Source organism: Myotis daubentonii, chromosome 5 (assembly GCF_963259705.1).
Source record: "Myotis daubentonii chromosome 5, mMyoDau2.1, whole genome shotgun sequence".
Taxonomy (NCBI): Eukaryota; Metazoa; Chordata; class Mammalia; order Chiroptera; family Vespertilionidae; genus Myotis; species Myotis daubentonii.
In genome coordinates, this window is record NC_081844.1 from 51626835 (window position 1) to 51915192 (window position 288358).

Consider the following 288358-nt stretch of genomic DNA (forward strand, 5'->3'; position numbering starts at 1 on the left):
TCAGTTTGTTTTTATGAACTACCAGAGACTTGATTTATAGAAATAATTCAACAGATTGTAGTAAACATTTTTGATTGGGTAATGGGAATGTTGCTCAGATATATGATGACAAATATTTTATTGATTTTTAAAAATAATTTTTTATTTTTCAATTACAGTTGACATACAGTATTATATAAGTTTCAGGTGTACACCCCAGACATTATAAAAAAAAGTGATCATCCAGCCCAACCGTGTGGCTAAGTGGTTGAGCTCTGTCAGGGTTCAATTCCTGGTCAGGCACATGCCTGGGTTGCAGGCTCAATCCCGAGCAGGGGGCGTGCAGGAGGCAGGCAATGATGATTCTCTCTCATTGATGTTTCCATCTCTCTCTCCCTCTAAACTATACGTTTAGACTAAAAAGTCTAAATGTTTTGATTTTCTTATTGAGGATCCAAAATGAGATTAAACACCTCTGACTCCTTTTAATACCACTGCTTCCTTTTTTTTCCTCCTGAAGATCACCATCATACCCCATTTCATATCTATTTAATATTTATGATATGCCAAGAACTACATAAAAGACAAAATTTCTCCCCTTGAGATAGGAACTTAAAGTATCACCTTATGTTTATTGTGGGTGTTTGGGAAGCATTTTCTCTATTGCATATAAGTATTAGTAGGAAATATAGGAGCTGGTATCCACCGAGTAGGGGACATTTTCTGCATATATTACACAAGCTGCTTGTGAATAAAATGGTGAGGAAGGGCCTTTCCTCCCACTGTCGGCAGTGCTGAACTTGAATTTGGTAAAACATTGGCAAAAATGGGAATTGGGTGTGGGTGGTGGGTGGGTGGGTGGGTGGGTGGGTGTGGGTGTGATAGGACCATGGCAGCAGGGGGAAACAGACCAGATATCCGATGTTCAAGTGTCAGAAAGAAAAAAGCAAACCTTCATAGCTGGGGGCTGGCCTAGTACTGCCAACAGGGCCTTAGAGTTGAAGGTACTTATAGATAGGCCACAGTGTTCTCCTGTTGAGTATAAACAACCTCTTAGAGCACCAATAGCTCATGAGGCCACTCTGTGCTGGTGGTTAAGTGAAACAAAAACAAGACCACTTCGCAACTGCATCCGAGCTCAACAAAAAACAAGGTCACTGTGAAATCATAACAATAATCAAATGATTTCCTAGCACAGTAACTTCGGGTTCTTTCCCCATTGCAGCCTTAGCCCCACTTGAACCCTCCAGTCTTCTAGATAAAAATAATTAAGATTCCTCATCGTAGAATTGCTCTTACTTCCCAACAGCACCCAATCCATGGCAAATACCTGTTTTTTAGAACCCTCCCTAAAAATGTCTAACACGAGCCCAATTCCCATAGAAAGTTCCTTCTAACTCTTTTTTAAAAATATATTTTTATTTATTTCAGAGAGGAATGGAGAGGAAGAGATAGGAACATCAATGATGAGAGGGAATCATTGATCAGCTGCCTCCTGCACGCCCCCTACTGGGGATGGAGCCTGCAACTGGGGCATGTGCCCTGACTGGGAATCAAACCCGGATGCTTTAGTCTGCAGGCTGACACTCTATCCATTGAGCCAAACCAGCTATGGCCCTTCTAACTTTTTTTCAATGAGATGTCCCATAGTTTCCACATGGTGTGTGGTCTCCATGGTTGCAATGAGTCCAGCCTAAAACCACATTTGTCTGACTCACAGATGTTACTGATGGTCTGTGGCTGCAGTGCATTACCAATAGGCAGACCCAGACTTAGAATTTCTATGTATTTTCTTTTCAAAATGAAATCACTGAGCCTGTTTTTAAAAATGAAGATTCTTTGCTCAATCCTAGATCACTTGGACCTCTGGTGAGGCCCAGGATCTGCATTTTAACAAGCTCTCCAGGTGGTTCTTATGTGCATGAAAGAGTGTAAAAATGTCCTGATATGTTTTCCACATGTGCTGAAGAAGTCTGTCCAAGTAAAGCCAGAATGAGACTGAGCGCTTACCCCAAATCTGTACCCATATCTTTGGGAGAAAACTTCCCAAACCTGCCAAGCTTAAAAATACAGGTTTATATGCACACCCATCCTCATATTCGCAGATTCCGAATTTGTCAATTAGCCTATTTACTAACATTTGTAACCCCAAAGTCACTATTGGTGGTACCTGCTGGCCATTTGCAGTCATGCGCAGACTCTCAAAAATTTTGAGTCACCTGATGATCTTGTTCCCACCTGAGGTCAAAAAGAAGGCATCTTTCATCCTTGTTTCAGCTCCCACACTGTGATAGCCAGAGGATGGAACCGGCATGGGGAAGTGCAAAAAGTTCCTGCAAGTCACATAATTCTTTTATAAACCTCTCACTTTCCTCTGTACCCCTAATTTTTTTATTATGAATATATATATATATATACTAGAGACCCGGTGCATGAAAATTCATGCATTGGAGGGGGGGGTCCCTCAGCCCAGCCTGACCCCCTCACAGTCCGGGAGCCCTCAGGGGTAGGAGGCGACCCAGCAATCAGGGGAAGGCGACGCCCCCATCACACCTCTGCTGCTGCCACTGCCAGCAGTGCAAGCCTCGGCCGGCCCTGGTTACCTGAGTCTCGGGCCAGCCCTGGGCAGCTGGGGAGCTGAGGGGACTGGGGGACTCCAGAGGCAGGCATGCAAAGAGGCCAGGCCCACCTAGAGGCGGGCCCAGCCTTGCTGCGCGCCTGCCATTCTGGCAGGGCTGAGGGGACTGGGTGCCACCATCTTGTGGCTGTGGGCATCACCATCTTTGAGGGCGTGACAGTCAATTAGCATATCCCCTCCTTATTGGCTGTGGGTGCCACCATCTTTGTGATGGCATGAGGGTCAATTAGCATATTCCCTCTTTATTAGACAGGAGATACACATATATAATTTACCATTTTAACAATTTTTAAGTGTACAATTCAGTGGTATTAAGTACATTTACAATGCTTCACAATTCATTTCCAGACTTTTCCCATCATTCCGAACAATAACACCTCATGCCCATCTGCCCCCAGTCCTTGGTAACCTCAAATTTACTTTCTGTCACTGATTTTGCCTATTCTAGGAACCTTATAAAAGTTAAATTATAAAACAGCCGAGCTTTTGTGTTTGGCTTATTTCACTTAGCATAGTATTTTCAAGTTTCATCTATGTTGTAGCAGATATCAAAATTTCACCCCTTGCTCCAGATGAATACTATCCCATTGTATGTATATACCACATTTTGTTTACCTATTCGCATGGAGATTTGGGTGGTTTCCTCCTTTTGTCTCTTGTCAGTAATACTATTATAAACATTTGCATACAATTATATTTTTGGGTTCCTGTTTTCAGTTCTTTTGGGTATCTACCCAGGAAGTAGAATTGCTGGGTAATTATGATTATTCCAAATTTAGTTTTTGAGGAACTGCCACTATAGAAAAAAAATCTTAAAATGTTTGCCCACTAAGAGTGAATAGTGACACAACCCTTGAAGAGACATTTTATAACATTTTCTTCCTCTGGGATACTTGTTAAAATAAATACTCCAGCAACCCCTTGTGAGACTGATACTCAGGAATCTTAATCCCTCTTTTTAAAAAAATACATATATTTTTATTGATTTCAGAGAAGAAGGGAGAGGGAGAGAGTTAAAAAACATCAGTGATGAGAGAGAATAATTGATTGGCTGCTTTCTGCACACCCTCTACTGGGGATCGAGCCCGCAACTCTGGCATGTGCCCTGCTGGGGAATCAAGCCATGACCTCTTGGTTCACAGGTGGACGCCCAACCACTGAGCCACACCAGCTGGGCCTATCTCTCTTTTTTTGGGTTAACTAATTGATTCCAAGTGTGGACTCCCAGGTAGGGAGGGGAAAAAGGGTCCCACTGAGTTCCTTTTCTCTATGGCTTATAAAGGCTGCAGTTCCTGTGTCCTGATATCCTCTCTGATTGGTCAATATTCCCCTTCAAGTTGGTTACTATAGTAACTCCTGGACTCAAAGGTTGAACCTCACATGAGACATGTGAGTTTCTCCCCTCCCTTCCCCATTGTTCCCTTATTCCACTGGTTCTCAACCTGTGGGTCGCGACCCCTTTGGCGGTCGAACGACCCTTTCACAGGGGTTGCCTAAGACCATCCTGCATATCAGATATTTACATTACGATTCATAACAGTAGCAACATTACAGTTATGAAGTAGCAATGAAAATAATTTTATGGTTGGGTCACAACATGAGGAACTGTATTTAAAGGGCCAGAAGGTTGAGAACCACTGCTTGGGCTTTCTTCTCCTTCTGAACGAAGGGCTTCCTTCTCTTTACTTTGTAAATATAGACCTTTCTTGGCTACTTCCAGTTCCCTTGTCTTATGTAAATATACCTGTTGCTGCTCCCTTGTCTTATGGAAATGTACCTTCTCACAGTCTGCAGCCCCATGCTTTTCAATGGATCCCAATTCTAAAAAATCCCTAAGCCTGCCTAGGTTCCCCCCCAAATTCCTGCTTCATTACTACTTGAAGTAGGACTATAAAATGGTGGGACTGTTAAGATAGATTGTTTACAATCAAACTATAAATACAAAAATAATCCTGTATATCTTAAATAGAATCCAAAGTACATTAAAAGACTGCTAATCCATGACCAAGTGGGATTTATTCCAGAAATGCAAATGTAGCTTATAGCTTTAAACAAACTATTAATATAATTCACCATATTAATAAGTCAAAGGAGAGAAACTGTATAACCATTTTGATTGATATAAAAAATGCATTTAATAAAATTTAACATAGATTTTCAATGAAAACACTTAGTAAAGTAGAATTAGGTGAATATTTTTTAATTTATTATAGTCCAGAGTAAAATAGAGGTGCTGCTAATATATTTAAGTCAAGGAATCAAATAAGAGCTGAAATGGAGAAAACAAAAGTATCATTATTGCAGTTGAATTAAAACTATCTTACAAAATTAATAGTTGGTTTATATATAGAAAATATCTAGTTATAAAATATATTGACAGACAATATATCAATTTCAATGGCAACAAAAGTGTAAATTACCTACGAAAACTTGAACAAGCAATGCTATATAAAGAAAATGGTCAATCTTTATTGAGGTCTGACTCTAAATACAATGCTTTAATCACTGTGCTAGAAATATTCATGCATATTGACTTATATGATAAAGATAACATTTCAAGTAAGTGGTTTTAAAAAGAGATCATACTGCAAGGGTTTGGGACAACAGGTCAGTCATCTTGAAAAAAACAAAATAGATCAGCCCTAACCAGTTTGGCTCATTGCATAGAGCATCGGCCCATGGACTGAAGAATCTGGGGTTCAATTCCTGTCAAGGGCATGTACCTCGGTCACAGGCTCAAGGCAACTAATATATGTGACTCTCTCACATCCATGTTTCTCTCTCTTCCCCTCCCTTCCACTCTCTCTAAAAATCAATGGAAAAAAATATACTCAGGTGAGAATAACAAAAAATAAAACAACCTAAAAAAACAAATAAAAACCAAACAGATCAGGATTTCAACTCCTTATATGTAAACTAGAGGCCCAGTACACAAATTCATGCACAGGTGGGGTCCAGCCAGCCAGGCCCCAATCAGGGTGGTGGGCCAGCTCTGTCCCCAAATGGGGTGGGGTGCTGATTGGGCCAGCAGCCTGGGGGATGGACCATAGGTGGTTGGCTGGCCAGCCCTGCCCCTGATAGGGCGGGGGAGGGGGGTTGACCTGGGGTGGGGCTGGGTGGGGGAAGGGGCTGCAGGAGGTTGGCAGTCTGGCCTGCGCCTATTGGGGTGGGAGGGATCAGGGACAGGGCCAACGCCGGGGAAGGGCTGCGGGCTGATCAGGGTGGTGGGGGCCCATTGGGGGTGTGGCTGGCCAGGAGGAGGGGCTGCAGGAGTTGGCTGGCCAGCCCCACCCCCTATGGGGGTGGAGGAGTGTGATCAGGGGCAGGCAGCAGGGGGGGGGGGCTGTAGGCCTATTGTGGTGGGGTGGGCTGATTGGGGAGGGGCCTGGTTCCAGGGAAAGAGAGGGGGTGTTTGGCCTGCGGCCAGCTCTTGATCAAGGTGGGAGAGTCTGATCAGGGGCAGGTCGGCAGTGGGGAGGGGCTGCGAGGTTGGCCAGCTGGCCCTACCCCCTGATCGGCTGGTTCACTGCCCATAGTGGGCATCATAGCGACTGGTCGTTATGGCCATTTAAGGTCGCTGGCTTTTTATATGTATAGATACCTAGATGTAAGTGTGACAGATGAAAAGTTGGAAGTATTAAAAGAAAAAGAATAGATTATTTTTCCTTTGGGATGTGGCAGGCCTTTTTAAACTATGTTACAAAAATTCAGGAACCCAAAAGAATAAGATTTATAACTTCGATTTTTTAAACGTTTGTGTTGCAAGCAACCAAACCAAAAAAAAAAAAAATGAACTTGCAACTCACACTATAAAGAAGGGAGAAAGACGGATGAGAAACTGGGAAAATGTTTTGCAACAAATGCATAATAAAGGGCTAATATTAATATATATATACATATATGTAAACAAATGAAAGATTGCAAAAGAATATAAACAGAAAATTTACAAAAAGAATAAATTAAAAAGATCAATAAGCATTGATGTTTAACCTTGTTAGAAATCAAAGACTAGCCTAAAAGAAAAAATAAATGAAATATGATTTTATGGTCTACTTGGCAAATATTAAAAAGGTTAATAAAATTCAGAATTGGAGATGGTTTCAGGAAATAAATACATTCATATCCTATTTGTGGGAATGTAAATTGGTACAATATTTCTAGAAGATAGTTTGGCAATATGCACAAAATGACCCCAAACCCCACGTATAGGGATTTATCCAAAAGAAATAAATGAATAAGTGAGAACAGATGTAATTGAAGGATGCTCATTGTGGCTTTGTTTATAATAGAAGAAATTCAGAAACAGCCTAGATAAGTAGATTATGGAGCATGGATTCAATGGAATACACTGCAGCCTGTAAAACAAGTAGCTCTATATTGATGGGAATGGAAAGGTATCTGGGAAAAATACTTGACTGTAAAGTAGCATGTTTCAGAATAGCATGTACAGTGTGATTTTATTTATGTAAAATTGCATTTGTCTACAAATGTGTACATGTGCACAGAGAAATGTCTGGAAGATGCTCACCACACTGTCAGCTGTTTTCTCTGTGATAGGATTTTAGGGTATATTTTCATTTTTTTCTTTGTACTTTTCCGTCACGTGAAAATTTTGTTTATTATGAGTATATGTCATTTCAAAGACCGTCATCTCGTTTTAATATATTGACCCTAAATGCAGCTCCTTTCAGCATGGCAATGCATGAATTAGCAGTCTGACACTGTGTCAAAGACATTTCTCTCATAAAACACCCTCAGTCCTAAAGAAAAATGTAAAAAAGAGGGAAGTATTAGGAGGTAGTTGGTACACTAGAAACAACGTGGTTCATAGAGTTGGAGAACTCCATGCCCAATAATATGGCCTCAAAAAGTTCACATAGCGTTCTGGCATCTCTTTGAAACATTCCACCACCAAAATATTATATTTATACTTAAAAGTTACATTCATTATTCAGAAACTTAAATCTCTTGAATTTGACATATTCCATGGTAAAATATAGAAAAATGATATATCACAAGGCCAGGAAAAGCATCATTGTAAAGCACCACTGACTTGCTTAATGGAAACTTAAACACTTGCAGTCAGAGGCCAAAAAATAGTATCACAGCAAAGCCAAATATTGCACACTATTGCCAGAAAAGTACTTCTGGCAAAGAAATAAGCATTAGTAATTGAACTATCAAATACATTTCAAGAGGGTATTATGTTCCAAAGGGAATGGAATAGATTTAGAAATAGATTTAATTTTCCATTCCCTGACCCGAAGATTTCTGAACACCAGCAACTATTAGGCAAGATCCCTAATATTGGAAGCAATAAATGTATGCTTTATATTTCTTACACATTTTCAAATATACTTACTTAGGAGTGTGGCTTTTTTTTTCATGAAATGATGCCAACAGGCATACACTGAAGAAAATTTTGACTTAAACAAAATTTTGTCTTAAACACTATCCTATATAATAAAGAGCTAATATGCTAATTAGACCAAACAGCCGAACAACCTTCCGGATAACCTTCCAGATGACCTTCCACACGAAGCCAGGCTGTGAGGGCCGCTGGGACTTTGAGGACCAAGTTCCTTGCACAAATTTTGTGCATCGGGCCTCTAGTATACTATATTGAGTCAAATTTTATATTCTACTACAACTTGATTGAGAAATTTTAGACCCTGCTATCTTGAATTCTGTTTGCAGTTGCAGCACTGTTACACTGTTTACTTTGGACAAACTTCTTTATTTCTAGAAGATTTGGTTAGTCCATTTGAGAGGGAGAAAGGAAGAGAGAGAGAGAGAGAGAGAGAGAGAGAGAGAGCATTGCCTTACTCCACAGGGGGACAGTAGGGTCAATGAGATATTAATAAACCATTTTTAAGAAAAAGGGAAATAAATACTATGGAGATGCTTACTACATATCAATAACTAAAAGCAAAAATATAGTTCCACAGATGAAAAGCATGTGTAAATTAGTATTTTCTTTTTAAATAAATTATAGTTTTTATTGGCAAAATGACATACTCCTTTCTAAATTTGGATCAGCATCCGAAATTTTATCTTTTGGGCTTTCAATAGCGGAAAAATCTGATAGTTCCTTTGACATGAATTTTTTCATCTGCATCACCTCCTCTGAGATGCAGTCATCTTTTTATGACACAACCACTTTCCTCATTTATAACTATATGTTTGGCTTCACGAAGTTCCTCTGGTTGCATTTCCAGAACTACTTCTTGAATGGAGGTAGTGCCAACTTCCCATGATCATCCACATCTTCTCTAACTCCATTTACTCCAAATCCTGCAGTGTTGTTTTTTGTTTGTTGGGGTTTTTTGGGCACAATAGTAAGCCAGGACTGCCTGTCATTCTCGGAATCTGGGTACAAGTTTTACAGTAGCATCCATACCTGAGCTTGCAGTTTCACCAGATAGTTTAAGGTTAATGAATTCATGCAGACTCTGAAACGATGAAACCAACCTTTACTGGCAGGAAAATATTCTTTTTGTCTCCTTGTAATTACCATTTCCTTCAATGCAGCACTTCGATACTTTGGCCTGAATGCTAGTGAAACTGAACGGGGTTTGTTAATTACAGTCCTCAACCTAAAGTAGAAGTAAATACTCTATTTCAACCATATGCAGCTTTCTGTAACAAACTAAAAGATATTGAAGCCACTTTACCTTATTTTTTATATTTATCAGGCTTTTAAAATATGGTTCGTTCTATAGCTTCATGGAGGCCTAGGTCTCATCTTGCCTTTGCTTTGCTGTCACAATTTTCAAATCCAGCCACATCCAATTTCACTTCCAGTATTGCCACTTTTTGTTTCTTTATTGCTGTCATCTTTGTTGATCAATTCTGTCTTTTGATTATCCATTTTTATAAAATCTCACATAGATTTATCACATCACATAAAGCTTTGGCTTCTTGAACAGATAAATTAGACAAATGTTTTCTAAGAAAAACACCCTCAGTTTTATTCTACATTTAAGACAGAAAGATAGACTACCTCCCCTGCATATTTCGAGTCCTCTTCCAACACCCGGGAATCTTTTCCCAACATCTCCAAGAATGTAATTCCTGAAGCTGAATCTTTTTGGCTGGAATCTGGACAAAGTAAACAGAAAGGGGAGAAGAAAGCAATCTTGCTTGGAAATGCTGTAATCGTTCTCGTGAGCTTATTTCCTTCTTAAGTCCCGTATTGTTTCAAAGGGTCTTGTAAAAAAGTGTTTGTTGAATTAAAAGTCTATGTAGTGCCCCTCACCCTAGAGCTCTCAGCCAGAGTCCCATCAATGTGCCCCTGGATTCCCCTCAACATGGGGCCTGTCTCTCCACTTCACATTCTCAGCCTTGGCCTCACAAGAAGTGCGGTGGCACTGGATTTAACCACCGTGGGTGAAAACGCAGAAAAATAAGCCCAGTACAGCAAAATTCCCTAACCACTCTTGAACTGCTAATATTTTCAATTATTCACATTCATAGACTAATTCTACCTCAGTGTCTTGCCAAGAAAGGTTAAAAAAACACACAAAACCCCTTAACTTTAGAAACACCAAAGTTCCCAAGGTCAAGAACATTTGCTATCTTGTTCCTGGCATATGTCACCAGATTGGCTTAAATAAACCCTTATGAAAATTTTTTAAAAAGTTCCCAAGGTCAGAAAAGTGTTAACAGAAGATAAGCTTACCATATAGTTCCAATGTTATCCAACCTTATCCATTCGTCAATCCCTAATTTCTGGACCTATTTTTTTTTTTTTTTAAGGAACGTGCATAAGCAAATATAGTATAAAAACTGAAATGCATGTCTACATATTTTGGAAAAGGAATTGAAAACAGAAAACTAGTGATACAGCTTTCGAAATTCTGTTTAGCACAATTCGAAGTACAAGGATCATTGTGGGCTGCTCGTTTTGATTACTTGAAGAACCTAAAGTGATACTGCAGCGTTCTAGTACCAACTGTAGACCCCCATAGGAACCTGGACATTTTCTCCAGGCACCAATAAATTCATGATTTGTAGCCCTAACTCTTAGTGTAATGCAATTTGGAATATTTACAACAATAATGACTTTCTCTTTAGATTTTTTTTTTTATTTTAGCAGATTTACTAACAAACTCCAAGGAGCAGTACAGTTGGACCAGTGATTCTCAAAGTGGGAGAGTAAAGAATCAACCTGTCTTCATCACCCCTCACTCAGGGATGGATGACAATCTCTAGGTGTATGTGAGTGGAAAAGAATACAGGCCAAGCTGGCATGGCTCAGTGGTTGAGTGTCGACCTATGAACCAGGAGGTCATGGAATGTCAGGGCACATGCCTGGGGTGGGAGCTCGATCCCCAGTGTGGGGCATGCAGGGGGCAGCCAATCAATGGTTCTCTCTCATCATTGATGTTTCTGTCTCTCTCTCCCTTTCCCTTCCTCTCTGAAATCAATAGAAATATATCCTATATAATAAAGCTGTAATATGCAAATGATCTTTATGTCATGAAGCGTAACAACCCAACTGCATCACAATTGGATCAGCAGGAGAGTGGGGCAGCAAGCTACAGGAGGGGGCAGGGCAGCAAGCTAGCGGAGGGGTGGGGGTAGCTACAAGAGGGCGGGGCAGCAGGCGGAGAACTACAGGAGGGCAGCAGCAAGCTACTGGCACACTGATTCATGCGCAAGGCTACTAGTATCTACACTAATAAAAGAGAAAAATGGTAATTGGCGTACGACGATACCCTTTTCATTGGCTAATCAGGGCTATATGCAAATTAACTGCCAACTAAGATTGGCAGTTAACTGCCAACTAAGATTGGCAGTTAACTGCCAACAAGATGGCGGTTAATTTGCATATGTAGGCACAATGCAGGGAGGCAAAAGGGAAAGCAGGAAGAAGCCCCCTGCCACTGACAGTGATCGGAAACCTAGGGGGGAGCTAAGAGTTGGGGGGCAGGGCAAAGGCGGCCCTGGGGCCACCTTTGCCCTGCCCCCCAGCCATGATCGGAGAATCAGGTGCCTTTTCCGCCCTGGCCAGTGATAGCAGGAAGTAGGGGTGGAGCCAGCAATGGGAGCTGGGCACGGTCGGTCGAAGCTGGCAGTCCCGGGAGCTAGGGGTCCCTTGCCTGGGCCTAAAGCGGAGCCCACGATCGCGGGGCTGCTGCAGCTGCGGGTCCCCGCTGCCCGGGCTAGACGCCTCAGCCAGAGGCATCAGGCCTGGGCAAGGGGCTGATCCTGTGATTGGAGGGTGATGGAGGTCAACGCCTGAGGGCTCCCAGTATGTGAGAGGGGGCAGGCTGGGCTGAGGGACACTCCCCCCTGCCCCACACCCAGTGCACGAATTTCGTGCACCGGGCCCCTAGTATATATATAAAAGAAAATAATTCAGTATTATGATTTTTATATCTTGGGGGAAATACTTTGATTTTTATAATAAAATCATAGAAGATAAAAAAAATTAGGTGACTTCTCTAAAAAAGATTGAGAAACACTAATAAATACTGAAAATTGCTGTAAAGGAAGGAAGTTTTTAAAAAGCTGATCATTTAGCTGGGAGCTTAAGAAAATTTTCTTGGTAAGAGGTGACAGAGGGACAGGGGGGAGCATGCAGTACCCATAGTGTTCCAGTTTCCGCCCCCATCCCATACTTGTCTAGTTCATGAGCAAGCTGTGAATCTGGAAGGCTTAATCTGTGACTTGACTCTTTTGATTAAAGGCCGAGTTAAGTTGAAATATTTGGCATTGTATTTCAGCACCGAAACAGATAAATGTAACTCTTGCCAAGTGGCAATTCCAAAAGTTTAAGGTTTTTGATTGGATCTAAAGGTGGTTGGGAAAGTAAAGAGGGGAAGATTTGATAATAAGAAAGAAACCAAACCAAACCAAACCAATCAAGAGTTTCAGAGCTCTGAAAAAGAAAATTAAGAAAAATTTACTTAATTTTTAAGTTTGTGAGGAAACTCAGAATCGCTAACAATAAATCATCATTAAATCGAAGGTATAGAAATAAATAAAAATGCTGTTTACTACAATGCACGGAGATTTGACCTTTTAAGTAACAAGCCTATTGCTGGAAATACAAATAATAATCAGAAACATATATTATTTGGAGGCAGGTAGCATGGCAGGCACAAACGTTTTCATACTCTGACCATTCACAATAATTACATTGAACTGTTAGAGAAATACACTCTCTGAAGAGCAAAAGGGCCCATTCCACCTATACCCGTGGAGGAAAACATTTCAACATACAAGCAGACCCACTCCTGGAAGGATACAGGATGAAGGTCATATCTTCTCACAACCTTTCTTTTCAGGCATTGTTGCACAATTTGGTCACTGTGCGGTGAGGTTTGTCTGGGCTGACTTACCTAGGCTAAATATCATTTGTTATCCCTCCTAAAGCGTTTTGTTTAAAATTGTCAGTAGGTGAGTAAAGGTGCTTAATATTGAAAACTATAGTTATCTGGAAAACTCAAGTGGATTAAAGTCTGATTTATAAAATTATTTTTCTTTTTTAATATGTATCTTAATTGTTGAAAGTATTACCAGTGTCCTCCTTTTTCCCCCATTGACCCCCTCCACTCCATACCTGCCCCTCCCAGTCTTAGTTCACTTAGTTCAGGTCTACAAGTTTGTATCTTAAAGATCTCTTGGAATATGGGCTAATTCCCACCAAACTTCCAAGGACAGCTTCTTTTGGCCCTGTTTTTAACAAATAAATAAACATTTTAAATTTGTTCATTATCCACATGCAAATAAATGCTGTCACAGAATTTCAAGAGTGCTTGAAAGGACTTCCTGAGGAAGGGTAATAGTTCCCTCTGGATTTTTTTCAATAACAATTTATTTAGTAAATACTTTGTTTTTTAAAAATTTTAATTTATTTTTTTTATCACCAATTTTCCCCTTTTATGCCCTCTTCCAGTAAACGCTTTCTTTAGAGAAAGCACAAAGGTCATGATCTTGCCATGCTAGAATTTACCCGTCTTCCTAGATATTAGGCTTATTTAGTGAGGTATTACTGGAATTCTCATCATTAACTTTATCGCACAAGAATGGTAATTGTGCCATGTGAACCTTGTGGAAGGCAGTCCAGACCACAGTTCCTTATGGTTTGATTTTAGCTATTTCTGAACATTCAATTCAATCAGAAACAGGGTTCTGGAAATTTTAGTGGGTGTTAGGTTGATTTGGCTAAAAGAGGATATTTACCTTTACCCTTTTCCACATAGGCAAGGTGTTGGGAGATGGCGTAGACTAGTGGTTCACAACCTGTGGGTCGCGACCCCTTTGGGGGTCGAACGACCCTTTCACAAGGGTTGCCTAAGACCATCGGAAAACACATAAATAATTACATATTGTTTTTGTGGTTAATCACTATGCTTTAATTATGTTCAATTTGTAGCAATGAAAATACATCTTGCATATCAGATATTTACATTACGATTCATAACAGTAGCAAAATTACATTTATAAAGTAGCAACAAAAATAATTTTATGGTTGGGGGTCACCACAACATGAGGAACTGTATTAAAAGGTTGAGAGGAAGGTTGAGGACCACTGGCATAGACAAAGGTAAGGATCCAAAGCATTCTGTGAAAGTGATAATGAGAACAAACTAGAGCTTACTAAGGTTGGAGGGTGAAGTAGAATTGCTCAGCAAAGTCCAAGGTGGGGCAGCTACCCCAGAAACCTGTGAGCATGAGAATTCATGTCATAAGCCAGTAAAGGGTGGGGTGGTTTATTTGCAGCCTAATCATGGCAATGGCTGACCAATATACTTAAGTAAGCTGTGATCATTATTAACTCAAAGAAGATAAATGGGAGGAAATGGAGAAACACAAAAAGGGGCATAAAAGAGGTGAGTAGGAAAAATCTTGGTCAAGATCCATGCAAATATTGTATTATGCCAAATTCAACTGAAATCTGTGTTGTATACCAGTACAAGACATGAGGTGGGGGGGAACCTTCCAGATCCTCGAACCCTCATTTCATAGAGGAAGATACTGGATCTCAGGGAGATGGAGCTTACAAGCTGACACCAGGGCAGAAGCAGGTTGCTCTCTTTCCCCATCCATCATCTCTGTCATGGAAATTCTACCCATCCTTCCAGGTTCAGTTCAAAAAACCACCTCCCTGGTTACCCCTTCCTTGGTTTTTCTTCCTTGGTCTCTCTCACCTCTGAATTTTTACAGACTCATGAACTCTGTCTGAATTGAGAACAACAACAGTTTTGTGTTATTTCATTTCCTTTGTCCTGGCTTTTGTAGGAAAGGAAAACTTTCCCTTCTTCCCTTCTAGGTTCTTTGGCTGATCTAATAAATAAATTAACATAAGTTAGATTAACAGGAGGAAAACAAATTTAATTTTGAACATACAAGAGCCCATAAAACTATGAGACTTAAAGAAGTGACCAAAGCAGGAAGCTTTTATACTTTTCAGACAAATAAGCAATCAATTTATGAAGACCTGACAAGACAAAGAATTTTGAGCTTGGAATAGTAAATTATTGAGGAGTAATAAGTTTGTTTATACTGCCTTCTCCACCCTAAATTCCCTCTCTCTGGTGATGAGGATGCCTCTACCCTCCTGCTTTCGGAGGGATAAAGAAGGGTCAGAGTGTTCTTCCTGCACTAGCTGTTTCTCAAGTGACTTTAATTAAAATTAATCAATATACCAAAGTGGCCTATTTGGGGATGACATATTCTACTCCCCTTCACTTGCTATCCTTTCCCTGTCCTGGGCTTGAGCTTGAAGAGAGAGAGGCTCACCCTGATGTGCGTGCAGGCTGGGAAGAATGCTCTACAATAGAGTTCTCTCACTGGGAGGAAAAGAACAAGAAAAAAATGCAATGTGTCTTGGCGTCATCTCTTCTTCCTTCTTTTCAACAAATGACCTTCATAAATTCTACTTGTTTTATTTCTCCCGGTTCCTATGAATACACAGGCACTAGATTATTTAAGGTTCCCATCTCAGAGCATTCTATTAGCTTCACGCTATGATTCAAAAAAAGAAAGAAATTCTGGGGACCTGTGGTAGACCAGAAGCCAGGTGACTTCAGCTTTTCTCTTTCCTCTTTGAGTGACAGTCAAATAGTAACAGATGCAACCGAAACCTGTTAGTGTAATGCTGCTCAGTGTCACAGAGCCAAAGTAGTCAGAAGTAGCTGATAAATTAAAGACAAGAAAGAGTGGATTTATTCTTTCATTATGTTGAAAGAGAACTCATTATGAAATTATGTTAAAAAAAGATGGTTTATACCTAAAGGAGGAATTAACAGCTCAGAGAAAGAGATGTTTTCTCCGTCAGTGAGCTTTTGTGAATTCATAACCCCTGAGTTGTGAGTCACTGAAAAGATCCCAACAGATAACATTGTTAATCTGTCTTTTCTTCTCCTGGGAAATGAGATGTGGGAGACATGAAGCAAAATATAAAGCCCACCACTCATCCAATATCCAGAGAAACTTGTGGTAGAAACAGCAAGAGACCAAAACAAAATAAAACAAATAAGTGGGCCCAATTGCAAGACATAGGGAGAGTGGGTTTTAGTTGCTACGAAGCCCTGGAAAGCAAGGGCGATGGTCAAGTTATGAACTCCTTGAGGGCAGAAGCTGTGTTTTCTTTACCGCGCACTCCGTGTAGCGCTCAGTAGCACAGAGTAGGTGCTCAGTGTTTGCCGAGTTAAAAACCTGGACTGACTTGGTCTAGAAAAGGCAAGCATGTGCCTATGTTCTCTCTGCCAATTTTTTCTGTTCTTTGCACTTCACCAAATTGGTGACAGAAAAGCAGGTGCCCTCAATCTTTTGTACTATCTGTTCTAAGCCTAGCTCTCACCACAATTTCTCCCATCCCCCCTCTACCCCACTGCCCCCCTCACGCCTTTTTTTTTTTTTTTTTTTTTTTTTTTTTACTGGTGAGTGAAAAAGTAATGACTTTTCTGGCAACCGATGTATGTCTCCATTGCCTCCAAAGATGACAAATCAAAAGGCCACTCAGGGCCCCTGTTTTTCATGCCAAGAGACTATTACAGGCATACCTCAGAGATACCGTGGGGTCAGTTCCAAATTATGTGTTGTAATCTTTTCTGCTGGTGGGGGGTCTTGCAATTTGAAAAACACCCAATGTCTATGATGTGCAATCAAGGTATGCCTGTATGGTTGGAATTTGGTCCTAGAGCTGAACAATTTCGCTTCCAAATCTTCAGGGCGCAGGGCACTGGGGGAGTGCTCCTCTGACCGAAACACCTGGCCCTCTGTTCCCTCTGTAGTCCTTCCTGTGTTTCACAGGAATAGAGCCAGACAGCTCTGTCTAGAGAGCTGGGTTATTTATTTATTTATTTTTTTTCATTTAAAAGAAAGTTTCCACAATCATAAAAGCAATGTAGTTTATTGTTAAAAATAATGGTAGAGAACTGTATGGAATGAAAAGGAAGAGTTCCAACCCTTTGCCATCCTGTTATTCATCCATTCACCTGAGGTCACAACGCGTATCTCTTGACCTTGAGAGATTCAGACAGATTATGTCGGTGCCAGTGTTGGAAAAAAGAAAGCTCTTACATTCAAAACAATTCTGTCTACGAGCCTTCCAATCATTCATGTGACAGCTTTGATAAAGTGTTGGTCAGGTACTATAAAGGATTTTTAAGCTATTATGCCTAGCGCACCCCATGTGTGTGGTGCAGACTGCCAAATGTACACCCTGCATTCTCCTTCATACATCCTGGATTCCTGGGGAGAGGGTGTATGACGTGGGCGTGTTTCGTGTGCTTGATATCTATAAATATACTCCGAGGCTGCTCAAAGCTGCTCACTGTTATTTCGGCACATTCACTATTCCCGGTTGTGACACACACCCGCACCCTCACAAAAAAGGAGTAAAACGAAATTTTACTTCTGCTAAGATGACAATGATTCCAGAGAAATTGCTATAAAACTAGATATCCTTTTTTTAGGTGTACCTCACCTCAACGATGCAGAATTCACTTCTCGTTTGTCCGCAGCAATGTGTGTCACACTCTGTTTTCACTCCATTTTTCTGACCTTCAATGTTGAATTCCAGAGGCTGGCATCTGTCTGTCTAGGCCTCCCCCTGCTTTCTGCAGTTTGGTTCAGGGCTTGTGTTCTCCCAGGCTGTGGCTCTGGCTCCATTTCTTTTTGTTGTTGTTGTTCCAAGTGTTATTTATAACATCAATTTATTATAATACTAAAAACTGGTTTTTAAAAACATTGTTGGATAAAAATTTTAAAAGATTTCCAAAAAAGGGAAGTTTGATTAGCACAAATTTATTTGGCTGCAGTGGTTGGCAAACTGCGGCTCGGCAAACCGCGGCTCGCGAGCCACATGCGGCTCTTTGGCCCCTTGAGTGTAGCTCTTCCACAAAATACCGGCCCTTCCACAAAATACCGACTTCTGCGCATGGGCCACGGAGTTTCAATCGCACTGTACGTGCGCGCCCGCACGTGTTATTTTGTGGAAGAGCCACACTCAAGGGGCCAAAGAGCCGCATGTGGCTCGCGAGCCACGGTTTGCCGACCATAGGGTTAGAGAATCTTTACAGGGAATCTAGAAGCTTTCTGTTAATAAAATGGATCCAGTATTATCTGTACTTTTTCCTTTGGGATAATGATGAGGGAAATACGACATTTTTTATTTGGGGGGAGGGGGCTAGCAGCCTGACTCTGTACCTAGTTAATCAGAATCCCTAATGCACATTCTTGTTAGTCTATAATCAAGTCACTGCCCCTTCCTTAATTGCCGGGGTCCAACCCCAGCGGGTCCAGGGGTCCCCAAAGGTGTGGACGGAGTCGGCGAAGAAGGAATGACACGGGGACAGTGTTCAGTTGATCAGCAACCTAGCCAGGATCTCTAGCCCGGATCTCCAGAGAGGTTCTGTAGCCATGTTCCCTCGCTAGGTTCTCCAGCCAGGTTCTGTCCAGGCTCTCCAGTCAGGTTCAGTGTCCAGGTTCCAGTCAGGTTCTCCTGCCAATCTCTGTAGTCAGGTTCAGTCCAGGATCCCTTGCCATGTTCTCCTGCTAGGCTCTGTCTCTAGGCTCCGAGGCCAGTCCCTCTCCAGGATCCTCTGGCATGCTCTCTCCAGCGAAGTTCTTCTATCTCTAGGCTCCGTGTAGGTTCTGTCTTCTTGATTCTGTTCTAAGTTCTGAGTCTTGCTGTCTCTAGATTCTGAGTTCTGAGTGTTTCTGTCTTGTTACACCTGTATTTATACCAGTTGATTCAATCCTATCAATCTCTATTACAAAGGTTAGGGCGTTTCTTATCTCCATTCCAGGGAGAAAAGATTATGTAGTTTAAGCATGATTGTTCGTAGTTAAAGGGATTAATTACCCGCCTGGCACTTAGTTGAGGGGTTTTATTCCCTCCCTAACTTCAGGGGAAAATCCCTACCTGGGGATTCAACCTTTCTCGGAGAGGTGACCTTGGTTAAAACACAGCGCCAAGAAGGTGAGCAAACATATTAAGAACCGTATGCCATATATGCCAGGTCCCTTGAAACAGCAAGGATGGACCAGCTCCCGGCAAATTCCCCCTTTTTTATTTTTTAAAAGCAAGCATTAAAAAGAAAAACCTGAAACGCTCTCTTGTATCCATTTTAAGAGTAGGATTGGCGCTTTCTGCTATTACCTGAGTCCTGATCTATCACCCCAGGGAGAGCTTGCCAATCCTGCACTTTCCCGGGGTGGAAAGGCTGCAGTGGGGTTAAGGATAAGGCTCCTTGGGCCTACCTTCTCCCATGCCTCTACATTTACCTTTCCGGCACCTTTCCTTCCTCAGAAAAGCATGGACGTATTTCTTGTATAAAACGTTCTGTCTGACTGGGAGTAACCTTAATTCCTCTGCTAGCAAGCATATATGTTAAAAGATCAATACAGAGTCTTATTTCTTTAGACTCAGTATGGCACATCTTCTTAATCTAAAGATCAATACAGAGTCTTCTTTCTTTGGACTCAGTATGGCACATCTTCTCAATCTAAGAATCAATACAGAGACTTCTTTCTTTGGACTCAGTATGGCACATCTTCTCAATCTAAGTTCTGTACTATCCACCTTCTTACCCTACTTATCCTCTATAGGGGGGTCTGTAGCACCCTGGTGGAGTCCTATCCGTCCCGAGTGTGGGGGTTCTCAATGGGGGGGCTTACCTAGGGGAATCCTTTTCCAGGGGTTCCCAAAGGTGTGGACGGAGTCGGCGAAGACTATCCACCCTCTTCCTACGGTGGAGTCCTATCCGTCCCGAGTGCGGGGCGCTTACCTAGGGGTCCCTGTTCGGGCGCCATATGCCGGGGTCCAACCCCAGCGGGTCCAGGGGTCCCCAAAGGTGTGGACGGAGTCGGCGAAGAAGGAATGACACGGGGACAGTGTTCAGTTGATCAGCAACCTAGCCAGGATCTCTAGCCCGGATCTCCAGAGAGGTTCTGTAGCCATGTTCCCTCGCTAGGTTCTCCAGCCAGGTTCTGTCCAGGCTCTCCAGTCAGGTTCAGTGTCCAGGTTCCAGTCAGGTTCTCCTGCCAATCTCTGTAGTCAGGTTCAGTCCAGGATCCCTTGCCATGTTCTCCTGCTAGGCTCTGTCTCTAGGCTCCGAGGCCAGTCCCTCTCCAGGATCCTCTGGCATGCTCTCTCCAGCGAAGTTCTTCTATCTCTAGGCTCCGTGTAGGTTCTGTCTTCTTGATTCTGTTCTAAGTTCTGAGTCTTGCTGTCTCTAGATTCTGAGTTCTGAGTGTTTCTGTCTTGTTACACCTGTATTTATACCAGTTGATTCAATCCTATCAATCTCTATTACAAAGGTTAGGGCGTTTCTTATCTCCATTCCAGGGAGAAAAGATTATGTAGTTTAAGCATGATTGTTCGTAGTTAAAGGGATTAATTACCCGCCTGGCACTTAGTTGAGGGGTTTTATTCCCTCCCTAACTTCAGGGGAAAATCCCTACCTGGGGATTCAACCTTTCTCGGAGAGGTGACCTTGGTTAAAACACAGCGCCAAGAAGGTGAGCAAACATATTAAGAACCGTATGCCATATATGCCAGGTCCCTTGAAACAGCAAGGATGGACCAGCTCCCGGCAAATTCCCCCTTTTTTATTTTTTAAAAGCAAGCATTAAAAAGAAAAACCTGAAACGCTCTCTTGTATCCATTTTAAGAGTAGGATTGGCGCTTTCTGCTATTACCTGAGTCCTGATCTATCACCCCAGGGAGAGCTTGCCAATCCTGCACTTTCCCGGGGTGGAAAGGCTGCAGTGGGGTTAAGGATAAGGCTCCTTGGGCCTACCTTCTCCCATGCCTCTACATTTACCTTTCCGGCACCTTTCCTTCCTCAGAAAAGCATGGACGTATTTCTTGTATAAAACGTTCTGTCTGACTGGGAGTAACCTTAATTCCTCTGCTAGCAAGCATATATGTTAAAAGATCAATACAGAGTCTTATTTCTTTAGACTCAGTATGGCACATCTTCTTAATCTAAAGATCAATACAGAGTCTTCTTTCTTTGGACTCAGTATGGCACATCTTCTCAATCTAAGAATCAATACAGAGACTTCTTTCTTTGGACTCAGTATGGCACATCTTCTCAATCTAAGTTCTGTACTATCCACCTTCTTACCCTACTTATCCTCTATAGGGGGGTCTGTAGCACCCTGGTGGAGTCCTATCCGTCCCGAGTGTGGGGGTTCTCAATGGGGGGGCTTACCTAGGGGAATCCTTTTCCAGGGGTTCCCAAAGGTGTGGACGGAGTCGGCGAAGACTATCCACCCTCTTCCTACGGTGGAGTCCTATCCGTCCCGAGTGCGGGGCGCTTACCTAGGGGTCCCTGTTCGGGCGCCAGATGCCGGGGTCCAACCCCAGCGGGTCCAGGGGTCCCCAAAGGTGTGGACGGAGTCGGCGAAGAAGGAATGACACGGGGACAGTGTTCAGTTGATCAGCAACCTAGCCAGGATCTCTAGCCCGGATCTCCAGAGAGGTTCTGTAGCCATGTTCCCTCGCTAGGTTCTCCAGCCAGGTTCTGTCCAGGCTCTCCAGTCAGGTTCAGTGTCCAGGTTCCAGTCAGGTTCTCCTGCCAATCTCTGTAGTCAGGTTCAGTCCAGGATCCCTTGCCATGTTCTCCTGCTAGGCTCTGTCTCTAGGCTCCGAGGCCAGTCCCTCTCCAGGATCCTCTGGCATGCTCTCTCCAGCGAAGTTCTTCTATCTCTAGGCTCCGTGTAGGTTCTGTCTTCTTGATTCTGTTCTAAGTTCTGAGTCTTGCTGTCTCTAGATTCTGAGTTCTGAGTGTTTCTGTCTTGTTACACCTGTATTTATACCAGTTGATTCAATCCTATCAATCTCTATTACAAAGGTTAGGGCGTTTCTTATCTCCATTCCAGGGAGAAAAGATTATGTAGTTTAAGCATGATTGTTCGTAGTTAAAGGGATTAATTACCCGCCTGGCACTTAGTTGAGGGGTTTTATTCCCTCCCTAACTTCAGGGGAAAATCCCTACCTGGGGATTCAACCTTTCTCGGAGAGGTGACCTTGGTTAAAACACAGCGCCAAGAAGGTGAGCAAACATATTAAGAACCGTATGCCATATATGCCAGGTCCCTTGAAACAGCAAGGATGGACCAGCTCCCGGCACTTAATTATCTGGTCTTGCAAGACCTATTTATCCTAAATACTCACATTTTGCAGAGGCCATAAACCATGAAAAATACACAACCCCCGGAGGGGGTTGTCAGCACTGGCGCCAGGCCAGGCCAGGCCTTTAGGTGTGGTCTTACATCCCCCATCCCAACACATCTGCAAAAGGTCTGGAAGTCTGATCCATATTTGGGGACAAAGATACCAAAGGGTACAAAGAGAAAGCTTCCTCCATAGTGGCTCGCTCAGGATTTGGAAACAGGCTCCCCTGAGTCATGGTACTAGTACATCTGGAAATAAATGGGCCTTTCCTGTATCTCCGAGTACTCTTGTGTATTTTTCGGTCGCCTGGTAAATTCTGTAACAATATGAACAAACAAACAAAAATGGTAGAAAGGATTCAGTACATAAACTATCAGGTTATCACATTTAATCTATCAATCTCAGTGAGAAGCTCCAAAGATGCTTATGAGTTCAGTGACTTAGAAACACCACAATCCAATATAAGGATTTAGGAAACACACATCGAGCTGATGTGACATCCTTGACCACATTTCCATTGTCACCTGGGGTCAGAGAGGCCACGCTGGGCATTAAGCTACTCCCGAAGCTCTCTTTGAAGTCTAGACTCCAGGCAAAGCAGGTTTTGTTCACATTTTCTGACTCCATTTCTTGGTTAAAGCTTTTCTGTCTTCTTTTCCCAGGAATCCGAACCCACAAGTCCTCCACCCATAGCTGCCTGTACCTACCGCTGCAGCCTGTACTGACCTGGAGGACAGGACTTTGACAGCATTCAAGGCCCATCTCTCAGCCCTCTGGTCTCACTCACATGGCTTTTCCTCATGTAGAGCTTAATGGTTAAAAACACAGTCTCTGGAGCCAGGTTGGGTCCAAATCTTGGCCTTGCCTTGTGTAGCTACAGATATAGATATAGATATAGATATAGATATAGATATAGATATAGATATAGATATAGATATAGATATAGATGATATAGATATAGATAGGTATAGTTATAAGTAGGGATAGAGATAGGGATAGGGATAGGGATAGGGATAGAGCTAGAGCTAGAGCTAGAGATACAGTCAAACCTCATTTCTGGAACATCTCCCATCTCAAACAGTTCTGTTCTTGATCAAGATGTTCACAGAAAAAATGTATCCATGGTTGACCAAAACTTCAATTTTCGATCTGACAACCTTTTCAGCCTGACAAAAAGCGTCTCTCAGGCAATAAACAAAGGGGAGAATGCTTTTGTTGCTGGTGAAATCAATGATTAGCACAATTTTAAAACATAAAGAGTGCTAATGTTGCTACGGGTGTGAAAAACTGTTGTTGATTGGATAAAGGAAGAGCAGTTAGCCAGTGGTAGCATTTTGGAGCAATGAAAAATTCATTCAAGGCCAGTAGGAGGTGGTTTGACAAATTTAAGAAAAGATGTGTTTATTTATAGATTAAACAGTACATCAGACATGTACTGTATATAAGAAAGGTTAAAACAGGGAATAATTTGGGAGCCTGGAACAGATTAATTCAATTTACATTATTTCTAATGGGAAAAAATGATTTGGTTTTTCAACAACTCGTTTCTTGAACAGCCTCCCGTAATGAATTAAGTTTGAGAACTGAGGTTCCACTGTAGATATATAGACATAGGTATAAGTACAGATATACATATAGCAAGGGACTGTAACCACACAGAAAATTCTTTTCTTTAATCCGACCTTTTCTCCTTCTTTCCTTTTGATTCAAACTGGCCTTCTCCAGAGTAGGAATATCCTGGCTCACCTACTTTCCTCTCCCTTACAGGTCCACTCCCTTAATCATTAAGCCCTCAGAACAATGAGTTTCTGGTCAGCATCAAATAATCTTAGGAACACAGCCTTGGGTCTGCTGACCTAGTCAAACTAGAGATAACATCTAGGCCTCAGTTCTGTTTTGCTCCAGACCCAGAAAAGTTGCACGACTCCACAGACCACACCCTTGTGAAACCAGACCGAGTGTCGCCATGACTGATGTCATGAGCAGATGCAGTGATCAACTACTCCCTACCCTTAAAGTAACAGCTCATCTGTGCTTCTGGGTTTGGTGCATTTCCTTAAAAATAAACCTTTACTTTACTGTAAACTATTCGTGTTTGATTGGCCTTGATGCTTGAGGGCAAACAAACCCCTTTATTTTGGTAACAGAACTGGCTTATGCAACTGTGGGGGCTAGCTAGGCAAGTCCAAAATCTACAGAGCAGGCGGGAGAGGCTCGTGCCACTGCAGCTGTGCTCACCAGCCATGAGCCCATAAGCCCGGTGTCTGGCGCCCATCAGTTAGCTGAGCAGCGCTCCCGCTGTGGGAGTGGACTGACCAACAAGGGGCAGCTCCTGCGTTGAGCACCTGCTCCCTGGTGGTCAGTGCATGTTATAGTGACTGGTCAAATGGTCGTTTCATCGGTCGGGTGCTTAGGCTTTTATATATATAGACTAGAGGCCCAGTGCACAAAAATTTGTGCACTGGCGGGGGGAGGGGGGTCCCTCAAACTGGCCTGTGCCCTCTCGCAGTCTTGGACCCCTCGGGGGATGACCACTTGCTGGCTTAGGCCTGCTCCCTGGGGGATTGGGCCTAAGATGGCAATCAGACATCCCTCTGGCAGCCCGGCAGCCCTCGGGGGATGTCCATTTGCCAGTGGGGAGCAGGCCTACGCTGCAGTCAGACATCGTTAGCGTTGCTGAGGGGGCAGGAGAGGCTCCCACCACCACCGCTGTACTGGCAGCCATCAGCCTGGCTTGTGGCTGAGCAGAGCTCCCCCATGTGAGAGCTCACTGACCACCAGAGGGCAGCTCCTGCATTGAATATCTGCCCCCTGGTGGTCAGTGTGTGTCATAGTGACCAGTCAGTCCCAGTCTTTCTGCTGTTAGGGTCAGTTTGCATATTACCCTTTTACTATATAGGATAGAGGCCTGGTGCATGGGTGGGGGCCGGCTGGTTTGCCTTAAAGAGTGTCCCGGATCAGGGTGGGGGTCCCGCTTGGGTGCCTGGCCAGCCTGGGTGAGGGGCTGATGGCTGTTTGCAGCTGGCCACACCCCCTTCAGGGTTGGGGTCCCCACTGGGGTGCCTGGCCAGCCTGGGTGAGGGGCTGAGGGACATTTTCAGGCTGGCCAGCGACTGAAGCTCCCAGCCTCTCCTTTTTTTCTTCCTTTTTTCTGGGATTTATTTACCTTCTATAATTACCTTCTATAATTACCTTCAATTACCTTCTATAATTGAAACTTTGTTGCCGTCACTGGCACTCCCAGCTCTGAGGCCGAGGCTGGCTGAAAGCAGGTATCTGGGGTTTGTTTAGCTTCTATAATTGAAACATTGTTGCTTTCGGGCTCAGAGCCATGCTGCGGCAGGTGGGAAACCTTGGCTTCCTCCGTCACTGGAGCAAGCAAGCCTCATGTTTGCTTCAGCTGCGTGGCTGCCGGACACCATCTTTGTTGGCAGTTAATTTGCATATCGCCCTGATTAGCAAATGGGAAGCGTAGCAGAGGTATGGTCAATTATCCTTTTTGTCTTTTATTAGATAGGATTAGCTTAACTCACACATTGTTGGTCTATGTGGGGTATGGTATTTAGATCAATTATCAACAGTGGAAAATCAGAAGATTTCACATAAAAATCAGAATTTTTGGCTTCCCTTGAAGTATCAGAGGATCTAGCAACATGGCCTGAATTTCTAAATGGCACAAGCAGCTCAGATCTGAGGAGTAGCTGTTCCCTCTTTCTGGTCATAAGCTCTTCCTCTCAGTTCACCATCTTTCCCACCCCAACATTCAGGTCAGATGCCAGTTGCTATTTATCATCTTACAGCTGGCTTGATTAGTCAATTAAGTTACTTTCCTGGCTTCCTGTAGGCATTTGGTTTGGGGGTTCCTGGTCTTGTGGGTTATATTTGATAATACACTAATAAAACCCTTTTTAACTCTGCAAAAATAATTCTGCTTCTATGATATACTTTGATGTTCATAATAAATTAAAGATGCATGTAGGCCAAGTATTATTAGTTCTATTTTTCACATGAGGTACTGAAAAACTGGAATGACTAATTTACTAGTCTGGGTATAGAGGTGGTTCTAGAATTCAAATTTCCTGATGAGCCATCCTAAGTCTAAGGAGTATTGCAGAGGGATCTCACCCCACTCCAACTTTCCCCACTACAAGATTTCAGACTGAAATAGTCAAAGATTAGGAAGGGAAGAAAAATTAACACAAAGTTAAGTTTGAAATTTTACTATTACTTAAGACTGAATTGTGGCTTTTTAGGACTATAACTGGCCGAAGGACTTTTTATTATCTAAGAGTGATGGGCCTGTTCCACACTTCATCTTAGGATAGGAGCAGATAACACCTATGAATACATGTTTATTTAAAAGGACAAAAATTGCATTATCTAGGCAATAAAATGTGTCATATTTGTTCAACTTAGCAGTTACACATAGACAGATGCACATACACACTTTTTTTCCCTTTTACATGCATAGGATCATACTATACACAGTATTTTGTAACTTCCCTTTTGCTTTCAATAGTGTGTCTCCTTTTTATGACATTAAATAGTCTTATAATATATCAATTTTAATGTTCCATAATAGTCCATTACATGGTAGTATTATAATAATATTTGGCCAGTTATTTGTTGGTCAACTTAAATTTCCAATTTATTGTTATATAAATATATTGCACTAAATGTTCTGGTAGCTGACCCATTGTGTGCATCTATGAGTATTTCTTTAAATTGTTTTTTTAAATTGATTTTTAGAGAGAGGAAGGGAGAGAAAGAGAGAAACATTGATTAGTTGCCTTCCACCCCAACTGTGGGTAGAACCTGCAACCTGGCTGTGTGCTCTGACCAGGAATAAAACCAACTAACCGAGCCATCAAGCCACCTAACCAGGACTATTTCATAACACTTTTGATGCATATGTAATGTCTCCTTAATCAATGCTCTCCATTCTAACTTCTTCCAACTGTCATCTTGGTCTGTCCACTTCAGTCAGATAAATGTCACTAAAGTAACACTTGCATATTTTATTTCCTTGTTAAAAAGCCTCAGTGTCTTCTAGCTGATTAATTAATATTAAACCAATCTCATCTAGGCATAGGGAATCCCATGGGAAAACATCTTGACTTACCTGTCCAACCTCACCTACTACTTTTCAACTCCAATTAAGGCAGACCTATAATTTCTGCCAGGCTCACCATTTATTTTTTTCCTTCCTGATACGAGGAACCTTCTCCCTTTTCTTCTCTACTAATCTAAATCTTATATGTCTCCTAAAGCCCAGATCAAATTATACCTTTTCCAGAAAGTGTTCCTGGGATAACCCATCCTAAAATGATCTTTTCATGCATGTATCATATTCCCCTATAAATGTAGGAATGCACATGTATCTCATTTCCTCAGGGTAGGCAAGCTGCTCCCAGGCTGGTTCTTTTTTTTAATCTTTCTCCAAAGCCAACACCGCGCTAGGTGCTGAATCTTGAAAAGAACTGTAAAAGTGTGGGAAGAGTTACTGGAGAAAGTTCTGAAATATTCCCTGAGTGCCTTTAGAATCAGTTATACTCCCACATGAAATCGAGTGAGTGGACCTGATAAATTTTCAAAGTGGTTTCAGCTACCTTTTGCTAGTAACATAATTATAACTACTCATTGATGAAACATAAATAATTTTTCTGCTGGTTCTTTGAAAGACATCTCCACTTCCTTGTAAAAATTGTATGGGATGAAATTCAGGATAAAAGAAATATCTCTCAAAGATGATTTAATCACCACAGCTACCAAAGTAGTTAGTGATGGCCACATGGCATGGATTTTGAAAACCACTTTAGTGAGATTCCATTATATGAGGATATTTTTGTTCACAGATTATGTTATAAAATAGAACCAATGAATTTTAAAATTATTCTAGACACTGAACATTAAGAAAACCAACTTTAGTTCATTTAAAAATACATTGTTTTTCTTCCACCCCCCTAAAGTATGGTACTTCACTGATCCAAAAATACTGCACATTCAAATCAACTGTAATTATGAACATCATCTTCCCACAGTTAGAACTTTAAAAACGGATTGTGCTAAATAAAAAGCATGTTGCTGTAATATTTAAATATGCTTTAAAGTAAATAATTATAAGCAGGCATGTAATTACTATGGTTTCAGGAAAGTTTAACCAGGAATTAAAACACAAAAAAATAATTTCAGCAGCTTTTGACCTACATACAATGAACAGATATTCACCACAACCCAGCTCTTCAAGATCTCCCTCATCCCCTGAATTCTCAAAGAAAAGCCTTCTTCTTGGACAAGGTAACTGAAATGAAATATGATGGAGAGGAAAAAGTACAGATTGAAACAAAAGATATGAGAAAACAGAGAAAGAGAATTTAGAAATACTAAGGATTTCTGGTCATGTAAATCCATTTCTAAAGAACCAGTTTTTACTAGAGAAGTAGTGACTTGAATCTTGCTCCCTAAGGATTAGAGTAAAAATAAGATTCCCAAAAGTGTGTGTGTAGTTTAGTGAGAGGAGAGAGAAAAATGATCTGGGGTACTAAGGTGCATAGGAGTATCTACCTTGCAGGGTCATATTTAATCGAATGCAGCAGCCAGACTTCTGGTGTTCAAAACCTTCCCTGAAATTAGTTTCGGTTAGAATCCTGGAAGTATTGGCAACTGGCAGCTGAGCTCTCCCTGCCTGGGTTCCCTGCAGCTACAGCAAATTGGCAGCAAGGCTTCCTTAGCAGCTGCTAATGGGCTGATGGTACCATACAGCATGATTTCACTTATGTAAAGCAAACGAATACACAGCCATGCATTTCTACATGTACCACACATGCATGTAACTGCATGGACAAATGTTTGAAAAGACACACATAAAACATGTGTTATCTCTCGGGACGGGGTTAGAGGGAGGTCAATGGGTCCTTTCACTTTATGGTTTGACATTTTACTCTGACAATATAATCATGCATTATTGGCCTAATTTTAAAACTTAAAATGAAGAAAGCAACACAGGGATGCCAACCTATGCAGAGAGAAATGTGGAGACCACACAGGAGCGTTTGTGTCTTGTAACAAAGCAGCTCGCCACGGAAAGCTGCAGTACCAGTTTCTTCAGGGGTCAATGACTTTATGAGTGATTCTGTCTTTGTGCCAAGTGTCCTTGTCCTGGCTTATTTACAACTTTCTGCTGGACATTTTACTCATGTATCTTGCTATTGCTGCAAACTCGGCAGGCCTAAAAACAGACACATCATCATCTATCCCATGTGATTTTCTTCGTTTTGTTAATTCTATCACCATACTTTCAGGTTCAAAACCTTGGGATATTTTTTTATATATATATTTTTATTGATTTTTTTACAGAGAGGAAGGGAGAGCGATAGAGAGTTAGAAACATCGATGAGAGAGAAACATCGATCAGCTGCCTCCTGCACACCTCCCGCTGGGGATGTGCCCGCAACCCAGGTACATGCCCTTGACCGGAATCGAACCTGGGACCCTTCAGTCTGCAGGCCGACGCTCTATCCACTGAGCCAAACCAGTTTCGGCTCTTGGGATATTTGACTACCTCATCTTTCTTCTCCTTACATCCAACTAGTCATCAAGTTGTGCTTATTCTGTCTTCACCATTCGGCCTTTCCTTTTTCATTTATAGCACACGATAGCTGGCCCTTAAACAGCAAGGGTTTTAACGGAGTGGGTCCACCTACATGTGGATCTTTTTCAATAAATTCATACAATACTGCAAATGTGATTTTTTTCTGTATGATTTTCTAAATAACATTTTCTTTTCTCTAGCTTACTTTATTGTAAGAATACAGTATATAATAATATGACATACGAAATATGTGTTAATCAACTGTTTCTGTTATCAGTGAGGTTAACAATAGGCTACTAGTAAAGTTTTGGAGGAGTCAAAAGTAATATATGGATTTTGACTGCGTTGGAAGTTGGTGTCCCTAACCCATGCATTGCTCAAGGGTCAAGTGTACTCTACTCCAAGTTTTATCATCTCACACATGAACTTTTGTAATAGTTTCCCTACTAATCTTCCTGTTTCTAGTCTCTCCCATCTGTCATTAATTTTGCACATCAATGCTAGGTTAAAAATCTTAAGAGCAGAGTTTGTTTATTGCACTACCTGACCAAATACATGTGTGCACATGGACACACACACACACACACACACTCCCATACTTGTCTACTTATTTCATATAAAGCCTAAAATCCATTCAAGGATCCCTAGAATCTGACCTTAACATTTACAGATAGGCTTTATTTCTTATTACCCCCATTCTTGTAATCATTTATTTAAATCTTCTTTTACTGTCCACTGAACATACCCTCTTTTTCCACTATGAGTCTTTCTCTTTCACAAGTGCTCAAGTATTTGCATTATTTGTGAAGACTTTGTTGTCTGGTGTTTTTATTTAATTAATTTGATTTAATTTCTTGGATTTATTCCTTGTGTCTGAAGTTAAAGGCAGAATCTTTGCCTTAAGCTTTTCATTATTTCTACCCCTATGCCACTCCTCATCTATTATAATGTATTCATCAAAGATGTCATTCTTCTATGTGTAGGCTGATTGGCTAAAATCAAAGAAACCTTCTCTGTACCTTCCTTAATTCTGGGGAGCAATGATCTTATGCTTCTAAAAATAAAATAAGAATAAAAATTAATATATAGATGTAATATAGCTGTTAAAATGCATGAATTTGAGTTACAATGTATGCTCCTGGAGGTAAATGTTTTGGCTAGTGTATATGAGTTGTGCCAGCTGGTTCATTCAATAGTATTTGTTGCATGCATACTATGTGCCAGTACTTTTCTAAGGCCTGGGGATATGGCAGTAATCAAACACACTAAAATTGATGCCTTCATGAAGCTTACATTCCAAGGGATAAGATAGACAATAAATAAAATATAGAAGTAAAACATATAGTTTGTCAAACTGTGATAAGTGCTCTGGGGAAAAATAAACCAGAAAAGGAATTTAGGGAATGTAGAGGGTGCTAGGGGTCGTTGCAACTTAAAATAGGGTGATTAGTATTTACCATATCTGGCACAGAAAAAAAGTTGATATAATAACTAAGTACACATTTAAGATTGGCTGAATCAGTTTGCCTCAGAAAATGTGACTAGGGATATTTTCCTCATGATTTAATTTTAGTTGGCTTTTAACAAAGACTTCAAAATGGCAGTTTGGGTTCAATTTTAGTTCAATGAAGAATACTTCTCATACATATGCAGCCTGAATTCAATTCTATTTTTGGGGTTGGATTATTACCAAGATCTTAACAAGGAAAATGAGGAAATATGGATGCCTGAAGAATTGACTATCTACTTATACCTACTTTAAACATGCTTCTTTGCTTCCAGAAGCTGACTAGTACCAGATTAAGAACCAGAAAGGATTTCTTGGCAAAGGATCCTTACTTGCAAAAATAATTCCAAGACTTGGGCTGAGCTCAAATTTTAGGATTTATGTGGACATTCAAGACTTATCTTTCCATATTACTGTGGAAACAATTTGAACAAATAATACAAACTCCCAGAGGTTTGGTCTCAAAAGGTCTAGAGTTTAAGAAGAATATTTTTCATCTCCTCTATTAGCATTGTCCTTTATTATAGTAAATCATTCTTCTTCATTAATAGTACAGTCATACTTCTATTAATGAAAAAGACATTTCAACATCACACTTCATCATCAAAAAATGTTGTAATTAAAATAATATACAAAGCATTGGAATACATTCTAGGAAGAGGGATAATAGGGGATAGGGTATAAATAACCCCAAAGGAAGTTACCCCATATATATTAATATGTAAGCCACTAATCATTTTGTTAACTGGTAGTAGATAATTTCTAAGTTTGATCGAAAAGATGAATGGAGAATACTGAAGACCTGCAGATGGTGAAGGTTAGAGGTGATAGATAAATTGATGCCAAAAAGAAACAAGGGGCAAGACGGGGAACGTGACAATGCCAAAAAGCAAACATTTCACCATTTTGTTTAGAGCCCAAGTTATTAACAGCTGTGATGGACAAACTGAAGCTGTGTGTAAAAGTTTGTGTGTATGTGCATGGCAACAACCTAATAATGCTCCCATTACTTGTCAAGACTTTTTACTTGCTTTTTCTCCCCCCCTCCCCCAGCATTGCTGACTGTGTAGAAAGATGTTTAGTCCTAGATAATTCTGTAATGAAGTATTACATCACCAGACTACATAAATAGATATCCTATAACTATATATAAGTAAAAATAGATTAAGTAAATTTCCTTTCCTTAAAAAAGCACAGAGAAACTGCTTACCTGATATATGTTAGTGTGAAGCCTATTTTTGGATGCTTCCTGAACCAATACTTCCAACAGATTTCCAATTAAACTTTGCAGCAAACAACTTGCTTTGATTTCTCCAGGAACCTCCGGTACAGGATAATGGGCAGGTGTGCTGCCCTGGAAGTGAGGAAGGTATCTTAAAGATAATAAATACAAGGAAGCAAACATTTAAAAAATAATAGTAAAAGGAAGCAAGAATTTGTAAACTGAATTCATATAAATGCAGGACTCCTTCAATTAAGGATTTTCTATTTATTGAGAGCAGAAGATTCACATCACCCATATAACACCACAAAGCTTGCATTAAATACCTTGGTGTTTTGACAAATATACTTGCTAAATAGCACAGTCTTGCCCTAACCAGTTTGGCTCAGTAGATAGAGTGTCGGCCTGTGGACTGAAGGGTCCCATGTTTGATTCTGGTCAAGGGCATGTACCTTGGTTGCGGGCACATCCCCAGTAGGGGGTGTGCAGGAGGCAGCTGATCTGATATGTTTCTCTCTCATCGATGTTTCTAACTCTCTACCCCTCTCCCTTCCTCTCTGTAAAAAATCAATAAAAATATTTTTTTAATAAATAAATAAATAAATAGCACAGTCTCACAAGACTATTTTGAAATACTCCATACTATTTTATGAACACCAAACTGCTTCCAAATAAAAAGAATAAAAGCAAAAACCTCAATTTAAAGTTAGAAAAACAACCCAAGTAATCCATTTCAGATGAACTCTTTAGGGTAGAAGACTTTTTGAAGGCCTCTATCTTCTTTTTATAAAAATACATTTTTATTGACTTCAGAGAGGAAGGGAGAGGGAGAGAGAGAGAGAAAGAGATCAATGATGAGAGAGAATTGAGAATCATTGATCGGCTACCTTCTGCACAACCGACCAGTGGAATCAAGCCTGCAACCTGGGCATGTGCGCTGATTGGGAATCAAACCGTGACTACCTGGTTCATAGGTAGACACGCTCAACCACTGCACCATGCCAGCCAGGCTCCATCTTCTTTAATACCCTATTTTTGAATGAGTGATACTTTTTATTTATTTTATTTATTATTATTATTTTTTTGAGTGATACTTTTTATACTTGCTATCTTTATACTGGAAGGAATTACAAAAAAAATATGGGATCTTTTATATTCTTTGATGAAATGTAAGTATTTTCTTTACAGAAGCAATTCTCAGTTCCGGGATTCTTGCCATGTGATATGTTTGTGCCTGCCATGTCATATCATGCATTTCTGTTGCAACATCTGATCTCAACTTAATCTAAGTAATTTTTGCCATCAGCTACTGTCATGGACTTGTCCCTCTGTGTGGTTTCATCTTCTTCTTGCTGTTGTTCAATTTATTGGGGTGACATTGGTTAGTAAAATTGTATAGGCTTCAGGGGTACAATTTTATAATACATCATCTGTATATTGAATTGTGTGCTCACCACCCCAAGGCAAGTCTCCTTCCATCACCATTTATTCTCCCATTTTTCACAAGTGATATCCTGGCTACTTACATTAGCTTTAGGTTATGGTTACTAATTTGCTTAAGGAATTATTCTATTTCACTTTATAGAAATAGATGGACTTTTCTAAGATCTCATTCCTCAGTGGGGAGGAAAGAGCTCATCTACAGAATAATTAGTAGGTAGGTGGAGTTAATAACCTGAGCAGGGAGAGGTCAAACACTTGTACCTGTCCAATCAGTTCTTATGCCAAAGGAAATAAAAGTAAGAAGTTTTTGATGGCCTTGGGTATCTATTCCTAATCATCTGTGTGCTTTACTTGAGAAAATGGTGAAACGGACACACAAAAGAAGATGTATGAAAAGTCCCCCCCCGCCGCCCCAGATGATTTCTCTTCATCCTGACAAGCATTTTTGTTGTGGATGGTGAGACAGGATTAAGTGCTGAGGCTGCATCTGGCCAAGCGCCAGTTTTGTGGACTGACTTGGCCCACACAAAGATGAAAATGGAAACTTTGGCCTCATAAATTGCTAGGAATCTGAGGCAGGCCTGCTTATGTCTCAAAGCCAGAGGTTTCGTCACTGTCTTTTCAGAAAACAACAAAAGCTCAGTGTAGATTAATTAGCATTTTCAAATTGCTCAGATGAGATGCCTGATTAAATCTAAGCCTGGGCTACCAAGACACTTCTCCTGATCCTCTGGCTGCTCCTTCTCTGTCTGCTTTGCTGAATCCTCATGTTTTTGTCTTAATGTTGGAGTGCCCTGGGGCTCAGTCCTTGGTTCTCTTCTTTTCTCCAGATACATTATCTGGTTGATGTCAACCAGTCCCCTGACTTTAAATACCATCTATATGTTGACAACCTACACCTTTCAGTCCACCCCAGATACATATCTGCCTATACCTATCTTCACATGGATGTGTAATAGGCATCTCAAATTTTCCATGTCTAAATCAGTGTACAAATACTCCCTTCCCATCCCCCACCCCCCCAATCTGTTTCTTCTCTATCTTCCCAATCTCAGTAAATGTCAACTCCACTCTCCCAAGAGCCCAGACCAAACCCTTGGGATCATCTTTGACTCTGCTCTTTCTTTTATACTCATAGCCAATCCATCAGCAATTCTTGTGTGCTTTATCTTTTAAATAGAATCAGAATCTGACCACTCCTCTCCATCACTCTGACTTCCAGGTCATGCTTATTTTTCATCCCACCAAGCTAATCTCCTTGCTTGCTCTCTTGCTTCCCTACATATGTTGCTCATATAGCAAGCAGTCATTTAAAAAATACATAAAACGTATGCACCTTTTGAAACACACACACAAAAGGTGATCACCTCCACGCACCCATCACTCAGCATCCAAAATGGACATTTTGCCTATCTTCTTTTTTTCTATTCCCTCCCCCACTTTTTTTGGAGAATAGTTTAAAACAAATTGCAGCAAAGCCATCCTTTTAATAATCATCAGATCAAGCTGCTCACAGCGTTCTAGTTGCTTCTTTTCTCTGGTGTCCTATAAAGCCTATGCAATCTATCCCTGCTTCTTCCACACCATCTCCGTCCACCTTTTTCGGACCTCATTGTGCTTCAGTTACTCCAGACTCTCCAACCTTAGCTGCCGTCAGCATCACCTGGAAGGCTAGTTGCAGCACAGACTGCGGGGCCCCACCCCCCCGAGTTTCCCATTCAGCAGATCTGAAGTGGGCTTGGGGATCTCGCATTTCTAACAACTTCCCAGATACTACTGCTGTCCAGCGGGCACACGTGAAGAACCACCTGCTACATTGTTCTTCTTTTCTCAACAGGCCAGGCAAGATCTTGCATAGGAGTCTCTATGCATTGCTCTTCCCTATGCCCCCAGTCTCTCTGCATTACTCGATTCATTTTCTGTCCTCTCTGTTTAAATGTTATCCTTTGAGAGGCCTCCCCTGAGCACTCCTAAAACAGCACCCCATCTCTTCACATCTCTTCACTCTTCATCGTAGGCATCGTTTTGTCTCTCTTATCGGTCTAGATGGCCAGCTCTCCACACCGGCAGACCTGGCTCTGCTCTCCATGGTACCCCGGGTATGGAGACCTTGCTGAGCAGGTGCTCACTTCACGCGAGTGGATCGCGTACGGAGGAAGGAGGCCCAGCTTCCTTAGGCAAATTCTTCTTCTTGCCTCAGTGCCACCATTTGCAGAGGGATTTTGGTTGGTTATGCTTAGCCTTCCCACCTCCCTGGGCACAGGCTCACATCAAAAGAGAATAATGTGAACCAGCGTGTGAAGCAGAGCAGTCAGCGGACAGCGAGAGCTTAGGCTGTGCTTTCGGGCGCCCTTTTCCTGCACAGACAACACCCCACCTCCAGTTTCCTAGCTTCCCAGCCGGGTGACCCACAGATCCCACCGCAGGCGCCCCGCCCCGCCCCGCCCCGCCGGCAGCGCCCGCCACGCCCGCGTGGCCCCAGCAGCAGCAGGAGGAGGAGGAGGAGGAGGAAGGGGAGGCGCCGAGGGAGGGGTCCTCGGCCGCCGCGGGAGGCCGCACCGCCGTCCCGTCACGGCGTCGGCGCCGGCGGGGCCGAACCCGGAAGTGGCCGAGCCCGCGCACCCGCCCGCCCGTCCCCCCGTCGCCGCCGCCGCCCCGCACTCGGGCGAGCGCGGGAGCCGCGCAGTCAGACGGAGCGCGCCCGGCCGAGCGGGCCATGGCCGCGGGGGCCGCCGCCGCAGGTGGTGGCGCCCGGTGAGGCGAGCGGCTCCCCCTCCGGGGCGGATGGAACGCGGCTCGGCGGGCGGGCAGTGCCGGCGTCCGCGGCTGGAATGGTGCTGGCGGCGGCGGTCGGTGCCTGCGTTCTGAAGCCCGAGAGGAGCCACAATGGAGACGCCGCCGCTGCCTCCCGCGTGAGTGAGCGGCCGGGCGGGCTGTGCCGCTGCGGATAAGGCGCCGCTGCGGCACGTGTCGCCGATCGCGGGCGCTGCTCGGGGACGGCCGCCCGGTGCTCGCCGGCGTTGGACGCCGGGAGCCGCGGGGGAGCCGACGCCGGGGGCGGCGGGCGGTGGGAGCTGCGGGGCGTGACGAGGCGCGGTGCCCGCAGTCCCCAGGCGGGCGCGGACGGAAACTCAGCCCGGCCCGGCGGTGACTTACCGCGCTGCCCGGGATTTCCTGGGAGGGTCTTCCCGGTCCCCGGCGAAAAGGGGGTTCGGGCTGGGGCTGTGCCTGGGGGCGCTGCCCCCCGCGTGTGCCTCCCTGAGATGCACGGGCTGCAGGTGCCCGACCCCTTTCTAGGGGAGGGAGAGGTGATGCTCGGGAGTCCGCCGGCAGAAGGCTGCTGGCAAGTGCCAGGCGCCCGGCGTCTCCATGAATGGGTCTCAGGTTGCTGGCTTCTCCGAATTTCTAGTAGAATGAGCCGAGGAGCCTTGGCGGCCCGGGGCATGTGACCTCTTTTCCCGGGCGCTGCAGAAGATCGTATCCCGAAATCAGAGCATCTTCTGTTGCCTTGGCGCCCTGGACACATCAGTAGTGGAGCGCCCTGCCGGGCACAGGTGTCTTTTTTCTTGGTACCCAGATCCATTCAAGATCGCCTACAACAGAATTACTTCTTAGACATGATAACAGCTGGACAGTTATAGGGGAGATGTTACATGATTGAGTACACGATTTTATTTTATTTTATTTTTTAACATTTTGGTAAAAGTGAACTAGAAATCCCCGAGTTTTGAAATTTTCAGATTTGATTCGCTTTCCTTTTGTTGAACCTTTATGAAGGAACAAGAGCCCATTGAATCTGACTTTTCAAAACCGCAGACACACCTCATTCTGAAGAACGGCTTACCTTTTCATGAGAGTTTATTCATGGAGTCTTACGGTTTTTTTTGTTTTGTTTTGTTTTTACCTCGATTTGGCCAGCTTCGTTCCATGGCAGTTGTGCCTTATCAGCCTCTTGTGATTATTATTTGGTAGCATTCCAGCCAAAATATGGATATTAGGCTTGTGCTGAATAATTTTTTTTTTTTTTTTTTGATGCTGAATCCTTTTAGGAGAGCTAACAGGGTTCTGGAATTACAATGTTCTAAAAGTGCCTCATGGCATTGTTAGCTTGAGTGGAACAGGTGATGGGGATCTGAGGCGCAGATGATAAAGCCTCTTGAATTGACCCTCGTGGGCTGGTAGAAATGAGGGCTCAGTTGCTTCATGATCACTGTGGCTTTGAGGGCTCTGTGGTCTGGTTTTGTTCCTTAGCAGGTTCAGGAAAGTTCCTGGCTCCTAGGAAGCATGATGGTGGATTGTGAACAGCAGCAGTGTCAGCACAGCACCAGCACAAGTTATGTCCAGGCTTAGAGGCACATAAGGCAGGAAATGCTACCTGTATGTAGACAACACATGGTATGTGCAATAAACCGTGTAGATGTTTTCTGTGGCAAAGCTGCCCCCTTTACATCAGTTCTCTACAATCCCTTTTTGCTTTTCAAGCAGAGGGGCCTCAAGGAAAGAGAAAGCCCTACCGGTGTGGCTCAGTGGTTGAGTATTGACCCACGAACCAGGTGGTCACGATTTGATTTCGGTATGGGCACATACCCAGTGAGGGGCATGCAGGAGTCAGCCTATGGATGAATCTCATCATTGATGTTTCTATCCCTCTCTCCCTCTCCCATCCTTAATTTGAAATTAATAAAAATATTTAAAAACTTTTTTTTTTTTAAGGGAAAGAACAAGACGATTTTAGAATGCAGGTGAAAAGAATGGGTGTGGAAAAGCAGGTTCTGGAGGGAGGGAGTAGAGACATAAACAATGATTTAAATAGAAATAATAAAAAATGACTGGGGGTGAGGGGGGATACTTTGTAAAGTGTATGATGGTCTAACCCAGTGGTTCTCAACCTTCCTAACGTCGCGACCCTTTAATACAGTTCCTCATGTTGTGGTGACCCCCAATTTCATTGTTACAAATTGAACATAATTAAAGCATAGTGATTAATCACAAAAGGAATTTGTAATTATATATGTGTTTTCCGATGGTCTTAGGTGACCCCTGTGAAAGGGTCGTTCGACCCCCAAAGGGGTCACGACCCACAGGTTGAGAACCGCTGGTCTAACCACTATGCTGTACATTTGAAACTAATACATAACAATACTAAATGTAAACTGTAATTAAAAAAAAAAGAAATAGATATTTGCGTGCAAATGTTGATCAATGGAATCTAGGAAGGATCAGCTAGTAATAGTTTTGGTGTCTTGCACAATTCTTTGGTATTGAGACTCCATTAATAGTGCTGGAACAATGATAGGCTGAGAGGTCATGGAAAACCTGGAATGCCCACAGTGATGAAAGCATTGTTAAAACTTCTTTAAATCACGGGTGGCCAGAGTTGGTGAGACTTTTGCCTTGGTTCTGTTCATTTAATAATAAATACAAATAGGTTGTATTTTCACCTGGACTATCGAGGATTAACTGTCATTGCAGAGTCCCTGAGAGTGCTGTTTGCCTCTCTGTAAATCAGAAATAGGCTCCCTCCGCCCCCTGGCCTGTTTGCTTCCACTCCCACTAACTTGTTTTTTCCTCCTGCTCTGTGCCACGGATGCTGGGTTTGAGAAATGCGGGCAGTGTCTTCGGGAAGCAGTTTCTTCGGGCCTCACTGGGCTAGAGCTAGACCAGGACAGAGGCCGGTGAACGTTATTGGGAGGGCTTAGCTTTTCATAAGGTTAGATTTGTAGCCTGGGCTTTAAGGCAAAGAAAGATGTTTGACGTGGGCTTAAAGTGCTTTGGATGATGGGAACCAGGGACTGAGATCCCCTCTGTGCAAGTGTTTGTTTATTATTTCATTCATTCTGCAAATATTAGAATGCCCGTCTCTCTGTCTGGCACTGTGTGTGGCACTTTTGCTCATACTTCTCTCTTAACCGTCAGTTTTACATTGCTTTCAAATCCCACCTTGTTCTCTTTTTGCCTGTTGGCATATTGTCTCGGAGGAATGGAGGTGACTCTGCCCAGGCTCCCTTGTTCCTTCACTATGGGCTTGTTGAAATTAGGTTTTGATTTCTTCTCCTTTTTCCACTCATCATCTTTTTCGATTTTCATATTGATTGTTATTGGGCTTTAATATCTCTGCTTATTGTGTTTTTGCATCCTTGAGTACACATAGTATTTAGATGCTGTTGCCTTTTGAATTCTGGGCGGTAGTGTGACCATGGGACATGTGCCTCAGAATCGGAAAGGTGTGCAACTAAAAATTAGGTGTAAATTAGTAAAGGAGTTTCAGGCCATAAACTGAGATGTGCAAAAGGAAATGTAAACTGATAAGCCCCGATCTCAGGAATGTTTTCTATATTTTAACTTTCAGAGTTCACAGTTCATCCTTGACTTCCCCTCACTGAACAGTTTTCTTGGCCTTTGTTTTCCTACTGGCTCTTCTTGTACAAGTTGACTTTCTCTCTACAGACCTGGTTTTTTTGCTTTTCCTTCTCAAATCTAAGCAAACATGCTTCAGGTGCAACCATATCTTTTTTCAGTCGATTCCGCATCACTGGACACACTTGAACTTTGGAGGTGTTCAAGCATAGGTTGGCAAACATCTTGTTGACTGTGTTCTAAGGGATTTAAGCAGGAGAAGATTGTAAAATTGAAGTCCAACATAGAATTGCTGAGTTTTTTTGTTTTTGTTTTGCCAAGTAAAGAAATTATTGATAAACTACTGATCAGCTATCATCTTTTTGTAAAAGAAAGGACATTTTAGTACCCCTTCCCAATTCAAAGACGGATATAATCTCAGAATAAAGGATAGTTCTTAGGTGGAATAAATTTAGTTTTATGAAAACTTACTACATCGGCCTCATTTTGTCACAGTCCTGTTGAAAGTTCATTGAAGTCTGACATTTGTGATCCACTGGACCAAATGACCTTTAATGCTGTTTCTAATTCTAAGATTCAATTTTTGTGAATTTGGAACTTCGCCATTGGTTATCCCAATATCCATTTGTTTGTCTTGTATAGCCCTCTGGCTATAAAAGTTTAACTAGTTTTTTTTTTTTTTTTTAACTAGTCCTAAGTAAATTGGGCATCTCTCAGATTTTGGTGAACCTCCTCAAAGACAAAAATCTTTAAAATACTTAGGTAATGTTGAAAGAAGACAAATGAATCCTTGCGTATTGAAGGAAGTGTAATATATAAAGAAAATTTCTATCTGCATTTGGGAACTTGAGAAGTGGGTTCTGGAATAGTAGCATTTATGTAGTATTAAAATTTTCTGATACTGGAAAAATCACTGCTACACCTCCCACCAAAAACCCCCCAAAACCTCTTGTTTCTGATTAATATTTTCTAGTGCACTTAGTAGGCATTTAATAAATATTAATAAGTATGCTTTTGTGAAGGTGACTCTAAATTTACTCATCTGTGATTGTTATGGAACTGCACCAGGAGTGTTTATGAAAACAACTCAACTTCTTTCTTAAGATCAAGGTGATATGAAGAATTGAAAATTGCCTTTCAGAATGCTTTTCGGTAGAATTCTTCCAAATTCTAAATGTATCTACTGTTCAAAATGAGAGGGTTCAGGTTTTGTTCAGATTTATTGGGTACCTACTATGACCTGGCTTTGGGAATAACTCAGAAAACAAAACAAAGTCCTTTTCCTCGTGGTTGAAACTGATAGGGAACAAATATATAATACAATTACCGTAGGGTGAGTTAATATACTTTGTCTTATGTACTTTTTCATTTCAGACTTTTGGCATTTGCTAATGTATTTTTTGGACCAGTTCTTTTCACTGATTCTACATCGCAAAACAAGCCCTTGCTTTCCATGACATTACCTTTTCTTGGTTTCTCTTCTGGTTTTTAAGTTGCTAAATGTGATTTACTTTATTTTATTATTTTATTTCATTTAATCTTATCAATGACCTACCTTGTAGTGTGGGTCCTATAATTTTTTAAATTGTTCTTCACAAATTTATTTATTTAAAACTAGAGGTCCGGTGCACGAAATTCGTGTACAGGTAGGGTCCCTAGGCCGGGCAGGCGATCAGGGCTGATCTGTGGGGTGACTGGCGGGGCCATCGGGGGGCCCGCCACGCTGGCACCGGCCTTGGCTGGCCTGTGGGCTGGGGACAGCTCCTGCATTGAGTGTCTGCCCCCTGGTGGTCAGTGCACATAATAGTGACTGGTCGTTCCACCGGTTGTTCTGCTGTTTGGTCAATTTGCATATCAGGCTTTTATTATATAGGATATACTTTTATTGCTTTTTAGAGAGAGGAAGGAGGATAGAGAGATAGAAACATCGATGAGAGAAAGGAATATATCAATAGGCTGCCATCTGCACACCCCACACCGGGGATCGAGCCTGCAACCCAGGCATGTGCCCTGACCAAGACTCGAACCAGCGACCTCTTGGTTCCTGGGTCGATGCTCAACTGCTGAGCCACACCAGCTGGGCAGGTCTCTTTTAATTATCTGTTTTTAGAGGTTAAATTGCTTTCCCAAGCTTATCCTAGAGGAGAAACTGGGACTCTAATCTCTCTCTGTGGGTCACTTTTTTGTCTTCCGTGGCTTCTCTTCTGTTACTGTTCATTGGCAGTAGCTGTTCCTCACAGATGTAGGCCTTGGCCAAGTCTTCTTTTCAATCAACTATTAATTGCTAAGTTGTGGCTCCATCTGTTTCTTAAGACTGGGCTCAAGAGCTGTGCTTCAGACTTGAATCTACTCTTAGCTCATATTTCAGATTTAACATTTCTAGAGCTGAGTTCATAATTTTTGTTCTCCAGCTGATTTCCCTTTCTAACATCTCTACTTATGCCGTGGAATAATCAGTCCTCCCAGATCCTTGGAATGGCCTTTGATTTCTCTCATCACCCTCCGCATCTTATCAGCTTCCAGGAGCTGTCGAGCCTTGGTTTCAAGTGTCCATTCTGACTGCTACTATTTTAATGAACAGATTTCATCACTTGATACCTGATTTTTCTCCTATTGAGCTCTGTCTTCTCTCCTCACCTTTTAGTCCACCTACTATTTGACCCCCCCCCCCCCCCCTCCAATATCTTGGAGTGATGTCAAAACCAGCTATCTCAGCCAGGTAGTCACAGCCCTCCATCATTTGGGCCATATCTTATGTGTTCAAAATCTGCCTTATCACAAGCCAGGAGATGCCAGACTTTATCTGCCCCCAGTTAAAATAACTGAGTTGGAGCCCCATTTCCTTCAACGCGTTCCAGCTCTTTGCATTCCAATGGTATTTATAATTAGTAGCCTGTAATCTTGCACCTGTATACTAACTTGTGCCCTTCCTCGATGGTTTCAGATGTGCCTCCCCAGTTAGATGGTAACTGGAGAGTGCTGCTGTGTTCAGCCCCCTTTATATCCCTTCCCCTGCTGAGTACCGAGCCTGCAGTAGGCATCTAGTCCGGGCTTACCTCCTTGATTTACTAACAGTGGTGGTTATCTGGAGTATTACTAATAATTTTAATTGACTATTGCAATTAAGGATGAGGAAGACCAATAAAATCCATAAAAACGTATCTCCACATTCTGTTTAGCTCCCCACTTTAACATTTTTCCTCTGAACTCTGTTTACATTCCGTAGTGTTTAGTGCTTGGATAGCTCCCTGAGGCAAGTAGGGGAGGTGTTACTACCTTTGACTTTCAGGTTATGGTTTACATTAGACATATTTGTGGAACAACAAAACCTTTTTTTTTTTTTTTTAATAAACAAACAGTCTGAAGCCCAGAGAGGCTGAGTAATTAATCCAAGGTCAGTTGGTTAGCATTTGGCTCAGGCAGGAGTACAATCCAGGCCATCCAGCTGATTCTGGCCCTCTTCTCGTGCCTTTGCACTCAAGTGCTGGAAAATGTAGCCCATTCAACTGAATTGCCAAGTCATGTTGCTGCCCTCGCTTACCAGTCAAGTGATGGCAATACTAGGAAAGGTGGCAAAACAATATCAGAAATATGAGTGATAAAAGACATGAAAATGTTTGAAATGACTCATCAACCTCCTTCTCTTGTAGAACCTCATAAATATCCCACTCTGACAGTGCTTTGTTAATTGTGTATAACATATTCTTTAAAATAAGAATGATCTTGCATAAGGTATGTTTTTACCCTGGCCCCTTTCCTGGTAATAGGCACCGTCAGGGACAAAAAGTGCCTGATTGTACTCTGTTTGTCATGTAGGTGGGAGGGAAAGAAGGAGAGAGAGCCGAGTTCAACTGAAGCAGAGCTTTATACAGCTCTATTGTTCTGTCTGAGAGCAATTATGCTCCAGCTTCCATCAACCTCTTCACCTCAGACATCCCAACCACCTCCTCCTGCCAAAGCTTCCCCACAACTTACCAGAAAGCCACACAGCCAAGTCCTGGGGGTCTGAAGAGGGGTGGCATGTAATATCTTCCTCTGTCCACCAAGAGGTTCAGTACTCTGCCTTAAGGGCTATCCATTTTATTTATTTTAAAAAATATTTTTATTCATTTCAGAGAGGAAGGGAGGGGGAGAAAGAGATAGAAACATCAATGATGACAAAAAATAATTGATCGGCTGCCTCCTGCACACCCCCTGATGGGGATCTAGCTCGCATCCTGGGCATGTGCCCTTGACCAGAATTGAACCTGGGACCCTTCAGTCTGCAGGCCAACGCTCTAGCCATTGAGCCAAACTGCCTAGGCCAAGGGCTAATCCATTTTAGTAACATTGGGCATTTCCACTTTTTCTAGATGTTTCCTTTCCAGCTCTGAGAAGGAAACTTTTAGCGATATATATATTACACTGAACTCTTCAGTGGCATTATTTTGATGTTGTCTGTAAGGTGTTAAAACATGTGTCTGGATAGGAGTTTTTGCTAATCTCACAAGATGCTTCATATTCAATCCTAAAACTCTATATACTGAAGGTATAGTTCAAGTTCTTACATGTCTAGGGCAGACATTAACATTTTTAAAACATATATATATATTTCAGAGAGGAAGGGAGAGGGTATGTTTTGTAACAATAGACCATTGGATAATTTTAAGATTGATTATGGAATGTAGAGTTAGGGAAAGACTTAAAAGTGAAAACCTTGGAAAAGTATCTCCTCCAGACATTTTTAAAGAAGACAGTTCTCAGAATGAAGAGCAATGGAAGCAGGGACAAGATGTAATTCTACATTTACAATGGTATAACTTAAAATGTCACCTACCACTTATCTGCTCATTTCCCACATCTATAGTTTTAGACATGAAGTGTAATTTTCTGTTGCTCATTTCTATTTCTGAATGAGAGACCATCTAACACAAAACATAGGAAATGGGAAACTATGGAAAGGGCTTTCGTGTTGCAGAAGTAGACTTGTGCAGCAGGATGCTGTCTTTTTAAGTGGCTGTCAGTACAAAGAACACTAAAAAAATTTTAATGTTATTTCTTACTTATTTCTTTAAGCATTTGAATAAAGCCTTTTCTTTGCAGAGCTTCTGGAATACATAAAGAAAGCGGGAGCTGAAAATAGCTTTAAGAAAGCATCAATATAAACATTATTGGTTGTGTGGTAGCTAATTAAAGTTAATTCTCTAATACTAGAAGTCTTAATTTCTAATTTCTTAAGTAAATAGAAGCATTCTTGACTCTTAATGATATTCTTTCTAGGGCAGAGTTGCTTTTGCTTCTATTCTGAGCATTTTCTGAAAAACTTTCTATGATAGTTTGCTGATCCTCAATGTTATATTTTCTCTGTGTTGTAAACTCCAAATTATTAAACTAGAAGCCAATGTAAATATTACTAAATTGTTCTATGTCTGGACATTCAGGGTTACATGGTCAGTTTGTATAGGTTACATATATCTACACATTTCTCCTTTTTCCTACTGTTTTCTTTACGAAAGAAAGAAGGGAGGTCGCATTCTGAGAGTATTTCTTATACCATAAAGTATATCCTCAGCCACCTCACCAGATCTAGATGTTCTGCCATCTTTTGGCTTCTAGACTTTTTCTTAGGCCAGGTGTAACTCATCCCTCTACACACACACACACACACACACACACACACGCACATACTCACACACTCACACACACGAGAGGCCACAGGGAGTAGAGTGCACTCCAGCTGTGGGTTCATCCACTGGATGTAGTGCCCTGCACAAAGTCATTTGTAAGGCCCCTTTAAAAACTCTCACATGGTGGGGAAGCAGGACTGATGCTCACTTCTAGTAAGTAAGCTCTGGAATAATCAGCCGTCTCAGTGTGGATTCTGGAGGCATGTGGAAATGAGCAAGGATAACGTGGTTCATGTTGGAGGTTACCTGAATGTTTGAGTGCTTGAGTTTCATGGCTTCCTGTACCGTCTAGGTCAGTGATTTTCAACTGGTGTGCTGGAAGAATTTTGAAAACATGCAATACCTGACTAGGTAGGGGAACTGACCTCTTTTTCTGCTAGATTATCAGATAAAAGCAATGACAACACCAAACACAACAAAACCATCCCATGTGAATGATCAAAATTATACCTATTTTTTGTTCAGATTGGCAAAAAATATATGTTTTGGTGTGCTACAGAATTTTAGTAATCTATATAAAAGCCTAAGCCACTAGTCAACCAGTTGCTATGATGCACACTCACCACCAGGGGGCAGACACTTAACACAGGAGCTGCCCCCTGGTGGTCTGTGTGCTCCCACAGCCAACCTCCCGTGGCCCCTCCCCCCCTGCTGGCCAGCCTCCCGCAGCCCCTCCCCCTGGCTGGCCTGCCAACATCACATGGCCCCTCCCCCTAGCTGGCTGGGCCCCCCTCCCCACCCCCCATAGGCCTTACCCATGCATGAATTTGTGCACCAGGCCTCTAGTTAGTTTATGTGTGCCATGAGATGAATAAGTGCCCCGACCCGCGGGACAACAACGGGGGAACGCAGAGACACCCTAGGAGAATGAAACAAACAAGGGACACGAAGGAATGGAGGCAAGACAAGTCCTGATCAAGCCTCCAACTTTATTCTCACAATGGCAGGATATATACTGTTTTAGGGATGGGGGGTGGGTGGAGAAGCCTATTAGCTTATCAGCAGGGTTGTAGCAGGCTCAGGTAGTTGCTTCAGGGTATAGGATGGTTATCTTTAGCTGTTGACCAAACCTCAGGACATACGTAGTTTCTGGTAATTAGGAGTTTCTGGAGGAACCAGAAACTTATAATTCTTAAGATGGCTTTGTCTAAGCCAATATCTCTAATGGCTCCCAACAAATAAGGTTGGAAATCGCTGATCTAGGCAATCAATGATGTTCACATTGCTGTCTGCAGCTAGATTTTTCTCTCTAATTCTAGGCTCCAGTATCCATCTGAAATCTTTTTGACATCTTCACTTCAAGGTCTGATATCTTATAACCAACATGTTTAAAGCTGAGTTCTTCATCCTCTTACCTGTAAACCGGTTCTCCTTACAGCCTTCCCCATCCAGTAAACAGAAACTCAATCCTTCCAGTTGCTCAGGCCAAAAACCTTGGAGTCATTCTGACTTTATTGACATGCCATATGTGAGCAAATCTTGCATCTTACGAACAAATCTTATTGACACTACCTTTAAAATATGTCAGAACTGAGCCACTTCTCATCACTGCTCCTGTCTCCACAACTACTACCCTGCTCTGAGTGACTTTCATCTCCCACTGCATTACTCTCCTAAATAGCTTCCCCCCCTTTCATCTTCTACCCATATAGACTATTCCCAACCAGCAGCCAAAATGATCCTTTGAAAATATAAGTTGGATTGTGTCACTCTTCTGCAATGCTTCCCCATTTCACTCCAGGGTAAAAGCCAAAGTTCTTACAATGTCCTACGAGGCCCTACATGATCTGCACTCCCCTGTCCCTGCCTGCCCCAGTCCTGGTCTCACTATGTACTCCTGACTCTCTTTACCTTGCCCCTTTTCTTATTTCCCCAGCTCTTATCATTGTCTAACGTGCCTCATGCTTTCATGATTTGTTATGTGTATCTCCCCCCTCTCCCAACCCCATACAGTAGACTCCAAGCTCTGTGAGGACAGGGATCTTCATTTTGTTTACTGATGTATTCCAAGAGCCTAGAACAGCGCTTGGTACCTAGTGGGCCAGCAAAAAATATTTGCTGAATGAATTAATGAAAGATAACATTTTAAAAAATGAACCAGCCTTTCAGAAATGTGTCAGGAAAGAGTTATGAAGAGAAATACAACAATAACTAATGACACACACACACACACACACACACACACACGTACACACACAGTACATATATATATATATAGAGAGAGAGATTTTGTAAGGCTTAATTTGGTATCCTGATTTTTTTACTTAATGAATTTACTGAGATATTATTTACATGTCATAAAATTCACCCACATAATTGTATATACTTCAGTGATTTTTAGTAAATTTCTAAAGTTGTACAGCCATTTTATCAAAGTTCCCTTGTGTCCATTAGCACTTAATTTCACCTCCTCCCTGGGTACCCTGATTTTATTTGCTATTTTTTGGCTTCCAAGTCTCTGAAGAATAATTTATACAGTAATACCAATATGGCCTTGTGTTCTTAAAAATTATAAATTTAAATAAGAAATTAAATATTCATTGCTAAATGCAGGAGAGGATGTGGAACCTTAATGAAAAGAATGAGCTTGAGAGTCAGACATGCCTCTTACTCGGCTCTATCATTTACCAAGTTATCCAACAGAGGAGATCATTTCTTAGCGTTTTATTTGGAGGTGTCTGCTGAACCACGTTTACTGAATTTTTGGTGCTCATCTTTGACAGAGCTTTGATACCAGGGAGGTAATTACCCACTTTTTTGTTAAATTCATAGTGACCTTCAGGAAGTTCTTAATCCTACACTGGCATATACTATACCGTGAGACTTCTAAAGAAGTGTGGGAGGGTGCATTCACTGTATCTCTTGCAGCCTGATAAGCCTAAACTAAATTATCTTTAATAAGGTCTTTTTCTGTTTTTTTGTTCTTTTCTTTTATGTACAGATGCACAAAGCAGGGTCATCAGAAGCCTGTCGATTCAAAAGATGATAATACTGAAAAACACTGCCCAGTGACAGTGAATCCTTGGCACGTGAAGAAAGCTTTTAAAGTCATGAACGAATTAAGAAGGTATCATTACATTAACATACATGTAAACATGGGTGTCTTCCCTTTAAGTTTCAGCTGTTTATAGTAAATGCACTCCTCTTGCCTCATTGTTGCTTTTTAAAAGCCTTTTCTGCAAGTGTTTTAAAGGAAGAAAGAGAGCAAATAATTGATCAGAAGTGTGAATGGTAGCCATATTGACCTTGTGGCTATTATTAATTGAGATGTTCTGTAAGCAAGAAATACATAATGGATTTCCAAGATTTAGTACAAAAAAAAAGAATGGCAAATAATTATTAATAAGTTTTAAAATGTTGATTACATTTTAAAATATATTGGATATTTTGGGTTAAATGGAATTTATTGAAATTTGTTTCACTGTTTTGTTTTAAATGTAATTACTAGAAAATTGTGATTTGTGTTATATTTTTATTGGACTGCGGTAATCTAGGGTTTCTAACTTGTTATCACAAAGAATATGGAAATAAAAGTTTTAGACAAGAGAAGAATGTAACTCTCTCTTTGGTGGTGGTGGTAGTATTTTTAGGTAGTAATTTTAGGTAGTATAGCCAGGTCTATACCCATTGCTTAGGTAATTCTCAAATGTGTTAAGTAATGAAAAGAGTGACTTTAAAAGTGGACTGAAATATGAGTAGCATTTCTTTTTTTAATTAAAAGACTAATGTATGTACGAACAGTATTGGTTTTGTTTTCTTAGCATTTTGTGAAAGACATTTTGCCCCCATATATTTCTACATATATTTGAAAGTTTGGGCTAAAAAGGGAGTGACTTAAACTTTCCCTTAATGTCTCTGTGCTATGTCTTGTTTGTTTATTTGTTCTTTAATTAAAGAGTTAATAACTGTTTATCTACTGGTGATGGGAATGCAGTGGTGAGCCAAAACAGACATGGTTGCTGTCCTCATGGGGCTTATGGTTGACTGTAGGAAGCAGGCATTAATCAGTAAAAGAATCACACAAATAATTCCAGTGGCAGTAAGTGCTATAAGAAGGGCTATGGAGGCAGGTAACAGGGCTATGAAGGAAGGCTTCCCTGAGAAGATGGGAATAATTGTGCTGAGATCTGAAAAGAAAGAGAGTTAAGGAAATGAAGTCCAGATGGAGTGAAAGAGATTAGAGAACTGTGTTCTACCTGGGGAATGGCAGTGCTCAAGTCTATGCTGGGAGGGAGCTGGCCTCACTGGAGGACCTCAGGAGCAGCTGGGGCACAGATGGCCAGGAGGTCATGGCAAGAGAGGAGGCTGTGTGGGTAGATGAGGGCCAGCGTTCTTAGGACCTTATGCATTTTGTTCTTTATCAGGAGCTCCTGGGAGAAAGCCATTAAAGAATTTTAAGCAGGGATGTGATATGGTCAGATTTGTATTTTGCAAAGAGCACACTGGCTTCTGGGTGGAGAGTGGATTGAAGAGAGAGGGACAAGAGAAAGTTAAACTGAATACTGGATGTTTGATTTGCTTCCTAGTCTTACCTCACAACATTTTCAATAAGTAGGTTTTCATTTAGTCTTTGGGGAAAAATATAGCTGGGATTACCCAGCAGGTTTGGCCATGCTCTTTCAGTGTTTTAATCCCATTGCAACAGTAATGATTAGAATGTAAAATGCAGTGAGTGGTTCCTAAGTGGAATTGAAAGAAAAGTAAAAATAATAGATTGTTGTGAGACTGAGATCTTTAATGGCGTTTCTTTTCCTTTAAAAGGTCTAGAAAAACTGGCTTTTTAAAAAATATATATTTTTATTCATTTTAGAGAGAGGAAGGGAGAGAGTTAGTGAGATGGATACATCCATAAGAGAGAAACATTGAGAGAGAAACATCGATCGGCTGCCTCCTGCTCAGCCCCTACTGGGGATAGAGCCGGAAACCTGGCATGTGCCTTGACTGGGAATCGAACTGTGACCTCCTGGTTCATAGATCGATGCTTAACCACTGAGCCATGCCAGCCAGGCAAGACTGACTTTTTTTTTTTTTTTTAAATATATTTTATTGATTTTTTACAGAGAGGAAGAGAGAGAGATAGAGAGTTAGAAACATCGATGAGAGAGGAACATCGATCAGCTGCCTCTTGCACATCTCCTACAGGGGATGTGCCCGCAACCCAGGTACATGCCCTTGACCGGAATCGAACCTGGGACCTTTCAGTCCGCAAGCTGACGCTCTATCCACCGAGCCAAACCGGTTTCGGCAAGACTGACTTGTAATAGTCCTATTCACATTTCTTCCCTACTTCCTTGGGGTGTGGGAGCCGTGGCCTTCCACCGGTGTTGGGAGTGCATCTCTTTGAGCCTTAACTATAAAGTGAGGGGAGTGGACGGGATGCAGTGTACGTTTCACTGAGACTCTGACATTCCCCGGAGCCCATGCTTACCTGCTTACCTGCAGGCCAAGTGTCCTTGCCCGCTGCTGGGATTATTTAACTGTAGCTTTCATTCACCTATTTGTTTCATTTTGGGCGTGAACTATATGGCTGTGAAGTAGTACCTTCATGTTCTTCGTGTTGCACCATTTCAGGAGCTAGTGTGTCACCAGGCGGGTAGTTGATAACTGATTTTCAGAACGAATAATGACCTTTGAATAGCTGGAGAATGTTGGCTGCCAGGTCTATAGCCAGGATTGTATAAAGAAGTCATTAACTGCTAGTGTTTTAAAAAATGAACTCTCTTTGGGATTCATTAGCCTGCCCCCCCCCACACACACACCTTTTTTTTTTTTTTTAATTTTTTTTTAATGCCATTCTCTTCTCTCTTACCCCTTATAAGCATTGGAATAATTCTTAAAAAACAAAAAACAAAAAAATCTCTGAAGTGGCCTACTCCTTGTACAGAAGTGTAAGAAAATCACTTCTTATTTCCTGTCCTTGCATCAACTTCCTGCTGCCAGGAAAGGGTGGCCGAGAGCGGTTTCCTGACTTCTGGGAAAGAGCTTCCTTGTTCTCACCACTGTGCTCTTGGGCTGCCCTTCTAATTGGCAGAATAACAGTTGTCTGCAGAGTCCTGCGAAGTTTTGCCTGATGGAAGTGAAATTTGAGGAATAAAAGTCACTTTTCTTCCAATTATAGTTGGTGTAAAGTGTGGTTGTGGGAGAACAGGAGTTTTGTAAGGTTTAAGTTAAAGAATTAATATAGACTAGTTTTTGGAGGTTTTGTAGACAGGAGGCCCAGATACAGCTTTCTTTCCCAGCCCCATATGAGCATGAGTAACTTAAAATTATTTGGTTTAGAAATCCTGCAATCACTACTAAACAGTGCATTCAGCAAGTATTTGTAAGCCCGGTTCTCCTTCGAAATCAGCTAGCATGCCCAAAAGGCTGCATGGGAGCCACCAACAGTATCAGACTTGCCCATGCCCTTCCAGTGTCTAGATTGCTTCAGTAGATGTCAGAGAAAAGGATGAGGTAGTGGATTTCTCCTGGGAGAATGCTTTTCAGCAAAATGAGCTCTTGCATCTTTTTTTTTTTTTTAATGTCTTGCCCTCTTTTTTTTTGTCCTAACACCTGATGCTGTTCCAAGATGCCCTGGGGCACATTCCTAAGGCTGTGGTCAGTGTTTGCCCGGTGGACTCTGACTAAGAGCGCATTTCACCAGCCTGACACCTCGATTGTTACTTTAATTCCCTGCCCTGTGGCAGGAAGTGCCTCCAGATTTTCTTTGACACCCAAGGAAGCAAGGTGGACAGATGCTATGTCAGCTGCTCACCACCCCCACTTCCAGTGGAAAGTAAATTCTTGTTTCATGTGACTCCTAATTATTTTTGATATCTCAGAGCCTGATGGCACATTTTACTTTAAGGAGATATGTATATATAACAGTGATAAGGTTTTCTAGTCTTAAGAATTCATTCATTTTTCTATCAGAAAATCAAAGAATGTCTTGGTACGTTCAGGCATGTTTTATTAATTTTCAAAGCAGTTTTTTCCCCCCGAGAAGGACCCATTCTCATGATGTCATTTCATTTAGGAGATGGAGTGCCTTTTATTTTTCTGTGCCATCTGAGTTTTACATAAGGTTTGTGTTTCTCCTGTTCTTCAGATTTGAGCTTAGAAGCAACTTCTTTCCAAAGCCCCCCATAGAGCTGGCCTCTCGTGTGTTCCCAAACACCCCACACTTGCGCCATCTTAGTAGTCATAGGTTGACTGTGTAATTACCTGTTAGCTTGTCTGTTTTCCCTGCTCGACTGTACATTCCTTGCTGTCATGGACATTATCTTTCTTATTGTGGTAAACTGACATAGTGCTTGGCGCCCAGTTAGCCACACTGGATATTTGCTAAATGAATGGGTAAATGCAAATTATGCTAAATAGCAACTGTATCTCATTATTCTGAAAGTCTTTCCCTTCTACAGTCCATTCATTCATTAGACTTCAGGTAATAGGAACATAAACTCAGAAACTCACCATGTAGACTGGGTGTGGGCTGCTGAAACAAGGTTCCCTTATTTTTATTGTCACACTTTTTGTTTGTAGCCCCTTTCTCCTCACCCCAGAGTCTTCCAGCTTGTGAGCATGCACCTTTGGAAAGAGGTAAGGGCCAGACTCAGTAGACACAAACTGGCTGAAAGCTAAGAACAGGGGTTCTCAAACTACAGCCCCCGGGCCACATGCAAATACAAATATTGTATTTGTTCCCGTTTTGTTTTTTTTACTTCAAAGTAAGATTTGTGCAGTGTGCATAGGAATTGGTTCATAGTTGTTTTTTTAAACGATAGTCCGGCCCTCCAGCGGTCTGAGGGACAGTGAACTGGCCCCTTGTTTAAAAAGTTTGAGGACCCCTGGCTAAGAAGGTTGGTCAGATCTCTCTCATCTTTGAGTGCTGTTTTAAAATCTAGAGACAAAACAAAAATTGAACACTGGAACTATGTCTTTGATTTGTAATGTGGCCCTTAGACTCCATGTGACCTTACCCAGGGTATGAGCTTCACACTAGTTTGGGGTGCTTTTACCTTATTAGTTAACATCAATGAATAAGCCAGTAAGACTAAGCTAATTATGTGGCACCCAGCAGGTGTTATGCTACAAGGATTGGATCAATGAGTAATTGTAATTGAAGCTGAATGTAATTAATTATGTGATTTTGAGGTGTTCAAATGTAATTCCACTTAAGTTCCATCTGGAAACTAGAGTGCTAAGAGGGATGGATTACTGATGAGGAAAACAGGCATAAAGATGCTCGTGACTGATGTTTGAGCTGTGTCCAGATACTCCCTAGGAAAATGCAGATGACCCTCTTGAGAGACCTGTGCTGCTCTGCCGACTGCCTGCCGTCCCACCCCCTTCTCTCCTTTGTTCACACCCTCTGCCTCTTCGCACTTCTTGTTCCACACGTCCCCATTGGGCTCCGCTGCTCCAGGTCGCCATGCAACAGCACATTCTGTTCTGTGTGTTCTCTTGCTCCTTCTTCACTAGCTAACATTGACTTGTTTTCAGAACTCAGCTTAAGGTCAATAACTCTAGGAAGCTTTTTCTGCCCCTCAGATAGCTCTGATTTAGATGCTCCACTGTTTCCAAAGCATCTTTACAATGGTGCCTTCCACTCTATTCTGTAATCTTTGATTGTCAGTCCTGTCTGCTAGCCTCAAGCAGAGATGATCCTGCAAGGTCTTGTTGAATGAGCAAATAAACTTTGATTTTTCTAAATATTCTTGTAGAGGTAGTGCTAAAAACCGCCTAAAATTGGGCTTTTATAAACTATAAATACAACTTTAAAAATAGTTTTTAGTATATATTGTGTCACATAATAAATTGGTGTTATTTATAACATACATTTATAATTCATACTGTCTTTTTTATGTTAAACCTCACCTGAGGATATCCTTCTATTGATCTTCAAAGAGAGTGGAGGCGGGTGAGAGAGACGGGTGAGAGAGACAAAGAGAGAAACATCAATGTGAGAGAGACACATCAATTGGCTGCCTCCCACATGTGCACCAACCAGGACGGGGAATTGAGCCTGCAACCAAGACACCTGCCCCTGACTGGAATCGAACCCGGGACCCTTCAGTTTTCAGGCTGACACTCTCCACTGAGCCAGACTGGCTAGGGCTATTTTATACTTTCTATTCCCTGTTTTATTCAAACTTTAACACGTCTTACAACCACACAACTTTAGATGGATTTGTGTAGTGGTTAAGAGACCTCTGGAGCTTGTCTCTGTGGATTTGAATCCTGGTGTTGCCACTAGAAGGACTTTAGGCTGGTTATTCATCTTTTTTTTTCAATCCTCACCCGAGGATATTTTTCCATTGATTTTTTAAGAGAGTGTAGAAGAGAGAGGGAAAGACAGAAACATTGATGTGAGAGAAACACATTGATTGGTTGCCTCCTGCACACACCCTGACCAGGGCCCAGGCCGGGGAGGAGCCTGCAACCAAGGTATGTGCCCTTGACTGGAATCGAACCCGGGACCCTTCGGATCGCAGGCCGATGCTCTATCCACTGACCCAAACCGGCTAGGGCTGCTTATTCATCTTTTACCTTGGCTTCCCCAGTTGTACATTTGTGGGGTAAAAATCAGTCATACCTACCTCATAAGATTGTGGAGGGGTCTGAATGAGATAATATGTGCAGGTAAAGCTCTTGCACGGCTTCCTCCTGAAAACACTGCTGATTTTTCTCACCCTGCAATTCATAGAGTTGCAGAGTGGCTGTATATTCTCAGAGCAGATGGTAGACGTTGTCAGTCCGCCACACTGACGGAGGAATCACAGATGAGTGATGTGGAGGAATGACAGCTTCGTGAGACATTATGCCACCTTTTATGCCTCTAACGTGGGACCTGCCTGATGTCTCATACAGCATCGTGAGCCATTACATCAGCACCACCCATGAGCTATACTTCAATCCAAAGGGCAGAGCAAGCTCATCCCCGGTGAGGCCCAGGACGGCGTCATCACCGGTGCTAGGGGCCATGATGTTTCTGACAGCTTCTCCTGCACTGGAGGGAAAATAGATGCTAAAAAGGTCTCCGAGAGTTTTTTGCATGAACTCCACGGAAACAAGTTTGTAAAGTGTGGGAAACTAGCAGGACTTGGTTAAACTCTTGTGAAAATGTTGCTTATAAGCTTCTAGAAACTTACAGAAGTAGGCAGGCCACCCTTGGAGGAAATAGACAGAATAGTTGAGGTGGGGCCACGTGTGACTTATGCATGCTATACATATAAATTCAGTGCTCAGATAGTTGGGGTGCCATGAAAGGACTTGGTTTCCCCACACCTGTTTCAGCCATTGGTAACATGACTATGAGTCACTCTTAGAGTTGGTGCCTTCTTGCTTGTTCTGGAATAAGCATCAGCAACCTTTTTTTGTTGTTGTTGTTGTTGTTTTTTGGCCAAAAAGACACTTTTATTTCGCTAGGGAATCTTACCTAGCAGCTTGTATAGTGTGTAAAAAATGCTTACCCCACATACTTGTGAATGAATTAAAATGGATAGTTTAGAATTGGAGGTAGGTTTACTGAATAATGGCTTAAGGTAAAATAATGGTTTAGGACAGGGGTGGGCAACCCCTGGCACACGTGCCAAACATAGCACGCCAGTAACTTTTGCTGGCACGCGAAACCCTCTCTTATAATCTTCCATTTACAATTTTTTTCTTAATATCGACTTTTTTATTTTTCAGATAAATTCAGTGTAGGTGCATCTTAGATAAATAAATAATTTTACATAACAAGTTATCTTAAAGACCATAGACATGGATTGATGAGAGAGGGGAAGAGCAATTTCTATGCCCTGCCTTAACTCTCCCTGTCTTCCTAGATCCGACTAGTGTTTTGGTTTCATCCACATACGCTTGTGAATCCTTCTTCTCAGTGATAAATTTTGTTAAGTCTCGTAATAGGAGTAGCCTGACGGATGAAAGTAGTAGCTTGTGCATATCTCTGAAGGTCACGAAATATAAACCTGATGTAAAATCTCTGTCATCAGTGATGCAGCAGCAAAAGTCCCACTGATAATATCAAACGGAGTCATAAAGTTTTCTGTCGGACTATCAGTGTACATGTATACATTAAAAAATAAATGTAGCCCTGACTGGTTTGGCTCAGTGGATAGAGCATCGGCCTGCGGACTGAAGGGTCCCAGGTTTGATTCCGGTCAAGGGCATGTACCTTGGTTGCGGCACATCCCCAGCAGGGGGTATGCAGGAGGCAGCTGATTGATGTTTCTCTCCCATTGATGTTTCTAACTCTCTATCCTCCCTTTCTCTCTGTAAAAAATCAATAAAATATATAAATGTTCAAGTCTTACCTTTAAAAAAAATTTTAAAAAAAATGTATTTTTCATCATCATATACTGTGTTTTTGTCACTCGAATGAATTTTATTATTCAACGTTCTTCACATACGTACACCTTAAAAGATATCAAGTAGGCGTAACATGTTCTCAAAAAATTAGGGTTGGCACGCAGAAGAATTTTGAGTCAGAGATTTTGCTGGTTTTGGCACGCACTCACAAAAAGGTTGCCCACCCCTGGTTTAGGATAACAAAATGCTTTTTAATTTTATATGTGGAAATATTTTCGGGCCTTGAGGCATGAGATATTTTGCATTGATTAAGTTAAGTTTCAAATGTCCAAATGCCTTTAAAGCAGCAGGTGAAATTATATTTAACTTTACCTTTGTTTGATGACCCAGGGTCATTTTGAATATGTGTATTTTTGGTACTTCGACCCAGTTTAGTTTTCTACATGTGTTTTATCTTGTCTTTATCTTAATGTCAGACTGCTGTTTGCCATTCTGCTGATGCTGTTCTTCATTTAAACATTCTCTCTTGGTACAGTCCATCGGTGGTTTGCTGCCAGTAATTTCCTTTAATTTGTGGAATCAGTAATCAAGGTTGGAAATACTTCTTTGTTAAACAAAGGCAAGATTCTGAGTAAGGGCCAAGGCATGTCGGGCCTTTGCCACAAGCGTTTTCTACGTACTTCCTGTTTAGGAATCCTTTTCTAAAGGATGGTAGCGTTTAGTTAGTCTCAACTTTAAAAAAGTGGGCTTTTCCTGTAACATTTTTGCATAGGATGCTCAGGACATTTGTTATTGGTATCATTAAAATGTTTTTCTCTCTGCTTTGTAAACAGTCAAAATTTGCTGTGTGATGTCACAATTGTGGCTGAAGACATGGAAATCTCTGCTCATAGAGTGGTGCTGGCCGCCTGTAGTCCTTATTTTCACGCCATGTTTACAGGTATGAAATATTTTAGTTGTGGGTATTTTTAAAATGTATACAGATCTGGGCTTTTTTTTCTGTATTTTTTAATTAACATTTACTTTTATGAAATGAAGCATTGTAATGCAAGAGAACTCTTGCTTTGTTCTAGATTCCTCATCTTTCATTGTTGTAATCATGCTGTGTGTATGTGTACGTTACATACTCATAAAAATTTATCCTCTGTTTTCTTCCTGTACATTTATATTTACATATGTCGACTCAGTTTACCTTCTTGCCATTTACAACAGCTTTTTGGCATTTTATTCTTTTGGTAAAAAAAGCTTTCACTATTTTACACATTTTCAAATGATTCTCTTGTTAGTTTCATCCAAAGAGATGTTTATTTAATGTCCTTTGATTTGGAAAAACTTAGAAAATATGGTGTATACTTAGACATCTGTAAAAATACATATAGAATGATTTTAGTTCTTCTGGAAAAAAGTAATTTGTGCCTGCCACACTTAAAGTCTTTAGCCTCATTCTTTGAAAAAGATTTAAACATAAAAAAAAATGTAAACAAAGAAATGAAGTTCCAACAATGAGCATGCAATCTTAGAGTACTGGTAGTTGCAATAAAGTACTTATAAATACAAGTGTAGCAGTACAAAAGAGCACAAATGCAAAGTTATTCATGCTTTAGAAATTGTTATGTAATTCCCGTGGTTAACAATTTTACTGGGTACTCACAAGGATACAGAACGATGTAAGAGTGCTTCCTGCCCCAGTAGCTTATTGTGTCACTGGGGAGATGAGATGTGCACAGTTAAATACGTAATAGTGTAAGGAAGATCTGTGTGCCCAGAGCTGTGATGCAGATGGGGAGGACTGAGATGGGCAACATTGAGAGGGGATTTGACGTTACTTGAAAACTCATGGAAATAAAAGGATTTACACAGATGAAGATGAGTGTAGAAGGCCATGTGTGAGAGTGGGCTTAGTGTTTTGGGAATAGAGAAGTCTGGAGGTCACCTCTCTTTTCAGCCTATTGAAGTCTTGCTGTTCCTGAACTGAGTCAAATAATCCAGAATGTAGGAAGGATGGCTGAGGGCTGTGAGCCAGGTTGGGATAGTGATTTGGAAAGATGTCTTTACTGAGTGATTTGAAAAGGCAATACTCATAATGTGGGACTAGTCAAATTTTTATGTCCTGGGGGTCCCTTCAGTCTCTTGGTTTACTCTTAACCACTTCAGTAAACAGAATCTCCAGGCTTGTAAGAGGAGGATCGCTTTGAAACGTGCTGGTGTAATTTAGGAATTCCCTAGTAAAGTGCTGTCCTCTGTAAGTGTCCTTCCTTCACATGACACTGCTATTGCCACTTCCTTGTCAGAATTACCAGACCTTTGGGATCCCCAGTCACTTTATCAGTCTGTGCTTGACTCTATCGCTTTATCAATCTTTCCATCTGGAGAATTGGGATGATAATTTTACTGACTTCTTAGGGTTTTTGCAAAGATTAAATGAGATCATAGCACTTTGCTTGGCACATAGAAAATGTTGGCAGTAATTATCATGGCTATTACTATTAACTAGAGGCCTGGTGCACAAAATTCGTGCAAGGGGCTTGGCCCTCGCAGCCCTGGCCGGCCCTCACAGCCCCTTGTAGCCCCGGCTGGCTCCCACAGCCTCGGCCGGCCCTCTCAGCCCCTTGCAGCCCACCGCAGCCCCTCACAGCTCCGGCTGGCCCCTTTAGCCCCTCACAGCCTTGGCCAGACCTTGCAGCCCCAGCTTCATCCGGAAGGTTGCCTGGAAGGATGTCCAGAAGGTCGTTCGGCTGTTCGGTCTAATTAGCATACTAGCTCTTTATTATCTAGGATTTTATTTACTCTCAATTCCTAAATGGGATGTTCTGTAAGAATTAAAGATTGAGAAAGTCTTAGACAATTTTGATAAATATTGTCATTTCCATAGTTACAGAAATATAGTGATCAACTTAAAACTACAAGATTAAGATTAGTTTCCTTTCCCCTTAAAAGGCAACACTTTCTCAGCCTTAGATACCCAAAGACATGGATGCTAGAGATGGCATTCTTATGTCTTTACCTTTCTTCTGTTTCCTTTATAATTTAACTACGTTTCAGTTTCCCTTATATAAAATTTTTTTTGTCCAGTGGTTCTCAACTCTTCATGTTTTAGTTGACATGCAATTTATGAATATGGAACTTTGCCTAATGACAGAACTGGGGGGGGGGGGCTGAAGACATTTGAGTCTATTAATTATTCCTAGTGTATCTCAGTTTACTTACAGGTGGGTACTTCTTGCAGTTCAATCTATTTCTGCCTGAGAATACTTGGTCAAATTTTAGATTGCTATGTGCTAAAGATGGATGCAGAACAGGGATACTGTGTTAATTTCTGGCACATATAAAATGTGAACTGAGTACCTCCATTGGGTGTGGATTTTTTTTACAACTCTATTGAGGCATAGTTTACAGAAAATTGACCCATTTAAAGTGTGGAGTTCAGTGATTTTTAGTAAATTCACTGAATGGTACTATCATCACCATAAATATATTTTAGAACATATTATTCATATCACAGTATGTATCATCAGTTTGTTCCTTTTTATTGCTGAATAGGTTCCATGGTATGAATATACCATATTTTGATTGTTCATTCACCAGTTGATGGGCATTTGAGTTGTTTCCAGGTTTTGGCTGTTATGAATAATGCTGCTGTGAACATTCATGTGCAGTTCTTCGTATGGACAGATATTTTAATTTCTCATAGGGATAGATATCTAGGAGTAGAATTGCTGGGTCGTATGGTAAATTTATATTTTAACTTTTTAAAAAACTGCTACACTCATTATTTACAATAGCTAAGATCTGGAAACAGCCCAAGTGCCCGTCAGTAGGTGAGTGGATAAAAGAAGTGTGGCACTTTTATACCAGGGAATGCTGTGAGGCTGTGAAAAGAAGGATCTCTTACCCTTTGAGACACATGGAGGGACCTGGACACCATTATGCTCAGTCAGATAGGCCATTCAGAGAAAGACAAATATCATATGATCTCACTTTTACGAAGAATCTAATGAATATAATAAACTGGTGAACAAAAAAAGATCCAGAGACATTGAAGCATCCAGCAGACTGATATATTTCAAAGGGAAGGGGGCGGGCATAAAGAGATTAACCAAAGAACTTACATATGCATATATGCATAGCACATGGACACAGACAGTAGTGTAGTGAAGGCCTGGGGGTGGGGCAGGGGCTGGATGGAGGGGGGAAAAAGGGGATACATCTGTAATACTGCCAACAATAAAAAATCTATATTAAAACAAAACTAAAAAGCTGCCATGCTGTTTTTCATGATGCTGTACCCCTTTATTTTCCCACTAACAGTACACAAGGGTTCCCGTTTCTCCAACTTCCTGGCCAACACTTGTTATCCTCTGTGTGTTTTTTTTAAAATTGTAGTCATTGTAATGAGTGTGAAATGACATCTCCTATAATTTTAATTTGCACTTTCCTAATAACTAATGATATTGAGCATCTTTTCATGTGCTCATGGTTCTTCAGTAATAGATGTTGTTTACCTACCTGGCAATCTTTGTATGTTTTCTTCTGAATCCACTGGATAGTCAACAGTTTGACAGAGATTAGGCAGAGCAGATATGGAGATTTGGGAGTTTAGTGTGCATACTATATTCATTTAAGATTTGCTGGAATATGAGTTGTCTTGGTCTGAGCCTTGTTAAAATTTACTATAAAACATATACTAAAGGCCAACAAATAGACCTTTGCATATGTCTCCTGTGTTATACACCACATATATTTATATTCTCCTGCTCAGTGGATAATCAGAAGTGTTTCCAGTGGCACAGGGCGTTACCCTACTCTTATTTTCCCATAATTCACCTCTTAGAAAATGGGGAATATGCATATGATCTTTCTTGGCCCTTGTTTTTAATCTCCCATAAACTGTAGGTGAGTTTTTCATTCAAATTATATCACCTAAAGAAATAATTGTGTTATTCCTCTTAGTTCTGAGTATTTGGATGGAGAAGGGATTTGAAAAGTAATTCTGTGATTTAGTCACAGGTTTTCACTTTGTGAGGCATGGGTCCATTTACAGCAAGGCCAAGTTAACTGTTACTTGAGAAAGAATGTGTCAAGTTGGGTTCTTGTGTTTTTTAATTATTTGTTTGTTACAAATGTGAAATTTAAAAAACTGTTTCTTCTACAAATTCGAGGCTAAAGTATCTGAAATGCAGTGGGGAAATACCAAATTTTAATTTGTACTCCTTTTGTGTGCTTTTTAAAAAAAAGTTTTATTGATTTTACAGAGAGAGGGTGGAAGAGGGGGAGATAGGGAAACATCAGTGTGAGAGAGAGACATTGATTGATTGCCTCCTGTGTGTACCCTGACCAGGGATTGCACATGCAACCTGGGTATGTGCCCTGACCGGAAATCAAATCAGTGACCTTTCAGTGCATGAAATGACACTCAACCAACTGAGCCACAGTGTGCAGGGCTTGATTATTTCTTTTGTCATATTGAGCATGATTCAGCAAGGTAAATTAGAATTGGAAAAGACAGATTATTAAATGATTAGGAAGTGAGGTCCTTTAAATAGTGGTATGTATCGTTATATTTGCCTAGATTCATATTTTCATTCATCGAAGAATAGTTATTGAGCATCTTCTTGTGCCAGGCATTATCTTAGGCTTCTGGGATCATAGAGATGAACAAGACAGACCAATCTCTGTACTCACGATTCTCATCAGGGAGAGGAGAAAAGGTTAGACTGAGTAAATGTAAAAAGATAACTGAGTGCTGGGAAGGAAATGAAATAGGGTGTTGCACATAAAGAGCATAAGTTAGGCTGTGCTCCATTTAAACCATAAATAGTAAGGAATTGCATTCTCTCAAAATTGGAAGGTAGGCTGGGCACCAGGCATGATTGCTTCTGCAGCTTGCGACTCCTGTTCTTCAGCAGTCAGTTCCTGCTGTATCTGCACCCTCTGTCCTCAATAGAAATTTTATCCTTAAGTTGCTTCCCCTCCTGAATGCAAGATTCTTACCAGAGTGAACTCCACAAGGAAGGAGGAAGATTGTCATTTTATCTTTTAGAAGCTAGGAGACCTTTTCCAGAAGTTACTCAGACTAGACCAAAACTAGCAGGGGAGTGCAGTTCCCAAGTTTGCCTTAGATTAGTTGTAGAACTGGGGGGTTATGTACCATGAGCACCAGAGAGTGGCTTGCAGGGCATTCGGGTCAGCTTGCCAGAATGAAAATACATGTGTCAGTAGTGTCTTTGTAACCCAAGACTAATAGAGATCAAAAGGTCAGTAATGATTAGCATGGATGACAAGTGGAGCTTGAGGAATGATGGAATAAATTTTATTAAATATAGATGTAAATTTATCATTCATTTCATAGGGTTTCAGCATATGAGAAGCTTCTGTATTATACTTTTATGGTTTTTTGAAATATTTTTATATGCTAAACAATAACTGAAATTAGAATGATAGTTTTTTCTTATTAAAATGATTTTATGTTTTACCTCTTAAACCTTTTCACTTTTTAGAACTTTAAAATGGGTAAATGAAGTTACCAGTTTGTGCTGGGCTTCAGGAGTCCTGATTAAACTTCTTTAAAATGGAAATGTTCCTATTCATAACCTATGTCCTTTAAGTTTTTACAATTTGAAGGACTTTATTTCTTTTTTTATATATATATTAAATATATAATTATTGATTTCAGAGAGGGAGAGATAGAAACATTAATGTTAAGAGAATCATTGATCGGCTGCCTCCTGCATGCCCCTTACTGGGGATTGATTGAGCCTGCAATCCCAGCATGTGCCCTTGGCTGGAATCGAGCCTGGGACCCTTCAGTCCACAGGCCAACGCTCTATCCACTGAGCCAAATCAGCTAGGACAAGACTTCATTTCTTTTCTCAAAAGAAGTAGAGATGGTTCAGAGTTCACTAGTGAAAGTGCTTATCTCAGTCTAGAATGTTTGGTGGATGTTCAAGAATACCCTTGTTCAAGACTAATTTAAGTGTTATTAATTATATTAAGTAATGATGCCACATCTTAAATTGGTACTTGTTTTACTTTTTTTGTTGTTTTTAAGGCATGTGAATCTTTTTTTTTTTTTTAATATATTTTATTGATTTTTTTTACATAGAGGAAGGGAGAGGGATAGAGAGCCAGAAACATTGATGAGAGAGAAACATCAATCAGCTGCCTCCTGCACACCCCCTACTGGGGATGTGCCCACAACCAAGGCACATTCCCCTGACCGGAATCGAACCTGGGACCCTTGAGTCTGCAGGCGACACTCTATCCACTGAGCCAAACCAGTCAGGGCTTGTTTTACTTTTTCTTCTTCTAGTCATTCATTCATCAAACCAATATTTATTGGGTCTCTACCATATGTCAGGCATTATAAGATACAGAGATAAGAAAGACATCATCCCTGTTCTCTGGAAGCTCAAGAATTCAGGTGAGGCCCTGTCAGTGTGGCTCAGTTGGTTGAGCATCGCCCCATGCATCAGGAGGTCGCCGGTTCAATTCCTGGTCAGGGCACATGCTTGGGTTTCAGGTTTGATCCCTAAAAGGGAGTGTGTGCAGGAGACAGACAATTGATGTTTCTCTCTCTCCTTCCCTCTGAAATAAATAAAAACATATTAAAAAAAAAAAAAAAGAATCCAGGAGGTGAGAACTAGGTATTATTACGAGTAGATTTGCAGGAAGTACTCAAGTGTACTCATGGTGAGAGCCTAAGCCAGCCTTAGGCCACCAATAGGTAAGACTACCTGGAGAGATTCCAGGTGAATCTTAAAAGAATGTGTGGGGATTAGCCTGGGGAATGAGGGCTTGGGGAGACAAGGAGGACAAAACTCATCAGAAGCGTCATGGTAGGAAATTGCTGGGTGTGTGGGGAAAAGTACAAAAAGTTCCTTCTTGATATATTTTAAGCCCATAAGTAGGAGAGAGAGAGGAGATCAGATAGCGAAGCAAGGGTGGACATGGAAGGGGCTTGCATGTCTGCATGGGAGCTGCTGAGGGCTTTTGGGTGCCCCTGTCAGGTCTGTGCAGTCCGTTCTGGAGGCCAGGAAAGAATTAGGAGGTTCCTGCAGAGGGGTTGGCAAGAGGTGACGGGAGCCCCAGTGGCACAGTGGCAGAAGGGATGGGGAGGTAAGGAGATTGATTTGAGATCTGTCTCAGTTTAATTCTGCAGGTTTTGGTGAACAATGGGATGGGTGGCTGAAGAAGGGAGAGTTAAGAGTGACCCTCAGGTTGTCATTGACTGTGTCGGTGTGGATATCCTAGTTAATAGCTTCAGAGTGCTACATGATCAGAACACAGAAACCAAACTAGTCAGAGGGAGAAACTATGGGACGTTAAAAATGACACAAGATGAACTCTGTACAGTATCATTGGATATCTTTTTTAAAATGCATCATCAGAAATACATCTCACAAAACCTGTTTAAAGATTTCCTCTATGAACACAGCAAAGGGCAGTAACTAAGGTAATATGTTACAGCTAGAATTAGATCGAAATAGCTTTTACAAGTCTCTTGAGTATGTGTTTTGATTCTTAGTTGTTACTGGAATTTTTTAAACTTGTAATGCAATTTGTGGCAAACTATTTGTAAATTAATGTGAAAAATAAAGATTAAAAGGTTTCTGAGGCAGTATATGATTGGCATTGAATTTGTTGGAAGTAGATAGACACATTTTTCTGGGGAGAGATAATTTATATAAAAATCACATAAAGAATATATGAATTAGTAAAGTATAGCTTAGAGCAGTACTTTAAAAATAGTAATATTAAAAACGGCTTAGCAGAGGACTGTTTTTCAGTTATATGTATAAATCAAAGTCAGACTTATTTTCGCCTAAGCTAAGTTATGCCTAAGTCCCAGAGGGTGAATTCACTCCTTGAGAACTATGGCTTTATGCTTGTATGAACCCAGGCCCTGCAGGATTTTGCACATCACAGGGGCCCTATAGATCTATTAGACGCGGCTAATTCTAAAAGTTCACGTATAGGTCAATTAGATGTGGCTAATTCTAAAAGTCCACTTGGGAATCACCAAAGCATCTTCACTTTGGGCACAAAAGAGCTTCCAGATTATACAAATCTAGTCTATCCACAAGATCCAGAGAGCATAGGATAGGGGAGGGTGACTTATATGCAGATAAAGAATTATTTTTCCATGTTCCACAATCCTCCTTCCCCCGTCCTTTTTCTGTAAGAGGGGCAGGGAAGAGAAGAAATATGCTATAAGAGCAGACACAACCCAGTCCCCTGTCTCCCTGCTATATAGACATATGCACCTTTTTCCCTTAACTATCTCTCCCTTTCCCTGTGATACTGATGTATGTTTTCCCCCCTGGGAAGTAGCAGGTAAGTTTTTGAGATATTTTAGCTCTTAGGAGAACAGCTTCTTTCTGAGCTGTTGTCAGAGATAATCCCCAGGAAAGCAGGCAGTTAAATGTATGTCACTATTATTTTTCCTTTCTCCCAGGGTTTGTGTTTGCAAAGGGATTTTGTGTAACTATGGATTTCCCTAGGCTTTTCTTTTTTAAAAAAATTAAATTTATTGGGTTGACATTGGTTAATAAGATCATGTAAGTTTCAAGTGTACATTTCTATGGTACACGATCTGTTGCATTGTGTGCCCGCTGCTCAAAAGTCAAATCATTGTCCATTATCATATATTTGGGCCCCTTTACCCTTTACTTATCCCCACCCCCTTCCCTCTGTAACTACCATACTGTTGTCTGTGTCTGTGAGTTTCAGTTTTATATCCCACATACGAGTGAAATCATATGGTTCTTAGCTTTTCCTGACTGACTTATTTCGCTTAGCATAATAGTCTAAAGGTTCATGCATGTTGTTGCAAATGGCTATATTTCATCTTTTCTTATGACCGAGTAGTATTCCATTGTATATATGTACCACATCTTCTTTATCCTGTCATCTGTTGAAGGATCCTAGCTGAATCCAGGTCTTGGCCACCATGAATTATGCTGCAATGAAGCAGTGTTGTGTGGTAGTGTCACTCTTACTCCTTTGTGTTTTAGGTGAGATGAGTGAGAGCCGAGCAAAGAGAGTCCGAATAAAAGAGGTAGATGGCTGGACCCTGAGGATGCTAATCGATTATGTTTACACTGCAGAAATCCAGGTTACAGAAGAAAATGTACAGGTAAGATAAACACCCCATACCATTTAGTGCTTTATACATGACAGGTTTTTTTTCTTAAAAATTTTTAATGTTGACACTATTGCAGATGTCCTCCATTTTCCATGCCAGTTTTTAAAATCAAAAGTGCATAACCATCCAGAATACATTTTGTACCAAAGTAATATAAGTCATTGTTAAAACTGTATTTCTGAGAGACATTTGGAATAATTATATCTCTTTAATAATGTTTCTGATTTCAGTATTTTTTATATTCTTAAAGTTCTAAGACACAAATCTTTCTGTTCTCTGAATGACACTCATTCTTTTATGAAAACACTGTCATATTCATTTATAACTGCTGATTGATGCTGCCCACATTTGTCTTTATTCCCTTGAAGGTTAAAATCTACAAAGGATGTTCTTGACTACCAACAGCCTTTTTTACTTCTTTTATTAATTTAGCACTAGAGGCTCAGTGCACGAAATTTGTGCACTGGAGTGGGGTGGGGGGCGTTCTCTCAGCCCAGCCTGCACCCTCTTGCAGTCCAGGAGCCTTCAGGCGATATCTGACTGCTGCAGTGGTGGGAGAGGCCCCTGCTACTGCCTCTGCGCTCACCAGCCTGTGAGCTCAGCTTCTGGCTGAGTGGCTCTACCCCTGTGGGAGCACACTGACCACAAGGGGGCAGCTCCTGTGTTGAGTGTATGCCCCCTTGTGGTCAGTGCACGTCATAGTTACTGATCGTTCCGCCGTTCGGTCGATTTACATATTAGCCCTTTATTATATAGGATTCTCTTTAAGTACTTCTAGAGTTTAGCTAAAATTAGACATTGAATCGTTCCTACTTTCTATAAAGAACAAATGTCTTATCTATATAATGTAAATGTTTAAATAATACAGATGTATATGAAGTAGAAAGTGAAAATGCATCTTTAAATTTGCACTTGCTCTGGCCAGTGTGGTTCAGGGGTTAAAGTGTCAGCCTGCACACTGAAGGGTCAAAGGGTTGCAGGTTCAATTCCTAGTCAAGGTTCGATTCTGCACCCCCACTGGGGCATGTGTGGGAGGCAACTAGTCGATATATCTCTTTACATTGATGTTTCTCTCTCTCTCTCTCCCTCTCCCTTGCCCTCTCCCTCCCCTCCCTTCCTCCCTCCTTTTCACTCTCTCTAAAAATCAATGGAAAAAATATCCTTGGGTGAGGATTAACAACAACAACAACAAACATTGCCCTTCCCTTCATACCCACCCCAGCCCACACATACATTGATCTACTGCTCTCTTTCCTCAGAAGGTAACCTATTTACTGTGAATTCTTTCACACATTGTCTATGCAGTTACACACACACACACACACACACACACACATTTTCTTGACATAAGTATATTTTTACTATACCTGTTGTGCAACTTGCTTTTTTCACTGAACACAGTGTGTTGGAATTCTTTCCACATTGATACATATGGGTCCAGCCTTTTCTTTTGTGTGGTACTCCATATGTTAATCAGCATGTATGATTTCTCACCTTTACAAAATGTTGTAGTGGATCAACGTTTTAAAATTTGCACTCAAAAATTTCATAGGATAGATTTCTCAAAATGTAATTGGTGGGCCAAAAGATACATGTGTATTTTAATTATTGATAGATATGCTAAATTGCTGTCTAAAAGTTTTTATTTATTTATACCCTCTCCAAAAGGTAAACTGTGTTTTGAGGACCACAAAAAGACTTAGGACCAACTTTTAACTTTTGTTTTTAATCCTCACTGGAGGATATTTTTTTTTTATTGATTTTTAGAAAGAGGAAAGGAGAGAGAAACATTGATGTGAGAGAGAAACATTGATTGGTTGCCTACCTTATGTGGCTCTACCGGGAATTGAACCCACAACCTAGGTATGTGTCCCAACCAAAAATTTGAACCCGCAACCTTTTGGTGTATGGGGTGATGCTCCAACCAACTGAGCCACCTGGCCAGTCAGGGCAGGACTAACTTCTTAAGGAATAATCTCTAAATTCTACTTGCACAGATAGGAAGTTGTGGGTTCAGTCTTTAGTCCTTTGTAATTAGTTGAAATGTACTGTAGGATATTTGAATGTGGAGACTGAAATCTTTGCACTTTAACTTGTTAAAACCTGCTGTTATTAGATCTGAAATATTGGCAGTGGTGATCTTTCCCAGGTGGCCTCATTAACCTTTGCTTGGAAGTCTTGCTCATGAGGTAAAGCATTAGAAAAATTTTGGTTGATACTGAAGTTATATATAAAATTGTGAATTAGGTGCGAGGTGGACCTTTTTTTTTTAACAGGGAGGAAAGTGTGTGGGATGTGTCATGCGATAACAGCACCGAAATGTCATCTCAGTCTGGTCTTTTCTGTACGGTCATGCTATTTGCTGGGTTCTGTGGCATTATTTTCAATAAAACCTTATTTTGGGGTGTTTTATGCTCCTTTTTAAAAAATTGAGTGTGTGGGCCTCCTTGTGTTCTATATCTGGCCTTCCAACAAATGAATTACTGCTTGGTTTCTTTGATTCACACAGTGTACCACATGGAGGGAAATGGGAATGGATGATGTAGGCCTAAGAGACTAAACTGTGTGAATTCAGCTCTGAATGTTGTTTGTAGTGGAGGACGTCTCTCATGTTTCTTTTAATAAGTATCATGTTCTAGTCCTGAACTATTAGTCACCACAGCCTTTCAGAAAAATCTCTTGCCATGCTAATTTGCCTTTTGTGTATATTGTGTAGCTCTTACAGAAATATATTCAAAGAGTTGTATTTGATCCACTTATTAAATACTTAACATTCATAGAGTTGCCTTTTTTTATGTGTGTGGAAGAGGATTGTCTCTTCAACATAGGGTTCGCTTGGTATATAAAAACTTATTTTATCTTCCATTGAAAAATACTTGTTTTGGAAAAGGCAGCTTGGAAATAAGATGGATTAAAATAAGCTGTCTTTTCTATAATAAGAATTTTTCAGTGAAATGTGAATAAGGGTTTATCTATCAATATTTTTGTCTGTCTATCCTTTGCTAAGTCTTTCTTGTAAGTTCTGTTCACCTTAAGAAAGGCATGGCGTAGTGGGAGGTGTCTGGTGTTCTTGTTCGTGTTAAGCTAAAGCATGAAATAGCCCCAACAGAAGACCTGCTCTGAGTATTTCTGCCTTGAGAGTGCCGACAGTGGGGACAGAACAGTCTGTACTTCAAAGGTTTATGACTTTAGGTATATTTTGTCAGACCTCCTGTCAGGTGACCTCTCTTTTATACTAGTAAGTTTCTGTTTTAGTAATAAAGTGCAATTTTAGGATAGCAAGTATCTCAGTGTTTCAGGTTGGGATTGCATGTTTTATATAGGATGATAGTTCCTAGAATACTGAGGGCCAGCTGCGAGAGTCAGTCAATGACAGAGCAGGACCGTAACCCTGGTTGTCTGATTCCTAGTTTAGGGTGCCTTCTGTGATACTTGCAGTCTGCTTACCACAACACATTAAAATACGTGTATATAATAGCTGCTTGAATAGCTGCCTGACTTTGAGTCAGAATGAGGGAATGAAGTAATTTGAAAAATTAACTCCAAAGAAGGAACAATGATTACTGTATTATACAGGTACTGGGCTTTAATTCTTGGCAATTGAAGGTTTCCCTGTTTGTGTGTGTGTTGCTGTTCTTTTGTTTAGCACTTGGGTATTTTATTTATAGCAAGGCTGGGAGTAATTTGAGCCAAGTGAGTTTAAGTTTGTTTATTTTTTATAAGAGAAATAAAAGAATATATATCTTACCATGACCATGCTTTTAATTGAACTTTTTGTTGTTGTTGCGTTGAGTAACTTAAATTTAGCTTGTTTCTAGAGTTTTCAGTCAAATTTTGTAAACTTTATGAATTTGGGGACAGAGAAAATAAAGCCAAAGGCAACTGTCAAGCAGGCTTTTAGGCTTTTGGGGGTCATGGACTCCTCTAGGAATATGAAGAAAAACTGGATCCTTTCCTAAGTCAAGTGCATGTAAGCATGTATGCACAAGGTTTGCCCACACTTTGAGAGAATTCATGTACTTTGTGGTTTCTGTGTGTCCCTCACTATTAAGAATACTTGGCTTTATATACATCTGAAGAGTTTTCACATGGGTTTATTTTCAGCTATGTGCTACATATTCACTACCAAATTAAGTAGGCATTACTCTATTTTGCAAATGAGAAAGCTCTGGAAGGTTAAGTAATTAGTTCAAATCAGACAACAGCTATTAAGTTGTAATTAACTAGTGTTGCTTAAAAAGAGAACTTATAAATTAAAAAATAAATATATTTTTATAACTAAAAAGTATTTTTTTTATTTTCCAAAAATTATTGAAGATTTACTCTTCTTCATTTGGTGTGCTGATGAACATTTTTGGAAAATTCTAAAGGAGCTTGAATTTTTTTAAAACATTTACTTCATTGCTAAATTTGTGATTTTGTACCGTACGTTTTTACTTCTCAGCTTTTGGGTATTTGTTTTGGCTTGCTAAAAGTAGGTGTGAGCTTTTCACTTGATGTCAGTGTGGAAAACAAAGGCCAGGATGTTAATAGACAATGGCAAATGTAAGTAAATGCTCTTATGCCCAAGTGTTTTGAGTGTTCAGCCACAGGTTCTATCTACATTAGAACTTTTATCATCTCAGAGGATTTTAATAAGCATCTTGTAATTTTGAGTGGATGAGTTTTAAACAGTTCATGAAACTTGTATGTTGCATAAATTGAAATGATTTGAGGTAGGAAATCTCATCCTTTTAGAAAAGGAACAGAATTTAAATGAGAGTTTTCCAAGAGACCTTTAAAAATTAATTTTTGGTAAGGAACACAGTTTCAGTACAGTAGAAAATTCAACATAGTGTGTCCATTTTATTGGTGGTATAAAACAGGTTGTTGTAGACAGGAAGTGCCAGTAGTATGTTGGTGTATAGTGTTTTAAACCCTGAGTCATTCCTAAAAGCAAGGCACCCCAGGAGGGACTCCCTTGGTAGGAGGCCTGTTGATATGGTTGACCACTTAATTAAAAAAGGCTGTAAAGTGGAGAAACCATTTAAAAAATAATACATGTACTGTATACTCTAAATATTTTTATTTTCTTTTTTTTTAAATAATACATTTTTACTGATTTCAGATAGGAAGGGAGAGGGAGAGAGAGATAGAAACACCAATGACAAGATAGAATCATTGATCAGTTATCTCCTGCACATCCAGCACTGGGGATGTCCCATACTGGGGAGGGAGCCCACAACCCAGGCACATACCCTGACCAGGAATTGAACTGTGACCTCCTGGTTCATAGGTTGATGCTCAACCACTGAACCACACCGGCCGGGCTAAATACTTTATTTTAACCTAAAACATGTAACTGTACAATTGCATCCCAATCTCTTGTTGTAAAACTAAGTATGGTCAGCTGCTCATTCTTACATACATACCACATCATAATCATCAATTCTCATTTTCTAGTTGTTTAAGTACAGCAAGGACTGAGACTTAAAAAGAAATCTCAGTGTGAAGTCATCTTCAAATTATGCAATTTCTGTTTCCTTACTCTCACGTCTAATTTGATTAAAAAATTTCTTTTTGCATTAACACATTGGTCAAGTGATTATAAAGCAATCAACTTAGTCTTCATAAGAACAACTCTGTTTTTATACTTACATTTTATTGGATTACACATATCTATTTAAGTTATATAATTTCTGTAACAAGTGCAAGTGTCAAACAGATTTGTGAGCAAATCCAACACATATGTGTTGATAAAGTGCAACTCAGATGGAGGGGCAGAAGTGTGCAAGCATACTAGAGAGTATACTTTGCAGAGGACATGAGGAGAGTTGGTTAATCAGGTGGGTAGGTGAGCAAAGGTTGGTAAAGAGTGCTTTTGCTGCTTATATTTCTGCATTGTTTAAATCTTTAGTTGTTCCTGTCCCCTCCCCTCCCTCTTATAAGTAATGCTAAAATAAAATTTGTGGATTGTAGCCTATTCCAAATTGTGAACTATATTCTCAGGATATATTTCCAGAAACATACTCCCAGAGTCAAAGGCTTTCAGCTTTTACTAGAGGCTCGGTGCACAAAATTCATGCATGGATAGGGCCCCTAGTGGCTGCCGGCTGCCGGCCGGGGCCTCCCTTCTTGAACTCCCGAGGGGACATTTTGCATTTTAGGCATGTGTGTGTGTGTGTGTGTGTGTGTGTGTGTGTGTGTGTGTGTGTGTTTGGTAGCCCATAATGAAAGTTGCCTGTTTGCTTTCTAAGGGAGTTGGCTAGTTACAATGGTAGCAAAAAATGTGCTAGGGGCCAAGGCTTGCTATACCTTGACCTGAATGGATGTTGTTAAAAAAAATTGTATCAATAGTGATCAAATGTGCTCTTTCATTATTTTCATTTATATCTATCTGATAATTAGTGAGGTATCAAATATTTTCCCAGGTTTGTATTCTGTGTTTGTTCTTTTCCAAATGGGCCCTGATTATATCTTTGACTTTGGCAATATTTGATCAAAAAAGAAAATAATCTATGTTTATTATGAATGAACCAGCATAGAATATCACCTTGTGAGGGAGAGAGGAAATCCTGGCATTCCATTGTCATAGGGTTGAATGTTCAATTCAATCCAAGAAACAAGTCCTTGAATTAGAACTAATGCACTACTTCTGGTCATGTGCCAGGCACTATAGTGAATGGTTGACCATGTTGTTTAATTTTTCAACATTCTATAAGGTAGGTGCTATTTTCATTATACATTTGAGCCACTGTTGAATAAGTTGGAGATTTAGAGAAACCTTGGGTTAAAAATAATGGAAAAAACAGCTGCAAAAAGATAATATTGGGGAGGTGGCTTTCAGGCAGTGCCCCTACTTTTTCCTTTGCATTTTCCCCTTCATTTTTATACTATTGAGAATGACATTACTTACAGATGTATTCTGCTTAAGAGTTAGTCTCTCTTAAAACTTTAAATACCTCTGGAAGGGTTTTGTCCTGGAAGGTGATGCACTGTTAACCATTGATGTGAGTGAATAATAAGATGGCTTTCTTTTAGACCTTGCTGGCAGCAGCTACCCTGAAGGATGGACATTGGATACGGGTGTGAGGGAGGGAAGGTGAGGTAGGTGTATTTGACGGATGAAACCCTTGGCAATCAGGAAAGGCAGATCTGGGTAGAGAATCATTGCTGTGTGCACAGAGCAGAGGGCTGGCTCCTGGTGGCCAAGGTTTAGGACTGAGATGTGCAAGTGCGAATGAGGTGGCAGGATGCCAAGGACAGACACTTCCTATTTCAAAACTGTACTCGGCCAGGCCTACATCCCAGAAAGAGGAAGGAAACTTTCTTCTTCCTTCTCCCCTGCACCCCCTGAGGTCACAGCAGTCAGGTGGCAGTGTTATGTTCATTGATATTGCAGTTTACGACTATTTTTAATACTGTTTCTATGAGTAAATGTGCAATGAGCATCAAGCAGCCAATTGAGAAAATAAACTTGTGAAACATAACTTATTTTAGAAGATGTATGCTAATGAAAGTTATAGGTTATAGGTTATATTTCACAATGAGACTTTTTTACTTCAGTGACAAATAGCTTCTTTAATGTGTGGGTAATTTCTTCCCTCGGCTCATGCATGCCCTTTGGACAGCTGTTTCCCTTTTTCTTTTCAGGTCTTTGCTGACATGCAAGGTCCTTCCACTTTAAATAAACAGGTGCTTCTGATATGAATATAAAATAGCTTGGATATTAATAAAAATCTGTACTTACTGTAAAGTTAACAGTGACTGAGTTGTTAGTTTCACGTTTGCATGTTTTCATAGGCATCTGGAAATCTTATATATGGAGCACTCAGACCCATTGGTCATATCTTTTCTAAATATACTGCTAATGGCTCAGGATTTAAAAGACTTACTATATAAACTGTTCCCCCCAATGGAGTAAATAAATACCCACGCTGAAAATAAACTACAGATTCTAATAGCCAGGCAGAAGGAGTGTACTTGTCTAAGTGAAACATTTTATGTGTAATTTGGCTTGTCAAACAACATGAAGTAGGATGAAAGCATCTTACTTTAACACGTGCAGCTGGTGTAAGAGTGTCATCCGGGTGCTAATCATTTGGCTCGGCTACCTTCCCTGTCTAATGTTCAGCCTGTCTTCACTAATCATTGGTAGCTTTCCCCCTACTTCTTTGTTCATTGTAGAAAACAACTCCATAGAACAAAATTTTCAGGCTTTTATATATCTTCTTACATTGGAAATCAATGTATCTAGGAGAAAATATTTTTTTTCTATTTAACAAAATGCTAGCATTTGAAGTTGTTTATTTAATTAGCTGGCCCTATTCTTTTACTTCATGTTTCTCTAGCGCTTAAGATATTGCTATTGATATGAACAAGAAGAGTAATGTGTAGAGCTTACTCATTGTTCTGCTCGAGGCCCAGTGGGGTCCCTTCGAGGCCCGGCGCCACCCCAGGTGCAGCCGGCCGGGGAGGGACCTCAGGAGGTTGGCTTCTGGGTGTGTCCGGCCCCTTGCCCAGTCTGGCTCCACTAGCCACCTTCTAATTAATTTCCTTTCTTTTTTTTTTTTAACTGTCTTTTCCTGAAATGTTGCAGATTGGTTACAGCAAACAGAACGGCGACCTTCAAGGAAAACTGTCACTCTGGGCTCCTTTTTGATTAATTTCCTTTCAATGTGCATGAATTCATGTACCAGGCCTCTAGTTAGATCATAATGCTCTGTGGCTGGGGTTTACTGTATCAATATAATTCCACCTCCTATAAAAAGCAGCACTAATTCAACTGTTTCTTTGCTCTACAGAGCTCAGAAAAATTAGTTTTAAAGTCATAAATTATTCTTCAGACCTCTTTTTTTTTGTAATTCCTAAGACCTCTTGGTTACAATGCCCAAGATATTTTTGTGACCTAAGTAGAAAATTAAGAAATCGCCTCTTTACATTGCTAGGTGTTTCCCACATTTGTTACTAATAATGTAGCTTATAGAAAATAAGCGATGGGATTATGATAGCTCGAGATTAAAGCACAGTCTTCCTTTCCAGTGTTATGTAGAAACCTCTGGAATCATGATGATGTCAGATATGAAATATTAGGATACTAAATCTCATTGATTCAAGGTAATCAATTGATTCAGGTTGTTTTCCTGAGCAGGATACAAGGGTAATTTCTTTCCTGGGTCCTTGTCCAGATGTATTTGAAGAATGAAGATAGGGACAAAAGGTGGTAGATGAAAAGGGTGGAAATTTATTGGAAGCAAATACAGACTCCCACGTAGGGAGGGAGTCCCAAGGGGGTAAATCCTTAAGCTCTCTTTTGCTAAGGTTTATAAAGGCTGTAGTTCTTTGTCACTTCATGCTCTCTTCTAATGGGACCCCTTCCTCACGTTATGATCTCACTAGAGGCCTGGTGTACAGATTCGTGCACTAGTCGGGTCCCTTGGCCTGGCCTGCATCCTCTCCCACTCCGGGACACCTCAGAGGATGTCAGAGGCCTGGTGCATGGTTTTGGCCCAATCCCCACAGGCTGAATATCTGCACCTGGCCTCTAGTATGCATATAAGATCTCTGGTTAATCTCTTCCCGCCCTCCCCCCTTCTCTCTGAGATTCATCAGTCTGTTCCATGTTTCCATGCCTGTGCGTTGAGCGTCTGCTCCCTGGTGGTAGAACGGTCAGACGCTTAGCATATTTAGCCTTTTATAAATATATAAACTTACAAGTACACTAATTTAAGAAATTAGTAATTTATAAATATAGATTAGAGGCCCCATGCACGAAATTCATGCAAGAGTAGGCCTTTGCAGCTATGGCGGCTGCCTTGATCCCTCCCTCGCAGCCATGGCAGCTGCCTTGATCCCTTCCTTGCAGCAACAGCGGCTGTCTTGATACCTCAGTCGTTCCAGTGTTTGGCCATTCGATCGATTTGCATATTACGCTTTTATGATTATAGCTCCTCTTCTAATTGGTCACTCTTTTTGTAGAATTTCAGCTTCAAAGCCCCAAACCCATGTGGTGCTTCCTTCTTTCGAGCTCTCTTATCTTGTAACATTTCTCTATCTCTTGTTTTCCTCTTTCTGCCATCTGTTGGCATTTCTCTATCCTCTGTGAAAGTTTGTTTCCTTTTTCCTCCATGCTCTGTGGCTTTTCCTTATCTTCTGTGAATGGATGTCCTCCTCTCCCCTTATCCTGTGGCACCATTTTTATTCTCTGTGAATGTATGCCTTTTGGCAGCTCTACGCCCTCACCTATGCATTCCTAAAATTCCCTAAACCTGCCAATTTTATCCCCAAAATTCCTTTCATCATCCACCAAATCAGGTCTCTCTAAAGTTCAATAATTTGTGTGCACTTCCATGATTTTGCTGTATTCTATACTACTAATACTATTACATAGTTAATGTTTTTCTATACATTGACTCAATTTTTGCTTTAATCTACTGAAGAAATAATTTATATTATTAAAATAAATAGAAGGTAACTGCAAAAACATATTACTAGCTAGTAACATGAAATGTTTATCTGTGTGTCCTCTAAAAGCATTATACCCGCCTTGGTTAATACTGTACTCATAGCAGACTCAGGCCTGTCCTATGCTAGGTCTGTGGCCTTGGGCAAGTTACCCAACTTCTCCAAGCCTCTGTATTCACTTGTATATAATGGGGATAATGAGATATTGTTATCTGCCAAGTGCTTAGCACAGTACCTAACTCAGTTATTACTCAGTAAATGGAAACAGTTGTAAGAATGTGTTGTTGAGGTGTTTATTATCTTTATTGCTCTTGCTGAAAGAACAATAGAATTTCGGTCAGCACTTCTATTCTGCACCTTGAGGGGGGCTCAAGATAATGGAACAAATAATAGACAGAAGAGTCGGTGAATTTGATTGTAGCCCTAGCTTTCCACTCAACCAGCTACATGACTTGGTCAACTCGCTTGCCTTTCTAGTGTTTGGTTTCTTTATCAGACAAAGTAGGAGGTTTGGTTTAATTTGATTCCAGGGCATCAAGCTCATAGGCTGCCAGCTGTTTTGAGTGTTTCTGATTATGGGATATGTGTCATTTCAAATTTGGAGCATTAAAAAAAATCTTTATTGTTGAAAGTATTACATATGTTCATCTCCCCCCCCCCCCCCATGGAGCATTTTTTATTTTGTTTTTCTTTAGCTGGCTATCCAACTAATATGCAAAGTAATTAGAAATTTGGTGTGGCCCTAGCTGCTTTCCTGTTTTCATCATGAGTGACTGATGGTGACCAGGGGTCATGTTAGTAAGCCTGGACCAGTTAGTAATTGTATTTGAGCTGTATGTCATGAATTTCATAATTATGAGCTGTTGAAGTTTAGTCCTAGTAAAATCACATCATAAAACTGAGGCATTTTTGAAGGGTTTAGTGACAAAGGGAAAAGATGAACAAACTTGTTTTATACCTTTGACTAACACTTCAATTATATTTAATATGTTTGCCAAGCATGGAGGCACTTGACTTATTATTGACATCAATAAAAAAAATATTTGTGAATTTCTAGCTGATAGCCTACAGATAAATAACATTTATATTCCTGGCCTACCTGACTTGTTTTATACTCTTCAGATCTGAGATTCTACAATGTTATAAATTTCAGTCTCTTCGTAAGGTAGACCTGGGTTTGATAGTGATGTTGAAATTATTCAGAATAAAAAATTTTAAAGCCTGTTGTAGCTGTTTTTTTTTTTTAGATGGATACATATGAAAATGTGGGTCTATATGTGTATGTTAGTATACTATGAACTGAACACTGATTTTTTATTTATTTAATATATCTTAGAAATTATCTCATTCATATATACCATTCTTATTATTTTGAATGACTGCAGAGGAGTCCATCGAATAGATTATTATAAGTAACCAGTCTCTTTAAGATGGACATTTAGGCTTTTTTCCTAACTTTTGCTATTACCCACAATAATGCTCTAATGGATGTCTTGTACACGTGAGATTTTCTGCATATATTAGTGTACCTGTAAGTTAAGTTGCTGGGTCAGAGGATATAGGCATTTGTAATTTTAAGTGAAATAGACAATTTGCTCTTCATGAGGGCTGAGCCAATATAGGGTGGACAAGAGTAGGGTTACAGTTGTTTTTATGGAAAATAATACAATAATTAAGAAATAATAATACAAGAATAAACTGTGTTTCATGTATTCACAACTGTAAACCTATTTCTGCCAACCCCTGTATACATTCCCACCAGCAGTGTATGAGTGAGCCTGTTTGTGCTCAGCCACTTTCCCCCCCCAAGTATCTCTGTCTTTCCGTATTGCCAAACAATTTGACTATTACTGTACTACACTGTGGTGTTTCTGGAAAAATGCTGATTAGATGGGTGATCATTGCTATTTGTGCAAATTTCACAGAGATTGAATCTTACGCTGAAGACCACTTTCTTAACTATTTGTATTTGCTGAATTAAATGGCTGCATTTGTTAAGCATCTTGGAATGCACTTTACATTGCTTCAGAGCACAATTATACCAGTGTAGGAAATCCTCCAATTTGCAAATTATCTCGACTAAAGTCTTCCATGGAGATTCATTCTCATAACATAATGAAACACACTATACACATTACACAAAAGGTTTGGCTGTAAACAGCATTATTTGCACTTTATTTTTCTTAAATTAGAAGGAAAAGGCATTACCTATACATACTGTTTTATGTTTTTTAAAAAATGAATATTAGTTGATGGATTTGGACTGAAACATAAGTTATCCTCTTAGTCCTTAATTCATGACCATTTGATTATGTTCATGTGGGGGCATACACAGTCTATAGATCTGAGAGTTAAAACTTACATTTTTTTTTAAGAAAAGAGAGTGGTTTATGTTACAGAAAGACACGATGCACTCTCCCACATTTAGGACAACTTACATACATTTAGGAAAATTGTAAAAGATATTCAAAATTATTATTTATTTTTCCTCTGTGGCATATCTGAAAGTCAATTACTGAAGGAACTTAGGTCTTGTTTCTTTCTTTTTTTTTTTTAATATATTTTTATTGATTTCAGAGAGGAAGGGAGAGAGAGATAGAAACATCAATAATGAGAGAGAATCATTGATTGGCTGCCTCTTTCACCCCCCACACTGCAACCTGGGCATGTGCCCTTGACTGGAATCGAACCCAGGACCTTTCAGTCCACAGGCCGACACTCTATCCACTGAGCCAACCCAGCTAGGGAGGTCTTATTTCTTTTTTGTGCTGACGTGATCTTTTCTAAAATTGACCATTGTTCTAAATAGTTGAGGCTTTTTTTTCCTTTTGGCTTTTATAAAAGAACTGCAGATGTTTGAGAACTTCTTTTTATGAAGTTTTCCTCCTAAATTTGACTTTCAAATATGGTCCTTAACATAGCACTGTACTAATTCACTTACAAGGAAAAATGTTTTCATCATTGACCTATTTGAAAAGCAGTTATAGTGTTGGATATAGTACTTATAGTGAAGATACTAGCTAAATTGAATAGAATAACCTATAATTAAAGAAAATTTCTTGGAGTTATTCAAATAAAAACTAATTAAAAAGTTACTAGGCACTTATCTTTTATGTTTTCCTTTTTAGCACATGTATTACATTCTAGGGACACTGTCTGCTTATAGCTAGAGACTATTGAATTTAAAATGGTGCTACCCCCAAGGGTAGCAATTTGTCTTGTTGTTCAGACCGTGGATGAACAAAATGAGGCTTTGTTATGGTACGTACTCCTCTGGGCTCACGCCTGCTCCACAGATCACTGAAGCTCCTCCCATGACTGCTCAAACTCAGGGAACAGAATCATTTTCACTGAACCATAGCACCCCCTAGCATCCTAACAACTTATATTTTTAAAATTCAAAAGACTATTTTGTATGCGTATAAAAAGAACCATTAAATCTAATATGATCTAATTGCTCTTATATTCTTATGACTAAGGAAGGACCTTTGAAAGATTCTATAAAAATTATGAGGAATATGAAGAGGCATCACTCTTTTTTTGCAAATAATCTTTAGGTTACTTTTTTGTGTATGGGTCTGGATGCAAATCATAAGCTGTGGCTGGACCTCTTGTGCCCTCTGTAGAAGCAACAAGTGGTGACAGTGTTTCTCCAGCAGTTGCCTTATCATGCTTACTTGTGTGTTACAGGTGCTTCTTCCAGCTGCTGGTTTGTTACAGTTACAGGATGTGAAGAAGACTTGCTGTGAATTTTTGGAATCTCAGCTTCACCCTGTCAACTGCTTAGGAATCCGGGCTTTTGCGGATATGCATGCCTGCACAGACCTCCTGAACAAGGCCAACACCTATGCAGGCAAGTCGCATAGACCTCTGCTGAGTTAGAGACCAGGAGGAATCTGGAAAACTTGAATTTTGAAGTGAATCTATAGTGATTTCTGGAAAATCATGTCCTGTTTCTGGATCTTGGCCTTATAAGAAGACATTTAAAATGTTATAATGGTAGCACAGTATAATTGAATCATGTTCATAAAATTCTGAACTTGAAAAGAAAAACACTATAAATTGGTATTGAGCCTAAGTAATAGAATACCTGATTTTATGCAAGTTTTGAATCCCTATGTATTTGTCTTTCAGATTTTCAAGTTAATAGTCATTGTTTGCATAGGAAATGAAGTCATTTTATCTCTGTGGCTTTTTACACCCTCCTCTTGAATACATGAAGACAGCCTTGTTGCTTAAAAATCTTTAAAGCAATGAAGATCTAGATACCTTTGGGTGGAGTAGAAAAGTAGATCCAATAAAAACAAAAAACTGGGGGAAAAAGAAAAGTAGATCCAGCCCTGGTCCATGTTGCTCAGTGGTTAAGAGTATCAGCCCACCTACTTAAGGGTATCGGGTTTGATTCCTGGTTAAGGGCCCGTATCTGGGTTGTGGGTTCACTTCATGCCGCCTGGTTGGGGCACATGAGGAAAGCAACCAGTCAATGTGTCTCTTTCACATTGATGTTTCTCTCTCCCCCCCTCTCACCCTTCCTCTCCACCCCCCCCCCCCTTCTACTTTCTCTGAAAAGCAATGGAAAAGACTTCTTCAGGTGAGGATTAACAAGAAAAAAAAGAAAAGTACATCCAACATAGGCAGCCCTCCCAGCCATGGGCAAACTACAGCCCGCGGGCCGGATCTGGCCCGTTCGGCTGTTCTATCCGGCCCGCGGAGCCGAAAGAGCGGAGGGTTCTCTTGCTCTCCCCTCCGCTCCTTCACCAGCAGCAGTGTTAACATGTATTAGTTCACACAGACACTCCATCCATGCTTTTGTTCCGGCCCTCCGGTCCAGTTTAAGAACCCATTGTGGCCCTCGAGTCAAAAAGTTTGCCCACCCCTGCCTTAGACAGTGCATTCTAGGATCTTGTGCTGGCATCCTCTCCCTTGGCAGAGGAAGGGCTTGTTGCTTTTGTCGAGGAAGCCATAGCATGGTTGCTATGTAGGACCCTCAGTTCCCCCTCTCTGGGGAGGAGAGATTCTTGTTATAGCTTTGGATGTAGCTAAAGAACACAAAAGTAACCAATAATTTACTTTGCTTTGAGTTTATAAACATTTAAATATATATATTAAAAGTGATTATTAGGAAGTTTGTTTGTTTTTTTAACCATCTTTCTGGAGGATAAACCTTGTGGAAGTTACAGTCCACCATCAGTCCTCTGTATCTGTGAGACCCAATAGGGACAGTTACTATAGGACCTTCCGTAACCATTGCCCCTTAATTAGCTCTGTAACTCCTACTTCTTCCAGCCTTCAAAGGCGAGAGCCCTTCATCTAATCTCTGCTCCATCGTGTTTACTTTGATGAGTAAGGGACATTTTGACACATGGACCTGGGCAAAGGGCATGTGTGTGGGCGAGTCTGGGGGTGTGTGTATGTATATGTGCACATGCACATGCAGAGCATTGGAAAGGAGAATTATTCCCAGAACTCCTTTTGCATTTATCCAAGAAATAATGGTATAAGGTGGTTAGTTGAAAACAAAAAGCCACAGTGCTTCAGTAAAACATAATAGGTCCAATAAATTTGAGCTTTATAGATTTCTGTAGATTGGCCTGACTGCCCTTTAAAAAATTGTTTCAGTAGGAAAATGTGACCCGAGTTCCAGAAAGCTTGTTTACAGATAAACTTTTAGAACACAACCCTTTTGTAAGTTGGGGAATGCCTGTAATGTGTAATGATATTCATGAAATCTGTGGGATGAGGCATTTTAAGAAAAACCAAAGACAAATTAGAATCCACTGATGTGTTTCCATACCACCAATTCTCTTCTTCAGCTAAATAGAAAATATTTCTTCTAAATCCTCAAGACCCATCAACTACTAGACATAATGTGCCTGTTTTCAGTGATTTATATCAGGTAAACCAAGGAAGCATATGTATTTTTTGATAATTTTTGTGCATAAAGTAATCACTATTTAACATTGTATCTTCCTTGGGCTGCTAGTTGTCTCCAAAGTGCTTGATAAACATTACTGACTCTGAAGAGATGGGTAGGGAAAGAATGAATAAAGCAGGATTGATGCAAAAGATGTCCAGACGTGCTTTACATGATGTACTTACTAGATCGCATAGTTTTACTCTGTCAGAAGGAACTCATTTACTCGGCTTTCAGGAAACAGATTTTGCTAATTCTTTCTTTTATTTAAAATCTTAACTTTGTTACAGTATGCTATAAAAGATTAACAGTTTTCCATCAGTATTAGAACACCTCCATATCTTAGTTTCTAGAGTCCTTCTTTGTAATTATGCCAAGGATTTTTTGTGGAAAAATAGTCACTTTCATCCAAATTATAAAGAAAAATTGGATTTTCATTTTGAATGCACTCTTTTAAATCAAAGTCTAGTCTTAAAGGATGTACTGCTATTAAACCATACTCCTGAGTCAGGAATAATGTATTTAAGTGCCGGCAGCCTGGGAAGATGGGGACTCTTGTCCCAATGACCATCTTAACATCTCAATGCAGGCAGAGGTTTATAAGGAGGGAGAGAGAAAACAGGACAGAGAGATTAAGGGGAGAGGGTTGAAAAGTTCTCTGCATGCAGACCAGCACAGTCTGTTCGGATAAGGAAGGACGCAAAACTGGTCAAACAGTGGTCTGGTGTGCATCATGGTTTTACAGTTGAAGGACAGCAAATCTCCCAGAGCTGGAATGCCTGAAGGTCAGAGTCTGTATCTTTTGAAGTTAGGTCCTAGAATTCAGTTTATAACAAAAGGATTTGACTCAGGTACAGGCCAGGTGGAAGAAATGCACAGGGCAAGGGCTGGGGAAAGGGCACAGAGTTTCCGTGCCCTCTCGGGGTGCACCCACATCTCCACGTGTTCACCAGGTAGGAAGCTGCTCCAGAGTCTTAAATTTGCTTGAATTTCTTAAGTTTACAAGCAATATTTTATAATATGATTCATTATAAAAAGCTACAACACATAACAAATAGAGTAATGCTCATTATCCAATTTTAAGAGTTGTCAACTCACGGACAATCTTCCCTCTACACCCCTCTTTACGTACTGGGGAGGTGGGTCAAAGGGTATCACCTCCAGACCATTGTTCTGTTACTGTCACCATCCTGAGCTCTGCACTGGCTGGCTGGTTTCCAGTCTGCAGCATTCTCTCTGCAGCCTGTTTTCTCTCTAGGTCTCCAGGCATACTTGCCCTTGACGCTTAGATTGCCTTTGCCCCCTGTACTTGATTTCCCCTGCTCTCAGCAACTTCCACATCTGTACTGTTGGCTCCCTTGCCCCTTTGCTAGTTCCTTGTGACCACCGTCTTTCCTCCACAAACATACTTGCCACATTAGACCACAGTTTCAGGGCACAAAGGGCCTGGTTCGGATTTGGAATTCCAAGGTCTCATCTTCTGTGCTGACCGTATTCCTCCCTTCTCCCGGGCTTGTGTTTCTTCATAAACCTGTGCTCAGCTATCTCTTAGCTGTTCAGCTGAGACCCAATGGTCAGTCATTTCTTAGCTACCCTCTTTATGTACCTGGCATTACCCAAATGGCTGTGGGTGATAACAGGACCAATAAAATTTAACCTCTGCTTACAAGGAGTTTATAGGCCAGTAATAGTCAACTCACGCCTAAATTTAGTATATTCAGATTGTGCCCTATTTTCTGTAAAAGCAGTTCTCATAACATTTTCTTCTGCAATCAATTTACTTCAGTCGTGTGCCACCTTTCCATAATTTAGTCTAGGAACCACTGCGTGGGGTAAACACCTGTCAAAACAAGCTCATGCATTTGAAAGCTGCCCTCTATGTTGAAAGAGTGGTTTTAATAACAGCATTACTACTCTTGATGGTGTGATATGCATACCAAAGAATGGGTGCTGATTATTCAAGAGTCTTTTGTAACATTAATTGACTGACACAGAAGATTCTTTGGAGAACTGTGAAAGCATTTGATATATAGCACTTCTAGATTGAATTCGTGTAGACTTGAATGAGACTTCTTAAAAGGATTAATCATTTTTATATTCTCTCATTCATTATGGCCCTCATTTATGCCCTAGCAAACCACAAGTATTCTTTTTTTTAAAAATATATATTTTATTGATTTTTTACAGAGAGGAAGGGAGAAAAAGATGGATAGAGAGTTAGAAACATCGATGTGCTTCCTGCACACTCCCTACTGGGGATGTGCCCGCAACCAAGGTACATGCCCTTGACCGGAATTGAACCTGGGACCGTTCAGTCCGCAGGCCGACGCTCTATCCACTGAGCCAAACCGGTCAGGGCCACATGCATTCTTTCTGCTCTTCTTTGTTGACAGTTTTTCTAGCTGAGATGAGTGAGCTGTGTTCAGGTTTCATCAAAACTGTCTGTGTTAATGGAACTGCTGGAGATATAGAAATGCATTTTTTTTTCCTACAAACTAATAGTATTCAGAATCAAAGAATTATAGTGTGTTAGCTCTTGTAGGGAACCTTAGCATTTATCTAGTCTAACACTTTCATTTTATTAATTAGGAAAATGAAGACTAGAGATATCTTTATTTCCCCCCAAACACTTTGTCTTTCAGAGATGAGCTGTTTGTGGATCTAAAATACTGTTGTTATCCATGCACTTACCTTGCTTCTCAGATGAGAGTCTAGATGGGGTGTAGAGGGATTAAGGAATCCCACGTGGCATTTAATTTTGATTAAAAAAAAGGTGCTTAGAAATCAGAGTATTTGTACCTTATCACTGCGTATATACAAAACAGAACAAGCAAAACTTTGGACTTCTGTTGTTGAATTCATTGACTTAGTTTGGGATGAGGGACCTGACTTGGTGTGATAAATCCTAGGGATTGTCTTTCATTTCCTTCTTTTTTTTTTTATCCTCACTAGAGGATATTTTTTCCATTGATCTTTAGAGAGTGGAAGGGAGAGAGAGAGAGAGAGAGAGAGAGAGAGAAGCATCAGCGTGAGAGAGACACATTGACTGGTTGCCTCCCACAAGTGCCCTTGACGGATATCAAACCCGAGATCCTTCCACTGAGCAAAACTGGCCAGGGCTGTCTTTCATTTCTTGATAAGCTTATCTTATTTTCAGAAGGGACGCAAACAGCAACATTCAACAGCTATAGAGAATAAAGAGAAGCCTTCTATTCTATATAAGGAAGAATTCTATATAATAGAAGAAAGCCTTCTATTCTACATAAGGAAGAATACACACACACATATATATACTATACTATGTATACTGTATATACACACACACACACATATATATATACATATATATAATGTATGCACTACATATATATTTAATGCATTTTGCATATTTATGGCATAGTCTCTGCCACTGGGCATTATGTCCTTTTGCAATTACGGGATTTGTTCAGAGAGATGGAATTGATTGTTGAATGGTAGTATAACTAGGTTGGCTTTACTCAGTGACAGTGGTAAACCATTAAAGGAAAATTACTAGTGTCACCGTGAAAGCTCTGTGCTAGAAACAGAATAATCTGTCAACTTGTGAGTGAAAGGAGTGGAAACAATAGACGAGGTTGGTAACAGAACTAGTGTAATGAAGATAGGAGGTGGCTGAAGCAAGATTGTGGATATGGGAACTAACCCTGGATATAAGTAGAGGAAGAAGCCTAAATGCTGAGATGACTTGCTCTTTAGCATTACATTTTAAGTAAATGCTTTGCTAGGTACATTTTAGTTTGTGTGTATGTATTGCCAGTATACAATAGCTGCTAATTTTGACTGTACCTTACTGAGGTATGGTAAGCTGAATAAAAACTCATTTAGTAAAAGGAAAGAATTTCTTATCTTGGCTTTGTGACTTCTATTGGCCAAACCAATCCAAAGATGTTAAGGTTTTAGTTGATAGTGTATTCAACAGAAATCGATAATGTAATTGTGTCCTGAAAGGTGTAAAATGATTGTCACATTTTGTTCTGCCCAAATCAGACCATATCTATGAAATCGAGTTCATTTTCAGGTTACATGTTTTGAGAGCGATGGATGAACTGAATCCCAGGGGAAGCCTCAGAATCTTTAACAGGGCTGTTGAAAGGCATCTCTCTCCTGGAGGCAGTTAGTGATGACTGAAGGATGTGACTACTACTTTAAATGCAAAGACAGCATTGCAAAACTCCAAGGAACAAAAGATGAAGGACCTATAACACCACAAAAGGGTCACTGCAGTCTTCCAGTAACTGAACCCAAAGACATGGAGATCTATGATTTACCCATTAAGAATTCAAAATAGCTATTTACGGAAACTTAAGGAGCTCCAAGAAAACACAGAAAGACAATTCAACAAAATTAGGAAAACAGTATATGACAAAAGGACAAGTTTACCAAACAGAAATTCTGGAGTTGAAGAATTCAGTGAATGAAATAAAAACTACACTAGGGAGCATCAGTGACAGATTGGATCAAGCAGAATCAGCTAGATTGAAGACAGGAACTTTGAAACTCCAGTCAGAGGAGAACAAAGAAAAAACATTGACAGTTAGTAAGAAAGCCTTTGATACCTATGGCATACCAAAAGAACCAATTTGTGGATCATTTGAGTTCTAGAAGTAGAAGGCTATTGAAAGAAAGCCTATTGAAAGAAAAATGGTTGACAGCTTCCCAAATCTGGGAAGAGGTTTGGATATTCAAATTCACGGAGCTCATAAGTCACCAATAAAATTTCTCCATTATTTTGCATGTGGATATCGAGTTTTCCCAGCATCATTTGTTGAAGAGACTATTCATTTCCCATTGAGGGGGGTTGGCACCCAAGTTGAGATCATTTGCCTTGAGGAAGAACAGTTCTTTTTTTCATTATTGGATTAGATTAAGAAAAACCCCTTCTTTTTTAAACAGTTTGAAAGTATGATAATGGAATGTTGGTGTTAATACATTTTCTTTTTAACCTCCAAACAGAGCAACATTTTGCAGATGTTGTACTTAGTGAAGAATTTCTCAATCTCGGCATTGAACAAGTGTGCAGCTTAATCTCAAGCGACAAACTGACCATATCCTCAGAAGAGAAGGTAAGTATATATGTATTCCCCCCATGTATAGTGATGTAGTATTTTTCTTTTCCTTATTTCACTTTGGTAACTGTGATCCTGTATGTGTAGTGTCAGCCAGTGATCTTTGATCTGAAAGTTAAGAAATTTGTTGATTGCGTAAATTATTGTTTCTTCGCTCTTAGGAGATGTTGAAAACTGTTAGGCGTTAGAGTTTTGTACTTGACCCCTATGGGAAGGACTTGCACACATTAAACTGTCTGAAACAAGTGCCTTTTGGGAACTGGGTTTCTTCCCACAGCTAGAGGCCTATAAGAATTTTGATCTAAAGGCGATATTTCTCAACCCAAAGTAATTGTACCATCATGTACATTGGAAGAAGTTACCCTGGGTGGCAAAGTTTAGCTGCTTTCAGACTGAACACCCTTGATTGTCCTCTTCACTTAGAGTGGTCCCCTGCCACTTACATCCCAGCCCTACCAGGGCTCCTCCCGTCCAGAGCACCGTGCAGGGCTTCATCTGCTTGTAGACTCCGTCTCTCCACATTTTGGGTTGTTTTTGTCAGCCACCTGCACCGTTGTTAGGGGAGGTGGGAGCTGCTTCTCCCAGTGGGTTTTTCTCTTTGGGTAGGTTTTGTAGCCCAGGGGAATCAGGGCACCGAGTTTGTGAACATACTATGTTTGGAGGAAGTAAAACTGGAACTTTTTCTTCGTGTACTTTGCATCTAAAGTTGTGTAAACTTTCGTTCTATTCCTCATACCAGAAACTGTCATAGAGTCTTAGGTACAAGAAGATGAACAAAATAGAATTCTTGGCTCATAGATTAGAGGGACAACCAGTGGGGTAAATGAATACAGAATGCTGTAGAGCAAGCATGTCAAACTCAAAGGCTAACACAGGCCAAATAAACAAGGTTTAAGTTTATGTGGGCTAGAAAAAGCAAAAGCTTCAATTTTCATAGAAACGTAGGTTTATTTCGATAGAGACATGCTGAATACAAAGGGCTGAAATATGAGTAATTGTTAACATAAAATAACATAATATTTTAATAAAATTAATATTCTTTCTTGAAAAAGAACTTACCAGACACTGAATAACTGCACAAATGAATAAGCGTAATGCAAATAAACCTATTTTTCTTGTTCTGTGAAAGCGAAATATTTCCTGTTGTGCACACCAAGCAAGTCAGTACAAGACTAATGACATGGCAATCGGCTGCTAAAATATTCGCTGCCAGAATTAGTGGAGTGAAATGGTGCACCTCTCTGTAAGGTGCATAAGGGAAATGAATGCAACACAATTGTAGTAATCAGTCCTTAGCGAATGTTGTAGTTCTTTATTAATAATTATGTATAACAGGATATTGTAAAAACTAAGTTATGAAATTTTTACTAAAACGTTTCTTACATTCCATTATATTTGGCTGGGGCGCGAGTTTGACATGCTTGCTGTAGAGGGTACTATAGGAGCATTTAATTATTCCTGTAATGGTGATGGTAGTGAGAGTTCAGCTTGGTCCAGATACATGATTCAGGTTTTTAAAAATGAGTTTGAGTTTGCCATGGGAATGAGGATGGGTGGGAAGGGGAAGGGCATTCCAGGTAGAGAGAACAGAACGTGTAGGTGTAAAGAGGTGTGAACGAATAATTTCATGTAGTTGGTTCAGAGGATTAGAGTTTAGAATATGTTTGGCCGAATGGTAGGAGATAAGATGGGAACATGACATAATAAAATGTCTTCTCAGCCATATTAAAGAAAATTGACTTCATCCTAGGGATGCGGAACCTCTAAAAAGCTTAAGCACTAGGAGAATACTTGCATTAGAGAAAAGAAGGTCCTTGTGGTTTTCTGTTGCTGCATAACAAGTCACTCTAAAATATAGTGACATAAAATATAGTGACATAAAACAATAACCGTCTTACTTTGCTTACAATTCCGTGGGCAGAATTCACGCAGGGCATATGGGGACAGCTTGTCCCTGCTCTACAGTGTCAGGGCCTTCAGATGTCTGGCATGGTTCTGCTGGAGCCATAAATCTGGGGCGGTAGCCTTTCTGCACATTGCATCCTGTGTCTGCAATATCCAAGATGCTCCTTCACTCATTTGTCTGGCTTAGTAAATATCAAATGAAAGGTACTAACTAAATATATAAAAGTACTATTAAAGTACTTATTAAATTAAAAGTAGACCAACCACTTGAGCCAGCAATCCCATTTCTGGTTATCTAGCCAAAGAAAATGAAGGCAGGGTCTCAGAGAGGTATTTGCACTCCCATGTTCATGGCAGCACATGCACAATAGCCACGATAATGGAAACAACTTCGTGTCCACCAACAGATGAGTGGATAAAGAAGATACGGTGTGTATATACAATGAAGTATTGTTTAATCCTGAGAAAAACGGAACTGCTACATTTTGTGACAACATGGATGGACCTTGAGAGTGTTATAACACTAAGTGAAATAAGTCGCACAGAAAGACAAATACTGTATAATATCACTTGTGCTGTATGTGGAATCTCAATAAGTTGAACTCTGAAACAGTAGAGTGAAGGTTACAAGGGGTTGGGTGGAAGGGTAAATGGGAAGATGTTCGTTAAAGTGTACAAACTTCTAGTTATAAAAAGATGAATAAATTCTGGGGATATATACAGCATGGTGATTATAGTTAACTACATTGTATTATATGCTTGAAAGCTGCTAAGAGCAGATCTTAAATCTCCTCACCACAAAAAAGAAATGGTAATTGTGTGATATGATGGAAGTATTAGCAAAAGCTACGGCAATATATAAATCATTTTGCAATATATAAATATATTAAGTCAGTACCTTAAGATTGTATACTTTAAGCTTACACAATGTTATCTACCAATTATATCTGATTAATTTCAGAAAAAAATAAAGTATTTGCTAAACAACAAATAAAAAAGGAAAGAATTTGAGTGAATGGCTTTTTAAGTATCACAAGTCAGGATTTTGGGGGAAAATTGAGCCATGGGTTAAACTTGGATTATAAGCAAAACTTGTGTTATGAAATGTAGTCTTATATTTTATTCAGTTGCCTTGGTACATAACTCATTACTTATTTTCCTTTTCCCCATATTTTCCACAAGGTGTTTGAAGCAGTAATAGCTTGGGTAAACCATGACAAGGATGTAAGGCAAGAATTTATGGCTCGGCTGATGGAACATGTACGGTTACCTTTGCTCCCTCGGGAATATTTAGTTCAGGTAAAAGCATTTGCAAAACACATGAATACACGTGTCACCGTGTCACTGGGCTGTCTGCATGTAGATCCCTGTTACAGAATGGTGCAAGTCGGGCGAAGGACAGAGGGCAGTCAAGGCACATGCAGTCCTTGGTCTGCTCTCTCTCAGGCCATCCCCATTCTTGTACATTTGTTTGCCCTCTCTCAAAGTGGGTAAGCAAGTACTAGAGCTTATCGTATGCAAGTTTACTTACATATGTAAATAAACACCTATGGCTCTGCCCTCTGCTCTGCATCTTGTTTGTTTTCCTTTGATAGCTTCTTTTAATTGCTGTGCAGAAATGGAATTTCAACACTCTATACCAGGGGTGGGCAAACTTTTTGACTCAAGGGCCACAATGGGTTCTTAAACTGGACCGGAGGGCCGGAACAAAAGCATGGATGGAGTGTTTGTGTGAACTAATATAAATTCAAAGTAAACATCATTACATAAAAGGGTACGGTCTTTTTTTTTTTTTTTTTTTAGTTTTATTCATTTCAAACGGGCGACACGGCTGCTCTATACTGATACTGTTTAAATTCTATTTTGTAATTTCACAGTGGCATGCCTTTGATTTCTATCTTTATTTGTAAGCTGAGAAAAACCAGGTTATTTGAAATAAATAGGTATAAATGGGTCTTTAGTAGTCTCTAAAATAAATTTAAGTTTACTTTTTTATTGTTAGCATCCTACCAAGTACATTTCCACGTTTTTATAATTGAACCCATCTAAAGAAGCATTTTTTTTTTATTAAGAGATGAGATTTGAGCATTTTAGGGTTTCTCAGAGCCTCATTATTTTTTGTGATCTGTGAAATCATTGGTACTCTGCTGTTAAGAAAATGAACAGAAAATCCTGTTCTGCATTTGAGGCCAGGGATAACAAGGACAAGACTTACTTGTGGTGTAGGCCCATTGTTATAAAGTATTTTGAATATCTTTTCTGACTATCTGCCGTCTTGAGTTTGAAAAAGGTTGTCTTTAATTTATTAATATTGCCTACCCCTCCTGAAGGACTCATCTAAATTATTTTTTCTTGTTTTTGGTACTATGTGGCTTGATATTTAAAGATAAGAAATAGGTGGATATAACATTATCTAAAGATAAGTCTCTAGCTGATATTGACATATAATTTTCATTACAGTTCTTTATTACTTATATATGTTTTTCTCTGCAGACCAGATACTTGAGCAATTTTTGGCTTCATTTATTTCTCTCAGTGATATTCTAACTGTAACTTTTAGACTGAATTAGAGAGGATAGTTACTTCCTTTTTTCCTCTTCTTTACTATTGTTTCTTTGGCAGTTTTATTATGAAATAGCTGTCCCCTCATGGGGTTGTGTGATTTTTTCTCACAGAGGGTGGAAGAGGAAGCACTGGTCAAGAATAGCAGTGCTTGCAAAGATTACCTCATTGAAGCCATGAAGTATCATTTGCTGCCAACAGAGCAGCGTATATTAATGAAGAGTGTCCGGACCCGGCTGAGGACACCCATGAACCTTCCCAAAGTAGGATCTGTTGTTTACACTTGTTATTATTTCATCTAAAAGGCTTAGTGAGGTGTTAATATTTTTACTCATCTGGATTTCCATGCTTTATTGTTTTAGTTTCCCTGCAACAGACAATGTACCTAGGAATTCATTTCTGTGTATATAATTCAACTTCTCTATTAATTTTGTCTCTGGAGGTTGGGGATTGCAGTTCATTTAATTTTTATAAGCTGCATGATGTCACTCTTCTGGAATAGACCGCAGCTGGGTTTTGTCTCTGTAGAGTTTTATTATCTCTAGTTATAGTAGAAAAGAAAATCAGGCTAGATGGAAATTCTCTGTAAGCTACGTGGGGTGGATAATAACTGAAAACCAAGTGATTTCACAGAATTACATATTAGAAGTAAAGATGATAAAACAGCTTGCTTAGTTTCATTTCCATCCTGTTCTCTGTTGTATACTATTGGATGGTTCATCCACACATCATATGTTGCCATTTCAGTGTAGATTTCCCAGATTTCCAGTGTTCATGTTTTCCTATGTGAAAGTTTCATACTCTACTTTGATATTTTAATTGAAGCCATTAGTGTTTTACTGTTTTAAATCTCCTTATGGAATAACCCATCATTTCTGTCTCTCTGGTTGTAATTCCTTCTCTCTTTGCCTCTTTTTGGTACTAGAAGACCAACACTCTAAGCACCATTTTGTGTATGGTCTAATCAGAATGATCCATGATATCATGCTTTTATTTATGTATTTATTTTTAGCTCTTGTGTGTGTTTGGGGCAATGACGAATGAAGAAATAAGAATTAATCTGTTACCCATTGTTTTCTTACCTCATCTTTAGTTATTACTCTATCCTTTCCATTAAAGTGTGTCCTTTAAATTATTTCACTTTAATGTTTTGTTTAGTGTTTTTTCAAGTTTTTATTTTTGGAATCTACATTTTTAATTGCTTCAAATTTATATCAGTATGGTATTGTTTTTTCTGTTTTGCCCAGTGTTAACAACAGTTCTCAATTTAGAAGTAACAGCATATTTTACCAGTGTGCTATTTACTTTTTTTATATCATTAGTAAATATTTTAATTTAGAATGGACCTAACACTCTGCTTGGTGACACCTCATTAGAAATAGCCACTCACTGACATAGTCCATTTATAGAACATTTCAGTCCATATGATTATGCTTATTATCTAAGCCAAAAAGAAGTGATTTGGCATATAATGTCTGATGAGATTCAGGGTGAAATAGATTCTAATTTGGCATGATTTTTTTAAACATCTCTCTGTGTGTTATTCATCATTTTGTTGGAACCTAGAAGTTTGAATGCTTTTCTCAAAATATTCTAAATTTTACCGACAATTATTATCATTTTAAAGGTATTTACAAGGCATTCACTTCCTACCATTTTGAAAATTGGTATTTGCCTTTTTTAAATTTTCTGATCTCTCCTCAGTTCTCCAAGATTTTTCAAAAATAATTGTAAGTGGCTCAGTAAGTACATTAGCTAGTTCCCCTAACACCTTAGTATGCATGCCATCTGGGTCTGCTGATTTAATAAATGTTTACATTTTCCAAATACCCTTTTACCTGCTTTAATAATTAGCCATCTATATAAGTCTTCATTACTTCATATTTGTCCATATTATTTGTCAGTTTTTGCTCTTAAAAAATAGATTTATAGATTTATAAAAAGTATTCATAGTGTTGGCTCATTTAAATGACCTTTTTTTTTTTAAATGCTAGCCTTTTCAGCTTCCTTCTAAATCGTTTGCTTTATCTTTAATACTTTTTAAACAGTTCATCTTTGTAAAAGTTCCCTTCTTAACTTGTATATTCCCTCTAATGGAATCTTTAGCTTATCTATCATTAGCTGTGCTGCAGAGATTTTGGGGGTGAAAACTAATCCTTTTTTAAATTCTGAAATAAACATGTCACTTTTGAAACCTTCTAAAGTTTTTGGTGAAATCCCATCGTGCATTTTATTTTCTCCTTTGTAGAGTGGTGATCATCTGTTACGTTGACAGTGTTTCTGGGCTTCTCTAGTTGTAGCTTTGGAGTGGCCCTCCCAGTATTATACCTTTGCATTTCTCAGTTCTTAGCTTTTATTTTGTGGTGGTTATGCTGATCAATGGAGGTTCTCTTTTATTCTGCTTCTCAGGGTGGCTAGGGAGGAGGAGCAGCAGCAGCAGTGGCAGAAAGCAGTGAGCTACACTATTGCTGTGACTTTGTACTTGCATGATCTGTCTCAAAATTTATTTACCTACACATATTTTTGAAAAGGTGCTTGTGTTAGATGCTCTTCCAACAGCACTGTTTATCATTATAGAGTGGTTATATCCAAGATGAATTCTAAGTACGTAGGTAAGAATGAAACAAAGATTGATTTCTTACGCTTACATATTTCATAGTAATGATAAGTTAAATCAGACCAACTGTGGCCTTAGTGCTGAGGAAAGTTTGCAACATTTTGATATCTCTACCACAACAGTGACTTAGTACTTTTATATTAGGCTCTGATTCCATGTGCTCATGCTTATTTTCATGGATGATTTTTTTAATATATGAAACATTAGGTTTGCATCTTCAGTAAACAGTATTGGGATTGTATAAGGCACTCTTGGATTTGGGCATATAATGAAGAACCATATATGTTTTGCTACTGGCTTCATTGTTAGCTTCTTTTTCTCTTTGGAATCTGTATTTTTACAAATGCTATAATATTATTTCTGCATATATTTTTTATGTTTTACTCAATATTTATTGAGATTTGCAATTGGAAAATTATGGAACTTGATTTTTTTTAGGGGACAGGTTTTTAAACTAATATTTGCTAGGTGAAGAAAATAATAGAATAAAGTTCAATTGGCCTACATTCAGGATAGTCACTTGAATATGTTTAACTCCCTACCCCTTGTTTTCCTTAAGTATGTCACATTTAGTTTCTCCATACAAACAGGTCTTCGCAAATCTCTGTTCCTTTAAATTAGCATAAGTAGTTTGGTGTTTTTCAAATGAGATCAGGTATATTTTGCAAATAACTGGGGTGTCAAAGTCATGAGTACCTATTTTGATGGTAGTAGCACAGTGGTTTTTCGCAGTTTCTTGATTTCATGCAACTATCCCTGCTGTCTTGTCTTCCCTTTAAACATTCTTCCTTGTCTCTGTTATCTCTGATTTCTGAAGTCCCAAAACCTCACCTCAGTTTTCTTCTCTTGGGTGAGTGAAGGACAGATATTACTACCATTCTCTGTACTCAGTAGCACATTTTCCCTTCCTTCCTCATTTTGATGTTGCAAAAGTGAACTATTACATGGAAATTATGAGCTTCAAAGCTTAAGAATCAAGAAATTGAATCAGTATTGTTTCTCAAGGATTATTTTGAAAAGTATTCCCTTCAGAATTTTTTTTTTTTTGGTTAATTTTTATCAGAGATGTTTAACCAAGTCTCTGTCAACTATTGTCTAACCTCCAAGCAGAGTTTAGAAGTTTAAACAGATCTTATATAAATCCCTACATACAGGGTTCATCTTACTGTTGTATTTTACCTCTGATTTTTTCCCTTTGGTGATTGGATAGGAGTGTAAGGCAGATTTTCTTTGTCAATTCTTTTGTCTTCTTTTTAAAACCTTGAAAATTCTTTCTACTCTCCAGTTAATAAATTACTAAATAGGCTTCTTTTTGGAAATGGGATTTACTCTGATTCAGGAATGATGTTTTCTGTGCGTGCATCTTTCTGTAGTTCTGAGTTCAGGTAGGTCATGGCTCAGTCAAGGTTGCAGACCTCCCCTTTTTGTATGTGTGACTCATTCCATCTTTTGTTTGTTTGACTTTTTGGTTTCTTTTGAACATCTGTTTTTTCTATCATCACCTCATCTTTCCCCCAAGGTCCTTTGGCATTCTTTATGGTATTTTATACACAACATCCTTACCTGTTATGTTCTTCTGATTTGAAGGCTGTGTTTTCAGTGTTGCTGAAGTACCTGCTTGTGCTTCAGTAAAGGACAAACACAGTGACTACTAAATTCCATCTATCTCACAAGGTTCCTCCCAGATGCTTTCACTAAATTATGGCAGTGTTCCATTTTCTGATCGGCAGTAGCAGCTAATGCCTATAGTAATTTTATATCTTTTTGGTCATATATAATTGTATATTGTTCTCGAATTACCTTATGTGTCTTGTCTCCCATAAGCTCTTGGTAGGTAGAGTCCATGTCTTATATTTCTTGTGTATAATACCTAGCACAGTTTGGACAACTACAGATGATAGATACTTAGTAAATAGTTGTTGGACTGAGTTAATTTGAAGAGATGTATAGACCTCATTTATTCTTAGCACTAGATTATTGTGCATTCATTCATTCATTATCTGTCCTATTGGTTTATTTGGGGGGCGTCAAGGGAGGTCTCTTGACTTGACACCCCAGGAATCTGTGCTCTCTTGTGAACTCCAATTCAACTTCTCTTTTTCAATAGTTCCCCCTCCCCCTTTTCCATCTTTCTTTTAATACCTGATTGTCTTTGCCACCTCACCTCCCCACTAAGATACATTTCATTACTGTGTGCTCTCCTAGACTGTGGAGGTCTAATCCCTGATTGTGACAAGGCCAGGATCTGGTTTATAGAAAGCCCTATGACACATTGCAGCCTTGCCAGTGCTGACTGCCTGCTGTTTTTTGGCTTAAATACCGCTTTTGCTTGAAGGATCAGAAACTTACTTGAGTTTCTGAAATCCTTATTTTTGACTAAATGTGCTACAGAATAGAATTGTAGTTCTAACGTGTGCCCCTTTGTTGATGTTTATTAAATGTTGATTAGGTGGGTGTTATCCCCCAGCTCACCCTCCCATCTTCATCCTAACACTCTCCACATCAGTGTCTTTGTAAGACTTTTTAAATCCCGGAATGTGCAATGGTGGTTTGTTCAAGTGCTCACATTTCTGCCCTTCCAGTTGATGGTGGTGGTTGGGGGCCAGGCACCAAAGGCTATCAGAAGTGTGGAATGCTACGACTTTAAAGAAGAACGGTGGCACCAAGTAGCAGAATTGCCTTCCAGGAGATGCCGGGCAGGTAAGCAGTTTCCTACTGCTCGGTCATTGGGAACTTCTTGCTCAGGTCTTGTTTTATTAATTAGAAGAATCTTTATTAGAAAAGCTTTGATAAAGTGGCTATATGGTTAAACAGTGATACAGAAGACTCATACAGCTCATTGATGTGAATTAGCTGCTCTGCCTGTATCTTTACAAATCTTTCTGATTCTGTAGTATAAAGTGTAGTAGCTAGCAATTTGCTGTTTTTTTTTTTTGAAAATTTACTAGTTTATCCACTTTTTGAAGCTTAAGAATTTACAAGTTGTTTGTAATGGTCCTTACTGTTTCAGAATCACATGATCACATATCATCTACTTCAGGTCCTGGAGAAATTTTTAAATGGCTGGGAATTTTCTTAATGACTTTTGTTGACATGTTGAGAAAGAATCTTTAGGTTGGGACCTTTAGTTCTAGGAGATTCCCAACTTAGCTATAAGCCACAGTTGCCTTCTTCCCAGCATCCATTTTATAAACATTTGTTAAAATAGACCTTATTTAACAAAACTGTAATCAGAAAAGGCAGTTGCAAACTCAAAGGAGTCTTCCTGAGGCTCAAATTTTGATCCCTTATTCATATCTCCCATAGCAAAATGAATTCTAAGTGTAATGGGACATTTCTCTTATGGTAGTACTTTACCAATACGTCTTGGAGGTTGCTACATATCAGCATAGAGTTACCATATTCTTTAAGAACTGTCTAATATTTTTTTTGGGGGGGGGGATTTGGATGTAGTACAAATTTTACTGTGTTTTAATTGAACATTAAGATTGTTTTTAATATTATGTTATAAACAATGATAAAATGAGTTTCTTATACATACATCATTGTGTACAAATGCTAATATATTAGAGCAAGATAAAACTCTAGAACTGGAATTAAAAAGTATCCTAAGATGATACACCAATTATTATACTAACAGTAAAATATGAAGATACCAGTCTCCTTACATTCCCAACAACACCTTGTCATGAATATTTTGAGCTTCACCAATCTGGTAGGTGAAAAATGTGACCTCATTTTTCTTTGTACTTCTTTTATTATAAGGAAAGTTAAACATCTTTCTGAATTGTCAGCTCATGATTTTTGTCATTTTTTTATTATATTGTTTTATTGATTTGACAGATATATTTCTGTGTTAAGGAACATAGCCTTTTTGTTTATCATTTATGCTATGTATATTTATTTGTATTAACCTTTTTTTCTTTTGACTTGTTATTTTTACCACATAAAATTTTTTTATCATTTTATGGAGTCCTGTACATCAGAGTTTTGTCCTAGGATTTAAGAATTTGTTTCTTGTATAAAAAAGCCTTACTTTAAAGTTATACGTGTATGTGTATTTGTGTGTGTGTTTATACATACATGTTTTTAAAAATACTTTTTGTGTTGAAATAATTTTACACTTACAGAAGAGTTGTAAAGATAGTACAGTGGGATCTGGTATACTCTTTCCCTATCTTATGTAACTGTGAAACAATTACAAAACCAAGAAATCAGTTTTGGTACATTACTGTTAACTAAACTATAGACTTTATTCATATTTAACAGTTCTTCTATTAATGTTCATATTGTTTCAGGGTTTCACATTGCATGTTGTCATATATTTTTTTTTTTAGTCTCTTCTTGTCTGTCACATTTCCTTAGTCTTTCCTTGTTTTTCATTCCCTTGATTTGTTTGAAGGTATTTTGAAGAATGTCTCTTGCATTGAGGGACCTGGAGAGTATTATGCTAAGCAAAATAAGCCAGTCAGAGAAGGAATAGTGATAGGACTTGTGTCTTTTATGTCTTCAGGAGATTTTTAACATTTTCTTCATATGGTTTCTGTTTGTTCCTTGACAGATTTATTCTTATATGTATTTTATCTTTTAAAATTTTTTTAAAATTGATTTCAGAGAGGAAGGGAAAGAGAGAGATAGAAACATCAATGATGAGAGAGAATCATTGATTGGCTGCCTCCTGCACACCCCCTACTGGGGTGTGCCTACAACCGGGCATATGCCCTTGGCCGGAATCGAACTTGGGACCCTTTAGTCTGCAGGCCGATACTCTATCCACTGAGCCAAACCATAGCTAGGGCTATGTCTTTTCTCTTTATTGTTACTGTTGGATATGGCATCTTCCGTGATATTTATAATTGGTTTCTTAATTCACATCTTATTCCTGGTTTCAGTAATCAGTTTGTTTTCCATTGCACCATAAGTCATTGAACTGGACCCATTCCAACGTGTACTGTTCATGAGAAAATTTCACCCTAATTATGTCATCAGGCCCACACCTCCTTCACATTAGACCTGATGCCCTTTACTGTAATCTTGGCCAGACTACTCCCTGGGAGCTTCAGTTCTTTGTAACTTTGAGGAAACTAGTTCTTCTAGTTCAAACACCTCTCCACCCAGAATGTTTGGGCGGGGGGAGAGGGGGTGGTTAATTTCACATCATAGATTGATTCATTTATTTATTTTTCCTTGTCACTTGCTAAGCATACCATACTGTCACTAAGATATGATAGATTTTTATTTTGTTTTGTTTGTAGAGAAAATAAAATGAATATTTCAGTGGCCCAGATTCACAGCGAACATTCCCTGGTGTTACTTATGATTTTGGATATAGAACATTTTTGTGCTGAAATATGCTGCTTGCTTTGTCACTGCTGACTAGTCCCCAGGCTCTCTCAGGAGTTCTACCGCATTTCCTGCTATTGGGGGTGCTCAAGAAGTCTAGTGGCTGTCCTTAATCATTTGCTAGTTCTCTGCCTACCCAAATCATGCATTGCCCACAGCTCCCCTCAGACACTCCTGATTTACCTGAAAATGGCCTGAGTATTCATTTCCAGATTGAACCAGGGACTGAAAAGTCATTTCTTTCCCTGACAGGGAGCTGTCAATGCGCAGCTTTATTTGAATTTTGAAGTCTTTCTTTTTTCTTTATTGATTAAGGTATTACATATGTGTCCTTATCCCCACATTGTCTCCCCCCCGCCCCCACTCGTGCCCTCACCCCCTGGTATCTATGTCCATTGATTAGGCCTATATGCATGCATATAAGTCCTTTGGTTGATCTCTCTCCCTTACCCCCACCCTCCCCTGCCTTCCCTCTGAGGTTTGAGGGTCTGATCAATGCTTCTCTGTCTCTGGATCTGTATTTGTTCATCAGTTTATGTTGCTCATTATATTCCACAAATGAGTGAGATCATGTGATATTTATCTTTCAATGACTGGCTTATTTCGCTTAGCATAATGCTCTCTAGTTCCATCCATGCTGTTGCAAACGTTAAGAATTCCTTCTTTTTTACCGCAAGCGTGGTATTCCATTGTGTAGATGTACCACAGTTTTGTTTTGTTTTTGTTTTTTAATTTTTTTTATTGTCTAAAGTTTTATATAAGTCTCCTTTTCCCCCAATTGACCCCCCCCCCCCGCCCCTCACCAGCCATTCCCACCCTGGGCAAGCCCCCACTGCTCCAGTGTCTGTGTCCATTGGTTATGCTAATATGCACGCATACAAGTCCTTTGGTTGCTTTCTAACCCCCTCCCTCCCCTGCCATTTGTCTCTTGATCTATTCTTGTTCATCAATTTATGTTGATTATTATATCCCACATATGAGTGAGATCATGTGATATTTATCTTTCTTCGACTGGCTTATTTCCCTTAGCATAATGCTCCCCAGTTCCATCCATGCTGTTGCAAATGGTAAAAGTTCCTTCTTTTTTATAGCGGCGTAGTATTCCATTGTGTAGATGTACCACAGGTTTTTAATCCACTCATCTGCTGATGGGCACTTAGGCTGTTTCCAGATCTTAGCTATGGTAAATTGTGCTGCTATAAACATAGGGGTGCATATATCCTTTCTGATTGGTGTTTCTAATTTCTTGGAATATATTCCTAGAAGTGGGATTACTGGGTCAAATGGGAGTTCCATTTTTAACTTTTTGAGGAAACTCCATACTGTTCTCCACAGTGGCTGCACCAGTCTGCATTCCCACCAGTAATGCAGGAGGGTTCCTTTTTCTCCACACCCTCGCCAGCACTTGTCATTTGTTGATTTGTTGATAGCCATTCTGACAGGTGTGAGATGGTATCTCATTGTTGTTTTGATTTGCATCTCTCGGATGATTAGTGACTTAGAGCATATTTTCATATGTCTCTGGGCCTTCCTTATGACCTCTTTCAAAAGTATCTATTTAGGTCCATTGCCCATTTTTTTGATTGGGTTGTTAATCTTCCTTTTGTTAAGTTGTATGAGTTCCCTGTAAATGTTGGAGATTAAACCCTTATCGGTGATAACACTGGCAAATATGTTCTCCCATGAAGTGGGCTTTCTTGTTATTTTGTTGATGGTTTCTTTTGCTGTACAGAAGCTTTCTGTTTTGATTTTGATGTAGTCCCATTTGTTTATTTTCTCTTTAGTTTCCACTGTCCTAGGAGCTGTATCGGTGAAGATACTGCTTTGGCATATGTCTGAGATTTTGCTACTTGTGGATTCCTCTAATATTTTTATGGTTTAAGTCCTTTATCCATTTTATTTTTGTGTATGGTGTAAGTTGTTGGTCTAGTTGCATTTTTTTGCATGTATCTGTCCAATATTCCCAGCACAATTTATTGAAGAGACTGTCTTGACTCCGTTGTATGTTCTTGCCTCCTTTGTCAAATATTAATTGAGCATAGTATTTTGGGTCGATTTCTGGGTTCTCTATTCTATTCCATTGGTCTATATGTCTGTTCTTGTGCCAGTACCAGGCAGTTTTGAGAACAGTGGCTTTGTAATACAGCTTGATATCTGGTAGTAAGATCCCTCCTACTTTGTTCTTCTTTCTCAGGATTGCTGCAGCTATTCAGGGTCTTTCTTTATTCCAGGTGAATTTTTGGAGAGTTCGTTCTAGGTCTGTAAAATATGCCATTGGTATTTTAATGGAGAGTGCATTGAATCTATAGATTGCTTTGGGTAGTATGGACATTTTAATGATGTTAATTCTACCAATCCATGAAGACGGTATGTTCTCCCATTTGTTTATGTCTTCCTCTATCTCTTTTTTCAGTGTTCTATAGTTTTCCAAGTACAGGTCTTTTACCTCCTTAGTTAAGTTTATTCCTACGTATCTTAATTTTTTTTGGTGCAATGGTAAATGGGATTGTTTTTTCAGTCTCTCTTTCTGTAAGTTCACTTTTGGTATATAGAAATGCCATAGATTTCTTGGTGTTAATTTTGTATCCTGCTACATTGCCAAATTAATTTATTAAGTCTAATAATTTTTTGATGGGAGTCTTTAGGGTTTTCTATGTACAGTATCAGGTCATCTGCGAATAATGACAGTTTTACATCTTCTTTTCCAATTTGGATACCTTTTATTTCTTTTTCTTGTCTAATTGCTATGGCTAGCACTTTAAGTACTATGTCGAACAGGAGTAGTGAGAGTGGGCATCCCTGTCTCATTCCTGTTCTTAGGGAAATGGTTTTAGTTTTTGCCCATTGAGTATGATGTTGGCTGTAGGTTTGTCATATAAGGTTTTTATTATGTTGAGATATGATACCTCTACTCCCATTTTGCTGAGGGTTTTTATCAAGAAAGGGTGTTGGATTTTGTCAAATGCTTTTTCTGCATCAATTGATTATGACTATGTGATTTTTATCTCTCAATTTGTTTATGTGATGTATCATGTTTATTGATTTGCGGATATTGTACCATCCTTGCATCCCTGAGATAAATCCTACTTGGTCATGGTATATAATCTTTCTGATGTAATGCTGGATCTGATTTGCTAGAATTTTGTTGAGGATTTTGGCATCTATGTTCATGAGTCTTGATGGCATATAAAGGACTGCACATCCATGTAATTTAGGGGGCTGGGGAGAAAAAGCACCAGATGGTAAGACAGTAGAGAGTAGTGATGCACACCCTACCTGACCACATCATATGAAACACTGAGCTAGTGAAACACTTAGCGCTGGTGATTCCTGTTTTCTCCGCCGGATTAAGAGAACTGGGAGGCACGGTGCCTGCCCTCAAGCTGGGCCAGCAACATAAACATTACAGAATTTAAGAACAACAAAAATTTGAATAATTTAAAGCAATGATATTGCAGGCTGTATAAGATTTATTAAACTTAAAATAGGTGTATTTGCTGTAGGGGTTCAGGAGCTCTAGGTAATCCTTCAGGCACAAGTGGTTGGGTAAGGCCTCATAGAGATTGTGGAACTTTCACTGGGGCTTGAACTTGAAGATCACGAAGTGAGAGGCACTTGTCAGATAAGGACAATAGCAAGGAAAAGCTCAGGAAGTGGAAAGGTGGTTGAAAACTTTAGCGATGCGGTTTCTCTGTCCAGAGATCACCTAATATCTCATTAGCCCCAGGGATCATCAGCACACTTTTTCTTACAGAATCAGAGTTTGTGGGTTATATGGTCTCTGCTACAATTACTAAAACGTCTCTGTAGTGTGAAAACAGACATATACACTATATAAATGAATGGGTAGGTCTGTGTTCCAATAAAGCTTTATTTATGGATGCTGAAACTTTAATTTCATATAATTTTTTATGTGTCATAGAACATTCTTTTTTTTTTTTTAATTGTTTTTCAGTCATTTAAATATGTAAAATCATTCTTAGCTCCTAGGTTCTACTGAAATAGCCTACAGGATGTAACTTACTAACTCCTGATTTAGCTCACTACAGGACAAACTGGGAGCACGTTCTGCAAATTAAGTATAGACATATAGAGTAGAAGATTCAAAATTTGAAAGCGATGGGAGAAGTACACAGGTTAGAGGAGTTGGCTCAATTTTTAAGTCTGTAAATAAGTCTTTGAAAAAGCCTAGAGTCAAAATAGGACCTCAGCTCATGCCACTGTATTTTTTAAAAATACATTTTTATTGATTTCAGAGAGGAAGGGAGAGGAGAGAGAGAAACATCAATGATGAGAGAGAATCACTGATCGACTGCCTCCTGCCCAGCACCTACTGGGGTGATCGAGCCTGCAACCCTGGCGTGTGCTGTGACCAGGAGTTGAACCCTGACCTCCTAATTCGTAGGTCGACGCTCAACCTGCCAGGCCCATTGCATTTTAATAATCTTAGAAAGGAGGACCGTTTAGTCATTATGTAGTCTTGCTAATGAATAGCATTTCTTAGGACCTATTCAGTCAGGATTCTCTTACGAATAACTTCTACACTAATAAAAGAGAAAAATGGTAATTGGCGTACAACGATACCCTTTTCATTGGCTAATCAGGGCTATATGCAAATTAACTGCCAACAAGATGGCAGTTAATTTGCATATGTAGGCACAATGCAGGGAGGCGAAAGGGAAAGCAGGAAGAAGCCCCCTGCCACTGACAGTGATCGGAAACCCAGGGGAGAGCTAAGAGCTGGGCGGCAGGGCAAAGGCGGCCCTGGGGCTGCCTTTGCCCTGCCCCCCAGCCATGATGGGAGAATCAGGCGCCTTTTCCGCCCTGGCCAGTGATAGCAGGAAGTAGGGGTGGAGCCAGCGATGGGAGCTGGACACGGTCGAAGCTGGCAGTCCCGGGAGCTAGGGGTCCCTTGCCTGGGCCTAAAGCGGAGCCCACAATCGCGGGGCCGCTGCCACTGCGGGTCCCCGCTGCCCGGGCCGGATGCCTCAGCCAGAGGCGTTAGGCCTGGCCAGGGGCAGAGCCTGCAACCATGGGGAGCTGGGGGTCCCCTGACCAGGCCTGACACCTCTGCCGGAGGCCTCAGGCCTGGTCAAGGGGCCGATCCGGTGATTGGTGATCGGAGGGTGATGAGGGTCAACTCCTCTGGCCGAGGCATCAGGCCTGGGCGGGGGGCTGAGCCGGGGATTGGGGGGGATATGATGGTCCCCTTGCCCAGGCCTGAAGCCTGGGTCAGAGGCGTCAGGCTTGGGCGGGGGGTGGAGCAAGCGATCAGAGGGAGATGGGGGTCCCCTGCCCAGGCATGATTCCTGGGCCAGAGGCCTCAGGCCTGGGCGGGGGCCAGAGCCAGTGATCGGGGGGAGATGGGGGTCCCCTGTCCAAGCCTGACACCTCTGGCGGAGGCGTCAGGCCTGGGCAAGGGGCCGATCAGGTGATCAGAGGGTGATGGGGGTCTACGCCTCTGGCTGAGGCATCAGGCCTGGGCAAGGGGCAGAGCCAGCAATCGGAGGGGTCTGGGGGTCCCCTGCCCAGGCCTGATGCCTGGGCCAGAGGCATCAGGCCTGGGCTGGGGGCAGAACCAGTGATGGGGGGAAATGAGGGTCCCCTGCCCAGGCCTGACGCCTCTGTCAGAGGCATCAGGCCTGGGCAAGGGGCCGATCCTGCGATTGGAGGGTGATGGGGGTCAACGCCTGAGGGCTCCCAGTATGTGAGAAGGGGCAGGCTGGGCTGAGGGACACTCCCCCCCCCCCCCCCCACACACACACACCCAGTGCACGAATTTCGTGCACCGGGCCCCTAGTATTCTAATAACAGCTGTAGACATATTGAAAGCCGTCTTTAGGTAGTGGTGGTAGTGTGGTCACACAGTCATTAACTGCTGTATTTCTTTTGCAGGCATGGTCTACATGGCTGGGCTGGTTTTTGCTGTCGGTGGCTTTAATGGTTCCTTACGAGTCCGCACTGTGGATTCCTACGACCCCGTGAAAGATCAGTGGACCAGTGTTGCTAACATGCGAGACCGGAGAAGCACTTTGGGGGCTGCTGTATTAAATGGATTGTTATATGCTGTTGGAGGCTTTGATGGGAGTACAGGTGATTTCCTTTAATTTTTTTTCACATTGATGTTAGAATTAATATAGTGATCACATTTACAGAACGAATCATGACGCAATTAGGCGATATCTGAGCATTTTAACAGGTATTATAAAGCTAAGTTTAAAAATTCTATCAAGAATTTCTTTAAGTGTTATAAGAGTGGTAAGTATGTTATATTTCCTTCTATGCATTAGTATTAGTCATATCACTAAGTTTAAAAAGCTAATAAATGTTAGTAGCTTGGGTAGGAGCCCTCTGGAAAAGTCATTCCTATTTATCACTTAATCGATATGTTGACTGACATTCCATCATTTTTCTCTTTTAATTTTAACCCAGTTTCACATACCTGAACTATTGTTCCCTAGCAACATATATATAAAAGAACAATCACTTTACATTTTTCTAGAGGAGGAAATGAAGAGCACTGTTTCATTGTAGGTTTATCATCTGTGGAAGCATATAACATAAAGTCTAATGAGTGGTTTCACGTGGCTCCCATGAACACGAGGAGGAGCAGTGTTGGCGTCGGCGTTGTTGGAGGTAGGTGCAGACTCTTCCTGCAGGTGAGCATTTTCAGGTACATGTGGCTCTTGGTTGTTAGGAGCGGTTCTTCCAGTAATCTAAACACCAGTCTCTAAATGGGCAAGCAAGTGATCATTTAAAAGGGAACGTAGTATTGTAAAATTTTAATTATCCTTTAAAAAAAGTTAGCTTGCCTATATTGGCTATATAAGGCCCCCCCATGCCCACTCTAGCCCCTCTTACGCCCTCACACCCTCTGTCTCTCCCTCTTCTTCTTTCCTCCCTTCTCTGTCTCTTTGCATATGGAACCTATATAAAACTGTTAACTGATATTAATGCAATTGTTTGGGAGAACAAGTCAGATGGCATATATACAAAATTCTATATCTAGAGAAGGGCTATTTAACGTTTAAGGGATGGGTTGTCACAATTATTTATTTCTACTTTGTCCCCCAGCGGAGTTTAAGAAAGGCTGTATTTTTGGTGTGATTTTTCCCCCCCCTTGGGTAAATTTGTGGGTTGCCATGCCATCCCCACCATGGAATATAATTCTTTGCACTAACTTTTTTTTCTTTAGCAGCTTATTGAAAGATAAATTACATTATACAATTCATCCATTTAAAGTGTGCAGTTCAGCATGTATCCATCACAATTCATTTTAGAACATTTTTCTTACCCCCAAAAGCATCCCTACTCCCCTTAGCTGTCACCTCCATCCTCTCCAGCTGTCATCAACCACTACTCTACTTTCTGTCTCTATATAAATTTTCCATTTCTGGACATTTCACAGGATTTGGTCCTTTGTGACTGGCTCCTCTGACTTAGGACAATTTTCAGGCTTCATTTGTGCTATAGCATTTACTGGTACCTCATTTCTTTTTATTGCCAAATAATATTTTATTGTACACTGTTACTAACTCTTGGTTTAACTTTTTTAATTTACTAAGATAACTTTGACATTTAATTTTTTTCCAGGGTGTTGTTCACTTATCAAATAGTGTTATCCACAGATAAAATGAGTGTACTTTCTGTTCTGTCAGATTATTTATGAAAATGTTAAATTAATATGATAACATATACTAGTACTCTGCAGATCCTCATCATATGATTTGGTAACTCTACACGTCACCATTAGGCAAACAGTAACACTTTAAAGGGAAACTGCTACCATGGAGGAAAATATATTATCTTCTGACTTGAAGAAAAGCTCTGTATGAATATGGCTTTCTTTGTGATCCCATGTTTAGGTTTGCTGTATGCCGTAGGGGGTTATGATGGAGCTTCACGCCAGTGTCTCAGCACCGTCGAATGCTATAATGCTGCCACGAACGAGTGGGCCTACATAGCAGAAATGAGTACCAGGCGGAGCGGAGCAGGTGAGCAGGAACCTCATGTAGCAGTTGAAGTCGAAAATGATGGGAAAGAGTTAAACAAGTGAAATGATTCACTGACATATCTTTATGTTTTCAGAAAATATATACTGATTCTAATAACATTGTTAAAGTGTCTTTTGAATTACACGGAGTGGTAGGTAGCTGCAGTTAAATTTCACTTTGTAAAATTTCTAAGTGCCAAATTAAAGGCTTCTTCTCTGTTTCAGTTAATTATTTACATTGTTTGGCATTTCTTTTAGGTGTGTTTTTTTTTTAGTGCTCATTGAGGAACTTGCTTCATAATCAAGGCTCTTCATATCCATTTCTTTTTCTTCTTTTTTTAAAAATATATTTTATTGATTTTTTTTACAGAGAGGAAGGGAGAGGAATAGAGAGTTAGACACATAGATATGAGAGAGAAACATCGATCAGCTGCTTCCTGCACACTCCCTACTGGGTATGTGCCCGCAACCAAGGCACATGCCCTTGACCGGAATCGAACCCGGGAACTTTCAGTCCGCAGGCCGACGCTCTATCCACTGAGCCAAACTGGTTAGATGCTTCATATCCATTTCTTAGAAATTTTGTGCTTTAATACTTATTATGTAAAATTTCCCAGGGTTGAGAGACTAAAGAAAGAGGTTGATAATCCAGCAGTACGCGTTTATTAAGGGGGGTTACATACAAGGTGTGTCTTGGGCTGCAGCAAGGGGACATGGGTACCTTCCCTGCCACATGGCAGGTGCTAAGGGGTTATATAGGACGGGGCAGGATGGATAGGTTACTGGGGCATGACCTACCCCTGATAAGGAGAAAATGCTTTACATGTTTGCCTGGGGTGGGGCACAGACATGTTCCAAGAAGCAGCACATTTGGGGTGTAAGGGAGGGGCCAGCAGTCCCTGAAGGAATTTACGAGAAGTAATCTTCTGACTAGAGGATCCAACATCAGTCACCTCAGGGAACAGTCTCTCCTCAGTAGTACTGGTTTGCTTTTATCATGAAAGTTGTTTTCAAAATGATTAATGGCCTCTCTTTTTAGAATGATAGTTCTTACTGTGATTCTCATTTGTCCACTTTTATTTATTTCCCTTTTTTTAGGTTGTATACTTTTAATATCCACTTTAAAAGAATATCCACTTACTTTTACTATGAAGAATAATTTCAAAAATTTTAGTTAGAAGTCATTTGAATAAACCCTAATATGGCCCTAACTGGTTTGGCTCAGTGGATAGAGTGTCAGCCTGCGGACTGAAGGCTCCCGGGTTCGATTCCGGTCAAGGACATGTACCTTGGTTGCAGGCACATCCCCAGTAGGGGGTGTGCAGGAGGTGGCTGATCGATGTTTCTCTCTCATCGATGTGTCTAACTCTCTATCCCTCTCCCTTCCTCTCTGTAAAAAAATCAATAAAATATATATATTTAAAAAAACCTAATATGCTATGAATTTATTGCTCCTTTTATTCTATATTTTATAGGTGTTGGTGTGTTAAACAACTTATTGTATGCTGTAGGGGGTCATGATGGCCCTTTAGTGCGAAAAAGTGTTGAAGTGTATGATCCCACCACCAATACATGGAGACAGGTTGCAGACATGAACATGTGCAGGAGAAATGCAGGTATCTGTCTAGTTCACAATTGTAAAACTTATATGAATTGTATTTACAGTTGTATAGTATCCCCATGTGTTTCCATTGTTCTTTTATTGTTCTGGGTCTAATGGACTAGGTCTTTAAAGGCAGAATCCTCTGTAATAATCCTATGTACTGAATGCTCAGTATAGGGTCTAGAACGTAGCAGGTTGTTGTGACACGTCAGTTAACTTACTTTCTCCTAGTGGCTATTTTTGGTGATGAATGTAGAGACTAAATTAGAAGAAGATCCCTCTTTATTTGACATTGAATTCACTCATTCTTACCACAAATATTTTTGAGTGCCTACCATGTATCACGTACTACAAAACCCAGTTCTTAGGAAATTTAGTCTAGTTGAGTAACTATTCATACCAGATTAAAAAGCTAGTATTTATCTGAATCTGGAGGGAAGCCCAAAGAAGCTAACCCTAATCTAATACAGTTCAGGATTTCTATGAAGTGGAAAAGCTAAAACAACAACTAATAACTTAAGAAAACTGAGGTCTTCAAGATTAGGAAACTAACTCCTTGAAAAGAAAATCCATGGACGGGAAATGGAAAATAGATTCAGGAAAGCCAGTGTTTTGGGAAATGCCATTATCTTCATGCCATTTCCCATAGTCCAAAAATATGTTCCTGATGAATCTCTAACTCACTGTATACCATAAGATGATGTTGCAAGATGCAGGCCCCACACCCTCCAAAATGCTGTTCTTACTTACTCCTTAATTTAACTGTGATTACTATGGGGAATTAAATACTTATGACTGCAAGGACTGTCAACAACAGTGAACTTGCACCTCATTCAATCATTAGTATTTGGTAATGTCCTAGAAACCTCTCAGCTATAGATAGTCCGACTCATGGTAAGACGCACAGATCTGGGCCATAGGTAGAATGAGTGCTTGACCCCGGTATATATTAAGTTAGAAAAATCAAAGTAATATGTGCACATGCCTTCCCTAGATTAGGACATATATTTGCAATTTGAACTTTCATTATTTTCCTGAAGGTTGGAATAATCTTTTTATTTTTATTTTTATTTTAAATATATCTTTATTGAGTTCAGAGAGGAAGGGAGTGGGAGAGAGAGAGATAGAAACATCAATGATGAGAGAGGTCATTGATTGGCTGCCTCCTGTACATCCCCCCTAGGGAAGCAAGCCCACAACCCAGGCATGTGCCCTTGACCGGAATCGAACCTGGGACCCTTCAGTCCGCAGGCTGACGCTCTCCTCTGAGCCAAACCAGCCAGGATGGAATAATCTTATTATTTTCCTCTACTCATGTTGTATTTTCAAATCAAAATAAACTCATTTCTGTTAGCCAGGAGAATAAGGACATACTGTGTAGAGCAATCATTACCCTGCTCTTGCTTTTCAAATATTTGAACTACTTTAAAATGGTATGAATTTACTTCCGTCAAGAGACTAGAGTAGTAACACAATTTAGTGTTAGTGGGGAAGATTCACTCCATTTGCACAGATTGCTAGTACACTTCTAAATCCTGTATATGGAGTTGGCTCATTGTTTTGTTAATATAAAAATCTGTAAACACCTGTTAATTATACCAGTAAAACTATCTATGGAACTACAAAGACCAGTGAGCATTCTTCTGGATTTTTTGATGCCCTTTAGTAGCAGTTCATAATGGCTTTAAATGTTGTTATGAATTATTAAATACACTTTATAAAAATATGGAAATAAAGGTGTTTACCTTTTAACTTAGCAATTTTTTTGGTAAAAATTTACATTAAGAAAATAGTTGTGGGGGGTAATGTGGTGATAAGGACACATATGTAATAACTTAATTAGTAAAGGAATTAAAAAAATAGTTGCACAAGGATGAAAAAAGTATGCAAGAGAGATCCTTATTCATTGCAACATCATTGATAGCAAAAAAAACTAAGAATAACAATATCCATTAGTAAAAAATTATTTTTGATGTTCATCAAAGACAATTAACAAAATTATGGTATTTTCATACATGGGGTACTAAGCAGTCACTTAAAATTATGGAGATCTATATTTATTAACTTGGGTAGATGTCCAAGGTATATTGTTTGGAGGAAATGGGTGAGTAATAAAGTAGCATGTGTATTATGAGCTTGGGATTTAATACAAGTGCGTGAGTATTTATGCATAGAAAACAGCCAGGGCGGAATAATCTTATTATTTTCCTCTACTCATGTTGTATTTTCAAATCAAAATAAGCTCATTTCTGTTAGCCAGGAGTTAGACAATTTCATGGTCATTATTCTAAGCAGTATAGGATTAGAGGTGATCTTTTTTTCTTTATACTTTTTTAGATGTTTTAAATTCTTGCAAAAAAAAACCAACCCATGAGTTATCTAATAATAATGAAATAAATAATATTGCTCTCCCTTTTTGAAGGAGATAAAATAGTTAACCAGTGAGTATAGTAATTAAAATTTAGAATCATTTTTATCTTCTACTAAAACATAGGGAATCCAAAAAAATGTATACATACATTGAATGATTATAAAGTCAGTGTTTATTAACATACAGTTCATTTTCAAAATTTGAAAGAATCCACAGAAGTGAATAATATTTTTGTCAACAAACTGATGACCCTTCTGGTCCAGGCACTGCTATAATGAGAAGCAATGTTATAGCAAACATCAAGAATTATTTCGTTGGGTATTTGTATGGTCTCAAATTCATCAACTGTTGCTAGTTTTGTACCATAAATTTTATCTTCTTTGTATCCCCATAAAAAAGTCTAGTGGATAAATTTTATTTGTTCAAAGCTTAGTCTGGCTTCTCCCATTATTTCAAATCAGTTAAACATGAAAAGGAGTGAAAATTGAGTTATCAGCTGTTAAAGTGTGTATACACCCTGTGTCCCCAAAAATTGTCTACACACTTTGTACTTATAAAGGCAGTATTAGTACTTGAACTTCATTTCATATAGCATTTTAGGATGAATTTCCTTTGTTCAAAGCTTAGTCTAGCTGAAAAGAAAAAAATATCAATTGAGTCATCAGCTACTAAAGTGTATATACATGTTTTTTGGGATACCCTTTACAATTTTTCCTTAGGTTTCCCTAACAAGTTGACTTTGAGTTACTAAACTTATTTGACCTTAGTTTTTTTCTTTTTAATAATAAAATGTGGATTAACCTAGTTTCTAACCTATAAAGTAAGATTATTGTGAAGATTAAATAAAGTAATGCAAAAATAAGGCAGCTAGCCCTAGCCGGTTTTGCTCAGTGGATAGAGCATCGGCCTGCAGACTGAAGGGTCCCAGGTTTGATCCCTGTCAAGGGCTCATGCCTGGGTTGCTGGCTTGATCCCCAGTAGGGGGTGTGCAGGAGGCAGCCAATCAGTGATTCTCATCATTGATGTTTCTGTCTCTCCCTCGCCTTCCTATCTGAAATCAATAAAAATTAAAAAACAAACAAACAAACACAAAAACATAAAAAAGAGACAAAAGAAACAACAAATCTGAAATTTAAAAAAATAAAGCAGCTACTGCATAAATGACACAATAGGAGCTTAGAAGTGGTATTAGACTCCCATATAAAAATAATTCCTTCTCCACCATCTTCTCCTCTTGCCTCCTTTAAGAAAGTGTCACTGGATCACCTCACCAAATGTGTAGGGATATTCATATTCATCTAAATTTTTTTAAATAATTGCTTTTTTCTCTAATTTTTTAAAAGGCGTTTGTGCTGTCAATGGTCTGTTATATGTAGTTGGAGGGGATGATGGCTCCTGTAACTTGGCATCGGTAGAATATTATAACCCAACAACTGATAAATGGACAGTTGTGTCATCTTGTATGAGCACAGGGAGAAGTTATGCAGGTAATAATTGTTTACTTTTCTTACAGTCTTCTATTACAATATAAAAAATTACACCATTATGATTTTTACATTAAGAATGTTACAAGAAGAAAGTCTTTTCTCAAAGTATATTTTATTTCTTGTTCTTAAAACAGTATTGGATGTGTATTTTCTGAAATAAAGCAGTGGTATTCTTTTATCATTCTACAATCGTTTGCATTTGCAATTACAAATCTTTCCATTGCGGGATCATATGCTAAAACTTCACATGGCTGATGTCTGTCTGCAGTGGAGTGAATTCACTGTGTAGCAAGGCTTCCATTACTCGGTTACACCAGAAATTTGACCCCTACAACATCCCCCTGGCAGGGCTTGTGTGATAGGGTTCTAGAGAGGCTGTGAAATAATTTTTCTTACTTAGAATAGCACTGGTTAAATTTTAAAATATAATTTTGGTCCATGCTCTTAGTAAGAGAAATGGTAATTCTCTTTATTAAATATATTGAAGAGTCTTCAAAACTGTATGTTACATATTACTCTGATGATAGGAATTTATATCACTTTAAATATTAGAATGTTTCTATAACATTGTAATATTGATCCAGTTGTGGTGAGAAAAGTTTATACTAATTTAACCATCACTACTGTTTATATATCATCCAAAACAACATCTAATAGAACTATATACAATAACATGACTGAAAATTAGGAAATTTTGTTAAAGTTTCATTGAGATATAACTGACATAGAATAAATAGCATATATTTAAGCATACAATTTTATTAGTTTTGACATATGTATATACCCATGAAACCAATACCACAGTCAAAATAATGAAAATAAGTATTAATCACCCCTGAAAGTTTCTTTGTGCCCCTTTGGGTGTGTTAGGTGGATTTTAGTGCTTTCTGAGTAAAATTATTTTTCCTTAATTGTAAGTGCAAAGAGCAAAAGAGTAATCTGGATTAAATAGTCTGACATTTTGGTCTATAACTAACAGATCTCACTGCAATTTAAATTAAAATGATAGTACTTTTGATACACTATGATTTGTTCAGACCCTGTTGCTTGAGTAATAAAATAAAGAATTCAGTATTTTCTCAGATATACAGAATGCTGCCTGTAACTTCCGTTTTGTTCATTTCTTTGCTTAGGGGTCACAGTTATTGATAAACCGTTATGAGCCCGAAGGACATTTTTGGCATATTTATACATGAGAAACAGACTTCAACAAGTATTTCTGAAGTGACTTGAGAATCCAGCACTTCTCCACTTGTAGCTGCACTTTAAGTCTCCGCAGAAAATAAGATCGGCTGCCTTTAGAGGCCTCAGATTCTGAAGATTATTTTTGGTAGAAGCACCGTGTAGGCATTTTCTGCAATGAGCAGCAGCTGACTGAATTTTAATAAAAAACCTGGACTGCAGTACTTACTCTTCAGTCTTTAGACAACAGTTGCTTTCATAAAGACTAGTTATCAACCTTGAACGACTGGATTATTTTGTGAAGGAAGACAAAAGAATATGTGTTATAAAATTAATTTTTTCTTTATTCCTTCTGGAAATCTGTATACACAGGAACTGAAAATCTTTGAACAGGTATTAAGTTCTATGTAAGTATACAAACTAGTTGAGGGATAAAACTGTTTGCTTTTATAAAATATCTTTGATTACATGAGTATAATAAATGGTGTGCATATAACTGTGTGTGTATATGCTTTCCTTTAAATATGTTTGAAAAGATGTTTGAAACTTGATTATACTATTTATAATTGGCACAGTACTTTGAATTATGCCAGTACTACATTGTAAAACAGAGTTGTATTTTTTGATATTTAACAATGCTTAATACTTTAAAATGCCACTTCTGAGGAATGAACATGGTGTAACACACTTGAATATGTGTGATGCCAAACTTTTTAAAAATAAAATGTAAAGTATGCTTATTTATTATTTCCTTCCTTTGGTTTAATCTTGGTCATGTTTTGGTGTGTATTTTTAATTTTTTTCTTAAAGTAACACTTTGGCATGATCATTACTGCAGGTCTTTGATGAATATAATGAATGTATGGAATTCAACTGAATTTGCATGGTCTTAAGAATTTTTTCCGTGTGTATAAATTTAGCTGCTATTAACAGAAGAGAGAACTTTCTGCGAGTAGCCATGTGTGTTGATCAGATACAATTTTTCTGAGGTCTTCAATTAATCTCACTTTAAAAATGACCAAAACATGTCTTTCTGGAATTACCTTTGAATAAAAGTTTGTATGTTATTTGTTTTACATTGTCCTTGATTTTTATCGATTTAGTTTGATTTTAAGGAAGTTGCCTGCTCAGTTTCTCTGTTCTTTTGTAAAATTTGCATTTTCTAACTTCACAAATTAATATTTTTTGTTTGTTGCCCAAGTAACCTCTTAGGCAAGTCTGTTAAATCAGTAACTGAAGTCACTGGAAATTGTTCTCCAAGAAAAAGTTACCTCAACTATTCAAGGAGAAGTCTCCCAAGGACTGGTGATATTTTAAGTTTTTATGTTCCTCTGTCCCTCAAAGGGCAGGACACAAGATAAAGATAACACAAATAGCATTGGACCAAAAAATCAAAGAAAAAATACCTACTCTAAAGAAACATTTTGATATAAAATAAAAGGAATTAAGGAAATGGGAGTTGGGGAGTGGGGTGGACAGGTGAGGTGCTGGACACAAGAGGGGCAGAGAAGGAAGGGAGAAGGACAGGAGGTGATAGGATATGGTGGCTATTCCTCAGGAGAGGAATTTAAAAGGTTAGCATAAGCTTGTTGCCAGAACATTCGGGAGGAAAGAATTATAACTGTGATATGATACCTATTTAATATAGAGTATTCACATTTAAACATAGAACCATATTTATTTTTTTATTCATTTCATATAACAACAAAAACTGTATTTCTCACAATTCTGGAAGCTGAGAATTTCAAGATCGAGGCACCAGCAGATTCAGTGTCTAGTGAGAACCCACTTCCTGGTTCACAGACTGTCTTTTTGCTGTGTCTTCACGTGGCTAAGGGATCTCTCTGGTCAGTTTCATAAGAGCACTAATCCCATTCCTAAGGACTCTTAGTCCCTCCTGACCTAACACCTCCAAAGGCTCCAGTTCCTCATACCATTACTTTGGGGATTATGTCTCCCTCAAATTCCCATGTTGAGTTTGGGGGCAACATAAACATACTGTCCACTGTGGAGATGTTTAGAATAGGAAGGGATGAGCACTTCACAGAACACATTCTGACCCCCAAAGGGATTTAATACAACTGCTTCCAAAGCTCCCCTCATCTTTAACCACATCTAAACAGTCTGATCCAGATCCTGGTACTAAAGATGAGAAAGCAAAAACCCTGCTTTCTGCTAATGACCTTGTTGATCAACTTGTTGATCAATTGCTGCAGAAAGTATGCCAAGACCCAAATCTTCATTTTTCACATACAAATTTCAGCAGCACTTAGAAAATACTGGCCTGGCCAGTTTGCCAAGTGGTTAGAGTGCTGGCCTGCGGCCCAAAGGGTTGTGATTCGATTCCTGGTTAAGGGCACATACCTTGGTTGTGGGTTCAGTCCCCAGCCCTGGTTGGAGTGCTTTGGCAGGCAACCAATCCAGGGGTGTGTGTCTCTACCCCACACCCTACCCACCCCCCGCACCAGCCCCCTTCCACTCTATCTGAAAATCAATGGGAAAAATGCCCTGGGGTGAGGATTTAAAAAAACAAATTCAATAGGTCATTTAATGTAATTATCTGAGAATATATATATATTTGCTTTTAAAACAGGTTTATTTTCTCCTTATAAAACTAATAGATAGCATGGAGCACCCAAGTGTTTATCCTCTAAATTGATGATCAGTTATGAGGCTTATTTTTTTAGGTAAAAGGATAGCATAATCTTACAGAGTGATATGCTCTAAGCCTGCCTCCCCGGGACAGTGCCCGCACCTGCTAAAGTTCTGGAGGAATCCCAAGTTGCCATGGCGACGACTCCTCGGCCGCACGAAGCCCTGTCAGTGCCCGTCCCCTCCTGACGCTCCATCCTCTGCCCCGCCCCTGGGCGCGCTGCGGCGCCAATCACTGGCTGGGCGTGTGGGTCTCACTATCCTCACTCCATCCGGGGAGCCAATGGCTGGGACCGCCAGTCATTCGTTTGCGCGAGTCGCACGATGCCGGCCACCATACAGACCAGTCACAGCACTGAGAAGGCGGGACGGGCGCCCTCGCAAGCCAATAACAACAGAGAGCCGCTGCACACTCCCTCATCCGGTAGAGGCGGGTTCCTGCCTGGGCCCCGGCACCAGGTTGAATACGGTGAGCGGCAGTCTCCGTGCGAGCATCCTGGTGAGGGCACCGGAAGAGAAGATCGTAGGTGAGGAAGGGGGAATGTCGGGGATCCGGCCCTGAACTCTGCGGGATTGAGGGGAACGAGGTCGGGCGTGGATGCGCGCTCAGGGCCGGGTGGGGGCACCCCTCACCCAATGTGAGGGCGGCGAGGAGCCGGAGGGGAAAATGGTGATGCATCCGGGCTGAGGCTTGTTTCTTGCCCTTTAAGAGTTTGCGGTCACTGGAGGCATTAGGCTACCAGTGGTTCTCAACCTTCTGGCCCTTTAAATACAGTTCCTCATGTTGTGACTCAACCATAAAATTATTTTCGTTGCTACTTCATAACTGTAATGTTGCTACTATTATGAATCGTTAATGTAAATATCTGATATGCAGGCTGGTCTTAGGCGACCCCTGTGAAAGAGTCGTGCGACCGCCAAAGGGGTCGCGACCCACAGGTTGAGAACCGCTGCTAGACGATAGTTACAGCACAGGGTGAGAGTTTTACAAAACAGAAGCATTGCAGGGGAGATCAGATCTGGTGTGCACGTGCGATGGGGTGTGGAAGGGCGGCTAAGAGGAGGTTATGATGTGTGGGTGGGAGTGGGATAGGAGGCCGTCACGGGTAAAGGGTTGCTGTTTCCGTGGGCAGAGAGAGAGAGAAAGCCACAGGAATGGTGAGAAGTCAGATGTGGTAGTTTGACGTGAAGGTTGGAGAGGAGGAACAATGAAGGGTGGACAGGCTTGGCGGGGCGTTTTTGTTTTCTTTTCCATAGCTCAGCGGTTCTCAACCTGTGGGTCGCGACCCCTTTGGGGGGGGTCGAATGACCCTTTCACAGGGGTTGCCTAAGACCATCGGAAAACACATATATAATTACATATGGTCTTTGTGATGAATCACTGTGCTTTAATGATGTTCAATTTGTAACAATGAAATTGGGGGTCACCACAACATGAGGAACTGTATTAAAGGGAAGCGGCATTAGGAAGGTTGAGAACCACTGCCATTGCTGAAGGCCTTGGTCTTGTACTCCTAGGGAAGGCACTTTTCTTAAACTTTACATGTTGTGAAAGGGTGGACGCTCCTGTTTTGATAGATCCTGGCATGAGCCCCAGAAGTCGGGTTTAAAAGGGCAAGCCGGAGGCATGGCAAGGCCAGGTGAGGGCCCTGGAGCAATCCGGGTTTACCTAGGAAGGTACAGGGTACGGCATTAGCTGGCGGTAGTCAGGACAGCCAAACGTCAAGGCTTCCCAAAGGATCCGCGAGGAACTACATTTCTTTTTTTTCTGAGGACCTAGTCAGGCTGCTCAGAGCAGGTTTCCAGTCCATCCGTTTGTCCAAGGAGGAGAAAAAGCAGAAGAAAGTTCACGGTTTCCCTTCCCCTCTACCCTTAATTTCCTTTCTGTATTTTGCTTTTGTTCAGTTGACAGCAACTGGCCCCATTTTCCTCGCTTGTGTATGGAGAGTCAGCTCCCAAATGTGAGTTAAACCAGGTGTGTCTATACTGGGTGAGCGTTTGAGGACCTTACCTAGTTAGCAGCGATAGGGGAGACTCAGAACATTGTCAGAGATGACTGAACAGGTGAAGGTGCAAGTCACAAAATTAGGTGTTCATGGAGGTGGGTCGGGAGTATTTGGGCAGGGCTCCAAGGCCAGCTGCTGAACTTTTGGATCTGTTGAGTTTTATGTGCCTCTGCGCTGTCTAATTGGAGCTGGCCTGGGTAGTTAGAACCTGGGGTTTAGGGGAAAGGGCTGGAAATAGAGATTTTGGATATTAGGAGATTTTTAAAACAGGAAATAGTTAAGAACACCAGGAAAGGGAGTAAGGAAAGCATCCTTGGAAACTTTCCAGCCTCAGCGGTCCAGTCTTCCTTCCTCAAAAGCTGTCCCACAAACTAACTAACTCAGAAAGGGCTGTACTCTTTCTCATGTCCTGGTTTAGTCTTTGGGTGGGAAGTTCCCTCCCAGTGGTTCTCAACCTTCCTAACGCCGCGACCCTTTAATACAGCTCCTCGTGTTGTGGTGACCCCCAACCATAAAATTATTTTCGTGGCTACTTCCTACCTGTAATGTTGCTACTGTTATGAATCATCATGTAAACATCTGATCTGCAGGATGTGTTTTCAGGAATCGCCACCCACAGGTTGAGAACGCTGCAACATCCTCTTATTCCCCCCACCTCGCCCAGCTGACTCTCTTTGTGTCTGGTCTCCTCCCATCGTGCTCCAGGCCCAGTTTAGAAAGTCTCGTTCTCTAGGAACCCCTGCTGGTCCTCCCTGTTCTCCTACCACTCAGTGTTTCCAGCCTTCATTGCTCTTATCACATGCTTTTATGGCAGTCTGGTGAATTCTCTGAGATTCCTCGCTAGATTTTATGTTTGTGAAGTCAGAGGTGAGAGCAGACGCTAGCACAGTGGCTGCAGCTGGTAGCACAAATTCAGTGGGCGTGAATACATGGGGATTCCAAGAACCAAGAAAGGAACGTATTTCAGGGAGAGAAATCTCAGACCTTCCAGACTGGTTGAATAAAATAAGCTTGAAGGGATGTTTGTTGGATGTGGCAGTTAGAAGATCCTTAGTGATTTTAGTAAGAGTAGATTCAGTGTAGCGATGAGACTAGAAAGCTGACTGTAGGTGCTGGAGAGTACATGGGAATGGGAAAAGGAAGACAGCCCGTGTAGAATACTCTTTCAGGAGACTTGGGTAAACTGTAGGAATTATCTCCTCTTACTGTAATATTTGTCTGGTGCATTATTATGTCTGGTTAAAGTATAGCTTACTGGATGAGAGCATAAGCTTCTCCACTTAGCATTTTTGTAACTTGGGGAAGTTGCATGATCTTTCTCAACCTGGAGTTTATCATTTAGAAAATGGAAATAATAAAAGTACCTAGTTCATGAAAGCGTGGTAAGGATTAAAGTCTTGGATATATAGAGGACATGTATCGCACTGAGAGTGCAGTTCCCGGCACATAGAAAATGCTCGATAACTGGTAGCTTCTTAGAATCACTGTGTGTCAGGTCCTGTGCTAAGTGCTTCACATGCATTCTTCCTTGAACTCATTGGAAGAACTGTTGTTATTCTTTTCCCCTTTTTCAGCTTTCTTGAGGTATAACTGACAGATAAAATTATAAGATATTTTAAGTGTACATTGTGGTGATTTGACATTGGGAAAAGATTCCCTCTATCTAGGTACTATTGTTGTCTATATTTTGCAGATGATAAAACAGGCTCAGAGAAATTACATAACTTGCTCCAAGACACACAGCTAGTGTGACCTCATGAAAACCGAGGGTTGAAATTTTATTTTGCAGTATAGAAGATCTTTGAAGATAATCTTGATATGAATTGAGAGCTAGATTGCAAGTAGTTGAGCAAGTTGTGTGGATGAGAGTTAAGCAGTTAGAGGCTTATGAATTCTTCTTTAAGAAAGAAGTTGAGCCCTTGCCAGTTTGGCTCTATCGCTCAGTGGATTCAGTGGATGGAGTGTCGGCTTGCGGACTGAAAGGTCCCAGGTTCGATTCCGGTCAAGGGCATGTACCTTGGTTGCGGGCACATCCCCAGTAGGAGGTGTGCAGGAGGCAGCTGATTGATGTTTCTCTCTCATCGATGTTTCTAACTCTCTATCCTTCTCCCTTCCTCTTTGTAAAAAATCAATAAAATATATAAAAAAAGAAGTTGATTGGTTGGTTCCAAGAAAGAGAAATGGGACATTGGCTTGGGGGAAAGGAGATAGAGGTTAGAAAAGTTTTCCTCAAGAAAGGAAGACTTGAATATGTTTTTAAACTTGAAGGCGGATAGACTCCGTGAAGAGGGAAAGACAAAAGATGAGAAAGGTAAAGTGAGCGCTGGGCAAGTTCTTGATGAGGTCAGTTAACACAAGCCTTGTCAGTCTTAGAGGAGAGGGTGAGTGAACCAAGAGAAATTTTGAGCTTGGCACGGCACAGGGTGTAACACGATAATCTCCATGGTATAAGTCATTTGAGAATTAGTCAGACAAAAGAATAAGGATGCAAAGTGAAGTCAGACCTGAGGAAGTTGGCTAAGCTTCCCAGCATCCTCTATGAGGAGTAGGGTAAGAGGTAAATTGGGGTGGGGGAGCATTGTAAAAAATAATAAGAGTGCTTCTGAGGTTTCAGATATTTATTGGTCCGTCCATCATTATTCATAAATCAGGAATAGCAGTGAGCATTTTTAAAAGACTGATACTCTTCATAAGTTTCCCTATTTTTTTATTTGGTAACCTATTAAGCTTATTTATTTTATAAGTAAACATGCTCCTGGAAAAAATTGTAGGAAGGTATAAAATAAGTAAAATTTCCTTCTTCTCCATAACAACCTCTCATTGTGTGTGCATAATAGGGGTGCACACACACACCCCTAATACCTCTTTTTTTTAAAATTAAATCTTTATTGTTTAGATTATTACAGTTGTTCCTCATTCCCCCCCCCCCATAGCTCCCCTCCAACCAGAACCCACCCCACCCTCTGCCTTTACCCCCCTCCCCCACTGTCCTCATCCATAGGTGTACGATTTTTGTCCAGTCTCTTCCCGCACCCCCCACACCCCTCCCCCCCCAGAATAGTCCATTCCCTTTCTATGCTCCTGATTCTATTATATTCACCAGTTTATTCTGTTCATCAGATTATTTATTCACTTGATTTTTAGATTCACTTGTTGATAGATGTGTATTTGTTGTTCATAATTTATGTCTTTACCTTTTTCTACTTCTTCCTCTTCTTAAAGGATACCTTTCAGCATTTCATATAATACTGGTTTGGTAGTGATGAACTCCTTTAGCTTTTTCTTATCTGTGAAGCTCTTTATCTGACCTTCAATTCTGAATGATAGAATTGATTACTGGGTAAATGATAGAAATGATTACTGGGTAAAGTAATCTTGGTTGTAGGTTCTTGCTATTCATCACTTTGAATATTTCTTGCCACTCCCGTCTGGCCTGCATAGTTGTGCACCCCTTTGTGAGCTTTGTGCACAGTCTTGTTGTAGTTAAGCCTTGATTGTTGTAGGTATAACTGAGAGGAATTGACCTCCAGGCCTATTGGCTGTGAGAATCAGCTGTGTCTACAGTGGGAGAACTTCTGTGCTGGAGACACCCTTATGGGGCAAGACTTGCTTCAGTGGGGCTTTGGTGCTCACTGAGTCTGCCCCCTGAGTGTGTCTCTTATGGATCTGAGGAGTTGTAATCTGGATGGTCCCACTCTGACCACTGGGTACACGGGCTCTTGGATCTCTAAGGAGGTGCTAATTTAGCCTCTGCTTGAGGCTACCCAGCAGGAGCTATGGAGAGATCTGCAGATTCCTCTTCTTTGTTTGGGGTTTGGAGGTGCCCAGATGAGGCCCAGCTGTGAAGCAATGCAAGCTGCTGTGGGGCCTTGGGCCTTGTTTTGGATGTTCTGGGTCTCTCTGACCCAGCTGCAGTTAGGTAAGTTTAGATTGCAAAGGGCCAGGCCTTTCATATGCAAAAGCCACTGGGCACAGCTTGGGTGGGGTGGGGTCTCGGAATCAACAGGGCGGAGCAAACAGCTATGGCTGCTCCTCAGTCCTACCCTAAGAGGCCCCGTGTCTCAGTGTCCCGGTAATTGCTGCAAGCACCTCTGAGAGAAAGCCGCCCTCAAGTTCCGACTGATGCCAGACAGTCCAGTTTCTCCCCGTATGAGTCTGGGTCCCCAGAGACTTGCCCGGAACTGGAGTTCAGAGCAGCTTAAGACTCCCTCCCGATTGAAAAAGACAACCGTGTCCTCAGTTGCCAGCCCTTTCCAAGTGCACCTCCTCTAAGTCTCAGTGTGCTTTTCTCTTTCCTTCTAGTTGTAGAATTTCCACTCAGCCAGCCTTCCTGTGGTTCTGGATGATGTCCATTTTGTCTTTTAGTTGTATTTTTGAAGTGGTTGTGCAAGGCAGCAATTTCCAGTGTTTACCTATGTCGCCATCTTGGTTTCTCTTGGAAAGAGTAGCTCCCCTAATACCTCTTGATCCCCTTTCCTAAAGATCTCTACTCTGAATTGTTCCCTGTGTATCCTTCCGTTCATTTTCTATATTTGTATGTGTGTGTGTGTGTGTGTGTGTGTGTGTGTGTGTGTGTCTTTGTATGTACATATATACGCATGGAAGTACATAGATAAAATGCATATATTTTTTACAAAAACATAAGTGGGGCTCTTGTCATACATATTGTGCAACTTGCTATTTCACTTAATACTTAATCTTTTTTTAAAAATAGTTTTTATTGATTTTAGGGAGAGAGAGAGAAACATCGACTGGCTGCCTCCCACATATACACCCATACCAGGGATGGAGCGGGCAACTTGGGCATGTGCCCTGACTGGGAATTGAACCAGTGGTCTTTTGGTGCATGGGATGATGCTCAACCAACTGAGCCACTTGGCCAAGGCTTAACAGTGACTCTTAGATATCTTTCTAGGTAGAACATATAGATCTTTCTTTTAAGTGGCTATTTTGTTACTTTTCTCTTTGTTTTTGCTATTATAATCAGGACTTCCTTCAGCCTTCGTGTACCAGTCTTTGTACACTTGAGTGAGAAACTTGCTGGGTCAAAGGGTGTACTTATTTTGAATTGTTAGATACTGTGATTTCCTCCCCCCCCCCCCCCCCCAAAGATGTACTTAATTCTGCTCCTCCTCCCCCCTTCCCACTTCATCACCAATGTGTAATGGTGCCTGTTTCTTCAAATTATTGTCCTTAACAATACTGGGTACTGAGCCCTATGTAATGTAAAGATTTTTGTTTTAGGGTATATTTCCTTATTTGAGTCCAATTGAACTGCTTGTTTGTTTAGTGAGCATTTGCATTTACTCTTCTGTGAACCCAGTGTTAATGGCCTTTGACTCTTTCTTACAGCCCTTTGTCATAAGTGGTAGAGATATTTTTCGAATTTGTCATTTGATCTTTGACTTTATTTATAACTAGACGCCCAATGCACGAAATTTGTGCAAGAGTAGGCCTTCCTTCCCCCGACTGCCAGCACGGGCTTCCCTCTGGCACCTGGGACCCAGGCTTCCCTCCGGCCAGCACAGGCAGGCGCCTGGGACCTGTCTTCCCTCGCAGCCCTAGCTTCATCTCTGACTTCATCCGGAAGGTCATCCGGTCTGATTAGCATATTATACTTTTGTTACTTTAGAGTATCTCTTTCTTCCCCAATTAGAAGTATATAATTTTTGTGTAGTCATATTTGGCAGGCTTTTTCTTTATAGGTTCTTTTGGGGTTTTTTGTTTTTTTAAATATTTTTTTATTGATTTTTTTACAGAGAGGAAGGGAGAGGGATAGAGAGTTAGACACATCGATGAGAGAGAAACATCGGTCAGCTGCCTCTTGCACACCCCCCATTGGGGATGTTGCCTGCAACCAAGGTACATGCCCCTGACCAGAATCGAACCTGGGACCTTTCAGTTCGCAGGCTGACGCTCCATCCACTGAGCCAAACCGGTCAGGGCGGTTCTTTTGTTTTAACTACATGTTTAGGACCTGAGAAATTGGTGCTAGTAATGGTTATTTTAAAAATTATTTGAAGATGCATTTTTAAAACTACTTTCTTAGAATTGTTTGACTTGCATTCTTGCTTATTTATTTATGTACTTATTTATATTTACAGAATTAAAAGGCTGTGTGCAGAGATTTGAAAAATGGCAACAAATGAAAGTGTCAGCATCTTTAGTTCAGCATCCTTGGCTGTGGAGTATGTAGATTCACTTTTACCCGAGAATCCTCTGCAAGAACCATTTAAGAATGCTTGGAACTATATGTTGGACAATTACACAAAGTTCCAGATAGCAACATGGGGATCCCTGATAGTACACGAGACCCTTTATTTCTTGTTTTGTTTACCTGGGTTTTTGTTTCAATTTATACCTTACATGAAAAAGTACAAAATTCAAAAGGTGAGTATGATGGACTTGCAATGGAATATTACCATTAGTGTTGAATATTTTTAAAGTAATTGTAACTTTGTTTTGAGGGACTCTAGATCAGGCCTGTCAATAGAAATATAATTAAGCCCCATAAGAAATTTAAATTTTTCTGTTATAATACATGAAAAGGTAAAAAGAAATAGGAAAATTAATTTTAAGATATATTTTACTTAACACAGTAAATCTAAACTCTTATTATTTCAACAAGTAATCAGAATTAAAAAGTACTTAATGAGTTGATAGCTCCCAGGAAAGAATCTGGACCAGCTTATTAGAGAGAGGATTTATCAGTACTTGGTGAACCCATGATAGTTTCTAATGCTTACTGTTTACTTTTCTAAAAAGTCATGCCAGGCTCTGGCCAGTTAGTTCAGTTGGGTTAGAGCATCATCACGATACTCCAAGGGGGTTTGATCTCAGGTCAGAGCACATACAGGAAGCAACATGAGTGCATAAATAAGGGGAACAACCAGTCAATGTTTCTCTCAAAAGAGAAAAAAATCATGCCACACTATTCTTAAGGGCACACATAGCCTTGGTAGAAAGTAGATATGTTGAGAGTGTTTGTTTATCTATGGAGACTAATTTTCACTCACTGAGTCTATGTGGGTTGGCGTTATTGCACACATTCTCTCACAGTCTCAGTTTCATTGCCTTTCCCAGGGAGTCTCACTTTAAACCAGCGCTGGTATTGATCTTCTCTGGGGATAAGTACAAGGGGTCAGGTGCCCATGGACTCCAAGCCAAAGGAGAGAACAAAAGTAAAAGGGGGAGGGAATAAAAAGGAATGTGGCCCACGGGAGAGTATCCTGTTACCCTCAATTGAGGACACAGAAGTTCCAAAATGCTTGTTATAAAATGTCCTGCCTTGAAAGGGAGGATTCAGTTTGAATGTCTTAAGTTCATTCTCCTGGGTGTTAGGGGTGACTCAGGCTGCCCTGTATCACCCATTGCTTTGTTCATACGGCTGATTCATTATATCCCTGTATAGTTGAGTCATTGGTCAGAGGTGTAAACCTTCTCAAAGAGAGGAAAACCTTTTCCAGTCATTGTTTTATGATTGGTTTGATGGCCAAAGAAAGGACAAGCAATCATCTACAGTAGTTGGTTACTGGTATTTATGAACAGAGATTAAAAGGCTGGGTAGTGTGGCCTCAAGTCTGTCCTCAGTATTTCTTCCTTTAAGTTTTACAACCAAAAAGCTTTGAGCTTTTTTGATACTAAAATAAATTGAGATGGTAAATTAGTATAGGTTCTCACAATATGCCAGGATTTAAAAACAAGTTAAAAAAAAATCACTGCAAGTTACTTACAGGTTTATGAATTTTGAAGGCAGATACCCTGAAACATTGAGGGTACAGGAAGAAGTTGCTATTGGTGATGAGACAGCATTAAAGACTTTCTGCTTTCAAAGAGAATAGACGGTGTGACAGTTAATGCACATGTGTGCTAATGAGGGGGAAATTTTATAGGAATAAACAAGCAATAAAGTAAACCTTGTAGGATCTATTTCTTTTTACAAAGTCACACATTTTAATAATTCTCTAGGAATTTTCCTCACGGATACATATATATATATATATATATATATATATATATATATATATATATATATATATATATATATTAAAAACATTCTTTCTGAAGTCCATGGCCTAATAATGATATTTTTTCATATTAGAGTGCAGTTATATATAAAGTACTATATGGTAAACTCTGATATTCCCCTAGGTGTGAGTTTTTGATTTACTATCTTTTAAAGAAATTTGTGTGTACTTTAAACAGTATAATGAATGATTTTATTAGTTATAGTTGATTAATTTTTGTGTTAATTTCTGTACTACATAGGTATCAGATTCTAGTTAGGATATTAAGTCTGTTAAACATAGTTTCTATGGGAAATAGTGCCATTGCAGGCCCAAGTCGGAATTTCCCATTTATTTTGTCCCCAATCACAGACTGAAAGTTTGAAGGTGTAGGGTGATAATGTTCAGAATAGAAATAGAAAGATAATTATAAATGATCTTATCTAATTTCCTCATTTTATTGTTGATAAAACTGACTTATAACTGGTTAGTGGTGGCCCTGAGATTAGAGACCACCCAGCTCTCTGGATTTCTCGATTGTGTCTCAGTTTCATGCTTTTCCTTTTTTTTTTTTTCTTTCTTCTTTTTTGGTCAAGGAAGGTAACTCTTAAAGAGTTTCAAGAACAGAACTGGAGGCCTAGATTTTAGTTAGTCCCAGTTCCTATATCATTCTGGGCAAGGTAGTGGACCTCTTTGGGCTTCTGCTGAACAATATTTCCCATACTTGAGATGTTGTGGTTCAGTTGAAAAAAATTTCATCAGCAGCTTTCTGAATTTTTAAGTAAGGACATTTAAAATAAAGTAATAACTATTAGCATAATCTTTATAAAACCCCAAACAATTTTCCTTTGTAAGTGTAGCCCATTGAATTGAATCAATTTAGTTTTTTAAAATATTGCTTCTTAGGTGAGTAGGTATCCTGATGAGATTTAAATGAACATTTTAGTACATTGATCTCACTCATTTTGACTTTAATCTTGGAACTTCTGTGGGCAGTTGCTCTCCATTCTTTGGAAATGACTGGACACATCTCTGAAGTTCTTCCAGCTTAGAGAGTTTATAATTCTTTTATTGTATATAAACAAAAATGCACTAATTTCTGGAAATGAATACTGCCAAATGTCTGGAAGCATTGATTTACCTGTGTGATAATGGCTTTCAATGCTGCTGATACAATTGCTTAAATACTTGGAAGACCCAACCGTAATCTTTGCATAACACATTTCTTCTCTGTCATTTCTGATACAAGAAGTGAATGATCTGTGGGCAGGAAAGACTGGAGAGTTACTCATTCTATAGCGCTTCTTCTTAGGTTTGAGATCTTATGTTCGTTATTCATGAGTTTGTTTATTCACAATTTCTTCACCTAAATTGGTGATGGTAGTTGCCAAGAATTTAGAGGGGAGGATGTTGTGATTCCTGGGCTTTAGCTACTGTAACATAGTAACTGTAATATAGAATTCACAAAACAGAATTAAGGTCTCATTAACCAGTAGAGAAAAAAATAGGAATTTACTTCTGGATACCAGGCTAACCTGCTGATAACAGACTAACACTCAATATTTGTGCCTTTTCTCCGTAGGATAAACCAGAAACATGGGAAAACCAATGGAAATGCTTTAAAGTACTTCTCTTTAATCACTTTTGTATCCAGCTCCCTTTGATTTGTGGAACTTATTATTTTACAGAGTATTTCAACATTCCTTATGGGTGGGAAAGAATGCCAAGATGGTATGTAGATATAAACAATACTTTAATATATGTAAAGATTTGATTTGTTTGCTCAGTCACAGTTTGCTGTCCAATTAAAATATCCTTAACGTTTATCTTTTTTCTTTATTTGTTTAATGTTTGTTTGTTCTAAACTTTGGAAGTAAATAAAATGGAGAAAAGTAAATCATAGTAGAAACTTAGAATGTTACCATTTTTAGGTCTTTCTCTACTAGTATTTTAGTGCAATACTTTATTTGAAGGTGCTTGTACTAAGAAAAAAAATTACATTTTAAGTCTAAAGGGAATGAAAACGTTGAGAATAGTTTGAGAGGTTTATAAAAAAAATGTGTCGCCTGGCCGGTGTGGCTCAGTGGTTGAGCATCAACCCATGAACCAGGAGGTCACGGTTCAATTCTCAGTCAGGGCACATGCCCAGGTTGTGGGCTTGATCGCTAGTGCAGGAGGCAGCTGATTGTTGATTCTCTGGGTATGAATTTTGTTTCTTAATTGATTTTATACCTGTGATTTTTTTTTTTTTTTTGAATGAGTTGGAATTGATATAGTGGCCAGTCTGTTCTGTTCAGCTCTTCTTCTGGGTGGTGTAATATAGCTACCTTGTGTCTAAACACTTTTGAGAATTTATTGATCAATATGTCCAATTGGGTCAAACTGTAAAGTGGGTATTTGGTTTTATGTATATCTCAGGCAGTGATCCCCAGTAAAGGTCTAGATTGCACTTCATATTCATGATAGTGTTTTCATCTTATAGGTATATGCTTTTGGCAAGATGCTTTGGTTGTGCGGTGATTGAGGATACCTGGCACTATTTCCTACATAGGCTCTTACATCACAAGAAAATATATAAATATATTCATAAAGTTCATCATGAGTTTCAGGTATGTTAGAATTATATTTAATACTTTTTTTCTATTAGAGGCAAAATGTTATGGTGTGCGCATGGGGTTAAAAAATCATATACTTGACGAAGTGTTCCCTTGATATTTCTAGTACCTTTCTGGCACCATACATAATTATTATGATATTATTAACTATATTTCCTAGGCTGTACATATATCCATGACTATTTTGTAACTACCAACCTGTATCCTCAATCTCTTCACCTTTTTCACCCAACCTCCAATCCCCTCTGGCAACCAGCAGTCTGTTCTCTGTTTTTATGAGTCTTAAAAATAGTGACTTTTTTTTCTTTATCAAAACTGCTTTGATTTGTCAAACTGGTTCTATTATGTTCTACATTGGTATGCTAAATCAAATATTCCTTTCTTTTTTTTTTTAATATTAATCCTCACCTGGGGATATTTTTCCATTGATTTTTAGAGAGAATGGAAGAGAGAGGGAGAGACAGAAAGAAACATCGGTGTGAGAGAAACACACTGATTGGTTGCCATCAAAAACATTAAGATATTTTTAAGGACATCCCTACTAGACCTTTTGATGTTTGGTAGGAATTAAATTTTTTTTAATTTGAGAATTATTGTTATTGTTTACATATGTATGGCTAGATATACTATTTTATATATAGAAACAATATATTTATAAAGCGATATTCGTAAATAAATTAGAATATATGTATACGGATTCTCCAGAGAAAAAGAAAAAACAGGAGATACACATACACACTCAGATTGTGGGGGCTGGCAAGTCTGAAATATACAGGGAGACCACAGGCTGGAAATTGAGGTAGAGTTGATGTTACAGTCTTGTGTCTGAATTCCCCAGGGTAGCTGGCTGGGAACTCAAGCAGGGTTTCTGTATTGCAGTCTTGAGAACTCCTTCCTCTGAAACCTTAAGTCTTTGTTTCTAAGGCCTTCAACTGGTTAGATGAAGGGTAATCTTTACTCAAAGTCTACTGATTTAAATGTTAGCCACATCTATAAAATACCTTCACAGCAACATCCAGATTGATTGCCCAAGCAACGGGGCACTGTAGCCTAGCTAGTGTATAAAATTAACCATCACAATATATTAAGGAATTGTTCTCTGTTTTAGGCTCCATTTGGAATGGAAGCTGAATATGCACATCCCCTGGAAACCCTAATTCTTGGAACTGGGTTTTTCATTGGAATCATGCTTTTCTGTGATCATGTAATTCTTCTTTGGGCATGGGTGACCGTTCGTTTGCTAGAAACCATTGATGTCCACAGGTGAGCTCTCGTTTCTGTTCTGCCATGAGGTATCATAAAATGTCTTTATTTTCATGGTCATAAGATTATATTTAAGTAGGCTAATAGAAGTTAATCTTGTTAATATTGCTATTTTTTAAGAAAACAAGAGACATAATCATTGGTTAGATTTTTTTATATCCCTGTCTATGGCTGTTGTCATTTTTATAGGGAGAATAAGTTCTTTTGGTTAAACGAAATGAAATTTTGACGTGCACTTCAGAGCTGCCCTTTAAAAGGGTCCCTGTTTACATTCTCAGTGGAAATATGTAAGAGTGCTTTTCCTCCCTCAACACCCTTCCAAGCCTGGGTAGTACAGTCTTTTTCATGTTTGTCAATAAAAGGGCAAAGAGCTTTCGGTGCTGTGTTGGTGTGCATTTCTGCAGGGACACATGAGGCTGTGCATCTGTTTGTGTGCTTATTGACCAACAGTATTTTTTCTTCTTTGAGTTACCTTTTTATGTCCTTTTCTATTTTTCTGTTATATGTCTTAAAAACTACTGGTTTGTGTAAGCTTTGTTAGCTATGTATGTTCTAAATAGTTCTTTGCATCTGTCATTTGAATTTTAACTTCTGATGGTTCTTTTCTAGTTTTTAATTTTCCTGTAGTAAAATGAGTCATTTTTATGACTCTTGAGTTTCACACCTTGCTTAGGTCTTCCTGAAACACTGTTCAACTGAAACTATTTGTGTGTGTTTTTTTAAAGATTTGGTTAAATACAATTCAGGATTAGCAATTCCTTTATCCTTCTGTAATGAATCTAAGACTAACTCTTATTTGAAAAAAAAAACATTGAATCATTTAGCCTTCACTAAATAAGAATATTTCTAGTCTCACTGCCTAACTCTGATGAAATCACTACTTTTAATATTTACTTATTTCACTTTTTTTCTATCGATTGGAAGATATTTTGTGGTAAGTTATTTATATTTAATGCCTTTTAAAATGCCTAATCTCCTAATTTTTTATTATTTTAAAATTATATATTCATTGCATTTTGACCTGGGACTTATTACCATACCCATGAAAGCAGAATATTAAATTCTAAGAATTATTTTTAAACCACTACTAGGCAGAGAATATTCTTCTGTAGATAAATTGTGAGTGATGTCTCTTACATTCTTTCTTTCCTTTCATTGTTCTTTTCTCTCTTCTCCCCTCTCAGTCTTCTAAAGAGAGAGAAAGAAAGATTGGGGTGATTTGGACTGGTATAATTCTATCTGTCAGATTTCAGATATATATTGGGGGAAAAAGAGGATACTCTAAATGATATTCTTTTAAAATCACATGTGTCCCTCCACCTACGGAAAGCACACTCATATTTTCATTAATCCTGGTACATTTAATTCCAACTTGTCATTGACTAGAGTAAAAGAAGTTGTAATAGTGATTCACAGGTCTATCAAGCAGTATAGATTTAATACTCGTTTCATATAATTTTCCCCCCAAAGGCTATGGTAAGAAAGCTCCTCCTCTAAAACAGGAAAGAAAAAGAATTTATGAAAAAATCTATTTATTATTATAATGCCTCTCTTTCATCTCCTGATAGTCCTATCTATTAAAGACAGAATATGCAAACTGACTGTCACATCATCACAAAAAGATGGCGGCGCGCCAGGTTCTTTCAGCCCAGTTGCGGGGGGCAGGCGCACAGTGCAGCCAGACCCACCCTCAGTCCCCCAGCCACCCAGGGCTGCCCAAGGCTCAGGTAACCAGGGCCGGCCGAGGCTGGCGCTGCCGGCAGTGGCAGCAGCAGAGGCGTGATGGGAGCGTTGCCTTCCCCTGATCCCTGGGTCGCCTCCGGCCCCTGAGGACTCCCAGACTGTGAGTGGCCGGGCTGAGGACCCTCCCCCCCCACCCCACCCCCACCAAGTGCATGAATTTTCATGCACTGGGCTGTTAGTATAATATATAATTTCTATAGATTTTTTTTTTACATTTTAAAAAATTTCTTAGTGTTTTCTAGAATTTGCACTATTTTCTCTTGTTTGTGTCTTTTGTAAACATGTCAGAAATAAAGTGACCTAGGTAAAGTGGAATGTTGTTTGAATTAGTTAACGAACATATGACTATCAATGAAAGTGCCAATTATTGCTTCATAATCTTTATTACTTTTATTGCAGTGGTTATGATATTCCTCTCAACCCTTTAAACCTCATCCCTTTCTATGCTGGCTCTCGGCATCATGACTTTCACCACATGAACTTCATTGGAAACTATGCTTCAACATTCACTTGGTGGGACAGAATTTTTGGAACAGACACTCAATTTGTTGCCTACACTGAAAAGATGAAGAGTGGGAAAAAGACTGAATAAATATTTATGTAAATCTTCCTGAAGATATAGATTTTCCTGAATTAAAACTAGTAGCTAACTCTGCTTCCGGGGAGCAGAAATAAACGTGTGTCTTGGCCGCTGAGTGATTTTAAAAATGAACAACTTTTATCTTCCTAGTGGGAACTTTTTCTACTTTCCATTCCAGTTCTGTATGTGTAGGAATAAGTAAGGAAGTTTTAAAGGCCATGTTGTTAACCTTAAAAAAAGGTTTTAAGTATTAGAAGAAGTATTAATCTATGTCTTTTCCCCAGTAACGCCATAGGCCTGAAGTGGAAATAGCTCTTTAAATCTTTTAAATATATAATGAGCACTTCAAAAACTACTAATAGTGGATGTTGGCCTTATATTGAACTTGTGACATGTTTTTAGAGTTTGCCTAAAGATCAAAATATCATAGGTTGAATGACATCAATTGATACATTTGAATGAGGCTGCACAATTAGGACTAGCCAGCACCAGAATTTCCAGTCTTCTCTGGAGCTGACCAGTTTGAGGTGATTTTCTTTCTTTTAGAAGGCCTTTTGGGTTCCAGTGTACTACTGGCCTCTGTAAATTAGGGTATTTCTGAATTGATGTATATGGAATATTTTCGTCTAAAGGTTTTCATGCTTCTTGAATTTTTTAAAAAAATGAAGCTTTATTCCTGCTCTTTACCCTTTAATTTTTGTAAATCAGGTTTTTATTACACTTAAAGCTATATCTTGAAACTTTGTGAACTGACTTGTATTTGCACTTTGAGCTATTAAAATAAATGTCTGGTTTTTTTCGTCTGATTACCTGGTTTCCAGTTTTGAACATCAGCTGTCACTTCTTACATTATTCTTATAAGGAAAAGCACAGAGATGTTAAATTATTGTTTTGCAATAAAAGGAATGATTTTATTTTTTGTAAGTGCTTTATTTGCTAAACTTTTCTTGACAGTTTCAATATGTATTTATCAGGCTGTCTATTGTGGGAAATTCCATTTACCTGTTTCAGTAGAGGGTATTGAAGCAGTTTTTTTCTGTACTTAGAAAATGTATGGAAGAATAGAGCTAAAACTTTTTAAGACTGACTTAATCTCACTTATCTAGATTCTAACTCAAATTGAGAGCTGATTATTCTAACTTACTGAATTGTTATTTTAAAATTTAGTTATTTTTCTGATAAGTTCCTTTCCCTGAAGACTTTGTACACAGTTTTGAGTGAGATTGCGGTGCTGGTTTTCAGTATTTTGCAATACTGTGTCAGACATTTTTAATTGTGTGTTTTACAAACAGGCACACACAGATGGATAATCACAACCATGTAATTACTACCTGGATTCGGAACGTGGGTACCTCCTTTATCACTTTTTACTAGGAATATAGTTTCCCACTTTTGACCAAGAATAAAGTTAAATTTTTAGCTGGTTTAACAACTGAATCCAGATTATCCTGACTAATTTCTCATGTAGTGACATGAAGCTTTGCCTGTGACGATGCCATTGAAGGCAAGCTTATTAGTCAAATTTATGATTAAGGCAAAGGGAAAGAAGATTTCTTCTACATGACAATTCAACAAATGTTTTGTCTTCACTTAAAGTTCAGCTGCACAAATAGAGAATGATAGTTACAGGCCTGAATTAATAGCAAAATATGTCTGAAAAACAAGAATTTTAGTAGACCAATATCCAAAAGTTTAGACAATCTTAGGCTGAATTATTGGCAAGAGTAAATTGCAGAGATGTTTGGTTTTTTAAAAAAATATATTTTATTGATTTCTTACAGAGAGGAAGGGAGAGGGATAGAGAATTAGAAACATTGATGAGAGAGAAACATCGATCAGCTGCCTCCTGCACACCCCCTACTGGGGATGTGCCCGCAACCAAGGTACATGCCCTTGACAAGAATCAAACCTGGGACCTTTCAGTCCTCAGGCCTACGCTCTATCCACTGAGCCAAACCGGTCAGGGCTGCAGAGATGTTAATGGTCTCATTTTACTCTGCTTTGGGTGACTGCACCTGGGAAAGCATATTATGTTTTCTATGTCATATTTTGACTAATATTTAAAATAGTAACCAGGAATGGTTTAAAATCTAGCAATGATACAAAAAATAGTTTAAATATAGAGGTCTAGTGGAGAGCAGCTCTATTAAATATAGCTGGGTACTTGTAGGACTTGACTATCTTTGGGGGAAACACATTTCAACCCTTAAGAAGCATTATGAACATATTTTTTAAAAAGTATAATAGACCAGGATGCTAGAATCTTGGCTCTTTATTACAAAACTCACCACAACCCTAGCTGGTTTTGCTCAGTGGATAGAGCGTTGGCTGAGGACCAAAGGGCCCCAGGTTCAATTTCGGTCCAAGGCACTGTACCTTGGTTGCAGGCTCCTCCCTAACTCGATGTTTCTGTCTTTCCCTCTCCCACTCTCCCTAAAAATCAACGGGAAAATATCCTTGGGTGAGAATTAACCAAAAAAACAACATACACACACACACACACACACACACAAAAACCTCACCACATTCTCTCAAGACTGCCCGGCCGCCCTGCATGGCTCAGTAATTGAGCAGCGACCTATGAACCAGGAGGTCACCATTCGATTCCCGGAACCCTGTCAGGGCACATGCCCAGGTTGCAAGCTCCAGTGTGGGGCGTGCAGGAGGCAGCCAATCAATGATTCTCATCATTAATGTTTCTATCTCTTTCCCTCTCCCTTCCTCTCTGTAATCAATAAAAGTATATTTTTAAGAAAGACTAATACAGAGAGAGAATATTTTTCACCTGCTGTTAGCTTGAACACTTACCTGGAAGAAGTGGATATTTTCCAGAGTTGTTGAAATTTCAGAATGTTTCTGTGTCCTTCAAGATAGCCTTAAAGGCCATTTAATTTAGTCATCTACCCAGACGTGAATCTCCTTTTTATAATAGACATGAAAAGGGACTTCGAGCTGAGCCCTAGAAAGCAAAGTCACCACGCAGTTGTAGTTAATTGCCAACTCGTGACATTTGTTTTGCTTGAAGCTGTGAGGCCTAAAGAAACAGCATAGGAACTACATAGACTTCATTTGGAGCCAGACTGCTGTTTTCTGTGTGGCCTGCCTGTGTGGCCTTGGAAAGGTCTCTGTTTCCTTGTCTGAAAAATGGGAATATTAATGCTTACCTTGTAAGGTTTCAAGGATTAAACACAGCTATTAAAAACAACAACAAAAAAGCCAATTGCCTAACACATAATAGAAACAGCAGCAACAAAAAGCTGCAAATTAGAGAAGGCAACCAACGTTTTATTTTTCTGAATTAATTCACCAATATTTTATTAAGTTGGACTGTCAAAGAAATGGAAAATTTGGAGCCATATTTATCCATTTCTTTAAAAACGTATTTTTCCATGTGCATACCAGTGATAAATACAGCTTTTACAAATATTTTTTTCTGTAAGATGTGTGTAAAGATAATAAAATAAATTGATTAAGCACCAAATGCACATTTAAACTTAAAATAACTTTAGTTCATAGTAACATAACTTAGCAGATTTATTAAGAACAAAGACTTTAAATTTTTTTCAACTTGATTGGAAATTTTACATTGAAATGGTGTTTATCAGCCATTTTATCAGGGGTTTTGTTTGTTTGTTTGTTTGCTTTTTAGTTTAGTCCAAATGAAACATGTTTTATTTTACTGCATCTTCTAATATCTGTTAAATTGATTTTCCTGCTCTGAGAAGTACTCTGCTGGACTAAAAGCATAAAATAACCCGGGTCCAGGTGGCTATTCCTCCAGATAATTTAGTTTACCAAAGTGAATGGTCTTCATAAATTATGTTCATTCTATTCCAGTTTATTTTTACCACTTAGTCTAAAGGTAATCTCTAGCCATCGCTTAGTTTACTGCACTAAGCTTACACATTAAAATTTCTTACACAAGACTGTGAGGATCGACTAATAATTGTTTTGAAAGCATTACTTCAGTGTAGTGAGGGCAAGAAACAGGATGGCAACAGCATTTTGAGACTTCATTGTTAGGAAATATTCCCTTTTGCCCTAGCCAGTTTGTCTCAGTGTATAGAGCGTTAGCCTGCAAACTGCAGGGTTCAATTCCTGGTCAAGGGCACATATATCTGTTGCAGGCTTAATTCTGGCCCTGGTGGGGCGTGTGCAGGAGGCAACCAATATATGTCTCTCTTTCACATGGATGTTTCTCTCTCTCTGTCTCTCCCCCTCCCTTCCACTCTCTCAAAAAAAAAAAAAAAAAAAGGAAAAATATCCTCTGGTGAGGATTAACAAAAAAAGGAAAGGAAAGAAGGAAGGAAGGGGAGGGAGGGAGGGAGGGAGGAATCTTCCCTTTTAATATGGCAGCCTTTGAGCTCTATAGCTTTGCTTATAGCCTGAACAGTCCAGACAGACAACTTGGCGACGATTAACATTTAATTCTGGCCACGGGATGATTGAGGAAAGTGGTTCTTTTACAAAACAAAAAGCAAGATAAAAATAAGTCACAAAAAGCCCTGGCCAGGTGACTTGGCTAGTTGGAGCATTGGTTCATATATCAAATGGTTGCGGATTTGATTCCTGGTCAGGGTACACATCTAGGTTATGGGTTTGATCCCCTGTCCTGGAGTGTATGGGAGGCAACTGATTGATGTTTCTTTCTCACAGCAATGTCTCTCTCTCTCTCTCTCTCTCTCTCTCTCTCTCTCTCTCTCTCTCTCTCATAAACAAATCCTCAGGTGAGAATTTTAAAAGTCACAAAAATATCTTGACCTTTACTTATATAATGAATATTATTTAAAAGCACAACTCTAGTCTAAGAAGCATATTAAGAAGTCTAAAAGCCTGGGAAAAGATATTTTTCTTATAGATTGAATATGTGCTGGTGAAATAATGTATCTTTACAGTGTTTCTTGCCTTTATAGATATCCTGTTTGAGATTTTACTTGTTCTTGTCTTTTAGATCTCAATTTTTAGGTATAATCTATCATAATACCCCATTTTCTTATCTTCAGTGATTAACCTGAGAATAGGCACCTGTCCCAAGTCCAGCCAGGTTGATCCCAAAATCTTTCTTTGGGATTAAAAAAAATGTTATTGATATTTTAGAGAGAGGAAGAGGAAGAGAGAGAGAGAGACATCGATAGGTTGTCTCCCACAGGCACCTTGGCCAGGGATCGAACCCGAGACCTGGTATGTGCCCTGACCAGGAATCGAACCACCACCTTTCAGTGTACAGGATAACACTCCAACCAACTGAGACACACTGGCCAGGGCTCTTTGGGATTTTATGTATGAACATTGAGAGAGTGCTGATAGTGTCTACAGAATACCCTGTGAACGTTCCTCTCACTGAATAGATTGAAGCTAACACAGAGGTTGAGGCAAGAAAGTAACCTAGGTGGATGGCTAGACAGGTGGAGACTCCTACTGCTGGCTGAGTCCTGGGAAGAACTGGGAAAGAGGCCAGCTCTCTTTATGTAAATTAACAAGTCTCCTTCCTCTCTCCCTTTTCTTCCTTCTTATTATACCATTTTGAATTTATTTTAGTTGCAATAAAGCAAGTCTTGACCGGTTCCCTTGCTCAGGCCCTGAAAGTCAGTAGAGCTATATTCCAGGTTTCCTTTGGTTACAATGTGTTTTTCCAGGTGAACCGACAGAAGTAGGCAGTGGTGATGGGTTCTTCCTCAAGCTCAAAAGAGTTTGGCTGGATGAATGTTGATTTTGAGCCAGTTGTTTTGAGTTGTGGAGGCTCGACCTAAATGGTGGAGGCTCGACCTAAATGGTGGAGTATCAGGTGTTTATTGAGGAGCATAACTTGATTTCTCTAAGAATTTATGCATTCAGCAAAGAAATATTTGCTTCGTTTCAATGTCTGAACTCTGCTAGGCACTAGGCTACACTAGGGGGCGTGAGAGACATGATTACTGCCCTCAAATTTTCTAGTATATGGGAGATTATGGTTGATTAGGTAATTATTAAAAATCTCTGAGAAGGGACAGAGGCACAAGAGAGTTTGGGATCACATAGCAGCAGGATCGTTCTTGCTTGATGGAGGCTGTTAGGGAAAATTCTTGTAGGAAGTTATGTTTAATCTGAGACCTTGACAGCAGAAGTTACTCAGAAATGGAGGGAGGAGAGCAGAAAGGGAAGAGTAATTCAAGTAAAGGGAACAGCTTGTGCTAAGAACTGGTGGTAAGAGAGTATGGAGCACCGTACATACTGCATGAATGGGAGCCATGGGGACAATGGTGAGAGAAGCTGGAGAAATAAAGCTGGCTCCTGATGCTTGTTGCTGAAGCATTTTAGACGAGGGAGCTTCCCTGCTGTGAGGCATGAACAAGAGGCAAGCCCAGGTGGAAGAATGGAGGACCATAGGGATTTGTGGCTTATTTTCCATCAGAGCACCTGTGATTGATTCTCACTTGCTCTCTATTTCCTCTTCTAGGTAATGCCATCACTTCAAGGAACCACTTGAGCCTCTTTTCCAGGTGGTGCTGTTGCCCTGGCCTCTGTTGGCTATCCAGACAAGCAAAATAGTTTAGTCATAGACATCCAGGGGTGGAATAATTCAATGGCTAATGAATACCAGAGGGATTGGGAAGCAGCTTGAACAAGATAAGGAGATAAGAAACTAGTTTCTAGGAAGAGGTCAAACTAGAGTAAAGGAGGGACAGTAGTTGGGCTATTAGAGCTTCTGAAAGTGTTATATTAACTATAAGCCAAGTCAATGAGTCAAACTATTTGTTGACGCAAGGAAACAGACAGCCGGTAAAATGTTGAAACCTGGAGGAATCCTTCATGAGAAGTAGGCAGTGTGTCTTTCTGAGCAGTGTGGCAGCCTAACCTAAATTCTTTACATAACCAGGAAGATGTAATGACTCAGTGTGTTTGGTAACAATTCCCGCCAAAGGTGGGTTTCCAAGCAGCTGGGGTGTGGTGTGTCCTGAATCTGTGAACTGATTGTTTAACCAATCTAGTTCTAGGACATTTATTGTATATATTTTATTCAAAGTTTTTAAAATACTCACCAAATCACTTTTCACAGCATGTGTTTTTTCCAGACTTCATTTCTGCTAAATCCCAATTGAAATAAGTTTTCCTATGCATGGTGATGGGTTCTACCGAGAGAACATGCTTGTCATTGGACAAGGCAGTCTTGAGTCTTTACATTGGAGACTGAGCTCTGAGCTCCTCGTTGGCAGGACCTATATGCTAATCCATTTTATATTCCTCACCGACCACATCCCACCAAGTAACTACCAAATACCTGACATACAGTAGGTTCTAGCTAAAACTTTGTTGAATGACTAACAATGATTAGAAGCCCTGCAATATACCATGGAAATAATGCTGTGTGTCTCCACTGTTCTGACTTCATCACTTCTTATTTATATACTAGAGGCCCGCAGGATCGGGCCAAAACCGGCTCTCTGACATCCCCCGTGGGGTCCCGGGTTGGGAGAGGTCGAAGGCCAGGCCGAGGGATCCCACCAGTGCACAAGTGGGAAGGGAGGGATGCAGGAGGTTGGCCAGTGGGGAAGGGACGACGGGAGGGCTCCAGCATGTCCAGCCCATCTCATTCAGTCCCTATCGGCCGGACCCCAGCAGCAAGTTAACCTATCCGTCCGAGTGTCTGCCCACTGGTGATCAGTGCACATCATAGCGAGCAGTTGAGCAGCCTTAGCATATCATTAGCATATTATACTTTGGTTGAACAGACGTCCGGACGACCGGACATTTACCATATTAGGCTTTTATTATATAGGACACACACATTATTTAACCTCTAAATTTTAGTGTTCTTATTCGTAAAATGTGTTCAGAAGGTGGAAGATTAAAGCCAATAGTTAGTACAGTACCTAGTTCAAAGATTTTAGATATTAAGGTTATTAGGAATGATGTTCTTTTAGGGATATATTGGTTATTTTCTTAAAATCTTTAAAATTTAAAAGGCATACAATTCTTATAGTCTCGAATTAAAATGTTAGGACATATGTCTCAATATTTTTTTAAATATATTTTATTGATTTTTTTTTTTTTTCAGAGAGGAAGGGAGAGGGATAGGGAGTTAGAAACATCCATGAGAGAGAAACATTGATCAGCTGCCTCCTGCACACCCCCTACTGGGGATGTGCCTGCAACCAAGGTACATGCCCTTGACCAGAATCGAAACTGGGACTCTTCAGTCTGCAGGCCGAGGCTCTATCCACTGAGCCAAACTGGTTAGGGCTGTCTCAATATTTTTAACAAGTAATTATTGACTCTCTTTTATGGGTTACTCTTAAGGTGCTCATCTTCTAGAAGGAAAAGAAAGAAACATAAGTGAAGAAATATTTTGTTATGAGTGTGATGATGTAAATGAATAGGAAGATATGATAGTAGTACTTGGGAGTGCACATCAGAGTCTGATAGAGTGGTACTTGAGGAGATGGGAGAGGGAGGCAGGAGACAGATTTTGTAAGACTGAAAACCATGGTAAGAGGTTGGGATTTTGTTCCAAGAACACTGGAAAACTGCTGGAAAATTTTAAGCAGAGGAGTGATATAATCTGATTTGCATTTTGAAAATGGGCTGCTGTATAAATAATAAATTGTAGGAGGCAGGGAGATGAGTTAGGAGGTGATTGCAATGGTCCAAGTGAGAAAAGGATGGCGGCTTAGATTACAGTAGTGGCAGTGGCCTTGGCAAGAAGGGGTGGAATCTACACTAATAAAAGAGAAACATGGTAATTGGCGTACGACCGCTACCCTTTTCATTGACTAATCAGCGAGATATGCAAATTAACTCAGCCAAGATGGCGGCTGGCAGCCAGGCAGCTGGAAACTAACATGAGGCTTGCTTGCCTCAGTGACGGAGGAAACCAACGTTCCCCGCCTGCGGCTGCAGGCCTCTGAGCCGGCAGTTTAAGAAACATTGTAACAAATACTGCCAGACTTCAGCCAGCAGATTCGCAACATTGTAAGCAAAGGCCAGAAACCTACTTTCAGCGGAGGCCTAAGAGCTGGAGCCAAGCCTCAAGGTAAAGCTGGCCCAGAATAAAAAAAAAAAGAAAAAAGAAAAAAAGGAGCAGTTGGGAGCTTCAGTCACTCCCAGCCTGAAAACAGCCCTCAGCCCCTCACCCAGACTGTCCAGGCACCCCAGTGGGGACCCCCACCCTGAAGGGTGTGTGCCCAGCTGCAAACAGCCATCATCCCCTCACCCAGGCTGTCCAGGCACCCCAGTGGGGACCCCCACCCTGAAGGGTGTGTGCCCAGCTGCAAACAGCCATCATCCCCTCACCCAGGCTGGCCAGGCACCCCAGTGGGGACCCCCACCCTGATCCAGGACACCCTTCAGGGCAAACCAGCCGGCCCCACCCATGCACCAGGCCTCTATCCTATATAGTAAAAGGGTAATATGCCTCCCAGCACCGGGATCAGTGGAGCCGCGAGGCCTCCCGGCACCGGGATCAGTGTGACAGGGGGCAGCGCCCAAACCCCCTGATCGCCCTGTGGCTCTGTGTGTGACAGGGGGTGGGGCCACAACCTCCCTATCCGCCCTGCTCTGTTCGTGACAGGGGAAGGCGCCCCAACCCCCTGATCAGCCCTTCTCTGTGCCTGATAGGGGGGAGCTCCCCAACCACACCCCCCCACGGGTCCTGCTCTGTGTGTGACGGGGTAGAGCCATAACCTCCCCATCGGCCCTGCCCTGAGTGTGAGAGTGGCGGTGCCCCAACCCCCTGATCGGCCCTGCTCTGTGGGGGATAGAGGGCGGTGCCCCAACCCCCTGATGGGCCCTGCTCTGTGCGTGACAGGGTACAGAGCCCCAACCCCCCTGATGGGCCCTGCTCTGTGAGTGACAGGGGGCAGCGCCCCAACCTCCGGATTGGCCCTGCTCTGTGCGTGACAGGGGGTGGCGCCGCAACCTCCCCATCGACCCTGCCTTGAGTGTGACAGGGGACGGTGCCCCAACCCCCCAATCGGCCCTACCCTGATCGTGACTGAGGGTGGCATCACAACCTCCCAATCTCCCTGCTCTGTGCATGACAGGGGGCGGCGCCCCAACTCCCCAATCGACCCTGCTCTGAGCCCGACCAGGGGCTGCACCTAGGGATTGGGCCTGCCCTCTGCCACCCGGGAGCAAGCCTAAGCCAGCAGGTCGTTATCACCCGAGGGGTCCCAGACTGCAAGAGGGCACAGGCCGAGCTGAGGGACCTCCCGCCTCCCCCGAGTGCACAAATTTTTGTGCACCGGGCCTCTAGTCTACTTTTATAAAATCCCTGGGTGGTGTTCATCATGACCAGAACCGCCGATGATATAAAAACATGATATAAAAACAACAGTGATGCAAACAATGACTGATAAAGTGATTCAACTTATTCTAATTATCTTCCTGTACACCACATTAAGAGTGAAAACCCTTTCAGAGAGCTTGACTAATTTCCCTTGTGATGAAGTATTTAGAACTTTAACTGTAACATCATATGCTCTTCAAACTCGAGAGAAAGCAACATATAACTGACCATGTACGAGAACGGGTTCAGGTAGAAATATTCTTACTCTGTCTAGAGTTTGTCCTTGTGATTTATTAATAATCATCGCAAATGCTGGCATCACAGGAAACTGTCGTCGAATTAATTTAAATGGGAGGCCAGTGTCACACAGGGGACAAGTCAATTCTTGGAGTCAGAACAGCCACTCCCTCTGCAGATGCTGTTAATACTTCAGCCTCGATAATGTTAGGTCGTAATCTTTTGATAATAAATCTGGTACCATTACAAAGACCCCACTTACTATTAAGATTTCTCAATAGCATGATGATTGCACCACTTTCTTCTTTGTTTTTCTTTTTGATTGCACCACTTTCAATTTTAATTTATGACACAGCATTCCTGAAGGAGTAATACTATTAAGAAATTTGATGGCAAAATTTTCCTTTTCAGCATCATCTGTTGAATCAATGGAATAATCACTCAAATATGTGTGAAAATCTCCATTGAGAATATCCAAAATGTCTTCATTTAATTTTTGAACGTGCTCATTTTTTTGGACAAAGAACTGCATGTTTAGATATATTTTTAATATTATCTATAGATATGCTATTTCCAAAAGTAGCTTCAATAATAGATCCATTACAAATCATTTCACAGGGGATTTCAATAATATCTATTCCTAAATGAAAACTGCTATCAAGTTTGCCATCTCCAAGTTTTACTAACTATTCACTATAATCAGTCCTCTGATCTCATATTTGTTGTAAGAGACAACTTTCTGAAACATTCCCAAACATTACAGTACTTTAAACTCGTTTGTACTATGGTTGATCCCATAGTATGCGGCACAATACTGAGACATTGTCGAAAATCCCCTCCAAGAAGAACTTTCCCACCAAATACAACATTCAAATTCATAATTTCTCTTAGTAATCTATGGTGTTTATAGCATGACTGGATGTCATGATGCATTCATCAATAATGAGAAGTTGGGCCTTTATAATAGTTTTAGCAACTTCACTGTTTATATCGAGTCTAGAAATTGAAGTTTCATTTAATGGAATTGGTCATTTATATTGGGAATGAAAGTTTCTTCCACCGAGAAGTAAATTTGCAGCAATTCCTGTAGACGCTGTGGGTAAAACAGTAGGACCACAACCTCTAATATAATGTATTAAAACTTTATTGTGGGGGGGGCGCTACAGTGTTTTGGACAGTTTCAAGCCTTGGACTGATAAGAGGGCACAGTCCTCTCATTGCCATGTGCAAGTCCCAGCTTGGAGGGCAGGGCCCTCCCATCACAATTATATCCAACAGCTATCACTGTAAGCTTGAACCTATGGTCCAAACACATGGCCCCACGTGCCTGAGTGATGTGGGCTTGATAGAATTCAGGTGCATGTAGTTGAGAAGGATTGAAACCCAGGAGAATGTTGTAAACATCTTGGTCACGCCCTTACTTTGCCTCGTGGCATGTGCTATAAAATAAAGACATGGCTGTGGGTGTGGTGGCTGTTTCTCAGAGAAGCAGCGTCCCACCAAGACCTGGCTTTCATTCTCTTGTCTGTCTTTTCTAAGCCTTTCAGCCGCCCCCACTCAGGTTCACCCTTGGCCGTGCTCCGAGGGTGGGTTCCTGCCTCAAACCTTGCCCTTACCTAAACATCTCGGGGGAGGGTACAACCATTTCCAAGACAACCCCTGCAGGACTGACTTCCTTCCGGTTGGTCTTGCCTCGGGTTGTGATGTTACACCCAAGGTTTTTATATAAGTAAATTATTTTTTTTGGTGGGGGGTGGGGGGTTAGGAGTGGGCATGAGCAGTGATCCAGCCTTAACCAGAGTATTAAAGATCCAAGTAGAGATGATTATTGGTTATAATGAAAGATTAGTTTACTACTGTGCACATGTGTGTAATATTTAGAGTTATCACTGTAGATTTCTGTGCAACTTAACTCACACTATAAATAAAGGTCTTATTTATTTACAAGTTTTTTAAATTTATAAGTTGACCAACATCTCATAGCTAAAGAGAAAACCAATCATTCTTTGTGACATTTGATGAGAGTATGGCATTTGATTTTCATTTGGTAACTTTATTCCCAAACATGGGTATATCAATTAGTGGAAAAATTAAGCCCTATAAAGTAATACATTCCCCTAGCTAGTAGGGCCTAGCACAGCATTTTATAAATTATTATACTATCCTTTTTATCCCATTTTTGGAATCTTGTTTTCAAATAGCAGAATATGTAATTTTAAGTTAAATCTGATGAACACCACCACCACATTTTATAGTTGTTTAGAGACATTACATTTTACAGTTGGTAAAGGTACAGGACTAATAATTTCTTCACAGATGGGAAGAGGATATAGAAATTCAATTCACTGTTGGCTCCTAGTAACATAGTAAGATGTGCAATTTATAGTATGTTTTCCTAAAATAGAATTAGCTCAGATCCAAAAAACTAGATGGAGTAAATTCTAAAACATATCTTTGAGTTAATCATATTTCTCTTTGACCCCATGTATCCTTGCTTTGGAATTTAACCTCTGTGAATTCTCTGTAAAATGTGCAAATAAAATGGAGTCATTGCAAGAATGAAGTTAGAAACAGCAAGTGAAACAGTCTGTAAACACCGAAATACTTTATAAATGTTATGTTTTATTTTATTTTTTGTTATGCTATTGTGTGTATTGAATAAGATATAGAGATTCCTCAGTTTGATTTAGGACTACACATCTATAAGGAAGGAAAATTTCCCAGACTTACCACACCAAAGTAGATGAAGTTTATAAAGTTCCTAAGGCTCTTGAAGAGAGACAGTACTGATTTTCAAATGCCTTTCTTCCCTTTTTCCTCTTATTTTTTCCTCCTCCTTTCTTAGCCCCCTACCCCACCCCCACCCCCCAGGCCCATCTTCTTCTCTTACACAAATCCCATCCTGAAAGAAAACCCATTAAATCACTCATGAGAAGACAAAAGTAGTCCCCTAAGCTGAGGCTAACCCACTAACACCCTACAGCTACCACTCCATACCTCCTGGTGGGGGAGCACGGGACTTGGTTGGAAGGTCTGTAAGGAGGAATCTCTGAAAGGTCGGGGGGCCTCTGGGGGACCTTGCCGAAGGCGGCAGAATCTACCTTGACATTTCCAAACAAGTCTGAGCCCTTGGATGTTTTACTAGAATCTTTATGTTTAGACTTTAAAACATCCTTGTTTGAAAGACACTGCAGAGGCAGGTGTTTTCTCAAGGATACAGGTGTTTTCTCAAGGATGCTTATCCTGCTGATTGTATCTAGAGGTCGATTTTAGTTCAAGCTGTTGTTACAATAAAAGCCTAAGGAGGCAGGCGAACAGGGCTGCTGAATTCCTATAGTGAAGTAGTCCCTTAGCCTCTCTTTCACAGAAACGTGTGTCAGGGTAATCATTCAACCATCGTTCAGGGTCTGTTGATCAGTCCTGGCACCTCTCGGCCCCTCATTGACTGAGTAGTATATTGGATTCTGCCCTCTTTCAAGTTACATATCTCTGGATGCAGGACCCTGGAGAAAATCAAGCAACCAAGTGTGGAGCAAACCAAGCCAATTTCTTCATTAACTTGGAGCAAGTCTCCTTATCAGTCACTTTTCAACAAAATGGCCAAAGCAAGTATTGTGTTTAGGGTGTAGGTCTGTAGGAGAATCCTGGTTTAACTTCAAAGACTTTGATCAATCCACACTGAAGTGCACAACAGTGATAATTATTCAATGGCACTATGTTAAGCTCATAGTTATTGGTGAATAGTGCTTGAGTATCCTCTTGATGAATGTGTTGTATTTTTCTTTCTTTCCTCTTTTTAAAAAATATTTTATTGATTTTTTACAGAGAGAAAGGGAGAGGGATAAAGAGTTAGAAACATCGACCAGCTGCCTCCTGCACACCCCCTACTGAGGATGTGCCTGCAACCAAGATACATGCCCTTGACTGGAATCTAACACGGGACCCTTCAGTCCGCAGGCCAATGCTCTATCTACTGAGCCAAACCAGTTAGGGCTCCTCTTTTTTTTTTTTTTTGTAAATAATTATGAGATTGACCACTTATCCACCTCTAGGATGATTTTAGCTATCATTCCTTCAGTGGGGTTGGGGTTGTTGTCATCCACAAAGCTTCTTTGATGTTAAGTGTGCAGTCCTGGTAATGAGTAAGAGATTTGTTGCTTGTCTTTTTTTTTTTTTCTCTCGATACATGAAGCATTTAAAAAAATTTTACTTTTCAATTACAGTTGACATTCAATATTATTTTATATTAGTTTCAGGTATACAGCATAGTGGTTAGACAATTATATAATTTACAAAGTGCTCTCCCAATAATTCTCATACTCACCTGGCACTATACATAGCTATTACAATATTATTGACTATATTCCCTATGTTGTACTTTATATCCTTTATTGCAGTGGTTCTCAACCTTCTGGCCCTTTAAATATAGTTCCTCATGTTGTGACCCCCAACCATAAAATTATTTTCCTTGCTACTGTTATGAATCATAATGTAAATATCTGTTATGCAGGATGGTCTTAGGTGACCCCTGTGAAAGGGTAGTTTGACCTCCAAAGGGGTTGCGACTCACAGGTTGAGAACTGCTGCTCTATTGACTATTTGTGTGCAGGAATCATTAATTAACCTTAATTTTGACCTTATCAGGACCTTGGTCAATCTATCTAGAACAGTGGTTCTCAACCTTGGCTGCACATTAGAATCACCTGGGAATCTTTTTAAAATCCTGATTTCTGGGCCTCATCCTCCAGAAATTGTTTCTTTGTTACTAATGTTGTGGCCCCACCCCATAACAAAGAAACAGAATGTCTGGAGGGTGAGGCCCAGAAATCAGGATTTTAAAAAGATTCCCAGGTGACTCTCATGTGCAGCCAAGGTTGAGAACCACTGCTCTAGAAGCAGAGAGGCTTCCAAAGTGTTAGTCAAAGCAGGAGACCCTTTAACACATATGTGTGGACACAACATGTTCACATACATTTATAAATTTGTAACCAGGGAAATGAGCAGCTTTTACATATAAAAGACTGTTTTACCTTGATGCCGTCCGTGTATGTTGTATAAAACAAAGAGGTGAACAGCTTTCTTTCTTGGATACTTGAGATTTAAAAAGGTACAAGAAATATCAGACTAAAAAGTAACATAGTAGATAAGGTATGGTTATTGTTTATAATGAAAAACTCCCGTACTTCTTTGTACATCTACATAATACTTAATATTCCTGCGCACCATAAATTGTTAGCATTTTACATCATAAAGTTGTTATGCATTGTTTGTGTTGGTCAGCTTCCAGCAGCTGACGAGAAAACCAATCCTTCTCTGAGGTGTTTATTTAATGGAAATTGGCAATTTGATTTTCATTTCAGTAATTCAATTTCTAAAGGTAAGAGCATAATAGAAAATCCAGTTTTCTCTTCTGAATATTGTATCTGTGGCGTGGTAGATATAAAATTATAGTACGGACAAAAAGAATGTAGACAGAAATAGGAAGTACATTGAATAATTACTCAGATAAAATAAGAAACTTGGCAAGTGACTTATGTGACATGCAGAGCAGCTAGGCAAATGTGGTCGATGAGTGAAGAGGAAACTGGTTGTCGGGTTACGTCAGGAAAGGGATCCTGCAGGAGACTGTGGGAGCAGAGTTGCTTGTTTAATAAGCAGAGTATTAAAAACATTGGGAAATTCTGAGTGCCATGGTTAGAAGGAAGCTGGAAGCAGATTTTGCTAGTTCACTCACCTGTAGACACAATGAGTACCTATGACTGTGCCTAGGCCGTGGAGGCAAACACACAAGTCAGGCTGGTCTGTCTCTAAGTGGGATGGGATGGATATAAGACTCTGAATCTTGGGAGCTCTGAACATGGAGCAGAGAGGTAACAGTTGAAACCATGAGTCACAATATGAAGACGGAGGAGAGCAAAAGGCCAAGTGTGGGCCCCGAGGAAGCCCCATGGAAAGGTCAACGAGTGTTAAGTCTTATTAGATGACTAGAACTTATAGACCAGTGGTTCTCCACCTTCCTAACGCCGGACCCTTTAATACAGTTCCTCATGTTGTGGTGACCCCCAACCATAAAATTATTTTCGTGGCTACTTCATAACTGTAATTTTGCTACTGTTATGAATCATAATGTAAAGATCTGATATGCAGGATGTATTTTCATTGTTACAAATTGAACATGATTAAAGCATAGTGATTAATCACGAAAACAATATGTAATTATATATGTGTTTTCCGATGGTCTTAGGCGACCCCTGTGAAAGGGTCGTTCGACCCCCGAAGGGGTGGCGGCCCACAGGTTGAGAACCGCTGTTATAGAGTAAAAGTTGAGTCAAAGAATGAGTGAGAGGTGAGAAAGTTGAGATGTTTGGATGATAAACTGATGGGGAAAGTGAATTCAAGTGAGAATTTCTGTTTTGTTTTGTTTTCCAAGAGGAGAGAATTGTGCAGAGGGAGAAATGCAAGACGAGAAAGAGGGCCCTAAAGAACAGGAGAGAGAGTAAGATTGCCTGGTGGAGCATAGAAACAGGGTCTAGGGAATAAAGTTGGTTTTGGGAGGAGGAAAGACAGCTTTGGAGGTAGGATCATGTAGACATACAAGTGGTTGTAGTTTAGAGGAGGGTGGTGCAGGGATTTGAAGAAATAGCTTGAGAGATAGAATGAAGTTGGGAAAGAAGCAGGAGGAGCTACAAGAAGCAAGATTTCTTAAGGAAGAGGATCACAGCTCTGGTTCTGATCCACTGAATGGTGGACATCACAGGAGGGTGGGTAATGTAATCACGGTGAATGGTGGGGAGGGTGGTCTTAGCCAGTGATGGAGAGGAGTAATCTCCAGGGGAGGATGTTGGCACAGTCCGGGCAAGAAATAACTGGTTAGTAACTGAAGGTAAAGCAGAAGAAATCATTTTAGAAAATAAGAATATCAGAATAGCAAGATTTGCCAGCTGTCCAATATAGTTGTCACTAGTCATGTGTGGCTTCTAGCACTTGAAATGTGGCGAATCTGAATTGTACTGATATGCTATGATGTAAATTACACAACAGATTTTAAAGACAACATAAAAAATATTTCAGTAATACATTTTATATTGATTACAAGTTAAAAATTATAATATTTGAGATATTTGGGGTTAAACAAAATTTATTATTAAAATTAATTTCACCTTTTCCTTTTTAAACATGGCTTCTAGAAAATGTTCAATTACATATATGGCCTATATTATATTTTTGTTGGGCAGAGTGGCTGGAAGGTCAGTAAGACTGCGGTGGCCACTGGGATACAGAGTATTGGTACAGGGTAGAGTTGTAGAAAAACAATGATAAACCCTTTGCACCACATTTAATTTGAGTTGGTAATTAGAAAAGTAGGCAGTGATACTTGTCAATGAAGTGTTGCCCCACTGATTCAAGCAGCAGGCTCAGAATGCATTTGGTTGTTACCTGTCTGCTATGGTAAATATCTACCCTCTTAAGTGGTGCAAGTAGAACAGGTAGTGGGTTGGTTAATGGAAAAAAAAAAAACAGTGAAAGGAGAGAATTATAAAAGCATGAAGTATTGCCCAGCTAGTGTGGTTCAGTGGTTGAGCACCCACCTAGGAACCAGGAGGTCACAGTTTGATTCCCTGTGAGGGCACAGGCCCGGGTTGTGGGTTCAATCCCCAGTAGGGGGAGTGCAAGAGGCAGCCAATTAATGATTCCCTTTTATCATTGATGTTTCTATCTCTCCCTCTCTGAAATCAATAAAAATATATTTGAAAAAAACATAACATGTCCAAGCACAATTTCAATAATTTCTTTTAACTTAAAACATAAGCATATACTCATCCATTGGTTGGTTGCTGGTTGTAGCAACATGGCCTTTTTAAAAAATCATAATGCATTTTCTAACATTATCAATTTTAGTTTCTTCAAATTAGAGAGTCAGGTTTTTAAAAAAATATATATATGTATATTTTTTATTTCAGAGAGGAAGGTAGAGGGAGAGAGAAGTAGAAACATCAATGATGAGAGAGAATCATTGATTGGCTGCCTCTTACATGCCTCCTACTGGGGATTGAGCCCTTAACCTTAGCATGCGTCCTGACTGGAAATCAAACTGTGACCTCCTGGTTCATATGTTGATGCTCAACCACTGAGCCAGACTGGCTGGGCAAAGGGACAGGTTTTTTAACCAATCTAAGAACAGAATCTTGAGAGACTTTTATGAGTTTTTCTCAGTCCTTCACTGTTTTCTCATCTGTACCTAATTCGATTTTAAAAATTAAAGTGTTTTCAAAAGCATTCAACTTTTTTTCTACCCTTGTATTTATCCCTTTATCTAATTTTTCACTACACAAGTACAAGTAAAAGTGGTATGAACATTTTGGTGACATGCCTGACTGACTCTTAGTATGTATACAACGCAGTGATGAGAGAAAAGAAAGAAATGAGAGAGCAGCCCCAGCCCTGGTCAGGTCCATGGGCAATCGTCAGTGCACTTCAGAGTGTGAATGGAGGTTGTCGATGGAGGTTGGCTAAGAGAATTTCTTCAGCGCTAACAAGGAAGGACAGGCATTGGTGTTTGGAGTTCAGAAGGCAGGAGGAAGGATTCTGAAGCAGCAATGCCTGGATGGGCACTGCAGTGGCCAGTGAGAGGGTACAGTGACTGGGGAGTGGGTCCCAACGAGAAGTGAAAGGACACGGAAGGCTTCCATCTATTGACCGCTCACTTCTCCGGTGCCCACCCCCCCGCAGGCACAGTTTCATGGAATGCTCAGCATCCCTCATTTTCAGATGAAGTTATTGAGCAATCTCTGAAAACAATAGAGCTTGGATTAGAACATTGTTCTGTCAAAGTTGAGATTTGAGAGGAAACAGAAAACACACCCTTTGTTTAAAGAGACAGCTGAAGGGCAGCACAGGACTTCAATAAATAATAGGTTGTTTACTTGTGTAGTTACTAGTTGATACGCCCCACGGAGCCACAAACGAGTGTGGTGACTTTAAACAGCTAACACGAAAATCTTAGCCTTCCAATTTCTGAAGTTACTGGTTTTTAGCTGCTTTGTTTGCTTTTTGTAGGTTTCCAAGGTTGCTCTTTTGGGCTTGATTTTAGAAGCATAATTATAACTCTGGTTCAAACTTCTGGACCATGTAATCAAACACAGGCTAGTCATGGCGGAAAACACACAGCTCTTAGCTCTGCCTACATTGACAAGGAACATGGTTGGATCCAAATTCAACTGAGTGGCATGTCTTTATAGTGGCAGCTTTCCCCAAAATACCCCAAAAGAAGATCCATGCAGTTGTGGGAAATGGAGACAGTCAGTGGGGTTGGGAGCCAGCCTCTATAGCAGCATTTTTAAAAAGAAATCCAATGAAAGAATTTAAATATCTGGATCCTATGCCAGGAGAAAAGTGTGTTGTGTGTGTGTTTGTTTTCTGCCTGGTGGAACTACCAATGGATTGTTTGTTTATTTAGATTTGTGCTGTTCTTGAATCCAAGTGGCACCTCATCAGAATAATACCTGCTCCAGGGTTGCTCCAGGAGTGTCAATCCCCTCTAAAGGCTGGGTATTAAAGCTGTGAATGAATTTATATTTTTATAGTGACTTTGAGAGGGGAATGGAGATATCATCTCTCATGATCAGAGGTTTCTTTCTATAATAGGATTTAATCTTTTTCTTTTTTTCTTGGAAGAAGGTTCTCCAGCCCTAATCAAGCCTTCAGCTGAACATCTTGGTTACAACCTGGTAAGAGACTCTGAGCCAGAACCACCCAGCTAAGCTGTTCCTGAAAGACTTAATCTTTTTTTTTTAAAATATACTTTATTGATTTTTTACAGAGAGGAAGGGAGAGGGACAGAGAGTCAGAAACATGGGATGAGAGAGAAACATCGATCAGTGGCCTCCTGCACACCCCCTACTGGGGTTGTGCCTGCAACTGAGGTACATGCTCTTGCCCGACGCTCTATCCACTGAGCCACACCGGCCAGGGCAAAAGACTTAATCTTAATACCACACTAAATCCTTTGTCTAGCACACCCCCAAACTTGTACTTTATATACTAATATATACATATATATGTGTGTACGTGTATATATATATGAAGAATCCAGGAATGTGCATAAGTACAATGAACAACAGTATCTGCAAACTGATAGAATGATTTTTTTAAAAAAAATTCTGTTAACCCTCAAAGTTAAAGTGTTCAGTTTGCCAGCCAGATCCTATAATAAATGCAAATCCATCCCTTGGGTTTGTGTTTGGACTCTCAATACAGTTATTAACGATGCATCATGATGTGAAGGCCAATGGTTGTTAATGTTTCCCTTTTGTTTATTTTTTTTCTGGAATATTCTCTACTTCTTGATGCATCAAGATGGAAACCCAGGTCGGCTTGGACTAGATGTCACTTTAGAAGGCTCCGCTCACAACCCAAGAGTATTTCTTCCAGGCGCCAGGTCTTGGATTTCTCAATGATAGCCCTGTTCCCAAACCCAGCCCTCAGCTGTCATCCCACCTGGGTCGTCCCCGGAGCCATCTGGCTTCTGACGCGGTTCTGAGCCCACAGATAACGCAGGCGGCCGCGCAGATCAGCATCCCTGGGCGGGCGGCCCCTCCTGCAGTGGTTTCTCCTGCGGCGCCCCCGGCTCGGCGGCGGGTAGTGCAGCCCGCCCCGCGGCTGCGCCCCTCTCCTCTGGGTGGCCCCCGCGCGCCGCTGACACTCAGTGCACCCGGGAAGGTGAGGCGGCAGGACGCTGCTGCGGAACCCGCGGACCTCCCGCAGCGCCCGCCAGCTCAGACCCGGGCCGGGCAGACAAAAGAGGCCGCCGGCGCAGGAAGGCACGGGCTGCGGAGGGGACGCGATGGCCATGGCCGGGCGAGGAGGCCGGGCGCTGCTGGCGCTGTGCGCGGCGCTGGCCGCCTGCGGGTGGCTGCTGGGCGCCGAAGCCCTGGAGCCCGGGGCGTCCGCGGCGGGCATGCGGCGGCGCCGGCGGCTGCAGCAGGAAGACGGCATCTCCTTCGAGTACCACCGCTACCCCGAGCTGCGCGAGGCGCTGGTGTCCGTGTGGCTGCAGTGCACCGCCATCAGCAGGATCTACACGGTGGGGCGCAGCTTCGAGGGCCGGGAGCTGCTGGTCATCGAGCTGTCCGACAACCCTGGGGTCCATGAGCCTGGTAAGCGCGCCCATCCCTGGAGGAGAGCCGCAGACGGTTGCACTGGTGGCGGTTGGGGGCAGGAGGGCAAGGTGGGCCCAGGGGTGCCTTGTGGAAAGGGGCGCCTGGGGTGGGAGGTGGGAATTAGGGGGACGGATGGAGATGGGGATGAACCTGACCTAGAGCGCTGTGGCTCGCTGGGTTCCAGTCTCTGCTGTCCTCCGTCCCTTCCCGCCCCAAACCCTCCCCCAGCCGTTAGGCCACCTTTTGGGGAGCTTAGGCCAGAGAGGGTAGGAGCACCTAGCGAGCAAATCTGCGGGCTCGCCAACCCAGCGGTCACCCTCCCTTTGCTGTACCAGAGACCCGAGGGAATAACAGAAGCCTCGCAGACAGGTGTGGAAAGCTAAGGTGCAGAAGGCAGGGACTTCGAGAAAAGAGGAAGAGTCATTTAGACGTATTTCCTAATTCCCGGAGGGACCAGCTTTATTGGGCTCCGCAGGCTCTCCATACCCTTCTCTACCTCTACGTGTGTTTTAGGCACAGGGGCACTGTGGATGTGCAGGGCATGTTAAGGGTACTGGCAACATCGGGTGGTGGTGTGTGCGGACCTGTAGGCCTCCTCCCAGGATGGGAAAGTGGCCTTGACAGGCATTTGGAGTTCGAAACTGGACTCGACCTTTCTCAGCAAAAAAAAAAAAAAAATATTCCTTTTTTTCCCCCCTGCATTTGACACTTGGGATAAGTGGTTGGTGACCAGGTTTTTATTTCAGATGTCGTTCCTTTATACCTATTATACCTATTTTAAGGCACGTTTTAATTTATGTTAAATGGGATTTACTTAGTATTTATTAGAGGTATTTAAAACAGTGTTCTTGGGGCTTTTTTTTCGTGTTTCTACTCTTAAGAGTTATAATAAGGCCTAGTCTCCTGATAGTAAAGGAACTATTAATGAATCCTGGCAGATTTTTCAAGGAGATTATATGAAAGCTCACATTCGCTTTGTTGTCTTGTTTCAAGTTTAGCAGTAAAAATCTATAGTAATATTACTGTTAGAATGCGATATGCTTCTGAAAATGAAAACAATACTTCTTTTGCTTGAATATCTGGAATGTACGGTTTGTCAGATTTGCAAATTTCTCTTTCAGATTGCAAGCTCTGTGAGGCAGGGACAGTATCTCCAAAACCTAGCCCAGAACTGCACACAGCAGGCACTCAGGGCACAGTATTAAAAGAAAAAAAAAAAAAGCATCAGTCATTTGCTGAATAACACACTATTTAAAAATATAATGTTCGATTCTTCATAAACACAAAATACACAGATTTAAGTTGTTTTACAAAGGTGAGCTCAGAAATGTTTTTACATTATTTGCTTTATAATTTCTTTTTAAATGAAGCAAATTTTAAGTTCATGGAATTACTAATAGAATACAAAATGTCTAGTCATTTTATTTTTTTATTTTATTATTATTACTATTATTTTTTTTTTGAGAGAGAGAGAGAGAGAGAGAGAGAGAGAAACACTGATGTGAGAGAGACACATCGATTGGTTGCCTCCTGTACACGTTTACACTGGGGTAGGGGATCAAACTTGCAACCCAGGTATGTGCGCTTGACCAGGAATCATTGTATTTTAAAGGTAGAAACTATTATGAACACTAAATAATCATGAGGTTGATTCCCTTCCCACCCACCCCACTTTTAAGAGAAGATAAGTAAGTTAGAAATCTTTGGGGAAATAGTGTTTAATAAACACAATTCAACTGAGTAAATTTGAAAGATCTTATTGGCTTTATTCAACGATTCATGAATTGGACAGCAGAGAGAAAGGAGCTCCAAGGAGCTGTACAAAATGAAGATTTCCCGCAGGAGGGATCGGGAACGGGGAAGTTATAGGCAAAAAAATCGAGTTGGTTATTGCAAAGTTACTTTCCTTTAAGGGATGGCAAGGGCTTCTCAGGCAGTTGACCTAACTAGTGCTGATCAATCAGGTGATTCCAGATTGACTGGTTTAAGATTCCATTTCTGAGAGAGCTTAAACTGTAGTTGTCTTGCTTTGCTGACATGAGCCTTAGCATAAGTGACTCCATTTTGGGCCTGTTGCATTATTTTAAACACTAGCTAATGGAGACATCTGATTAGTATATACGTTTGACAGTACTGGTATGAATTAACTTTTTTAGGAGGTTTTGGAGAAATGAAAGTGTTCATTTTTAGATGGCCTTCAAATTCCTTTCAGATGAAGATATTTTAAGAAACGAGAAAGGAATACCCATACATATTCTGCGGGAGAAATATATGCTTTCAGTTTTTTTGAGCACCTGCACATTCTAGGTGGACCAGTTTCTATGGGATGTGCTGTGATACACATAAGCTGTCCTTACCCTTTGGGGAACTGGGAATCAGGAGTTTTAAGGACAGTAAAAAGGTATGTAGGGCTGCAAGAACTACATGGTGTGGAAGGACTGGGTAAAGGAGACCAGAGGAGACATTAGGTCAAGGGGATTTGGTCATTGAAAAGTGGATGACAAGAAAGTAGGAAATATATTTATAGAGTGCTGAATATTGAAATTTACCAATTCCAGTGTGGTTGGTATAGGATTTATGTTTTAAGTGCCCCTGCTTTCGAAAGAGAGCAACTGCCTTAACTGTTTTCACCTTATAAGTGCTGTTTTAACATGTGATTAAGCTAGTAGGAAATGATATTTAGCTTGACAAATTCGTTTACTGGACTAACACTTGATGAAGTTGCCCATATCATTTTAATTTCCCAGTAAGAGAGAGGTATCAACTTTGCGACTTTTCTTAATCTAAATTCTTTTTCTGGAGTAAAAAAAGTAGCTAATGTGTAAGGGTTTAGTTATCATAATAGAATAACTCTCCCAAAACAAAACAATATATTCACCTAACGCCTTTCCCTGTGGCAGAACTGGCAAGTGAGAGGTTTACTTGGTGAGGTGAGTGGATATGGGCAGAAGGTGTTTGTTGATACCACCAGCTCCTGCTGAGCAGAAAGAAGTGCTCATCATACTTGTTTGGTACCAGGCTGTGGTCTGAGTTTGAACTTATCTCTTGAGAAAGATTCATTCTCTCAGATATTCTACATTAGAATCATCAAAGGGGAAAGAAAATTCCATTTTGAATTGACCAGTGAGGACTCTTCGTACTTACTCTGTTATGACACCATGGGAATCAGCTTGATTCTTGACTAGCTGAATGTTGGGTCTTTGTTTTCATTTTGTATCACTGGAGGCCTGCAAGAACCTATTGGAGAAGGGTTGTGGGTATCAGCCATCCTCAGAAGAACTGCAAGTGGTCTTGACACTAGTCTCATCTCCTCACATAGGGTGACTCCGGACCCCAGATGTGGGACTGGGATGAAGACCAGGCTAAGATCGAGTCTTTGCTGTCAGACTGCCTCTTGGCTGATTCTGAGGGCTCAGATGTGTTCCATTAGATATGATACTTGCCAGCCCTCATCATATTCCCCATTTTTCTTTATATTTTATACTTTTAAAATGTTTCTACACATAGGGACTTATGTGCTCAAACCTTTGCAAACATTTGCTCTCCTAGGCATGCATGTTCGTCATTGCAATACTCATAACAAAAACCTTTTTTTCATTTATGTCAAAGCAATGGAATCCATGTTCCCATACCACTCCTCCCAGAGTTAAACATGAGTTAAAATTAGTTTGTTTAAACCTCTAATTCTTTTACATGTAGTTTAAGATTGCTCCTGGGGAGTAAGTCTTATTTATAACTAAAATGCTATCTTAGGAACATTCTTTAGAGCATAGATGTTTCTCTCTCAAAGACTGGAATGATTATTTTGGACCCATTCCTCCCAAAATCTGTTAAAATTTAAAGTGTATGAAGGCCAGTATGCATTTGCCAAATATTGTGATGGAACATTTAATACTGGCAAAATTTCTATAAAACAAACAAACAAAAAAGAAGTGGGGATTTTGGTTATTTTATATGACTTCTTTTCATACCAGATCAATATGTATTAGTGGAAAATGATTACAACTGAGTGACAACTTTATAGTTGGTGCATATAGATGTTAGAATCTGGAGAAGGATATAGATGTACCACATGTGGTCAAGAGTTATTTTTAGACTCGAATGAGTCAGTGCAACTCTTGCCAGAAATAATGTACTTGATTGACTTGTGATTGGCTAATGGAAGAGAGGAAATTGGGTTGGCCCCTAACATTATATATATCCTATGCTAAGACAAAATAGGCAGCTTTCTATGGAAACTGATTTGAGAGGTGGAAAAGGAATCACCTGCCAGCATCTCCCTTATTGGCATAGCCTAGGGGTGAAATCCCTGCCTTCACAGTCACTTCCTTTGGGAAAGATATTTTTGACAAATGCAAAAATAGCCCATGTAAGGCATGACACATAACTCAGCTTTTCTCAAAGTCTATTCAGTAGAACATTAGTTTAGCTTGGTTTGATGTTAGCTAAACAACGATAAACAGGTTTGTGTATTACAGGACTTACCAGAGCCCTTAATATGCCAATATTTGTTTCAGATCTCCAAGTCAGATGTATACTAGATGGTATTTTCCTAGCTTCTTTCACCATGGCACCCTTTTTCAAGGAGCTTGTCTGTAATTAGTGTTACACTAGTTTGAGAAACACAGCATTAGTTCATTATCATGCATTACCATATTATGAAGGATTAATTTGGTAATTCTTTAGCAGAGAGACCCATATAGAAAATTTTTAATATATTTTTCTTTTTGCCCATAAAGTGATTTATGTAGGGCAAGCTCTTAAGATATGCTTATTGAGTTGAGAACATAATTCTGAGGCAATGAGGCATAGGACAGATAATTTTGACTGGAAAGATTAAAGTAAAAAATGCCATCTAATTCTTTTTTTGTTAAGTAGCTTCATGCTTTAACTTCTCTTTGCCTCATTTTCGTGCCTATAAAATACAGATACTTTAGAAACTCATACCTCATAAGAGTTGCTGTGAGGCCAAAGTAGTATAGTACATAGAAAAGAATTAATGAAGTTGCTTACATCTGGTTATGAAGATGAGCTGATTTGTTACAAATTTTCTTCACTCTCAGTCGGCCTGGGCAATGTGCTCCATGGGCCTTGCGTTCATTTGGAGTAGGCGTGCTTGGCTGTGTCATCACATGAGACCTGCTGAGTGCTCACCTGTTACAATGGTTTATTGCACCAGCCTAGCTGAAGCCCAAAGGACTTTTACCCTCTCAACACCATTTCCTTGTTCACAAATGTGCGCCCTCTGTTGATTTTTAAAACGAGGGCCATTTCTGCTCTTAAGCGGTTTGGCGTCTTATTTTGCTTTATTCAATAGGAACAGTGAAAGTGTTCATCATTATCTGATAATGTTTTTATGGTTGTTTCTTTAGGTTATTAAATAAATCTAGGGCAATTCCAATGTCTACTTTGGCAAACTAACTTCTTTTCTTTTCTTTTCTTTTTAAACTTATTTTCTTAAAGAATGCAGAATGAAATTGCTAGGGACCTGACTAATTTATTCTTTTACAAACTCAGTGTAAGTGAAAGATCTTTGAAACTGCCTTTGTCATCGATCCCTAATTTTCTTATCCCCACTGAGGTCCTTTTGAGGCAGAACAGGTATGGGCAAGTTTGAATTGGAGGCTTTTGGAACTTGGCCATTTATAGGAGGGGTGTCAGCACTGGATCTTCTTGGAAAATGGACCGTTCACTTCCAAAAGAACTCTGGTGTTCCAAGTTCTGGTTATGTCCTGGTCTTTGGTTCCCTCTGTGTGTGTTTGTGTGTGGGGAGTGAGGTAGGGGGTAGTGAGACTCTGTTTCCTGGTGCAGCTGGAGGTCAAAGTTCTCTCTTTGGTGCATGCTCTGTCTGCATGATTTGTGTTTTTCGTCTGTTATCTCCGAAAAACAACTCATTATCTTGTTAGTATGACATCATTTTGAGCTGATCATGTGATAATAGTAATAATAATAATAATACACCCTATTTTTAAGACATTTGATTTCAAACGAAGGATGATTATTTAAAAAAAGGATGGAGAGCACTTATTTTTAAAATGAGACTAAATATAATCTTTACCAGGTGGCTAAAAAAAATCTCTGGTTATCCTGTGGTTATGAGTATCAAGGTAATTAGGAAAAACAACAATTATCTCATGTATTTTCAGATGCAGACAGCTACTCATATGTTCAGATCCCAAAATGATGCTGTTTGATTGGACCTACCCAATTACTCTTCCCGTATAGTCTAAGTGTATTCCAAACCAGAAGATCTTTCCTTACTAAGCAGCTGCTATTCACTGCCATTGTGTAATTTACCCCCCAAGAAATATTTTATTTCTAGAGCTCAGTTCAACAGCTTGCACAAGTCATAAGCTCTGATTATGAGTTCAGGATAGTAGCACTTCAATGTAAAAGTTGGACTGTCACCTCCCGGACCAATGGCCCGAGTGCCCCCCACCCGCCCCTTTTCTAGCCAATGGGTAATTTTTACAACAACCTTTCTTATGACCATTAAAAATTTCTGTGTGGCATTCCAAGCTAAAATCAACTTCCCAATATGAAAAGAAAATGTAAGCTTTTGTCAATATAGATAAATACAATGTAATTTAAGGCATATTTAATGACTATCCACTATGGATGTGCTATTTTACTTTATCTGTCAGTCACTCCTTTAGGCAGAGCCTTGGCATGTATGGAAATGTGTCACTTCATTCCTTGCCTTGTATTCACTCTTTAATGCACATTGAGCTTTATAGGGAGAGGCTCTGGAGTTGAGCCTTGGATTGTCCTGTGGCGGAGCCACAAGTAAGTCCCAGCTTAGAGGGCGGAGCTAATGGGCTAAGGGGCTGCGGGAGATGCAGCAAGTGCTGCCAAAACAAGTGAAACTCACAAGGACATTGTAACTTTGTTGACCACTACCTTGTTTTTCTCTGACTATAAAATAAAGCCTCAGCTTGCTGGCTGGATCCTTCTCTGTGGCCCCATCCAGGCGCAGGAGATCCACCGAGCCCCAGCTGTATTCTCTTTGTCTGTTTTTTCTTTGCTGCCCCCCTTCAGGCGCTCCGAACCCTTGGCTGTGCTGGCATGGCACAGAGCTTGACTGACACACTGCCTGCAGTCACATTCTGCAAACTAAACTGTGATTGTTGCCCTTTTTGTATTTTAGATACAGTGTTGGACAACTGATTTTAAAGTACAACAGTTCTATTGAAATAGTTTTATTTGTCTCAAGCACGGATTTTTTTTTTTTTTTTAAGTTTATTGGAGGAAACCATTCTTATTCATTGTGGGAACTCAGTAATGTTAAGCCAAATTCCCCACATAATCAGCATCGTGGGATTTAAGTTAACACACTTTTGGAAACTTTATTAACTTTACAAAATCAAAAGGATCTTTATAGTACTCACACAATGAGAAATCCACTTGTTAAATATATTTTCTCAAGAATCAGATTCAGCTTTTGGAATATGTTAATGCAATACAAAATACGGACAGAGAATTCTCATGTGACTATTGTATAGATGTATAGTGAACATATGATATAGACAAATCAGTTAACATACATGTAGACATAGATTTTATCTAGGCCTTGATGATGGCAAAATAATCAGGAGTAGAACAGTCATTTTAAATTATTTAAAATTTCAAGTTGGTGTAAGTATTTATAGATTTCACTCATATCTATAAAATAGCCTTCATTTCTCTTGTTTTTACTTCGATCCATAGCTTTTGTCAGGAATTGAAGAGTTTTTTTCTTTTGTCTAACAGGCTTACTCTTTTTTAAAACAATATATTTTTATTGATTTCAGAGAGGAAGGGAGAGGGAGGGAGAGATAGAAACAACGATGAGAGAATCATTGATCGGCTGCCTCCTGCATGCCCCCTGCTGTGGATTGAGTCCACAACCTGGGCACGTGTCCTTGACCAGAATGGAACCCAGGACTCTTCAGTCTGCAGGCTGACACTCTATCCATTGACCCAAACCAGCTAGGGCTAAGTGGCTTACTCTTTTTTTAAAAAAATTCTCAAGAAGTTTTTTATTTCAGGAAGTTTTCTTGGGTTATTGCCTTCTCTTACCATGTTCAGGTATTCTACCAGGGTTTTACATATTTGGCCAAACTTGCCTTTATTTCCATGTAAAGATCCTAACTAAGGTGTACCATTGGAGATAGGTTAGGATAGTGGTCGGCAAACTCATTAGTCAACAGAGCCAAATATCAACAGTACAACGATTGAAATTTCTTTTGAGAGCCAAATTTTTTAAAAAATGTATATTTTATTGATTTCAGAGGGGAAGGGAGAGGGGAGAGAGATAGAAACATCAATGATGATAGAGAATCAGGGGAGAGAGAAGATAGAAATATCAATGATGAGAGAGAATCATTGATTGGCTACCTCCTACAGGTCCAGGACTGGGCCTGCAACCCAGGCATGTGCCCTTGCCCGGAATCGAACCGGGGACCTTTTGGTCTGCAGGCCGATGCTCTAGCCACTGAGCCAAACCAGCCAGAGCGAGAGCCAAATATTTTAAACTGAAACTATATAGGTAGGTACATTGTTATTAACTTAATTAGGGTACTCCCAAGGCTTAGAGCCACACTCAAGGGGCCAGAGAGCCGCATGTGGCTCGCGAGCCGCAGTTTGCCGACCACTGGTTAGGAGAACCTAACAGATTAATGTGGGCCAGCAGTGTCTCCTCTTTCTCCTTCTTTGGCTTTTCTTCTCTTCTGTGGATATCAAAATAAGACAGTAGTTACCTGAATATCATTGGAAGCCTTTGTCTGATACCTTTGGGTCATAAACCCAAAGGATGTGATAGGTTCATTTACTCTCAACCATTTAATTCTGTAACTCTTCATCTCCTTATAAACAACCTCCAGGTTGGCCTTAAACTAGCAACCTTTCATACCTATCACAGGTGAGGAATTGGATAGTATTTATCTTTATGGGGACTTAAAGATGTAGGAAATGTCTGCCTATTGTTGAAAAGAAGTGTTTAAAAGAAAAATTAGGAATGTTAATTTTCTTGTTTTCTCAAGATTTTATTGCAATGCGTTTAATTCCCTATAAAATGAACATAGATAGTTCTTAATTATGCCTTAGGAAAATCTTAGCGAATATGTTAAGAATAGTTACACTATAAAAAAGACAGGTAACTTGAGGAGTTTGTTTTTTAAGAGGGTTATTTTTAAGAGGTTTAAAAACCTTTTCTTATTAAAGTATAGTTGGCATTTTTAAGAGGTTTTGTGGCAGTATAGAAGGAACAGTCTGAGTCTTAAAGTAAGCACATTTTGGTTAAGTCTGCCCTGCCTGAAGTCAGCCTATCATCAGCTACATAAAAGAGCCTGATTTCCTGGTGTTCATGCCCTTTGTATTCTCTGTTTTATTTCTGACAAAAGTCAAAGTTTTAAGATGAGGCTTCAAAAATACAGTTGTCAATTCAGTTACAAGTTAATGGTTTAAAGCATTGTTTGTGCTGACATTTTCTTTCTCTCTAGAGAACCACCTGTCCTGATAATTCCTTTTTATTTTATTACATTTTATTTTATTTTATTTTTTATTGCTTAAAGTATTACAAAGGGTATTACATATGTGTCCTTTTCTTTTTCCCCTGCCCTTGACAATCCCCTGGCCTCCCCTACCCCCAGTGTCTTATGTCCATTGGTTATGCTTATATGCATGCATACAAGTCCTTCGATTGATCTCTCACCCCCTCCCTCCTGCTTATTTTATTTTTTACTTAACTGAATTTATTGGGGACACATCTATACTAATAATAGAGGAATATGCAAATTGTCTGGGACACCGTCATGTAATGACCAATCAGGATGGGGCTGCAGCGGAGAGCTCTCAGCACACCTGTGCCGGGGTCCGAAGGGTGCGGAGAGGAAGGGAGAGCAGATAGGCAGTTAGGGGGATCAGGCCAGGAAGGGAGAGCAGATAGGCAGTTAGAAGGATCAGGCCAGGAGGGGAGAGCAGTTAGGGGGAATTAGGCCAGGAAGGGAGCGCAGATAGGCAGTTAGAGCAATCAGGCCAGGAGGGGAGAGCAGATAGGCAGTTAGGGGAATCAGGCCAGGAAGAGAGAGCAGATAGGCAGTTAGGGGGAATTAGGCCAGGAAGGGAGCACAGATAGGCAGTTAGAGCAATCAGGCCAGGAGGGGAGAGCAGATAGGCAGTTAGGGGGATCAGGCCAGGAGGGGAGAGCAGTTAGGGGGATCAGGCCAGCAGGGGAGAGCAGCTGAAGCCATCAGGCCAGCAGGGGAGCAGTTAGGGGCATCAGGCAGGCAGGCAGTCAGGTGAGTGGTTAGGAGCCAGTGGTTCCGGATTGCGAGAGGGATCCCGGATTGGAGAGGGTGCAGGCCAGGCTGAGGGACCCCCCACCCCTCGCCCCCACCCCCATGCACAAATTTTGTGCACCAGGCCTCTAGTTTGTTAATAAAATTACATGGGTGTACAATTCTATCTGTATATTGTATTGTGTGTTCACCACCCCAAGTCCAATTCCCCCAATACCATTTATTGAATAGACTTACCCCAGTGTGTGTTCTTGCCTCTTTTATCAAATATTAGTTGGCCATAAAGATGTGGGCTTATTTCTGGGCTCTCTACTCTGTTCAATTAATCTATATCTCTGTTTTTATGCCATTGCCATGCTGTTTGGATTACCAGGGCTTTGTAGTATGGCTTGGTATCAGGTAGTGCGATTCCTCCAACTTTGCTCTTCTTTATCAAGATTGCTATAGCTATTTGGGATCTTTTGTGGTTCCATATACATTTTTGGAATATTTGTTTTAATGATGTGAAATACCTATTGGTATTTTGATAAGAATTACATTGAAACTATTGATGTGCTTTGGGTAGTATGGACATTTTCATGATGTTAATTCTATTGATGAACATGATATATGCTTCCACTTATTGGTATCTTCTTCAATTTCTTTCTTTAGTGTCTTAAAATTTTCTGAGTACAGGTCTCCTACGTCCTTGGTTAAATTTATTTCTAGGTTATTTATTTATTTATTTATTTATTTATGATGCAATTGTAAATGAGTTTTCTTAGTTCCCCTTTTCTGATAGTACATTATCTATAATAATATAAGTGTAATATGCTAATTAGGCTGGATGTCCTTCTGGATGAAGCTCGGGCTGCGAGAGAACCCCTGGTCCCAGCTGCCAGAGGGAAGCTGGTGCCGGCAGTTGGGGGAAGGAAGGCCTACTCTTGTACTAATTTCGTGCATTGGGTCTCTAGTTGTTGTATAAAAATACAACTGATTTCTGGATATTTAATTTGCATACTGCTGCTTTACTGAATTAATTTATCAGTTCTAGTAGTTTTTTGGTGGAATCTTTAGGGTTCTCTATATACAGTATTATATTATCTGAAAATAATATAGTTTTTCTTCTTCCTTTTCAATTTGGATGCCTTTTATTTCTTCTTCTTTTCCGATTGCTGTGGCTAGGACTTCCAGTACTATGTTGAATAAGAGTGGTGAAAGCAGACGTCCCCATCTTGTCTCTGATCTTAAATGAAGCATTTGTAGTTTTTGACTATTGAGTATGATGTTGGCTGTGGGTTTGTCATATGTGGCCTTCCTTATTTTGAGGTATGTTTCCTCCATTCCCATTTTGCTGAGAGTTTATATCATAAATAGATATTGGATTTTGTCAAATGCTTTTTCTACATCTATTGATATGATCATGTGACTTTTATCCTTCATTTTGTTTATGGGGTGTATCACATTTATTGATTTGTGGATATTGTACCAACCTTGCATCCCTGGAATAAATCCCATCTATCCTAGTGTATAATCTTTTTAATGTATTGCTGGATCTCATTTGCTAATATTTTGTTGGCAATTTTAGCATCTATGTTGTCAGGGTTATTGCCTATACTTTCTTTCTTTGTAGTGTCCTTATCTGTCTTTCTCTTGCTGCTTTAAGATTCTTTCTTTGTCTTTAACCTTTGCCATTTTAATTATGATGTGTCTTGATGTGGGCCTCTTTGGGTTCATATTGTTTGGGACTCTCTGTGCTCCCTGGAGTTGTGTGTCTTTTTCCTTCATTAGGTTAGGGAAGTTTTCAGTCATTATTTCTTCAAACAGGTTCTTTATTCCTTGCTCTTTCTCTCTCTCCCTTCCTCTCTCTAGAATCAATTAAAAAACAAAAAACCACACATCTCCTTGGGTGAGGATAAAAAAAGGGGGAAATTGAATATAGTAAATTTTTAAAAAATAAATTTTTATTGATTTCAGAGAAGAAGGGAGAGGGAGAGAAAGATAGAAACATCAATGATGAGAGAGAATCATTGATTGGCTGCCTCCTGCATGCCCTTTAATGGGGATTGAGTCTACAACTAGGGCATGAGCCCTTGACTGGAATTGAACCTGGAACCTTTCCATCTGCAGGCCGACCATCTATCCACTGAGCCAAACTGGCTAGGGCTGAATATAGTAAATTTTTATTTACAGTTAAAATTTTTAAAGATAATTTAATTAAGTGAGCAAATCTCCCTTAAAGGTGATTATAGGATTTTCTGGATTTCTAAATAGATTAATATGTTTTGTAAACTGAACTTAAATGTTTATGCAAGGACTAGGACTTTGAATTTATAATTTATAATTCTAATAAATTGAATAAATAAATTGAATATTAATTTTTAAAAACCAAATTAATGTCCACATCTTTTCTATTCACTAAGTCACCCTCTAAGGTGTGACTCTCAAAAAGCTTGCATTTATTAGTTTCTGCATATAGTGGATCAGAGCTCAGTTCTGAAAATAGGGGTCCTGCTTCCTCTGAAAAAATATTGTTTCCAAATGCATGAGCTATAGCAGATTTTGGAGGTGTTGAGCATGTGCAAAATACCTGAGAAAAACGCCTTCCTCTTTGTGTTAATGCATGGAAAGGATTCTATAAGCTTTCCTCAAATCAACTTCTGGGCTGAGTGCTGCTTGGAAAAGTCACCTCAAAATGCTTACCTGATCTTTGGTTTGTTCCAGTGTTCCACTGTCCAGTGTAGCATATGGGATTAATAGAGTTTCATGTGTTCACACATGTGAGTTACACACAATTTTACTGTACCTCTCAAACCCATTCAGCTCCTAATTTGCTCTCCAATGGGCTCTGCGGACTGAGCTGGAGAAACTTTATTATAAGAGTACATTAATTTTACTCATATGTCAAAATTGGTAGGTTGTATGTGGAGGGCAACTGTAAGCCTTGCACTACCAGTAAAACACATGAATTATATGATAATATTTTAAATATTGTTTAGACCTCTTCTTTATTACTTCTAGACTTCTGCATATGCCTTTTATAATTGATTTAGATTACTGGATAGATACGATTTGAGGGCACCTTATATTGTCTAAACAAACATTTTCCCTTCTCTTTTGACTCCATTTCAATTAGCACAAGATATATTTTAAAAAATAACATGTAACTCTCAGGGACACCAAGTCTTTTTTCTGAATAGTTTTAAAACTCTTATTATTTTTGCTGTTGTTACTTTAATATTGAAGCTGAACTGTTGGTTGTTGTAATTCTATGAGCTGTATGTACAGGGAGAGGGAATGAATGAGAGTGTGTTTCTTAAATTAAGGTACATATGGGTGAGACTGGCTGGTATTTCCTTCACATTTCATAGAATAATGGTCATGTGTTCATTGACTCTGTAGAGACAGTTGCATAAGCAGGTATTTGTATCTGCCAGCTTTGCCAAGAGGCCAAGAGGCCCTCATTTGTAGACCATACCACATTTTCCATGATGTTCTCAGTTTTCAGACCAGGGTAATAAGAACACTCTATAATAAAAAAGGCCCCACTAACAACTTGTGAGTATAAATCTCTCTAATTGAACAAATTACTAAGAAGTCTATAGACATTTGGAAATCAAATTCTTAGTAGTAGAGAGCAGTAAATGAAATATATCTTCCATTACTATATGTATATTGTTATATTTATAGCTAATATCCTATATAATAAAAGCCTAATACGCAAATCAACTGAGCGGCAGAATGACCGGTCGCTATGCACCGACCACCAGGGGGCAGTCACTCAATGCAGGAGCTGCTCCCAGCCCACAGGCCCCAGGCCAGCCAAGGTGGGTGCCAGCGGGGGCCTCCCGATTGCCCCACTGGTTGCCCCACAGATTGGCCCTGATCGCCGGTCAGGCCTAGGGACCCTACCTGTGCATGAATTTCATGCACCGGACCTCTAGTACTTATTTAAAATACTAACCAGTGCCGGCTTTATGTGTGACATTCTGCAAATTGAAGAGATAATTATAAAAAAGGAGCGGCAAACAACAGTATTTTACCAAGTACTTAATATGAAGGTACTGACTCAGATTCTACAGGGTGTCAAGAGAAAAACCATCAGAGAAGGCCTTTCAGAAGGAGTTGGGGGTTGGAGCAGGACTTCAAGGGTGAATCACATCCGAAAGTGGAAGAGAGAACTTCATTCTATGCCATAGAATATCATTCACACTTTTCGTGTCTTCTTCTTCACTATCTCCAAAAGTGATGACATATAAATATTCAGTAAGTGTTGTGAGATAATTATATTACATTCACTTGTGAAATTTCCACCTTGTTAGAGAGTGTGTAATTTTTAGAGTGTTATCGTTTGGAGTAGATTTCCCTCATCATCAGGAGGATAAAACTATTAGGGATGGAGATTATGCTCACATTCTCCTTATATGTAAATTAAACATAGAATATAACATGATTACAGTATTGGTCAAATAACTATAGATATAATTATATTAAGCATATAATATAATATGGTTATGTTATATAGCATATAATTCTAATTATATTAAGCATATAATATATATTTCAATAAGCTACAATTGATTACCGATACTTTCCTCCTCTCCCGGGTATATTTTTGAATACTCTCTAGTAACTCATGGAGTAAAAAAGAGTTATATAGTTTTGATTTTGCTAGGCCAATCTCCCAGAGTTAAATATAGCTTAATTAGTGTTCTGTTTTGACGATGTATATCAAAAACTACATTTAACAATGCAATAACAACACAAAAGATATGTAGTTTGAGTTATTGAAGAATTGCCTTTCTCCTGGTGTTGGCAGCCATTCCAGAACATTCCTCCAGCTGCATCTGCCTAATACTTGATCATGTACTGTCAGACGCTTTTGGGAAAGGAATTCACTATGCAGAAATATTTAGTATTTAACTAATTTTTCCAATTATAGGTTTTTGATTAGGGGAAATTTATTTTGAATTACTCCTAATGTTAAACACAATCTTCATTAGTGTTGTATAGAATCGTGAAACATTAGAATTACAGATTTTTCTTTCTTCGCTGGAAGAAACACTCATTTAAAAATGAGTTGATTAGCCCTTGCTGGTTTGGCTCAGTGGATACAGCGTCAGCCTGCGGACTGAAGGTTCCCAGGTTCGACTCCAGTCAAGGGCACATGCCTGGGTTGTGAGCTTGATTCCCAGGAGGGGGCATGCAGAAGGCAGCCAATCAATGGTTCTCTTTCATCATTGATGTTTCTCTCTCTCCCCCTTCCTCTCTGAACTCAATAAATAAAAATATACTTTAAAAATGAGTTGATTAAATTGAGCTTCAGAGAGAGATTAAACACCCTGCCCAAGGTTGTGTAACTTAGGAGGCCCAATTCCTGATATACAGGTAGGTGTTCTTTTTAAAATGATTCTATAGCACTGTATACGGATGGGAGAATAAACATAACTATTTTTTATGTGGCTCTTGACGGTCATGAACTATTTACATGGACTGAGATCTGTGAGGGAGTTCACAGGAATGAAATTCATCAGTCTGTTTTCAATTCCTTAGAGCAGAGTTTCCACACCATAAGTTATAAATGGGCATGGGTGTGCCAGAGGTGGATGGACAGGGCCTGGGGTGGCGGCAGGGAGTGTTGGGTGGCAAAAAAATCAGGAAAGGATTGAAATAAATTACTTTAGCATACTATAAGTATGTACTGGAAATATTATTTTTCTTGGCAGTAGAACCCACTCTCTAGAAAGAAACAAGCTTTTGTTGGAAGACTGCTCTGATGAACTCTTTTGAGGCCTGGGCTGAGTAAAAAGGAGGAACATTTTCAGAGGCTGTGTGGAGGGAGAAGCAGAGGAGAGAAAGACTTAATGGCTGGTGGCTTAACAGAAACTTGGGGATGAGAGAAGTGTCGGATAGGGAGGATGGGGACAGCAGCTGGATTGTTGTGGGTCGTTGTGGAGTAGGTTACTTGGGAAGTGGGATGAAGTACTTAATTTTGTTTCAAGATGAGCACTGGTGCCTTGGCCAATGTGGCTCAGTGGTTGAGCATTGGCCTATGAACCAGGAGGTCGAGGTTCCGATTCCCAGACTGGGCACATGCCGGGTTGTGGGCTCGATCCCCAGTTGGGGGCATGCAGGAGGCAGCCCATCAATGATTCTCTCTCATCATTGATGTTTCTATCTCTTTCTCCCTCTCCCTTTCTCTCTGAAATCAATAAAAATAATATATTTTAAAAAAAGGTAAGCACTGGCGAAGCCAGAAATTGTCCAAAGAGGTGCAGTTACATGTAAGTGACAATACACTTAGGAGAACTTGTTAACAAAGATCAGCTGTGCACCATACTGCAGTGCTTCCTAGATACACGAAGGCAATGTTTTGGGAATGTAAGCCAGACATCTCCCACCCCACTGACCATTTCCAGTCAAGTCTAAGATCCCAGAACACTTGGTATCTTGCTCCCCAGCATATGTTGTCAGTTTGGATCAAATAAACTCATAAAAAACCAGTCTTAGATCCCCGAGCTGTGTTTTCTGAATTAAAATCCTGGTCCCAGGAGAACATGAACACTGGGTGAGGGCTTTGGGAGGCTGTTGTGGTTTGTGAGGCCGACTCAAGGGCTGTGTGAACCATGCAGGATGAATCATGTGTTGTTGGAGGTTAGGGGTGCAGAATATAAATAACTGAAACTGGGTAAGGTTTCCGTTTAAAAAACAGTCCTTGTGTTGACTTTTTCATGTGTCTACATTAAATTTTAATGTGAAATAAGTTATTTGTGCTAAAGAGGATTACATATTTGTTGAGAATGTTTCTAAACCAACAATCAGCACTTAGTTTTTTAAAAGAACTTTATCTTTGTGAATGTTTTATAAAACACGTTATTGTGGTATTATATTGTATTGCATATCTAATAATATGTAAAAAAAGATTAACTATGTATAGAAACAATACATAAAAAAGATTAACTATGGATAGGAACTATACCTGGAATAAAGCACCCTCTTAAATTATTAATATAGAAAATAGTGGTATGCATTATTATAAGAATTTAAGAATATATATGAAACATATGTGGTTTTTTTTTCCCATTTGAGAAACTCTACCAAGTATTTAGATGTCTGTGGGCAATTTTTATTCAGGATATGGGCAAGCCAAAAAAAAAAAGCTAAAATCTTCAGGCTGGTGTTTGAGTGAGAGGGTGTGTTCTCATGAGCAGGAAACAGTGGGAGCTGCTGCCATGTTCTTAGACATCCTCTCTCCTTGCTAATCATACAGTGAAAACACTTGAGATAATTTTACAGTTAATTCAGGGTGAAATACCTTTCCTTTGATTATCATGTTATTTCAGGTGAAAGTGCTTGGTCTGAATTGTTCAGACAGTTGCTCTAATTCTCCGTTTGATTTATGCATAGCCATAACCTGTGGGTGTTAATGAGACTGGGAGTCCAGAGCCCAATCAAGGGTGAGATCAGGAAGAAGGGAGAGGGATGGAGAGCTCTAAGTCTGCCAAGGGTCGGTGAATAATACTGGTATTGATTTGATTGGGTAGTTTTATTAGCCGCCTTGTCTTTGCCAGACTAATAAAAAGTGACTTATTAGGGTTGTTTTCCAAGTTCTCTTATTTGGATTAGAATAAAAAGAAAAGAGTGTGGACCAAGTTTCATCTTGTTTCTTGCTTTCTGTTAAGTTATATACTCAGCTTAGAAGCGACATAGACAGCTCAGGATAAAACTTGAAATAGTAAATGCTGCATAGTCTGTGTAATTCAAAGGTATGACCTGTTACTCCACATATAGGAAATAGAACAAGACTCTTGGGAAGTATTTTTTCAAGTAAACAGTAAAAATCTTCGAAGCCATTCTTTGTCATTATATTTAGGATCATTAGCCTACGAGGGCATGAACATACGCATATACACTCATTTTAAATGGAGCATGTGTATCTTGGAAATCAAGAAAGTTAGAACCTGAGTGTACATAAGTATTTTTAAATGGAAGGGCAAATAGCTTTTCATAGGTAGACCTGATATGAGGTGAGTGAAAAGATCTAGGCTACTTTAGCAAAAGTATCTGATCATCATACCTTGGAGTACACTGGAGTTTTAAGATGGGTGGCTCATTTCACTTAAAAATCCAATAATTTTTTTCTGAAGTGGGTGTTGCTATGGTGACAGAATGGCTTAGCAACTGAAGACTAATTTCATTGGTTGAGAGTCTGCAGACTGGCTTGTTGAGTAGCATTAATATGTTGCTTCTGCTCTTTTTTTATTGAGGAGACCATCTGGCAATAGCCATATTTAAAGGTACAGTTCTGTTTAAGAAAGAATACCTGGTGACATATACTGAGGTGTTATTTTTAAGTTCTGCAGGCATTAGTTATTTTAACTAATGAGTGACTAAGAGGTTCCACTTCAGATCACTACCTAGTATAGCCAATTAACTCATAATTCTAGGCTTTGACACTAGGAATTAAAGGGTTGTACTTTTGAGCTTGCTTATATTGTACAAATTTAATAGCCAGATAGACACCTTTACATGATCATGTCAATCTTGATGTGCCTAAAAATAAACCCTCTTCAGGGTGGGAATGGCTGGGGGGCGGGAGTGGGGGAAGGTCAACTGGGGAAAAAGGAGACATGTAAAACTTTAGACATTAAAAAAGAAAGAAAAAAAAGAAACCTTGATAAACTGTTCTCCCACATTATCATGTCCATAAACCATATAGAGATGTATTTTTAAAATAATGATTACAGAGGGTGTTTCCTATATTGAAATATGGATAGTTGCCATTTTTTTCTTTTCACATGTGAGAATGATAAATATCCTGGATTTTCAGGTAAAAAGTGAAAAGTTGTCACCCTAGCTGGTTTAGCTCAGTGGATAGAGCGTCGGCCTGCAGACTGAAGGGTCCCCGGTTCGATTCTGGTCAAGGGCGCATGCTGGGGTTGTGGGCTTAATATCCAATGAGGGTCGTGCAGGAGGCAGTCGATCAATGATTCTCTCTGATCATTGATGTTTCTATCTTTCTCTTTCTCTTCATTCCTCTCTGAAATCAATAAAAAAAATTTTTTTAAGTGAAAAGGTATCAATTGCATCTATTATGCAAAGGATAACTATCCATTCGAAGTAATAAGTATCTATTGTGTAACTATTAAGAGACATACCCTATTTTGAAGGAGCTTTCAATATAGCAGGGAGGGATTAGATGCATGTATATGATAATGGAGACAGAATATGGCAAGTACTTTAAGGGAAATGCAAAGTGAAGTGGGAGATTAAAGAATGGAGGAGGAGCCATTTAATACTATACCAAGAGGTCCCTGTGGAAGAAGTGGTGCCTGATTGGCCTGAATCTTAGGCGGTGAGGATGAAGAGAGGATTTTAGTTGAAGCAGTCGCATTCATTAAAGTTATAACACCAACCATAATGTATTCCTAGTGAGTATGGCAGAATTTGAAAAATTGATGGAATATTTTTCTCTAACAAAGTATATTCCCTATTAGTGTCTTATCTGAATTTACTCCTTACCCACTATGTCTATGTCTATGTCTATGTCTATGTCTATGTCTATGTCTATGTCTATGTCTATGTCTATGTCTATGTCTACCTCTATCTATCATCTATATCTATATCTATCTATTGCAAACACTTTCAGGTTTGGTTCCCAGTGGTTGTGTCTACTTTCCTCATTCCATTTGGTTCAATTAAGTATCAGTATGGAGGGCAGACTATTTTCAGAGAGTTGACTAGATACTAGGGGTTGAAGATACAACACATAAAGATGGTAGTATTTATTGAGAACTTACTATATGTCAGGCATTGTTTAATGTTCTCTCCATTCCATAGATGAGGAGAGGCAACTCAGAAATGTCAGATGACTTGCTGAAAGTTATCAGTAGCACAGCAGGAATTAAAAAACCTTAGCCGAAACCCATACTGCTCAAATATATCAGAGGTTCTCAAACTTGAGCCCACATCAGAATCCACCCGGAGGACTTACTGAAACATGAGGTTGCTGGGCCACCCATAGAGTTTCTGAGTTAACAGCTCTAATGTGAGGCTTGAAAATTTGTGTTTCTAACAAGCTTCCAGGGATGTGGATGCTGCTGGTCCAGGGACCGCACTTTGAGAGCCTTTGTAACAAGCTGTGGTGCTTCCCCTGTGTGTGGTTCCTGAAACGCAAAGAGCTTTCAGATGAGGAGGAAGGAGACACAAGAGAAAATAACGTAAAGTCAGTAATAATTACAGAGGGCTAAGAGTGCATAGAGAAGAAAACATTACTTCTGACTAGAGTGTTGGAAAAGGTTTCTGTAGGAGACCTGGGGATAGATTTGTTTATGGATAACCTCAAGTCTTTACCTCCAACTGGTGAAATCACAAAGCAGCAACTTCCCTTCTTGTATTTGTTTTGTCACAAACATGCCTAGAGCAGCTAAGCCCCTGAGCGCTTGAGCAAGCTCAGTGTGGAAAGGTTGGTGGTTCTGAAGTGGTTAATGTGAGGAGGGCAGAGAGAGCTGCCAGGCTGTGAAACTGAACACAAGAAAGTAATGTGAGTGAGGCTTCTTAGGCTCTTCTCAGCACTCTTCTAGCCACGGTCAGTCTCAGGGAATTGATGCCATTTGTATGAGAGACTGTAAGTAAATAGTGGACTTAATTTGATGATTCTTTTTGGCCCCGAGTTTTTCTTTTTTTTTAAAATATATTTTTATTGATTTTTTTTACAGAGAGGAAGAGAAAGGGATAGAGAGTTAGAAACATCGATGAGAGAGAAACCGATCAGCTGCCTCCAGCACACCCCCTACCCCCTACCGGGGATGTGCCTGCAACCAAGGTACATGCCCTTGACCGGAATCGAACCTGGGACCATTCAGTCCGCAGGCCAACGCTCTATCCACCGAGCCAAACCGATTAGGGCTGGCCCCGAGTTTTTCAATGTACACATGAAATCTTGATAAAGAAAATATTGACAATGGCAGTATATCACTGCTTTTCTTAGAGGCTGTGAAGTCCTGCAGCGCATGTGCATGGGCCAGTCACTGTTGAATTGTTGTATACTATAGTTTATTTTGACTTTATGCTCATCCGGTAACCTTCATTTTACTGAGTTCTGTAAAATTTCGTTGCAGACTCAGTATTAATGGGATATACATACTCTCAGGATTGTCTGCTAGTTGCCCCTCTTTCTGAAGAACTTTTGTCTGTCAACTATCCAAGGCTTTCTAACGAATTAATTTTACAAATCAGAGATTTGAATGGACCAGTCTTGAACTGTATGAACAATTCACTCAGAAGAATAACTTCAGTTTATAAAGGACCAAAAAATAATAATCATTGAGACCCGGAGCTATGCACTGATCCCTTTCTAATGCAGCCTGATTATTAATGGTCCTATTCACAGCTGTGCCCAAAGTAGAACTCACACCATGCTGGGTGAGTAAACGAAAGAGACCAGAAACTCTCTCAGCTGCCAAGAACCCAGCTATTAATGGAGATTTATTTTTATTGCACATTTGGAATGCTGTCATCCCAGAGGTGCTGAAATAGAATCTGTTATACTTAATTTAGGAGACAAAGGTTTTACAAGTTTGCAGCAATTAAAAAAATGAAAACAAAAGACGTAGGAGAGGGGACTGTATTTGTCTTTGTTCCTTTCCCAAAATGGAAAGTAGAATAATTTATTAGAAGATATTTTAAAGTCCTAGCTGAGAACCTGAGATTAGGTTGGAGAATGGGAAAATCTTGCTCCAAATTAATTTTCTTTTCTTTTATGGTGCCACTGTGCTTCTTGTGTGTGTGGTGGGGTCCCCTTTCTGTGGAATATTTTCCACTTTTTCCTCCTCTGTGGAAAGAAATTATTAAAACAAAAAGGCATTATTGAAAAAAAAAGTTTGTCTTAGTAGCATAAGAGAAATGCTATCGGTACTTGCTTATTTAAAAAAAATGGGCATTTTTTTTGTGTCAATTCCCCCCCCCATTCTTATTCTCCCCCTCCCTTTTCCCCTTCTCTCCTTCCCCTCTTCCCTGCTTTTACCTCATTTCCACTTTCTCCCTTTCCATCTTCCCTTGATCCCTTGTTTTATTTAGTTTATCTCATTCTGTGGCGCTCACAGTCAACCATCTAACTTGATGTTCTACACAGTTGGTAAATCAGTGCCGTATGGATTGCCCAATCATTGGCCAAGAATAGCCTTGACCAATGAACGTAGCGCCCCCTCCTTATTCTTCATTGAACGAAGATGAAAACCAGCTTTCTTCTCTTTTATGGGGTGGGTGAATATGGCCACTTGAATTCTAATTCTTTAGAGTAAGCAATGGAAACCTCGAGTTGTGCTTTTCTCATTGAATATCTATCTAGATACCTGTAAGGGCCTGGGCTACATGGCAAACACATTTTGTTCATTTGGTCAAATGGTTAACGCAATACTTATATTCAAAGTGAAGAGAGTGCTCTGTTTTCAGTGAATGTTAAATCGTTCAGTGGATTCTGGTTCTGCTAGATGAAACACTACACCTGTTGCCAATGACTCGAAGTGAAAACCTTGCTTTGCCAGGAGTGGGTATAAGAGCAGTGTGAGGAAGAGAATGGGCCTGAGTATCTTTACATTCCTCCATGAGAATAAAACTATCTTTTTATGAAAGCACTTTCTGTCCACAAGGGAATACATTTTTTTTTTTGAATTATACCTTTTGGTACCACTGGCTGAGCTATATGTTTTTGAACCTATACCTAAAGGACAACTTTTCCAGTGGACCAGCATCTGTCTACATGTGGAACAGGCTGAGGAGATTTTAGGGGGCATTTGGGCCCCAGCCAGTCTAAAAGTTAGGCTTTACAAACACACTCAACAGAAGAGGTTTTGTTTGAAAGGGTGAAGCACATTATAGAAAAGTTAAGGAAGAAACAGAAGAGAAGAATGTCAACTTTTATGTTTAAAAACAACAGCAACAAAAAAACACAGATGAGTGGTTAACATAGGAATTGTGAATTTTAAAAACATTTGTTTGGTGGTGAGGAAAATTTTAGACATTAAGTATATTTTGTAGTTATAGTGACACCTTACAATTACATAATCCTTGTACCCAAACTTCTCAGCATGTTCTCTATCTTTTTTAAAATTGAGATATAATTGATATATAACATTCTATAAGTTTAAGGGTTACAGTGGGTTGGTTTGACACCTTTATCTATTGCAATATGATTACCACTCTGGGTTTAGCTAGCACCTCTATCATGTCATATAATTATCATTTCTTTTTTGTGGTGAAAACATTTAAGATCTAGTCTCCTCACAACTTTGACGTTTATAGTACAACTAGAGGCCCAGTGCACAAAATTCATGCACAGGATGTGTGTGTGTGTGTGTGGGGGGGGGGTGTGTGTCCCTCAGCCCGGCCAGGACCCTCTCCAATCTGGGACCCCTTAGAAGATGTCCAACTGTCGGTTTTTGGGCCTAAACTGGCAGTTGGACATCCTTCTCGAAATCTGGGCCTGTTGGCTCCTAACTGCTCACCTGCCTGCCTGCCTGATTGCCCCTAACCCCTCTGCCTGACTGCCTGATTGCCCCTAACCACCTCTGCCTGCCTGCCTGATGGCCCCCAACTGCCCTCCCCTGCAGGCCATCTTGCAGTGACCATCTTTTAGTGGCCATCTTGTGACAACGTCACGGTGGCCATCTTTTGATGGCATTGCATGACGCCACCTAAGCTTTTATTATATAGGATATTGTTGACTATAATCACTGTGCTGTGGAGACTTCTTGGTGGGTCCCTGTCTCTCTCTGCATCTTTATCATATCACTTGCTACTCCCTTCTCCCCCCTCTGAGCTATTGTCCTGCTGAACTTTGACCATATAGCAAGACATTCTCTCTCACCTTTTTTCATGTTATAGATGCTCTTTTCTCTGCCTCAAACATCTCTCTTCCCCCACCTCCTCATTTCCCCTCTTACTTTATCTATCTTTTCAAAGTGGTTAAATCCTATTTCTTATTCAATCTTCATCTAGAGACCACCTCTCCACAGTGTAATTGCATGTTCACTATTTTCTTCACATTGCTGGAAACCCCATGACGATGTGGTCAAAGAGGATTTGGAGGGATAAGGGGGTCACAGTTCTGTCCAGCACCAGCAGGGCATTACAGAATTTGTCATCACATTAATACATTTAATAAATTGACAGACATCTGCTTTGGCTAGATGCTGGGCAGAAGTGTAGTATAATGGAGGGTTTGAGTATAATCAGATAGCTCATAATTGACTTTTAGCTTTGTCACTTACTACTTTTGAGACTTTAAGCCTGTTATTTAACCTTTCTGACCTTGTTTCTTCAAATAAAAAGTGGGGATCACTGCAATGGTTTGGAATTTTTGTGTGGGCAACTGACTTATAAAGAGATAATTATGGCACATGCTGTGTTATGGTATAGGCACTGCTAGAGGAGGGCAACCAGCCACACCCCGGAGATCACGGAAGAGGCCATCGAAGCCTTTTCTTCTTCCTCAGAGCTTCTGGCATAGACGTGCCTAGAGATGCCTGGAAATTGGCCAGCAGTTCATCTTTCTGAGGAGTATAGTTCCAAGATTTTTCTGAGCATGACGATAAAGCAAGTGATCTTCCATTCATCAATATTTATGAATCTATTCTAAGTTAAATTATTAATAGCATCCGAAGAAATGTTCCATTTTTAATATGGACAAGAATATTCACATTTTGTTTCAGAAGGATGCTTGTTTATAGCATACTGGGAAATATGTCTTAGTTTTGACATTTTCTCAAAAAGATTTATAGATATATTTCAATATAATAGCAAAATATAATCCATGAAGGCTTTAGAAGTTTTGAAGCCATGTCATTTTAACATTTTAAGCTTTTACTGTCTCATTAGTTTTCCTAAAATAACTTGAGGGATGACTACTTTAAGAGAGCCTTCATCTATTAAATCGATCAGATGGGTGCATCTTGAAAATAGTTCTGTCTTTAGATAAAATGTATTTTATTCTAAAGAAAGCTTTTTTTTTATATAACAAATAAAAACAAAGCTACGAATTTCAGGCATCTTATAATGAATAGGATGACCTGCTTTAAAAAAGGTTGAATTTAAATAATCTGAGTGTATTTGTATACAACTTAAAGCCAGATGTTTTTTATTTGAAGACCAAATTTTTTTATGTTTCTAAAAATAATTTTTATGTAAGAAAAATAAAAACAGTGATGCAATCAGGAAGCTATGAACATTTTCTTGCATAAATTGTGTGTGTGTAAACAGCCTGAGGAGTATTTCCTTGTAGGTTACCTGGCTCCATCATTATGGTAGTTTGATGAAAATCAATTAGTGTATGCAATATGTCCAAATAAATATTGAACAAGAATAACTTAGATGACGTGTATATATGAAGTGAAGCAATTCATAAGATGCATCTAGAAATAAAAAAAATGAGCTTAAAAATGACTGCAGGAAGCTGGTTATTTGCTTATGATAATATTTGCTTTTTTTTTTTTTTCAAATTCAATATTTTCTCTATTTTTTTTTTTAACACAGAGATAGAATGACACATGTAAATAAGACTAGCACAAGGTTTTCTAGACACAGTCAGAGTGGTAAGCCCTCCATTAGTCCCATTATGTGTTTTTTTTTGTTTTTTTTTTTCCTTTTCTTTTTCTTGGAACTGGATGGGTATTTTAGGAGTAGAATAAAAATAAATAAATAAATAAATAAGTAGCTAATTTAAAATTGATTGTATAAAAGTTCTTAAATTCATTACTTTTTTGAATAAGTTGTTTGGGTTCATTCAACAAATATTAAAGGATTATTTTATTCTGTGCATGAAAACTGACAGTCTTCAAAACCTTGCCAACTTTTGCTTCCATGGAGTTTTTAGTCTAGTCAGATGACAGAACTATATGCATGCATCATAGCTATATGTAAGAAATGCAAATATATATGTGTGCGTGCATTGGACAATGGGGTGGATAATAGGTGGATATAAGTACTTATTCATTGATATTGGTGAATAATGGGTAGATATGGTATTTATTCACTGAAGTCAAGGAAACGTCCTAAATGATTATTGACTTGAGATATAAAGAGTGCATAGTATTTACTAGGTGAAAGTAGGGAGTAAAAAACACTCCATTAATGCAGGTATACAAAGACCATGTGATGAGAATGAACATGGCTTTGATGAGAATACAGAAAGCCAGACTGGAGCTGACTGTACTGAGGTGGAAGTTGAATAAGAATATTTGCTTTTTGAAGTGAACTACAGTGACTTTGCAGAGTGCCAGATTGGGAGAGCAGGAAGCCATTAAAAAATAATTAAAACTAGAAAATAAGTTTTCCTATAATTGTCTCATTATTATAAGGAACAACGCTTTATAGTTGGTAAGTGGCTGTGTCTGAACCCAGATTCTTGAGTCCAAATCCAGGATGATCTCATCTGCGATGCACACTCATCCAACAGGGCTCTCTTCAGTTTAAAATATCTCATTATTATAAGTTAATTCCAACTGAATATGTTTAAATAAGACGTCAGTCTAGAATCTTATTTCATTCTTGACCTTGCTGCTCACAAATCACATACAAGCACTATGTTAATAGTGCCAAACTGGAAACCATCTCTGGATCATTGACCTCTGGTTGGTGGAATAACCTTTGCAGAAAGGTTTTCACAGGTTTCCATAGAAGCGAGCCAATCTTCTCCCAATATGAGGGCAGTGGAGGGGATGGGTGTGTCTTCCTGACACTTTGTAGGATCCATTTTTCTCTAAGGAACTTTTGTGTGAGAACTGACTTGAATTATCTTTTAAAGCTACTTCTACCTGAAGGGTAATTTTAATAAATTCTTTATCATTTGGATTAAACACAGCAAAATGAAAGTAGCATTCTTCAGGGCCACTGTCACTACAACCTTTAATACCTTCTCAGTATTATTTTCCCTGATAGTATGTTTTGGGATAATTAACAATGACTAATATTTAAATTTATAACCACGAGTCTAAGCTTATTGGTAAACGTTTATATTCCCTCTTCCTCATTCTTGTTCCCTATCACCACCTAATTATTTCATAACTCGAAAGTGTGTAATTTCAATTATGTAGAAATGTTTAGATCAAAATTAATACAAATACATTCAGAGAGTGTGACATATGATCTGCTTTGTAAGTAATATTGGAGAACTGAACCAAGCGTCTTTATGCTGTTAAATACAGTCCTCAAAGGAGACAGAGCTTTTTGGTTGGCTGTTTAGTTTAGTTTAGTTTTGTTTAGGATCTAGATCCACCCGAAGTAAAGACTAAATGTAAACTAGAGGATTTGAACTTGGCTTTGGTTCTCTAGCTCTGGGCATGGCATTAATGTTTTCTTTGAAACTTAGGTGCTGGTCTAGGTGAGAGATGTTCCCATCTGTACTACCTCAGCTCAGCCACCATCCACACTCCTGTGCCAGCTCACCCATTACTTTACATGAGAGCAGATCAGTGCCTTGAAGTAAGGAAGATATAAGGAAACTCTCTGGGCTCATTAATAAAACTAAGCCCTGTCTTCCACCGTTGGTGATGGAGGGAGTAGGTGCATGGGGAGGTGGGGTGGTAATGGTTATGGAAATTGGGAAACTGTCCAATTCTGTTTAATTTGGACTTTTTTTTTTTAAAGAGTCGATTTCCCTCACAGTCAAATGTAGCCAAATAAAAATATTTGGACTAAGTTAAATGTGATTTCCTTGATATTATTGGGTAACATTTGATTTAAAGAGAGCTATTCATTACTGAGCAATCTCCATGGGCCAGGCCTTCATATGGATTATCTCCTTTAATGAAATAATTTAATAGTGTAGGAATTGTATTTCCATTTTACCAACAAGCAAACAAACTCAAGGGATTAATTAACTTTAGAGTTGCAAACTGACAGCAGAGCTGGTAGCCATTCATTCATGAACAAATATCTATTGGCAGTAAGTGTTTTTCATTATTGGTTTTATGTTTTTTGATGGTAATAATTGCATTTCACTTAGAGCCATGATTTTATTTATTTATTTTATTTTTAAAATTAAAAAAAACATTTCAATTACAGTTTACATTTAGTATTATTTTGTATTTGGTTTTGGGTGTACAGCATAGTGGTTAGACCATCATATACTTTACAGTGTTCTCCCTGATATTCCCAGTACCCACCTGGCACCAGGCATAGTTATGGCAATATTACTGACTACTTTAGAGCCATGATTTTAATACAAAGAAAGTTATGTAGAAAAGAGCACTAATTAGGTAGATCATAAGAGTCTGCCATTTTACTCATTCAAAGTGTGTGGTTCCTTTTATTATTATAACTTTAATACTTATTTGTCTTTTTGTTTAAAACCATTAAATCCCCAACCCCTGGAATAGTGCCTGGAACACAGTGGGCATTTAGTAAATGGTTTATAGTGGATGAGAGAAATTAGAACTATAAATCATTTTCTATTCTGTATTAAGAAAGTCTGACTTTTTTTCTTCGTTTTGTATAAGGGACATTTTATGGAGTGTAAATTATGAAGGACTCGCAGGATCAAATCCATGTACCACTGTTCTAGAAACCGCTAGAGTTGAATTCCTAGGGGAGCTTAGAGTTTCTTGTCCTCTATCCCTTTACTCTAAAACAGATGACACCAGTGCAGGTAGTCATTTCAAATTAATAGATGCAGGAATTTAATAAATGTCTTGGTATAAAACACAAATATCATCAGCTACACATTTTGTATGAATGAGAACTTAACCCATGGATTGACATTCAAGACCCATTGGGAAAATCAGGAAACACAAGAGTGGGAAGAGCCATCAGATGGGAGCAGCTATCCAAAAATGCATGAGGCAGAAGGTGGTGTGAAAAATGCCAGACAGCAGACTATGCAGAAAAATAAACAAGCCAACCAAAGTCCGACTTGGCCTTAAATGAGGCAGATGGTGACAGGAAATATTCAGTGAGGGGTGATTGTGCTAAAATCACCAGACTTTAAAATTGTTCATCTGTAGTTTAAGGTTTTTGGGGAAAATTAAAACACTTTGCTGGTATTACCAGAGAGGGTGATGGTACAGAAACAGAATATTAAGTAAGAGTGTATTTGTGTCAGGATGCTGGAAATGTGAGGTGCATTATTTCATCAGAAGAGAAGTTTGGTTTGCTTAGAGATTGTGACCAAAATGACAAAAAAGTGTTTTTGTTGTGCATAAAAGGAGTTGCATTTGTATTAAATCTGTGCCTTTCACATGTTTTTTTCCTTTCACATTTTTGATGTAAGAAAGAATTCTCCTAAGAATGTTAATAGGTTGCTATGGTAGCAATAATAATTCTCTAACTGAAAGAATGTACAAAACATTCTTCCTTTCCTTTTTTATTGCTAAAGAAAGGTCTTTGGGATGTAGAAAATGAGAAATAACAATATCGAGGCTTAAGGTAAAGAATTTTAATTTGAAAGTTGAGAAAAAATTATAGCAGAGAAAACTGATCATATGGAATGGCATTAGGGGAATTTGAACAATATTCATTGTAAAGCTTTAAGATAGATGCAGCTGAACATTTAGAATTGGGAGTCATTTTAAAATAAAGGACCTAATTTTCTGTGCTTAAATTTTAATTCAGAACTACTTAGTCCATTTTCTCAGGACAGTGTCCAGCTTAAGTAATCAAATAAGCCTGGGTTTGTACAGTCCTCTTCTAGACCACTGACGCATTTCTGCTTGAATATGCCTTTGATTTCATGCATCGGAAATATTAGATCCTTCCTTCTCTTTCTTTGTAAGTAGTTAATAATAATTTAATATATTGAATTTTTATTTATTTTAGTTTTTTTTTTACTCGGATTTTAAATGATACTTAAGAGTAAGTACTGTTTTTTAAGTTTAAATGAATAAAGTAAAAGGCTGGGAAGTGAATTGTATGGTGATGCTTTTGCCCTTTTCCTTGAGAACTGAAGACAGAAAATCAAACATATAATGAAAATTTGTTTTATGTTTCAAAACAGTTTTCCAGACAGAGAAAGAAGCTTATGTATCCACATAAGTTATTTTATTTAATCTTCACGATAACATTTTCACGTAGTTATTATTATCATCTTCATTTTATAATTGGGGAAGTAGAGGATCATATAAACCAAGTCAATGTCCTGAAGTCACACACCTAATAAGTAACGGCATCAGGATTTGAACTCAGTTCTGTATGTCTCCCAACTCTCTCCATTACACCAGTGCTTCTTACATAGGGGAAAGGTTTTTGCACATAAGATTGCTTAATCTCGCCCTAACCGGTTTGGCTCAGTGGAAAGAGTGTCGGCCTGTGGACTAAAGAGTCCCAGGTTCGATTCCAGTCAAGGGCATGTACCTTGGTTGCAGGCACATCCCCTGTGGGGAGTGTGCAGGAGGCAGCTGATCGATGTTTCTCTCTCATTGATGTTTCTAACTCTCTATCCCTCTCTCTTCTTCTCTGTAAAAAACCAATAAAATATATATTTTAAAAAAAGAAAAAGATTGCTTAATCCCCTTGTCTGTTAGACTACTTGTCCTCTGCACCTGTCCAGGGTGGTGCCCAGGCATATCTATTCTGAAAAGGTTTCAGAGGAGATTTTGATTCTAACCTTTATTTGGGGGCTGCTGTGTCCAAAGATTCAAAAACTAACCAACCAACCCTGCCACCCAGTCTGTTTGGTGCTAGGTAAAGATCTAAACATTATTTTCTGCAAGTTGCCAGTCAATTAATTCAACTTCCTCCACTGAATAAAATTTTAAAAAGTATATGTATTTGTTATACTTGACAGTATTACAGATGCCTCCCATTTTCCCCTTCTTTACCCCTCTGCCCAGCCCCTACCCTCCACTCCTATCCCAGGCCTTCATCACATGAATAATATTTTTATTTGTATTTTATTTTTAAATATATTTTTATTGATTTCGGAAAGGAAGGGAGAGAGATATAGAAACATCAGTGATGAGAGGGAATCATTGACTGGCAGCCTCATGCACATCCCCTACCAGGATTGAACCCGCAACCCGGGCATGTGCCCTTGACTGGAATTGAACCCGGGACCCTTCAGTCCGCAGGCCAACGCTCTCTCCACTGAGCCAAACCAGCTGGGACTGAATAATATTTTTAACCACAGATTTAGGAAGTCTTTTTAAACAGGAATATGAAAGGTTATTTCTGGGAGATAACATATATACACACACACAGTGGTTTCTTTCTTCCTGTGCTTTCATTCTTTTCCCTCATTTCGATGGCTCTGCATGTGTTGGTGCCTTTTCATACATCAAAGGATTAGCCCTAGCTTCATTCTCATTCTCAGATCTCACCTTCAGTGATATTCTTTGTTTTGTTATTTCCATCATTCCTGTCTTCTAGGAGGTCTTCAGAATCATTTTATCATGTAACAAAAATGTCTTCTGCTATTTTGACTGAAAATGCATCAAAATGTGAATCTAGGAAAAATGAAAATATTTTATATCTTGTGTTTCTCAGAAAATTCAAGCTGATTTGTTAATATTGATAACATACTTCTCATTATTGTCATTCTTATACAATTGTGTGTTTTTTCCAGAAAATCACTTTATTGAGGTTTATATATTTATTAATATAATGGGAAATGGCTCTGTTGGGGACTGAGTCATATAGGAAAATTACAGTTCTTAACACTCTGCCTGACTATTACATATTTCACCTTAACTGCCCAAGACTGGTTAAACTAAGCATGATCTTAATATAGAAACTTATTGGGTGTGCAGTAGTGAAGTCAAAAATACTTACGATCCCACTCTGCTTTTTTCTATTTCCCCTGTACTGGGATTTTGAGACTTTTCATTGCTCTATTGAAAGATGTACTTTTAGGACTTGCATGCCTGGTTATAGCTCCTTGTCCTCCAGTGAGCAGAGAAGGGACTAAATCCTAATTTTGACGTCCCTTCTGTGGTTGGTCAGCAAACAACTTTTGCTTGTATTCTACACTTGAATTTGGCAGTTTAGGGCGCCTGTCCTGTGTGTCTTACCAGTATGGTGAATTTGTTATTATTCTCCAAGTTTGACCAAAGAGCCCCTCCCATTTGTCCTTCCTGCTTTTACAAACATAGAGGATCCTTGAAGTTTCTTTGTCTTCCTGGATATAGTATAGTTTTTGACCCAGGAAAGGACAATTTGAGTTGTAGTTGTAGAATATTCGTTGAAGGTTTAAATTAAGGCTAAATATTTTGTGCTCACATTTTCATCCAGCTTTTAAGTTAATATCTAGTTAATATCCTTTTGATTTAAAACCCAAGTTATATAAACAGGAAGACATAACTGGACTATGACTGCTTTCTAAAATTATGTCCTCCCATTTTAATTAATGTGCAATTGTGCATAACATTCCATTTTAACACATATTTTCCATTTTATCGTTTCTAATCTAATTATTGCTTTTTTTCATTAGTAATTTTGCTAGCGGTTTGTCTAATTCAGCATTTTGCAAGCTGTCCTCAGAATACTAAAAAAAAAAAAAAAAAAAAAAAAGGCAAATGAGCTTGAGAAATTGTACAAGTTCCCTTCTGGAGGACTGCAAGTCAGAGTACATATTAACATAAGAAAAGAGCTGAGAAGTTTTAAACTGAAAGGGAAAACATGTGAAGTCTATTTAATGTTTTAAAGAACTTAAAAATAAAGAACTTGTTTGTGGAGAGGAAGACTTTTTCTTGGCACAGTTATTGATTTTTTTTTTTTTTTCCTGAACACCAGTTTGAGAAGTGCTGGTCTATTTCATCATCTTGATTACTTGAAATAAGGTGCTTTGGAGCTTATGTATGAAATTTAATATTTTCTTTCTTCTTACTTTTTCCCTGTATTTTAATTATTCTGTACTTTTTTATAGGAAACTTTTTATCTTTTTATAATTTAAAAATAGTTTAGTTCATTTATTTTAATATTTGAAAGTGAAAAAAGTTGAAGCTATGACAATGTCTCTTAGTGCACCTTTGACGAATCCTAAAGATTTGCACATTTAGCAACCTCATTATTGCTATTTCATAAAAAGTTTTGTTCTTTTCTTTAATCGTATATTTTTAAAGAAAACATTAAATTTTCAGTTGTACGCCTCTTTAAAATTTGTGAATTTACAGTTTCATTGTATGGTTACTGAGATTGTGATCTATATTCTTTTATATTTGTAAAATCTACCAAAAATATTTTTTCCAATTTTGTAATTAGCCATTATGTTTCATGTGTTTAATATGTATTGATTAATTTTATATTTAAAAAGAAACCTTCACTAACCTTTTTGTCTACTTGCCCTATTGTGAAAACAGTTTAGTCTTTTATGTAACTGTGCTTTGCTCATTTTCTACTTATACTTCCATAAGTTTTTGCTGTATATACTAGTACTAGAGGCCTGTTGCACAAAAAGATTCGTGCAATAGGCTTTCCCTTCCCCTAGCTTCTGGCACCAGTTTTCCTCTGGCACCCGGGACCCAGGCCTTCGCTCCAGCCGGAGGCGTCTCCAAGCCTCTCGCGAGCCGCCTTCAGCGGCCGGAGGCGCCTTCAGTCTTCGCTCTGCTGCTTCGTGCCTATGTATGCAAATTAACCGCCATCTTTGTTGGCGGTTAATTTGCATATCTCGTTGATTAGCCAGTGGGAGGTATAGCGAAGGTACGGTCAATTTCAATCTTTGTCTATTATTAGATAGGATATTTTTCTTGATGCATTAGAGTTATATACTCAGATAGTATAACTTTTCAAAATATTACTTATTGCCTTTTAAAAAAGGCAACTGTGTATAAGAACGTTTCTTGTTTTATTTTTATTTTATTTTTGAGTTTATTTGATACGGATGCACATTTTCTGTGGGGTCCTTTTTTTTGTTTTTTTTTTTTCATGTCATTTTTTCTTTTGATGTTATAAAGACAGCCTGGTCTCTCATATACATGCCTTTCTCATTGTATTGGTTTCCTGTGGGATTTATGTAACAAATTACCACGAACTTGGTGGTGTAAAACTGTTGTAATGTACCCCACGAATCACACAAAGGATGACCTAAGTCAAGAAGTCGAATTAAAAAGTCATTTATTCTAAAGCTGGCGGCTACGAGGGGGCTTTAGCTCTCCAAATCTCGCAGCCCCGAGTGACTACCGTAGCGAGCTTATAAAGGTAGAAACCACATCCTGCTTGATATTGGAATGTGGGGCTATCTTGCAAAAACAGATTGGACAGAAGCAGAATTGAGCAAAGTTAATAATCTCTAAAGGTCATCTACAGTCTCAGTTCCTGGTGCCACTGAGTCAACGGGAAGCAATCTTTTGTGGTTCTGGTCCTCAGGCACAGAAGAGTACCTTTTGTGATGTGGGCTGGCAACATAATGGGGTGATTTGGGTGAGTTTCCAAGTCTCAATCTGGAAACTGAGGTAACTACCCTATTGTTAAAGCAAGAAGGTGTGTACAGGATAGCAGGGCTAAACAACAGTTTTTACCTGGGATGAATGTTTCTATGCTTCATTGCTTCAAAGCAACAGAAATTTATTCTGTACAGTTTTGGAGGTCAGGATTTAGAAATCAAGGTGTTGGCAGAGCCGCTGCTCCCTACTGAGAGTGTAGGGCACAATCTCTTCCTCCCCTCTTTGTTTTAGATGGCTGCTGATATTCCTTGGCTTGTGGCCACTGTCACTCCAGTCTCTGCCTTGGTAGTTGCGTGGCCTTCTCTTTTTCTGTTATATGAAATCTCCCTCTTCATAATGATACATGCCATTGCATTTAGGATCCACCCAGATAATCCAGCATAATCCCATCTCAAGACCCTCCCCCCCCCTTTTTTTTCTGTATAAGGTAACATTCATAGGCTCCAGGGATTAGAACACGGATATCTGTTAAAGGTCCATTTTTTTTCAGCCCACCACTGAAAACAGACTCAAAATGGACTCATTTATGCTAAGCCCCATGTCACTAACCTAACCTAATTGCAGTTTTGGCTTTCCCAGAAATAGAATCTTAAACTAGTTAGCCAGGGATCACCTGATCAGCACTCGTGAGGTAATCGACCCCTAAAGGAAAGTAAGTTTGCAAATGAATAGGCCACTTTTTGTGGGGGCTGGTTTAACTTCCTTGTTCTTACTCCCTTCTGCTTGGAAGTTTTTCATTTGTTCAGCACCTTGGAGCTCCTTTTTGTCTGCTAGGTTGGATGCTGGCTGATTTGAATCAATTTTTGTTCAAATAAACTCTCAAATTTTTAACATGCTTCAGCTTATTTTTTAACAGCACCAATCTTTACTCTGTCTCTTAACCAATCCTATTAGTCTTCTCTCCTTTATTAGTTTTCTTTTTTTTTTCTTTATTAGTTTTCTATTGCTATATAATGAACCATCCCACAATCCCACAATCTGTAGGCCTGCAGTTTGGGCTGGGTTCAGCAAGGTGGATCTTCTGTTAGTCTTGACTAGTTCACTTAGAACAGCGGTTCTCAACCTGTGGGTCGCGACCCCTTTGGCAGTCGAATGACCCTTTCACAGGGGTCGCCTAAGACCATCCTGCATATCAGGTATTTACATTACGGTTCATAACAGTGGCAACATTATGGTTATGAAGTAGCAACGAAAATAATTTTATGGTTGGGTCACAACATGAGGAACTGTATTTAAAGGGCCAGAAGGTTGAGAACCACTGACTTAGAAGCTGGCTGGTTCAAATGGCTTCCCTTATATCTGACTGTGCAGGCTGTGGTTTCCCAGCAGGCAGAAGGGCCTGCACAAGCATGTGAACTCAGGGAGTTGTGATTCTTTGAAGGCCAATAATTTAACAATTTCCTGCATCTCCCATTTTTAATACTTTTGGAAATTCAAGTTTATACTAAAGTATTTCCAGAATAAGTATATTGGAAAGATTCTGTGTTCTGTTATTCACACTTTAAAAAGTGTTAAACTCCTCTCAAGTTACCAACACTTCAAGTTTATAAGAAAGATTAAATGTGTTTGTATGTTTTATATAACATGTAAAAACAATAATAAGCACCTAGTCCTAGACAATTACAAGGAATTACAAGTCCTTGTTTATGTTGTGCTTGTTTTTGGTTATTTTTTCATGCATAAGATTAATGGGTAAGAAAAATTTTATGTTTTACATTTAATCCCTAGGGAAGTCATAACAACTGGCATGAGGCTACCAGCCATTATTGTGTTGGGAGTAAATTTTATGCATCTGGAGAATTTCTGATTGTTTCAAAGCCAGTTTCAGGTGGCTGCTGATATGCCTTGACTTGTGGCCACTGTCACTCCGGTCTCTGCCTTGGCAGTTGCGTTGAGTGAAAATAGCAAAGAAAAATAGAAATAATGCTATTGCTACTGTGCTCTTTAAAACTAGTCTTTTTAGTTTTCTATCAGTGTTTAATAGCTACAGGAATCACAAAGCCTAGAGGTAGTTTTTATTAAAAAAAAAAATTGCTGCTTGCAAGTAGCCATATGTGGCCAAATTGATTACATGTGTTGATGCAATTTTTGGAAGAAGTAATCTTAGTCATACTTTCTACAGAGCCTTCTTGTTCTCTGAGAAAAATGTCACTTTGGGAAGTTTGCACAAAAATTTTTAAAAGCAATGCAAAACAACATGTGACAAAAAACATAAAAAATATTTTTTTTGTCCTAATGCCAAATCTAAGTGCTTATGTGGGATTTCAGAATGATGTTTATAGATATGTTCCCATTCCTGTGACATTTGGAAGGTAACAGACTAAAAGTGTTGCCAATTAATACTTAAGTTTCGTCATTTCTAGCACAGATCCCAAAAGGAAGAAGTTAAGGACTTTCTGAAATTCACAATATGATTGATGGTTGAAACTGCCTGGTAGTAAAATATATAGTTTTCACTCCATGTTAGTGTTTGAAAAAAATGTAGATTTATATGAAAGTGATTTTCATTTATATTTCACATATGACTTACCAAAAAAAAAAGGAAAAGAAAATGAAGTTAATTAAGGATATATACTTTTTTAGGCCTACTAAGAGAGAGTAAAATTTAGGATGAAGAAGGAATATTTCAGAAAAAGCAAAAAGAACAATCAGAAAAGGATTCAAGTTAAATATCTGGATTCAGTGTGAAGACCCTAAGGTTAAAGAATGCTGGCACAGCCCGGAGGAAGCAGAGAACGGAATGGTACTACAGACAAAGCCTTTGTCGCCATCTTGTTGTTACTGATACCCTGCCAGAAGCAAGTCTGGCCTTGATGGTTGCTCATGACCAGCCCTATGCTCTGGCCTTTTCTAATAAACTTGCCGCCCCTGAATGGAGACTTTGTGATCATTTATTCCAGAGACAGCTCTTCAGCCCCAGCCCCAGCTCCCTGCTGAGCCTGCTCACTCCGGAATGGCGCCGAGCCATTCCTGGTGAGTTTTCCATGTGTACCCCGCCTTTCCCAGCCTCCTGGCTTTCCTGCCTTAGACCGCCTTATCTTGACCTGGGAGCCTTATTTGTACCAAGCCTGAGGAGCTGTGTCTTCTCCCTGCCTGTCAGTCCTGCTCTGGAAGGACTTCCCTGTCCTAATGTGAAAGCTTTGTTTTCCACCATTCAGCTTACCTGGTTGGCTTCAGCATTGGTGTTTGCATCTGCTCCTTCCCAGCCTGCTGTGGTTTTGGCATGTTCATGCTACAAAATCGCCTTGTGGGGCGGGCGGGGAGAAAGGAAACAACTCGCAGAACTGATTGTCTTTCTGTGTAAGAGAGGGAAGCACAAAAGGTAGAGGAGGGGAAATGTCTGTTCAGGGCACTAAGGTAAGTACTTTCCATATATTATCTCTGTATTTAATTCCCATAACTGTCCATGAAGCAGGGGTTAATATTTCCCATTACGTAAGGACACACAGTTAATAACAGGAAGTGTGTTTCTGACAAAGGCCATGCTTTTTCCTCAACATGCTGCTTCCTCACAGGTTTGAAACACCTGAAATGGAAAGGTTCTGGTTTTTCTGTATAACATACCATGGCAGTAACTGGACTTAAGTACTACTGAGGAACTTGGAATTTGGGGTAGAGATAGGTGAAAGCTGATTAGATTTTTGTTCGAACATATTAAAATATGATAAAGGGTGATAAAGATCCTGGAGAGTAATAATCATGGATACACATATGAGAAAAGATCTGAAGGGAAGGAAGAATATTGAAAGCTTTACGGAATAAAGTAGACATGTCTATCTGTTGCATAGAGGACACAGGTAACAAAGGCAAGAGAGATGAATGTAGTCAAGTAGAAAAAAAACCCATTCCCTTTCTCTCCTGCTTCCCCCACCCCCAAGAACAAAGCAAAACAAAACAAATGAAGCAATCGATGTAAGATAAACATAGATTTTAAGTACTCAAAACTTGGAAGCTGATGGCGCCCATGTTCCTTCATCTCATATCTTGTGAGTAGAGCTGTATTCAGCTATTGTGTTGTGCACAGAGGTTAGTCACATGTTCCTGATGGATTATTCTTATTTGTGTCTAAAGTTCAGGGCCAGTTCCTGTTCTGCCCCATTAAGCCTGTTTATTCCTTTTTGTTTGTTTGTTTTTTGCTTAAGTGGCCCCACCATCTCCCAGCTGTTCCAATCACAAACCTGAGAGTTACTCTAGATGCCTTCTTCTGTCTCACCCCTGTCATATCTCCTTAATATTTCTCACATCTTACCACTGCCTTCCATGATCCCCACCACTCTTCTAGATCAAGCCAACCGCATCTCCTGCATGGACCACCATAATATCTCTGGTCCCTCCCTCCCTTCCTCCCTCCCTTTCTTTTCCTTTATTTTCTTTATTCCTTCCTCCCTCCCTCCCTCCCTCCCTCCCTCCCTCCCTCCCTCCCTTCCTTCCTTCCTTCCTTCCTTCCTTCCTTCCTTCCTTCCTTCCTTCCTTCCTTCCTTCCTTCCTTCCTTCCTTCCCATCTTGGTTCTTCCAGTTCATTCTCCACACCAGAGGGCAGCAAACTTTTTCTTTAAAGAACCAGATAATGAATATTTCTAACTTGGCTAGTCCTACAGTTTTTGTCTCAACTCTGCCATTGAAGGGGAAAACACATAAACAAATGGTAGTGGTATTCCAGTAGAACTTTATTTACAAAACAGACAGCAGCAAGGTCTGATGTTTGCTGAGGGCCCTTGCTCTACACTGGAGCTAGCGATCCTTCTTAAATGTGAATTGAATTGTGTTAGACCCTTACTTACAGCTATTTAAGTGCTTCTCGCTGCTCATGGGAATAAATTGGTATTGCTTTGCTTCTTTATTCTGCTTCTCTGGAGCCCTTTCCTCCATGATCATTCCCAGCCAGTCCTACTGGCCTTATTTCTTCCAGATCCTTGAACACTTCAGGTTGCTTCCCGACTTGGGGCCTTTACACAAGCTGTTTTCCTCTCCCTGGAAAGCTTCACTTTCCTAACTCCCACTCAAACCTTCTGTTCTCAGCTTAAATGCCACTTTCTCAGGGAAACCGTCCCCAGCCTTCCTAAAAGACTAATATAGGTTTCTGTGCTATATTCATACTTTTTTAAAAAATAAATTTTATCTCAATTTTAATTGAATAAATACTTGTATGATTATTTGTCTAACATTTAGCTCCTTGCTAAGCTGAAAAGTCTGAGAGTCAGGGAACACATCTGAAGTTCAGCTACGAATTCTTAGCAACTAATCCTACAATTGACTATTCTTTGCCTATATTTGACTATTCTTGACCTTCAAAAAAAGGCAGTTTCATGTACTTCAATCTAATATTCAATGTTTCCTACCCTCTTTCTTTAACTCCTTGTTTCTAGTACCCGAAGAGCTCAGTGGAACCCATAAACACTAATGTGTGGTCACAGTGCCTACTTGGCTTTTATGTTGCATTGAATGTTGTATTAAATACGTTCTTGATGGATATGAGGTCTTGGAGGGAAGAAAAAGGGGAACTTGCCAATAGGGTTGGAGCTGGAAGAAGAGCCTGCAGCAACACCTGGTAACTGAGGACGTGATAATAACAGATCTTTGGAGTTAGTTGGCTAATACTAGAGGAAAAAGATGGAAAAGCTCAATTAAATAAAAAAGGACTTTGATTTTGCACATAATGGCTTTCTGGTAGATTAAAATGCTAGTGCCTTCCAGGGCACAGGAAAAAACATACCTTGGAAAATAATTCAGAGAAACAAAAGAAGAAAAGATGAAAGTTTGAGTTTATGTTTATAAAAAGCAGATATGTAATTCATTAGAGGAACATATTATAGATTATTTAATCATAAGACCTAATTATACATATTATGTAATTTATGAACAATCCTTGAATGTTTTGGAAAATAAAAGGAATTTTTCCTGTAATAACATAGCATAAATCTTAGCCAGGTATGCAAGGGAAGCATAAAATAATATTACCTATAAATTTGAACCTAGTTTATATACCATATATAATACCGTGTGTACTGCCATTTATTCACTTTTATGTCACGTTCCTTAGATATTTAAAATATCAATCTGTGCTGTTTTACTGCAAAATCTTTGTCTTTGAGTCTTTATTTTCCTTCCTGTTCTGAATTGATTTCAATTATCTTTTGCTCCTATAACTCCATTATCATCTCCCTCAGTGTCAAGACCATCAGTCTCCATGTTGCTAAATACAATAGTAATCACATTCTCAGTTGGCCATGTTGATCACTTCTTCCTTCTTAAAACAATTGCTTTTTACTTGGCTCCCATGACTTGGTTTCTTTTTTCTTCTCTGACCTCATTGGCTCATTATTCTCTGCTGGCTTTGATAGTTTCCCCTCAACTTCCCAGATTCAAATATTCTAGGATTCTCTCTGTCTGCACACATTTCTTAGGTCATTGACATTCAATCTTATTTGGATCCCTATGCAGTAAAAAAATACATTTCACCACATTCCTGAGTACACACACACACACACACACACACACACACAGCCCTCACAAACAGTACATTTTGCTGTATTCTCTTCTCTTTTCCATTATATTAAATATTTTTCACAATCGTTAAATTGGTTTCACTATTCAATGAGTCACAGCTTTCAGTTGAAAAAAATATTTTCAAAGTGGAATCAGAGTTTCATGAGAACTAGTGTTTTATTTCTTTGTTAACAAACATCTAGAATGGTTTGAACAGAACTTGCTTCTTTCTCCTTATATAACTTATGGTACAGTATGACCATCTTTCAATGCCTCAGTAAGTTGTACTCCTTCCTAGGCTTGGATCAGCTTCCAACATTTTATCATTTGCACTTTCAATGTCGTGAAATATCTTCCCAAGTTCCTTTAATGTGAAGAGGTTTTTTGTTTTTGCCAGCATCACTTCCTCTGGGACACCTTTATCCCTTTCCTCACATTCTCATTTCCTGGTTTCTGTCGGTAAGCTCCTCAGGTTGCCTGTCTGATTTCTCAGATGGTAGCAGTGTATTCCGACTATTAGCCATTTCTCCTGTAACTCCATTTGAGTTCAGTTTGAGTTTACTTCCCACATTATCACTTTCCATTTCTTTACTGCAATTTCATCTTTCTTGGCCAATTCCCTCTTTTAATGACCCATTTCTGTAAAATGTGTACGTGTTTATCACTGTAAGATAAGAAGGTAACACAATTATATGCTTTGCTGTCTGGCTTGAACTTAATGACAGATGTGTGGCCCATCACCAACAGAGGTGACATGACGTGATTGGTCACTAATTATGACGCACATCTATTATTTCATGTAGTGATTTGTGGACTGAAGAGCTAACAGGGCTGTTTATACTTGATGCAAATACTCATCTCTAATATACTGGTTACTGAAATTTGAAGTGCGTTGCTGGGGGACTGGTGTGATTTAACTAACCTGTGGTAGCTGACATTCGTTCATATTGGATCTGTACAAAGCAAAGACTGCCTGCATAACTCCAGCGGGAATTTTCTCAGAACTTGAGCATGATATATCTTAACTTGAATTTCTTATAGGTAGTTTAAACTCACTATGTCCAAAACAGAACCTCGGAGGAACAGAGATTGACCAGCCAGTCTTAAATAGAAGTAGCTAAAATTCATTTTTGGCCACTCTCATTCCTCTAAGGCCCTCATACATTTTCTTCTAAAGGACCATATGAGAATTGTTTTTGGCTTTGTGGTAGTGCAAAAGCAGCCATAGGTACTACATAAATGACTAGGTATGGCTGTGTTCCAATTAAACTTTACCAAAAACAGGGGCCAGACCACGGCCTGTAGTTTGCTAAACCCTGATGTAGAGTATTTCAAAGATTTTGTGGCAGGGTTATTCTTGAATTATCTTAGACATGAAAAATCTGTTTTTCCATGAATCTTTGAATGGAGAAAAGTGCTTTCATGGTCCTTTTCAGCATGTCCATTCTAACTTTAGCAGCCCTATGAGCATCTCCATCTCTAACATCCTGTAGATACAGAAGCCCATTTTCTCTTACTCCCTTCCCAAGGGCCTAGAAAAGATCTAGTCTGTAGCCTTTGTTTAACATTTCCTCATGTCATGAGTATTATTAAGTCAGACTCCTGGCTTTTGTCCTGAAGGAAAACATTTGTGTTCTTTTATTATAGCATTCTTCTCTCTCTCCCGCCCCCCCCCCCCCCATACTAAAATAAGCTTTGGGACTTTTTCTGAATCCCTTCTAAGTTCTGATAGTGTTCTTTGATTTTGTAACCTTGGTTACAAATCTAAGTGGTAATAATTCATAACTGCATATCATGGATGAAAGGGATGCTTTTGTATGGAGCCAGAATAAGTGCTTTTTAGTTGTGCGGACACTGGCAATTTTCAGAGAACACCCTGGCACAGTGAGGGCACCTACTTTGGGGATAGGAAGATCCAAATCTGGAGTCCAATTTGCAACTCACTGGCAAAATGATCTTGAGCAATTCACTTTACTTGATTTCAATTTTCTCACCTGTTGAGATTATGAATATCAGGTCTGCACAATCTCAGAGGCTTGTGATAAGGTAAACTGATGATCAAATATGATAATTATATATGAAAACACTCCATAAATTGAAGAACACTATATGAATATAATGTTATTTTTTTTCTACTTGCTTCCCTTACTCTATATATGCTATAGGCTTTGGTGTACATAGCACACTCACTTTATTTCTCTACAGTTTACTATTATTCCGATTAATAGTTGCCAACTTACATTTTGAGTAAAACCAATTCAACTACTTTGTTCCATGGGAGACACATATTGGGAGGGGTGTGCCCAGTGTTGTTGTCTGTCGTCAATCCTATGTATCAAGTTAGATGGCATGGTCACCACATAAAGTCAACTTCTGTACTTGAACTATCAAATGCCCCAAGGGCTCACCCTCCACTGGGGCCTGTCTCATACCTGCTCCCTTAGTACCCGACCTGCTCCCCTTCTTGTCTGTTCCCCAGCCAGGGTTTGCTCAACTGGCTGCAAATGAGAACTTTAGGACAGTTTGTTTCCTAATCTGAGGGTGAGAGGCCTCTTCTGCTCCCAGTCCAGACCCCTGCCCATGTATGCATGGACATCAGAGATGAAGGACCTTACACCAGTGGCCCCCACAGACCCTGTGACCAAATGTGCCTGTAATTCCAGGCCTCACGAAAGACGCCACGCTGTATGTGGGAGTTCGGTGTCGTTATGTAACTTCACCTTTACAGCTCTGCCTCAATCAGCTTCTCCAGATTAGTGTATGGTGCTTTTCCTCTGCTTAAAATACCCAAGACGTTTAGTCTATTTCCTATCAAAACACATTTAGAGAATAACATTACGTATGATTGGGCTAGAGTTTTCCAAAACCCAGCCAATTTCCTATTTAGTCTATTTTAGAGATAGTGCAATGTAAAATGAAGTTTAATAATTTATATAATGGTCTTTTCTTTTTTCACTTCAACTGAAGTACTATTATAGAGAAATTTAGGGATTAAAAAAACCCGTCATTTAGACATTTAGTGGAATTGTAACCTTCACTAGGCACTGTTCTTTGCTACTTTTTGTATTCAAAATTGGTCTGTTTTGGCAGCTTTCATAGCTCAAGTGATTATTTATGTTGGATACTGTATTGAGAGTCTTGTAGCAAGTGACAGCCCAACTCTAGGAGAAAAAAGAATGTATTTGGTTCACAGAAATGACAAGTCCCAAGATAAGCTAGCTACAGGCATGGCTGGATCCGAGTGGAAGTGAGATCCCCAGGACGTGGTCATGAGGATTGCTGTTCTCTGTATTGTCTCCTTCTGCAGACATGCACTTCCCTTAGAAGGATCATTTCTACTGAAATCCTTCATTGAGTCTTACTGGTGTGGCTTGGGTCACATGCTCCTAACTGATACAGGTATTGTGTTCAGTAGATGACGTTGGCTGATCAGCTAGGCCTGGGTCATCTGGACTGAGAGTGGAGGAAATAATGGTGCTACTATTCAACAAAGAAGATACTAATTTCTGGATCAGCAAAAGCATCAGTTGTCCACCTGAGACACCATTTAAATAACATTTCCAGGCATCTTTATTCAGGGTCTGGATCTTGTATGAATCAACTCTATTCTGCCAGCCTCCCTGCACCCAAGTTTATTGGTTTCTAAGGGACTGGGGATGGGAGGAGAATTAAACTGAAACCCTTATGGTCAATTCTTGTTAAATAAGAACTCGGCCCGTCTGCACTATTGTGGCTATTGAGGTCATTAGGTCTAATAGAAGACATATAAACATACAAATTCAAGACAATATCTTATTTACGATGATGTCATCATGCTTTGGGTATTATGGGAGGAAAGGCATATAGCCCATCTGGGAACAGGGAGTGGGGTATGGAAAGAATTCAGGCAAGGTTTTCTGGAGGAGCTAACATCTGAGCTGAATGTTGAAGTATGAGGAAGGTTTCTGGATGAAGACGGGGGAAAGGTAGGTGTCCAGGCAGAAGGGACATAATGTCAACACAGGGAAATGCGATAGGGCATGGGTGGTGGGGTGAGCTGCAAATGATTTGACGTTACTGGAGGGCGAAGTCTGAGTCAGGGAGAGGCTGGAGGTGTGGTGGACAAGACTAGATGTTGGGAATCAACACTATAGAATACAACGTTGTCTCGACAGCCAAGCAAGTAAAGACTTGGCACCCTTGGTACAGACCCATTAGGGCGGCAGGGGGGCGGGTGGAGCTGGCAGAAATGGTTAAGGAGTTGAAGACGCTGTACGGTGGACAGGCGCCTGTGCCAGGCGCGCGATTTAACGTGGATGGCAGTCACTGCCTGATGGGCGGCGGCGACCAGACCCTGAAGCTCTGGATCCCAGCTGCGGACGTACATCGGCCACAGCTAGGAGGTGCTGGGTCCCTTGCACTCCTGATTTGGTTGTTTATCTGGTGAATAGTGACATTGGTTTTAATAGCTCAAATAGCATAAACAAACTTAGAACACATCGAGACAACTTGGAGAGGAGGTGGCTGGTATATATCCTGAACTCCTAAAGAGGCCTGGCTAGCAGCACGTGGTGGACCGTAGCTGTCCTGTGGCATAGGGCATCACAGTGACTCAGCCCCATTTGGCTAAAGAATGATGTCACCATTTGAAAGTCCTGTCAGCACCGCCTCCGGAGCAGACCACTGTGGTCATTTGGCCAAACCACTGTGGTCTCCTCCATATGCACTAATGCTGTTTTCCAAGTAGCAGTCCAGGAGCAATACCTGTAACTCCCAGGGTGGGCGTTTTCCATGAGACATTGGTTTCAGTTACTTCCAATTACTTATCCCATAATATTTGGGTTTTCTTTACAGATTTTAAAAAGTTTCCTTTGGCTCTGAGTCCACTGAAAACTTTGGGTTTGATTTTCATCCTCATCTGCTGGAGGGCATGGGTTATGGTCGAGGACCTATAGGCATTTTGGCCAAACCATAAGCACCGCGGTTGCTGCAATGCTACTGCAGCTGACCAGGTCGTGTGTACAGGTGCATTCAAAGTGACTTTGGCTTTTAGTCACGATTGACCATGTCTCCTGCTAAAAAGGCCAGTAAGGAATGCATTCCATATTTTGTATAAAATATAGATTCTTTTTATAAATTCTTATTGAAATGGAATTTCTGATTTGGCCAGAACCTTAAGTTTTTTTCCACACTAAGGGAAGTTTCTTCCTACAGCAAAACAAGGAGTTTTTATTCAGAAATATAACTGCTAGCATGTCCACAGTGCTATTTCCAGATTCCCTTTTTCTGATGTTCCTCAGACTTGTCTTCTTGAGATGTAAATAAACTCAACGTACAGGGAATGCATACAAAAGGGCAAAATTCAGTTTCCAGATGGCGAAAAAAAAGTACAATGAGTTAGAGCTGTGGTGTTCAAGATTATAGCCTCACACAGCTATTCAATTTTAATTAAAAACCCGGTTCTCAGATGCACGAGCCACATTTGAAGTGCTCTAGTGTTACTCTGCTAAACAGCACAAATACAGAAACTTGCCACCACTGCAGACAGTTCCCCTGGGCAGTGTGTTTACGGAGGGTTGGCAGACCTTGTATAAACACTCATTTTTATTTTCTGATGAAAATGCAGTTGAATCAACTTCTAGGAGAATCACTTTTATTATTTTGAAGAAAAGCAATGAAACCTAAAAGTGGCACAGCTGTCCCAGAACTCAGAACCCAAGATCTAGGAGACTTTAAGTTTCCTGAAAGTATGGTCTAAGTCTAGTTTGTTTTCCATTTTACTCCCCGGGGTCTGGCACATAGTAAGCACTCAGTGAACACCTATGTGAGTGAATAAGTGAAAGAACTCAGGGAAGATCATTTTAAGGACCCTTACTGCAAAATTACAGGTTTCTCTTGGGATTTGGATCATTTTGAGTGTTCCCTAAAACTTGAGAAGAAGGAGCAAGTGAGAGAGTCTTTGGAAATGTCATATACTTAGAAGCCATAACAAAGAGTAGGGCAAATGGCATTTGCTGAGTAGTTCCTTCTTTTTCTTCTTTTCCTTCTTCTTCTCTCTCCCATCCTTCCTCTCTTTGTTCATCATCATTATCATCATCAAATAGCTAACCTTACTGGGCATTTATTACATGCAAGCCATTATTCTAAGTGCTTTTAATAGATTAGTTTATTTGTCCTCCCGATAAGCATACGAAGTAGGCATTATTACTATTCCTACATTGGACTCGAAGAAACTGTGGTTCAGAGACTAAATAATTTGCTCAAAGTCTCACTGTTGATAAATGATGGAGCATAGATAGAAATCTAGCTTGTCCAACTCCAAAACTTGCATTTTTAACCACTAGGAGAGGTACTACATCTCTTAAGTTGGCAACCTATTTGGATTTGAAACTAATTAGAAAAAGAAATAGCTGCTGACTGAGTTGGAGCATTGGGGGTTGATGAAAGCTTAGTGGGGGAGACAGGGCACAATCATTGCTGCCACTGGCCTCTGTTAGTCTTTGTTGTACTTGCTAACTCCAGTGCTCTCCCGCTACCCCAGCCATAGCCTCTCTTCCTACTCTCATTGCATTTCCCCTTTTTTGTCTGGCCAGGGAAACTTCTGGTGAATAGAGGGATTCAGCTTGGGCTGTGACAGAGTTCAGTGGCACCAGCCTCATGAATTATAGGACGGCTGTGGCAACTAGAGAACAAAATCCTGTTATTGAAAGTTGGATAACTTTCTCTTAGTCACTTTATTTTAAAAATTGTGGTAAGAATACCTAACACGAGATTGACCTTCTTAACAGAAGTTCAGTGTATGGTTTGGTATTGTTATCTATAGATACAGTGTTGCATGGTAGATCTTTAGAACTTATTCATCTTGCATAATTGAAATTTTATACACGTTGATTAACAACTCATTTCCCCCTATCTCCAGCCCCTGGCAATCACCATTCTATTGTTTGCTTCTTTGTTTGACCAGTCTAGATGCCTCATGTAAGTGGAATCATACAGTATTTGTCCTTCTGAGACTGGCTTATTTTATTTAGCATAATGTCCTCAAGGTTCATGCATGTTGTCACATAATGCTGGATTTATCTCTCTCTTTTTAAAAAAATAAGGCTGAGTAATAGTCCATTGTGTATGTATACCACATTTTCTTTCTCCATTCATCTTGGCTATTGTGAACAGCGCCGCAGTGAACATGGGAGTGCAAATGTCTCTTCAAGATTCTGAATTCTGTTCTTTTGGATAAATACTCAAGAACTGGAATTGCTGGGTCATATGGTAGTTATATTTCTAATTTTTGAGGAACCCAAATACTGTCTTGTATAGTGGCTGTACCATTTTGCATTCCCACCAAGAGTACATAAGTGTTCCAGTTTCTCCACATCTTTACCAACACTTTTTTTTTAAATTAAAGCTGTCTATGTATGCGATAATAAAATACCACAAACTAGGTATTTTGTAAACAATAAACATTTATTTCTTAAGTTCTGGAGGCTGCAAGTCAGAAATCACGGTGAATATTTTTTATTTTATTGATGTTATCCTTTCTACTGTTTTTTTTTCTTTTTTTTTGGTGGTTCTTTGTGTTTTCAAATACTAATTTTTGCTTATAAGTTTTAAAATTCCTTTCTTCCTTTGGCTGATTTTTGTATTTTCTTTGCATTTGAAAATATAAAAGAAATGACAGGAAAGTTAACTGCTTTTAAAAATAGTAGCAATAATCAGATGTAGTAGTGGAAAAAATATTCCTTTCACACAGTTACAGTTTTATACCCAGGAACAGATTTAACAAGAAAGGTGCAGCTCCCATGTGAAGAAAAATGTACAACTTTATCAATAGGAGTTGAGTCAATGGAATTGAATTCATATTCTCCATTAAGAACGTTTTTAACAAGATATCTCAAATCATCCAAATGCAGAATCCTAAATAGTTTTAAAAGAATCATGAAAAAAATGACAAGGTTCAGTATAAAATTTTATGTTGATGTTTTGGGATTGTAGATATTATTTACTTGGGGTACACGTGAAATTAAAGATGATTAGTTAATATTTAGTAACTTTTATTTTTTCATTGAAGCCAGGTGCTTTATATTTTATTTAACAAAACATTTCAATATTTTACTTTTGAATGCTTGTAGAATATTTATTAAGTTAACATTAAAGAATCCTTAAGGGAAGGGACAGGTGAAATACTAATACAAACTAATAAATGTATCATAAGATCAGAAATCTCTAATCTTTTTGGGGGGAGGGGAGGCAGTGTGTATTTGTTTAATTAACTACCAGATCTTGTATGAGATTTTGTCCATCATTCTAATACCCTCTCCTCTTCATTGAAAAAAATTCCCGAAAGAGCTTAGTCCTGAAGAAATAAATAAAAGAGTAGTAGAAGATGGTTTAGATGGAGTGGGAGATAAAATTAAAACAGTTGCAATCAATAAAAATCTTGAAAATACTTTAGTGAGAGAACCATAAACAAAATATGATAGTATGTATCCTATAAGAATACATGATTACTCATAATTCATTCATAACTACATAAAAAATGTAGAACTGTGCTTAATTATTTAATGTATATTTAAAAATTTAAAGTTGAATTTAAAAATTGAGAGGAGCAATACACTTTCCTATAATCTGAATAGTTCTGAAGCATTATAAGGTATTTCAGTAAGCCCTATAATATTCTCCCATCTTCTTGCATCTAATATTGGATTCACTACACATTAGCAAATATTTTTGGTGTTCATGCATTTTAACAATTGCTGTGATTCTTGGACCTGAGACCACCTAGTGGCCTCCACAATTATGCTGGCTGTGCCTTTTGGTGGGTGGGCACTCAAGTTGGTTGGAGTGAGCCAACAATAAGAAAAAGCACGCAGGCTCTAGCCGGTTTGGCTCACTGGATAGAGCATCGGCCTGGGGACTGAAGAGTCCTGAGTTCGATTCTGGTCAAGGGCATGTACCTTGGTTGCAGGCACATCCCCAGTAGGGGGTGTGCAGGAGGCAGGTGATCGATGATTCTCTCTCATCGATGTTTCTAACTCTCTATACCTCTCTTTTCCTCTCTGTAAAAAATCAATAAAATATATTTAAAAAAAAAAAGAAAAAGCACTCAGGTTTTCTAAAGAGTTCTCTTATTATTTACAAGTTAGTGTCTCTTGCTCTCATTCTCTGCCCACTCTTGGGTTTGGAAGTTCCAAATAGTCTTTTCACATTCACAGAGTGCTTCACAGGCAAGCAACCTGGTACACCCTGGGAACTTATTGTTAATCCTCTTGACAACTTAACAAAAGAGATTTAGTAGTCCAATTTATAGAAAAGAATACTAAGATTAGGGTAAGGGATACTTGCTCAAGGTTAGATATACTATGTTAGAACTGAAATTCAAACCCAAGTCTGTTTCACCTAAGTCCATGCTCCCCAAACCCCCAACTTTTTAAAAAACACAGTGCTATGTTGCTGCCATACTGCTGTGCTTCATTTGCAGTAAGGAAGGACATGTAATAGTCTCCTCTTTGTCTGGGATCAGAAGACAAGCCTGTGTAAGAGATGTATGTAGACATTTATAGTGGCTGTGATTTCCCTCTCTCCTGATTCTACCATCTGTCTAGTTAGTATATGGTTCCTTAAGTTTGTAAAGTCTTCACATAATTTGGTGGGTTTTTTTGCAAATGTGAAGGAAAAGAATTCAGTTTTATTTAAATCAAATTTTCAGAAAGTCTATGACCCATAAATTGTTAAGAACCATCACCCTAGGCAGTCTGTATCCCAATGACTCTAGGCTGTTGGAATTCCACCTGTCTGCTGATGTCATTAACTTCTTCCCACAACTAGACTTTCCCTGCACTTACCACCAAAATCATTCCTTCTCAGTTCTGGAAGGGTATCCAAATCACATCTAGATCCTTTAAAAATACAGGTGTTCAGGTCCCTTCTCAGACCTTTTGATGTCTGATCTCTGGGAATGGAGCTCAGAAATCTGTATGAATAAGAAGCACAATGATTCTGACATAGAGTTCAAAGCACAATTTTTGTAAATTGGATTGAACAAAACAGGACACTTCATGCATGTCCTGGTGCAGAATAATCCGGAAGGAGACCCGGAGTAGACTCAGTCCTCCCACAGGATTCATCACCAGCTAGGTCCAGCCTCTATTCTGCTAAGGCATGCAGAAAGCCCCACACACATCTTTTGGTGCTTCACTCTCCTTCGGAAAGATTCTATTGAATTGCCTACTGTTTCTGAGACTGGTGTATGTTTAGTGCTGCAAGTCTTTAGTTATGATGTTGAAAAAAACCAACAACATCTGTTGGGGTCCAGCCCCAGCAGGTCCAGGGGTTCCCAAAGGTGTGGACGGAGTCGGCGAAGAAGGAGCGTCAAGGAGACAGCGTTCAGTTGATCAGCATAGTGAGGTTCTTTTTTTATTCTCCTGTTACATCTGTATTTATACCATTTGATTTTAATCCTATCCATTCTATTCCAAAGGTTAGGGCATTTGTTATCTCCATTCCAAAGTCACTACTCTATTGTTCTGTTAAGCTACAAGGAAGTAACTGAATGGGACTATCCTAAGTAAAGATTATGTAGTTTAAGCATTATTGTTGTAGTTAAAGTGATTAACTACCCGCCTGGCACTTAGTTAAGGGGTTTTACTGATTCCCTTCCTTAGTCCTGTTAACCCCTAACTCCAGGGAAAAATCCCTACCTTGGGAAACAACCTTTCCTGGAGAGGTGACCTTGGTTAAAACACATAGCACTAAGAAAGGGAGCAAACATATTAAGAACAGTATGCCATATACCCCAGGTCCCTTGAAACATATGCTATGCAGATGTTTCTTCCCTGCAGTGACTGTGTCAAGCAGCAAGGATGGACTGACTTCCAGCAAATTCCCCCTTTTTTATTTTTTAAATGATAGCGCGTGTAAATCAGCGGCCACCTCTCGGATTGGGTTGTTTAAGACTCGGAAGACCTGTTTGTGACTTTGCCAACAGGTCAGTCCGAGGCTTAACCCTATATCGGCTCCCCACAAACATCCTGAAGATGTTTTGACAAATCAGTTTGACATTTGAGCTATCTTCTTCCTGAGAGAATAAAAAAGACAGTTCCAAGGAGTTTCTGGAAAATGATTGTTCAACTAAGCTTTCACATGGCTGATTTTGTTCTGGGTAGTCAATGTTTCTACCACTATATCTGCTTGATAGCAAATTGAAGTTTTTCTTTCTCATTAATTCATGTCTGCTAGAAATGCTTGACATTTTCCATCCATGCAGGTTCTGATGACATCACTGTTACTCATCCTCTCATCTATTCACCTTTGTAACAGGACGAGATGTTCATTCATGGGCATAAAGAGAGAGGACTGCTGGAAATGGCCTTGTGGTTTTCCATTACTTTTTGTAATCATGACTCGATTCACTATGATGATCTATCATTTTCTCTTTGTTTCAGAGAACTATCAGAATTGTCAGTTAACACTTACTGAGAACTATGGTTTGTTTGGACTCCTTTGCCTTTCTTTTCTTCCCTCCCTCCCTCTTTATTTCCACTCATCTTGTGGGTAGAAGAGGAATCTATTTTTATAACCACATCTACCCCCCCTCCCTTGCTTATTTGGCCTCTGGAGATTTGAATTTCTTTTGGAAACATGCTCAGTATTTTAGGCTGCTAAGATGTGCTGAAACATGAGCCAACTAATGATGTTCTTATTGACAAGTTCTCGAAACTTGCAGGGTTTATTCTGCAAGAATGATTTACAGGCTATATGTTAGAATGTCAAACAAGTGGAAACAATTAGTAGCACTAATGTCTGAACCCCAGGCTTACCACTGAGGGAGGGAGATGATTGATTAAAACACCCATCTGTTCCAAAGATGTTTCCAGCTTGCTTGCCTAGTTGTTTGTGAATCAAATGGGTTCAGTGATGGTGCTGCTTGTCTAGCTATTTGTCTGTTTCTCACAATCATTGGTTGTGTGCATATTTACCATGATATCTTTGCAAAATGGGGTTTTATTTTTAGATACTATAGATAATTCAGCAATGTGTGTAGTACATTATATGTACTAGGAACATGTATTTTGCAATTGTCATCAGTTCTAAGAATCATGTAATCAGTGAGTTAAGTACATAATTTTCAAATGAGTGAGTGGGCTTCTATTTTGGCAATAATTTGATGTTAGAGAAAGAATAGGTTTATCTGAATGTGAATTCATCTCTGTTTACATAATGAAAGATGGAAGCATTCTGCTACTATAATCAAGTTCTTTTTCATCCAAATCATGAGGATGTACTAGTACAGCATAGGGAATATAGTTAACAATATCTCAACAACTTTGTAAGGTGACTTATCATGCTGATCTCTTTGTAAGGTATGGAAATGTTGAATCACTATGTTGTACATCTGGGACTAATATATAATATTATATGTCAACTGTAATTTTAAAAAATTCTTTCTTAAAATACCCTTAACCTACTTATTTCTTCTAAATAGTGATGCTATACTTACGTAGAATTTCACATTAGATATTTTCTCTTTGCTGCTTTCTTCCCATATGGAGGTTGTTGAATAATTGACTCTAAGGTTTGAAAGGGAACTTAAACAGTAACGCTACCTAATCTTCAGCCAGTCAGCTGCTTCCAAGACAAGAAAATATTTAAGAGACAGACGGGCTGACTATTGGATGAAATAAAGGAGTAAAAGAAAATTTTCCTTTTTATGGGAAAGGCAGACAGTATTACTTTTTACTTTTACTCCTTTACTTGACAGTTCTTTCTAGGCTCAGCCTATTGGGCCTGTGGCTTTCTGCTTTAGGGACCCTGGTCACTTTACAGCCGTTAATTCATACCATTTGGGGGCTTTACTAAGCTACCAGTCAGCTTCTAACTTCACCTACATGCTAAGCCTAAGAGGTGTGGGTTTCTGGGGGTGTAATTTCCTTAAGGGTTATTTGTTGTTGTTGTTGTTTGTTTGTTTTTACTGATTTAGTTGTACATAGTTGGGACAAATTAAGAGTTATAAGTATAGAATTGAAAATCATTTGCCTGCTCTGGTTTGGAATTTATTGAATTACCTCTGACTTCAGTAAAATTTTGGAGCTTATTTTTAAAAACTTGTAAGTTATTCTTATCTTGTTCTAATGAGAATACAAATCCAATCAGGTACATTACTTATTCTGTGATACAGATGAAAAAGATAGGAACTCGGCCCACCCAGGCAGGACTCGGTATGTGAGTTATCATTTAGCAACGGTTTGATTGATTGTGTGCCCTGGGAAGTGACCGAAAACTGGATAGTTACACAAAATTGTGGAAAAATTGATGCAACAGGAAAACTGTACTTTCTGAGTCCACACTATGCACCCTTTGCAAATACTATGATTCCTCAGTTGCAGGATCAGGAACTCAGGGTAACTACTGTGTAAAAAGGAAAATGAATTAGATAGTGAGTGAGGAAAGTAAGATGAGTGTAAAAACAACCATCCTTAAACGTACTGACAAATAGTCCTCAATGCCTTTTCTTCCGTTGCTAGGAGAGAGATGAGCCAGTATGTGCGCATTACCCACTGCATCCGCAAGGAATGACGTACCTGCTCACCCTGGGATTTGCTCTCTGTAGACTTTGTAAACAGGCATGCCTGCTGTCGTCCATTTAACAACCTGTTGTAAACTCTATGTGTTTAGCCCCAGGAAAGAAAATTAAGTGTTGATGAAAAGCTGTCACTCCTTTGTTAAGTAAATTGAAGTTAAATGGACAGAGGGAGGCTTATTTCAAGTTCAAAGCCTTCAATTTTATGTCATTTTCTGAAGGCAGTCTCTTCGGAACCCTTTGTGTAGGCTTTACAACAAAAATAGCCCAGGGAGCTGCTTGTCTAGAGAGGTTTTGTGGTTTTTTCGTGACCATGGAGATTAATCTTGTTCCTGGCGAATCAGCTGTTCACAACACTGCTGCCTTCATTCCCAAAGAAGGATTCCCAGCCCTGCCTGAGGATGTCGGATACATCATCAAGCACCCAGTCCTCTCAATATTCCGCCCGGGTACGGGCTCCCTGACACTAACTCAAGTCCCTTTTAGTTATTCATTTATGCCCTTCCCTGTTCCAGAAAGGTGTTCAGGCACCGGGGCTGCACCTGCATCCCAAGGGCGTGCTGTACTGTCTGTCAGGCTGTTGGGAGGATGGGCTAAAAAACAAGACCATACATTTACACTTTGACTCATGAATTTATTTAGTTGCTACTTTTTGCGCTCTTACTATGTTTCCAACTCTACGCTGGACATGGATGATACACTTGGGACCTAAAATAGATACCATCTCTGTACTACTGGACCATACAGTCTTGGGATTGGGAATTAAACATGTAACCACTCTGGTTAATGTATATTGTCAAACTGAGATACTGAAAATAACAAAGGGAGTGGGGTTAGACTAAACATACTCTGAGAAAACCATATTTATCCATGATCAGAAGCATGTGAGTCAAGATGTGTATGTGAGAAGAGCGCATAGGCAAGAGCACATCATGTTGTCCCAGGAAGTGTGGCTGAAAGATGGAGAGGGGAGGATGGTGCCTGAGGAAGCAGGGAGGTGGATCAGACATGACCACGTGGGACTGAAACATTTTTTGGGGGGAAAATATATTTTTTATTGGTTTCAGAGAGGAAGGGAGAGGGAGAGCAAGATAGAAACATCCATGATGAGAGAGAATCATTGATCGGCTGCCTCCTGCACGCCTCTTACTGAGGATCGAGCCCGCAACCCAGGCATGTGCCCTGACCAGGAATTGAATCATGACCTCCTGGTTCATAGGTTGACGCTCAACCACTGAGTCACACTGGCTTGGCAGGAGTTAAAAATCTTGTAGAGAATTTTGGGCTTTATGATAAATGCAAATGAGAAGTTAACTGATGGATTTTTAGGCCTTAGAGGGGACCCAATGGGGGTTGTATTTGAAATGATAACTCTCGCTTTGGGAGGGCAAAGGATCAGAAAGGAGCCACAGAGGCCATAGGAATATTCCAGTGTAGACTCTGGAAGCCACTTGTTTATGATCCAACATTCCTTCATCGTTGTCTTACTCCGGAACACTGTTCTGTGCATGTCTGTGTCCTCCAGACCCTACATTCCTTGAGTTTAGGAATGCTGCTTCATTTGCTTTTGGGTTCCTTGTCGTGTCTCACACCAGAATTTGAACATATACATCCAACAAATGCTATAGCCAATTTGTAGCTCTTCTCCATCCCAGAAAGCCTGTCAGTAGGCTTAAAAGAATAGTCCATCTATATTCTAGTGATAGCATTATCTAGTGATCTAATTTATTCCTGAAGACAAAGATAAAAATACCATTGCCTTTTCTTTTGCTACCTCATATGTGCCTTGCGTTTTATTTCCACTTATGAAGTTCTATAAAATGACCTTTACAGTCCTATCTTTATGTCAACCTAAAGCATTGCCATTATTATTTCTATCTCCTCACAAATACAATAGACGCATTGGGGAAGATTTGTTCCTGAGGGCAATTTCCTAGAGAGTCAGAGAAGCAAAACCATACTGGAAATTTCCTGAACCAGAAAATCAGGAGTTGCCAACGTAATTGAATAAAGTAGGTTAGGGAGTGGTACCGCCTGTGGCAGAACTGGGAGAGCAGGAGTTAATCCCACAGCATTTGAGTTCAAATGCAGACCACACCGTGACAGCCATACAAAACATTGTGGGGGGCTAAGTGACTATTAAAGATGTTTTGTGTGTGTGTTGTTTTGTGTTTTGATCCAGAGAAGTAATAGAAAGTTGCAGTGTGCCCATCTACTCTTACGGGTTGTGGGCCAAGCTCTTTGGAGTGACCGCAGCTTCAAAGCTGTGTTGGGTGAAGTAAGGGAGCAGGGCCAGGATGCCTCCAACAGCGCAGTTCTCTCAGGGAACTGCCAGGCTGGCTGTAATGTTCCTCTGGCTACCAGGACTCTGTTTCCTTTCACAATGGGCTGCTCCAGTTTCTCCTGCCCCAGTCAGATGAATACAGCCCACTCAGGGGAAGGCACAAAGCACGGGAGTTTGACAGAAACGAAGACGGTTCTTAGGACTTTGGAAATCACACATCTCCTGGGCGGGTCTCAGGGAGGTGGTTATATCAGAGTTTCCCTGAAAGTAGAAAACGAGGGCATATAAATAGCACTGACCCTGCTGCCGCCTGATCCTTAGAAGAAGATGAGCTTAAGCTCAGGCTGAGAGGTCACGCAGGGCATGGCTTTCTGTGGGGAGCCGTCACTTAAATCACACACTCAGTAATCGGGTGCAAAGAACATTTAGTAAAAAGGTGAAAGATTTATACGTTCTGAAGAGCAACACTGGAGTGCAAAGAACATTTAGCTAATGTATTTCCAGGATAAAAATAATTCCAACTTTAATATATATATATAATTGATTTCAGAGAGGAAGGGAGAGGGGGAGAGAGAGAGAAACATCAGTGAGAGAGAATCATTGATCGGCTGCCTCCGGCATGCCCTACACATGCCCTCAACTCGGGCATGTGCCCTGACCAGGAATCTAACTGTGACCTCCTGGTTCATAGGTCGACACTCAACCACTGAGCCATGCCAGCTGAGCATTTCCAACTTTTTTTTAAAAAACCCAGGTGAGCAGTCCTAGCGGTTTTGTAGGTGGGGCCCTCTTTTCCACTGCTGAGAGTGGATGCAGCAGAAAGGAGCGGAGCCACAGGATTCACTGAAGTTGCTCTGCAATTTTATTTCTCCCCCTAAAAGACAATGGAGAGCAGCAGAAATGGGCCACTGTTTCTTAGGTTTGAATTCCGGGCCTTTCAGCAAAACATACTCTTTGGGCTGCATTTGTGCAAAAGGATAATCCGATATCTGTCTTCCACATTTTGGTGGACTGCCGTTGAGAGAAGACTAGATGATGTGTACCAAAACACCTCACAATGACAAGATAATGTCACACAATAATAATATTATAATAATTATGGCAAACACGTAGCCCTGTTGTAAGCATTTACACTTACTATTTCACTTAGTTCTTATAGTCACCTCATAAGGTAGAATCTGACATCTGATCCTCAGATGGGTAAACAGAGCCACAGAGCTGAAATAAGTTGTTCAAGGCCAGCCAGTAAGAATTGGTGCTAGGATTTCAATCACACAGAAGTTTATCACTCTGGTTAAAAAATTAAAAAGTGTAGACTCTAAATGGGAAGATAAGCATTTGAATCCTAGCTTTAGGACTGTGATCAGGCCTCTTAAGCCATCAGAACTTCAGTGTGCTCATCTTCAAACAGAGATGGATAATAATATCCACTTTTAGATGTTTTGGGGAGGACTAAATAAGAAAACATGCAAGTTCATTGTAACCAATAGGAGGCACACAGCGTATTATCGTTATTAGTTAGTGGGGAAGCGGTGGTGTATTTGTCTGCTCCATCTGCCATAAAAATATACCACAGACTGGGTGGCTTAAACAACAGAAATTTATTTTCTCACAGTTCTGGAAGCTACAAGTCTAAGATCAAGGTGCCAGCAGGGTTGGTTTCTGATGAGACCTCTCCTCCTGACTCACGGGCATCTGCCTTCTCCCTGTGTCCTCACAGGGCCTTTTCTCCGTGCAGCCGGGAGAGATGAGAGGGATCTATGGGGTGTCCTCCTCCTCTTATAAGTACACCAGTCCTGTTGGATTAGGGCCTCACCCCTATGACCTCATTTAACCTTAACGATCCTCCTTAAAGGTTTTATGTGCAATACAGTCACATTGGAAGTTAGGGCTTCAACACATGAATTTGGAAGATACAATTAAGTTCATAAGAAGTGGGAGACTAGGGAGAGAGAAATAGAAGAACAGAAGGGGAGTTTGGAGTATTTTGATATTTAAGGTCGATTTCTTCGGCATCAGTGCTGGAGGGAAATGACGTTGTCAGCTTTGTGTAATAAACTAGTAGATGTATAATGTTTTTTGCACTGTATGTCATTTGCCTTCTAATGGGTGCTATAGAAAACATCTCTATACTCTTTTATCTTGTAGGTGAGCCTGAATTTAAATACATTGGGAACATGCATGGTAATGAGGCTGTTGGGCGGGAACTGCTCATTTTCCTGGCCCAGTACCTGTGCAATGAATACCAAAAAGGGAACGAGACTGTCGTCAAGCTGATCCATAACACTCGGATTCACATCATGCCTTCGCTGAACCCTGACGGCTTCGAGAAGGCAGCGTCTCAGGTGAGTGCGAGCCAGCTCAGAGCAGGCACGCTGTCCTCACTTTGTCCATTTGTACACATGGGCTTATCTACAGGTCATGCACTCACAGAAAGCTTACACACCGTGCAGTAGGAGGGTACAAGTCACATGTTGTACTGGTAAGGAAAATATTCAGAAGGTAAGAGATGATGGGTTAAGAGTTTCTTCAGCAGAGATTGTGAATGAGAAATCAGTATTTAATCAATGTTTTGTTTGTGTTGTTAAAGAAATCATATCTACTCATCCATGTTTGTGACTAGGTCAGTTTCCTTCTAAACCTCTACAAGTAAAAAACATAAGTAAAAAAAACACAACTCTACAAGCATGAAAATACCTACTGCTCTGTATTGGAGAATGATACCATCGCTGTATCTCAGTGATTTTCAATCTTTTTTTATCTCATGGCACACATAATCACTAAAATTCTGCTGCACACCAGAAAATATATTTTTTGTTGATCTGACAAAAAAATAGGTATAATTTTGATTCATTCACACCAGAGGACAATTGTTATGTTGGCTGTTGTAATTTTTTAAATTTGGCAATCTAAGCCTTGGAAAAGAGGTTAGTGCACATGATTAGTCAGGTATTGCATGTTTTAAAAATTCTTACAACACATCTGTTGCTGTGTCTGAATAAATTGATATCATTGCGCCCTCTACTGAAAACAAAGAAGAAATATTTTTTTGGCCAGAGAAATGGTTCACTGATGTTTAATCAGTGTCTATCTATGACGAGTAAAACAAAACAAAACAAAACAAAACAAACCCCTCCTACCTCTAAAACCCTTCCTACCTTTAAAATTAATTAAAATTTTTTTAACTGTTTGAGGAACTGGAAAGTAATGGTGTTTTAAGAGAAGATATATGGTAAGTGTTCTCTTTTCATTTGGACAGGGACATTATATTTGCTGTTTTCTACACTTTGAGATAATTCTCATATATGAGAACATATTAAAATATATATTTGCTATGTTGAGCTAAAGTTAAGAAGTCAATTTGTAGCTTAAAAAGAAAAGATCCAGTGACCTGACATAAGAAACCCAGACAGTGAATTTCTGTAAATAAGTATAACAATATATATAATTTCTAAAGGTATGAGAGAATTCTAGTAACATAGAGAATTAAATCTTCTAATATTTTAAGGTGATATTCAGAACTGTGAGACAGAATGGACTAAATATGATCAAGTTATTTTCTATCTTATGTATTTTTATTTCTCATAGTCTAAGGCAGTGGTTGGCAAACTGCAGCTCGCGAGCCACATGCGGCTCTTTGGCCCCTTGAGTGTGGCTCTTCCACAAAGTACCACGTGCGGGCGCGTATGTACAGTGAGATTGAAACTTCGTGGCCCATGCGCAGAAGTCGGTATTTTGTGGAAGAGCCACACTCACGGGGCCAAAGAGCCGCATGTGGCTCGCAAGCCGCAGTTTGCTGACCACTGGTCTAAGGTATCTGAGCTTACATGACCTCAGGAATATGGAAATTATCTATGGCAGAGATTTGATAAAATTTAATAGTAAAAAAATCTACATTATGGAATAGAACTGAATATCTTAGAAATTCATTAAATTTCCAGATAATACCATTAGTGAAATGGCCTTAAAGTTGAACAGAAATTTCTCCAACTAATAAAGCTCTAGAACTTTTGTTCTAGAGCTCATGTTCTTTTTACGAAGACTATAAGAGGGAAGCATATTATTGATATATAAATAATTAATGTTAAACTCATTTTAAGTTCTCATCTTATTTAGTAATTTATTCTTTTGAGTATTTAAAAATAAGTTGCTCTTATTTACAGAGGCAATAAATATTTTATTTAAACCTTACTATAGAGCACTATGATTTGAAACTCATGTCATCTATTACCAGCTAATATATGTTGACCTTTTTGCAATTTGATGATAAATACCTTTTAAATGCTATTATTATTGTTAATGTTTAAAATATTTATTGAAAATATTTTCAGAATAGCCATAACAATTATTTTAAACCTGATTCCTTCATGTTTATATTAGTAAAATAGTGAAAATGCCATTATGGGAGGATATTGTTGAAATAAATAATTAATCTCAATAAATCATTAATGGAGACCTTAAATACATAGCACCAATAATAGTAAATAACTGATGATTTTTCCCTTTGACTTTTTTTAGCCCGGTGAACTCAAGGACTGGTTTGTGGGTCGAAGCAATGCCCAGGGAGTAGATCTGAACAGGAACTTTCCCGACCTGGATAGGATAGTTTACATTAATGAGAAGGAAGGTGGTCCCAATAATCATCTGTTGAAAAATCTGAAGAAAATTGTGGATCAAAACGCAAAGGTAGAGAACATGTATCGTTTTCTTGGGTTCTGTTGTCCAGCCTAATGAAATATGTTCAAATATCCTCCTCATAATGAAGGACGTCGGCGTAACGTCAGACCTTCTGTGGGATGGTTGACTGTGCTGCCAAAGTCAAGGCTGCAAAGACTGGAGTCTTGGTACCAGTTTTGCCCTTCGAATCTGGCAGGGTAGCTGGGGGTGGGGAGTGAGGCGTGGGGTAGGAGAGTGGAACCCAGTAGTGAGTGTGTTAGGAGGTCGTCATGGCCCTTTCAGAGGTGCTTATCAGGACATCCGATTGGCTCCTCCTGCAGCTTTTTATTCACACTGTTGATCTTTCTTCTTTTCCAGAATTTTATTCTCTTTTGCTTTGCACAACTCCAGTTTCTCCTACCTTTTCTACTGCCTTTCAGTTCACTATTTGGTTTCTTTCTCTGCTTCTTCTACCTTCGCTTAGATGCTGGCTGTCAGGGTCCCATCTACAACCCATATATCTTTCCCTGGTTTCTGTGCCTTGGGTGTCCCCCAGATCCATGTGTGTAACTCCAACTCACATGAGCTCTGTTTCTCAATTTTACTTGCCGTGGAGTGTTTTTGTCTGGTGGCACCCAGAGCCTCATGCTCAGCCTGACCCAAACCAAATATTTTCCCGAAGAAAACGCTATTCCCTCATTTAACCATCATAATCAAAGACTTCTTTTTTTTTTAAATGGTCGTCAGCACTCACCAGCTATTAGTTACCAAATTTAAGTAATTTAGCCTCCCTAACACCTGTCCAGTCTTCCTCTCTGCAAATTCTCTCCGCTGCCCTGGTCAGACCCCCATCATTTGCTCTGATGATATAGTAGCCACGCATTCTTGCTTTGGGTTCAGCCTCTCCCTACTCCACTCAGTTTTCTTGGAATCTTCCAGAATGATGGTCTTCACACACAGATTGTAGCTCGATGTCTTAAAAAACCTTGCCAGCTCTCCACTGCCCAGAGATAAAGTAAAAGCTCAAAACAGCAGAATTGTGTGATGGTTTAGCATGGAGACTCTGCAGGCAGCCACCTTGGTTCAGTCCTGGCTCCATACTTGCTGTGTGGGTTTGGGACAGTTATTTAAAAACTGTGTGCTTCCACTTCTTCATCTGAAATATGGAGATGTTAATAGTATCTACTTCATAGGGTGGTTATAAAGATTGAGCGAGTTACTACATACACAACATTTGAGGCTGGGACCTAGACTATTACCATTTTGCCATAATTTCTCAGCGCTCCCTGATACATACCTCAGGCTTAGATGGACACATTGACATTCGCTAAACATTTGGTGCGTCTACAAACCAAATTGTTTGACCATTGTTTTCAGTTACTTGGGGGAGAGGGAGAGCATCTTGCAGGAAAGGCGAGAGGTGCTGTTGGCAGCTCTCAGTTCCCCTCCCATTCCAGGCAGTTCGACGCTGGCTTAGCAACTGCTCCAGTACCTTTCCTAAGTGAGAACTGGGGATTACAGTTTCCCCATTTTCTCATCGTTCCAGGCCCGTTCGGGTTTCCTCGGCCTCTGACAGCTGCCGGCAGATGCACTCGTTAATCTGGCTCTGATATACCATATACTTCAGTCCACCAACTCCTTTTTGCTCCCTAAGCATATGCTTTTCTATACTTTTATGTCTTTGTACTAGAGGCCCAGTGCATGAATTCGTGCACTGTGGTGTCCCTCAGCCTGGCCTGCGCCCTCTCGCAATCTAGGACCCCTTGGGAGATGTCAGAGGCTGAGGGACTCCGTGCACTGGGCCTCTAGTATGCATATAAGATCTTTGGTTAATCTCTTCTGGCCTCCCCCTCCCCCCTTCCTCTGAGATTCATCAGTCTGTTCCATGTTTCCATGCCTGTGCGTTGAGCATTTGCCCTCTGGTGGTCAGTGTGCATCATAGATACCAGTCAAATGGTTGCTTAGGTTTTTATATATATAGATGTGTTCCGGTGGTCTAGAACGCTCTTCTTTTGCTCCCATGTCACTTTCTCTGGGAAGCCTGCCTCTGCTATTCCTGACAGGTCCTGTTAAGCCTCCCTTTACGTTCTTTGTGTACACATGCTTCTGGTATGGTGCTAATGTTACAGACAGCTTCATTATGTATGTTATGTTATAATTTTTTGTTTATATAGTTGTTTTCCCCTTTGATTCTAGATTTTGATGCTTGGATTGCAGGAATTAGGATTCATTTTTGAGTCTGACACAGGGTAGGCTGAGGGCCTGTAAGGAACGAATGCAATCCAACCTGGCAAGCAAATCACAGTATCTGAAATGTGTGGCTGCTGAAAACCCACAGCTGGAGTTCCAGACAAGCCTTCATGTGTTGGTGGGACACTGGGTGGAGGACCCAGAGAGAGGCAGTTCCAGATTGTTGGTCTGGAATTCCTGAAACTCCTGCTGTGTTTAGGATTTATTCCAGAAATCTGGGCTGAGCTTACAGGTCAGGAGACTGGCCTGGGAATCGGGCTGCCATCGGCTGAGGATTCTGGCAGCACCTGCTACATTCTGAGCGACTGAAACATTCCTGCTTCTGAGTCACAGATACATTTGCAGTTTCTCAGCCCCCGAACCATGTTGGGGCGGGGGGGAGGCGGGGAGAAGGAGGAGCTGGAAAGGCAGAGGGCTGGGTGCAGCTGGGGTAACCAGAGGTGAAAAGAGGGCATGCCTGTGTGATGAGCTATGAGGCTAAGACAGAAATGAAACACTTCGTGGAAGCCCGGTGCTGGTATCTGCCCACAGACTCTCTGCATGGCTTGCATTAACCCGCTGGCGCTGTCTTTGTTAAATCTGAGAAATGAGAAGAATAATTCCTGTCACTTACATAGAAGAATCATGACATAAACTCATGTTGACAGAACATTTGTGTAAGTGCTGTTATTATTCAGCCAGCACCACCTCCCACTTCTCCATCCAAATCTATGTCAGAATTACACAGTCTCTACATTAGGTGTCTTTTTTTTTTTTTTTCATATTTCTAGCTGAAGCAATACTTATTTAAAAGATGCATGTTCATGGTGCTTTTAAAATATTAAAGGTTTTATATTGAAAATCTCAATGCCAGTACTTGGTAAGGGTAAATTAAAGAGAAATATAAAAATTAAGTTTAGCCTCTTGTCTAGAACAGAAGCATGATTTATTTACATTACATGGACTCTTCAGACGATATTGCTTCATCTTCTTTTTCCATCTTTGTTACTAAGACTGAGCTAGCGGTTAGCCCCAGCCTGGTACTAGGCATGGTAAACAGTTCATTAATGTTATCATACATCTTCCCTTCCCGCTTCCCTCATTAGGGGAAGTGATTACTGTGGTTTTTAAATGTCAAGGTTTATTTACGTTTGGGGTGCTAGGAATCAGGGGTCAAAAATGCAGGTTCCTGTGGAGTCCCACTGAGGAGGACTGGGGTGTGGATGCTGCAGGGGTGGGTGATGGAAAGGAACCTATGTTTTCCCCAGGTTGTTCAGATGCTTTCCTGGCCCTCCTGGACCTCTGAATAAAGGCTCTCTCTTGTTCTCCTGGAGTTCTTCCCACTGAGTCATTTCTCATCTGCTCTTGGGCCCTTCAGCCAGGTCACCTCCACTGCCATCTGGGCTCCCTCAGCACATGAGCTGGGCCTGAATTACTTAAAACAAGGTGGCTTAAAGTAAATAAAATAGTTTTATTCAATTTATACTTGTCTTTAATGGCTAAAGTTGTGGAGGAAGCAGAATAAATACGGCTTTGATATTTTTTAAGAGCCAATGCCGTCTAATTGTAGAGCATAACATTTGAGCTATATTTACAGTCTTTAAATGGAAGCATTAAAAATAGGTCCCAGTTGGTCCTAGGTTGTATTAAGGGCTCGATCATGGGAAGCACCAGAAGCTTCTCTATGAATCACTTATATGCATAATTACAGCACCTGGGGGGGTCTCAGCACTCAGCCTGAAAGACTCTATTAATATTCAAAGAGAAACGTAGTTTAATTTGTCAAATCGTGGAATTCACTTGCTAGTTTTGAGCATACCGATAAAGTCTGTATTAGCAGCAATCTTTAATAATAAAAGCGTAATATGCTAATTAGACCAGATGTCCTTCCAGATGACCTTCAGGGTGAACTCACTGCAGGGGGAGGGGGGCTGTGGGGGGCGAGGCAGAGGCAGCAGAGGCCCTGGCAGCTGCTGGGGCAGCGGCTGAGGCAGAGGTGGCCGCCGCAGTAGTGGGGGCTGAGTCCCCTTGCACACATTTTGTGCATTGAGCCTCTAGTGTACGTATAAGAACTAACAATAGGCCAAACCTATTAGCCACACATGACTTTGTGTATTCAGGATTTGTCTCAAAACACAGTTTCTTTAAAGTGATTTTTATATAAAATTAATATTTTATTACAAACAAAAAGCTAAAGCAAATATAAACAAGGAGAAAAAGAACCTCTTAGTCTTAAATGATCACCATTTACCTTTGGGTATGTATCCTTTAAGATTATTTTTAATGCATGTATCATCCTAAAAATATATATATAGAGAGAGAAATATGCCAGTAAAGCTTTGATTTTATTATTTTTTAAATCAAAGAAGTACTTTGGAGTCTTCCTAGGTGCTGTTAAAAACGCATCACATAAAATATCAAGCTTTTGGCTCCAGATTAATTCTTTGATAAAAATGTCTTCCCCCCTTTGTCTTGTTTCCAAGATACGAAAGATTGTGCATCATTGAGAAGACAACATGCAGTCCTAAAACGTTTGCCTTTGTTTTAAAATTTAAGAGGGTCATTTCAAAGTAAACTGATATTTTACAGTGAGCTCTGAAAGAGACCCAGCCTAATATTTTTTTTATATGTTTAAAGTAAGTGAAGAGGATTAGAACAATAGTAAGCAAAACTAGGAAATAAAATCTACCATTTTCAGGAGTTGAACCACCATAGAGAAAGAACTCTGTTCTGTGGTGTTAAAACACAAAATTCAACCGAGTACATTTGAAGATCTAATTGGCGTTATTATTAAGCAGGACATGAATCAGGCAGCATCCCATGTAGCCAGTGGAAGGGTGCTCCAAGGGGTTGTACAAAATGGAAGGTTCTTAATGGGAAGAAGAGTGGGGCATGGGAGCTGTTAACAAAAGAAAAAAAAAGGTCTAGATTACTTTTGGGGCAAAGGGAACAGCAAGGGTTTTTATCATGCAAATTGCTGCTGCTTCTTTCTTTGCATACTGGAGAGGGCCCCCGTGCAAATAACCTTTCCGGTGCTTGGCCAGAAAATTCCAGACTGGTTGGTTGATTAAGACTATATTTCTGGGAGAGGCTGAAATAGCAATAGGTGAGGTATTAAGCCTAGGTTTGGTATCATAGGCTTTAAATGATGCCGCATTGGGCCTGTGGTTTTCTCTTTAACAGGGTTCAACTATTTTCTCTTTGTCTTTCCTTAGCTATTATTAACACTGAAACATCAAATGGACAGATTCCAAAATTTATAAGTGACCTGCATGCTTGTTTCCAAAGAGAAAAAAGCTGGCAGCCCACAAAAGTAGAACTTGTGAGGAAATTGCAACACTACTAAAATATTTTTTGTTGTAAAAAAGTCCGAGAAAAATAGAGATGGGGATGCTGTTCATACAAGAACTTTTTTTCTTTTCTATGAAAACAACCACAAAGTGGTTGACCAGCTTTTGGGCATTTCTTAAAACCTTTCCTATATCTTTTCTGTCAAGTGATCTCACCAGTGATTACCAATTTATAACCCTTTTCATCTCTGACCTTTAATACAGCTTGCTCCCGAGACCAAGGCTGTCATCCACTGGATTATGGATATTCCTTTTGTGCTCTCTGCCAATCTCCACGGAGGAGACCTTGTGGCCAATTACCCCTATGATGAGACTCGGAGTGGTAGGTGTTCTTTCCGCTTCTCTACTTGGTTCAAGGTTTACAATTACTTTGCAAGGCTTTGAAAGATGACTTTTATAAGATTCTTGTAAGGAACTGGTCATTAAGTGATTTTGCCTGTAGAAATACCTATGTTTATCAGGAACATCCCTTAACTATTTTACGTGGCATTGACCATATACACTGAGTGGCCAGATTATTATGACCACCCCATCAGTGCTTTATTGACACTTCCAAAAATACTGAATATTGAAAACTTCCTAAGCAAATACTCTCAAGGTTTTATTATTATTATTATTATTTGCATAACTAATTCACTTCATTGTACTGATGGGGTGGTCATAATACTCTGGCCACTCAGTATATATTTGACAGAAAAGGATGTAACTTTAAAAAGAAGTGTAGGTGAAGAGAAATGTGATCTGGACAGCACACTCAGATGAGAGAAAGGAGGAAAACAGGAGTCATGAACTTGGCTCACTCTGGGACGCTGGTACCCTGGAGAAGTTTTGGGTGTTATATAGCTCTGTGGGCACGATGGCTCACCAATGGAGGCAGGCTTTTGGTGCTTGACCATGTGGAACTCCACGTGTCTCATCGACCTCTCACGCTTTTGCATTTGGAACTGTTTGTGGTTTTGTCAGGGAGGGAAAGTGGTGCTTTCATTTCTCTCTGACATGTTTTCGTTAAGTTTCAGGCTCAGCAAGCTTTAGCCAGGTAGATATTTTCACCTTAATTTTTGTTGCTCCAGGAAATTTCCTGCTTTGGGTCGATTCTTAGGGCCCTTTGAAGAGTTAGCTCTTTGTGAACACAGGATGATCATTTTGGAGATTGGAAACTGAGTTTTGAAGAAAGTCTTTGGTACAACATCGTTAAACTTTAGAGATTTTTGTATTGTGTCATTAGCTAGGAAATGTCAAAGCCTGGCATATTTTATGATACATGGATCACAATACAGTGTATTAAAAATACGATTTTTATGATACACATGGGAGATTTTTTTAAACTCTAAACTCAGATACTGAAAAGTATGATGGTGGTTTATAGTGGCTATGAGGTTAGTACAAGTACATTAAAAAAACATTTTCCATTACAGTTGATATATAATATTAGTTTCAGGTATACAAGCCATTGATGAGACATTATGTAACTTACAAAGTCACCACCCTGATAAGTCTGGTACCCACCTGACACCATGCATAGCTATTACAGTACTGTCGACTGTGTTCCCTGTGCTGTACTTTACATGCCGGTGACTGTTTTATAACTGCCAACTTAACAAGTACATTCTTTAAATTAAAAATTTTAACAATAGAAATCTCCTTGACTGTTCGGCCAGCTCCAGTTTACTGTAAGCTTACCACCTTTTCTTGTGAAGTTTTGAATTCATACCCAGATGGGACATTCCATCAGATTTTTTACTGTGTGGGATTAGCAGTGGAAGCTATATAACCTAAAAGCTAGGTGTCATTGCTGACACTTAAGCCTTCATTTCTTTCCCATAGTGCTGTGGCTAAAAAAATACATCGGGCAAGAGGTCAATACTGACTCACACTTTGGAAAACATGCAGTGCTCTTGGTCTGTGTCCATTTCTTTAATCTTGTGCATTTATTTTCTAGGGAGCGCTCATGAATATAGTTCTTGCCCAGATGATGCCATTTTCCAAAGCTTGGCGAGGGCATACTCCTCTTTTAACCCGTCCATGTCGGACCCCAATCGGCCACCATGTCGCAAGAACGATGATGACAGCAGCTTTGTAGATGGAACGACCAATGGTGCGGCTTGGTACAGCGTGCCCGGTGGTGAGTGTCCATTTCCCTCTTTGATTATGTGCTAGTGGCTTATGTATAATTCCCGTTTGGATTTAGAGAATCTCCAATCCTTCTCAGTCACTAAGAAGTAGATTGAATCTATAATTCACGCATTAAAATTAGCTTTCTTCATCAATAATTGCTATGTATAGTTTTGTTTTTAAAATCAGTATGCTAATTGAAGAGATATGGAGAATGAACTGATGATGTCCATTGGGAAAATATAAATTGAATATTGTTAATTACCCTACTTTCTGAGTTTAAGGAATTCTTAGTTTAAGGAATAAGACAGCATCCTGATTATGTGGTAGTCATGCTTTGACTATAGGCAAATGTATATTTTAGAGGGCAGGCTTTGACCTTTGGTATATGTTGGTCCGCACACTTTCTTTAAATTTTATTTTAGTGATGGGATAATGGAGACTACTTGATGTGGGGTATTCATTGTATAGTTACTACTGTTATAACCACTATTGGATCAAGAAGCTCTTCACCTTTTACGTGGTCTGAAAAGGGGAAAAGCCCACATACAGCATCGTTACTGGAGGGCCCATCTGCTAGAAAACCAGTGAGCTCTTGTGGCTCCCTTTGCCCTAACATGGACTTCGCAGAGATCTCATTTTTCTGGCTCCTCAGCCCAATCACAGTTGTGTAATACTTGCCTCTACCAAGGATGAGTGAAATGTGAAGACACTGATATGTTTTGTTTTTTCTCTTTGTCTAAGAACAATATTCTATAGCCCACCTGGAAATGAGTAAGATAATTAATTAGCATAGTAGCAGCACTACCTAATTAAAGGATTTTGTTTTGCTTCTTTTATTGAATTGTGCCCTGAGAAAAATATCCTTCCTGATTTTTTTCTCTCTGATGCATGTTTAACCTGTTGTAATTAACATTTTGCACCAAGTCAGATCACATTTATTACATTTCCCCCCATATGGCTTGGGAAATAAGGTCTATGTCAGATTTTAGGATTTAGACTATGTCAAATACATCCAATGGGAAGTAATTTTATATTTTGGTTTTTATAAAAACTTTAGTAATTCCTTTGGAATGATCTTTTTAGACAAATAGTGCATTGTCTACAAAATGCCAAGTAATCTAGATCAGTAAAGTAACAATCCAATATAATAAAAGCCCAGTGACTGAATGGTGGAATGACCAGAACAACTGGTCCACTAGTCACTATGACGCACGCACACTGACCACTAGGGGGCAGACGCTTAACACAGGAGCTGCCCCCTGGTGGTCAGTGCGCTACCACAGTGGGAGCGCTGCTTGGCTGACCGGGATGAGTGGCCACTCCTGCTGTGAACCCTGAGCCAATGGGCAGGAACCCCGGGCTGCGATTGTTGCCTCCTTGCCCCAGGCTCCTCCTCCTCGCTCCCTACTGCCTTCTCTGGATGCCTGCAGGCCATGCAGCACTGCCCCAGGCTCGCAGAGCTGACCTCGGAGGCTGGCAGGTGTGTTTGTGGCTGCTGCACTGCCCCAGGCTTGCAGAGCTGACCTCGGAGGCTGGCAGGTGTGTTTGTGGCTGCTGCGGGACTGAGGCCTACTTCGCCACCTCTCAGTGCTGTTGTCCCTGGGCCTGGCCCCGACTGGGTCCACAGGAGAGGCGAGTGCTCTGGCTCCATGGAAGATGCCAGTCCAGGGAGCAGCCACTCAGAGGGCGGGTCCACAGCCGCTTGGCTGACTGGGATGAGCAGTGCTCCCACAGTGGGCCGATCCCTGCAGGCCACGCCCCCCACCAGTGCACGAATCCTGTGCACCATGCCTCTAGTAATAGTAATAATAAGAATTATAATAAAAGTCAATGATTATGTCCCACAATAATCAAAGAGTCAAAGAAAGATGTGACTTTCTTTAGCAATCTATGCAGTGAATAAAATCAGTGTCTCAGGTCAGGTTTTCTAGAAGCAAAACCTGAGACAGGGATTCGGATACTCATAATTTGTTGAGGGGCTGCTTTTTAGGAAAAGCCCTGTTGGAAATGAGGGAAGCAGGGTAAGGAAGGAGCTAGAGCTGAACAAGGGTGTGGTCTCGGGTACAGTGTCACCTTGGCCTGAGCCATTGGGAGGAAGGCCTCAAGCATAGGTCACAGGCAGGTATCCTGCCTCGAAGCCAGGGGACCTGCATTTGCTGGCCCTGTATCTGTGAGTCATTGATTATGCAATTTTTTTTTCTTAATGTAGATACTTATCAAAATAAACTTCTCTCTTAGGACTGTTTTGCTTCATCCCGTAACTTTTGGTATGTTGTGTTTCTATTTTCATTTTGAAACGCGGATCTTAAACTGGAACGCGTGGTTTTTCCTCTGGGCAGGATGCAAAGGTGATTTCCCGGGTCCTTGTCCGGGTGGATTCTAAGAATGAAGCCACGGCCAAAGGTGGTACAGGAAAAGGTGGAAATTGATTGAGAAACAAGCACAGACTCCCACATGGGGAGGGGAAGGGAGACCCCCCCCCCCAAGTCCCTCTTTCTTGAGGTTTATAATGGCTGCAGTTCTTCGTTTCTTGGTATCCCCTTTGATTGATCACTATAGCAGCTGCAGAGCTCAAACCCCACGCGGGGTTCACCTCTTTTTCTCCCTTTCGTCTTTCTACTCCCTGTGGCCTTCTTTAGTCTGTGAATTGGTGGCTTCCTCTCCCTTATTCTGTGAATGTATACCTTTTGGAAGTTCCCTTCTCCTGTGAATGTATACCGTTCGGCAGCTCCCGGCTTTGCAGCCCAGTGGCTCTCCCCCATGGACCCCCTAATTCTTAAAACTCCCTAAACCTGCCTTTTTTTACTCCAAAAAACTCCTTTCAATTTGTTCCAGATATTCGGTTTTTCTTTTGATTTCCTCTTTGACCCATTGGTGGTTTAGGAGTATGTTGACTTTTCTACGTATTTGTTAATTTTCCAGTTTTCCTCCTGTCATGATTTCTAATTTCATACCATTGTGTTCATAAAAGATATTTGCTATGATTTCAGTCTCCTTAGTTTGCTAAGACGTGTTTTGTGACTCATCATATGATCTGTTCTGGAGACTGTTCCATGTGTGTTTGAGAAGAATGTGTATTCTGCCACCTGCTGTTGGATCTGTATGTATGTTCTGTAATCTGTTAGGTTCATGTGATCTCAAGTATAGTTGGAAGCCAGTGTTTTCTTATTGATTTTCTGTCTGGGTGATCTATCTATCTATCTATCTATCTATCATCTTTCCATTGTTGAAAGTGGAGTATTACTAGTTAAAAAAAAGAGAGAGAGGCATCAAAATTATACCTAAACTACTGAACACCATCATTCAGAACAACTTGAAATCTAGTTGAATGGAAAACCTACAACTACGGATTTAAAGAAGCCACAGGCCCTGGCGCATTAGCTCATTTGGTTAGGGAGTCAGTCCAATACACCAAGGTTCCAGGTTTTGTCCCTGGTCAGGGCACATAGAAGAATCAACCAGTGAGTGCATAAATAAGTGGAACAACAAATAGATCTCTCTTTCCATTAAATCAGTTTTTAAAAAAAGCCACATTGAGACTGGCAGGAGGGACAGAGACATAGAATGGGGCTGATCCTTCACCCATGTGTGGCGGGTAAAAATTGGGAGGGATATCTCAGCTGCGGAGGTCCCCCCTGAGGAGCGAGGGGTCCCAGCCCCACACCAGCCCTCCTAGCCCAGAGTTCCAGAGCCAGGAGGAGAAGTGCTTATCACTTCTGGCTGTGAAAACCGGTGGGGATTGTGGCTGAGTAGGAAGGGCCCCTGGAGTCCCAGGCACTCCTCTTAAAGGGCCTGCACATGGACTTAGTGGGACTCCCTCCCTCTGAGCTCCAGCGCTGGTGCAGCAGTCTGAAAGGAGCCAGGGACGTACGGGAGGAACTTCATTGTCTGGCATCAGGGCCAGAGCTGGGGTGGAGGCAGCTTTCTGCCAGATGGAAGTGCTGGCCGAGGCCGTTCTTCCTTTTCTGAGGCCCCTGCCGCCATTTGGCCACTCGATGCCTTTGACTGGAGAATTCAATCTATTTGCCTTTAAGGGAAGTATTTACAGGTAAGGACTTACCTATGCCACCTTAGTGCAGCTATAGGTATTTTAATGTTTTTGTCCTTTAACCTTTAAACTAGAGTTAAGTGATTAACACACCGCCTGTTACAGTATTAGCGCATTCTGAATACTCACCCCTACCCGTGTGTGGTGTGGTGGTGAATGTTGTTATGTTGCTCTGGCACTGAGCTGTGCCAGCTTGGAGAAGGGGTGACGCAGGGAAGGTGCCACTGTTCCCCTGACCTTCTTCAGTGCGTCCACTCTTGGATTTCGTGTCTGCTCCAGTGGCATGCCGGAACCTTTTCAGTGGCTCTTGGACTTCCACAAGGGCACTCTGTTCATGGGTGATGGTCAAAATTGGTGTTCTTGGGGGAGGGAAGGCCGCAGAAAACTCCTGTTTTGCCATTTTGACGATGTCACTCCCCTGTGGTCTTCTTTGACGCCCACTCCAGCAATATGGAGCGTGGCTGCTGCTTGAGCACCTTACAGCAGCAAGGCGTTAAGCTAAACGATTCCTTAAGAAGCCGAGAGAGTGTGTGCTTCCCAGGTGGTCACAATTTCCCAAGTATGTTGTTCTGGCCTTCATGGTCAGTGACTTTCCTTGTGGTTCCCCAAAAGGCGCTGCTTGGTGTAGCTTTTACTTGGCTCTCAATTCAACAGAACAGCCTGTGTAGAGTTTTAGCCACCACCTGTATATTGAGACTTTCCATTTGGTGTTTTGGCAGGAATGCAAGACTTCAATTACCTGAGCAGCAACTGCTTCGAGATCACCATGGAGCTCAGCTGTGAAAAGTTTCCACCTGAGGAGACTTTGAAGACCTACTGGGAGGATAACAAAAACTCCCTTATTAGCTACCTTGAGCAGGTAAACACAGTCTCCAGTGTAAAACGGAAAACGTAGGCGCCTTCAAACCTGGTGTACAATTGTCTCCTAAGAGGCGCCTACTCTAGGGGAATCCTTCCAACCAGAATGACGTTTGGAAAACATCTCAGTGGTGGTTCAAATAGGCTTTCATTTGTTATGGGGTTTGTGGTTCATGAATGTTCACTGAGAATCGATTAAACTAGAGGGTTGTGGAGAAGTGAGGTAAAGCCCTGTTTTTATTGCTACTGCTCTAAGCAAGGGCAATCCTAGGCCCACCCTCCACCCTGATCACCTTTGGCCTGTCAGGCAGGGCCAAGACGAGAATGAGGTAAGTGAGGCATCTAGGACTTAATCTGTGCTTTCCACTTAGGTATCAAAGAATGCCTCCTTAACACAATGCTTTTCATTTCATATACATATTTTTTCAACAAAACTTTATTGAGCTATTTCTTTGTCCTTGGCTTCCTGTGAGGCACTGGGGCTAGTGACTACCCTGAAGAAGGTATCTATTAATGAGGTTCAGAAACATGATTACCCAATAACAAGCAAGGGTATAAAGGTGAGCTGCAAGGAACAATGGCAAGATAGAGAAAGGACCTAACTCAGTCCTGGGGCACAGAAAAGGCTTCTCGGAATGAGACTGTAAGATTTGCTATAGTTGATGCCAGTGTGATTATTACTTTGCTGCTTAAGTCCTTTCTTAGTTCTTGAGAAAAATGCAGTATAACACAAAATAAAACACAAATACGTGCCATTAGGAAAGAGGAAAAATGTTGTCATATTTATTGTTGCAGGTGGGCATGCATCAATTCATCTAAAAGCTCTATCAATTTATATAGGAACAATCTGGAAAGAAGAGGGACCAGGAGTGCAGTCCTGTTGTATGCCACTGGGAATGAGAATTTGACCTGTCCACAGATTCACGTGATCAGTGGCATCAGTGTTAGGGTGCGAGCTGTGTGGAAGCAGTAGGAGTGGCATTTACAATGAGCTCATAGAACACTCCAGTTAGAACACTGCAGTTAGGGACTCAGAGTCTGGCGGACGATCAGTGAAGACTGCCAGAAATTTTGTATTGAAGTAGTTTTCTTGACAATGAAACAACATGGTGGTGATTAATAATTTGAACACCTGGGCCTAAAATCTAAGTGTGAACTAGTTCACAACTCCTGAAAAATAGGTGATTAGGAGATCTAATTCCATAATTGGTTGAGAGGAAATTTCTTGCGGAGTTTTAAAGGGATGTTTGCAGGAACTGGACTTGTACGGTTAATTAGGGTAGATTAAGCATGTTAAACCCGCGGTCACATGCCTCGTTTAAGGCATGCGGCCTGCCAGCCGTGAATTTGACATGCTTGTGGTAGATAGTTTGCTAACAACTCACTAGCTTTGGAACAGTTTAGTTCTCAAAATTCCCAAAGAATTTCTAATGGGCAGGTGCTTCAGAATCATCTAGGTTCTTGTTAAAAATGAATTTCCTGTCCCACCACTAAACCATACTCCCTGCAGGGCAGGACACCCCTCCCTCTCTCCCCAAATTTCCATTTCAACAAGCTCTGTTGCATTTAAGTACACAAGGGTTTAATGACTACTGATGCCAACAGTCCCAGCAACTGTGGGGAATGTGTTTTTTTTTTTTTAGTTTTGTTTTCAGCCTTGGTTGACTGAAATGTCCTGGTATCTGAAGAGAGTGCATTATAGAAGGAACGAGTGTACTAAATAGCTTCTGCAGTCATGAGGACAGTGTTCCCGTCTGTGACTTCTTATGCAGAAGCCATGAAGTGACAGGGTTTTCCCGTTGGCATTCATGTGGGGTTGTGACAGTCCCTAGCACTGTCATTGAGATTTAATTACTACATTGAATTTTTTTAAAATTTATTTTTATTGATTTCAGAGAGGAAGGGAGAGGGAGAGATAGAAACATCAATGATGAGGGAGACCTACAGTGAATTTTTTTTAAACAGCAAAGTTATGCCTCACAATTGGCATATAGAGACATTTACTTATTTATTTGTTAAACTGCATATTGTAATATGTCTTGTGTTGAAGAAGCTGAGAAAAGTCAAGTCACAATTATTAACTGCATATATTTGGGCCTAATCCAGGTGAATTATATGTTTTAGAAGTGATTGACTTACCTTCCAATGATGAAATTTAAGCTTTCATTTCTCTAAGGTTTATAATACTGATATCAGGATTATAGTGCCTCAAGATGCATAAATTCATCGCCACAGTTTTTCTGGTCCCCAGTGACTCTTTCACCATGGGAATGTCACTCAGAAACCAACTTTTTATGTTTCCAATGACTAAATTTCAACCTGTTCATTTTGGTTGGCTGATTCATAGCTCAGTGTTGGGAAAAAAATCATCGATTCTCTAGATACTAAAAGTGTGTTGTTGATGTTGTTTTTTTTAATGGATTTACTCTCGCCTGGCTGGTGTGGCTCAGTGGTTGAGCGTCAACCTATGAACCAGGAGGTCATGGTTCGATTCCTGGTCCGGGCACATGCCCAGGTTGTGGGTTTGATCCCCGGTGGGGGGCATTTAGGAGGCAGCCAATCAATGATTCTTTCTCATCATTGATGTTTCCCTCTCTCTTCCTCTATGAAATCAATAAAAAAATAAAATTAAAGAAAAGTAATTATAAAAAATGTATTTACTCTCTTATCACTATAGTGGTTGCCAATAAAATTAGTATTTATTATTACCAACAACATGTATAACTTTTTACCATTTCTAAATTTCCTTTAGAGAAAAGAATTACATGTTGCTTTTATAGAATTTCAGAGGTTGTTTTTTTATTTGTTTATTTTGAGATCATAGTAACAATATTTCTATTTGTGAAACCAGTACATATACCAAAATGTAAACTTTCAATTTCAACACATTTTTAATTATTACATATAATAATTGTATACACTTCATTTTAACCGAATGCACTTTTCTTCTATAGAAAGGGGGTTCCTATGATCTATTGCTACCTAACAAATCACCCCCAGAGGTGGTGGCTTGGAACAGTAACAGTCATTTTATCATCACTCAGGGTTTTTGAGGAGCCAGGAATGAGTTGTATGTCTGGGCAGTTCTGACTCGGGTCTCTCATGTGGGTGGAGTCAGGTGGTGCCTGGAGGTGGGGTGGTGGGGATGCTGAAGCAGCCAGGGCTTCCTGCGCATCTCTTCATCTTCACGTCAACCCGGCCTCTCCACGTGGTCTCCCTTCTTAGGACTTAATCTGGGCTTCCCCACACCGTGGCGACTCCAGAGGCTTTTTGTTTTTTTAATAGAACGTGCAAAACATTTGCTGATAACCAGCGTCAGCTCTTCCATAAAACATTGTACCACTGACAGATTTATTCTCTGTTCATAAAGGGACACGTGAGGCTTATCCTACTTTCTGTAAGGAAATAGTCACATGCCATCAGTAGCGAAAGGAAAATCATTTTCTGGGGCCAGATTGAGAAGTAGCCTGAGCATTTGGGAGGTCGGGACATAGGTTTGCTAAGTAATGAAACTGAACTAACATTTGATGTTCCAGAAGCAGTGCTTTCTCAAAAACCTGAAGTGATTGTCACTTCCAACACATAATTAGTTGAATTATCATTTAAAAATAAAGAAAAACACTGTTTTTGTAGTTTGCATTGCAATAGCTAGTTGATGACTGCAAGTTAATTCCAGGGTGTTATTCTCAAGACAGCTCTTCTGTTTTATTTCTAAGCACAGTTTTCAGCTATGAAGTTCATTGATCTTTCATGCCACTTACTTTCAATCAAAAACAATACTGTTAATGGGTTTGATGCCAGAGTAGTCGCAGTATATATCATTTTATCTAGAATGATGAAGTATTCATGTTGTAATAGTCTTGTTAACTGACAGTGACCATATAAGATAATCTCAGGTAACTACATTTAAAACAGAGAGCAAGTAATGGAATCTGCTAAGACCAGAACTATTTTAAAGATACCATTTTGTTGTTTTTTTGTTTTGGTGGTTCAGAAGGTACTGCAAAATCTTTCCTTGACTCAGAACAAGATGTCAGTTTTGGAGGGATTACTTCTCATTTGCCCACCTGAGAAAAAGCAGATTAAAGAGTGCACAAAGCATTCAGTGGCCTTTTGAGCATGTTTTGGGGACCTACAGTATTTTGTTAGAAAATAAGGAGGTGCTTGATATGAGATGGACTTTTAGGTCATTTCTAATGTGAATTTTCTGGGTGTTCTTGACTTTCACAGGTACACCGAGGAGTTAAAGGGTTCGTCCGAGACCTTCAGGGTAAACCAATTGCCAATGCAACCATCTCAGTGGAAGGAATAGACCACGATGTTACATCTGGTGGGTGTTCTCTGCGGTGATCTGAGGCTCTCATATTATATACAGGAGCCCAATTACTTACCATAGTTATAATTCTTATGCTGCTCTAAGCAAAATAATTAAATGCTTCATATCTCTTTACCTTCTCTCTCTCTCAGCTTTAATCTAGTTAAATTTCCTTAAGGGAGCAACTCAGGCAGTTACCCAGGCTGGCTGCTGCGTTTAATAATTGGGGTGCAGTAGATGGCGCTCTTTCCTCAGGTATCTCACTGCAGAGCTGCAAGGTGGTGCCATCCACTGGAGAGTCTGTTGTTCGTGAGGCAGAGGAAGATGAACCCGCTAGCGTTAACATACCAGTGCCTTTTTTAAATTTCTCTTAGGAAGAGGTGCTGGCCTGGCTGGGTAGCTCAGCTGGTTGGCGAACCATCCTGATAGACCAAGGTTGCAGGTTCAGTCCCTGGTCAGGGCACATACAAGAATCAATCAATGAATGCATAAATAAGTGGCACAACAAATCAACGTTTCTCTCTCTTTCTCCCTTCCTATATGTAGATGTCCCAAAAATGTATATACACTTTAACAGCTGATAGCTCAAGTTTGAAAATGAAATGTATTTCAACAAACACTGCCTTATAATTATTCAAAGTGTGCGTATATACTTTTTTGGACAATATGTACCTATATATCTATATATCTGTATATCTATCTATCTACCTACCTACCTATATACCTATATACCTATATATCTATCTATATACCTATCTATCTATCTATCTATCTATCTATCTATCTATCTATCTATCTATCTATCTATAGACCTATATATCTATATACCTATATATCTATCTATATACCTACATATCTATATATCTATATATCTAGATGCCTATATACCTATATATCTATATACCTATATATCTATATATGGTGTTAATGACTTGTTCATTGAGGAGGGAATGAAAAGAGTAGGAAAAAGATAACTGCCAGTATATTGTGCATCCAGGATTTCTCATACGTTTCTTCATTTAATCCATATAGTAAATCAGGACCCACTCATTGTTAAACAGGTTGTTATAGAATTGAAGTCGATGTTAGTTGTTTTGAGATTTAAACCATATTTCAATTTTCCCAGTTTGGACAAAATGATATATTTTCCTGGCAAACTTACTTATTCCTGTTAATGACATTTATCCACTCATTTTAGTTTAACTGTCATATGATGGGATCTTTTCAACAACCAAATTAATATCTTTTAGCTATAAACTCTACATATTTCTAGGCCTTATAATTAATTTTTAACTTATTTCCCAAACCAGTTTATACCATTACCTCTTTCTTAACATCCACATTTATAACTTATATTTTAAATCCTTCTTTGTTCTCTAAAACTTCATTTATTAATTTATTCAATAATCCATCAATGCACTAAGTGCCAGCACCCCTTTCCAAGCTTATACCAGAATCTGCACTAAGATATTGGCCCCGTGGCCCTCAGGAGGTCAGCTGTTGAAGACGGCACCCAGGCATCGATCCCTTCTGGCCACAGAAAACCTCTCCTATCTGTTAACCCTGTTGTGCCACACAGACCTTAGTTTCTCTGCATTCTGTGATGTGGAAGTTTTAGTAAAATCTAACTTAGGGAATAAACATAGGCAGAAAGGAATAAAAATGGAGGCTGGGTTTTGGGACACCCCAGCTATTCGAGGGCAGGGTGATGAGGAGGAGCCAGCAATGACGTCCAGGGTAGAGAGACGTCGGGGTGCACCGTCCTGGAGCCTGGGAGTGCTTCAGGAAAGAAGGAGGGCTGAAAAGTGTCCGGCAGGTGAGCCTTGTGAAGGAGCCTGAGTGGAAGGTCTTGATGAAATCCGTTTCCATGGGGAGGTGGCAGCCTGCTCCGGGAGGCCCAAGAAAGGGTAAGAGGAAAGAGCTTAGAGCAGCGGTTCTCAACCTGTGGGTCGCGACCCCTTTGGCGGTCAAACGACCTTTTCACAGGGGTCACCTAAGACCATCCTGCATATCAGATATTTACATGACGATTCATAACAGTAGCAACATTACAGTTATGAAGTAGCAACGAAAATAATTTTATGGTTGGGTCACAACATGAGGAACTGTATTTCAAGGGCCAGAAGGTTGAGAACCACTGGCTTAGAGAGTACTGACCAGTCTTCTCAGGAACTTTGCTATAAAGCAAAGGAGATAAAAGGGTGCTGGCTGAAAGGAGATGTGGAGTCTAGAGGTAGGTGGGAAGGGATGGTGACGGGGCCTTGTTTTTTTGCTGATTGTTTTATTTTCACAGTGAGATAGGAGGTAATGCATGGACTGAGAGTGCTGATGAGGCTGTCTGAGCGGTGTTAGGAGACAGGAGGAAGTGTGAATTGTTCCAGGGACCTTGCTGCTCAAGGTGTGGCCCCCACCGGCAGCTGGATCAGCGTCTCCCAGGAGCTGGTTAGAAATGCAGGATCTGAGGCCTCCCCACAGAGCAAGTGAATTAGAATTTGCATCTGGACAAGTCCCGCAGGGATCTGCACTGACCTAGTGTGCAAGGTTGGCGTTTATGAATCAGAGACAGATCAGCATGGGCACGTGCCTTCTCCAGCTCCTTGCACCCCACAGGGCAGGTGTAGAGGGGAGGGTGGGGGTTATCCAGGGTTGGCAGTTTGCCAGGCGTGTTTCGCCACGCGGGAAAAGCAATGACTCGAAGGCCTATGCGTGAGAGTGATTCTAGTGGTGGGCCATGGAGGCTAGTCCAGGTCAGGAGGGAACTCTGGGTACATGGAGGGGGGGGGGGACACACACATGTAACTCAGCTTAAGAAATCTCTGAAGAACTTGCTGAAAATACAGTCCCTAGAAGACAATCCAACCAACAGACTCGATTTAGAAATCGAAATGTCTACCAAGTGCCTCAGGGATTCTGGTGAGGCTGTCTTTGGGCCACACCTTGGGAAACACTGATCTAGACTCTCCGACCGTTAGGTCCTCACCCAGGGATGCGTGGCAAGAATAAGAAAAATGCTCTGACCGCTTGGGGGCTGTGTATGTCTTTTTAATCTGTGTTAGTCTTGATGTGATTATGGAGAGTCATTATCTTAGGAGATTTATCAGACAATTTAACACTCATATCTGTAAAACTGATATGGGAACTCTAGCAGTTAAAATGAATCGAATTCCATTAATAACTGCTTTAGAAATGGGAACAAAAGGAGTTGAACTGAGGTATACTGGGTATTCCTTCGCGGGTATTACTGTGCATGTCACGTATGTGCCTTGTGATTTGACGTTTTGTTTCCTTACAGCAAAGGATGGCGATTACTGGAGGCTGCTTGTACCTGGAAACTATAAACTCACAGCCTCAGCTCCAGGCTATCTGGCGATAACAAAGAAAGTGGCGGTTCCTTACAGTCCTGCTGTTGGAGTAAGTCATCATATTAACAGTTGAGATTGATTAAGCACTTGTGTGTGTGCCAGGCATACTTAAGTGGCTTTTATTCAATCTTCACGATAACGGTCACCGTTGTCTCCGGGACGGTCTCACTCAGCCCGGCCCCTGCCTCGGCCATGGCTCAGGCTGAGGAGAGGGAGGGGATGACATCCCCTTCCCTTGCTCTGTGTCTCTCGATTCTCCGTGGACTTGACGAGGACGCCTCGTTCCCAAGGAGAGTTGAGTTCCTGGGGCATTGGCCTCCATGGTGGTTTGCGGATGAGTGAGCAGGTTCAAGATTCTGGAAAGCAGAGCCTTGTGGTTGGGGATGCCGGGACACTGAGCTGCGTAGCAGGAGAAAATTCAAGGTTGACAGGACAAGCGCACCGAATAGTCAGAGGCAGAAAATTAATTATAAACGACATCTTTTTCCCGGCTTTACTAAAGTCCTTACTAAAGACTGCCTTGACATAATCTGCCTTTAAACGTCCTGCTTTTAAATAATCCTACAAAGCTATTAGCTCAAAACACAGTTCAAACGTAATGGTTTTGCATTGTCTCCCCCTCCCCCGCTCCAAGTACCTTTTATTATGAGAGATTTTTAGGGTATACTTTAAGTCAAGTGGCTAAATTGAGCTTATCCTAAAAGCTCTGAGATTACTCTTTTTTTTTTTTAAATTCATTTCAGCTTTTAAAAATACATATGCACTTTGATAACAATATATTCCTGATTTTCTTTTTTAGGTTGATTTTGAACTGGAGTCATTTTCTGAAAGGAAAGAGGAGGAAAAGGAAGAATTGATGGAATGGTGGAAAATGATGTCAGAAACTTTAAATTTCTAAAAAGGGCCTAACTAGCTGCTTTTGTCCTGTACAATGTAGTCTGATGTAACGTGGCCGTTTTCTTTTAGAGTTCGTGCAGTTAGTTTTTAACGTTGACTTATTTTCAACCATTTAAATATTAATAGACATTACTTAAAATAAATAATTAAACTCTTAGAGGTAAAAATATAATAACTTGCTCTCTTTCTTCTTATATAACGTTCATTTTCCTACGCATATTATACAAGGGGTTGTAGAAAAGATTGAAGTGATCTGGCCGTCTTAGACTTAACTTTAATATTCCATGTGTTATTTACAGTGCAGGACTTTTTGAGTTATTCTAGCTTTTAAAAATTAATGAATGCCTTTTAATATAATTGGTGACAATGTCACATAATGAATGCCATTGAAAAGGTCCATAGCTACGGCTTGGAGTTGTGAACACTATATTGAAAGACCTAAATAGTTCAGTATAAATTGTCATTTGTCTCTTGTGCTGACTAGCTATATACGTAAGCATGATCTTGTTAATGCATTTTTTGATGGGAAGAAAATGTAAGTGGTTAGCAAGAGGTTTTCTGAAGAGAATGGAAATTGACGTCTTGCTTGTACATACGGGGCTATACTGCTGTCCTCTACTGCCTGTTAACATTCCTTTGAAGTTTAGGTTCTCTCGTGGTTGTAGATTGACCCGGAATTGCATTTGAAATGAATAAAGGTTAAAGGTTAAAAAACACCACCACCCCCATGGTCTGTATTTGAGTGCTCTTGTGATTTTGGTCTAGAGTTGTGGTCTCATGATAAAAAGGTATTCCCTTGATAGTGGCCTCTCATTTGTGCATCCTCTGCATTTTCGAATTTATTCACTGACGGCTGTCTGCCGAGCATAGTGCAAGCTCCCTGTCTATTATTGCAAGGGACTCACTGTTCTGATTTCTTGGATTTTAGGGTTCAACTGTGGCCACAGACTTCAAATATACATACAAATGAATATGTAATTATGAATTGGTAAGGAGTAAAATGACAGGAAAGAATAGTGTATAGAGAGAGAGAATGTCAGAGCAACTTAAATAGACTGGATGGGTTGACTCAGGGATGGCTTCTGAGGCATCTAGGCCCAGACCTAAAATATGAGTAGGTGTGAGCAATGCAGAGTGACTGAGTGTAGGGCAGCGGTTCTCAACCTGTGGGTCGTGACCCCTTTGGGGGTCGAATGACCCTTTCACAGGGGTCACCTAAGACCATCGGAAGCCGAAACCGGTTTGGCTCAGTGGATAGATCGTTGGCCTGTGGACTGAAAGGTCCCAGGTTCGATTCCGGTCAGGGGCGTGTACCTGGGTTGCAGGCACATCCCCAGTGGGAGATGTGCAGGAGGCAGCTGATCGATGTTTCTCTCTCATCGATGTTTCTAACTCTCTATTTCTCTCCCTTCCTCTCTGTGAAAAATCAATAAAATATATATTTTTTAAAAAAAGACCATCGGAAAACACATATATAATTACATATTGTTTTTGTGATTAATCACTATGTTTTAATTATGTTCAATTTGTAACAATGAAAATACAGTGGGGCCTTGACTTACGAGTGTCCCGACTAACGACTTTTTCGAGATATGAGCCATCTCTCGGCCGATTTTTTGCTTTGAGTTGCGAGCTAAAATTCGGGTTACGAGCCAGCTTTAGATACCCCACCGCTAGTTGGCACAGCGAATGTCACAGTGAATGCCACAATATCAGCCCAGCATCACATGTCTCACTCGTTCACTTTTTGATTTGACATACGAGTAATTTGAGTTACGAGCTCCGTCACGGAACGAATTAAACTCGTAAGTCAAGGCCCCACTGTACATCCTGCACATCAGATATTTACATAACGATTCATAACAGTAGCAAAATTACAGTTATGAAGTAGCAACGAAAATAATTTTATGGTTGGGGGTCACCACAACATGAGGAACTGTATTAAAGGGTCACGGCATTAGGAAGGTTGAGAACCACTGGTGTTATGTGTGTGCATGTGTGTGTGTGTGTTGGTTTGGTTGAGTGTTTCAGATACAGAATTTTTTTAAAAATAGCGTTAACTGTTGTAATAATAGACTCCTGAATACATAGCAGCTTACGCGCAGAAGTGTATTTCTTACTCAGGTAACTACTGGGCAGTAGACAGAAATATGTCTCTTCTCCACACCGTGTAGAGACCGCTGCAGTCATTGCAGGAGAGGGACAGGGAGACTGAAGAACCAATAACGAAGTTTTCATTGCCTTAGCCCGCAGGTGACACATACAAGCTCTGCTCACACTTCATTGGCCAGAACTAGTCACATGGCCTCTCGTAACTGAACCAGATGCAGCAGGTATGGTGGGGGAGGCAAGTAGAATGTATGTCTAGGACCAAGTCAACTACCCGTTCAGCGGTTCCCATATAGTCTTGTCCTTGCAACCATTTGTGGTTATACAGGGCTTCAAAGGTCCCTGCTGCCCTGGTCATGCTCTCAGCCTGCTCTGAGTTAATCTAATGAAGGGTCTAGAATTGAGTACTGTTGGGAAGGAAACTCTCCTCATTGGTCAATGTTTCCGTGTTGAAGGACCTCCACTGGAATAAGACTCCTGGCCTCTAGCCCCACCCCTGACACTCCTTGCAGAGGTCAGGTGGTGACAGGTGAGTGAATTGGGGGAAGCAACTCTATCAAAGGACTGTAAGCTTCCCCTTCCCCAGTGTTCCCTGCCCCAGGCAGACACAGCTCCCAAGTCCCCTGGGTGCTGAGTAGGCTCTGGGTGTGTGTGCAGGAATGCAGGGAGGGCTTGTGGGCATAGAGTATTAATCTTTGGTCCATAGATCAAATGTCATTTTCTCCCATCAGTTTATAAATAAAGCTGACAGTTTAACCTCTATTGGTCTCCTGTGTCTTATTTTTCAACTGGTTCTGAACTCAGAATGGGAGAAATTGGCATTTTATGTTGAATTCCTAAAATCTTTTAAGAGGTATAATACTTTAATGCTTTAAGTGTGGTGTTATTTTGTTTGTTTTGTTTTGCAGAAGTAACATGGGCCCATATCTCTCACTTTCTGAATACGGCACTTCTCTTAATACAGTCCAAGATGATACTGACCTTTTGGAGGTTATGTTATATGATTGCCTCAAATAAACTTAGCATAAAATGAAAACTCTGAAGTAAGGCTTTTGCTTTGATTTGAAACTAAACATTAGAACAGACAAGAACATGGAGGATCTGAGGGCTCAGGGTTAAAGAGATCTGGATTATGAACAACAAAGCCGAATTGTCTTAGGTAACAAAAATCAGAAAGGGAGGGGACTGGGCAGTTGATTTTAATGAAATAATGAACACATTTTGAACTTTGCACCCCCTCTCCCCCCAACTGTCAATGAAAATCAGACACATTGCTATGGAAAGAATAGCTTATTTCAATTCACATGTTGATTTTCAACTCATCACATAAATGAAGATAGCTATTACTTACAGGAAGGGAAGTATGAATTTTTTTTTTTCCAGGGCAGCAAGGTTTTCTTTTTGTCACCATGAAAAAGACCTTGGGAAGTATGAACTTTGATATTATTTTATTTGCACAACTTCTGAAATCTTTCCATCACTTGATGTTGTGGGAGGCTTCAAGACCATTATTTGTTCCAACGTATGACTCAACTTCTCTTTTCACAATTCTCGTAAGGATTGTCTTCTGTGGTTGGGACTAGATGGCATTTGGAGTTTCTGCCTCAGACAGGATAGAATGTGCCTGGGCTCTTTAGACCCTACCTGGCAATACACTGCATCCTAGTTTTGCTGTTCTTAGTCAACATTTTAGGTACTTACAAAAGTTCTGATTCTTTACCCTTTAATTTTTTCAACTAGAGAGTCAGCCTATGAATCAACTCAATCATAACATGGGTTTTCTAGGGCAGCACATACTTTAGTTTTCTATGATTCATTGAAATTCACACAAAATTCCCCAAGAATCAGCGTTTTAAAAGCAGAGCAAAGGTTTGGCTTAGCCCGGTTAAGGGTCATCAGTGCCTCACAGGAAAAATCACCCCGATGAAGCCTGTTGGAAATTCCATGAAGCCAGAGGCCACGGGCCGGCTTTGTGGGTTGTTGTGCTTTCTTCTCTCTCTCCTATTTGTTAACCTATCTGAGCTGTTTCAGCATCCTATCCCCTTCCTTGTCTTCCGTTACTTTTATTTTGGAGATTTATTCAGGAATTACTAAATACTCACCGAGTGGTCTCTACGGGAGAGTAGAATAGCACACCACCATGGTCTCTGCCTAAGCCATCATCACTGGAATCACCATCACTACCATCACCATCACCACCATGGAGCATGTGTCTTGTGCTACACTCTGTGCTAGGTACTTGAAGTGCAATATTTTTTTTATTTTATTTTTTAATCCTCACCTGAGGACATTTTTCCATTGATATTTTAGAGAGAATGGAAGAGAAAGGAAAGACGGAGAGAAATATCGATGTGTGAGAAAAACACATCAATTGGTTGCCCCCTGCACAAGCCCCGGCCAGGGCACAGGCCGGGGAAGAGCCTGCAACCAAGGTACATGCCCTTGACTGGAACCAAACCTGGGACCCTTTGGTCCGCAGGCCAATGCTCTATCCATTGAGCCAACCCAGCTGGGGCTGCAATATTTTGAAATCCATTTATAACACTAAGATAAGGAAGTATTGCAGCATTACTATTTAACAGATGAAGAAACAGAATTTACACTCCTTACCTCACAGCAAGTAAGTGGCTGATTAAAATTTCTGTTTGCTTGACCCCACTTTCAGTTATAAAATAAATAAGACATGGGGATGTAATGTACAGCATGGTGACTGTCTTAGTAATACTGTATTGCATATTTGAAAGTTCCCAAGGAGGGAGATCTTAAAAGTTCTCATCACAAGGAAAAAATTTAGCAACTATGTATGGTGACAGGTATTAACTAGACCTATTGTGGTGATCATCTCACAATGTACACAAATATCAAATCATTACATTGAACACTTGAAACAAATGTTATATATAGTTACAATTCAATTAAAAAAAGATAGAAGGTGGAGGGACTTGGCCCAGAAGTTCTGGGTAATTGGATGTGAAGGTCTATCCACAGATGTTTGTTCAAAGAATGAGTGAACGTGTGTTGAGAGAGGAGGGAGCACACAGCGCCAGGTGAGCAGCGTACATTCGAACAATGATGTTCCATCATTAACCTAGAATAAAATCAGAGCCTTAGCAACAGCAAGCAATCTGGCACATTCAGAAACTTACTGAGAAGAAAACACTTACTGATAAAATAGACATACCTATCACTTCCTTTTTACTTTAAAAACACTTAGCAATGACCAACTGGAATTGCTACAAAACTGAGAAAAATAGTCTTATTCTCACATTTAGTTTCTATATAATTTTTCAGAATTAAATTTACTGGCTCTGGGCCTTAAAATTGATCTGGCTAAAATCCTCTTATCCATAGACTTAAGAAAACAGACTAATAAACAGCTATGTAAGGAATTCCTAAGAAATCACAGTTGGTTACCGTAAAACAAAACATAACACATACAAAATATGTAAATCAGAAAATGATGCGACGACTTTTTTGAGTAGCAGAATCGGTGTGTGAGTTAGGTCTCATGAGTTTGAACATCACAATAGCGCATTGTTCTTGGTGTGCTGATTAAATGACTCAATTTTCCAGTGCACCCTCTGGCTAAAAGTACCGTTTCGTCTATCCCACATTCACACTAATATTTATTCTGCGAATTCCTGAAAAGTCAGCCTTCACGCTACCAGGCCCATTTCCATCCCCTGCTCTTGCAATGATGCCATCTCAGAGCAGCTGCCCGCAGTCTCTGCCGACAGCTACCCTTTGCTGCAGAAACATCACTGCGGCCTGTCCTATTTTAAACCTCAACGTTGAAGAGCAAGATGGTGAGAAAATCGTCTTGAGTCTAACCGGGGCTTTGTCAATGTGTTGCCATGGCTTCTCTGTTGTGGGATTTGGGGGGTCTGGTTAGGGGAGATTAAAGCAGTGGGTGGTGCAGCATTTTTTGCTTTAAACCTGCAAGATATTTCCTTGTGCATGAAACGTACAGAGGCCTTTCAAAGCCAAGTATGCGTGTAATTAAATCAGAAAGCACCAGTTTTATGAGCACAACCTCAAGGCCCAGACCGCCACGTGTGCTCCTTGTCGGTCTGCAGGAGGCGCCAACACACGCTGAGCAGATGTGAAAAGGAGGATTAGATGCTGGGTGTGTGGCTGAGTCCTTTGCCAAGTGGGTCCCGCAGGCTCCTGCCCACACCAACTCGATGGTGTTATCTCCTCTTCCTTCTTTGTCACCCACGCAGCAGGGAGAACATGCCCCCGGCAATCACAGCGCAAGACTCTCTAGCTCCAACTTCTTAACTGGGGCAGCTGTGACCCACCGTCCACACACGCTGCTCGTGGCCTGCTGATTGGCTGCCATGCCCAGTATTGACAGGTTCGTTTGGGGTTGTTCACAAACAAACAAACAGGAAAAGGAGAAAGCCATCCCCCCACCCCCTCCCGCAATTGAGGACTCACTTTCAACCCAGTGTCGTTATTTTTGAGTTTTTGCCACATAAAATGTGGGGCCTGTTTCTCTTGCATTTCTGCTTTCCTGGTTTTCTGATCAGCTGTCTCTCATATACATTTTGCCTGCCGCCAGCTTCCACAACTTCCCTTTGTCTTTCCTTCTCTCCTGCCCCCTCTGTCTTCCCTTGCATTTGCTCCCTCTGCCCCTCTGGGCCTCTCCACACGGTGATCAGCCAGGAAAGCAGTTGAAATCAAGCAGTGCAGACTCCCTTCTTTCTCCTCCTTCCTTCAGCTCTCCCTCTGGAAGGGCCTTCCTGGGAAAGGGCCTCCCTTGGCGCCAGCCGCTCTCTGGTCAGCCTGCTCTCTGGAGAACCCGCTTGACCTTCTCCACACCCTTGTAAGTCCCCCAATCCTGACCCTGACCCCAAGAGCCCAGGTCCTCATTCTGGAATCTGCTCTGCCTTATCTGAAAGCAGTTCTCCTGAATGAAACAGGATCTTTATAAAGAGTTATGTTGCTTCTCTCACTATTTTTAAAAAGTATATTTTTACTCATTTCAGAGAGGAAAGGAGAGGGAGGGAGAGAGAGAGAGAAACATCAATGTTGAGAGAGAATCGTTGATTGGCTGCCTCCTGCATGCCTCCTACTGGGGATCGAGCCCACAACCTAGGCATGTGCCCTGACTGGAATCAAACCCAGGACCCTTCAGTCCTCAGGCTGACACTCTACCCACTGAGCCAAACTGGCTAGGGCATCACTATTGATGAATATGAGAAACTACAACCAAATTGATGAGATGTCGGGAAGGGTGAACTGAGATCAGGCCGGTGGTAGAGAAGAAAGAGCCGGGACCCAGCTCAGAACGCCTACCTGCGCAGCAGCTGCGACTTGTTGACGCCTCCAGTGGCAGACCAGGTGAGTTCGGCACCTTTAGAACCTCGGTATCCTCATGCTTGACTAGAAAACAGCATAGTTGCTTTAAGATATTTATTAAAATGGTATTTATTAAACCATCTCATACTCCTATAGCATGCAAGAGAAGGCCAAAATGGAAGCACACTAAAATCTTTAGCTTTGGATGGTGAGTATATTTTGATTCAAATACACCGTGACTCAGAGATAGCTCTGTGCTGCCAGCAAATTCTGGACATACAATGCCATGACGCGTAAATGTCAGTCATGTTGACTCCCTGAGCAAGTCAAGCAATCAAATCTTAGACATACTCCCTCCACCGCCACACCCCTCCCAGGGTGAATCCAAGGAATGCAATGAAGATGCAGAGTCTGACGTAGCAGCTTTGGGGGGAGAGGAGTCAGTGAAAACTGGCCCTGATAACACAGGGCATGGCCAGGGCAAGAGGGAGCAAGGCAGTGGGGCTGGGGGTGGGGGTGCTGCCGTTGATGTGGGATGATGCTCTGTGTCCAACTCTATCCTTCTGATATAGGACGGTCTTCTTCCTCTTCTCCCTCTCCCTCTCCATATCCATCCCCATATAGCCAGCCATGCCCAGGAGCTGTTAGCACCTTGTTCCGAGTCTACCACACCCACTGGGGGTTGGAGGGACCAGAAATGGGAGAGAAGTGGACAGATAGGCAGGTGATGCCACTTCTGCTTTTGGCTACACTCTGAATGAAATAGATCTGTTTCTTTTTCATTTTTAAGAACCCTGTGTTAAGAATGTCCAGTCCTTAGAGAGAGCTGAAATAAGCTGTCTTGAAACGTCGCTTACAGGGCATTTTGAAATACTTTTCCTGCTTACACATCAGAATAGTGTAGCGTTAAAGAACAAATGAGATGATGTGAAAAATCGACTGTGCTATTGATCTGTGTGAGATGACGATGACATACATTCCCATAGAGATGTGTGCCAAGTCATAGCAAAACAGTTAAGTTGCTGTCGGGGAAAATTGTGTAGAATTGCTTGGGAAGAAAGTATTTCTGAATGTTGAAGGGGATTTCTCTTGTAGTAGGTTGTTCTGCTAGAAGACAAAAGCAAACGTGTAACAGTATCCAAGTGAGAAAAAGAGGCTCTGCCTCAAGCTGCTTCGTGGTAACATGTTGCCGCAAATATTCTTCACCATATACACGCTCTTTGTAGAGTTCAGCTCATGCAGCCTGTTAGTTTTAAAATATTGCCATGTATGTAAACTTCTGATAATTTTGGGATGTCAGACTTTGTCCTGTTCTTGCAATCCCCCCGTGTCCCCCCCACTCTGAGCCACTGTCCTTTAAAGGCCATCATTTAGGAGACAGGAGTAGGCCCGGGGATGCTGGTTAGCAGTGACTAAATATTGCAGGATGCCAACATAAACCTAGGCCTCCGCAGGCCTCCGCTGTATTTGGTGCTTCCCATTTGCTGGAAGCCACACTTCAGAGAGAGTTCCTTTCACTCTTCTTTTCTCTTCCCTCCACATGCACTCATCCCTGATGGCCCCCAGGAAGGGTTTAGCCTCGTGCAGAGGTCCAGGTCACCGTAAATGCCCAATGAATGCTGCCTACCTTGCCTTGGGTTCGTTCTGGCACCCTTTGAGCAGTGGACTCGAGTAGGTGTGAAAAAAGCCCATCACGAATCTGTCAGGCAAACAAGCCTCAGCTGTGTCCGCAGGAGAAACGACGGAGGCACAAGGTGAACCGGGCTGCGGCCATCGGCGGTCACGAGGGAAAGAAGACGAACACTCAGTACTCTTTGCCCAGCCTGTTTGGATTGGGTTTGGCCGGGAATCTTCCGTGAGAGACCAGAGCCCATCTGCTCCAGCATCCATGCCCTCTGAGCTCGAAGACTAACAGCGGCGGGATGGAAGCGTGGGTGCAAGAAGGAATCGCATGTGAAACAGAGGGGCCAAGTTGTAGCTTTTATATAAGGGCAAGGACTGGGATGTTTCCCCATTGTTTTTAAAGTTATTAGTGGATAGACTTTGGTGGGAGAAGTGACTGTTTTTCAACAGGTGTTTGCACGCTACACAAGTGTTAGGTAGAGCCCTCTCCCAGGGCCACTGCAGCCCAATGGGCACTGGTCACTGCCATACCTTCCCAGTGCCCTCGACTCATCTCTGGTTGCCCTGCTCTACAGCACAAGGGAGGGCCCAGCGCACAGACTGCTGTTTGGGACCATGATGAGTCCTGAAAGGGCACAGGCTCCGGCTAGGATATTGCTAGGTTCATTCCGGGCTCAGCCACTTCGAAATGTGTCCTGTTGGGCAGGCAGGTGGCTGGCTCTCTCAGAAACTTCCTTTCATAATCCAAAAGCAAAAAACACCTCCGTTGTCTTTTTTTAAGAATGAGAATGACTGGAGGTAAAGTATGCAAACATCTGCTTATAAACACTGATGGACGTATTTTTTCTGGACAAAGTCATGATTTATGGAAAGTAGCCTTCTGCCTTTTTAAAACAAACCAATGTGTTTAGAGAACTACGTAATCAGCTTAAAATAAAATAGTAGAAACATTTCTTAGACACATAAGTGAGTAGTGAAAGAAATCTAGAATTGCTCTGGCCAAACCAAGAAAAACAAACAAATATAGAGTAGAGATTTTTTAAATCTTTTTATTTACAGAATAAGGACCTGGAGAACAGAAGCCTGAGTGTGTCTTGGTAATGACATTTGGTAGTTCAAGGAAAATAAGACTTCCATTTAGCATGTAGCTGCATATTGCTTAGTTGCTTTGTTTTTGTGGAAGAGGATTTAGGGTTGGTTTTCGAATTTTTGTCTAAGATCAGAATTCCATTTTCCCAGCGATCTCAGGGAGTCAGGTAATGTCAAAAGAGGGAAAACTCAGAAATGAGGTGAGAGGGTTATTCTGGGGCAAGGAAATGGCGGGGGGGGGGGGGGGTGCCTGGCCCCCGAGCCCCAGATAGTGGTAAATTGAAATGATAATCCCGGTGACAATGATCATTATCGTGGTTATTATTGGAGAGGTCACTGTGTGACAGGGAACGTGTCAAGCATTTCCTACATTTTCTTTCCCTTTCCTTTCCCAAGCAAACCTATGGGCTAGTTTTGATCCGTTTCACAGACGGGAATCCAAAACACAATTTAAAACGCTGTTAGTTAATGAGTGAGAGGTGGCCCGTGGAGTGAGCCCATGTCTGCAGTCCGGAGTAAGAAGTAGCCATCTAGCCTCTTAGCGATGTACCCTTACAAGCTTTCTCCAACACCCTTCGTTGGGGTTAATGTGGATTTGCTCATTGTTTCTGCAGTTACAAATGATTTCTCCACCTTACATTCCTAGAATATTCCTTTAGATCAGGGTTTCCGAGCCTCAACACTACTGAAATTTTGCAACGGATAGTTCTTTCTTGTGGGGAGAGTGGAGGCGGGGACAGCTGGCCTGTGCATTGGAGGGTGATTAACAGCATCCCTGACCTCTATGCAATAGATACAAGGAACACCCGCTCCGAGTCTGACAACCCAAAATATCCCCGCCGCTGCCAAATGGTTCCAGGGGGCACACTAGCCCTGGCTGCAAACCATTGCTTTAGAAAAGTCTTTAGGAAAGCTTCTAAGATAACCACAAAAACATCACATGCCATGTAGTTGTAGGAGCATCCTGTACTGCCTAGGTACGAGTCAAACAACAGAGCGGACACTAACGACATGGCCCTCGCCATCTTAAAAAGGCAACTCATCCCTCCTGAAATCATTGCTCTGGGAGTCTTTCATGTGCCACCTTTTCTCTGACGCACAGTAACACTCGCACATGGATCTGATACAGGATCTATCATCTATGGTATACATGGTCCATTCATTTTCTAGGGCTGCTGTAACAAATGACCACAGGTTTAGATGGCTCAAAACAATAGATATATACCATGCCGTAGTTCTGAAGACTAGAAGTCCCAAACCAAGGGCCAGATGGGGCCCCGGCTTCTCCCAAGCCTCTAGGGCAGTGGTTCTCAACCTTCCTAATACCGTGAGCCTTTAATACAGTTCCTCATGTTCAGCTGACCCCCAACCATAAAATTATTTTCGTTGCTACTTCATAACTGTAATGTTGCTACTGTTATGAATCGTCATGTAAATATCTGATGTGCAGCATGTATTTTCATTGTTACAAACTGAACATCATTAAAGCATAGTGATTAATCACAAAAACAATATGTAATTATATATGTGTTTTCCGATGGTCTTAGGTGACCCCTGTGAAATGGTTGTTCAAGCCCCAAAGGGGTCGCGACCCACAGGTTGAGAACCACTGCTCTAGGGGAAGACCCCCTCCTCGCCTCTTCTCGGTTGCGGGCAATCCTAGGCATTTCTTAGTTTGTAGACTCATCATTTTAATATCTGCCTCTGTAGTCATTTAGCACCCTCCCTGGGTCTGTGCCCCAATTTTCCCTCTTCTAAAGATACCAATCATTGGATTTAGGGCCCACCTCATCCAGTAGCTCCTCATCATACCTTAATTCCACCCCTAAAGGCTCTATTTCTAAATGAAGTCACGTACACAGGTCCCAGGGATTAGGACTTGAACATATCTTTTCGAAGGACACAATTTGGCTCCCAACACATGGCATATTCCCATATAAATAGAGCGTATAAAGAATCCTCGCATCACCCATTTTCCGTTTATTCCAGTTCTATTCTCCATTTTCACGCTCTGTTCTGGACTGCATCTGTGAACTCCTTTGTTTTTAAACCTGCGATTAGGTGATGCCAATGGAAGGCGTCAAAATTGGAGGTGAGGAGGACTGTGTTTCCCCCCGGGGCTATCTCCTCGCCCTGGTGCTGTGGCTTGGCTGTCGGATCCCATAGCTCCTGCCAGGTGGTTGTTACCGTACAGCCCCTCGCCCTCGGCCCAGGCAGTCACAAGTGGCTCTGCTGTTTCTGGCCCTAATGACATGGCATTCTTGTTGGTTTCCTCCGGTCTGTTCACCTTGTTACACTCACTTCCTGAGCCAGGGGATGTGCCTTCTGACCTCTGCCAGACTCTGAGCGATTACAACACTAAACACAGCAACAGTTTGCTTAGAAATAAAGTCTGCACCTGCTTCTTGAAATCACACACAAACACTCTGTTCCAAATTCATTTTCCCCACCTTTCACATGAGCAGGTGAAGTTCCTGAGAGGTTGGCTCTGCCCCCCGCCCCCCCCCCCTCCATGGAGACACGCAGTCTTCTCTTGCTTGGTCTGCGGCCTTTGTGGGGGAACAGTCTTCACCCTCAGGAGCAGCTCGCATTTGCGTCTGCCCCTCGGTTTTGCTTATGAAACCGCCTCTGCCCTTGGCTGCAGCAGAGCACAGGTGAGGAAAATTGGTCTCTTTGTGATTTGGAACCAAACCATGGAGAGCTTATAAATCATTCATCAAAACGGCAAGGAGTTGCATTGCTGGGTTGGCCCACAGCAGCCCGAGCCTTGCTCGGTGCCATTAAGCAGCTCTCGATGGAGGACAATGTGATGTCAGAGCCTGGACTCTGTGGCTCCCTCCCTCCCTCTGTCCTTCCTTCTGTGAATGGACATTGTTCCTTGGGTACCAGGTCTGGATTGCATCTGACCCCACTCATTGGAGCCTTTCAGGAAAAGGACTGGTGAGCATGGGGGAATGCCAATCTTGTTGACGGTAAAGGCAGCCCAGAAAAAAACATTCACTTTCTTTTGTCTTCCTTTTTGCCTCATGTGATTCTCACTTTAAAGGCAAGTGAAGGAGGTGTGTGGGGGTAGGGCTGGGAGAGGGGAACTTTGGAAGGAGGAGAGAAAGCACCGCTCTTGAGGGTAGAGGGAGAGCGGTGGGGTTGGAGGTTTTGCAGCGCTGTTGGCCTGTGCAGTGCTTGATTGCAGACGTCTGGCTTGACGGCAGTGTCCGGGTCCAGGGGCATTTGAGCGCACCTCTCTCTCCCTCCCCTTTCATGCCTATCTGGCTCTGTGACGGCTGTGCTGCTGCACAGGGCCTGGTGGAGAAGAAGCAGGCACTGGCTGTTGAGACTCAAGGGGAACCCTTCCCTCTCGGCTGCTCAGCCAGCTCCCGGGTGCAGGAATGGAAGCAGAGCTTGCGGGCACTGCCCACCAGCTGGCGCTGGGCTGATGCTGGCGCTGGGCTGGTCCTCTCAGCCTCCGGGGAGTAAAGAAGGCCTCTAGGTACCTGAACGCATAAAAGGCCTCAGGGGTGATGGACTCTCTCTTACCTGTCGAAGTATTGTAGGTTCTTAAAAGTATCTTTGAAGCCCTGATCACATCCTGATAAACCCATCATGAATTAAAATTATCATAAGACAAAAATACATTTAAATGCACCTAACCCACCAAACTCCAGGCTTAGCCTCGCCTGCCTTTAACATGCTCAGAACTCCAGGCTGCTGTTGGGCAATTACCTTGAATTTCATCTCAAGCGCGATTGCCTTCTTCTCGCCAGAAGCAGGAGACCCAGATGAACGTTTTGTAGACATGACGGGATGTGAAGACACAAAACACGATATCCACAGAATGCTGGCCGCACACTACGCTGGAGAGTATCGGCTGTTTGCCCTGGTGTTCGTCTGGTTCACCGGGGGCCGGGCTCGCTGCCGCTGCCCAGCATTCGAGAGAGTGTTTTACTGCATGTCACTAGCCCAGGAAAAGATCAAAATTTAAAACTTGAAGTACAGTTTCTACTGAATGTGTATTACTTGCACACCATTGTAAAGCCGAAAAATTGCAAGTCAAACCCTCATACGTTGGGGGCCACCTGCATCAGTCAGCCTTGAGGCTGAGTTCAACCTTGAGGACAATCCATCATGCATTCGATCAATCCCATCTGTGTAACGGAGTCTCAGTAAAACCTCTGAACATGTAAGGTTGGGTGAGCTTCCCTGGTTGACAATACTTTGTGTGTATTGTCACACACCGATGTTAACCAGGTAACATTTCCTAAGGACAACAGAACTTTCACATGAAAATCTTTCCAGACTCTGCCCTATGCAGCAATTGCCTTGCTGATTTTCGTTTGTATGTTTGTCCTGTGATAAACTATAACCACGATTATAACAGCTGTCAGTGAGTTCTGTGAGTCCGTCTCTCAAATTGTCATACTTGAGGGTGGTTTGGGGAAGCCCCAAACATGAGTTGGTGTCAGAAGTGAGGGGGTCCTGTGTGAACGTTCCCCTGTAGCTTTGTGGTTAGACTCTAAGTCTTGGCAGTCAGGGTCAGAAGCCTTGAGCAGACTATGCCCTCAGTTTGCCTAACTCCATGTAAGTACCAGTAACCTGCCCAAAGTAACCAGGGACAGACATAAATGGAACTTAAATGCAGATAGCCACATATGTAACACAAAATGCTGTTAATGATTTATTAGAATATATTCTATCGGGAATACACCAACTGGTGCAGAGATAGCCAAAGCATCTTGCGGTGACAAGGGCAATCAGAGCACCTAGAGAGTGGGAGGGAACTGGGAGGAGTCAGCCTACTGGGGAGAGTGGATGAAGCAGCAAGATTGAGAAGGAATAACAGAGATCTTGGAATTGAATCAGTTGGCATGGGACAAGCACTGGGATGGTGACTCACAGGTCTTAACCTTTATTCGTCTTCAGGCAAAGCCTTAGCTGTACTGAGGTAGTGCTCCCCTCCAGCAAGAGCAGAGGTGGCTGACCCCTCTCTCGCATTTCATCCAAGAGCTCCTGAGCCCACCTCTGGTAGTCAGAGACTCCAGCTTTAGATTTTAAAAAATATATTTTTATTTATTTCAGAGAGGAAGAAAGGAGAGAGAGATAGAAAAATCAATGATGAGAAAGAATCATTGATCGGCTGCCTCCTGCACAGCTCACACTGGGGCTTGAGCCTGCAACCCGTGCATGTGCCCTGACTGGGAATTGAACTGTGACCTCCTGGTTCATAGGTCGATGCTCAACCACTGAGCCACACTGGCCGGGCTTTAGCTTTTAAGATGCATTTCCACAGGCTTTGTCCTACGCTAAAGCAGTGGATGAGTTATGAGGTTCAACTATCACACCTACCTTTTCTCTATAGATTCTGAATTGTTGCTGTTTTCCTCCTGAGATTTCAAAATGCCAGGAAAAGGAGCCCAGCTGCAATAACACAGAGTTCTTACCTTTAGCCGATGCGAGGTGCTTTAGAGTGCAGTGAAGCAATCGCCTGGACAAGTTTCAGACTGCAAAGTGCCCAGGAGCACCGGGAGGATCTGTGTTCAGTCACGCCATGCTGGCACTTCAAAGAGAACCACAGACACATAATCCTCCATAAAATGTGCTCTAATGTTCTGCTTAACTGTAAGCCTTTCCCCAAAGCCACCAGTTGAACTGCTTTGACTACCTTGAGCAGTCCATTTAGTGGCTCAATTAAAAGCAAACATTTGAAGGAGTTATTTGCTACAGGATCAGGTAAAGAGCAGCTTCAAACAATCAAGGTGGCTGGGTGTGTGAACATGGCAGCCAGGAAAACGATGGAGGAAAATGAATCTTTGCATGCCCACTAGGCACCAGCCACTTTCCCTACTTTATTTATCCACATGGCAACCTGCTGAAGTATTATTAGCATCCCCATTGTAGAGATGACAAACTGAGGCTCAGGGAGATTAAACAACTGGCCAAAGGTTATAAAAATGGCAGAGACAGCACTGAAACCCAGACCTTTTTACTACCGAGTCTTTATCTTCCCACAATTCCATACTGTCTGCCAGTTAAAACTATAATTCAGAAATATAGCATACCATTGGGTCATCCCAGGGGACTTTTTTTAAAAAAATGTTTTTATGGATTTCAGAGAGAAGGGAGAGGGAGGGAGAGACAGAAACATCAAAGTTGAGAGAGTCATCGATCGGCCACCTCCTGCACGCCCCCCTCCTACTGGTGATTAAGCCCACAACCCGGGTATATGTCCTGACTGGGAATCAAACCATGACCCCTCAGTTCATAGGTCAACATTCAATCACTGAGCAACACCAGCCAGACCCAGGGGACTTTTAATTAGAATCTAAGTAAGAAATTATGAGGTATGATTTAAACTTTACCTCTGATTTATGTGGTATGTGTGTGTGTGTGTATATATATATATTTTTTTTTTACCATATATACATAAATATGTAAAACAAATAAAATCTATATATATAATTTCCCCCCTGACCTTGTCCAAATGTGTAGAATTCAAATAAGTTTAACATATATTTATGAAACATAACATCCAGTAATTTTTCTCTTTTTTGTATGAAGATGGATTCCAATTTATAAACTGCAATGAAGGATTAGTTTACTTATATTTTCTTTGTATGTTATAGAGTTTACAGCCAGAATTGTGTTGCATTACCTCTTGAATGTGTACGTATTATATATAATAGGCTCAGTGTTTCACTTTGAAACGGTTTCTGCTCTATGATATTTGTGTTATGTGCTAGTAATTGGCAACCTAGAGTGGCATGCTAGGTCTGGCACCAAATCATTCCACCACCTGGGCCTGGTTAGAGTTCACCCTCAGGCTCTATTCCTGGGTTTCACCTCATCCTTTCTCTCACCTAATAGGTACCTAATGCACCATATGCTATCTTTGGACTGAAAAAGGATGTCTTTCCCTCGAAAGATTGAAACGTCAGTCACACAACTATTTGTCCCAAAAACTACTCCAGGTGCTGAGAAGACTACACTGAACCCACAGACCCAAATCCTGTCCTCAGGGGGCTTGTGTTCTGGTGGGACCCATCCCCATTAAAACTTCTACTGCTGAGTGTCTTAGCTGGGTGTGAGGCAACTGGATGATCGGATTACAGCATGCCAAGGTAGGATGTGAGGGATTTATAGGAAGTCTTGGCTTTACAAAGGCAACTATTAATTTAAATATCTCTTTGATGAATAACATGTAAGATATGTATCTATCCTTTTCCCTTTTTGCCTCCTGTGAGATGAGGCCTTTTAGCTTATAATTAGAGAAAAAAAAAAACTTTACAGGGATATTTAAAATTAGACTGTCATGTTACAAATACTAAAATTAAAGGCTATTTTCAGGAATGTTTTGACTTTTTCTTCTTTACATGTGCATTATATGTTTCATGTGGGTGCCACTCAAGTTCACACAGCCAGCACGTGCTGGGAGAAATCTCAAACCCAAACTAATTTGATTGTAAGACTGTCTAATTCTCCCAACGCTGGCTGCCTTTCTACACACCTATGCGTAGTTTTCACACAGTGATGACTCCTGGTGTAAAAAACCTGAAACTTAGTGCCAGCTTATTCTGAACCTTGCAATGGCAAGAAACAAGAATACAAACGAGATATCAATGTGGCTGTCTGTCTAAAATGGAGACAACCTGGCAGGGGTTTGTCCCCATTTAAACGTATCTCTGTGGTCCACATTCAGGCCTTTACACTTGTTGCTAGCTCGATATCAGAAGTACACAAGTTAAAGAGCAAGTCAGGCCCAGGATGGCGTGGCTCAGTGGTTGAGCCTCAGCGTATGAACTAGGTCCTAGGAGGTCACGGTTTGATCCCTGATTCCTGGTTTTGGGCTCAGTGTGGGATGTGCAAGTGGCAGCCGATCAATGATTCTCTCTCATCATTGATTTTTCTATTTCTGTCTCTCTCCCTTCATCTCTGAACTCAATAAAAATATATTAAAAGAAAAAAGTGCAAGTCAGCGCTGGCCAGTTTTGCTTGGTGGTTAGAGGGATGGCCTGTGGATCAAATAGTTGCAGGTTCCATCCCTGGCCCTGGTCGGGGCGTGTGGGAGAGGCAACCAGTCAATGTGTGTCTTTCACATTGATGTTTCTCTCTCTCCCCCTCCTCCCTCCCTTTCACTCTCTCTAAAAATCAATGGGAAAAATATCGTTGGGTGAGGATTAAAAAAATAATTATAAAGAGCAAGTCAGATAGGACTGCTGCTGCTGCTTAGAATAGAGACTTCCAGATAACCAGATAACTTTTCTGGTTATGTTATGTTAACATTTGGCAAAACAAACCCCTCTCCCCACACCCAAACCCACAAGAAAACAAAACAAAAAACCTCCTTTGCTGCTGTAACTTTCTCCTGACTCAGATATGCAGAGATCGGCTTTCATGCAGATCCTGTGATGCCAAATGCAAATCTTTGCATAGGTGTAAGCTTTCAGGGAGAGAAAGCAAAAGCCTTCCGGACAACTTAGTAAATTACTAGCGATTTGTTTTTGTACGTATCGGTGCTCTTCCAATCTTATTAGGAAATGAAACAATCTCTTTCAAATTGCTGCTGGCAAACTTGAACATCACCAACGGAGCAGAATAAGCGAGCACAGGTACTGCTTCCCTTCCTGAAGTGGTATTAGGATCTCTTACTGTCCTTCCATTGAGTTTGGATGTTGTTAGCAGATCATTATCAACTATCGGAGGATCTGTTTCCAAATGGTTTCATTGAGGAAGCACTGTCTTGACTTGCCTACAAAATTACAGCTGACAAAGGAATTGGGGCAGCACATCCCGCTCTTCTCAGGTGGGACCCACCGCACAGGTGTTCAGGTAAAGGAGGCTGGCATGGCTGTCAAGCGGGCGTGGTGAAACAAACCAGGCTTTCAGCTGCAGCCTGGGATTCGCAACCCACGTTACTGCTTTCCCACCGATTGAGGACATGCTCCTCTGCTCTTTGCTAGTATTGTAAGCTAATGGTTTTATTGCAGGAACCCAGACTGTGAGGGGGTGAACAGACCGGCATAGTTTACTATTCTGGTCAAATAAAATTTGTGATAAAATCTGATGTTCATGATATGTAACTAAGCTGTGGAATAATTAAGCACAACTCATAACCAATACCCATAAATAACATAATTTGTGTTAATTTACTGAGACAAACTCTATTTCCACATTTCTACCCATTTTTTAAAAAAAGATTTACTGTATTAATCATTAGTCTCATACTTTCTGCTTGGTCTGATATATGTAATGTTTTAGCATCATACCATAATCATAATGACCATCATCAGGGGTCCTCAAACTTTTTAAACAGGGGGCCAGTTCACTGTCCCTCAGACCGTTGGAGGGCCGGACTATAGTTTAAAAAAAAACTATGAACAAATTCCTATGCACACTGCACATATCTTATTTTGAAGTAAAAAACCAAAACGGGAACAAATACAATATTTGTATTTGCATGTGGCCCGCGGGCCGTAGTTTGAGGACCCCTGACCATCATCATTAACACACATAGCTGACACCCATAAGAAGGTGTTCTGAACTTTGCATCTGGGAAGAAAGGGGAATCGTTGATGTTGTACAATGGGGACAGCGAGGAGGCTCTCTCGAACCCAGAGCACTGTCCTGGGTGCAGGCATTGAGTACTCTGGCTCTTCAGGAAAGGGGCTTTGGTCACCCTATTAGTTAAGGACCCCAACTGAGGTCCTGGTTGTGGGCAAAAGATCATGGAGTTAGAAATGGGAGAAAGAATTTATAAACCTCAACCAGAGCCCCTCCTCCAGGTTTCTAAGTTTTAATAATTTCACCCTCTTCCCTTAGTTCCCTCAGTGCTGGGGCTGGTAATTGCTACCTGCAGTTACTACCTCCATGAGGTCTCATTTTACCCTTTTAGTTGCCTCTTTAACAACTTTATGTCAGTTAACTCTTCTTTATATTAACTGATCTCTGTTCAAGCATCTGGTGGTTTCTGCCTTCTGACTGGGCCCTGGTTGATAGAGTCTCTTATTCAGTACTTTCTAAACACAACTCCATGGTCTTGAATCTTCCCATTCTTTCCTGTTTTTTAAAATTTGAAGTGGAAAAGGCTGCCGGTTCCATTCCTGGCCAGTGTACACGCCGGGGTTGCCGCTCCATCCCCAATAGAGGGCGTGCAGGAGGCAACCGATTGATGGTTTTCTCTCCCATGGATGTTTCTCTCGCTCCCTCTCCATTCCTCTCTCTCTAAAATAAATAAAAACATTAAAAAATAAAATAAAATTTGAGGTGACTTTGAGCAGTGACTACCCATCTTTCTACTCATCTTGCTAGGCCTTGCAGCACTGTTTGTTGATTAGCCTACTTTTATCTGCACCTTCAATACCAGAAGGTAGGGCCTGGGGCGCTACCAAGGGTCCTTACACGGAGGTTGGTGCGAGGCAAAGTGAGGCGAGGCGAGTAGGCGGGGAGAGATCACCACCGGGCAGCCATGTTCGGAGTTTGTCGCAGGCACAGTGTGATTCCCATTTGTCCTGGGGTGGCAGCAGTGGGAGTAAAAGTGAAGACACCGAATCGAGGGAAGTGACTTTAGCAAAGGGCCCCGGGCCCTCCCGGCCAGGCTGCTACAGCAGGGTAAGTGAGAGCCGGCCTCCAGTCCAGGCCAAACACACGCCACCACTGTGCTTGCACATGGACATTTCCTGAACAGAGTACAAAATAAACCATTCAGTGAAGTCAGGACTCGAGAGTCCAGTTTCTAGGCTTGCATCCGAAATTAATTTATGCTATTTCATAACAGCGGTGGCAGAGGCAGCAGACTGAAGGCGCAGTTGCAAATTCAGCAGAGCTCAGTTGGCTTGGCAAGTGAAGCCAGGACCTGAGGAGCCGGGAGGGTGAGAACGTCCCAGAGACCGGCTCAGAGGTCGTAACACAGGGCTGCAAGGCATCTCATTAATTTGGTGTCAAGTACTTGCTTGGGAGCATTCATAACTGCTTACACCACTGGATAGCATTTCCTTCCCTTTTTGTGCCTAAGACGGTGATAAGTCGAGGGAAGCCCTTTACTGTATGTTTTATATGATCACTTGTATTCTTCCCTCCAGAGGGTGAGTTTATGGTAATAAATCCCCTCTACAGATGTGTGGCTCATCCAACCATCAGCTGCCTCCAAGTCTTTGCCTTGTAGCAGTGATGCTCAACCGATGTACCTCAAGAATTTTTGAAACATGCAGTACTTGCCTGTTTAGTCAGGGGCACTGACCTCTTTTTCCTTAGGTTGTTAAATTAAAAAAAAAAAATGACAACAGACAATACAACAATAGCTGTCTGGTATGAATGAATCAAAATTATACCTGTTTTTTTTTTGGTCAGATTGGCAAAAAATATATTTTTTGGTGTGACACAGAATTTTAGTAATTAGTTGATGTGTGCCATGAGATAAAAAAGGTTAAAGATTGCTGCCCCCGGGCTTGATTTTCAGGCTATTGATAAATACAGGGAAAGGGGAGATAAAGATGACACGTAATTGCATCCGTCATGATAAACATTTGGTGCAGAGTCCTTTAGTTATGTAAATTCTGGGTGCAGGAAACAGAAAACAAGCAAAGGCCAGTCACCACTCATGACCTTCAAAAATCAAGCTAATGAAGCATTTAATAGGTAGTCTGCTAGGTTTGGTGCCAGGCAAGAGGCTGTCCATGGCCTCTAGGAGATCATGGGGCAAATAGATCACAAACCAAGAAGAGCACAGGGTGGCAGTTTCTATAACTGAGATTTGTGGAAAGTGCTGTCATGAACTGGGCCTGGGGAGAGTGGAAGCCCTAATGAAAGAAAATCTGTTTGGGCTGTAGAACAGCCATTGCTCTATTTAAAAAAAATTGTTTAAAGTATTACACATGTCTCCTTTCCCCCTATCAACCCCTCCCTGCCACTCCCGCCCCCCAGGACAAGCCCCCACTGCCCCAGTGTCTGTGTCCATTGGTTATGCTAATATGCATGCATACAAGTCCTTCGGTTGATCTCTTACTCCCCCTCTGCGCCCCCCCCCCCAACCCCCAGACACCCCTTTCCTGACTTCCCTCTGAGGTTTGACGGTCTGTTCGGTGTTTCTCTGTCTCTGAATCTATTTTTGTTCATCAGTTTATGTTGTTCATTATATCATTGCTCTATTGAGAGTGAAGATAAAGTAATTAATGTTCTCCACTGTCAAAGGCAAAGTTTGCTTTGCTAAATGGTTATTACACTGCTGAGTGGGGAAGCTGGTCACTGCTTACTTCTCTTCCCATTTATCCTAACTTTGTATACCCACAGAGGATTTAACATTGCTATAAAAATACAGTTAAAAAAAAGAATTCCATATCATATTATACCTAGTACAATAATGGAATTAATCCTTGCTTATAATTGGACCTGAAAAATGAAAGTGAAATGCCTAATCCTTGACCATGTCTTTGATTTTTACCATGTCTTGTAGAGCAGTGGGTTGTTAAATTAAAAAAAAAAAGTTAATTATAGTTGACATGCAATATTATATATTTTTATTATTCATTTATTTATTAAGGTTTTTTGTGCAAGTAGTTTTTCTGAATATGCATAATAAAGATAGACATTTCATATTTTAATACAGTACTTTCCAAACTTATTTGATCTTAGGCCTATTTTTTTCATAACACCTATTAACATCCACAGACCTATTTGAGGATTGCTAATCTGGAATAATGAATTCCAGGACTCTTCTTTTTTTTTTAAAAAAATTGTTTTTATTAATTTTTAGAGAGAAAGAGAAAAGAAGAGAGAGAAAAAAACATTGATGTGAGAGAGAAACATCAATTGGTTGCCTCCCACACATGCCATCACCAGAGATTGAACCTGCAACCTAGTCATGTGCCCTGACCAGGAATTGAACCAGAGATCTTTTGGTGCACAGGATGGTGCCCAGGCAACTGAGACACACCAGTCTTCCTTTTGTGGTGTCTGTGCGCACCAGAGTGTACATGCTGGGCATTAGTGATTCTGTGTGTGCACATTTGCTTTAGTGAACATGTGCATGTAGGTACAAGCACTTTTTATTTTCAGAGCCATAAAGTCAGGTGTACAAACATGTCTATGTATATGTGTTTGTACACATTGGGGATTATGTGGATATGTGCATGTATGTGGCCATTTCTGCAATAACCACAGCATATTTACCAGAGTCTAGGAACCAATATCAGATACCAGCTAAATGTGCACACTGATAGATTTTACACTAAAGACGAGGTTTGAAAACTCCCCTTTCGTATGAAATGGTAGATTTTTCTCTGAGAAATGGGTCAATTCAATGTTAAAAAAATCCTAGTTCTGAAGAGTTAACCAGTTGCTAAAGGAATTTATCATTGATGACTTTTAAGGGGCATTTATATGTCTTCCATATAACTGATTATGGTTAGTATTCATTTATTATGTATTCGTTCCGCAACAGATATTGTTGGGTACTTTACTAATTATCTGTTGCTTCATGATAAATTACTCCAAAACCTAGTGGCTTAAAACAGCACATTTATTATCTCATAGTTTTTGTGGGTCAGGAGTTTGGCCACATCTTAACTGGGTCCTCTGCTCCTGGGTCTTTGAGGCTGCAATCATGGTGTCAGCAGGACGGTGGCCTTGTCTGGATGCCCAGTAGGGGAAGATCTGCCTTATGCTCAGTTATCTAGTTGTTGGCAGGATTCAGTTTCGCAGGAGGTGTTGTCGGAGGCGGGACTGGGGCTGGGGAGCAAGTCTGCAACCGAGGTACATGCCCTTTGCCTGGAATCAAACCCAAGATCCTTCAGTCCACAGGCTGATGCTCTAACCAGATGTCAGCCAGACAAGATGATTTTACAGGGGCACACTAATCCCTTTTCGTTTATATGAAAAGTAATAAGTGAATGTACTCCAAGTTTTATATCATATATATATGTATATATGTATATATATATTTATTTCTGTGTTATATTTATAAATGAATGTGGAAATAGTTGAGAAAAAGATGAAGCAGATCAGACAAGTCACTTTTATTACACAAAGTAAGTGTGGTGAGAAATGAAAGGCAAATAAACTAGCAGCTTGGGCCTATTTGCCAAAAAAATAGATTTCCTATAGATTTTATAGTCTTGAAGACTTAAAAAAATTATCCACAAAAGCTAGGCATTTCCAGGGTAGTATCAGTTGAGTGTGATAATATGAATTTATTACCAAATAATACAACTCTGGTATTTTATGGTTACAGTTGACACCAGAAAATATTCAGAAGTATTTGTATTCACATAGCACAATGGTCTTAACAGTTTGTCTGTGTTTAGCTGGATAGGAAAGTGTTTGAGGTCCACTGGGTCTGAAACATCTCCAGATTGCTACTACTAGTACGTCAGAGTAGAAGAAATATTGTTGGGTTACATCCCTCCAAATAGGGCATTTACTTTGTGAGTCCAATTAAAGTAATTTATAAAGCACATAAAAGTTGCCCATTCGGTACAGGGTAGAAAAATATAAACATTTCTTTTTTATGCTGCAACATGTCAGTAGCAAACACTAGTCTAGAGGGGCACTCAAACACTGCGGGTTGTCTGGGAGTGGATGTCTAACGGAAAGAGACCTTGGTGGGTGAATTCCTTTGCCTTTTTTTTTTTTTTACCTTGGGCAGCTGTTACTTCCTTTCAGTTGCTCAGGTGAGTCATACACATTATGGTCACTAGGTGGCAGCATAACACCAATTAAAAAAACCAGGAAAACCTATTTTCCCCACCTCAAGGCAAGTTTGTTTTTATGCTGTGACAGCCTAAAGAAAACTCTCTAGAGAGTGTAACTGTATACTAAGAGTAAGACAAAAACAAAAAACCTGCACCTAATGTTTTTTTAAAAAGTAAAAGTTCAAAACCAGATTGTTCTCAAGAGTGAAAAATTGTCTCTTTTTTCAGCCCTCAGAAAATTCAGGTTTGTATCTTGGTTTTTCTATTTAAAATAAAGTGAAATAATCTTGTAACGTTCTTCTTTCTTATTCTCAAAAGAAGTTTTGTTACATCTCAGATACAAACAAACCTTTGAAGAAAGAGGACACCGTTTTTGTCATAGGAAAGGGAAAAACCCCCACCCCAAACCAAACAACCCCCTATACACAAACAACCCTGCCTGGCTGCATTGAGGTACAAGCAGAGTATACTTGCCTTAGGTCCTTGTCACCTACTCGGTCCTCATCTAGGTTTTCAGTTTCTTCCTAAAGGCCACAGAATTCTTCTATTGTCTCATCAGGGCACTTCTTGGAGCAGGTGACCTGCTTATAATACTGTCAGGCATATGGAGCCTGAACTAGGACTGAATTCTAGCTATTTCTTCATCTAGTTCACTCATCAACAAATGTAAGTGAGAATCTACTAAATAATGGGCATTCTGCTAGTTGTTGGGGGATGAAGATACATTCTCAGTCTTCATGTTACTTATAATCCAGCAGAGGAGAGAACAATTAAATAAGCAACCTCACAATTAAAGAAGTGACCAATTATTACCACAGGAAAGGCTACAGAAATGTACAATACCATGTGATTACATAATGGGAGGGCTGATTTGATTCATTCCACACATTTCTATATTCACTGCCTATTCAGTGCTGGGTACTGTTCTTGGTGCTAAGGATTCATTACTGGACTAAAATGAAAAAGATTCCAATTCATATGAATGTATATTTTAAATTGAATTTATTGGGGTGACATTGGTTTTGCAAAACCATACAGGTTTCAAGAGTACAACCCAATAAAGCAACATCTGCACACTGCACTGTGCACCATCACCCCAAGTAAAGTCTCTTTCTGTCCCCTTTCCCCTGCTTTGCCCACTTACACCCCCCCCCCCAACCCTCTTTCCCTCTGTCTAGCTCCACACTGTTATCTGAGTCTATGGGTTATGATATATCTTTTTGTTTTATCTCTTCATCTTTTTTCATCCAGCCGCCCCAAACCCCCTCCCCTCTGACAACTGTCAGTCTGTTCCATGTATCCATGCCTCTATTTCTATTTTGTTCATCAGTTTATTTTGTTCATTAGAGTCCACATATAAGTGAGATCATATGGTACTTGTCTTCCTCTGGCTGGCTTATTTCATTTAGTGTAATAATCTCCAGGTCCATCCATGCTGTCTTTTTGACAGCTGTGTTGTATTCCATTGTGTAAATGTACCACAGCTTTTTTATCCACTTATCTACTGATGGGCACTTGGACTGTTTCTAGATTTTGACTATTGTTAATAATGCTGCAGTGAACATGGGGGTGCATATATTCTTTCAAATTAGTGTTTCGTGTTTCTTCGATGTATTCCCAGATATATTTATTTTTGTTGAGGAACACAGACAATAAAAGAACTTAATTTTATAGTACATTGGAAGGTGCTATGGAGAAATATAAAGCAGGGAACGGAGAGAAGCAGGATTGAGGAGGAATCTGATTTTAAATAATTCAATCACAGAGGTCCTGACTGAGAGGGGGCTATGCCTGAAAGCCTGAAAGAATAAAGGAAAGGTGTAGGCAGAGTGTAGCAAGTGCAAAGGCCCTGGAGCAGAAATAGATCCGATGAGTGCAAGGAGCTGCGTGGAGGCTGAAGTGGCTGGACAGGAATGCACAGAGGTTTAGGGCACTTGTTCAGAGAGGTAATGGGCAGCAGAGCATGGAGGGCCTTGTAGGCCATTGCAAGGTCAATGTAGACTGACTCAGGGAACCACAGAGGGTTTTGAGCAGAAATGAGATCAACTTATTTGTGAGAGGATCACTTCAGCAGTTGTGTTAAAACAAATCTTTTAAGGGGTCAAAGAGAGAAGCCAGGAGACCAACCACCCAGGAGGAGAGAATAGGAGCTTGGACCTGGGTAGGAGTAAGCAGCAGAGGTGTTGCGAAGTGGTAGAGTTCAGGCTGATTTTGTGGAGATGACAGGATTTCCCGATGGACTAGGTGGGACTTATACTTAAAGAGAGGAGTCATGGATGACTGCCAGGCATTTGGCCTGACCATCTGAAGGGCAGAGGAGCCACTCATGGTCATGGGGAGGATGAGATTGGATCAGGGTTGGGGGGCAAAGATCAGGAGTTCAGTTTAGGATGTGTCACGTTCGAAGTGTCCGTGAGTTATCCAAAGGTAAGTATTTTGTTTCACTTGGTACGGGGCTGGAGGTATAAATTTGGGAATGGTATTAAAAGCTATGAAGCTGGATAATCGAATGACTTAGGGATGTGTGGGGCAAACAGGAAGTCTTGTTTGAAGAAGTGAGGCTTCAGCAGAGATCTGAAGGATGAGCAAGTTAGCTGGCTGGGGAGTAGGAGAAAGAATTCTCTTACCTCAAATCGCATCACTAATACATCAGCCCAGGAATACAGTCTAATTATAGTTCCCTAGGGTGAGAAGGTAGCTTTCCTTTAATGGGTCTAGGAACTTTCAAATGCGCTATTAAAGTAGGTGGAAGCCTAGGTTATTTCCTGATAGTTCTAAAGTACGTCATATAAAAATGAGGTGTGATCTTTATCACTGGAAATGACTGTGATATTCAAGTGGGGAAGCAGCATAAGTGTGAGGGTAGTTGTCACCAACTGGTGATGGCGTACATTGCTCCCTCACTGGAAACAGAAGCATTCTGGGAACTTAGTGTGTGCTTGTCAGGAGGTAGTTGGAGAGGCAATAGGTGCTGAGAGCGTGGGCCCTTGAGGCAGACTGCTTGGGGTTGACTTCCACCATGGCCGCTTACAAGCTGTGTAACTTGAAGCAGGTTGTTTAACCTTTTCTGTGCTTTCATTTCTGCCTTAGTATAGCAAACATAAAGCTAGTTTTGCCAGGATGATCAAACGAGGATGTGATAAGTTACTCCAAATGCTTGTAACATAGTAAGGCTTCAATAATAGTAAGTAATTACACTTTTTATGCTGCAAATCACCATGGAATTAGCTTTTAAGATGAAGAAGAGAAAAGAACCAGACATATTTCTGCTTAAGAAAAATAGACCAATCCTATATAATAAATGGCTAATATGCAAATTATCCCCCTTGACCGGGAGTTCGACTGGGAGTTCAACCAGGGGGCGGGGTCCCCAACCAGGATCGGGGGCAGGGCTGGCAGGCCAATTGCCCACGGCCGCCCACCCCCTGGCTGGCCTTGCCCCCGATCGCCCCCACCCTCCCAACCCTGATTGGGGGTGGGGCCGGCCCGCCAATCTCTCATGTCCCAATCAGGGCTGGCCGGCCAGACCCCACCTGTGCATGAATTCATGCACTGGGCCTCTAGTTGGATTATAAAATACCTACTTTCTCTTTATTATGATTTTACCTAGACTCTCATGTAGTAAGCCTGAAAATAATATGGACATTTACTGAGTACTTACTGCCCCTGGAGCACAGTATAGTACATATATTTTCTTAGTTTATCTTTACCAACCTATTGGTAGGTAGAATTTACCTTAATATATAGATCAGGAAGCTGCTGTTTGAAGTCCTAACTAATGGAACAAAGCTAACAAGCGGCAGATACAGGATTTGGAAGAAGTGGTCAATCTTTCAAGTTCTTCAAACCACCCTCCTAGCTTTCTCTTGCCACAGAATCATTTTTTAAATTTCAACGATCACATCTGAAGCATGCTGCTTATGAATGAAAGCTTTAACATAGCAATTCACCTACCTGTCATTTCAAATCTTAATACTGGCAGATATGCTTTTATTTCTTTTTTTCCCCCCAGAAAACAAGGTACATATGTTTTCATATTTGCTTCCAGAAAGATTTTGAAATCTGGGCAATTCTCTCATATCCACCTAGATTTTGAAGCACAGCCAAACCTTTAGGACATGTGGACTTGGCTGACAACACACCATTTGGCTGAAACCATCGATTAGCTCAATGATGACTGGAGAAGCCGAGCCAGATCTTTCTCCGTTTCAGTTTCTACAGTCAGCCCAGTCACGTGCATACCACGGTGGCACTGAGTAATGACAACGGGGCCCTTTTTAAAGCATTTAGGTTCCAGAAGGATTGGCTGGGGGTCCAATCTCTATACCTCCACTGGACTTTTATGTTATTATTCTCCACAAATGCCATTAGCTCCCTCCTGAAACTAGCCCAAAGCCACATCACGGCCCCTCCCAGGCGTTGCTGGAAACTCGCTTAAAGTAGGCTCTGCTGATGTCACTCTCACACGGGAAGGAAATGCTGTCTGCACACTATTTTGCTGTTCTTCTTTGTTTCCTAAGCACGCCCAATGCTTAAAGCAGGCAGGACTTACAGAGGCATTTTTTTTTTGCTAGAGCATCTTGATTCTAATGTAAAAGCAAAATATCGAATTGCTTATTGCCTGTGAAATGAGAAATTCTGGGTAGATTCTTATTGGTTAGCTCTGTGTGTTCTTCAGACTGGTTTCCAAGAAACCGCTCTGGGGCCTAGAAGAACATTACTCTGCTCGCATTTTTCTTCTAGAATTACATGTTTCTGGGTCCCCAAAGACCACCGTTTGGAGTACATCCAAGTCATCGTGTGCATGGTTCTTTCTTGACCACAGTTCCTCCAACACAAATCAAATTTAGAAGCTTCCTATAGTTCCAGATGGTCCGATCCTGCACATATCTAATTACCATTTCCCACTGGAACCCGTGCCAACTGGGGGCCGAGCTTCTGCCCAAATGACACCGACTCTCTCCCTAGTACGTTCCAACTCCCGCCTCTTGCCTAAATGACTGAAATGAAATGAAAATGTTCGCTTTGTTTACAGAATTCCTGTCTTCAATTTACTTTGTAGCATTCAACAGGAGAAGCAGAAAGGTCCTCTAAATTTAAATTGTTCAAAAGGAAGAAACATTTAAATGGAACACAGCTAGGTCTTTGAGAAAGCTATTATTTCTGAAGTTACCTGTCCTCCTCCTCTTTTTTTTCCTATTCTGAATCAAAGGTGTTGTGGGCACAGATTGTGCAGCTAATAAGTCCCCACACATCTATGCAGCCTGGGCTATATTTGTTGAACTCCGTTAGCTATTATGAGGGATATAAATATGAACACAATTCAGTTCTACCCTCTAGGAATTTATAGTGTTTTTTTTTTTTTTTACAGAAGCAAATATGTTCAAAACATGACATCATACTGCTGGTCTGTGCCACAAGGATTAAACAGTGCTTTTGGGAAGAGATTAAGATCAGTGGTGGACAAAAGATTCTGTCTTTAACTCGAGTGTACTTTTCTTCTTACCTACTTATAAAGAATCTCAAGAAATTATTTTATAAAACTAAAAATAAAAACCTGTAACATAGAGCAGAATGCCATGTGTTTTCATAGGATGTTATAGTATTTTGAACAAAATGCTCGTGGGAGCAAGGATGGAAACACGAATCCACCTGGGTGCACCTGGTGCACATAGTGGAGGCAGCAACACCTGGGCTGGTTTGGTTGGTGGGGATGGGAGGGAAATCCTGGCAGCAGAGGGCAAAGAGCTCATGGGAAAATTAAGGGCATATGGGGTGGCAGTGGGGTATGGAGTTTGGCTGAAGAGCAGAGCGAGTGAAAGCAGGAGACAGAGGTTGACAGGTAGGTAGAGCCTCATCAGGGAAGCTCTTCTAAGTCAATAATATTGTGATGAATACGTATGGTGCTGGGTGGGTGCTGGATTTGCCAGGGTGGGATGGGGGGATCAGTTTGTGAGTTACCTAGATGTCTAACCACTATGCTATACACCTGAGACTAATATAATATGAATGACAACTGTAATTGAAAAAAAAAATCTCCCTTACCAAGGTCAGTTCATAAAGTCTAGAAGAGGTGGATGCTTTTTCAAGTTCACAGATAACTAGCCAAAGGTACAGGGATCTATAATAATAAAAGTGTAATATGCTATTTAGACTGGACAGCCAAATGACCTTCCAGACGTCCTTCTGGGCGACCTTCCGGACAAAGCCAGGGCTGCAAGGGCCAAGGGCAGCCATGGTGGCTGTGAGGGCCGAGCCCCTTGCATGAATTTCATGCACTGGGCCTCTGGTCCTATATAATAAAAGGGTAATATGCAAATTGACCCTAACAGCAGAACGACTGGGAATGACTGGTCATTATGACACACACTGACCACCAGGGGGCAGATGCTCAATGCAGGAGCTGCCCCCTGGTGGTCAGTGCATGCCCACAGGGGGAGCTCTGCTCAGCCACAAGCCAGGCTGATGGCTGCCAGCACAGTGGTGGTGGCGGGAGCCTCTCCCGCCTCCTCAGCAGCGCTAAGGATGTCCGACTGCAGCTTAGGCCTGCTCCCCGCTGGCAAGTGGACATCCCAGGCTGCCAGAGGGATGTCTGACTGCCAGCTTAGGCCCGATCCCCCAGAGAGCAGGCCTAAGATAGCAGGTGGACATCCCCCGAGGTCCCAGACTGAGAGAGGGCACAGGCCAGGCTGAGGGACCCCCCTGAGTGCACAAATTTTTGTGCACCGGGCCTCTAGTAGTAGTATAAATGACAACTGTAATTGAAAAAAAATCAAGCAAAAGGGTTTAGATTAATACTCTTGGTCAGCAGCTTCCTAAGCCAGATCTGCAAAGTCCAGGTCCCATGAGATGTGCTGAGTGTGTGAGCTACATATTTGAAGATTCATTATGGACATTAGAATACTCAATAATTGAATACAATTCCTGCAGGAGAGGTTCTTGTTCTACTGAATTTAATCCAGCATTTCCAAAGGCTTTTAACCACAGAATCCTTTGACTAATAATCATATGGCAGGGAAGTACCTTAAATCTACAGAGAGTTAACACTTAAGCAGCATAATGACGTGCTAGGCACTGTTTTCTGTGTCACATTTATTTGCCCAGTTACTCCTATGACACCTTGTGAGGTAGGTGCTGTTATTATTATCCTCATTTCACATGTGGAAGTGGAGGTGCAGGAAGGCTAAGAAATATGTCCAAGGTTGCAAGCTGATAAGTAGTAACTCTGGGACTTGAACCTGAGTGGTCTGACTAAAGGGTCCATGTTTTTTAATCAGTATAATATAAAATACCTCCCGTGCCTTGCGGTGCATGACAAACTCTTGAAGGTTTTTGAGGAGGGTAGTGCCATGCTCATCATTAGATTTAAAGAGGACAGGCCGAATGCTTTACAAAGCCTTCAAGGATGAACAGGTTAAATCCATTAAGAAGTTATTTTTCCTTATTTTACTGTGAAAAAAATTAAACCCACAGAAAAGTTAAAAGAGCCGAACACTGAAAACCTGTATACCTAGCCTCCAGAGTCAATTGATAACATTTTGCCATATTTGCTGTGCTTTATCATCATTATTGTTTTAGAAGTTTAAATTATCCCAATTTTGGTTAATAGGATCCTTCTCCAGTCAGCACAGGAGCTTTTTGACATGTCTCCATCATCCTTTGAGCATTTTATTGTTCTCTGGCCAATAAAACATCCCAGTTTAAAGCTGGACTTTTCCTGCCCCAGACCTGGAATCAGCCATTTCTTCAAGGAACCCAAATTCATTTCGGTGGGAAATGGGCGCTACATGTGCTCACCCTGTAGGGGTATTAGTTTGAACTAAAAGCACAAAAGGTAGAATCCCACTAGGATGTCTAACAATGTCAAAAAGTGGCACTCTGGCCCAAATTTCTGAAGAAATTAACAAATTCCCTTTATTTCTATTCCTAATGTGTATAACATGACCACATAATGCTTAGGACATTGTATGTGCCCTATGATGTAAAACTATAGATTATGCTTATTAATAAAAAGAAGCATTAATAACATGAACCAGGGTGAGAGAATAGATCTTAAAAGTTCTCATCACAAGAAAAAAATTTGTAAGTATGTTTGGTGACGAACATTGCTGGACTTATTGTGGTGATCATTTCACAATGTGTATGGTGTCAAATCATTGTGTTGTACACCTGAAACTAAAATAGTGTTGTATGTCAGTTATACCTCAATATAATAATAAAAATAGTAATAATGATAATAATGATGTGAACCAGGGGAGCTATATTTTGACACTAACTTTGTCATCCAAGTTATATTTTGCTTAAGGCCATTGTAAAATTAACTTACCTTCTTGGAGTTCACACTGACCAATAGAAAGCAATGGGACAAATATGCCTTTACAGTGGGGAGATCTGGCAGTGACCACTGGACCAAATGGTCAAGCTTGGCATTGCAAGAATGGGCTGGCCTAGCATTTGGTGGTGCCCTCTGGTGTGATGTAGTGAGAAGTACCCAGCATCACCCAGGTGGGGTCCTGGCCAGAAACGTTTTGTCTAAATGTCCTCCTGAGGAACGATCAAACAAATTCAGAAGAGAACATTTTAGAGAACAAGTGGCCTGGATTCCTCAAAGGATTCAGTGCCATGAAGATCAGAGGAAGATGAGAGGAGACTGCAGGGGTGTGACATCAAGTATAATGGGAGTTTGGTTAGAGGCTGAGTTAAAAAAAAAAAAAGCTATAGAAGACGTTTTGTGGACAGGTGTGGCAACATGAGTTTGGCTTAGCTGTTAAATCTTGTTATTAAAGTAAAATGTTAAAGGCTGGGTAATGGTGTTGGGTTGTGTGGGAGAATGTCCTTGTTTGTGGGAGATATGTACTAAAGCATTTAGGGATGAATTGTCTTGTTTACAACTGACTTCCGGATGGCTTGGCAGAAGGAAGCACTTGTAGGTGCCTCTGTAGAGAAATGAAGCAGGTGCAATAAGATTATTAATAGTTGTTATATTTAGGTAAGGGGTAGTAGACCCATGTTGATGGTATCATTCCTTAATTTTTGTGTGGACTTGCACTTTTCAAAATAAAAAAGATACTATCTATGGGAGTCATTGGGAGAAAATATTTTCCACCCAATTTTTATGTCTCTTGTCTGCCTTCTTCGTTATCATTCCAGGAAGTATAGGTTCTTTGACTTGTTAGTTTCGTTCCCTGTGTGGAGGTTAGCTTTGAGGACTTAGACTCGCCCTATTGCCCAGCAGTGATGAGGCTGCAAGTTTAGATGTTTAGGGTCCACTTTCCTTTGGGACTCCTCTTGATTAATATGGGAAGTGACAGCAGGGGACTTGGAGAAGACCTCGGTTCTTGTTATTTTCTGCAGCTGCAAGATTGGGTTCCGGAAGGCCAGTAAAGAAATGTGATAAAGTATGTGGCATGTTCCTTATGGTTCAGGGGAAGGCTTAAAAGATCCCTGGAATGGGTAGGAGAGAAATACCTTGAGACTTTTTACATGCATGTCTTTTAAATCCATCATGTCAGTGTATTTCATAGCATTTTTGTCAGCCTCCTTTTGGTGACAGATTTGGCAGCCTTGACAAGGTAGTCATGAATTTTGAACTATTTGCAAGGGATGTTCTTGGGTGCCTTCCACACAATGAAAGATGGTAGAGAGGCAAGAAAGGGGTGTTTATTTTTTCATAAATTTTATTTCTCTAAAGATAAAACTCAAGTCACAGTTTATAATTGTCATAGATCTTTTGAAATACTGACTAATTGGTAAGTAACAAAACTTCCTTAAACAATTTTTAAAAATATATATTTTATTGATTTTTTTTTTACAGAGAGGAGGGAGAGGGATAGAGAGTTAGAAACATTGATGAGAGAGAAACATCAATCAGCTGCCTCTTGCACACCTCCTACTGGGGGTTGCCTGCAACCAAGGTATATGCCCTTGATCAGAATCAAACCTGGGATCCTTCAGTCCACAGGCTGACGCTCTATCCACTGAGCCAAACCGGTTAGGGCCCTTAAACAATTGCTGAATGAAGGAGAAGATGTGGCATGATAGGATTTTTTTCTAAATGGAGTTTTGTATTAAAATGAGAGATATAAATAATGAATTACTTTAATTGAATACCTGCTATGTTCTTACATTTATATATATGAATATGTATATATGTATATGTCAGAAAGAGGAATGAAGAGGAAGCAAGAGAGAGAGAAATATTGATAACATCGATTGGCTGCCTCCTGTAAGTCCCTTACTGGGGACCAAGCCTGAAACCTGAGCATGTGTCCTGACTGGGAATGGAACCAGCGGCCTCCTGGTGCATGGGTCGATGCTCAACCACTGAGCCATACCAGCTGGGCTGTGCTTACTTGTTTCTTTCTTTTTGTTTATCTGTTAATCCTCACCCAAGGATATTTTTTCATTGATTTTTAGAGAGAGTGTAAGGAAGGGAGAGAGACTAAGAGAGAGAAACATCGATGTGAGAGAGCCACATCAATTGGTTGCCTCCCACACGCACACACCCTGACCTGGGACCAGGGATTGAGCCTGCAACTGAGGTATGTGCCCTTGACCGGAATGGAACCTAGGACCCTTCTGTCCGCGGGCTGACGCTCTATCCACTGACCCAAACCAGCTAGGGCTGTGCTTACTTTTAATACAATAATTTGTCATTATTTTGCTACATTTTCTTCAGAAACTTAAGAATACTTTAGTGACTCTATCTTAACCTTTTAGATGTTTCTATAAAGAGAGAATGTTTAACTTTTATGTTTTCATTGAGTTTAAAAAGTATTTGGGTGTGTGTGTGATAATTCTGATAAGGGTTTTGGCTTTCAGTTTTTTTTTTTCCACCAAGAGCAATGACACAGCAGATTGAAAATAAATGATGGTTCAGAGGGAGCTAGCATATACAGATTATATTCACCTGTCATTGAATGGATGTGCACTGAGCATCCACCATGTACTGGGCCCTGTGCCAGTGCAGCTGGAAACACAAGAGATGGCAAAGCCTAGTGTCTATTTGGTGACTAAGAGTGACACAAGAACTCATGTTTGGAGGAACTTGGCTGTTTCCTGCTCTGATGGTGTCCATGGACTGACATCGCTATTCCCTTTTTATAATATATTGGGTCCATGAACAAAAGAACTCTAACCAATCCCTTCTTGGAAAGTTCCCATTTTGTCTCACACAATTTATTGGGGGAAATGAATTCCATATGTTCAGTAAAGTTGTTCCAGAACTACCTCCTACATGGCTCATTTTTAGTATTTGGGGATTTGGTGGTTTGTGTTTATGGTCAACAAATGCATGCTCTTCATGACTTTAATGTCTTTTTTAAGACACACTCCTCTTCAGCCATTCTGTCCTTCAGATGTAAAAATCTTTGTCTTCTTAGTCCAGCATAATATTCTCTTTACACATGTGTGAGAGGGGTTGATAATGCTGCATACCATAGCTTCCCATCCCAACCCTGTTTTCTGTGGAACAGAATGTGTAAGCTGTCACTGGAAAGTAGGGGAGAGAAATCTTTCTTTCCTTTGAACAAAAACACATAAGTATTTACAATTAACCTTGCAAAGTTCTAGATCCATCACCCAGGGCTATTGTCTCACTTATGGAGATTGGCTAGTGGCCTTCTCGTGAATGACCATCTGTGCGTACAGTGTTGTGGCCATCCCAGGAGTTCGCTTTCCCTGTGGATTCAACACCACTGGTCATTTCAGTTGCTTTACATCAGCCATGCTCAGAAAGTCTCCACGGGATAGGACGCAAACTGCATTCTCATTAAATTTGTTCTACTTCCATTATTAATAGCCCATGGTCACTTAAGGATTCTTAATCATTTCTTCTTCAGTAGTATGCCCTTTATAGGAATGTGGTTTATCTTTCATTTTAGAAAAAGAAGACAGGCCATTCAGCCAGCTTTGGACTTAGGCAATTTGGTCAGGCTTTCACTCTTCTTTGCCGACCATGTTTCACATCTGTTTTCTCTCTTATTTCCTTCCTTCAAACCTTTATTTTAAGCCAACCCTTTGACAATAAAATTGCATGTATGGATTTAAAAAAAACTATTTGCTTTTCCTACTTAACATATTTTAATTTTTGATGTTATTTTCTATTCTCCACTATTATTTAAAATAGTTTTACTTCACTCAATAAATGTGCCACCATCTAATGCCATATAGCTGGACATTTCTTTCCATTGCTCACTGATTTTATGAAATTTATTGGGGTGACATTGGTTAATAGGCTCATGTAGGTTTCAGGTGTGGATTTCTGTTACCAGATCTCTATATTCCACTGTGTGCCCACCACCCAAAGTCAAATCGTCTTCTGTCACCATGTATTGGCCCCCCCCCCCCCACTGCTTACCCCTTCCTTCTGGCAACCACCATACTGCTGTTTGTGTCCACAAGTTTCAGTTTTATATCCCACATAGGAGTGAAATCATATGGTTGTTAGCTTTCCTTGCCTGACTTATTTCACTTAGCATAATATTTTCAAGGTCCATCTATGTTGTTGCACGTGCCAGTATTTTGCCTTTTTAATGGCTGAGTAGTATTCCACTGTGTATATGTATCACATCTCCTTTATCCAATCTTCTATCACAGGGAATTTGGGTTGTCTCCATGTCTGGGCCACCATGAATAATGCTGCAATGACCATAGGGGTACATATATCTTTCATTGCTCACAAATATAATAGTATTTAAATAAATATCCCTATAGCTAAAACTTGGATATGGAATTAGTATATTAAAAGTAGGCACACCCTAGCTGGTTTGGCTCATTGTATAGAGCGTTGTCCTTCGGACCAAAAATGTCCCAGGTTCAATTCTGGTCAATGGCATGTACCTAGGTTGCAGGCTCCTGCCCAGCCTGGGTCCTGGTCGGGTGTGTGCAGGAGGCAGCCAATCGATGTGTTTCTCCCACATCGATATTTCTCTCTATCTTTTCCACTCTCTCTTCCACTCTCTAAAAATCAATGAAAAAATATCCTCAGACAAGGATTAAAAATAAATAAATAAATAAATAAATAAAGTTCTTTGTCAACATATAGAGAAGATTAAAAAAAAGTAGGCACATAATTAAGGTTTCTTATACATGTTGCCAAATGTTAATTTCTGAGGTTTCACATTTCTTCTCACCCCCCTATAACACTGGGCATTATAAAAAAAAGTCTCTGCTTGCATAAGATGTATTAAAATGAAACATAGTTGTTTATAGTTGTATTTTATTGATTGTTATCAACATGTCCCTCCTCCCCACCAGAGCTGTCTGCCTGAGTCAATGTTTATGTATAAAAAAGGGACACTGAGTTCATACAGGTAAAGTGACAGAAGGACACTGCTCTCCTCCTTAGTTTGGGAGAAAAAGGAAAGAGAATGGGTTCATCAGAGGCTAACGGGGACCAAATGAAGCCGGCAGGAAACCTCTGAGTTTGGGGGCTACCTCACTCGCCGTGGGAGCTCAGGAACTTAGTGGAGGAGTGCCGTGGAAGAGGTTTCAGACCTCCGAGGGGCACAGTAAGGTGGTTTCTGCAGAAAAACTGAAGACTGAAGCCAACTGCTGTTGCCCGAGTGCGAGGCTGCCGCTGAGGCAGGGACGGAGAGCAACAGAGAGGACTCAGTTCCTTATTCCCCCGGCCTTCCCGCTTCCCTGTGTGCCCATCACTGGCAGAGCCTAATGTGGCCGGATGGAAGGGCAGACACGTGGCCTGCAGAGTTCAGCTCCGACGTCACTAAGCAGGGGGCAGCAGGGCAGTGCGGTGGGCAGAATGCGAAGATGGGCCCATGATTCTCCCTCCCGCGTGTACATGCCTTGTAGATGACTCCTACCCTGGAGGGTGGGCAGGTCCTGAGGATGCGATGGGGCAGTGGGCCCCTTGGTTAGGTTACATGATATGGCAAAGAGTGATGGGAAGTCACTCCTGTGAGTTCATCGCTACATAGGACTCAGTCACAGCTGACTGGAAGTCAGAGAGGCAGCCTCTCCCGCAGCCTGGAAGAGAGCAAGAATCCAGCTGTGAACATAGCGAGGAACTGCGTGCAGCCTGCAGGAATTGAGAGTGTCCCTGGCCAACAGCTAGCAAAAAGACCCCCACAAGGACCTCAGTCCTATAACCACAACCTGCCAATACAGTAACTTGGAAGAGGACTCCGAGCTCCCGGTGAGAACCCAGTGCTGCTGACACCTTGATTACAGTCTCGTGAGACCCTGACTCCTGACCAGGCAAAATGTGAACTAACCAGTGGGTGGCATTGTAACGCACGGAGTTTGGGGTCATTTGTTACACAGCAATAGACAACGAACATCGCCGTGTTTGAAACTGAAAGACAATAGTGTCATGATCTGAATATCTATTGAATTTGTAGCCACAGAACTAAAAAGACCCCCTCCCCAATTGGTAACTCAGATAATAACCTGGACGGAGCAGGCCAACTCAGAGTGGTTGGCGGCTGCTGACATTCAGACTGGATATTCAAAACGTAAAATCCATGGCGTGTAAATGCTAGCTGTGCTGCCAAGATCTTAGAGATGGAAGTGGAGTTTCGCAGGAGACCCAGGAGGAAGGGAGAATTTGCTTGGAGCGTGGGATGCAAAGATGAGGTGAGCCTCTCTGGGGAGGCAGTGCCGAGTGCAATGACTCATCCTCGATTTTTTTAAAGCAGAGCGGGAAAGCCGAGGGACCCCTTCCCTTTCAATGGAAGGTTATCCAGTCTACCGGGAAAAATGTGCATAGAAGTCACTGCTGCAATGTCCCAGGTATACGAACACCGTTGCCCAATTTACCGAATGCTTCTGAGCTCATTGGTCATAGGAGAGAGGAGAGAAGAAGCAAGAGGAGTAAGAGGGAAAGCCTGCGGAGCATCATGCTGATCTCGCAGGCGGTAAGGAAGGAAGGAAGGAGGAGTGAGTGTGCGAAGCTGCGGCGTGGCCCTGGAGCGGCGTGGCCCTGGAGCGGCGTGGCCCTGGAGCGGCGTGGCCCTGGAGCGGCGTGGCCCTGGAGCGGCGTGGCCCTGGAGCGGCGTGGCCCTGGAGCAGTCTCGGCTCCCGGACCAGGAGCTCCAGAACAAAGCCAGCGCAGTCCTGAGTCTGAATCCGGCAGGGAAGACCCAGCTCCACCGGCCCAGCTCAGCCACTGGCTGGAAGCCTGAGGAGAGGATGGTCTCAGGTGAAAATTCCAGCCGATTGGAAGATGTCGCAGTGGGAGGCTGTCTGCCCAGCTACCTCCAGCCCAGAAACTTCTAGAAGGGCGATCAGAGAGAGAGGACCTCCACCGCCAACACAAATACCCTTTGTGAAACTCATTTAACATGCAGTTACCCCTGGGAGGAGTAAGAAAGCCGGGAGGGCGGCACAGTTCCCCGTGGAACTAAAGCCCGTGATGTGGGACAAAAATGATGTAGCAAAGAAACACTGCACTGCCTAACCCGTGGACACAGACAACAGGGTGCTGAAGGCCTGGGGTGAGGGATGGGGGTGGGCTAGAAAGGGGCAATGGGGGAAAAAGAGGGTCATATGTAATACTTTCAAGAATAAAGATTTAGTTAAAAAAATAAAATTGGCTTAAATGTTGGGAAAAAAAAAAAAGAAACACTGCACTGAAAACTTCTGGAAAGAAGGGCATGTTAGTCTCCATATTGATGATTCAAACCAAAAGTCTTAATCCCCCTAATAAAAACTGAATTAGAAATTAGAACCAAGAGCAAATGCCTATTTTTAGTTAGGCCAAATAAATAAGAACTGCTTCTGATCTTGCTTGGGTCTCTGACGAGCTGAAGCAGGAAAGCCTGCTGATGCAGTGAATTCTCATCACCAAGCTAAAGTGCAGCTGCCCTGAAACCACAGCGGCCACCGTCCTTTCTGACCTTAAGAAGAGAGGTAAGACGGGGTCCTCTGCTCAGACTGCTGACCCAGATCCAGAGGACAGTTAAGCAGTGGTTGATATTGGTGGTGGCTTAGAGTGGGACACTGCAAATCTCTGAAAATTAAAATACTTACTGTGTCTCTCATTTTACCTTGACCAATAATTCACTTTCCTTGGGTTCTGTAACTATGCTGAAGGGGTATGTAAGTGGAGGAATTTTCCAAGGGGAATTTAAAAAAGCATTAGTAATGCTTGTTTATTAAGCTGAGTGGCATTGAAAGATAATGATTACATATATATATATACACACATATATATATATATACATATATATATATAAACTTTTTTATATGTGAACTATCTCTCTCTCCCTGACACACACACACACACACACACACACACACACGAACAGAAGACATGTGGTAAGTGACACGGAGAGCCCACAAGGAGCAGGATGATTTATGTGTCAGGATCCCAGAAAAAGCTCTGGAATTTGAGGCACCAGATTTCTATGAAATGTGGGTTTGATAGATAGAAGTAAATATATGAAAACTGACTAAGAGTCTTTATAAGGAACATTTCGACCCTCAGATCTTTCCCATACCTGGTACAGCCAGGAATCACCACTCCCAGCAAAACTCTAGCTGCCCCCATGACCTCTCCACATGCATATATTTTCCTGTCAGGAGAGAGATTTATTCTTCAGAAAATGTGAGTAAGCCAGGGTCCAGAATTAGAATTAGGGAACAGCACAGCTGATAACAAGTGTATGAAAAGGACCTTTCAAAAAAAAAAAAAGAATTAGAGAAACAGTCCTCAGAGACACTAGTTAACTCCTTCCCTTCCCTCACACCTGCCCCCTCAGATATTAATTTGAATAATTTCCCTTTGAGAAGAGAATTCGATTGGTCTAAGAGAAAAGGCTGGGTGATACTGACATTTGGGAGTCCCCTCTATGAGGGATTTTAGCCTGATAACCCTTTCCTGAATCTACCTATTGACAAGCCAAAGCACTTCAAATTGAATTTTAGCATCCCACCCCACTGTTAAATGTAAATTCTGAGTAGGCAGTCAAGGCTCTATAGAAAGATAGGAATCAAAACATTCAGAAAAACAGGCCTTAAAGAAGAGAACGCTAATGCGAGTAACAGAATGGAACCAAAACCAAAATTAAACAGAAAAGTTATTTTCAGAGAATACTGCTTTTGTAAATGAGAACAGAACAATAAATACAAAGTTTGGAAGCAAGACTTGGGGAAATCTTCCATTATATAGAGTCCAACTGCCAAGAGCTGAAAAGCAGGAGGGAAAAGACCAGATACTGGAGAATCAGCCTGTGAGGCTGAACATTTCGAAGCGAGCAGCTCCAAAATAAAATAAGGGAGAAAATGAAAAGGAGGAAATTATCAAAGAAATAAGAAAATTTCCTAGAACTGAAGAACTTTTTCTTTCTTTTTTTTTTTTCATTTTGCAATGGTCCATGGAGGATTATTTCAAACACACACACACACACACACACACACACACACACACACTGACATCATATAACATTTTAGAATCCGAGGCGGGTGGAGGGTGGGAAGCGAACAGCCTAAAGCTCTGGGAGAGAGAGAGAGAAAAAGAGACCCAAAGAGAAAGGTCAGACACCAAGCATCAGCAATCCGAATGAGGTCGGACTCTCAACAGCAACAGTGGATGCTCACAACTATAAAGCCATGTATTGCACATAGAAAGTCAGTTGATAATATTCAGAATAGAAAAAAATAATAAAAAAGCACTAGACACACAGAAGTAAACCATGTAAAATTAAAACAATTAAATGATTTGCACGTGGTTGCTCGAGGGAGTGGACTCAGGGGTAGGAAAAGAGAACACAGCTCTGAGACTGTCCTGTTTTGTTATGGCATGGCTCAAACGATGGATATGTGTTCCTGTGATAATATTAAAATATGAAAGAGAACAATATGAGAAATTCCCACCCAAATTGGTTTCTTTCTAATAAATGTTATACTTCATTATATTTAACCTTTGGAATCATAAAAAATATTTTCTTTCTATCTCCCCTCATTTATTAAACATCATATCATCCATCTGATAACTTATTAGAACACTTTGAAATCATTACATAGTAATTGGATAAAGAAGTTAGTTTTTCCTCAAAAATCATGTCTTTTCTTTTTAAAGAGATTTTAGTGTAATGGGAATGCAGATTCAGACTGGCTAGGTTAGATGCTCACCCTGTGACTTGGGCAAGTTACCTATCTTTTTAATTCTGTTTCTGCATCTAGGAAGTGAAGTTTTGAATGGTACCTAATTTATTGGGTTGTAGTAATACATTGAGTTAACATATGTAAAGTTTTAGAAAAGTACCTGGCATGGTAGTATGCTTTCTACAAATGAAGCTTTGATTGTTAACACTAGTCTACTTTTTAATTCAAGCTTAATAGTGATTTCTGTGCCTTCATGAATCATAGGCATACATTTAAAGTAGGAACACTAATCTCTCTCTCTCTCTCTCTCTCTCTCTCTCACACACACACACACACACACACACACACACACACACGACCCTGGGATGTATCTATTAGAAGCACAAGCTAGTTTTCTTGGCATACAAACCTCTGCTTAGGTAATATGGATGTCTAAACATTTCACTTTTATGATCTGATTTTATTTTATTGTATTATTATTATTTTTTAAAAATCCTCACCTGAGGATATGTGTATTTATTTTTTTAAATTGATTTCAGAGAGGAAGGGAAAGGGAGAGAGAGAAACATCAATGATGAGAGAGAATCATGGATCGGCTGCCTCCTTGCACGCCCCCTACTGGGGATTGAGCCCACAACCCGGGCATGTGCCCTCAGCTGGACTCGAACCCAGGACCCTTCAACCCGCAGGCCAACACTCAGTCCACTGAGCCAAACCAGCTAGGGCCTATGATCTGATTTTAATAGTGTTTGTAACATAGGCAAGATTCTTTATGCTCCATTACAAATCCTCTTAGTTTTGCTTTGAGATCTAGTGTTAGAATCTGTGAAATCAGTCTGGTTATCATATTAGTTTAAAACTATTTTATTTTTTTGCTGAGATATAAGATGAATGTGTAAAGATACCTGTTATTTTTAAATCTTTTCCTTTATTCCTGGCTGAAAAGTTTATTTCCAATTTTGGGCTCCGAATAAAACCCATTCTCGTTGTATCATATGCTTTTTTCTTTAAGACATGTTATTATGCACATGAGAAATATAAAGAAGTTTAAGACAAGTTCATTTTTAGACAAGTTTTTAACCCTTGCTGAGCTGATAGTCAAATAGAAGAAAAACAAATGTGTCAAGCTATTAGGAATTATAGCTATGCCACTGAAAAGAATATGCTTAATTTCTAGTTGCACCAGGAAAGTAAGTTGAAAGACAGCAACGAAATGGTTGTTTTATGTTGTAATGCCAGTTTATAATTAAAATTGTCAAAGGAAAAATACTCAGTATATAAGCTGCTATCTTAAGATGAATGATTTAAAAAAGCTTGGTGTTTTGCTTAACTTCAGGATAGCTATATTCTGGTTCTAGGTTACACGTTTTCTAAAAACCTGCCCATCTTATGTGTGGGTGGAGTGGGAGGAGGTTTGGGAAAGGGAAGGCAATATTACCGAAGCCTGCTGCTGATGCATTACTTTGGAGACCGGATTTCAGGTTAAGCAAGGTCTCCTTCTTTAATTCTTCTTGATGTAACACCAAAGAATTAAAAAGACATATTTCTTCTCCAACAGCGCCTGAGTGGGTGGGCATCAGGATATCGCCAAAACAAGCTTCAGTGTGTGTGTATATATGGCAGGTAATTTTCAGACTACATCAAATGATAATAATTATACATTCCATACATCTCCCTCCCCAGTATATTTGGTCAGTATATTAAGGGGACTTTTGTGGGCCCCATTTCAGAAATTTGGAGCTCACCAGCTCAAACCACCGTCCTTTAGGTCTCTCAGCCTTGCATGAGCTACTTCCTTTCCCTAAGATTTTCACCTTCATTGTCCTCTTAATCTGTTGGTCTCCAGTTGGACATCACTTCCTTGAAAGAGCTTTCACTAACCCTTTCCATGTCCCAACCATAATTCTCACAGCAGCCGTCGCTTGGCTCTATTAGGACACTGCATTGCTCTAACTGCCTCCTTACCAAGCTGCCTGTTCCCTCCAGACTCAACTAATCAGGTCCTTCGTCTGGCTGAGTCATGTTGATACATTGGAGAAACGTAGTTATCTAAGTGACAAAGGACCATCTGTCATCATCCAGTGGTTCACCCGATGGGTTCTATGATAATTTCCTCAGTTTAGAAAATTATCATCAGAAGGCTTATATTTGCATTTTATATTTATAGGCTGTATTAGTCTGATGAATACTTGGAATCTTGCCGTTTTCTTCTTTCTTTACTATCTCGTTATACTTGGCACAGTGGGGACCTTGAATTTGTGGCATGTTAGTCATGTCTGTGTAAAGGATATATTTCCTTTACACAGATATGACTTAAAGCTCCAAGAAAACAGAAAATCTATTAGCAATCCCTCATACATTGAAGACATGTTTAAAAAGAAAAAAAAACATTTGTGAGCAACATTTAGATGTTGTTTGGACTTCTATTCTCCGAGCTGGTTATGTTTAGCCTTCTTAAACCTAAACAGTAATGTTGAACATGCTGAGTTAACTTAATTGGTTGTCTGCAAGTCCAAGCACAAACATCAGATTTTCTACATGCCTAGTAGACTGTAGTTGGTCTCCTCTTTCCTGGCTTATAACCAGCACAATGCAAGCATGCTGTCATCAGGTAAAACAGCTATGCAACTAATTTCTCCCCTTGTTTAGGGCCGTAGGCAAGAAAAAACAAAAGTCTCAAAGGTCCTTGGTAAGTTGTGTGTGAATGTGACTGCAGTACATTGGCAGCCTCTGAGTCATGTCTAAGGGCCCAGAATGTCTGACTGTAGTGTCCATGCAGCAAGAAGCAAACGCAGCAATGTACCAGTTGAGCTTTGTTAGATGGCAGAGTGACCTGCTGTTTTTCCTAGAACAGTCTGACATGCCTGTTACATCAAGGCGCTGGTTAAAAGTGTGATTAATTAAGGTTTGGTGGGCACTGCTCATGATGTTCTGTTTGAAAAGTGAAATGACTCAAAGATGACTTTTAATGTGACTAAAATTAGTGACATAGTCCTAGTGATGTTCTTAGCCAGTGGTAGACTCACCCAGAGCTTTCTCAAGCTGTTAAGAATTGAAGCTGAAATCAGTGACAGCAACATGATCTATGATTAGCTTCACGATGACGTGTTTCCCAAATCCATGCTTCAAGACAGGGTGACATTATTTATGGGTATTTGTAATGGTGAAATTTTAAGAGCACAGAAAAAAAAAAGATCATCAGCTATTATCCAAAGTAATGAAATGTAAAACGATTGCACATATAACTAGGTTTGGCAACTGTGTACTGGTCACATGTAATAAAAGCAATGAAAGCTATGGCTGCTGAAGGAGATGGTCAGTTTGTCCTAGTTAGGAGTCACTAAAGGCAATAAATAATTCTGAAATAAACTGTGAAAAACACAATCATTGACTTTCTTTGAACTCTGTGTTATCAACAAATGTAATTCTTTAGATCTTTTTGCTCATTAAAATGCATTGAAAAAATTATTGATACTATTTGAAGATTAAGGGAAAGAACCCATTAAAATAACTGATTTGTCCCACTTAATTTTGTTCTCCAAAGTATATTGTAAGCTTCTTTAAATCAGCACCGTGCCTTTTACTTTGTTGTGTGTGTCTCTAGTGAATTCTATCTTTTGCATTTAACATAATGTGTGGTATAAACACTTTATCCATTAGTTTATTCAAGAGTTACTGAACACCTACTATGTGCAAACATGATGATAAGTGGTGCTGACCCACTGATCAATAAGATGTAGTACCTGACTTCAATGAGTTTGGAGGGGACATACAGTCAAGGTAAAGAGGCAATTTCAACAGCATGAATTCAGGGTCCTAATAGAGACAATAAGGGGTGTTGTGAGAATTGTGGTTGGGGATTGGAAGTGATTAGGAAAACCTCTGTGAAGGAAGTAATCTAACTTGGGGTCAGAAGGTTAAGAGGACAATGAAAGTGAAGTAGATTTCAGGGAAAGGACTGAGGGACTATTAGAAATTTGGTTAGCTCCATGTTGAGAGCACTGTAACACTTCAGAGGCAATTTTGTTATATTTCTTTTCACTGACAACAGGAAATTAACATTGATATGACATAAATGAAAGCATCATTTGATTTGATCACTGTTACCTTTAAAAAGCAAATTTGAATGTGTATTTGAAGTATGCAGATGTATTTATTCCTATTAGATAGGATGGAATTCATCTTAGGTAGGATTGATGGTGATGGTAAAATTAATTTTATCTTGATCACATATATTATTTTTCTGCTTAAACCTCTGCTTAAGTCCTGTGAGTAAATCTCAATGTTCTTGCAAGGGTACAGTATGACTAGGACTTAGACATGTCGACAGAGATTAGTCATGAGGGATTGGGCTAGAGAGTTAGGCAAGGGCAAAATAACAGAAGCTGTTACTCTTGGGAGTTCAGACTTTATCCAGGAAGGATGTGACATTGATTTTTTTTTTTTGTTCTTTGCTGTATTAGAAAGATCACCTTAACAGCCACTGGCAAATGGAGAGGAGGGAAAAATATTTGTAGTACGGTGAAGTGTAGGAGATTGCTATCTATGAAATATGAAGAGAGTCCAAACTAAGGACATGGAAGGGTAAATGAGGAGGAAAGGAAAAATATGGGAAATATAAGGCAGACAGAATTGAACATGTGACATGAGCAAAAGAAAGTTGTCAATGAAAACTGGGTTTTTGGTTGGGAGACCAGGTGAATGCCAAAGATATTAGGGTTGGGAATAAGGAACATCATGGCCAGAGCAAAGATATGAATTCAGTTTGGACAGCGTTTGACATGCTGGGGCAGATCTTTCCTAGAAGTGGAGAGGTTGTTGTGTCAATGGAAGAGAGATGATGTTTGAAGTAGTGGATTGCACATGCTGAAGAAAGAATAGCCCCAGCTGGTTTGGCTCAGTGGATAGAGCATCGGCCTGCGGACTGAAGGGTCCCAGGTTCAATTCCGGTCAAGGGCACATGCCTGGGTTGTGGACTAGATCCCCAATGAGGGGTGTGCAGAGGCAGCTGATCAATGGCTCTCATCATTGATGTTTCTATCTCTTTCCCTCTCTCTTCCTCTCTGAGGTCAATAAAAATATATTTTAAAAATAAAATAAAATTATTTTAAAAAAGAAGAAAGGATAGAATTTGAAAAAAAGAAGAAGAATAGAATTTGGGTGCATGTGAATGCTGAGGGCTTAGGCAATCAATATATAACATTCCTCTTCTGCAAAGTTTGAAACCAATGTGGAGCTAAACACATTTTCCAACCGGATGGAAAATGCTGTTTTCAATTTGTGGTTAATTGAATCCCCATATTAGAAGGGCAGCCTCAGTTGAGTCTTTTTTTCTTTTTCTTTCTCTAATTAAAAAAAAAATCTTTATTGTTGAGATTATTACAGATGTCCTTCTTATTCCCCCCCATTTCCCCCCTCCACCTGGTTCCTGCCCCACCCCAGGCCTTCACCACCCTATTGTGTGTGTCCATAGGTAATGCATATATGCATGTAAGATCTTTAGTTAATCTCTTCTCCTCCCACCCCTTCCCTTTGAGAACTATCAGTCTGTTCCTTTTCCACGCCTCTGATTATATTTTATTCATCAGTTTATTCTGTTCATTAGATTTCTTATTCATTTATTTTGATTCTTAGATTCAGTTGTTGATAGGTATGTATTTGTTGCCATTTTGTTGTTCATATTTTTGATCTTTTTCTCTTTCTTCTTCTTCCTCTTCTTAAAGAATACCCTTCAGCATTTCATATAATAGTGGTTTGGTGGTGATGAACTCGTTTATCTTTTTCTTGTCTGTGAAGCTCTTTATCTGACACTCAATTTTAAATGATAGCTTTGCTGGGTAGAGTAATCTTGGTTGTAGGTTCTTGCTATTTATCACTTTGAATATTTCTTGCCACTCCCCTTCTGGCCTGCATAGTTTCTATTGAGAAATTAGCTGACAGTCATATTGGCACTCCCTTGTAGGTAACTCTCTGCTTTTCTCTTGCTGCTTTTAAGATTCTCTCTTTGTCTTTAGTCCTTGGCATTTTAATTATGATGTGTCTTGGTGTGGTCCAGCAGGAGCTACAGAGAGATCTTCAGATTCCTCCTCTTTGTATCTGGTTTGGAAATGTCCAGATGAGGCCCAGCTGTGAAGCAAGGCAGGCTGGTGCTGGTGGTAGGGCTTGGGCCTTTTATTGAT

At 40.5% G+C, this 288358-nt stretch overlaps 3 protein-coding genes, 1 long non-coding RNA gene and 1 other non-coding gene across 7 annotated transcripts; 4 read left to right on the plus strand and 1 right to left on the minus strand.

Annotated features, from left to right (window-relative positions):
• Positions 1 to 36615: 36615 nt before the first annotated feature.
• On the plus strand, positions 36616 to 117085 carry KLHL2 (kelch like family member 2). Of its 3 annotated transcripts, XM_059697772.1 has the most exons (15): positions 36619 to 36937; positions 48990 to 49115; positions 58174 to 58280; positions 67354 to 67475; positions 81618 to 81780; positions 88834 to 88943; positions 92034 to 92150; positions 93527 to 93676; positions 98613 to 98730; positions 107269 to 107466; positions 107908 to 108009; positions 109239 to 109367; positions 110842 to 110982; positions 114684 to 114827; positions 115961 to 117085. In XM_059697772.1, the coding sequence occupies exons 1-15, from the start codon at positions 36912 to 36914 to the stop codon at positions 115987 to 115989; spliced, it is 1782 nt and encodes a 593-aa protein (XP_059553755.1). In that variant the 5' UTR covers positions 36619 to 36911; the 3' UTR covers positions 115990 to 117085. The 3 variants fall into 3 exon arrangements, with proteins under 3 accessions (XP_059553756.1, XP_059553755.1, XP_059553757.1); XM_059697773.1 differs by lacking the exon at positions 114684 to 114827 and having other exon boundaries at positions 36616 to 36937; XM_059697774.1 differs by lacking the exons at positions 36619 to 36937; positions 67354 to 67475.
• LOC132236293 (small nucleolar RNA SNORA16B/SNORA16A family) lies at positions 76037 to 76169 on the minus strand. The gene has a single exon (XR_009453241.1). It is a non-coding gene; the product is annotated as a small nucleolar RNA SNORA16B/SNORA16A family (small nucleolar RNA).
• Positions 110989 to 112814, plus strand: LOC132235440 (uncharacterized). The gene is made up of 2 exons (XR_009453018.1): positions 110989 to 112009; positions 112253 to 112814. It is a non-coding gene; the product is annotated as an uncharacterized LOC132235440 (long non-coding RNA).
• Positions 117086 to 119039: 1954 nt separating the features above from the next.
• MSMO1 (methylsterol monooxygenase 1) lies at positions 119040 to 135788 on the plus strand. Its single transcript, XM_059697776.1, has 6 exons — positions 119040 to 119188; positions 126772 to 127057; positions 130256 to 130404; positions 131156 to 131282; positions 132397 to 132551; positions 134694 to 135788. The coding sequence occupies exons 2-6, from the start codon at positions 126803 to 126805 to the stop codon at positions 134884 to 134886; spliced, it is 879 nt and encodes a 292-aa protein (XP_059553759.1). The 5' UTR covers positions 119040 to 119188; positions 126772 to 126802; the 3' UTR covers positions 134887 to 135788.
• A 20149-nt stretch (positions 135789 to 155937) lies between these two features.
• On the plus strand, positions 155938 to 240017 carry CPE (carboxypeptidase E). The gene is made up of 9 exons (XM_059697777.1): positions 155938 to 156531; positions 215632 to 215828; positions 218002 to 218169; positions 223923 to 224040; positions 225658 to 225840; positions 230601 to 230740; positions 234970 to 235069; positions 238347 to 238465; positions 239216 to 240017. The coding sequence occupies exons 1-9, from the start codon at positions 156219 to 156221 to the stop codon at positions 239312 to 239314; spliced, it is 1437 nt and encodes a 478-aa protein (XP_059553760.1). The 5' UTR covers positions 155938 to 156218; the 3' UTR covers positions 239315 to 240017.
• The last annotated feature ends 48341 nt before the right edge of the window (positions 240018 to 288358 follow it).

What these genes read in the sequence shown, in the direction of transcription:
- KLHL2 (XM_059697772.1), top strand. Translation starts at nt 36,912, where the DNA reads ATGGAGACGCCGCCGCTGCCTCCCGC. An exon ending in TTACAGAAGAAAATGTACAG is followed by an intron (nt 67,476 to 81,617) that starts GTAAGATAAACA and finishes TGTGTGTTACAG; the next exon opens with GTGCTTCTTCCAGCTGCTGG. An exon ending in CCATATCCTCAGAAGAGAAG is followed by an intron (nt 88,944 to 92,033) that starts GTAAGTATATAT and finishes ATTTTCCACAAG; the next exon opens with GTGTTTGAAGCAGTAATAGC.
- MSMO1 (XM_059697776.1), top strand. Translation starts at nt 126,803, where the DNA reads ATGGCAACAAATGAAAGTGTCAGCATCTTTAGTTCAGCATCCTTGGCT. An exon ending in TGGGAAAGAATGCCAAGATG is followed by an intron (nt 130,405 to 131,155) that starts GTATGTAGATAT and finishes TTCATCTTATAG; the next exon opens with GTATATGCTTTTGGCAAGAT. An exon ending in AAGTTCATCATGAGTTTCAG is followed by an intron (nt 131,283 to 132,396) that starts GTATGTTAGAAT and finishes TCTCTGTTTTAG; the next exon opens with GCTCCATTTGGAATGGAAGC.
- CPE (XM_059697777.1), top strand. Translation starts at nt 156,219, where the DNA reads ATGGCCATGGCCGGGCGAGGAGGCCGGGCGCTGCTGGCGCTGTGCGCG. An exon ending in TCGAGAAGGCAGCGTCTCAG is followed by an intron (nt 215,829 to 218,001) that starts GTGAGTGCGAGC and finishes GACTTTTTTTAG; the next exon opens with CCCGGTGAACTCAAGGACTG. An exon ending in AGACCACGATGTTACATCTG is followed by an intron (nt 235,070 to 238,346) that starts GTGGGTGTTCTC and finishes GTTTCCTTACAG; the next exon opens with CAAAGGATGGCGATTACTGG.